Below are 270157 nucleotides of genomic sequence, written 5' to 3'. Positions count from 1 at the left end.
AGCTTTTCTTTCATTCTCCTTGCCAGGGACATGCTACACTAGAAAGTGAGAAAATATCTCTAGAATTTGAGGGAAATTTTCCATTTTGGACATCTGTCACCAGAACAGGGGTCCCCATTGAAAGATTTTTCCTTCAATTCGTTTTCTGGTGACGATCCTTCCCTATTGTATTCAAAACTAAAAAAAAGTTTCAGCTATATACACATGTTAAAAAATAAGTTCGGGATTGTAAAAAAACAAACATTCATACTTACCTATGTTGATGCAGTATCTGTTCCCATCAAAGACCACTGATCGCTCAGCTCTCGGTCTTCCGTGAGCAGAGAGCCGGTGACTGTCAGTCACCAGCTCTCTATTCAGCCCCTCCAGCTCTAGCTCGTGCACCAGGCTGTGTAGGGGACGGGTGCAGCTGGCTCAGGCTCTTAGCGACTCTCTAAGAAGTAGAGCCAGCAGCCACTCCAAGTATCTTAGTGGATCCCAACTTTAAAGTCAGGATCTCTCCAGAGCCTGGACTGGCTTAGTGACATCAGCCCCCTGTCAGCTGAAAATGGATCACAAAAGTGCATTTAAATGATCCCCAGGAGAATTAGGGCCAAAAGAGCTTTGGCCTTACTTCTTCAATGTAAATTTACTGATGGAATGAAAATGACTGGACAACTCACAAAGCTATATTTATTGTAAACACTAGGTGGCACCACACCTACACTCTCAAACTACATCTAGGCTTGTTACTAGTGAAGTGGGCTCATTCCAGGCACAGGTTGGATCAAAATAGAAGTAGTAAAAAATATTGTTTAAGTATGTTTAAAATATATGGAATAAAGTGAGTTTGTGTTTTGCAAAGAGCAAGGAATAGATTTTAAGTACAAAGGGCGGTATTGCTCTCTGCTTTGTGGAGTCCTAAGCTTGGAGTGGTTCTAAAGTCAAATTGTTTTTTACCTTAATGCATTCTATGCATTAAAGTAAAAAAAGCTCCACTACCTGTCCTAGCCCCCTTGCCCCTAAACACTTACCTGGCTCTTCTTACCAATTCAGCCCTGTCCTGGATGCAGCACTGCTCCTCCACTTCCTCGACTCACAGGAGACACAGGCAACAATGGGTGTCCCCTTAGCACACAGATTGCTAAGACAACAGTGGGTGTCCCCTTAGCACATAGCTTGCTAAGACAACAGTGGGTGTCCCCTTAGCACACAGCTTGCTAAGACAACAGTCGGTGTCCCCTTAGCACACAGCTTGCTAAGACAACAGTCGGTGTCCCCTTAGCACACAGCTTGCTAGGACAACAGTCGGTGTCCCCTTAGCACACAGCTTGCTAAGACAACAGTCGGTGTCCCCTTAGCACACAGCTTGCTAAGACAACAGTCGGTGTCCCCTTAGCACACAGCTTGCTAAGACAACAGTCGGTGTCCCCTTAGCACACAGCTTGCTAAGAGGGGGACACCTAGGAAGAAAGAGCAAACCGCGCTGGTGAAGGACTGCAGAAGAGGCAGTAAGGGAGTGCATTGTGCAATATTTCACAGAGCAGGTAAGGATATCCTCTTTTTTTATTTTAAAGCAAAAAAATATATATGTCAGTTAGTATACTTTAAAAATGAAGTTCAGAATTAGACAAAATTACCCTTGACCCCCAAAATGGTTAAATGGTGTTTTAATCTAGGGGATAAGGTGTATTACTTATGCTGTTCCCGATCCTGCAAGCTTCAGTGCTGTTCTTCTTTACCTGAAGCTCCATACTGTCTGCATCATCACATACTGTGCAGGGATATTAAAAGTATTTAATGGGCATTAACCCTTGCATTGGCATCCCTCAAGCTGGATTTTGTCTTAACTCCCAGAGATCAGCTTTAACTGCTCCTCTCTATGTTGGTTATTTTCTCATCTATATTTACCACACTGCATTCTATACAGTTATTAGTTATTCCCCTACTTGTGTGCTTGCAAACACAGTCTGAAAGCAGCATATAAGCCTTCCAATTTGTTTTTAAGTTGTAGGAGAAAACTTAAAGGAGAAGTACAGCCAAAGCTCTTTTAGCTGTACATTGGCTCTTGTGAATCACAGGAGTGCAGTTCATTCTGTACTCCTGTGATCCGTTTGCAGTTGACAGCGGGCTAAAGCCCATTGTCAGCTGATGTCACTCAGCTGGTCCAAGCTGGGGAAAGTCAGGATCCACTCCATAGTCTGAAGCGGCACCTGGCTAAGCCTGTAGGCTATCTGCTGAGAACCTGAGCCAGCCACTCCCTCCCCCTCCACAGCCCAGCACTCCAGTGAGTGCAGGGGGGGTTCAGAGCCCTGTTCACAGCGGCGGTGAGAACTCAGCGATCAGTGGTCATGTAATTATTATTATTATTATTATTATACAGTATTTATAAAGCGCCAATAGTTCGCTCAGCGCTGTACATTACAAAGGGGGACAGAACATGTGACAGAACATTACCAATACAATGCAAAACATGAGGGGATCGAGGGCCCTGCTCTTTCGAGCTTACAATCTAGGAGATTGGTTAGTTCTCACACATAGAGCTGGCAGGGAACCGATGCTGCATCCACCTAGGTAAGTATGACTTGAGGGAAAAAAAACATACTTCTCATACTACTCTTTTTAAAGCTGAATTCCAGGTATGGATATTTTTACATAGTTACATTGTTCCAGCATGGACTGATGAACTGTGCATATGCCATACCTGTGGGATCCCACTAGCAGTGGAGATCACTGGAGTAGTGGTATCTACTTCTGTAATTTCCAGCTAACTTCTGGGTCCTGTGCTGAGTGCTGCATTGTGAACTCACGCAGCATTGGCGCCATTTAAAGATCGCTTTGCATTTTCTCAATGTATGCAATGCATTTTCTGATTGGAGAAAGTGACATCACACTCTGTACCTTGTCCAATCAAAGAATGCTGTGCTTTCACTGAGAAAATGCAAAGCATTCCTCTCGTCCCTCCAAGAAGCCTTCCTGTATCGATGGTGCACTCATTCTCTAAAATATTTGGGTACTAACCTCACTTCCTCCTACAGTTCTACATATGACGCTAACTTCCCTCCCCTATTTATAGCTATTTCTCACTCCTTGAAATTCTGGGATACCCTACCCATATCCTTCCTGGGACGCATCAACATCATAAAAATGACTGTATTTCCCAAACTCCTGTATTTATTTGCAACTCTCCCCGTTCCTGTTCCTATGTCCAAACTACATTCCCTCCAGAAATCTCTTCTATACTTCATTTGGCATAATAAGCGACATAGAATCGCACATAGCGTACTACTTTCTCTGCGTTCTAGGGGAGGCCTAGGGGCACCGGATATTGTGACCTATTACTATGCTACCCATCTCCGCTTCCTTACATCGTGGTCCACCCACTACCCCCCCAACCTGTGGACTGAGATCGAGTCCTTACAATTGACTCCGATTCATCCTTGTTCTCTCCTCTGGTCGACCTCAGCGGTGGACCTTACCTCTATCTGTCCTTTCTTCCTTGACCCCATGCAATTCTCTATGAGTATATGGCAGAAATGTAAGACTAGGTTTGCATTGACCTCAGATTGCTCCCCACTGACTAATATCCTCTTTAACCCCAACCTTCCAGACAGTTTAGACATGTCCCGGGTGCTCCCTTGGGTCACAGCCAATCTCTTCCAACTACGCCACTTAGTACATCCTGTGACTAAAACTACAACCATTCTCATACCTCCAGAAAAAAGATCTACCTTCCCAACATTTATATATCTACCTCCAGATACTCCACTTTTTCTCTACCATGTCCCCCACATTGACTCTTGGGAAACCCACTCCCTTTGAGCGTCTGTGCATACAAGGTCCACATCAAAAGGGTATAATCTCTAATACATACAGACTTCTTATGGATGCTTCCCCCCTCTCTAAGGACACTCATCATTACATGCGCAAGTGGTCCCAATTTTTACAATGTGATATTGATCTGATGCAGTGGAAGAAGATTTGGGAAAACGCATCTAAATCTTCTGTCTGTGTGGTTTATAAAGAAAATATATACAAAATTATGATGCTGTGGTACAAAACTCCCGATGTAATTCATGCCTTTAACCAGAATGCTTCTTCTGCGTGCTGGCGTTGCGGGAAAGACTTTGGTTCCCTCTTCCACATTTTTTGAACCTGTGGATCCATTGTTCCTTTTTGGGGAAGAGGTTTTGTCCTTTTTACAATTGCTATTGCATACCTCTCTCCCCTTCGAGCCCCTATACTTTTTATTGAGCCTGCCATTCCCAGGTCTTCCCAAAATGGGCAGGAAACTCACCACACATATTCTGACTGCCGCTAGAAGAAGCATTCCTATGTGTTGGTTATCCTCTATACCTCCTTCGATGCCAACTCTGTTTAAAATTATTGCTGATGTGAGACAGATGGAATACCTGACTGCTATGCATACCTGTTTGATTCTTGTGTTCGAGGCAGTGTGGCACCCACACTAATAATTTCACCTCTTCCCACCTTTCTCCAAATGTACGGTTCTGATGGCCTCCCCACTGTTGCTATGTGACATTATTATGTTTGTAACCATGCAGATTTCACCATCGATGTGCTCCCTCTTTTTCCTGTGTTCCTCTTTCAATTTACTGTTTGTATATATATGTGAAAAACAATAAAAATTGTTAATATAAAAAAGAAAATGTAAAGCATTCTCTGAATGATGTCCATGCCTAGCATCCAACCTCCTGTGTTCACAATGCAGCAGGGTAGCAGCTTGGCATAGGACCCAGAAGCAAGTGGAGATCACTGGAAAAGCTGTGCCTACTTCAGTGATTTCCAGCTAGACCAATGTACTTATATACTTTAAATCTGTGAATACACAAGAACATACAAAATCCTTTTAAAAAAGAAAAAATCTCACTGGTGGGAATTAAATTGAACCAACTAGCGCAGAAAAAATATGAATATTAAATAGGTCCAAGGGGTGTCATTTGTTTAAAACTAGGAGTGAACAGTGAGTGAAAAGAAGAGCTTTTTAAAAAGAAAAAAAAATTTTATTCATAGTTTACTGAAAAAAAAAACAACTAAATCATCTATAGTCATTGACACTGGCTATAGTGCCAGTGAAAAAAGTTAGGAAACTTTTCTGATTACTGTGTAGTAACCATAGACAGAACAAGCCTCCTTTATCAAAGTGCCTTATGTAAGAATAGTTTAAGGCTGGCCATACATGGAACAAAATTCAGCTGGTTCATCAGGGACTGGCTGAATTTTGACCCATGTATGGATAGGCTCTAATGATCGACTTCTGTACAACCGCCCTGTCGGTATTTTCCTGCGCGATTGCCACCGCAGAGTATTGCCAGCAGCACTGATCAGTGTATTCTGATGGCGGGGAAGTATCCCTGCTGTCAATACACAATGACCCAGCAGGGAGGATTCCCCCATCTACCTCGATTGTGTGGATGGAGGAATAGGGTAATGTTTTGTTCAACCCGCTTGTTGAATGGAAAACAAAAAGAGACCAATCTATGGGCTGCTTAACCCATATTTATCAAACAGATTAAAACAGTTGGAGAGTGGACTATAGAGACTATGATAAATAGGGTCTCGGTGACACAGACAGTGACATACATGCATTTTTATGACATACACTATATTACCAAAAGTATTGGGCCAACCCTCCAAAACATTGGATTCGGGTATTCCAATCACCCCCATGGCCACAGGTGTATAAAATCAAGCACCTAGGCATGCAGACTGCTTCTACAAACGTATGTGAAAGAATGGGTCTCTCTCAGGAGCTCAGTGAATTCAAGCGTGGTACCGTGATAGGTTGTCACCTGTGCAAAAAGTCCATTCGTGAAATTTCCTTGCTACTAAATATTCCACGGTCAACTGTTTGTGTGGCCTTCAGATTAGCATAACAGTGCACAGATAGCTTAATGGAATGGGTTTCCGTGGCCGAGCAGCTGTATCCAAGCCTTATATTACCAAGTGCAATGCAAAGCGTCGGATGCAGTGGCGTAAAGCACACCGCCACTGGACTCTAGAGCAGTGAAGACGTGTTCTATGGAGTAACAAATCATGCTTCCGATGGATGTGTCTGGGTTTGGTGGTTGCCAGGAGAACAGTACTTGCCTGACTGCATTGTGCCAAGTGTAAAGTTTTTGGTGGAGGGGGGATTATGGTGTGGAGTTGCTTTTCAGGGGTTGGTCCCTTCGTTCCAGTGAAGGGAACTCTTAAGGCATCAGCAACGAAGACATTTTGGACAATTTCATGCTCCCAATTTTGTGGGAACAGTTTGGGGATGGCCCCTTCCTGTTCCAACATGACTGCACACCAGTGCACAAAGCAAGATCCATAAAGACATGGATGAGCTGGTTTGGGGTGAAGGAACTTGACTGGTCTGCACAGAGTCCTGACCTCAACCCGATAGAACACCTTTCGGATAAATTAGAGCAGAGACTGTGAGCCAGGCCTTCTCGTCCAACATCAGTGCCTGACCTCACAAATGCGCTTCTGGAAGAATTTTCAAACATTCCCATAGGCACACTCCTAAAGGGTGGGCCAACTCAATAAGGAGTCCTATGGACTAAGAATAGGATGCCATTAAAGTTCATGTGCATGTAAAGGCAGGCGGCCCAATACTTTTGGCAATATAGTGTATGTACTATTCAATATGTTGGCAAACCACCACAAGGTTGAGAGACCGCCTCCATTACCATCTATATAACATTGAGAAGAAACATGGGACTAATGTGGCTAGACATTTTAATTATGTGCACGGGGGTGATAGCTCTGCCTAACACATACAGGGAATTGAAAGAGCTAGTGTTCCTAGGAGGGGAGGAGATTTATTCAAAATTCTTTGCAAATGTGAAGTGTTCTGTATTCATATTCAAACCAGGATCCAAAAGGGTTGAATTTCAAATGGGACCTCACTCACTACTACAAATGAACTTTCATGTGTTTTTGCACACATAATTTAATGGAATCATTTCTGAGTGGATTATGTTATGGGCTTTTTTTATGATAGTTTACATTTTTATTCACATTGAATTCATCTGTGCATTCACATGGTCCTTCCTAATGCTGACATCCTCTTAATTATATAACAGTATGAGATGAGTTAATTGAGCGTTGTCTATGAGCGAATTGTACCAGAGATATGTTTTTATTGATACTCTCTCTCTTGTTTTACAACATAGTATTTGATTTTGTTTTTTGGACATGTTTCATGTGTATTCATTATAGTATTTGGAATAGCAATGAAAACATGGGGAGGAACTGGTTAGCCAGCCAATCACATACACCTGGGTGATATCATCGGGTATATGGGTCCGGCGGCTGGTTTAACAGTTTGGTTTTGACAAAGCACAGCTTATGTGTGAAACGCGTCATCCCTCTTTCCCTTGCTTGTATATCTGTGTGCTTTATTGATTTTTAACAATAAAGTCTTTTTTGGATTTTGATTGGGAGTGCAGCTATCCAGATTTTTTTCTCTTCTGGTCATTGCAGCTGCGACTGGGCGAGCACCTCTTACCTGGAAACCATGCCGCTGATGCCGACTCACCTGTGAGCAGCATGAGCATATGTTGGGGGTCCAGAGTTGCCTGAAAAAGTGTGTTTCTTTATCATTCATTGAGGGAGACAGAACTGTAGTAAATCTTGAACATACAGATTATACAGTACTGTGGCCTACAGGAGGTTTGGATACTGACAAAACCAAAAATGTTAAAACAGTAGTAAAGTCTGATTTGTTTATTTATACCTAAAGGTAAGCCTTTAATCACTTGTGGAATGCCTGCCCGCAATGCACTGTGGGCGGGGGGCCTGCACAGGCAAAGGGACTTACCAGTATGTCCCCACCCGCCGGCACCTATTGTGATTGTACACAGCAGGAGCCTGTCAGCAAGTCCCAGCCAATGATTCATGGCCAGGACATGCTGATAGGCTGTGTACAATCACAGCCCAGAGCTCTGTGTTGACAATCAACACAGAGATCTGTACAGAAGGAACGGTCTCTCTGTTTCTCATCCCTGCAAAGCACTCCTCATTGTGACTAGGCATCATATGACATCCTGTCACGTGGCCGCACGATCTGTCACCGGCTTTGTCCACAGGATACAACGGATGACATATCACTACACCGGCCCGTTGCCAGTGTCATGTGACCACTGTGACCAATCACAGCAGATCACATGTCAATTGTATACAACGAATGGCTTCCTGTCATGCCATCCATTGTATACAATTGTGTTGTTAGCTGTGATTGGTCAAAGCAGTCACATGGCACAGACAGGGCCAGTCACAGCCCATCTGTATCATGTGCTGAGCTTTGTCCAATCACAGCTAATCACAATAAAAGACTGAATGAATCAGTTTCATTCAGTAACAATGATTGCAAATATCATTGAAATACATTGGTATTAGCAATCATAATGTGTAAAACAAAAAATCCTGATCACATGTCCAGCATAGTTCAATGTTACTATGATAATATTGTATTGCTTTTATCACAGTGTGCTGAAAAAAAAAAAGAAAAAAATAATAGAATAAAAAAATAGAAAAATGTGAAAAAAATTAAAAATTAAGTTATTATTTTTTTACATACTTTCACCAGTCAGTGTCCCTGATCACTGCCACACCAGTTATATAATAATGCTGTACTGGACTGGTGACAATATGCAAAAAAAAAAAATTAGATTTTTTTTTTTTTTAATTTCTACATTTTCCAGAAAATTGTAACAAAAAATTACAACCTCTAAAAAACACACCATGCCTCTTACTAAATGCCTTGGACTGTCTATTTTCCAAAAATGGGCAATTTGGGGGGTATTTTTATTATACTGGCATTTTCGGGCCATGAGAAATGAGATTGGCCGTATGTACATCAGGATCGATCGATTATCAGATATATATAGCATGGTTTGTGAACTCTATAACTTTCCTACAGACTAAATAATATACACTAATTTGGAGTATTTTCACCAGAGAAATGTGTCAGAATACATTTTGACCTAAACTTATGAAGAAATGTTATTTATTTGCAAACTTTTTATAACCGAAACAAAGAAAAATGCAGGGTTTTTTTTCAAACGTTTCAGGGTTTTTTTTTTGTTTATTTACCAAAAAATTGAAAACTCACAGGTGATTAAATACCACCAAAAGAAAGCTCTATTTGTGTGAAAAAAAAATTATAAACATTTTTTATGGGTACAGTGTTGCATGAGCGCACAATTGTAATTCAAAGTGCGACAACACTGAAAGCTGAAAATTGGCCTGGGCAGGAAGGGGGTAAAAGTGTCCGGTATTGAAGTGGTTAAAGAGTGACTCCACTTTTGTTGAGAAAAAAACACTCCCAATCTGGGTGATCTATGAAAAATGTATTGCAAGGATTTTAACAAACATTTGTAGCAGATTTGTACCTGTTTGTGCTCTGAAGAAATAGCTGTTTGATATCATGTCAATGTGCAAAGTGAATTATTATTATTATCAGCTGATGCACTTGCAGTGTTCTAATGAGAAAAGTTGCAGTGTCGGCATCCATTTAGAAGTGATTAACCCTTTTATTTATTTCAGGTACTTATATAGCGCCGTCAATTTATGCAGCGCTTTACATATATATTGTACATTTGCATCAGTCCCTAACCCTCAAGGGGCGTAAAATCTAAGGTCCCTAACTCACATTCATACATACACATACTAGGGCCAATTTAGACAGGAGCCAATTAACCTACCAGCATGTCTTTGGAGTGTGGGAGGAAACCCACGCAGGCACAGGGAGAACATGAAAACTCCAGGCAGGTGGTGCTGTGGTTGGGACCCTAGTACTGCCAGGCGGAAGTGCGAACCATTTAGCCACTGTGCTGGAGTGTCTCACCTAAAATTCAAAGTTTGCTGCAGAGGATGCCTAAAATCTGACTTGCATTTTAGTGCAAATTTCTAGGGAAATCAGTGAGCCAATCACACAAGCAGGAAATTACATTTCTGGGGGCTACCATCTGTGTATAGAACGCCTTTGGATTTTACAGAAAATCACAGGACTGCAGATGAAAAAAGGAAAGGTAACTAACGTTCAATTACAATGTGGTTTGTACAGCAACTGTATATGTTATATATATATATATATATATATATATATATATACACATATATAATTTTTTTTTTTGCATTTTTCACACAAATGTGGAGTTACCCTTTAAGTCCAGAAAACAGGCAGCGCTAATAACTATATAATTCGCTATCTATAAAAATGTACTTTTGTATATACAGTAGGTTAGATTGGTGCTCACCATCTATATACATTTTCTCTTTAACAATACATTTTGGATGAATTATTACCTTATTTTTACCTCTCCTTTAACAACATGCTCTTTCAGGAAATTCAGCTGCCACATGACTCCTGGGAGAGAACTGTATGTCAAGTTTGGCAGGGTGTTGTATACTTATCCTGGCAGGGCCACTATCGGGTTACTGTGGAGAGATTGTAAGTGTGCTGTAGGGAAGACAGCGCAGGGCTCAGCCAGACCATGAAGCACTTCTCAGTTGCAGGAAGGAGTCCGGGTACCAGCTGTTGAGCAAAACCAAGTGGAAAACTATGACCTATAGGAAACTATGTACGGTATGTCTACTCTAGGAAGACTACAGACAAGCTGATAATATTAATGCCAAGGGAACAGATGCTAAATTAGTTGAAATAATTTAAGATGAAATTCACACCCTCCCTTGTTTTTTCAGAGAGACCACAGATCATTAAATATAACCGACCTCTTTGCTTTATATCTGATGTTCTGTGGGCACAGCCAATCAATACGGTATATATTGTTTTTACTAACCTCGCAGATTCCAGAGAGATCACGTCTACATTGTTTTCTCCTGTAGTCCTGAACTTTGACCTTGGAGCAGACATGGATAAAGGTGGCAGAGTTAATTTCCTTCCCCCTTCACATACCTAAAGGTAAAACAAATCTAAATGCTTAAGCACAATTCTGCAACATTGACATGTGTTAGTAAAACTGTACATATCATCACAACTACTTTGTACATCCAGGTGGATTATACCTTGATTTTTTTCAGGAGAAATCGGGCTTTCATTTGGTGGTAAATGGTAATGGATAGCTCCTGATTTTTTTTTATTATCAAAGGAAAACTGGCCCAAAATAGTAAAAAAAAAAAAAAAAATTTTTTATTTAGCTGTGTGTTTCTTGTTACTACCATAACCTACCACAAAAGAACAACCCAAAATAAATTTTCCAGCTCTTGACGATCGCAGCGATACGATATATGTGTATGTTATTTGTTGTTTGTACCCGCAGTACAGCCCAGAAACAATAGTGTGCATTTTGTTTTTGTCTTTTTTTTTTTTTACCTAAAACACACTAACACTGACATTGACACTAACTGATACCAATTTTTTTTTAAATCCTGACCTTTGACCCTGACCTTTGACTTTGACCCTTGACCCTGACCTTGACCCAAATCTTGATCTAGGTATTTTTCTTTATTTTTTCCTTTATTTTTTAATATTTATCTTTTTTTTTTTTCTCTCTCTCTATGCCAGAAGTTAGAGAAGTACAATGTATCTATCTGCTCCATTCAGAGAGAGAGAGAAAAAAGCAAGGGGCCAGGCTGTACAGTGACTGATCACTGTGATAGCCAATCAGAGGCTATCACAGTGATCATGTGACCCAGAATCAGGACACTGCGGTCTTTGTGCTGGGAGCGTGCTGAGCGGCACAATCCCAGCACAAAGACAAGTACGCAAATATGTGGCCCCACGGAAAAATGCCCAGTTCTGTGAGGCCGCATATTTGTGTGACGTTGGTGTCAGGGGTTAATACATGTAGCTCTACCACTGTAGCAGCCACTGGATAGGATGGGTCCCTTGTTCTTTGCCTCAACCTTCTCAAGGACCTCAGCCCCTCTGACAAACATACAATATCACATTCAGAGTTTTTTTTTCAGCCTGTAAACGCATAGGTGTTTACAGGTGTTTTAGAAGAGGAGCATTTATAGGCTGGAAAAAAGAAAAACTACTGCGTTCAGGAGAGGAGCATTTGGGCAGAAGAAATGCTGAACGTGCATAAACGCTAGGCGTGTTTATGTGTATTGGCGTCAATCCATTCTAATGACCAGAATAAATTCGGAACCGTGCAGACGCTCAAACTTTGACATGCAATTGTGTCCATGCCAGCGTGTGTACATGCACGTTAATTGGCTTCCTGAACGCAGCTCCGAGGTGGATGCACGCACATCTGTCAGTGGCTCTGCATGGAGGACAGCACAAATCTGCTGCTTAATGAGCCGTTATGGATCTGAGACATTCAAACAGATCCATAAACATGCACTGCATTTAAAGCCCTAACACAAAATCCCAAACATTTGCACTTGAGAACCTGCATATACACATAGTCCAGTGATAAAGAGAACAGGAAAATGTTTATACATTAAAAAATGGATCTATTTATTGATCATTTATGCAGGAATTTTTACGGGTCAGTTAGGGTCCTTTCATGCGGGGCGAGCCCGCTTAACGGATCCGCTTACTCAGCGGGGGATCTCTCTGCTGATCCCCGCTGAGCAAGTGGATGACAGGTCTGTGTCTGTTCCATTGCTGCAGATCAGACACAGAGCTGCTGGCTCTCCTCAAAGGGAGGTCGGATGAAAACAGACCGCCTGTCCGTTTTCATCCCACCCAATCAGACAGATGGAAGGGGAATTGGATCCCCATTCATCCCTTTTTGGCAGATCGGATTGGATGTTGGCAGGTGTAAACAGACACGTCTGTTTACACCCACATCTCCATAGAGGAGAATGGAGGTTCTGATCGAGTCCACCTGAAAAATGGGCAGGCATACCCATTCAAATGAGCGAGCAAATGCGGGCTGCACAGCCCGCAATAGTGTGAACAGAGTCTAACTGGACTTGTGTCAGTTTCCATCTACCTATCTCTGAGAATTCCATGTCTAGAAAAAAAGAATGGAAAAGGACGGTGCCTTTTTCTGTTTCTCCAGACCTGAATGTAACAGATCAGAGGTAGCCTGATGTAAACAGACACTTTACAGTCCATTTACATCCTGCCACTCGCGGCGCAATCACAGGTCCGCCTGTGTCCACCAGACACAAGCTGAATGTGCATGGATGTAAAAAACTGACATTGTCCCGTTCAGCTCTGCAGTGGATCTTCTCACAAATCCCCTGTTGAACAGAGCAGCTCTGTACAAAAGAGCTCTTAAAATGTTAATTCACCTTTACCAGAAACCTGGCTATGCAGATAGGGGTTGTCTGTGGATAATAACAAACTGTATGTCTCTGACTAAAGTTGAATAATTCTCTTGCTATAGGTGTAGGCCATTTCTGTACAGTTGTGTTAAAAATAATAGCAGTCAGACATCACTAACCTGATCAATCACTGTTTTTGGTAGAAATGATATTTCTACATGGCAAATAATTTACTAGCAGGTGTAGTAGAGTAATAGAAATCCAACAGACCCAACAGTCATGACATGCATGCTGCTGATTCTGTGTAATTGAATCAATAATTGAAAGGGGCATGTTCAAAATAATAGCAGTGTGGAGTTCTATTAGTGAGGTCATTCATTCTTTGAAAAACGGGTGGCAATTATTGCCCTTTTTAAGGGAGGAAGGCAGCAAATGTTGTACATGCTGGTTACAGTGCATTTCTCTCTGAAATTCTGAGGAAAATGGGTCGTTCCAGACATTGTTCAGAAGAACAGCGTACCTTGATTAAAAAGTTGATTGGAGAGGGGAAAACATAAAGAAGTGCAGAAAATGATATGCTGCTCAGCTAAAATGATCACAAATGCTTTAAAATGGTAACCAAAACCTGAAAGACGTGGAAGAAAGCGAAAAACTACCATTCGAATGGATAGAAGAATAGCCAAAATGGCAAGGACTCAGCCAACAATCAGCTCCAGGAAGATCAAAGAAGGTGTAAAGTTACCTGTGAGTACTGTTACAATTAGAAGATGCCTATGTGAAGCCAAGCTATCTGCAAGAAGCCCCCGCAAAGTCCCACTGTTGAAAAAAAGACATGCTGAAGAGGTTACAATTTGGCAAAGAGCACATTGACTGGCCTAAAGAGAAATGGCGCAACATTTTGTGGACTGATGAAAGTAAGATTGTTCTTTTTGGATCTAGTGGCCGGAGACAGTTTGTCAGACGACCCCCAAACACTGAATTCAAGCCACAGTACACTGTGAAGACAGTGAAGCATGGTTGCGCAAGCATCATGATATGGGGATGTTTCTCATACTACGGTGTTGGGCCTATTTATCGCATACCAGGGATCATGGATCAGTTTGAATACATCAGAATACTTGAAGAGGTCATGCTGCCTTATGCTGAAGAGGAAATGCCCTTGAAATGGGTGTTCCAACAAGACAACGACCCCAAACACACCAGTAAATGTGCAACATCTTGGTTCCAGACCAACAAGATTGACGTTATGGAGTGGCCAGCCCAATCCCCGGATCTTAATCCAATAGAAAACTTGTGGGGTGACATCAAAAATGCAGTTTCTGAGGCAAAACCAAGAAATAGAGAAGAACTGTGGAATGTAGTCCAATCATCCTGGGCTGGAATACCTGTTCACAGGTGCCAGAAGTTGGTTGACTCCATGCAACACAGATGTACAGCAGTTCTCAGAAACAGTGCTTATACAACTAAATATTAATTAAGTGATTCAAAGGAAAGCGAAATCTTCAAACATTGTTCAGTTTATATAGTGAATGTTTGAGTTTGTAAAGAAGAATACAAACACTGCTATTTTTTTGAACAGTCTAATATTCACTTTTCTTCAATTTTTTTAGAGGAACAACACAAATTTGATATATTTTTCTTCATGTTTTGATTTGGAATAGAATGTGTAGTGTTCCCAATGCATTTGTGTGTATGGAAATAAAAGCTATTAGAAGGATTTTGAGCTTTATTCACTTTTTTCAAAACACTGCTATTATTTTGAACACAACTGTACCTCATGAAGCCTGACTGGAATACTCCCAGGACATTGCTAGGATGTTGCTAAGTGGGGCCTAGTCATTGCTGCTCACCTCCACCATCAAAGGAGTGAGCTCTTTCTTCGAATCAAAGCCCCTCACATGCTCTTTCTCCACCCTGATGCTGAGCTCAACATCTGAGAGCTCCTGTGATGGTGGAGCTGAACAGTAATGACTAGACCTCACCCAGCAACGTATTGGTAGATTTCCAGTCAGGATTCAGGAGGTATGTAAATGGCCTACACCTATAGCAAGGACATTATTCAATCTTAGTCAGAGCTGCACAGTTTATTTTTATCTACAGACACCCCTAATTTGCATAGGCAGCTTTTTGGTAAAGGTGAACTATCCCTTTAAAACAGACATAAACAAAGTGGACATCAACAGACAACACACATTCAAATCCATGTAAACCGAAAAGGACACAGCCATGTTCTGTTTAAAAAAGGGACAGGAATGGACACGGATGATCCATCGTGAACATCCCCCCAAGATAGGACATTCAGTACATTGTGGATCAGTCTGGATCCATCCGAAAAAACTGACAGATGGATCCATACCAAATGCCTATGTTAATGGACCCTTATGAGTCTTTTTACACAGGTGCCATTAGTTCAGTCATGTTTTTGTCTAAGAAAAAAAATGATGAATACAGATTCCGTCTTCAGTTTAGTTTACATTCATTTTCTCATCCATTTTTTAGTTGCTGAAGAAACTACTCATTGATAACAAAAGTGTATGCAAAATATATGATTTATATCTAAAAATAGATATAAACATAACAGATAGAAGCTGACGGCATCCATTTACATCTGTTTAGATTTGTTCAGATTGGTCAAACTCTAAACGGAAAAGAATGCAGCCTTGTTCCATTTAAACAAACAAAAAAAAAAGCAGGCCTAAGAGCCCATTCACACTTGTTCGACTTGTCATGGGTACCATTCATTTCTGTGTGCCTTCAAGTCGCAGCGACTTCAAATTAGTTCATGCACTACTTTGGAACGACTTTCATGCAACTTGAGTGCCATAGACTGCAATGAAAACCCTCAAAAGTCATATGAAAGTTGCACCTGAATGTCCATTACCATTAATGAGAGCCAAAGTCATATCCAAGTTGCACTCATCCAAAGTAGTTTCAAAGTCACGTTAAAGTTTCATTAAAGTTGCACCAAAGTTGCACTCCAAAGTCGTGCAACTTTGGAGTCGTACAAGTGTGAATGGAGCCTAAACAGACACAAATGTAGACAGATTTAAAACGGAACTAAACCCATCGAATTTAACAGTTTAAAAAAACAGTTATATTCCTGGAATGTTAACTGTCACATTTGCTTGTGCTCTCAACCAAACTGTGAGACCATCAAATGGCTGGCCTAACTTATCCCATCTGCAGCACCATGGCAATTGCAGATCACACAGATTCCAAGATGGCAGCTTCCTTGTCTGAAAAGGGTAGGAGGGTTTAGTTCCACTTTAAACAGAAGATCATCCATTTACATCTTCAAGCCCTTAGGAACAAATTGTTGTCTTTTTCATCTACAGACAGGTGAAAATTGGACAAAGGTAATGCCCGTATGAAAGGGTCCTAACCATTGAAAGGCCCTTTTGGGATTGGTTTACACAGTCTGTGTTTCAAAATGCATGCATTTATGTTTAGTTCTCAAGCATGTTTTTCATGTTCGTTTTATGTTCTATGGCCTACGATCCCATTCCCCTCTCACAGCCTAACCCCAACATGATTCTCGGAAGACCACAACTTTTAATCTTCTCTCTTCATACATATCCTCTAAGTGAATATATCTAACCAAATAATATACTGCTACCACTATAATTGTGCTATAATATATAGCTGAAACATACATAGTTACATTATAAAAAAAAAAAAGTTACAATCACCCACAGTTGGTCAAGAGGAAGGCAAAAGAAAACCAGCAAAGCATGATCCAATTTGCTACTGCAGGGAAACAAATTCCTTCTGATCTCCCGAGAGGTAATCGGATATTCCCTGGATCAACATTACCTATAAATGTTAGTATCCAGTTATATTCTGTGTATCTAGGAAACAATCCAGGCCTTCTTTAATTCAATCCACAGAGCTGGCCAGAACCAACTCTTGAGGGAGTCTATTCCACATTTTCACAACTCTCACTGTGAAGAAACCTTTTCGTATTTGGAGATTACATTTCTTTTCCTCCAGACGTAAAGAGTGCCCCCTTGTCCTCTGTGATGACCTCAGGGTGAATAACTCTACACCGAGTTCACTATATGAACCACTGATGTATTTATAAATGGTGATCATATCCCCCCCTTAATCTCCTCTTCTCAAGAGAGAATAAATTCAGTTCCTCTAATCTTTCCTCATAGTTTAGCTTCTCCATGCCTCGTATCAGTTTTGTAAGGACATAAATATTGGTTCCCTTAGACCCCTTTCACATGGGCGTTCCATATGTCCGTTTTTCATTTGTCCATTTACGGATGAAAAATGGACACCCATGTATTTCTATGGACTAGTAAATGGTTGATCATCTGTTTGCATCTGTTAATGTCCGCGTCGGTTAACATCCGTGTTTTTGAATGGAAGAAAACCTTATTTTTCTTCCGTCAAAAAAAACAGAAAGGATGTAAATGGATGAAAAATGGATGTAAATGGACAAAAACGGATGTAAATGGACAAAAACAGATGTAAACGGAGGGAAAACAGATGAAAAATGGATGATCATCTGTTTACAACCGTTAATGTCCACATCGGTTAACATCTGTGTTTTTGAATGGAAGAAAACCCTTTTTTTCTTCCGTTAAAAAAAACAGGATGAAAATGGATGAAAAACAGATGTAAATGGACAAAAACAGATGTAACCTGATGAAAAACGGATGCATAACTGATGTAAACTGATGAAAAACGATATAAACTGTTGAAAAACTGATGTGAACTGATGAAAAACTGACTTAAACTGATGTGAACTGATGAAAAACTGATGTGAACTGATCTGTTTTTTTCTTGAAAAAAGCGTGACTGAACTGATGAAAAAAACGGAACGCCCATGTGAAAGGGGTCTTATTTTTTGTAAGGACTATTTTATGTTTTATTGCAATTGTGTTACAGGTTTAAAAAGCATTAAACAATAGCTTTAACAAATCTAAGAATATAAATGCACTTTGGAGCTCACACCTTATCCACTACCTGGTGCCAGGATGAAACCTCCTGGAGGAACTTTAAACTTCAGAAACGCAGTACACCCGGTAAGTCCTGTGTAAAATATACAAGGCCATCATTGCTGACTAGTTGCCATACTGATCCAATAGCTTACTTTGAGCTGCTGGCAAATATGCAGAACAGACTCCACTGACCTCATGCTTTTCTAAATACTGACTGAAAGAGTCGAAAACAGTAGTCTAGCATTTTCAGAAGGTCGGCAATAGCAGCCTCAGTACAGGTTTATAGTGGAGAATTGGTGAGGAGTCTCAAATGCTACAGATAAGCTTTAGCAACTGCAAGGGCACTCTTGTCAGCATTTTTCTCGAAGGGCCCGCTCACACTAAAGCAATCCGATGCATTAACATTCAAGCGTTAACAGGCATTGTGTTAGGGAAGCCCATTTGTTATAAATAAACACACTACAACAGATGGAAAAATGTGCTTGACCCTGTTTTTCCAAAACACACTGCACCACAATGAACAATATATGCATTGTGGTGTGCTGTGCTGTGTCTTGCACTTTACTGTTTGGTTTGTTGTGGTGCAATTCACAATGAAGGTGTGTTGGCATGCACTGTGACAGCACGCAAGTGGGAAGCTAAAGTTTACTTTTTTGTTTTTCTTTTTTGGAGTGCAGCACCATACTGATAATTATGTGTAGTGATGTGTATTCCATTACCTACAGGTGGCTGCTTCTGCTAAAAATCATCCCTCCTTCAGAGCAACTATATTCCTGTGCTGTCAGAGTTAACTCCAGCCACTGCTACTGAGAAACGTTGCGCAGCCCCCTCCTTCTGTCCTCATGCCATTCACAGAACTTATATTAATACACTCCCACAATGCATCACATTCTGTGAAAGGCATCCTGTCATTCAGCTGCTCATTTACAGAAAATGGTGCAATGTGGGAGTGTAGTAATACTGTGAATGGTAGAAAGGACAGGGGGATGAGAGGTGCAACTTTTCTCAGTAGTAGCAACTGCAGTTAACTTCACAGCACTTAGGGTAGTATCAAACGGCTGTAAGTACTTTAGGGAGGATTTTTTTATTAGCAGAAGCATCTGCCTGCAGGTCATGGGATACACACCATCATATTACTAATGTGTATAGTGCTGTATCCCAGCCTCAGGATTTCCTTTTAAAGTGTTACTAAACCCACAACAGTAAAATCAGTCTGTATATGCAGTAACGCATGCTTGTTATAGTCACTGTGGAACCTATATGGTAATCTTCTGCATTGTGTAAAAAGGATGTTTGATCCTGTCTTCTATCAGGTTAATTTACATTGCTAGACAGTTTTTATTTTCTTTGGTAAAGTGCATGTGATGAGCACAGACTCAATTAGCGCTGCCCATTCATTGGGTCAGAGGTTATGCAGCCTCATAGGACAGTCAAAGGAGAACGAAAACTCCTCCTACCAACTTTAACCAGTGCTCAGCTGGCCACTAATAGAAGTCACAGAATTGCTATTTACTGCTAATGAGAAAAGGTATTTAGCAGTTTTACAAAACTTACTACAATAATTGCATTTCCTTGTAGTGTATACTGTAGGAGACCAGATATAGTGAATGCAGGGTCCTGGTTTAGTAACACTTTAAAGTGGAGTTCCAGCCGTTTTTGTGTTTATTAAAAGTCAGCAGTTACAGAAAATGTAGCTCCTGACTTTTAATAAACACAAACTTACCTGTCGCAGGATCCAGCAATGTGCTCACCCACACCGTCCCTTCTCTCCATGGCACTGGCATCTCATCTGTGGGCAGGCTGTGGCAGCTTGCAGCTTCACAGCTGGGTGCCCACTGCACACTGTGAACTGTGAAGGTTCCCAGGAGACTGCGGTGAAGTGAGGCGGAAGCTGGAGTGAGTACCTGTCGAAACCAGGTACCTGCCCCCCCCCCCCAAAGCTACCAAATATGGCAGTGGAGGGGGGCGGAGGAGGCAAACAAGCAGTCTTTCCACTTTTGGGTGGAACTCCGCTTTAACATTTGAGAATAAGTATACTTTACAATTTTAATGGTATTCTTAAACGTTTGAAAGTAGCCATATTGACAGATCGAATACCATTCTTTTGTTAAGGAGGCATATATTGTTCTGCAGAGTCCTATAATTTCAGTCCCAGTCATAATAATTGCTCAGCGTCACCTACCAGTCAATATCCCAAATCGTGGCAAGATCACAGGAGGCCTAGCCCTTAAAAACATATTTTCTTTTATATCACTAATTATTTTTATACAGGCATTCTAATAAGGCAACTGACCAGGTAAAACATCTAACAATGAAATAGTCCACGGCTGCAGGCATGGTCCTATACCTTATGTGTGCAGTAGAGGGTGCTCATCCTCCAAGTGATCTATACTGGTAAAGAGGAGTAGTATTAAAAACATTTGTGAGGGGCGGCTGTAATCCTCTGCTGTGGAAAAGGGTTTTAAGCAGGCAACAAAAATAGAGCAAAGGAAATATAATAAAACAAAACCACCTGTTCTGTGCTTCAGGACAAAACAAGATATATATATATTTCAGGGTTGCTTCACCATAAGATGTTTTGTCCATTTGTACCACAGTAACTTACATAGCAAATATAAATTGATAATGCAGTCCCTGTTCCACCGACAATCAGAGTCCTTCAATTTTTCACTCAAAGTTTGTTGAGTCGGGTGGTGCCAAAAAGACCACCCCTAGTTCAAAATTTGACCAATTCAGCAGGAATCGGATAAAATTAGAGTCGTGTGTGCACAGCTTTAGGTTACTTTCACATTGAGGAGTTTTTTAAGTGTTTTTGCATTAAGAAAAGCTTTGGAAAAGCTCAAGAAAAATGCTTCCCTATGTATGTGAATGTATATCTAGGCAGCATCTTAGGGGCATGTTTAGTGAGTTAAAAAAAAAAAACCCGAAAACACTTCTTCCCAATGAAATAAATGGAAAATGCCTGAAAAACGCCTCAAAAAGTCTCAAAAACTCCTTTGTGAAGCGTTTTTGGTGCCATTTTTAAGTCACATGTCCTTTAACCACTTTTTTGCATTACGGTGCTGTGTTACTTTAACTGACAATTGCGCAGTCATGCAACACTGCACTCAAATTAAATTTACGTCCTTTTTTTGCCACGAATTGAGCTTTCTTTCGGTAGTATTTGACTGCCTGTGCATTTTTATTTTTTGCGCTATAAGCAAAAAAAGACTGACAATTTTTAGAAAAAAACAATATTTTGGACTTTTTGCTAAACATGTCTAGTAAAAAAATGTTAAAAATCTAATTTTGTCATAAATTTAGGCCAAAACGTATTCTGCTACATGTCTTTGCTAAAAAAAAATCCCAATACATGTAAATTAATTGGTTTACGTGAAAGTTATAGTGTTTACAATTGCCGGCATAGATACTGGGATTTTTTTTTCTCTACTAGTAATGGCGGTGATCAGAGACTTTTAGCGGGACTGCGGCGGACATTCTGACACTGGGGGGAACTAACTTTAGCACTGACACCAATACAGTGATCAGTGGTAAAAAAAAAGCACCGACACTGTACTAATGGCACTGGGCAGGAAGGGGTTAATGTGAGGGGCGATCAAAGGGTTAACTATGTGCTGGGAGTGTTTTACTAGGGGGTGGGGGGTGTGTGTTTTACTGTAAGCACACTGATCAGGACGGCTCGCGCACGCCGATTACCCAGAAATGCAAAATCACGTATATATACTTAATTTTGCGCACAGATGCTGCCCTGTAGCAGTATATCTGCTATAGGGTGGTCCTTACGTGATTAAAAATACTCAGAAAGCATGGCAAAAGTGCAGTAAAAACGCCTATGCGTTTCTGCAGTGTTTTTGCGGCAGATCAGTGTGAAAGTAGCCTTAGTCACAAATGTGGACCAATATCCATTTTTTTTTAAATTTCTTGAGGCAATTGCGTAGGTTAATTTATAAAGGCAAAGAATTTAATAATGGTTGTCTACCAAATGGATAGGGTAGGGGGGTAGGACGCATCCGAGTTGAGGGGGTAATAGCTTTGTTTTTGGCACCTACCACCACTTCCTCAATCCTTGCCTAGGTGAGGATGATGTTGGCTCGCCCCGCACATAGCCTACTAGGACATGTCACATGTCCCTGACAAATTATATCTCATCAAGAGGCCAGCAGAGGATATGAGCAATGGAAGACTTCCTTTGCAGCTCTGTTTACAAGTGACAGCAGTAATTCGGTGAGCTGTCACAAAATGTGCGAGTCCCGGTAATGGAGGTGTGCATGGGATTGGAATCATGCATTTGCATTTGGCCCACAGTATTTTGCACTGCCTCATTCCATATGACTAGCTATACATTCTGTATTCCACACCGCCATATTCTGTATGCAATGCTATACATTCCCTATGCTTACTACATTTAATTATTATAGGTATTAATATAGCGCCATCAATTTATGATTTACATATTGTACATTCACATTAGTCCCTGTCCTCAAAGCGCAATCAAAGTTCCTTACCTCACATGCATACGTACACTTACTAAGGATAAATTAGACAGGAGCCAATTAATCTACCAATATTATATATTGTCACAGTCAGTCAGTTCAGTTCCACAGTCTAATGCATTTCTTAGGCAAATTTGTTGCCACCGAATTTTGCATTATTTATTGCGTTAAGTCCAAAAATACTGTATCCTATCAAATAGTTTTGATCTATGAATATCAAATCCACCCGAAATATCAATCTTACAAAAAACTGCAAAATGTTTCGTATCCACGTGGGCCAACAAGTATTCAAAATGAATGCCGAATATAACAACATGAATCCCTAAAACGAATTGGTTCAACGTAAAAAATATGACAAAACAAAATTCTTCAATGAACGAATGCATGCAAAGCTAAACAAAGCGAAAATTTCCAGTGCACACATGTCTAACTAGCATGTCTTTGGACTGTAGGAGAAAATCGAAATACCCCCATGCAGACTCAAGGAGTACAGGTAAACTTCATGCAGGTTGTGACGGGAGTGACTTTTGGGGGTGGGGGGACCTCTGTATCATCTTCCCAAATTCCCATTATGTTTAAGGCACCCTGTGCCTGTTAAGGGTTACAGGGTGTGTATGTGAATGTCTGAGTGTTGTGTATAGTGTGTGTTCCTTTGTCTAGACCACCTGGCTGTCCATTGTCTGTTTGCCATGTGCTACCCCCCATTGTGCTGTGTCTTCCTGTCCAGCCAACTATTATGGGATGTACTGTTTGTGTATTGGTGTGGGGGTTGGTCAATATCCTTTGCCATGTGTTTCATCCCATTGTTCTGTGCCTTGGGTTGGTTGGGGTGGTTCCCTGTAACCCTTCCCACTGATAGGGCGGGCTGATGATGTATTTCCTGTTCCTGGTTGTGTTTCCCCGCCCTCTATATATATTCTGTGTTTTGTGTTAAAATAAAGAGTTGGCTTTCTGTCTTAAGAGCTGGGTGCTGTCTTTTTCCTGAGGGATTTCAGGGTGGGGTCCGTGGATGGTGCTCGGACAGCGGAAGCTGCGGGATAACGGAATATACCCAAGTGCGATCGGGTACCGGTTCCGTTACATTGGTGGCAGCAGTGGGATTGTGCTTCCAGCTGTAAACACATCCAAACCACCACCGGGATTCAAGATCAGGAAAGGAGACGTCAGTCACCCCAGTGGAGATATGGACCTGGCATCAGAGTTCCCAGGGCTGCTGCAGATCATCCTTGCAACATACCCCAGGACTGTGTCTACGGATCAGTACCTGGAGCTCAGGCAGCGGATTTGGGAGGTGCTTTGGAGAGGAGCGGTCCAGGCTGCTGGTATGGACAAAGGCAAGTGCTGTCCAACCCCAGGGGAACGGGTCAGGGACCATCGAAAGTTACGGATGCTATTCCTGGGAGAGCAACCTAAGGAGCATTTGTTGGCTGAGTTGGACAGATTGGTCCAGCAGGAGATAGAACTGGACAATCGATATCGGGCTCTGCGGTGGTACGCAGAGCAGGAATATTTAGGGGTGTCAACAGAGTGCTCTCCTGAGGGACTTGACTTTGCTGGGCCTGGATTGCTGTGGGAGAGCCTTACAGACCTTTTTGTGTTTGGCGATAGAGGAGAACCTACTCTGAAGGAGTTATGAGAAGGCAGAGAGGCTATGTCCGGTCTCACAGGGGTCTCAGAACTTAAACCAGATCTGGAATACCTGCTGAAGAAAGAACTGGATCTAGAAAGGGCATACAGGCAGCTGCTAGGACATGTTCGGCAGCATGCCCAAGAATCAGCAGTGGAAATTCCAGAGACTGGGGATCTGATAGACCTCTCAGCTGAGGAGGAACCAGCAGTAGATCTGGCAACAGGGCCAAACAGTACTGAACTCTGCCCAGCACTGGTAATGTCTCCTGAGTTCCACGGACAGGAGATGGTGAGCCCCAAACCCCAGTTCCAGAGGCTGGGGATTTGATTGACTTTTTTACTGATGAGGAACCAGCCGGGGAGCCGCCAGCTGAAGCGCTGACAACCGGACAGAGGGTCCAGGACCTCTGCCCCACACCTGTGGTAGTTTCAGAGGCCCAGGGTGAGAAGGGAGAGGAGGTTGTTGTCCTCCCTCCCCCACAGTCAGCCAGAGTGGAGGAAACTGTTTTCCCTCCCAAGCCAGGATCTGTGCACCAGGGGGACAGTGACAGTGGAATTCCATCCCAGCAGCAGATCCACAGTCTGGGAGGGGAGGAAGCCGGCCTCCCTCCCCTACGGTTAGCTGGAGCAGATGTGGGGTCCCCAGCAGAAGTGCTGGCACCAGGGCAGAGCGCCGCTGGCCTCTGCCTAGCAACTACAGCCACCACCTGGATACCCCAGGGATGCTCGGCAGTCGGCCCAGATCCCCCACAGAAGAATGAAGGCGGCCCAGCCACCCTGTCTTCTCTCCAGCGGCTGAGAGGATTTCCGGGAGAAGGACCAGTCTGTACTTCTCCCCAGCGGCGGGTATGTTCTACGGGAGAGGCAGAGGTTTGCTGGATGAGTAACGCTTGGTGTGGGACAATTTGCATGGGGTACTGTGTGGGTGCTGGCATTGGGGGACTGGAAGTACAGACTAACTTCAGAGTACATCCGTCTGGGATCTACTCCTGCGTTAGTCTCCTGCCGAAAGGGGAGATATGTGACGGGAGTGACTTTTGGGGGTGGGGGGACCTCTGTATCATCTTCCCAAATTCCCATTATGTTTAAGGCACCCTGTGCCTGTTAAGGGTTACAGGGTGTGTATGTGAATGTCTGAGTGTTGTGTATAGTGTGTGTTCCTTTGTCTAGGCCACATGGCTGTCCATTGTCTGTTTGCCATGTGCTACCCCCCATTGTGCTGTGTCTTCCTGTCCAGCCAACTATTATGGGATGTACTGTTTGTGTATTGGTGTGGGGGTTGGTCAATATCCTTTGCCATGTGTTTCATCCCATTGTTCTGTGCCTTGGGTTGGTTGGGGTGGTTCCCTGTAGCCCTTCCCACTGATAGGGCGGGCTGATGATGTATTTCCTGTTCCTGGTTGTGTTTCCCCGCCCTCTATATATATTCTGTGTTTTGTGTTAAAATAAAGAGTTGGCTTTCTGTCTTAAGAGCTGGATGCTGTCTTTTTCCTGAGGGATTTCAGGGTGGGGTCCGTGGATGGTGTTCGGACAGCGGAAGCTGCGGGATAACGGAATATACCCAAGTGCGGTCGGGTACCGGTTCCGTTACACAGGTGCTAACCAGTAAGCCATTGTACAGCTTAACCACTTCCCAACTGCCCTATAGCAGAAATACATGTATTTATACATGATTTTGCATTTCCTAATAGGGGCACGCAAGCTGCTATTCGTGGCCGCAGCTGTCAATCACTGATTGCTCACCGACGCCCAGTGATTACCAAGAATCTCTGACGGGGAGGCGAACTGTTTTGCTTACTAACAGCACAGCCATCCAAAGCAGTGTGCTTACAGTGAAGCACCAACACACTGCCCCCTAGTAAAACACACCCAGCACACAGTTTAGCCTTTGATCGCCCCTCATGTTAACCCCTTCCTGCCCAGTGCCATTAGTACAGTGTCAGTGCTTTTTAGCACTGTTCACTGTATTGGTATCACTGGGGATGTCAGTGACACCAAGTCAGTTCTCCCAGTGTCAGAATGTCCGCCGTAGTCCCACAGTCCCGCTATAAGTCACTGTTCGCCGCCATTACTTGTAAAAATTAAAAAATCCCAGTATATATACCGCCATTTGTAAACACTATAACTTTCATGTAATTTACACATATTGGGATTTTTTTTAGCAAAGACATGGAGCAGAATACATTTTGGCCTAAATATATAAGGAAATTTGATTTTTACAATTTTTGTACTGGGCATGTTTTATAGCAAAAAGTCAATATATTGTTTTTCTCAAAATTGTCTGTTTTTTTTTTTTTTTATAGCACAAAAAATACAAAATGCACAGGAGATCAAATATCACTGAAAGAAAGTTCAATTCGTGGGAAAAAAGAGGATGTGAATTTCATTTGGGTGCAGCGTTGCATGACCACGCAATTGTCAGTTAAAGTAATGCAGTATCATTACGCAAAAATGGCCTGGTCATGTGAAGGGGGTAAATCCTCTGGAGGGCAGAAGGTGGTTAAGCTAGACATAAAGTATTTCTGACCCGTGCACCCTATATGTCAGTTGGTATTCCCAACCAGTGCACTCTGCCATGTTGTATTCCTAACCTGAGCACTCTATACTCCATGTTGTATTCTTGACCTGTGCACTCTATACTCCATGTTGTATTCTTGACCTGTGCACTCTATACTCCATGTTGTATTCCTGACCTGTGCACTCTATACTCTATGTTGTATTCCTGACCTGAGCACTCTATACTCCATGTTGTATTCCTGACCTGAGCACTCTATACTCCATGTTGTATTCCTGACCTGTGCACTCTATACTCCATGTTGTATTCCAGACCTGTGCACTCTATACTCCATGTTGTATTCCAGACCTGTGCACTCTATACTCCATGTTGTATTCCAGACCTGTGCACTCTATACTCCATGTTGTATTCCAGACCTGTGCACTCTATACTCCATGTTGTATTCCAGACCTGTGCACTCTATACTCCATGTTGTATTCCAGACCTGTGCACTCTATACTCCATGTTGTATTCCTGACCTGTGCACTCTATACTCCATGTTGTATTCCTGACCTGAGCACTCTATACTCCATGTTGTATTCCAGACCTGTGCACTCTATACTCCATGTTGTATTCCAGACCTGTGCACTCTATACTCCATGTTGTATTCCAGACCTGTGCACTCTATACTCCATGTTGTATTCCAGACCTGTGCACTCTATACTCCATGTTGTATTCCTGACCTGTGCACTCTATACTCCATGTTGTATTCCTGACCTGAGCACTCTATACTCCATGTTGTATTCCAGACCTGTGCACTCTATACTCCATGTTGTATTCCAGACCTGTGCACTCTATACTCCATGTTGTATTCCTGACCTGTGCACTCTATACTCCATGTTGTATTCCTGACCTGAGCACTCTATACTCCATGTTGTATTTCAGACCTGTGCACTCTATACTCCATGTTGTATTCCTGACCTGTGCACTCTATACTCCATGTTGTATTCCTGACCTGAGCACTCTATACTCCATGTTGTATTCCAGACCTGTGCACTCTATACTCCATGTTGTATTCCTGACCTGTGCACTCTATACTCCATGTTGTATTCTTGACCTGTGCACTCTATACTCCATGTTGTATTCCTGACCTGAGCACTCTATACTCCATGTTGTATTCCAGACCTGTGCACTCTATACTCCATGTTGTATTCCAGACCTGTGCACTCTATACTCCATGTTGTATTCCAGACCTGTGCACTCTATACTCCATGTTGTATTCCATACCTGTGCACTCTATACTCCATGTTGTATTCCTGACCTGTGCACTCTATACTCCATGTTGTATTCCTGACCTGAGCACTCTATACTCCATGTTGTATTCCAGACCTGTGCACTCTATACTCCATGTTGTATTCCTGACCTGTGCACTCTATACTCCATGTTGTATTCTTGACCTGTGCACTCTATACTCCATGTTGTATTCCTGACCTGAGCACTCTATACTCCATGTTGTATTCCAGACCTGTGCACTCTATACTCCATGTTGTATTCCTGACCTGTGCACTCTATGCTCCATGTTGTATCCCTGACCTGTGCACTCTATACTCCACGTTGTATTCCTGACCTGTGCACTCTATACTCTATGTTGTATCCCTGACCTGTGCACTCTATAATCCAAGTTGTATCCCTGACCTGTTTACTCTATACTCCATGTTGTATCCCTGACCTGTGCACTCTATACTCCATGTTGTATCCCTGACCTGTGCACTCTATTATCCATGTTGTATCCCTGACCTGTGCACTCTATACTCCATGTTGTATTCCAGACCTGTGCACTCTATACTCCATGTTGTATTCCTGACCTGTGCACTCTATACTCCATGTTGTATTCCTGACCTGAGCACTCTATACTCCATGTTGTATTCCAGACCTGTGCACTCTATACTCCATGTTGTATTCCTGACCTGTGCACTCTATACTCCATGTTGTATTCTTGACCTGTGCACTCTATACTCCATGTTGTATTCCTGACCTGAGCACTCTATACTCCATGTTGTATTCCAGACCTGTGCACTCTATACTCCATGTTGTATTCCAGACCTGTGCTCTCTATACTCCATGTTGTATTCCATACCTGTGCACTCTATACTCCATGTTGTATTCCTGACCTGAGCACTCTATACTCCATGTTGTATTCCAGACCTGTGCACTCTATACTCCATGTTGTATTCCTGACCTGTGCACTCTATACTCCATGTTGTATTCTTGACCTGTGCACTCTATACTCCATGTTGTATTCCTGACCTGAGCACTCTATACTCCATGTTGTATTCCAGACCTGTGCACTCTATACTCCATGTTGTATTCCAGACCTGTGCACTCTATACTCCATGTTGTATTCCTGACCTGTGCACTCTATACTCCATGTTGTATCCCTGACCTGTGCACTCTATACTCCACGTTGTATTCCTGACCTGTGCACTCTATACTCTATGTTGTATCCCTGACCTGTGCACTCTATAATCCAAGTTGTATCCCTGACCTGTGCACTCTATACTCCATGTTGTATCCCTGACCTGTGCACTCTATACTCCATGTTGTATCCCTGACCTGTGCACTCTATACTCCATGTTGTATCCCTGACCTGTGCACTCTATTATCCATGTTGTATCCCTGACCAGTGCACTCTATACTCCTTGTTGTATTCCTGACCTGTGCACTCTATACTCTACATTGTATTCCAGACCTGTGCACTCTATACTCCATGTTGTATCCCTGACCTATGCATTCTCTACTCCATGTTGTATCCCTGACCTGTGCACTCTATACTCCTTGTTGTATCCCTGACCTGTGCACTCTATACTCCATGTTGTATCCCTGACCTGTGCACTCTATACTCCATGTTGTATTCCAGACCTGTGCACTCTATACTCCATGTTGTATTCCTGACCTGTGCACTCTATACTCCATGTTGTATTCCCGACCTGTGCACTCTATACTCCATGTTGTATTCCTGACCTGTGCGCGCTATACTCCAAGTTGCATTTTTGACCCAATTACTCTGTGTGCAATGTTGTATGACTGACCCATGCACCCCATGCCATGTGCTATTCCCTGCCCATGCACTCTATACACCATATTGTATTTATGACTAGCACACCCTATGCTATCTATGCCATGTAGTATTCCTGACCTCTGGGAAAGGTAACGGGTGAGTACCTGCACCTACTCTCTGACAAAAAAGCCTGTATATTCATATTCCCAGTATTTCACTGAACCTTTACCATTGCATGCCGAATTCTCTAACGCAGCAATGGTGCAGCGCCCATAGATACCATTAGCAATGCCTAATTAGCTTAATGTAAGAGAGCACTTTGCTATCATCATTTAGACAGGTTGTTTTTCTCCGCATATTGGCTGCTGATCACTCTCTGCATCCCAGGAATTGCAGATGTAATGACAATGCAGCAAACTTATTCTCTCACTCAGGCCTACTAGACTCTGGCTCTAGGCCAGCCATCAATACATAAATGAAAAGAGGAGAATTATTCCTTGGAGGATATATCGGTGAACAACTGCAGCATTCATATGTCATCCACGTAATGGAACAGAGAAGCTCTTTTTAGTTACTATCATGTTCTAATCTGTTTGGATAGAGAATGCAGACGCTGACTTCTGCACGCTAGACTGCTGCTATTTTGCTTGTCGAAGGTTTTTTAACATTTGCCAGGCTCCTGCTCCATTTAATTATATTGCATCACCAGCAGTGCCATAAAACTGCCACAGAGCAAAAAAAGTCAATATGCCATAACTCAGTATTATTAGCATAATTGAATGGATCTCTGGGAACTGGACAATCACTTTATATAATGACTCCTGGGAACTGCTGTCACTGCTTTAATTTCTCATGAGTATATTGAGCAGTGCTGCAGCACAGTGCGTGGCTAGTGAGGGTTAATTCATTGGACATTAGCTGTAGCTATTCGTTCAGAAGGGAATAATCATAATGCAGTTCTCCTTTTGTATTCTAATAAGCTACAATGAATCATTTGTAGGAAACATTCTATATTCCAAGAAATTCAAAATTAATTTTACTTCCCAACATTTAGGTGTTCTGCCTCACCCTTCCCCAATCCCAAGGTTTTAAAACTTTTTTTAAATCTTTTTTTTTTTCTTGTAGCTTTTTCACTCCGTACTTTTACAAAACTATTTTTTTTTCAAGCTTATATTTTAGAACCCAGAGAAAGAATCCGAAAGAGAGGAGACAGACACCAGTTCACGACATGCAACAAAAGGTGTGCAGCCAGTGTATGAGTATTATATTTTATTTTTTAAAACTTATTACAGGTACTTTTATCGCACTGTCAATTTATGCTTTATATTTATATATTGTACTTTCACATCAGTCCCTAACCCCCTCAAGGAGCGAACAATCTAAGGTTCCTAACTCACATTTATTCATATACATCCTAGAGCAGGGGTGTCAAACTGGCGGCCCTCCAGATGTTGCGAAACTACAAGTCCCATCATGCCTCTGCCTTTGGGAGTCATTCTTGTAACTGTCAATCTTCCAATGCCTTATGGGACTTGTAGTTTGGCAACAGCTGGAGGGCCGCCAGTTTCACACCTGTGTCCTAGAGCTAATTTGCCTATCAGCATATCTTTAGAGTGTGGCAGGAAACCAGAGTACCCAGAGGAAACCCACGCAGGCAGAGGGAGAACAAGCAAACTTCAGGCAGGTGGCGCTGTAGTTGGGATTAAAACCAATGACCCTAGTACTGCCAGGTGGAAGTGCTAACCATTTAGCCACTGCGCTGTCTGTATTATATAGATGTATTTAAACAAATGTATTTAAAGTACACATTATTATATAACATTATGTTAACTATAATTGTTGGTGAAGACAGTGTGAGTAGGGTGCGGGGGTAAGTGTGCATGGCTGGTGGGGGGGGGGGGGGGAGATATACCTGCAAGCAAGCTTGAGGGTAAGGACGAAGGGGCTGTCAATCTGCAAAGCAGTTTATTGGTGTGAAGAGGACCCAGTCATCAGAGTACTGTCATATCCTTAAGTATTTTATGGGTTGCCAGTTGAAAGGGGCTCCTTTACATTTGTGGTCAATGTGGTGCCCCCTAATATTGGTGTTTAGTTGTGTAGTGCCCCCATACATTGGTGGTCATTGGTGTATTGCCTCTTAACATTACTCATCCCTGGTAAAGTATTCACTTATGATGGTGGACAGTGACAAAATGCCTCCCAACAATGATGGTTAGCGGTGGAGTTCCCCTTATATTTGTGGTCAGTAGTGTAGTGCCCCTTATGCTGGTGGTCAGTGGTAAAGTGCTTCCTTGCGATGTTGGTCAGTGTAGTGCCCCCTTACTATGGAGGATAGTGATATAGTGCCCTATTAGATTAGTGGTTAGTTTAAGTGTCCCCTTACATTGGTGCTCAGTGGTGTAGTGCCCCTTTATGTTGGGGGTAAATGGTAAAATGTGCCCTTACAATTATGGTCATTGGTAGCTTATTGGTTCATTGGTATCAGTAGGTGCTTACTTTACAAAGAAGCTTCAGTTTTGACCTGACATTGACGTGACCTAATGAAGGGGCCCACCACGAAACATGCAGTCATCTGACTCCACTGGCTCATGTTCTGCTTTGTCTCATTGCTCCACATCCCTACTATCTACCACTGATAATCGACTCCAAGATTGGCCCCAGCTGATTCCAGTCCTGCTCACAGCAGTAGCACACCATCTACTAGTGCCCTTACTACAGAATCCTCCTAAATCTACTTCCACTCTCATCCTTCATCACTTCTGTTCCTCTGTTGACATCACTTCCAGCAGGGACAGCCCAAGGTTTGGTGTTCCCGGCGGCTGATTTCACCGCAGTTCATCTTCCTGGGCAATTCTTCCACCCTGTCCCATTGGGCTTAGCATCTTCCACCCAGAGGGCTTGTGAGTCTTATGAATGCATCTTGTAAATTCGTTTTTATGGTTTTGGCTGATTATGTGACTTTTTCTTATAACAAAGTTGTGACATTTTATGCATATTGCCTGGCATTCCTTGGACTTTCAGAGTGGAATATTCACCCCCAAGTTGTTGCAGGAGTAGGTGCTCCTTGTCTTGTGGATTTTGAACTCTCATCACTGGTCAGTTGAGTAAGTGAGCAACCTAACTTCTTGCCTTTCCACACACCATCCTATTTTGGCATCAGTCAAGGGCACATCTCCATGTGTATTTCTGTGCCATAAGTAAGAGTCTCACAGACATCTATAAACCTTAGGACAATCAGTTTTTGAAAAATTAAACTCTTCCATACTGAAAATAGACAGAAGACTAACACTTTGTCAGAGATGATCTTAAAGAAGAACTTCACGAGTCCCTTCAACAGGTGGTGGGTAGAGGGGCAGGAGCTGGATGGGGAAGATTGGGAAGACATTTGGGAATACCCCTTTACTCACCTGGTCAAACTGTTGGAGGTGTGGAGATGCCCCTGCAGACCTTTTCCACATTTATTTGGCCCTGCCCCCATATTCAAACCTTTTGGATGGATGTCCTCCACTTCATTTGCTTGGGCTTCCAGAATATTACTAAGTCTACTCCTTTTTTATGCTAGGAAGGCCATTGTGTTAACCTGGAAATCTGATAGCCTCCCTACCTTAGGCCATTGGAAGAAGTTGGTGAACTCAGTGATTCCCCTATATAAAATGACATACCTCTCCCGGGGTTGCCCAAATAAATTTCATAAAGTTTGGGATATCTGGTTGGAATACTCCCGTACTGCCAATGCTGAAGAGCGGTTCATTTCTGCTTAATCTCATGCTCAACCCTCCATAAATATCCCTATATGGTGAGATTGGTGAAAGGTTGTTGTTTGGGGTCTCCATTATATGCCCCCCTCCTGCCCCAACCAACCCCCTTGGAGGGGGGAGTAGCAGGAAACTTATCCTCGGTACTCTTTGTGATATGGTCCAATATACTCATTAGGTACCTGATCTCTCTATTGTTATTTCTTGAATGTTTCCAAATGTTTGTTTATGATTGTTTCCAATCCCACCAAGTATACTCCTGCCCTCAATACTGAGGATTGTTTGGGTTGAGCTGGACTATGGGTGTTAATGTAGTTGTCTGGGGGGGGGTTTGAGCCGGGGAATGCCCAAAGGCTATGTTTTGTAACTTTTATTTCATAGGACAATAAAAAAACTATTTTGAAAAAAAAAAAGAAGAACTTCACCAGAATATCGGGGACTGATTAGCAACCAGCAAGCATTAAGACAATGAATATTTAGGCCAGAAGTATGCAATGTAGAATATAGTGTACATAATGCAAGAATCTTTATTGTAAAGTATAGTGCAGGGTTTCTCAATGTTTTTGCATTGGGGGAACCCTTAGTAAAAAGTTTGAGATCTTGGGATCTAATAATGAAAATAATTTGCACACCAATGCACATTACATGGAAGGAACAGCAATGCATATTACATGGAAGACACAGCAGGCACCGTTACACTGAAGGCACAGCAATGCACGTTACATGGAAGGCACAGCAGGACACATTACATGGAAGGCACAGCAATGTATGTTACATGGAAGGCACAGCAATACATGGTACATGGAAGGCAAAGTAATTCAGGTTACATGGAAGGCACAACATGGCACATTACATTGAATGCACAACCTGGCATGTTACATGGAAGGCACAGTATGGCACTTTACATGGAAGGCACAACATGACACTTTACATGGAAGGCACAACATGACACTTTACATGGAAGGCACACTATGGCATATTACCTGGAAGTCACAACATAGCACATTACATGGAAGGCACAACATGGCACATTACATGGAAGGCACAACATGGCACGTTACAATGCACAGCCTGGCATGTTACATGGAAGGCACAGTATGGCATGTTACATGGAAGGCAGTAGTCTGTCCCCCAGTACAATCCATATACCTTCCCCCCTTTGTCTATCACAGTGTGTAGAACTCCTCTCTTCCTTCCCTCACTAAATTCACAGACCTCAGCCAGACTTCAGCAACATAGATTTCTATTCTCTCAAGCTCCTGGTGGTTGGGATAACATCATCGCCCCACAGCATGCAGCTCCTGTAACAGGATCCAGGCAGAAGGCAAAGACATCTCATCCATGTGTGCAGTGTCGGACAGAGCCCTTCCCTTGGGGCCTGTGTGCACCGCACACACTGCACGCTGGCACACATGGATAATATGCCACTAGGAAGTCCTTTGTTCTTGTCCCTGGCTCAGATTCTGGGACACTAGCTGAGACTGAGCCTTTTTGCCTGGGGCTATATTATGGTAGGGGCCTGGAGCTGCAGCTCCAACAGCCCCTACGTTGATCTGGCCCTGGGGTTATGTAAAAATTATGTATCATGGTCACTTAAAGCACAAAGGGAGTTAAAGCACATATACTAGAGCCAGGTCACTGAGGGGTTAATATGCACACAAAGCTGGTGTAAATGCTTAAAGTGATTTTCTTTTTACTAGAAACTGCATCTCACTGGTTATATTGATATTGGGGAGTGAGCTCGATTGCAGTCTTTGCTCGATTGCAGATCTTCTCCAGCAGTAAAAGGGAAATGCATATTTGGCATTGATGATGAGTAGTGACAAACCCTATTTATTCGTGGTTAGAGGCATAATGCTCCTTTTTAATAAATGTTAGTCTGCCACACTACTTAGGGGTCACTACACACCACCCCAAGAGAAGGAATGTTGTTTTAGGGCTCCTAAATCTATTTTGCAGTGGCTGTGTTTCCCTGTTTCCCTTTTATAGCATTAAACGGGGCTGTGGATTTTTGAAAAGATGCCGTGTAGCAAGTAAATAGGATAATAAGATACAATATACAACATTTTGGCTAAGGATATACAAGTTATCACTGATAGATGGAGCTTGAAATAAACACAGTTTTTAGCATTATTTGTATTATGTAGAAGTTAATATTATTTTTCGCGGCCCGCCTTTTGGGTTCTTGACCCACGCGTTGCCCCATTGAATGATTATGCACGTGTTGAATATTAAGCTATATGGGTATCTTTCTGGCTCGTACAAAATGTTGTGATTTATTTTATCTACAGCTACCCATTCTATTACCCTCTCTACGCCTTACCCATTCTCCCCCACCCCTCCCCCTACCTTTTTTTTTCTCTCTTCTTCTCTTTCCCATATTCGCCCCCTACTCCCTCACTCTACATTTCCTCCTTTACCTATTCACCTCTCCGATTTCTCTTTATCTCACACCTTTTATACGTTTTCATCAATCATATATCACCCACAAACAATAGCACTTAATCTTTCATACCGGCAGGGGCAGACTGACCATTTGGAAACTTGGGCACTGCCCGAGGGCCCTGGGTCAGTAGGGGGCCCCATGAGATACCCCTGGTACCTCTTTCATAGGCTTTTTTGAGTTTGGGCAAGGACACGGGGCCCCATGATCCCCTATTGCCCGGGGGCCCCATGAGTTGTCAGTCCGCCCCTGCATACAGGTGTGCCTACTTTCTCATGGATCACACGCTCCTGAACTGGGCACACAACTCATAACGAACACATCATCCTGTACTATTCTTTCCCAACATTTCCCATTTTCTCAACATAAGGGCGTACAAGTAGATAGGTTAGTAATTAATATACCTATAACGGGTTATCTAATACAATCTATGGATTGGCTGGTCTGCTATATACCTTTGATACAAAGATATACCTAACCTCGATTTGTATTATAATTTGAACCCATAGCCCATCTGCGAAACGGGATACTACATATTGTGTCTATGTTCTGACTGTCATCTGTATTTGCATGTATATTGATCTGCCTTAACTTTCCTAATAAAAATATTTTTGGAAAAAAAAAATATTTTAATTAATTCCTTTGTTGTTCTGTAAATCATTATGCCCTATATCACATACAAAGTATGTCCAGAAAGTAATGAGAATGATATTTTAAAAATTCTTTTATTGAAAAATTTTACAATTGAACATTGTCTCCTTTAAAGTATGCACCTTGTGAACGCACAGAACGCTCTCAGCGATTTTCCCATTATTCATAGCATCCCTGGAAGTCTTCAAGTGGAATGGCATTCAGAGCCTACCTAGTGGCTCTTTGGACGTTATCCACACTACCAAAATGGCCATTGATTTGACTTTTGATTTGCTCATTCAAGCTTTCTTGAGGCGAGGTGACATGACAGCTATTCTGAACTTTGTTTATTCATCTCGGGACTGTACTCAAAAACCCAGGATTCATCTCCCGTGATCAACCAGGTTCTCCTCCCAAATGGGCCAACAGGTCTTGGCAAAAAAGTTAACGGCATTCCTTCTGATCAGGTGACAAGTTTTTTGCAACAAGTTTTGCGCACACTTTTCCCATGTTCAAATTCTGAGTCACGATTTCATGAAAAATTGACTTAGTAATTCCAGTTTTCTCTGCAATCATTCTGATAGTGAGCCATCATTCTGATAGTGAGCCATCAGTCACAGTTGAGAACAGACCTTACTACATGTGCCATCAGTACACTTGTGCAGATGATAGCGCAGCTTCTCCATAAGCTTTCCTCACTATTTACAAAGTTTCTGATGCACTTTTACCCAATTTCACACACAATTTTTTCACATACCGCTGTTCCAAACTCACTTGTGTAGTGCTACCCTTGTGAGGATTACTGTAAGATGACGGTCCCCAAACGTTGCCCTGACCTTGCAAGCCTCCCAATACCTCTAACACCCTGGGTTCAGACATAATGTACAAGAAATCATGATTTTAAAGACACCAGAATGCAGTAAAGCATGACAACACACTTTGTACAGTTGTGTCCAAAATTATTCAACCCCCAATGCTGTAAAGGGGTTTAGGGACTATAGTGTACATTTGGAATTGTATTCAGAATCAAATCCTACAAGGACGTTGTAACTACCCAAATGCAACTAAAATGACATCAATTGTTTATGTAATACAGTAGTAAATGGTTCTTATGTGGTTTCTTCATTGCCACAATTATTCAACCCCTTAAAGACTACCACTCTGAAGAACAGAGGTTCATACAGGTGCTTTCCATCAGGTATTGAAAACACCTGTGGATGTCACCGAGCAGCAATCAAGCATAATAAGCACCAATTAGGCAGCTTTAAAATGACTGTGATACTCAGCTCCTTCTAGACATTTACTGGTGTGGTTACAAACATGGTGAAGGCAAGAGAATGGTCCAGGAAGACAAGAGAAGAGGTGATTTCTCTTCACAGGAAGGGCAATGGCTATAAGAAGATTGCAAAGATGTTAAACATACCAAGAGACACCTTAGGAAGCATCATTCGCAAATTCAAGGCAAAGGGCACTGTTGAAACGCTACCTGGTCGTGGCAGAAAGAAGATGCTGACTTCGACTGCTGTGCGCTACCTGAAGCGTAGAGTGGAGAGAAGTCCCCGTGTGACTGCTGAGGAACTGAGAAAAGATTTGTCAGATGTGGGTACAGAAGTTTCAGCCCAGACAATAAGACGCACACTGCGTAATGAAGGCCTCCGTGCCAGAACTCCCAGGCGTACCCCCTTGCTGTCTCCAAAGAATAAGAAGAGTCGACTGCAGTATGCCAAAAGCCATGTGGACAAACCACAAAAGTTGTGGGATAGTGTTCTGTGGACTGATGAAACAAAATTAGAACTGTTTGGGCCCATGGATCAACGCTATGTTTGGAGGAGGAAGAACAAGGCCTATGATGAAAAGAACACCTTGCCTACTGTGAAGCATGGTGGAGGGTCAATCATGCTTTGGGGCTGTTTTGCTTCTGCAGGTACAGGGAAGCTTCAGCGTGTGCAAGGTACCATGAATTCTCTTCAGTACCAGGAGATATTGGATGGAAACGTGATGCAGTCCGTCACACACCTGAGGCTTGGGAGACGTTGGACCTTTCAACAGGACAATGATCCCAAGCATACCTCCAAGTCCACTAGAGCATGGTTGCAGAGGAAAGGCTGGAACATTTTGGAGTGGCCATCGCAGTCACCAGACTTAAATCCGATTGAGAACCTCTGGTGGGACTTAAAGAAAGCAGTTGCAGTGCGCAAGCCTAAGAATGTGACTGAACTGGAGGCCTTTGCCCATGAAGAATGGGCGAAGATACCCGTAGATCGCTGCAAGACACTTGTGTCAAGCTATGCTTCACGTTTAAAAGCTGTTATAACTGTAAAAGGATGCTGTACTAAGTACTAAGATTGAATGTCACTTTCGGGTTGAATAAAACTGATAATGCTGTGAGCACAGAAAAGACATTTGTGGTTATTTCATTATAACTGTTATGTTATATTTGTCTGACCTACAAGTGCCTCTTTAATGTAAATGTAAGCAAGATGACTGAATGATCAAAAGCAATGTCAAACTGGCCAAAACACTCAATTTCAGTGGGGGTTGAATAATTTTGGACACAACTGTATGAACTATTCTATGAGCAAATTCTAGATAGAGTCCCCCTTTAATATTCAAACAAATGTAAGGCACTGAGTTCTTGGCTTGAGAGGAAGCAAAGGGAGTCTTGATGGTCAGGGGTCTTGAATCTTCAGTTAGCTCAATAAGGGCCCAAAGAGATTGCTGTGCAATGGCGACCAGCAATAATGTATAATATAAGTTAATGATTCCTTATGAGACTTTTTGATTTATGAGTAGACGTATAGTAAAAGATGTCTGCATGCAGTGTCTCTCAGTAAGTAGTGTACACAGTGTGGGCTTCTAACCGCTCACCAATCCTGATACCACATGGCTCAAGGGATTCAGGTTTTCCTGGAAGGCTTCTGCAGAATTTGCAACCAGAGTGGGGTGCCTGACCCAACACCTTGTGAGACTGGGATTCCACTGTGGCGGAGATGATGTACATGACTCTGATTAGTCACTCTGCCAACAGGAAGCTGGAGATGGATGATCTGCTTACTGATCTGTAACTCACTTGCCTAAGATCCTCCACACTGTCCAGACCACATGGCCTGCTTAACTCTCCACAGCAGCTGGGTCCCTCCTTGAAGTTTAAGCCCGTAGTCCTAAGAGGAAGCCCTTTTTCCGGTATCTGATTTATACAGTTGTGTTCAAAATAATAGCAGTGTGTTCAAAAAAGTGAATAAAGCTCAAAATCCTTCTAATAGCTTTTATTTCCATACGCATAAATGCATTGGGAATAGAGATGAGCGAATCGAACTTGGCGAAGTGGAATTCGTTTCGAATATCAGGAAAAATTCGATTCGCATCGAATCCGAATTTTAGCAAACTTCGGGTGCACGAATCGAATTTTCCCCGATCAGCCGGCAAAAGTGTCACTGCAGAGAGCTCCGCTATTTCTGACAGTTCTGACAGTTCATTTACAGCGGTTGAAACATTGTATCTATTTGTTTCCATTTAGGATACAGATGTTTTTATTCGGAAATAAATAGATACAATGTTTCAACCGCTGTAAATGTGAAGGAACTGTCAGAGAACTGTCAGAAATAGCGGAGCTCTCTGCAGATACACTTTTTGCTGTACTGGAATTCTTCTTCTTTTCATTCTTCTTCTTTTCATTCTTCTTCTTCTTTTCATTCTTCTTCTTCTTCTTCTTTTCATTCTTCTTTTCATTCTTCTTCTTCTTCTTTTCATTCTTCTTCTTCTTTTCATTCTTCTTTTCATTCTTCTTCTTTTCATTCTTCTTCTTCTTTTCATTCTTCTTTTCATTCTTCTTCTTCTTTTCATTCTTCTTCTTCTTCTTTTCATTCTTCTCATTCTTCTTTTAATTCTTCTTTTCATTCTTCTTCTCATTCTTCTTTTCATTCTTCTTCTTCTTCTTTTCATTCTTCTTCTTCTTCTTTTCATTCTTCTTTGCATTCTTCTTCTTCTTCTTTTCATTCTTCTTCTTCTTCTTTTCATTCTTCTTTTCATTCTTCTTCTTCTTTTCATTCTTCTTCTTTTTTTCATTCTTCTTTTCATTCTTCTTCTTCTTCTTTTCACTCTTCTTCTTCTTCTTTTCATTCTTCTTTTCATTCTTCTTCTTCTTCTTTTCATTCTTCTTCTTCTTCTTCTTTTCATTCTTCTTTTCATTCTTCTTCTTCTTCTTTTCATTCTTCTTCTTCTTTTCATTCTTCTTTTCATTCTTCTTCTTCTTCTTTTCATTCTTCTTCTTCTTTTCATTCTTCTTCTTCTTCTTTTCATTCTTCTTTTCATTCTTCTTCTTTTCATTCTTCTTTTCATTCTTCTCATTCTTCTTTTCATTCTTCTTCTCATTCTTCTTCTCATTCTTCTTTTCATTCTTCTTCTTCTTCTTTTCATTCTTCTTCTTCTTCTTTTCATTCTTCTTTTCATTCTTCTTCTTCTTCTTTTCATTCTTCTTCTTCTTCTTTTCATTCTTCTTTTCATTCTTCTTCTTCTTCTTCTTCTTCTTCTTCGTCGTGCCCCGTGACTGCCCAAATGAGTGAAGTGTGCGGTGATTCTAAGATCGACGGCACTCATCTGCATGTCATACTGACTGACAGTATTATTTCTCTTCCCCAGCAGACTCCAAGGGCATTTAAATTAAAGGTACAGTGTTCTGCACTAATATAAAGGCTCTCTGAAGCCTAGAAACCCTTTTAATAAGTTAAATTCGCGGCGAATAAATTCGCATCGAATCGAATTTCTCCCGCAAATTCGGCGAATCAGCCGAATCGAATTTTTGAATAATTCGCTCATCTCTAATTGGGAACACTACACATTCTATTCCAAATCAAAACATGAAGACAAATACAGTGGGGCAAAAAAGTATTTAGTCAGCCACCAATTGTGCAAGTTCTCCCACTTAAAAATATGAGAGAGACCCGTAATTGGCATCATAGGTAGACCTCAACTATGAGAGACAAAATGAGAAAAAAAATCCAGACAATCACATTGGCTGATCTGGAAAGAATTGGAATTTATTGACTAAATAAGTATTTAGTCAATATCAAAAGTTCATCTGAATACTTTGTTATATATCCTTTGTTGGCAATGACAGAGGTCAAACGTTTCCTGTAAGTCTTCACAAGGTTGGCACACACTGTTGCTGGTATGTTGGTCCATTCCTCCATGCAGATCTCCTCTAGAGCAGTGATGTTTTGGGGCTGTTGCTAGGCAACACGGACTTTCAACTCCCTCCAAAGGTTTTCTATGGGGTTGAGATCTGGAGACTGGCTAGGCCACTCCAGGACCTTGAAATGCTTCTTACAAAGCCACTCCTTCGTTGCCCGAGCGGTATGTTTGGGATCATTGTCATGTTGGAAGAACCAGCCACGTTTCATCTTCGATGCCCTTGCTGATGGAAGGAGGTTTGCACTCAAAATCTCACGATACATGGCCCCATTCATTCTGTCCTGTACTTGGATCAGTCGTCCTGGTCCCTTTGCGGAGAAACAGCCCCAAAGCATGATGTTGCCACCCCCATGCTTCACAGTAGGCATGGTGTTCTTTTGATGCAACTCAGCATTCTCTCTCCTCCAAACACGACGAGTTGTGTTTCTACCAAACAGTTCTATTTTGGTTTCATCTGACCATATGACATTCTCCTAATCCTCTTCTGGATCATCCAAATGCTCTCTAGCAAACTTCAGATGGGCCCGGACACGTACTGGCTTAAGCAGGGGGACACGTCTGGCACTGCAGGATCTGAGTCCCTGGCGGCATAGTGTGTTACTGATGGTAGCCTTTGTTACGTTGGTCTAAGCTCTCTGCAGGTCATTCACTAGGTCCCCCCCGTGTGGTCCTGGGATTTTTGCTCACCGTTATTGTGATCATTTTGACCCCACGGGGTGAGATCTTGCATCGAGCCCCAGATTGAGGGAGATTATCAGTGGTCTTGTATGTCTTCCATTTTCTAATTATTGCTCACACAGTTGATTTGTTCACACCAAGCTGCTTGCCTATTGCAGATTCAGTCTTCCCAGCCTGGTGCAGGTCTACAATTTTGTTTCTGGTGTCCTTCGACAGCTCTTTGGTCTTCGCCATAGTGGAGTTTGGAGTGTGACTGTTTGAGGTTGTGGACAGGTGACTTTTATACTGATAACAAGTTCAAACAGGTGCCATTGATACAGGTAATGAGTGCAGGACAGAGGAGCCTCTTAAAGAAGAAGGTCTGTGAGAGCCAGAAATCTTGCTTGCTTGTAGGTGACCAAATACTTATTTTCCACCATAATTTGCAAATAAATTCTTTCCAAATCAGCCAATGTGATTGTCTGGATTTTTTTTCGCATTTTGTCTCTCATAGTTGAGGTCTACCTATGATGCCAATTACAGGCCTCTCTCATCTTTTTAAGTGGGAGAACTTACACAATTGGTGGCTGACTAAATACTTTTTTGCCCCACTATATATCAAATGTGTGTTGTTCCTCTAAAAAAATTGAAGAAAAGTGAATATTAGACTATTCAAAAAAATAGCAGTGTTTGTATTCTTCTTTACAAACGCAAACATTCACTATATAAACTGAAAAATGTTTGAAGATTTTGCTTTCCTTTGAATCACTTAATTAATATTTAGTTGTATAAGCACTGTTTCTGAGAACTGCTGTACATCTGTGTTGCATGGAGTCAACCAACTTCTGTCACCTGTGAACAGGTATTCCAGCCCAGGATGATTGGACTACATTCCACAGTTCTCTATTTCTTGGTTTTACCTCAGAAACTGCATTTTTGATGTCACCCCACAAGTTTTCTATTGGATTAAGATCCGGGGATTGGGCTGGCCACTCCATAACGTCAATCTTGTTGGTCTGAAACCAAGATGTTGCATGTTTACTGGGGTGTTTGAGGTCGTTGTCTTGTTGGAACACCCATTTCAAGGGCATTTCCTCTTCAGCATAAGGCAGCAAGACCTCTTTAAGTATTCTGATGTATTCAAACTGATCCATGATCCCTGGTATGCGATAAATAGGCCCAACACCGTAGTATGAGAAACATCCCCATATCATGATGCTTGCGCAACCATGCTTCACTGTCTTCACAGTGTACTGTGGCTTGAATTCAGTGTTTGGGGGTCGACTGACAAACTGTCTCCGGCCACTAGACCCAAAAAGAACAATCTTACTTTCATCAGTCCACAAAATGTTGCACCATTTCTCTTTAGGCCAGTCAATGTGCTCTTTGGCAAATTGTAACCTCTTCAGCACGTCTTTTTTTCAACAGTGGGCATTTGCGGGGGCTTCTTGCAGATAGCTTGGCTTCACATAGGCGTCTTCTAATTGTAACAGTCCTCACAGGTAACTTTAGACCTTCTTTGATCTTCCTGGAGCTGATTGTTGGCTGAGTCCTTGCCATTTTGGCTATTCTTCTATCCATTCGAATGGTAGTTTTTCGCTTTCTTCCACGTCTTTCATCTTTTGGTTGCCATTTGTGATCATTTTAGCTGAGCAGCCTATCATTTTCTGCACTTCTTTATATGTTTTCTCCTCTCCAATCAACTTTTTAATCAAGGTACGCTGTTCTTCTGAACAATGTCTGGAACGACCCATTTTCCTCAGAATTTCAGAGAGAAATGCACTGTAACCAGCATGTACAACATTTGCTGCCTTCCTTCCTTAAATAAGGCAATAATTGCCACCTGTTTTTCAAAGAATGAATGACCTCACTAATAGAACTCCACACTGCTATTATTTTGAACATGCCCCTTTCAATTAGTGATTCAATTACACACAATCAGCAGCATGCATGTCATGACTGTTGGGTCTGTTGGATTTCTATTACTCTACTACACCTGCTAGTAAATTATTTGCCATGTAGAAATATAATTTCTACCAAAAACAGTGATTGATCAGGTTAGTGATGTCTGACTGCTATTATTTTGAACACAACTGTATATCCTCTTCCAGCATTCCACTTCCTCTTCCAGATGGCTGGAACTCGTAGTTCACAACAGCATTGGTCCCTCTGCCAATCTAGCTTTCTGAACTACATATCCCACAATCATCCGATAATCCCACAATCCTCGGCTCTTCTGTCAGGTCCTTCTCTCTCTCCATGCCTCTGAACAATATTCGCTATAACAGCTGAACACTAGAGGGAACGCTAGCTCAACATAGTTTTTATTATGAATGTGTTGTGATGACGTTAGCCAGCACTGGACTACACTTGTATTTTTCGTAATGCAAGGCACTTGAACAGGGTGTCTCAAAAAACAACATCTCGACTCTGACAGGGCTGGAATGCAACTGATTGGTGTTCTAGCGTATACCTTGCACCCCACCCTAAGTAACCTTGGCCAGCTTCTCCCTTCACAGAGCCCTTCTCAAGCATAGTAACTTCATTCACATTATTTTCTGGACAAACCTCACATGACAAATACAAAGCCCCTGGGTAGAATCTGGCCTGTTAGGCCTTGTCATGTGGCCCTCGCACCCTATTTTTCAGCTGGAACATGGCGGAACTCCACTTCCCGCTCTCACCCTCCGCTCCCGCTCCATGCTGTCACTTGTAAACACAGAAGTCTTTTATGTTTAGAAGGGACAGCTTTGCTCTCGAATCAACTTATAGATCCCTGCACACACTCACGGCGGGAGAAAGATCTCCAGAATCTGAGAGAGAAAATGGTCTCCCTGCAAGGTGAGTGCTGCCTAGAACCAGATCAGGTAGGAAAGGGAGGAAGCTTTGGGAGTTGGGGTCGCACACTGTGCATAGTTCACCTGTGCACTCTGTACTCAGCACACTCCTGAACTCTGCAGTTTGTACGTAAAACACTCCAGAACCCTGAACTCTGTACTCTGTACCCTGTACTTGGCGTACCGCTAAACCCTGAGCTCTGTACATAGCACACCCCTGGAAATGCACTCTGTATATAGCACATCCCTGAACCTTGCACATAACACACTTCTGAACTCTTCACTCTGTATGTAGCGCAATCCTGATCTGTGCACTCTGTACGTAGTGCACCCCAGATACAACCGGTCCTTTGAGAACCACCATACTGCTGATGAAATTGAGTTTGACACCCCTGTCCTATATCTTAAAGCCCAACTCCGGTAAACTGCACCCACACTGCAAGGGTTAACTGCTCATTTAGTCTAGGGGAGAGGAAGAGCACTTCAGCTTACCTGATCCTCCATTCCTTTGGCACATGGTGCTCCCCACACTCAGGCGGTGGACTGTTCCTTGGCATCATATCGTTCAATCACATTCAGAGCAGACCTCTGAACCCTGCATTGGTCTTCAAGGCGTTAGGACCTTAAACCACCGGAGCAATGGGGGAGAAGACACTGCGGGGACTGGTTTAGCAGTGTGGAGGATTGGGTAAGTAGATCCACTTTAAGTTCCCTAGACTTAAATGAGCAATGAGTGCAGAGGATCATTTTTAGGTTTCCCTGAGTTGGTCTTTATCGTTCTACACCAGCTTTGTAATTATTTGGAGGAATTGAAATATATAATGGTAATATTTGAGGGCTAGGGCATATTTAAGAGATTGTAAGGAGACACTCTAAATAGAATGGTATTTTCTGCAGAACTGGACTTTTGTGGAAGGCTTGAACTACAGCCACAAGAGCTTTCACATCTACAAGAGGCTATTGCATATAGAAGTGGTGATAACGTGTATCCTTGGCAGATCTCTCTGCAGGGAGAAACCCCTGAAATTAAATAATCCATGGTCACTTTTTCAAAGCGTATAAAACTTGCACCAGAGACTACATCTAAATCTTCTCAGGGTGGCCCAGAGTGGCAGAATTTAGCAAGATAAGAATTTGATTGCCATCACATGTATATTTATATAATGTATTTAATAGATAAAAAATAAAATGATCATTAAGCACATGACAGATATAACTTTATATTTCTGCCTATCCAAATTATAATGTCATTTTATACTATTAAAACAAACTTGTGTATGTTCACAAAGGTGGGGTCCTTATGTGCTTTAAGATGCCTCCTGATATCATATATGTAGGTGTATTACAGAAAAAAATATAATACAGTCAGGGGAAAAGTTTTATACAAAGATTACAACAACCACATCATTTTTAAAAAAAAGTTTAGTTTTTGTTCAATGACAAGTGAACCGCATTTATTGGTAATAACCTCAAACAAACACTTTCTGTGGCTGCTGGTAAGGACTCGTACAGCAGTTTTAAGGTAGTTATGTCCATTCTGGTGTACAAACTTGTTTTGGTTCATGAATATACTGTATTTTCTTTGTCCTTTTTAAATCGTCTATTTCAGGCCATGCTACAACAATGTGGTGACTAGCTATTCTGCAAAATTTATTTTGTTCTGAACTACGTGTGTTTTATTCAATGGTTTGGAGTCTTTTATTTTTTCATGACCCAACAACTTTTGAGCTTTATATAACAGACACATTTCCTGACATTCTGCTATAGTAGTTCTCAATAATACCTGCAATGTATGGGTTCTTTAAGGATAAACATTTCTATGCTGTTTTACCTTATCCACCATGCTTCACAATTAGGATAGTATTTTCGTGCTAATAATGACTGCTTTGATTTCAGTTATGCAGTGGAACATTCATGCAGTATTTGGAGATATATATATATATATATATCATTTTTGGTAATTTTTTAATTTTATCCTTTTTTTAAGAGCAAAGATTTTCTGCGAGGTAACCATTCATACTACTGTTTAAGCTTTTTCTAGTGCCATGTAAGTCATGTACTGTATATAGATAGGATAGCCCAAGGGTCTCATCTCCGCTGTGTTGTCCTGGTAACTTTACCAACATAAAGGCATCAGTAATTTTTCTGGGACTTTACTCCTGAATTTTGATCAGTGTTTTTCCTTTCGCACACCATACTGGAATTAACCTTGTAGGAGTGGAGTTCTGCTGTGACTGAGGACTGGTATCCGTATAGAACACAGGAAAAGTATCCTGCCAGCTCACCACAGATCTTCTTGCAAAGTTGAGTCTTTTGGTAAGACGTTGCATGCCGGTGCATTGCCATGCAACGTTCTGGAAAAGAACATGACCCTTCAACATGATATGCCTGAGGAAGAGATCCTGTGCATCTTTGTGACATTACATTTTCGTGTGATCTCCAAATAAAAGTTTGGATTTTGCAATAAGGAACTGAGATGTGCTGATGACATATTTATTCTTTGGTCCTGATCACTAAATGTTGCACTTGTTCAGATCTAGACAGAAGAACCTACAAGTTCATAATACATTTAGAATGTGTACGTGTAGAAAACTGGTTGTGGGGGGTTGTAATTTCCAGGGGGTATATTGGTTAATAGTTAGAAAATGCTACATAGGTGTAATACTATTACAGCAAGTTGGAGCATCTATTAAAGAGGAACTAAACTCTGGAAGCTGTGTCCAAGGTACAAGACCAAGGACTAATGACTAGAATTGCCTGTGGTCCCTTTGCACGTGAAACCCCATCGCCTGCTCTACAAATTTAGCTAGTTGCTGACCGCAGATAGCCAAATGATGGCTGCATTGCGGCCAGCCAGTTCTGGGAGGGCGTCATATGACGTCCTCCCAGAACCTGCTCTCCTGCGCCCCCCGGGGGTGTGCCCCCCAGCGATTTCCCTGATCGCTGTGTCCTATGGACACAGCTGATCATGTGATGTTGTAAAAGGCCAATCTCAGCAGCTTTTTACCACATGATCAGCCATGTCCAATGACACGCTGATCACCAGGAAAAGCAATTGCCGGTTCTTGGCTGCACTTTCCTCACACTGTCAGAGTCAGACAGGCTGTCAGAGTCGGCAGTTGTCAGAGCAGGGATTGGCACTGATCATCAGGGCACTCATCATCAGTGCCGCCTATCAGTTCCACCTATCCGTGCCACCTCATTAGTCCTGCCTATCAGTGCCCATCAGTGCTGCCTATCAGTACAGCCTTATCAATGCACATCAGTGAAGGAGAAAAATTACCTGTTTGCAACATTTTATAATAGAAACAAAGAAACTTTTTTTCTAATTTTTTGCTCTTTTTTTGTTTATAGTGCAAAAAGTAAAACACCCAGTGGCAAGTAAATACCACCAAAAGAAAGCTCTATTTGTGAGAAAAAATGATAAAAATTTCATATGGGTACAATGTTGCATGACCACGCAATTGTCATTCAAAGTGCGAAAACTGAAAATTGACCTGGTATGGAAGGGGGTATAAGTGCCCGGTAGGCAAGCAGTTAAATAAGCTTCCAGCTTTTATAGCAGCTGGCAATGTTTTTAAAATCCTAGTCCACCAGCTGCCAATTATTAACAGCACTGGTAGACAAGTGGTTAATGAAGGTCAGATTCTATTTTAGAATTCATTCAGAAGATACCTAGACAATACTTAGGTTTTCATATTGTAGCCAGGTGCTGGGGTACAGCAATAAGGAGATGGAGACATTATAATAATAAAATGAACCTTTATTCTATATAGCGCTTTTAAAGGTAGCTTCTCAAACCGCTTTACAAAGAAAACACAAGAAACACACAGGATGAAACAAAGGAAATAAAAGGGACAATTAGATGAAAGCTTGTCTAAAGAACATTTTTTTAGATTTGATTTGAATGACTTTAGAGAAAATGATTCTCTGATGTTTTTTGGAATAAATTCCAAAGTTTTGGGGCATAGCGAGAGAAGGCTCTGTCTCCCATTGAGTGTAGGTGAGTAGGGGGACACAGTAGACCAGAATTTGAGGATTGGAGGTTATAAGGGTGAGAGTAAGTTGATAAAAGTTCAGACAGATAATGGGGTGCCAAACCATGAAGAACCTTAAAGGTGAGCAAGAGGATCTTAAAGTCTATGCGAAACCTGATGAGTAGCCAGTGCAAGGACTCTGGATAGGGGTAATATAGTCACTTGTACCAGATCTAGTCAGGATTTTGGCTGCAGAGTTTTGTACATATTGTATTCAATTAATAGTGGATTTATGTACACTAACAAGTAGAACAGAGGTAGGCCACTTTAAAGAGGTGGAGATCTAACTGAATAAGGCAGAAGTCACAGATCACCTGGCCCAGTGTCGCCTCTAATTATTGCACTACCATGTCACTATCGCATGCATTGCACGGAAATCATGTATTTAAATCAGGTGGTGAGGAGGCAACATATCACTTCCTCACCACCTGTCAAACACAATAGGATTTCTTTCCAGAGGGGCAGCAGTGCCTGCTGCGCTTGTGAATGAGCACTTAGTTGCATTCAGCAGCGGCACCCTTAGGGCTGGTTCACACAAAAATTTGGAGGTGGTAAAACCCTGTGGTTGAGTCACAGTTTTGCCTCCCCCAACCCCTACCCCTTTTAGCTGCTGAGGCAGCAGCCAAAGATGTACACAACCTGCAGCAGGAATTAAACCCCCTGTTGCTTTTGGTAGGTACTACCACCTGGCATCATGACCCATTCAAGTAAATAAGGCCACTCTGCAAGCTCCCCGCAACTGCATGCTTCTGCGGGGTTCAAGGGGTGCACTTGCAGAGCACTCATTCACTTGAACGTGTCATGCTTGGCAAGTGCTACATCCATAATGTAGAAGTCTATGGCTAAGCGCAGCAACTACGCAGGAAAGCTGCAGGTACACTGCACCCATGTTGTGGGTAAACCGCAGCTCATCAGTGTGAAAGCTGCCGTATACTATTATGCCCAGTGTATTGCTTCACACTGACCTGAAGATCTCTTCTTTCCTGCTGCTGGCATCACTCTGGAGACCACTAGCTGGGATAAGAGGCGGAGTGCAGTTGGTATCATTCCGCATGGGACAGGAGCTGGCACTACAGAGGAGGCATCAGCTTATACGACTCTTTCTTCCTACTACAGCTCCAATTCAGTAGTCCCTCTGCATTGAACTCTGTTTGATACTCTGGGATGGCGGGTCAGCAAACCCAGACTGCAATCTATCAGTCACCTAGCCGTGATCTACTGGTAGATTGTGATTTACTGGTTGCTCAACCCAGAGTAGAGCATTGCAGTAGTTGAGTCAGGAGAACACAACTGTATTGATCAGCTTTTCAGCAAAAAAAAGATGTTGTGACAACACTTTGTACATGTGGATCAAAGTTTGAACTAGCATCAGATATCGCCTCTAGATTTTTTAATTTAGACTGAAGCTCAAGTACAGAGCAGGGGCGGACTGACAACTCATGGGGCCTCTGGGCAATAGGGGATCATGGGGCTCCTGTGTATTTGCCCAAACTCAAAAAAGCCTATGAAAAAGGTATCAGGGGCATCTCATGGGGCCCCCTACTGACCCCGGGCCCTCGGGCAGTGCCTGAGTTTCCAAATGGTCAGTCCACCCCTGGTACAGAGCCATCTATAGATAGGCTGCCAGGACTAACCTTACATAATTGATGGGGGCTCCAAAAAGCATGACTTCAGAGTTGTCAAAGTTTAATTGAAAGCAATTGCCCTTAATTCTTCTCTCCCACTACTGCCCATAAAATTCTATGCAGAGCTGAGAATCCTGGGAGTTATAGTGTAACCAATATATGGCTGCTGTCTCAAACTACATTTCCCAATATACACTGTGCAGTAGGAGAGAGGATTTTTATAAAACTGCTAGGAAAAAGTTCTTCCTCTTGACACTGAAGAAGTTAGACAGAGAGTACCTTTGTCTGAATATTCACCTACCAGCTGGATACCATACCAGCATAGATGCAAGCCTGAGGCTGTGAGTGAGGACACCCAAGGGTAGAGCAGCACTGCCCACATCACAGTACCTTCACTGCAAGGAGACTGGAGTGTTCACTCACCCTCTGTTCCTCACTGCTGATAATCGGAGGCTTGTGGGGAGAGACTGAGGGGGCTCCTCCCTTCTACAGTAGGGGTCACTGCAGCATCCCAGGGAATAATAACAGAGGTATTTGCTCATTGCTGATACTAGCAGGGACTGAGCAGGACACCCGTGTATCCAATCTATACCACACTCATACTGCACCCTATACTGTCCAAACCTAGACTGCACCTATACAACCCTATTCTGCATTATACCGAACCTTTACCACATCTGAACTACATCTGCTGCGCACCTGTGCTCAGACTATACCATACCTATACTGCACGCAAGTTAACTGGGACTGTTTTTAGGTGCACTGATGCTCTTAAAGGGCCCCAGTGATAGCCAGCAGAAGAAGATCTCAAAGGACTGCCCCCCCCCCCATAATAATTATTATGTAAACCCCCTTTTGTTCCCCTGCCCCTCTCTGCTATCATCTTCCTTTTATTTTGGACGGTGCAGTCTAGGACTAGAATCACCGCCATAAATTCATTCCGGCAGTATAGTTCAAGGATTTTGTAGAATAAACTTTACTACTGCTCACTGCTGCACTTGAGGTGGCCTAGCTACTGTTTATGCTGATCTAGACACCAAGGGGTTTATTTACTAAAGCTGGAGAGTCCAAAATCAGACTCCCTTCTGCATAGAAACCAATCAGCTTCTAACCTCAGCTTGTTCAATGAAGCTTTGGCAATGAAACCTGGAAGCTGATTGGTTTCTATGCAGAAGGGAGTCTGATTTTGGACTCTCCAGCTTTAGTAAATAAACCCCCAAATGTCATTGTATACCTAGTCCTTAACTGTTAAACAATTTGGGGATGATTTACTAAAACTGGAGAGTGCAAAATCTGGTGCAGCTGAGCATGGTAGCCAATCAACATCTAACTTCAGCTTGTTTGATTAAGCTTTGACAAAAAAACTGGAAGCTGATTGGTTTTTGTGAAGAGTTGTACCAGATTTTGCACTCTCTAGTTTTAGTAAATCAACCCTTTTGCAAGCTGTTGTTATTACTATGTTAATCCAGTCTATGCTTGCCTAGTTACCAAATATATTGGGTCACAATATATTAAGTTTGCCTTTACTAACTGGTTTGTTAGCGCTGCTACTGGGTACTAAGTGTTACCTTCAGTGATTTCCTGTGATATTATATGTCTCTACAATGGTATTTTATGACTGTGATTGCACTCCATTGTGATTTTCCTTCTAAACGTACATGAATGCACAAATCTTGTAAGAGGTTCATGCCTTGAGCCGACATTTCCAGTACTAAAGCTGTAGAGTTGTAAATGTCAGATAAATGTACAGTCCTCTTATGAAATCTGTAGAAACAGGTACTGCATCATCTTCACAGTATACATACACTATATTGCCAAAAGTATAGGTACACCCCTCCAAATCATTGGATTCAGGTGTTCCAATCACCTCCATGGCCACAGGTGTATAAAATCAAGCACCTAGACATGTAGACTGCTTCTACAAACATTTGTGAAAGAATCAGTTGCTCTCAGGAGCTCAGTGAATTCAAGCGTGGTACTGTGGTAGGTTGTAACTTGTGCAATAAGTCCATCTGTGATATTTCCTTGCTACTAAATATTCCACTTTCAACTGTTAGTGGTATTATAACAAAGTAGAAGAAACTGGGAACAACAGCAACTCAGCCACAAGGTGGTAGGCCATGTAAAATGACAGAGCGGGGTCAGCACATGCTAAAGTGTACAGAAGTCGCTGTCTGCAGTCAATAGCTAAAGACCTCCAAACTTCATGTGGCCTTCAGATTAGCACAACAGTGCATAGAGAGCTTCATGGAATGGGTTTCCATGGCCGATCAGCTGCATCCAAACCTTACATCACCAAGTGCAATGCAAAGTGTTTGATGCAGTGGTGTAAAGCACACCACACTGGACTCTAGAGCAGTGGAGACGTGTTCTCTAGAGTGATGAATCACGCTTTTCTGTCTGGCAAATCCTATGGACGTGTCTGGGTTTGGTGGTTGCCAGGAGAATGGCACTCTCCTGACTGCATTGTGCCAAGTGTAAAGTTTGGTGGAGGGGGGATTATTGTGTGGGGTTGTTTTTCAGGGGTTGGGCTTGACCCCTTAGTACCAGTGAAGGGAACTCTTAAGGTGTCGGCATACCAAGACATTTTGGGCAATTTCATGCTCCCAATCTTGTAGGAACAGTTTGGGGATGGCCCCTTCCTATTCCAACACGACTGCACACCAGTGCACAAAGCAAGGTCCATAAAGACATGGATGAGCAAGTTTGGGGTGGAGGAACTTAACTGGCCTGCACAGAGTCCTGACCTCAAGCCAACTGAACACCTTTGAGATGAATTAGAGCGGAGATTGTGAGCCAGGCCTTCTCTAACATTAGTGCCTGACCTCACAAATGCGCTTCTGGAAGAAAGGTCAAACATTCCCATAGACACACTCCTGAACCTTGTGGACAGCCTTCCCAGAAGAACTGAAGCTGTTATAGCTGCAAAGGGTGGGCCAACTCAATATTGAACCCTATGGACTAAGACCCAGGATGCCATTAAAGTTCATGTGCGTGTAAAGGCAGGCGTCCCAATATGTTTGGCAATATAGTGTATATTGGACTAAACTAGAGACATACTGTATATCTGGTCCAGATAACATACAAAGGGACTTTGCAACTCTGCTGTGTTGTTTGAGTTGTGAAGTAAAACTTTTCTTATATTCACTGTCCATTTAAGTTTCTACTTTTTTTACCCATGGTTGTACACATTTCAATGCTAGTCCTTCTAAAATGGCCCTTTCCATGTATTGCCCATCCATAAATGTGGCAGAAAATCTATCCCTTACCACACTCTACCCAAAACTTTAAAATGTATGATTAGATTCATACTTTGACAGTCCAATGTCTATCAGAAACTAAAATATCACTTTTTGGATGGATTTACCCTTACTATTAGATTAACACTGAACATAGCTCTGAAATTGCAAATCTGTTCATACCAAATATTGTCCACAATCAATGCAATGGTTTCTGGATGTGTAAGGATTAGTCACAGATTTGAGACAGGAGATTGTTTTATTTTCACTGGTGAGTTCCATGATCAAGGGCATGCAGAGATAAAGAGACCCATGTGATTATACTGACAAAACTGATACAAACACTACATACATTAGCGCATTTTCATGGCATTACATTTTTTTGATGCTCATACTGCAACGCACTGACAACACTGCAATGCTGTCACCATATCCTGGAACACATGCATGCCAAGTCTTCATTTGCTTTGCTTGTGCCAAAGTTCAAACAGTAATTGTGTTATTTTACTTGATCATTGTAAACTGGCCCATAGGGCTTTCAATGGAAATTATTTAACATAGACAAATATGCATATTAGCTTGTTTTAATAACAGTCCAGAGTTTTTTCAGTCCACTTAAACTTTGTAGTATTCATACAGAAGTCTATGTACACTTAACAGGCTGCATGAAATCCCATAGAATGCAGACAGCATGTGCATAATACGTAGACATTTGGAACCTGCCAAACAGACATGGGACCAAGAGTACACAATACTATACAAAATATGACAAAACAGGACAGTGACGCACGTAGATGGCTAATGTGATATCTGAGTAAAAAATAAGAAAACAATTCTGCATAATATTATGCATGACATTATTAGAGCAGCAAAAACAGCAAAGGTATACAGAAATGTACATTAATAAAAATAAATTACAAGGTCTACAAAAAGGTGGAAATTAAATAAGAAGATGGACAAATTTATGTAACAAAGTATGACATTTTACACTTAAGAGTGCTTAAAACAGCAGTACATTACATCTGGTCTTACTAGAACTATATACAGCTATTCTATTATTTTTTCCTTTTTTATCTGAATTTAATATTTTTATATTTGATTGTAAAATAGGTATTATTGTTTATGGCTTAGGTACTATGACACAGCACAGCATCTATTGACCATATTTTAGACCAAAGGACGTGCAAGCTATATGTCGGGGTGTTGGGACTGCTACACCAACTTTATTAAACCCTGAATACTGCTTCATGCATTGACATTGATTTGATAACACAAGGAATCATCCACAATGTTTTTTTTCTTGCTGGAGCAACCTTGAGTGCTTGGTCTACACAGCATTATTGTCCACTTTGACCACAAATTACTCTTCTTGTCAACTTTTTTTTCCAGAAATCCCTTTCCTTGTCCTCTTCGTCTTATTTAATTTCCTGCTTTATCTCAGGGCACCAGACCAATAAGATTCACAAGAGGAACTCGAGACTAAACACTAACTTTATAAGTAACATAGGAGGTACAGTACAATCCAGATTCACATTATCATTCAGAGGTTAAATGTTCTTCTGAAAATGCCACAAGTCAGGGTATGCTTGGTGCTCAATTCATAACAGTCGACAGAGGAAAAAAAACATACAAGTTCATTATCCAGAGTTAACAGTGCTAAATCGAGGTAATCTTGTCATGTTGTCTTCTTAATATAATATTCCTGTAGAGAGAGATTTACTGTTCCAGCCATACGCATTCGCCCTGTTAAGAGTTCTTATTATGAAGGTAAGTTAGAAACAATTCTTGCTGGCAAGTATTGATTGGCTTGTTTTCTTAAGACAGGATGCTGTGGTCCTATTTCTTCCAGTCAGACATTTTTATGACAATTCTCAATAAGCCATCGGCAGCAAGTTTTTCTCGTTCACTCATACTGTAGGGTTAGTCTATTGCCCAGTCATGATTAATTTCTTTTATGCTAGCACCCAGTGTTTGTGTGACATCAAAGTTGATTCTGTTCCTCTCCACTGGCTCTTCATGTGAAGTATCGGCACTGTGTGGAGTCAATGTAGCAATAAGATGTGCATCGCAACTGTCCATAAGATCTGTTGAAAAAAGAATCTCCATTTTATCAACTGGATTTTTTGTTTGATATTAAACACATATAATTTATTAAAATATTTTGTGTTTACTGAGGGAGCCATATACTGCCACTTACACTAACCTGCTTTTTTGGATACTATGGTGAGTGTTGCATCAAAGAGATGGTTAACTTTAAAAGTATTTCAGGTATGTTTGGCATCATGCCACATTGTATACAGTTTTCTTAAGCAAATCTATTGCAGTTTCCTACCTGAAGATCCTGTCAGTAACAACATTCTGTTAAATTAGATCTGGGGTTTATTTAAAGGCAAAATTCTAAAACAATAAAACCTAGAAGTTAATAGGTTACTATGCACAGCTGCACCAGATTCTGTGTGCACCAGTTTTAGTAAATCCCCCCCAAAATGTCATTGATGGGGAGCCATTATAAGATGAATGCTTTTCTTTTCCAAAATTTCTGTTAATAAAAAGATTACAGAGTGGGCCCACAAGCCACATGGCCATTAAACACCATAAATGCACATGGGAAAAATAGCACTGTGAAAGGGATTTCCTCATCAACCTGTGGTTGCAGGAAATAAAATCGCATTATCTATGGCTGGCCTAAGGCACAAAAAGAGCATTATTTTAATTTGATAACAAATGTGATGGTACTTAATTGAGAATAACTAGTATATAACTTTAAGCCTATGTAGTCGCCTACACATGAAGCTCTATAAGAACGGGACTGTAAGTATCCACTATAATAGACATGTAACAAAAACCTATTCCTACCATGAGAATGGAAAAAGAGAATAAGTGGAGAGGACTAAGAAGGAAGATGTGGGCAAAAACAACGAGGAAGGGATAAATTGGGGGGAAAAGTAGTAAAGGATAAGGGAAGGAGGGAAAGAACCCAAGGGGGTGCCAGGGTCAGGGAAGAAGGAAAGCGGGAGTACAAGAAATAGTGAACCCTCAAAGAATTGAGCAGTGGGAAAGAAGCAGTACAAGGCTGAGCAGGGTGGTATTTGGGCAGGTTTTATATAATAAGATGTCATCTCTAAATAAAGTGGTCTTGATTGACACCTGTTATCATCAGACCCTTGATATCTCTGTTCAGGCAAATGTGGGCCACCAGCTGTTCCAACACAAGGATATACAGTAAGGATGACACAGAGCACCCTTGGGGGCATCCACTGATTTTCAGTACCTGACTGCAGTGAGGAAGAAATGCTTTTTTACCTGAGGATTTTGAGCCTGTAAGTGCCGAAAGGAGAGCAATGGAGGGGGACAAGGAGGTGCGGGGGGCTGAAATCATAGATACGAAAAATGTGCGGCCAGAAACTGTGTATGAGCTTGCATTCCCACCAAATGTGAAGCATGGTTTCCCATGGGTGGTCGAATCTCTAGCAGTTCGGCAGAATGGTTTTGTACATTTTGCAAAGCAGTGTCGGGCAACGGTACCACCACATAAGTATTTTGTAGCTTTTTTTCTTGTACTGCTGAGGAGATACAGGATTTGTGCATGAGTGTGAAAATCTTAACAAGTTGGGCACCTGAGAATTCAACGCTCAACTCCTTTTCCCATTCCCTGATGTAATATGGGGGCCTCCAATGTAACAACTTTAAGAGAATAGCATAGATCTGTTTGATAAGCTGAGTAGGTTGTTCCCTCTGCAAACAGAGATGCTCAAAAGGGGTCAGATCTCTGTGAAGAATGGCTATGGAGGAGAGGGAAGTGAGTCACAGTCACATAATTGAAAGTATTGCCACCAGTGTCCGGGGCACAGGGTAGATTTGTTGTTAAAACGGTTAGAGGTTGGATTCTATTTTGGTGTAGGGCTGAACAAATCGGTGACAGCTTATCTTGAGTCCACCCAAGAAAGGCTGGAACCGCTATTCCTGGGGTAAATATGGGGTTGTCTAAGTCTTGGGTCAGGGGACCTGTGTGTATGGAGAGCTGCACGCCTCTAAACTCCAAGAGCACGGAAGAAAGGGGAGGCAGAATGGTAGGGTCAATGCGTAAGGGCACCCATTGGATGGGGCACCCACGGAAGTGCTATCCATTAGGGAAGTCTTTAGTACTACTATTTAAGTATCAGTTAGTGATGTTTCATCAGCTGCAAAATAAAGATTTCCAAGTTAATGCTGGAATGCGAATGTGAAATCTAGTCATAAGAGGGTGGGTTTTAGGCTATAAAAGAACACAGTTTATTGACCAATATTGTCCCAATTTTATTTACTTTAGTGTGATATTTCTGCTGCATCTGTCTCAGATGTGGTTCTGTATTTTCAGTTAAGAAGAGGTTCAGATTCTCATGAAGATGTTCTACTATTTGCCTGTCATGGATCATAGGACTGCGTTTAAACGCCTCAATGCTTTTCATTACTAAGATGCAACTGCTGGTTCATGGTAGTTTCTGGCATAGGAGAGTTTGCATTGCTCTAGTAACATCGCAGCTGTTATATTGTTGAGTGACCAAATTAACAAAAAGCTTCAAACTGTTGCAGTGTCTGTGTAAAGCCATCACCTTATATTCACCTTTCCAGCCATTCCCTACCACTCCTTCTTATGTGACTGCCACTGCTAATGCCCAATGCTTTTAAATGTGGGGAGAGCATGCGACCTCCTCCTATGTTGTGGTCAGGCCTAGTGGGTAATCACTAGGCCCAACTATTGTCACATGGTTAAGGTGGTGACATCACTACTATTTCTGGATCTGACACCAGATGGTTATTTTGCTGGTGCCTGTGATGGAGGAAGGAGTGGTGGGGGAATGCTGGAGAGGTTAGTATAATGCAGTTGGTGGAGTGGGCTCTACACAGATAATGTCACTTTGCTCTAAATGGTGGGTCCATTTAAGAACACAATTTATGCTTTCTGTTGTGACCGTGACATGTGTGTTACAGGGAAAATATGCTTTCATACATACCCTGGTAGATATGTTCTGCAGGACTGGTAGCCAAAATCTTTACCATCACATTCCTCTACTGCCTCTTGTCGGTAGCCATCTCCACAATAGGCACGCTTGCAATCTAGAAGGTTGCATTGTCAGGTTATGAGTTTGACATTAAAGTAAGAAAACGACATTCAATAAACTTTAGTATATCACATTCTAACCCCCAGCATACACTAATAACATCTCGTAATTCCAATTCCCATCATAGACTAATGACCTAATATGATGCTTACTCCAAACTAACCCTAACAGCTCAATATAATTCTAACTCCAAACATACACTAATGGCCTAATATGATTCCAACTCCCAACATACACAAATAACATAATGTGATCCCAACATACACTAATAGCCTAATATGATCTATACTCCCAGTGTACACTAATAGCATAGTATGATCCCAACTCTCAACATCAGTTAATGGTCTAATATGATCTCCACTTCCAACATACACAAATTGCCTAATATGATTCCAGCTCCCAATATACACTAATGGCGTAGTATGATCCCAACTCCAAAAATACATTAATGGCCTACTATGATCCCCATTCCCAACATACACTAAGACCCCTTTCAGACAGGGCAGAACCATCAGCGGATCTGCTTGTGGGGGATCTGCCCGCTGATCCCCGCTGAGCAAGTGGATGACACAGCCCACTGTCCTCTATGGGCTGTCACATGGAAATTAACTGTCTGTCCATTTCCATCCGACTGTCATCCGATCCGATCAACCAGACAGATGGGGAACGGATTCCAATCCATCTGTTTTTAGTGGACAGGACCGAATCAGATGCAGGCGGGTGTAAACGGACTCATGTCCGTTTACACCCGCCGCTTCATAGGGAGCAATGGAGCGCCCGATTGGGCCCGCTTGAAAAACGGACAGGCGGACCCAATCAATCTGCTTGTGTGAAAGGGGCCTAATGGCTTATTATGATCCCAACTCTCAGGATACACTAATGGCCTAATATGATCTTAATTCTCAACATACTCTAATGACCTACTATTAACCCAACGTACCCTAATGGCCTATTTTGGTCCCCACTCCCAACATACACTAAACAATCTAAGATGACCTTTGAAACCTGAGAGTGCTAATTTTTTCTCAAGAGTTTCAATTAAAGCTTAACCAAGAGGAATGTTTCAGTATCTTGTAATATCCTAAAGAAATGAAGCAATAGCAGTGTATTTAATGTTGCGATCTGTGTTAAGTTTATAGTGACACAACACAAAGTGAATATTTTCCTAGGCATCCTCATGTATTAAGGCCACTGTTACTATGGCTCTACACATCCTGGTATTAAAAAACACGTCGAGTGTTTCAGTTATGTTTTCCTTCTGATATTTACAGTATAATAAAAGTATGTAACATTTAGTTGGATAAAAAATTTAAGCAATCATGATACAAAATTGCTACTCTCAATTTACCCCCGAAGGAAGGTTAGACATACTTATACAGCTGTCAGTTACAATTTTGTTGCCATCATCACATTCTTCTCCATGCTGGACTATTCCATCTCCACAGGTGCCACTGCCATCAGCCAAAAAAGCGGTGGTCTGAAAGAATTCCAATGACCTCATGATTACCGTTTTACAGTGTGAGCACTGAAAAATCTCTCAATAGCACTTATGGTCACAGTAATATGAACAGTGCCAGCTGTAAAAGTCTCTCCATCCTATGTTTATGAAAGATATTTTCAAGAGTTGTATGATAAATTGTAGGTGACCACAAAGGATTGCCTCCTCACCCTTCATACCTTTGTAATGCTAACTCTTCCACTCTAAAAAAGTGGACTATGTAACATGTTCCCAAAGGTGAACTTATCTTTTAACCAGGCTATACATGAATCAAACTTCAACCACTTCAGCCAGGACCGGCCAAATATCAATCCATATATTGGCAGACTGATTGTAAAGAAGTGGATCTATCAACCAACATGTGGGAAACTTTTCTCTCGACTACAGCTGGCAGTGCTGACAAGTGTATTGTGATCATTTTGAGGGAAGTCTCCCTGTTGTCAGAATAAAATAGTTCAGTAGAAGGGATTGCCCCATCCAAATAATCAAGCCATTTTCTTTTGTTCAACCTACTGGTCAGCATTAGCTCTCAGTGAAGCCGACTTTACCCCCCCCCCTCCCCATCTCCCTCGTCTCCCTTTTCCCCCTGCTCTCTGCCCCTCCCCCCTCATCCTAACTGCTGCATTCTATATGCTGTGTTGTATGTTACTTACTCCTGACCCCAACACCCTATTCACTATGTTATACTTTACATACTTGTGACCAAAGTGTTTTTTATTAATCAAAGTGACATATTTTTGTGTGCACAAAAAGCATATGCAATTGAAAATGTAATTAAAAAAAAATCATGTGTTCTGAGGTTCATGTGTGTCTGTGAGACTGCAATTTGTAGCTTGGTAAATCTGAATATTTTGTGGGACAAGGACTGTGGGACAAGGACTGTGGCTCAGGTACTGTTTAATCATCCCTCTTTATGCCACTCTTACTGCTAAGTGCAACCTGATCATTTGTCACAGTGCGATACACGTGCCGCAGGACTTCTTTTTTGGCTCCATCCCAGGGTTCCCCAAATGTTTCATAATCGCAGTCATGCTCACATTTTGTCACGCTGTTTTGACTTTTTCATTGAAAAGCCAGGCTGATTACTTGTTATGTTTATAATGTTTAAATGCCAGTTCTCTTAGTTTCTAAGAGAGTTTCTGTCATATTCAGGTTGTCAGTAAGAAATGTGCTCTCTCAATAAGTTTTCCATATTTTGGAAAGTTGTGGGGGGTTGGCAGTCCTTATCATGGTGGATTGATGGGACTTGAAGTTTAAACAAGAAAGACGACATTTGTGCTTTTTTCAGCTCAAATTGGCAAGTTCACTTTAAGTAGTTTTAATGGCTGAAGGCTTTTAGCTTTGTGCATTCCATGCATGAAAGCAATAAACCTTCTTTGTGCTGCTCCCTCACAGCCCTCCAGATTTACCTCAGCTGTCCTGGGACTCCCTGTCCTCAGTGGTTCAGACAGCAGCGGAAGCCATTGGCTCCCACTGCTGTCAATCACAGTCAGTGAGCCAATGAGGATAGATCGGGGGGCTGGGCTGAGCCATGGCTCTATGTGTCTTATGGGCGCATAGAGCAGGGCTCAGGAGCATGCACGCACTAGTGCCCCCCAAAGCAAGCGGCTTGCTATTGAGGACATTAGTCAAGGGGGAGGAACGCCAGCGAGGGGACTTGAGAAGAAGAGGACCGGGGCTGCTCTGTGGAAAACCATTGTACAGAGCAGGTAAGTATGACATACAGCTAAATATGTACTTATCCTGAACCAATGTAGCCACCATCTAAGGACTAGTAAGTTGCAATGTATTACATTTTTGTTTATGCTAGAGCACATTGGGTAATAGGTTCAATTTAATCATATACAAAATGATTGGGATAATACTACAAATTGTAAAAGCTATCAAGCAATACACATCTTTAGTGTATGCTATCTTTACCGTAAAGATTACAGTTTCATACCTGAATAGGTAGCCACCCATTTGAGTCTCTAAAATAAAGGGATCTGAGGTCCTTACGAAACGCCAAAGCATTTTCAATATCCAAGCTGTCCAGCTCCTCTTGTGTGTTAACAAGGAATATCTTGGGTAGAAAGAGAATAAACTTTATTATTGCCAGAAAGTTATACATTATCATTAACAAACATTCTTTTACTACAATCAGAAAGAGGCAAAAGCAGCTTGGTTAAAGTGCATGTAAAACCAAAACCAAAACTTGCTAGAGCAAAGATTCAGACCCCTCTCAGGTTTTTTTTTTGTGTCTGTGTCACATTGTGGAGATTGCCCTTCACTTTCCATCCCAGAGACACAACAGAAAGTGAGAACAAATCTCTTCAAAGCAAGGGGAATGTTATCTTAGACAGTTGTCAAAGGAATACGTGTTTCTCATTTTTGTGACATTTCTAACATTTTGTGTTACCCAGCACCTTCTGTAACGGAGGCAATGGTCACCAGGACAAATTGAAAGGGAGAAACTTCCCAGAGACAGCAATAAAAACCGGACAGGAGTTTTTACGCCTACTCACTGCAGACTGTTTGCACTACATTTGCTAGCATATTAGTGATAGAACAGCTATCTAGAGAACGCTGTGTATCAATTCTAAAAAGAGGTTAATAAAAAACAGGGTATGTGGCAGGCAGAACCTTTTATTTGCTGTCCATTAAGCCCAGCTGCTACTTGATTTTCAACAGTGGCTCTTACGTGTTTCGGTTGCAGTGCCACCAAGTACTAAGTCATGTTTTGTGACGGGGATCAAATACTTATTTCCCTCATGAACATGCAAATCAGTGCATCATTTGTTAGACATGCATTTCTTTTGAATTTTGTGTTGCTATTCTGTCTCTCAGTGTTACAATACACCTACCATTCGATTTGTAGACTGATCATTTCTTTGTGAGTGGGCAAACATTCAAAATCAGCAGGGGATCAAATACTTATTTCCTTCACTGTATACTCATTTGGGATCTTTTATGTCTAAGGATACTGCCAAGTACCAAATGTCCCTGTTTCAGATGGCATATGACACTTTTTTTTGTTTAGGTTTTCACAGTTTCTCAGCCAAATATACTCTGATCAATTATATGGACTCAGCTATATTATTTTGCACTTATTCCTGTGTACAGTCTGCGATTAGGTCTCTGATTTCGATCAGCAGGCAATTGATAACTTACCATTTGTCTATGTAATATACTTCTTTTGTGTATGCTATACTGTAAAGACCTTGTCTTATTTCTTCTTTTTGCTGAATATATACAATATATGGAAAGTGAAGGTGCATAGTTGCAAGCAGGGGTGGACTGACAACTCATGGGGCCCCCGGGCAATAGGGGATCATTGGGCCCCTGTATCCTTGCCCAAACTCAAAAAAGCCTATGAAAAAGGTACCAGGGACATCTCATGGGGCCCCCTACTGACCCCGGGCCCTCGGGCAGTGCCCGAGTTTCCAAATGGTCAGTCCGCCCCTGGTTGCAAGCTTTGTCCACATTAATGCTCTTATTTTATGCCCATTTCAATACTAATAATAACTATTCCTTAATAAAAAAAAGAAAATCTTTTGCCACTATTCTCAATTGTTCTGTTTTCATTAGAAATAGTAAAAGTTTGTTTCAGTCTGCAAGTAAAATGAAAAGAATGGTATAGCCAAATCTTTTTTGGCCATACTTCTCCAGTAGGCCACAGGTATGCACTTCTATGACCCAGAATAAACTGAAGCCTGATGTCGGCTGATGTCATAGAGCCTCTCCAAGCTCTGGAATGAACCCGACAATGTCTGGATCCACCCAGATGCTGGCTCACCCCCTCAGTACCCATTAGATGCTGGGAGGCAAAGTTGGGCATTTAGGCCATGTGACCGCTGTGATTGGTGATGAGCTTGCCGATTACCACTAGCTACCGTGTTTGGAGCGTGCAGGGAGTGTGCTCTCAGCACAGTAAGTTGTTTATACAGGGCTGCACATATGTGGCCACTCAGAGTTAAGCCCCACCCACCAAGAGGCCCCATATGCTGTATGCTTACGGCGGGAAGAGGTTAATGTTGCTGTATTCAGTGGACTGTGATCATTTTGAGGTACTGTAGATGTTGAAGTGGCCAGGTTACCTTGGCAAAACTGTTTCCATTAAACGACTCCTCATTGTGAGGGTGAACCACAGACTGGGGGTGTTTGCAGTGACACCTTCCTGGAGGACCAGGAACGCCTCTCTCTCCTTTTGGTCCAACAATTAGCTGAGCTGAAATAGTAATAATGACATTCATGGGAATTCAACAAAACACTTATGACACTTTTATGTTGCTCTTTAAAATGGGCTGCACCAGATAAAATAAATCTCTGCCACCAATTTAGGTAGCTTTACCAAAATGTGCGGCAGATTCAGGTAGTTCTTAAAGGGTTACTAATCCCAGGACCCTGCATTCACTATATCTGGTCTCCCACAGTACACAGAACATGGAAATGCAATTATTTTAGTAAATATAAACTGCTAAATACTTATTTTCATCAGCAGTTGAGCAGTCTTGTGACTTCAGCAGAGCACTGGTTAAAGCTTGTAGGAGGAATTTTCTTTTCTGCTTTAGGAGGATGCAGAACCCTTGACCTCTGTCTGGACAGTGCTGATTGACCCTGTGCTGATCACATGCACTCTCCCAAGAAAGAAAAAACCTCTCTAGCAAAACACACTAAACTGAGCATGTGGCTACGGGTTCAGTCGGTCATATCAGGTGGACATTTGAACAAGAGGAGGGGGAGAGAAGACAGGATCAAACAGCCTTTTTACACAATGCAGAGGATTAACCCCTTAGGTTCCACAATGAGTATAACAAGCATGCTTTACTGCATTAACAGACTAATTTTACTGCTGAGGGTTTAGTAACACTTTAAATAATTACTTTTACAAAGTGGGGCTATGGCTGCACTAAATCTAAAAAAGAATTACCTACAAATCATAGACAGCAAAACTGGAAGTAGTCAAAGGATAAGTTCACCCTTGGGAACATGTTACATGTTCCACCTGTTTTTAGGATTTTTTTGTTACATGTTCCACCTGTTTTTAGGATTTTTTTGTTACATGTTCCACCTGTTTTTAGGATTTTTTTTGTTACATGTTTCACCTGTTTTTAACATGTTCCCATTCCTGCAGCCGCTGCCTCCAGTGATAGCAAGCAGGGGATCTTCTCCCTCTGCTCTCTGTCACTATTTAAAAAAATTAAATTGCGGCCGTGCGGGGCTCCACCCGCCTGGCAGTATCATTCAGTCACCTCTCTCTGCTCACAGTGGTGGTGAGAGCTTAGATCCCTTAGAGCCGGCAGGGGACAGGTGCAGCATTGGACCAAAGCTGCATCCACATAGGTAAGTATAATTTTAAAAAAAATGTTTCCCATACTTCTCTTTTAATACATGCACATTTTTACCTGCAAGCTGAGGAACTAGCTCCCCATCAAGTTCACTCTCTCCTTGTGACTGACAGCAGGCAGTGGGCAGATCCCTGTTGGCTAAGAAATCCTCCCATCCCACATGGAAGAAAGATATATTTGAAATATATTTTAAAAATATTCTTCCCAAATATATTTCCATATATTTGAAATGCTCCAATTTTGGCCATATTCAACATATTTCAAAATATATTTCAATAGATTGTAAGCTCCAAGGAGCAGGGCCCTCCTTTCCCTCTTGTATTGAACTGTATTGTTGCTTTATTGTCTCCTGTTATATTGTAAAGCGCTGAGCAAACTGTTGGCGCTATATAAATCCTGTATAATAATAATAAATACAGATATATATATATATATATATATATATATATATATATATATATATATATATATACTGCATGTTGAAATGCATTTTTATTACAAAATATATGAAAAATATTTTTAAAAATACATTTCAAATATACTGTATGTCTTTAAAACTACAAATCTACATTTTTGCAATACATTTACAAATATATTTAAAAATATATGTTGAAATGACTTTACGTTACAAAAAAAATTACGGAAGAATATTTTTAAAAATATATATTTTTTTAATAAATTCTTCAGAATTTTTTTTAACATATGAAAAAAGTCATTTTAACATATAGTTTTACATATATTTGTTTTTGTTTTATTAATATATTTTGAATATGGCCAAAATTGTAGCATTTCAAATATATGGCAATATGATAGGGAAAAATATTTTTAAAATATATTTCAAATATATTTTTCTTCCATATGGGACTGTCTGCTGTCAATCACAAGGAGAGCAGACCTGATGAGGAACTGGTGTCTCTGAATTCCCATCAGGCTCCACCCACCCATCTACAAAGCTTTTCAACCATTGTGCTGTTTGTGTGACAGCTACAGCGGCAGGAAGGAGCTTAGCTGTACTGAGGACAGAGTATTGTATCATTGTGTAAATTACCATAAATTACCCTCAGTTGATGAGAATAGAATGATGGAATTAGTGACAATTAACTATAAATGGGAGAACCTCCTATTTGCCTTTGACTCCTAAAGGCACAGGCCTACTGTACCTTATGATACAATCAGCCCTACCTATAGGTTTGTTTTGCTGTTTGTGTGTGCGTCATAACAATGGCCACAGAAGCAGTCAAACTGATAAGCTGTCAGGAGGATGGAAGAAGAGATGCTGCTATGCTTAGGGCCCATTCACACCAGAGGGTGTGCTATATCCTCTGTATACCATGCATCAATTAGCGTGCGTTGTGTAAGGGTGGTGTGGTGCTTGGTTACAATGCATTACACTGTTTACCGTTTTTGTTTTTTTTATTTTATTGAAATTTCACAAGATGATATTCAACTTCATGCAGAAAAGTGTGTTCAGATGCAGTGTAGTGCATAGCCATTTATCTGCATAAAAATGCATCCCACCCTACTTTTCTTCACCAAAAATCCCAATACAGCACATTGGTGTGGACTGAAACATTAGGGCATAAGGAAAACTGCCTTTGTATTCTTGTTGGGACTTTGCTGAGCCCTTACGCTACCATCTATCACCATACAGGGCAAATGTAATTACTAGAGGATTTCACCTATAGAAAGAGCATGATCTGGAAAAAAAACTTAATAAGATTCAGTTTTTTAAAATGTAAATATGGCCAATTTTCATTTTGGACAGTATAAGATAAGGTCAAAACCCTTATCGGGTTATTTATTTATTTTTTGCTCTATGTCTGCTGGGGAGATTTCCTTTCACTTCCTGTCTGGTAGATGCAACAGAAAATAAGAGGAGTCTCCCCAAGGTAAGGGGAAGTCCCGTCTTAGACAGCTGTCACCAGATCATTTGCTCCCACTGGAAGATTTACTTTCAGCTCCTGCTACCAATGCTAAATCTGAACTCCAGGTACCATCTGCTTGGACCAATGTAAGTATGCATATCTCATACCTGATGGACTGCAGTATTCTGTATCCTGTTGGATCGGATCCCCCTCATTACACTGACCAAAGGGGGTAATTGGCTTGGCACAACCACTGTTCATATAACACCTTCCCCAACTTCCCCAGAAACCCATGTGGTATGAGATATGGTACTTAAATTGTGCCAAACTGAATGAAAGCAAGTATGCAATAAAGATCATACCTAGAGTTCAACTTTAAAATTCAGGATTTCCCTTTTATTTCTGTCCAGTCGACAATGATTCCCAGGACAAATAGAGCGGTGAATATCCCCAAAGTGGAAACAGACAACAGTAAACACTTGGCAGAGGGTTTACTTCTCCCTTTCTCTATAATGCTAGAAAAAAGGTATTCGCTTTAAATACACTTTAATTATTTAGTTATTCATTAGTAAAGTGAACCTGTACTGATGTTAAAGTAAGCAAACTAATGCAACAGAAGTGTAACCACCAAGAGGTGCTTGCACATACCTCTTGTTAGTTACTGCAGCAGCAGGGGCGGACTGACAACTCATGGGGCCCCCGGGCAATAGGGGATCGTGGGGCCCCTGTGTCCTAGCCCACAATCAAACCACACCCAAAAAAGCCTATGAAAAGGTACCAGGGGCATCTCATGGGGCCCCCTACTCACCCAGGGCCCTCGGGCAGTGCCCGGGTTCCCAAATGGTCAGTCTGCCCCTGTGCAGCAGTGATTCCCAGTGTGTGCGACATTTACCAATGATGGTAGTCAACACCTTAGTAGAGGTGGGACAATACAGTGTTAGGAATTGTTATGAAAGCAGAAAAGATAGAGAAGGATAGAAAGGGAGAGGGGGGCAAATGGCTTACTTCTTACTTGATGTCTGTATTATCATTATAAAATTCACTGAGTTTCAGAGCTCCACAACACAATAGCATGTGCAGGCATCTCTGGGCTGTTCAGTTTTTGAAACCTTTTTACAGATTCACCTTGAAGTATTACATTATATAAAGACTTGCTTACTACAAAATACAAGAACTGGACTCTGTGTGCAGATTCTGATTTCCATGTGTTATAGATATGCTGAAACATACAAAAAGACCTGACTGGTGGCTGTGGTCAACGTTATTATGTTCCTTCATCTGCAGACTTTAGTCTGACTGCATTGTCATCTTTTTTTAAATTAACTAAACAGTACTATATTCTTAGTACTGGCTCTATAAAAGTTTGTTATATGTATTCTTATTACCTGGTCCTGGGGGTCCAGCTGGGCCAATAGCACCAGGTCTACCAGGAGGGCCCATGAGTCCCATAGCACCAGTGACACCCTTGTCTCCCTGTAAACAAACACATATATAAATTATTAAACTAGCATTAGTGCTGTCATTTAAGACACTATAAAAGAAACAACCATAATATAGTACCATGTGAAATATAGATAGACAAGATAAAAACAAACACTTTTTAAAGTTGTTTTAATATATCTGTATAATGTCAATATTGAAACTATACCCCTGTACCTCTCTTGCACCTCTTATTTTTAAACTTCCCCATATATGTACCTTGAATCAAGGAGTCTTTTGGTCGTCAATGCTGGGAAGTCTTCCATACTGCAGAGAGCACCAGTATGATGAAATGACTTAAGTGCTGCTGTCTAAAGTATTCTACAGTAAGCTCAGGCCAGTGTTGTGACAGAACCCTAGGGGGGTGTTAATGACAGCCCGGGCTTACAAAAATTTGGTTGAATGATAGCAGCCGACATTCAGCCTGGGAGAGGTCCGCGGCTGGACATTTGACATCATTAGTCTTTGGGAGACAACACTGAAGAGAAGTATTACAGCGAGAACATTTTTCATATGTAAGCCTGCTTAATTCTGATTTATTTTTCAGATGAATAAGTAACCATAGTCATATTACAGAACACAAATGTAAGAGCTGTGAGTACCTTTTATGTCAGCTACACGAATCATAAAAAAAACATACCAAACTACCAATTGCAATGAACACTGCTTTTGATCACTTACTATGGTACCTGGTAAATAAATAAATTATTCACACATAAGAAAAAAACCTACATAATGACAGTTTAGACGTTAGACATCAAATGAATTTCATAGTTTCATAGTTGGTAAAGTTGAATAAAGACACATCCAGTTCAACCTGTGTGGGTGTTCATGTCAAATGCCATTTCCCATATCTCTGTATACTGTGTTTGCTAATATTCCTATCTAAGAGTATTTTGAAACTATCTGTACTTCCTGCTGACACACTAATTGTGGAAGGGAGTTCCACATCCTTACCACCCTGACAGTGAAAAACTCCCTACATAGTTTAAGGCTAAACCACTTCTCCAATTTCATTGAGTGGCTGCGTGTCTTCACACTCCCTAAGACTGAATAACTTACTTCCTATGCTAGAATCACCCTTAAGATATTTGTTTATCTCTATCTCCTCTCAAGCGTTTCTTCTCTATGGAGAATAAGTTTATTGCTTGTAGCCATTCCTCGTAACTGAGGTCTTCCAATCCACTTATTAACTTGGTCACCTTTCCCTGGACTCTCTATTTCCAGCGTATCCTTCCTGTGGGTTGGTGACCAGAATTGGACGACATACTCAAGATGCGGCTTAACCGGAGTTTTATAAAGTGGCAGAATTATAGTTTTATCTCTTAACCGTTTCAATACCGTGCAATTTTACACCTTCCTGCCCAGGCCATTTTTCAGGTTTCAGCGCTCTCACACTTTGAATGACAATTGCGCGGTCATACAACACTGTACCCAAACTAAAATTTTATCATTTTCTTCACACAACTAGAGCTTTCTTTTGGTGGTATTTAATCACCGCTGGGGTTTTTATTTTTTGCTAAATTAACAAAAAAAGACCACAAATTTTGAAAAAAAAAACACATTTTTCTTTGTTTCTGTTATAAAAGTTTACAAATAAATAATTGTTCTTCATAAATTTAGGCCGAGATGTATTCTGCTACATGTCTTTGGTGAAAATAACCCAAATTAGGATGTATTATTTAGTTTGTAGGAAAGTTATAGAGTTCACAAACTATGGGATATATCTGAATATTGATCAATCCTGAAGTACTGACGGCCAATCTAATTTCTTGAGGTCCAAGAATGTCAGAATAGTACAGATATGCCCAAATGACCCTTTTTGCAGAGTAGACAGTCCGACGTACTTCATAAGAGGCATGGCGAGTTTTTTGAAGTTGTATTTTTTTGTCATAATTTTTCCGAAAATGAAAAAATGAAAAAAATTATTTTCACTATTTTTTTTTTACATACTGTCACCAGTGCAGTACAGCGTCATCATATAACTGGCATGGCGGTGATCAGGGACACTGACTGGTGACAGTATGAAAAAAAAATATATATATATATATTTTTTTAATTTTTTTAAATTTTTTTATTATATTTAATTTTTTATTACATTTTTTTTTATTTTTTTTAAGATTTTTTTTCATATTTTACTATGACCAAAATAGTACAATGTTACCATAGTAACATTGTACTACTTTGGGGAAGTGATCAGTATTTTTTTTTTTTTTTACACAATTTGCTTATAGCAAAGAATTACTTTGCTATAAGCAAGCATTTAGCTGAATGAAATCGATTCATTCAGCTTTTTTTTTTTTTTTTTTTGTGCTTAGCTGTGATTTGGTCACAGCTAATCACATGACATGTGCATGTGATTAGCTGTGACCATTCACAGCTAGGCACTAGTATACAATGGATGGCATCATGAATGAAGCCATCCATTGTATGCAACTGTCATGTGACCTGCTGTGATTGGTCACAGCAGGTCACATGGTACCTGCAACGGGAGCCGGTACTCGGATCTGTCATCGGCCGTGTCCGAGGTGCACGGCCGGTGACAGATTGCACTGCTGCGCCGCTCTGCAATAGCGCAAACGGCGCATGTGCAGGAGCACGCCAAATGGCGTGCTCCCGGAATGAAGAGACACTTTTGAAGCCGCCAAACGGCCATTGGCCGGGCGGCTAATGGTTAAGTAAATTCCCTTTTTATGCACTGCATGCTATTGCCGAGTCTGTCATCTACTAGGCCCCCCCAGATCTTTTTCCATCCTGGATTCCCCCAAATGTGCTCCCCGTAGTGAGTGACTTGCATTCATATTTTTAGCCCCCAAGTGCATTAATTTACATTTCTCAACATTAAACCTAGTTTGCCAAGTAGTTGCCCACCCCTCTATTTTATTGAGGCCTTCTTGTAAAGTTTCAATAACCTGCAGTGAAGTTATTGCCCTGCTTACCTTCATATCAGCAAACACTGAGACTGAACTATTTATAACAACCTCTATATCATTTACAGTTGCCAGAAAAAGTATGTGAACCCCTTGGGATTATGTGGAGTTTTGCATGAATTGGGCATAAAATGTGCTCTGAACGTCATCTAAGTAACAACAATAGAAGAACACAGTCTGCTGAACATAATACTACACAAATATTAGATGTTGCCATGGTTTAATTGCACATAACATGTAAACATTCACAGTGCAGGGAGGAAAAAGTATGTGAACCTTTGGACTTAATAACTGGTTGACCCTCCTTTGGCAGCAATAACCTCAACCAAATGTTTCCTGTAGTTGCAGATCAGACCTGCACAACGATCTGGAGTGATTTTGGACCACTCCTCTTCACAAAACTGTTTCAGCGTAGCAATATTCTTGGGATGTCTGGTGTGAATCGCTCTCTTAAGGTCATGCCACAGCATTTCAATCGGGTTGAGGTCAGGACTCTGACTGGGCCACTCCAGAAGGCGTATTCTGTGCTGTTGCAGCCATTGTTTTGTTGAATTACTTGCATGCTTTGGGTCATTGTCCTGTTGCATCACCCATCCTCTGCGGAGCTTCAGTTGGCGGACAGATGGTCGTACGTTTTCCTGCAAAATGTCTTGTTAAACTCTGGAATTCATCTTCCCATCAATGACAACAATCCGTCCAGGCCCTGAGGCAGCAAAGCAGCCCCAAACCATGATGCTCCCTCCGCCATGTTTTACAGTGGGGATGAGGTTTTGATGTTGGTGTGCTGTGTATTTTTTTCTACACACATAGTGTTGTGTGTTCTTCCCAAACAACTCAATCTTGGTTTCATCTGTCCACAGTATATTTTGCCAGTGCTTCTTGAAACCGGTAAACCCAAAACTGGTGTGTGTTTTTTAAGGGCAGGACAGCTGTCAGCAACACATCCAATATCATCACACTGATTGGAGTCAAGGTTGGCTCACTCCTAGCTCCAATTAGATCTGGGAGAAGTCATTAAGCTAGGGCCTCACATACTTTTTCCTCCCTGCACTGTGAATGTTTACATGTTATGTGCAATTAAACCATGGCAACATCTAATGTTTGTGTAGTATTATGTTCAGCAGACTGTGTTCTTCTATTGTTGTGACTTAGATGACGTTCAGAGCACATTTTATGCCCAATTCATGCAAAACTCCACGTAATCCCAAGGGGTTCACATACTTTTTCTTGCAACTGTAGTAGGCCTTTGAAAATATGATTTGGCATGACAACACTTTTCACAACACTACACATTGAAGATTATAGCTTAGTGTATATATTAATGCAATTAGAATGGGTTGTGATCAAATACTTTTTCTTGCAACTATATAATTAAATTAAACAGAATCAGTCCCAGGGCAGACCAGTCTGAGTACTTGCTATATATCACCACCCTTTGGACACGCCCCTGTAACCAGTTTTCTATCCAGGTACACACCTTGTGGTCCATGCCAACAGACCTCAATTCATAAATTAAGCATTTATCTAGAACTCTATGGAATGCTCTTGCAAAATCCAGATATACCACCTCCACAGGCTTTCTCTTATCTAGATGACAGCTCACTTCTTTTGTAGAATGTTACCAGATTACTTTTAATAATACTGTTTTCATCAGTGAATTTTTGGATAAAGTCCCTTATCTTCCCCTCCAACATTTTCCATGCTATCGATGTTAGACTAACTGGTCTGTAGTTTCCAGGTATATATCTCTGCCCTTTTTAAAATATTGGTACCATGTTGGCCTTTTGCCAATCAGCTGGTACTATTCCCGTCATTACACTGTCCATAAAAATTAGAAATTGTGGTCAGGCTATAACCTGGCTGAAACTTGACTTCTTTGAGGACTCTTGGGTGTAAGCCATCTGGTCCTGGAGATTTATTTGTGTTAAGCTTTTAAAGTCTTTTTTAAATACCAGCTTCTGTTAGCCACAAGGGTACATTCTGTGAAGCATTACTAATGATACATTCTTGGTTACTATACCCCCCTCTTTACTATGTAAAATTGGAGAAGAATGCATTTAGTACAGTTCTCTATTCCTTATCATTTGTAGCCAACTTCCCCTGATCATCCTTTATGGGGACAATGTGCTTTGACCTTGCTTTTTTACTGTTAATACATTTTTTAAAATGTAGGAGGTTTTTTTGTACTCTTTTACGCTATGTGTCTTATGCTCTATTTTAGCTGCCCTCATTGCATTCTTACATTTCTTATTGCATTCTTTGTAGTGTTGGAATGCCGACAATGACCCCTCTGCTTTACCTTTTTAAAAGGCCATTTTTTTCTCTTTAAAATATCTTTTTATGTTAAACACCCATTTTAACCTTCGCTCTTTTTATATTTGTTTCCCATTGGAATACACTGGAGAATACCTTTATTTGAAATGTTACTAAAGTACTCCCATTTTTCCTCAATGTTTAATGTTTCTAGAAATTGGTCCCATTTAATATCTTGGAGTATTGAGCGCAGTTTAGAAAAGTTGGCTCTTTTGAAATTTAGTGTTCTTACACTACCCTTGTGTCTCCTGTTCCTATGATTTATGTTGCATGTAATTATCCTGTGATTGCTGGTTCCCAAGTTATCCAGTATTTTCACATCTGCTATCAGATCTGTGTTTTTTGTAATTAATATGTCTAGCAATGCATTATTTCTAATCGGGGCACCTACCAATTGGCACATGAAGCTTTCCTGCAAGACATTTAGGGAATTAAGAGCCTTTTCAGTGAGCTGTTCTTTCTGCCCAGTCAATATCTGGATAGTTGAAGTCCCCCATTATGATGACATTGCCTTGGCTCACTGCCATTTCTAACTGCGATAGGATATCCAATTCCTCCTCATTCTTCAGGTTAGGGGGGCTGTAACATATCCCCACTATTAGGTTCCTATTTGTTCCTTTCCTTTGAAGTTCCACCCACAGGGATTCCACCTCCCCCCTTGCCCCATTAGCAATGTCATCCCTGATGTTTACCAGTAAATCATTCTTGATATACAGGCACACCCCTCCTCTTCTTCTACCCTCCCTGTCCCTCCCAGCGGTGTCACTAGGGGGGGGGGGGTGTGGACCACACCCAGATGACAACCAGAATCCTCCATCGGATTGCTTTTGCCGCTCGCCATCACTAACACAGCAGAGTGGAGAGCAGGAGGCAGAAAACTTTGCTGAAAAGAGGATGGGAGCTGCCAGAGTTAACTTTCCAAATTAATCAGCTGTTGATTGGTTCCTAAGTGGTCCTAGCAACCAATTGCCAGCTTGATAATATGAAAAATTAACTCCAGCAGCTTCCGCAGTATTTCTGAGAACACCACTTTGAAGATCCTTCTCTTCAATATAGCTCCTAAGTCCCTGAAATAATTTTTTAGGATGCTGCACCTTCCTCTAACTTTGTTATTGGTACCAATGTGTACCATGACAGCTTTTGAGGGAGGAAATTTCTAAAATAGGTTGTAGGATGTAGCACCTTCTTGATTTACAGCAGATTTAGGAGTGATATTTATACACCTTTGGTATATACTAGCATGTATACTGGGACTTAGTTTCCTTACGAGATGGCCTTTCGTTAGTCATAGACAGCAGCTATCCACAATATTACAGCCTCAGCTGATTTTTTTATGTATATGTACTCGAAACAGCCAGATCTGAAATTCTTTTCATTTTACCTTGGTTGCTCTATTTATGCTAAACTAATACCTATAATAGTGACTTTTAACATAAATTACAGGTCAGCTCATAGGGGGAACATAAAAACTGGCTTACTACTGTATAACTGTTTTAATTTGTTCTGTTTGGATTATTGTACTCGACTAACTTGTATTAGTCAAGTCTAATGTACTTAACTCAACTAACATGGGCAGGTAGAAGTTTTTGTGGACTGCTAAGTTATAGGATGAAAATACCAAAGGAAGCATGAACTTAAAATACTACCCTGAACCTATAACATCACACAGTATTTTGTGCTGAATTAACACAGACAACACATACAGTCAGGTCCATAAATATTGGGACATCGACACAATTCTAACATTTTTGGCTCTATACACCACCACAATGGATTTGAAATGAAACAAACAAGATGTGCTTTAACTGCAGACTGTCAGCTTTAATTTGAGGGTATTTACATCCAAATCAGATGAACGGTGTAGGAATTACAACAGTTTGCATATGTGCCTCCCACTTATTAAGGGACCAAAAGTAATGGGACAATTGGCCTCTCAGCTGTTCCACGGCAAGGTGTGTGTTATTCCCTCATTATCCCAATTACAATGAGCAGATAAAAGGTCCAGAGTTCATTTCAAGTGTGCTATTTGCATTTGGAATCTGTTGCTGTCAACTCTCAAGATAATATCCAAAGAGCTGTCACTATCAGTGAAGCAAGCCATCATTAGGCTGAAAAAACAAAACAAACCCATCAGAGAGATAGCAAAAACATCTACTGTGGCCAAAAGAACTGTTTGGAACATTCTTAAAAAGAAGGAAAGCACCGGTGAGCTCAGCAACACCAAAAGACCCGGAAGACCACGGAAAACAACTGTGGTGGATGACCGAAGAATTCTTTCCCTGGTGAAGAAAACACCCTTCACAACAGTTGGCCAGATCAAAAACACTCTCCAGGAGGTAGGTGTATGTGTGTCAAAGTCAACAATCAAGAGAAGACTTCACCAGAGTGAATACAGAGGGTTCACCACAAGATGTAAACCATTGGTGAGCCTCAAAAACACAAAAACAGGAAGGACAGATTACAGTTTGCCAAACGACATCTAAAAAAGCCTTCACAGTTCTGGACCAACATCCTATGGACAGATGAGACCAAGATCAACTTGTACCAGAGTGATGGGAAGAGAAGACTATGGAGAAGGAAAGGAATTGCTCATGATCCTAAGCATACCACCTCATCAGTGAAGCACGATGGTGGTAGTGTCATGGCGTGGGCATGTATGGCTGCCAATGGAGCTGGTTCTCTTGTATTTATTGATGATGTGACTGCTGACAAAAGCAGCAGGATGAATTCTGAAGCGTTTCGGGCAATATTATCTGCTCATATTCAGCCAAATGCTTCAGAACTCATTGGACGCCGCTTCACAGTGCAGATGGACAATGACCCAAAGCATACTGCAAAAGCAACCAAAGAGTTTTTTAAGGGAAAGAAGTGGAATGTTATGCAATGGCCAAGTCAATCACCTGACCTGAATCCGCTTGAGCATGCATTTCACTTGCTGAAGACAAAACTGAAGGGAAAATGCCCCAAGAACAAGCAGGAACTGAAGACAGTTGCAGTAGAAGCCTGGCAGAGCATCACCAGGGATGAAACCCAGCGTCTGGTGATGTCTATGCATTCCAGACTTCAGGCTGTAATTGACTGCAAAGGATTTGCAACCAAGTATTAAAAAGTGAAAGTTTGATTTATGATTATTATTCTGTCCCATTACTTTTGGTCCCTTAACAAGTGGGAGGCACATATGCAAACTGTTGTAATTCCTACACCGTTCAATTGATTTGGATGTAAATACCCTCAAATTAAAGCTGACAGTCTGCAGTTAAAGCACATCTTGTTCGTTTCATTTAAAATCTATTGTGGTGGTGTATAAAGCCAAAAATGTTAGAATTGTGTAGATGTCCCAATATTTATGGACCTGACTGTATTTAGATAAACTTGACATCTTCATCTTTAGTTGGTATCATTAGCAGAGAATGTTGCAGAGTTCATGATATATACATATATTTTTGTGGATCAAATGAATCATATTACACTCCAGAGAGACTCAACCACTGGCAAACATTGACTTAGTAGCCTTATATGTTAGTACCAAAAGAAGGTTTTTTAAAAGCAATGAAAGAAAAATGTGTACCCTTTGATTAAACTCTCTAAATGAGTTACTTGTGACCGAGTGCAGAAATATACATTATGATGGAGACACAACAAAAATTGCATGACAACTACCTAAGGAAACAGGTGGGGGTGACGGTTATACAGTACAAAATCCTATACTGTCTTATTGAGAGTAGGTGTACATGAGCTACTGTAGATTGGCTGAGCTCCACCAGAACAGTCTGAATGGAAGTCATTTACTGTTTTGTAAAGAACGTTGGAAAGCACCTGTACAAGAACATTGCCCAACTGTACTTTCCATTGTATCCTGCAGAACAATAAATGAAACCCTGTGAATGCTTCTAGAATGCAGCTTGTATGGTTTTATTATCCTACCGTAGTCTAGTCAGGAGTGGCTTTGGCAGTCTTCACATTCCCATGTACCTATAGCTAACCTGGAATAACTCCATAGACCCAGTGTTGGAGAAATTGTTTCCAAAGAATGAATAGTAGATAAGCTAAAGAGAGGATTGCTCAGAGCCCCTCTTGAATGATCAGCTTAAAACATATCTAAGCAAAAACAAGAAAGTTATATTTTGCAGTTTACCAGTCCTTAAATGTAGTGGCTGCATTTTTTTTTTTACTCTTTTTCAGGCTAAGAACTTTTGTACCAGTTGAAAAATATAATGCTCCCTCCACAGATACAGTGGAAAGTAAGCATGGCCACAAAGAGACAGACAAGTGTTGTTCACAAGACTATCAGGTATATAAAGGAAAAAAAGCCTAAAATTAATAAGCTAATGCAGCCACCACAGATAAGGACTGGTGAACTGCAGTATGGTTTTACAGGCTTACATTAAAAAAACTGAAGTGGGCTCCTACCTGCATGCATGAAACTGAGTAAATCACAGTTTCTTTGGTCCAGGTTTGTCTTAACAGACAGTATTCATCAATATTAATTCAGGGTTCTTTTATAATATTTAGAATACTGTCTCCATATCCCTTTAATATGCAGCCAAAACCTTCCAGTTTTCAATAGTCAAACAATTTGAAAGAATTTCAAATTGGGCTAAACTATCAACTTCCCCCAAAACTCTTCCAGAAACCTCCTCTTTTGTTAGCATTTTTCTCAGCTGCATATATAATGTTAGGTTTGAAAATATAACCTTTAAATAAATGAAAAAAAACACTGCTACTGTGTAACTAATATATAAATGTGTATTCTAGTTTGTGCAGCACACCTTAAAGAATAACACATATACTATTACAAGCATACAAACCTAGGCAACACATACTATGGGGTTGACTTATAAAGAATTTACATAACCCAGTTGCTTGAACATTTGTGTGCAAATGAGGCAAAAACACAAATGTAAACAGACTATATAAATAGGCTATATCCTGTTCTGTTTGAATGTACTTCATTGATTTAAAATGGAAAATACAGCATTTGGCAACTAGATAGAGTCAAGTATCATAGAAATGTCCTATAATACTTAGCTTCATCTAGTGGTCAAATATAGTACATTCCATTTAAAATCTGATGCAGGCTACTTTAAGGAAGTCACACACTTGTTGTCGAAGAAGGAATACCATATTGGTCAAATTATACTGTTATTCTTTGAATAGAAGACACAATTATGTCATGAGTTCTATTCACCAGCTTGGTGTAAGCTTTGGCTTAATATTATACTCTGACATATGTAACAGCTTGGAATACATTTTGGAGAAATATAACAAGACAATGGAAAATATCATAGCAAAATGAACTATGCTAATTTGAATTGATGTTTGTAGTATAGCAAGCAAGCAGTTAATTTTGACCATTGAGTTCAATCCTTTATCCCTCAAATACCTAGTTGATCCGTAGAAAGTAAGAACATTATAATGCATAGGTAATTTGCCTAAAATGGCACTAAGAACTATCCATAATAGTACAAACTGGATGGAAACAGTCATGGGTGTTCTAAAAGTGGAATAGTTTTCATTTTAGCAGCAAAATTGCTGTACATTTGATATAAATAATACAGTCCTCAGTGAATAACATAAAAACGAAGGAACTGAGCAGCCTTGCATTGTGAACAGCATTAAAATTCACAGTGCTCATACTACAGAGAATATCGGTTTGCTGTTCCTGCAATCACTATACCACCAGGACCAACCATTATCTTCTTCTCAACTGAGTCATCTATTGGATGTGCCAGCTACACATGTTTGTATCCCATAGAATGTAAGGCAGTTCATGATAGTATCTGTGGCTGCACAGAGGAGTTAAGAAATAGATAAGTCTGGCTTTTAAGGTGGTATTAAGCTAAAGATTTTGTCAATTTATTGTACAACGTATGTCCACTTAGACACTGCTGTCAAGATTTATTAATTAAAACATTGGATTAAAACTGCCAATTGTTTTGCCAAAGTACATTCGCACAAATATATTTGGTTTTATAGATAGAAAGAAAGATTAACCAACAGAAAACAACTAATTGGAGCTGACAGTACCTGTTTTCCTCGTTTGCCAGGTCTCCCAGTAGGCCCTCTATTTCCAGGAATCCCCGGCTCTCCTTTTGGGCCCATTTCTCCCTTGCAATGGAGTAAATAATAATTAATAAGCTAATTTTGTATTAGTGTGTGCAATATAATCAACCTATTATGAAAACGAATAATCTATATTATCACATAATTTTTTTCTCAGATTTCAGTGTGTATAGGATTTCCTAAAAGAAAAAAAAAGGTTTGTGTATCATAAGCTAGTAGAGCTGCCCGTTCACAAAGGTGTCACGATCAGATGTGCACACATACTGTGTGTATGTATATATATATATATATATATATATATATTTATATTTATATTATCTTGAAAATAGAATTGGGAACATTTCACAAAATCTGTACCAACAAGTAGCCTAGTATACTTCTACAGTATAATCCACCAGCTTCACATCCATTGGACCCTAGGTATTTATTATCTCCAAGCTTGATTTTACATTTTAACTAAATTTTTAATAAACATGAGCTCTCTTTCTGAACATTAAAGTGGAACTTCACTCTTTCAATCAACACTGACTATTTTGATTCTTTTATGCTGCTAACATTATTAGTAAATAGGTGGTAAAGTATATACTATTTACTTGTTTTAAACAGTTTTTTTTTAATTTCTTTAGTTACTTCCTGGTTCCCTTGCCTAGGCAAATGATGTCATACATTCCAGGAGTCTTCAGGAGGAGAGGAGGGTTTTTTTCAGCTAAGCACACCCTGCTGCCTGCATGCCTGAACGAAGGGCAGATGGATTCCAGGAAGTCATTCTCACATGAATTATCTGCTCGTACTGAAGATGGCAACGACCAGAAATGAAGGGGACTGGATGGGTAAGTTTGCTTTAAATATTAAAAATGAATTAAATAGCATTTTTGATATGTGGTGCTTAGATGCAGTGTAGTTCTGCTTTAGGAGTTGGCACTCAAGACATGCCATTATACCTTTCAGATGCGGAGAGGGGCTACAATGACAGGGTCCATAAAAAAGGGTCTTCCCTCTCCAAGCACTAGCTTAGTACTGACAGATACCAATCAATTAGGCATAATAGTGGACCTGGAAGTGTTGAATGTTGTAAATTCTTGTGGCAGCCCTAGCTCTACAAGAGAGGGAAGATTTTCTGCAATGGACTGCGTAAAGTCAGTGCTATACATGTATTTTACAAAGGATTGTGTTTTTACTTTTTTTTTTTTTAGGAGACCGTATCTATTTAGAGAATGAACCAATGGCATCCTGGAAACTAGACCACGGCAATCTTCCAGAATCCAGTGCTTCAGTTAGTTACTAATACAAAATCAGTTGTCTTTTGTATTTGTTAATATTATTCAAAAATTGTAAATTAAATTAGGTGTTAAATCAACAGATCAATGGTAGTTTGAATTGTATCTGTAATATATAACTTAATTACTAAACTAATTAATAATTCACATATGTATGCATGTAAAAGTTATGTCGGGAAAAACAAATACAGAGAGTATGCAACTAGTGTTCTGTATATGGTAGAACATACTGTTATAAACTGGTTTCATCACAATTTTCTAATACATTCAAATATTTTTGAAAGCCAAACCTTTTTTTTTTAGTTTTAGATTTATGCAGCATGAAATTAAAGGACATCTCTATAAAGTGAGGGGAAATCCATTCTTAGACAGTTATCACTGAAGCAGGTGACCCTTTAAGAAGATTTCTTCTCTGTTCCTGTTCTGGTAACAGCTAAGGTCCCAGTGAAATTGGTGATCAGGACCAATAGTGATGGTAAAGGTCCTCAGCAAGGATCTACCCAAAACTAAAATAGAAAATGTGCCCTTTATGTAAATGGCTTGTTTAGAATTCTGGAAATGAAAAGTAGAGGCTGCAGTAAGAAAAAAAAATCAAATCTGTTAGTTTTCTTTTGTACCACCCTAGATAGATAGGTTTAGATAGATAAGGTTTACTATGTGTTTTGATAAGAAAATTTAGTTGTCACGCTGTAGCCAGTGTCGTTGCGATTGTTGTTATATAAAAGCATAGCTTTCACACTGTAATCAGTGTTGCTGTGTTCTACTAGTTAGGTCTGCTCAATGTGTTCAGCTGCTGCCTGCCTGATAGCTCCCTCTGTATCCAGAAATCTTAGGAAGGTTTTGGATCATTGGTGTGGAGCTATGCAGGTAGCAGCATGAATAGATACAGCCCTGGCCTACCCCAGAGAGAGGCTCTGATGGCATGCTGGATAACTGTAAATATTCAGTGAGCACACTGAGCTCTGGGTCTTTTCCTGGATAGGATTAGTCCAGTCTAAAGGGGGCATGCTGCCCTTCCAGGCAATGATGCTATGTCGACTGTTGTGGGGCCTCAGGTGGGCGACTTGTGGATCTGGATGCTAAGACCCTGGAACTAAAAAGAGCTGACTGAGAAGGGGTGGTCTGGTATCATCAGAGAAAGATGTTGCTTGGAAGTTGGAAGGAGGCAACCAGCTGTCCATGGGTGAGTACAGATGCTTCTAAGAGATTTTGGAGACCTTTGTGCTTTTGCCACCCCTCTGGTGCTACAGAGTAAGCTGTAGGTCTGGTTAAAGGGGACACCGGCTGGTGTCCTGAAGAGCTTTGTCCATCTAATCTTCTACTTAAAGGGACTCTGCTTTTGTGGCTCTAAGAAAGAGATTTACAATTAACTACTACTAAAGCTGAAGTCTACTGTTTGTTACAAACACAGACTTTAATATAGCTTGTCCTGAAGAATACCTAAGTCCTCAAGGGTACATAGTTCTTGTTTTTGGATAATCCCACCTAATTCCCTCAACCCCATAGAACTTCTCCAAAAATAAAAACAGCAAAAAAAAAAACTCCCCTAGACTGGTCATTGAAGAAAAGTGTGCTTGGCTGTGGGGCAAAGCTTTTGAGGAAGACTTGGACAGTATTTCAGCAGCTCTTATGGGAGCAGCACTACACCTTTAAAAGGGAAAACTATCATCTAATTGCTTGTTTTTGACTATGCTTTCATTTTTCTCTGTAGATAATTCAGGCGATATTTTACTCTTCCCACCACAAACTTAAAATAAAGAAATAAATAGATACAATTTGTGGCATATATCACATATATTCTTTTTTAAATTGCACTTTGCTTATGGTTTACCCAGCCTCATCTTTTCGTGTTTTCCTAATAGCCAACAGAAATACAATTTAATTTCTACTTCCAGACTACATTACGTTCATTAAGTCATTTTTCCCCTTAGTGGGTTCATCCACAAGTTAAGAGAACAAAATAGATTTCCTTAATATGGTCCTCATTTAGAAATTATATGATTATCACAGATAACACAGTTGCTGCCAGTAAGGAGTGCTATATTTAGCTGGTTTATTAAGAATGATAATACAGATAACACAAATACCTTGCAACCCGCTCACTGCCAGCACTGAATATAACACAGGCATTGAGAAAGCAAAAGATGAATGTAACATGAGAAAGTAAATGAAGCATGGAATTCCCTAAGAGCTACAAATATAATATAGTATTCCTTGCATTCCCTCTTGTGGTTGGCTGTGTTCATCACTTATTTATGTTAAACCACAAGAACAAATTTAGATCCATATTATCACATCTTCCAATTTATTTAGGTGAATCCCAGTACTCTTAAATACTCTTTGTTTTCATGTGGTCACAGTCCAGTGAAAATTGGGATTCCAGAATACATTTCTGTACATATGGCAATAGGGACAATGCACTGACTAAATAGTTTTTAAGCTATAGTTTAACTGTCTTCTTGTCTTGGCTGGCTAGACCACTCACTCCTAATATTAGTATTTATTAGTATTGATGCAATTTATGTACATTTCAGTTTACTACTTCCTAAAGCATACACCATTTTCTATATACCTAATATAAAAACAAAAACAATGTAAATGTGATGTTTGCATACAAATTAATAACTGTCTACATGTGCTTACTTTTTGTCCAAGCATTCCTGGTAGACCCATAAAGCCCTATGAAAACAAAAAGAAATGTAAAGACATTATTATTTCCTGTATCTTGACTTGGCATTAATACTTTGTCTTTTTTTATGTTCCAAAAAATACAAAGATGGAAGATGTTGGTGGCTGGGGGAGCCACTAGATACTGCCAGACCCAGTCCTGCATAATAGAGTATTTTCTGAAGACACAAACGTTCTGACAATATTTTTCTTTTACACCTCAAGTTACCGGATTAAACAATGATGGCTTACAAATTCAGAATTCATCCTTTCAAGATATTGGTAAGTAGATATGTCAGCTGTCTTTCTCTTTACAGCACAGTAAGGCTCCCTACATATACTGTATTGTAGTGATTGGCCTAGTGGAAAAATTAGTGTGACATCATAGGGTGATGTCATTGAGAGTGCAATCAGGTTCATAAGGCTGTCAATAAGGAAGTAACCTGACAATAAATGGCACAAAGGATGTAGTAAAGTCATTTACACAATAGACACTCTCCCTCCCTAGGCACAGATCATTATGTGGCTAGCTTCACATGTATAAGTGAATCTTCCTACCTGTTCACCTTTGGGACCCAATTCTCCTGGATCTCCTTTTGCACCCTGAAAGTAAAAATATTAACATAGGTAAGAAAAAGGATGTTATTAAGCTATCAGTTGAGCTACATGAAATGAACATTTCCTTGTCAAAAACCAAAGGTGATCTAGACCAGTTATGGTATTCAGGCCAGTTACTTTATATATGTAAGCCACATTAGCAGAATATTCCACGACTGTGTATGAAGTATCAGTGAATGGCGGCATGAAAAATGTATGAGCATGGTTTAGAGAATAATGTATATAGGTGGGACTATGGTAGAAATGTAAATATATAATTTAAAATACCTGTTGCAAGTTAAACACCTATACCTGTATAGAACTGAAGGTCAGTTTGCTGATTAGAAAGAAAAATATATCAGAATAATTTAATCTGAAAAATAGAGGGGATTTAATATGGGGGGGGGGAGGAAGGAGAGAGGGAGAGAGAAAGTGGGGGAGGAAGAGAAAAGTAGAGGAGAAAATGAAAGAGGAGGAGGAGGAAGAAGGTTGTTCATTGCTGGGGATAAAAATAGGGATCAAAACAGGTTTTATAACCCATCTGATAAGGGTTTACCCTAACAGCACCCATCCGACAGGATTCTGCCTATTCACATAAAAGCATGTAATGCTTTCAATCTATCCATCTGATATTATTCAGATGTGACAACATTACAAACTTAGGTTTTATATAATTTTTTATTATCTATTTAAAATTGTAATTGTACTAATAACATTTTATTATGTGGTGATTCCATGACACCTTGTGTGTGCAAACTATGCTGGGCTTTATAATAAGAAAGCCCTGCACTCCTGATGCACTATTGACTGCTTCTGCAAATTGAAAACCCAAATGGTTCCAACACTGAAACTGGTGTCCCTACTCTGAATGATTTAACTGTGAGAATAACCTAATATTTTGCAAATCAGATATATTTACAGAAGCAGAAGCTATCCACAATGTCGCAGTAAATAAGCGTAGTGATTAGGTGGCTCTGTTCTCTCATGCGCACCACCTGCTAACTGCAAGTGAGAGATCTGAAATATTAATATATATTTATCTAGCAAGAATTCAATGTAAAATGTTTATATATATCTATACTGTTATATATAATTTTTTTGATAATATGACAACATTTCAAAAACCCTGGAACCTCTGGATCAAGTGCTACCTTTTCCTTACTATCCACATGGATTCTTTAAATATGTTATTTTTATTATATCCACTTTCCGCCACAGCATAGAAGCCTCTGTGACCAAGCCCCCTGTGGGCATGGCGAAACACATCCTGTTCCTCTCTTAGTCCTGGAGATCGGTTTGAGCGGTGTTCATCCTCAACAATACTGTTAAGTTATTGGAGTTACTTGGGACGCTGCTCCCATCTTCCTTTCTTTGCCGGCGGGGTGATTTTTGTCTGTTGTCAGCCTCAAGCGGCGCCAGAAGCATACCTATGGTTCTTACCTTCCACCACAGCATAATGCTAAGTATAAGATATGCTATACTGATACAGGGAGAGATTATGGACCATTGAGTCTCGTGTGGAAAAACCCAATATTTTTCTAAAACCGGCAATCGATACTTTTAGGGAAACTATTGGTATATAGTTCATGAGGACACGCAGATCCGCATACAGAGTCAACTTTTTCAAGACCCTCTCTTCATACTATTATTACTTGTGTTAACAAAATGTATACCTGGTAACAGGGCATGGATGCAACCAAACGTTTTGTTTGTATTATAAGCTTTTTGCATCTCTCACTGTGATAAGTCTATGTACATTATAATAGATGCAACTTTCTTAAATAGTTATACCAATAAAAATTAAATCTAATTTTTTGAACATGAAACAAAGAAAATATATACATGTCATCTTTTCAAATATGCATAGAGGTTGATTTACTAAAGACAAATAGACTGTGCACTTTTCAAGTGCAGTTGCTCTAGAGTTCAGTGAATGAGAAGACGCTTTGCTGACTTCCAATCATGTGCAAGCAAAAATGCATTTTTTTTATTTTCTTTGCATGTGATTGGGTATTCTTTGTAAAGTGAAGCTTTAACATATTTACTAAACTCTGGAGCAACTACACTTGCAAAGGGCACAGTCTATTTGGCTTTAGTAAATCAACCCCATACTGTGTTTAGCACAAGTAAAGAACAATTAAGCCAGACATACCCGAGTTAACAAGGTAGACAGCTATAATCTATAAACTAGGCTGGGTCATACAGAGCAATGCCCATCACAATATTTATCCTCAATACCTGTATGTCCTGCTTTGTGCACATGTAATGTATCCACCAGTTACAGTATGGCAGAATAGATTATCAGAAGCAGTTCAAATAGCAAAAAAGCTGAATAACAGTATATTATTACAGAATCCTGCAATCTGCGGAATTCCCCTTTTAACATTCAGCACAGACTCTGGTTAGTACTTAGGCAGAAGCACTGACCTTTTCTCCTTTAACGCCAGGATAACCCTTAAAGAAATGGCAGACAAATTATCTAAATGTGCAACAGAAACAGAATATCAAACATGCTGCTGGTAAATACAGAAAGAAAGAGGATACACCTTGTTTAGCCCTACTAGTCTTAAGTATTATGATATTCTCGAAAATGGTTCTGCACAGTCCAGTGTAGTTTCTCAGCATGCCTAGGTGCCTGGATAATTTAACTCATGTGTGCATGCATGGGAGTTGCCTTATCTTGGGCTGGCCAATTAATGTGTTACTAAACCCATGCTCCTGCATTCACTATATCTGGTCTCCCACAGTACAAATATAAACTGCTACATACATTTTCTCATCAGCAGTATATAGCAGTCTTGTGACTTCTATCAGTGTCCAGCCAAGCAATGGTTAAAACTTGTAGGAGGAGTTTTCATTGTGCTCTGACTGTCCTATGAGGCTGCATAACCCCTGACCCTCTGTCTGCACAGTGCTGATTGGCCCTGTGCTGATCACATGCACCCTCCCAAAGAAGGGGGTTGTGCTCATGTGTGCTCAGGTGGGGGGGGCGTGCTCATGTGTGTTTGGGAAGGGGGGGTGGGCTCGTGTGTGCTCGGGCGGGAAGGGGCAGGCTCGGCTGTGTTTGGGCGGTGGGGGTGGATTCGGCTGTGTATGGGTGGGGGGATGAGGACGGGTGAGGAGACAGGGAACCTGTCAGCCATGGCCAATAAAGAGCATGATGTCTATGAAGATCTACAGCCTCTACTCGTTTTACCAGGAGGTGTAGTATGTGAGTCTTCTCCAAGAAGCTGGATGGTTAACTATATTGGTGAAAACTGTAGACTAGAAAATTTTGTGTGAAAGTGTGAAATTACTTCATTGTACTTTATTTTGTGAATTGGTGTACATAATACCAGCACAGGGATGACTCTTGTTAACTCTTCAAGTGGCTTCAAGGTCTAACAGGTTGTGCAGCACCCATCTAATGTGTGTAGGCATCCATAGTGCTTGGTATAGACCGGGCCTCTCCAACTGGTCTCTGACCATCTCCTGTGTCCCGTCCGCAGTCTCTGACCGTCTCCTGTATCCTGTCCACAGTCTCTGACCTTCTCCTGTATCCTGTTCTCAGTCTCTGACTGTCTCCTGTATCCTGTCCACAGTCTCTGACTGTCTCCTGTATCCTGTCCACAGTCTCTGACCGTCTCCTGTATCCTGTCCACAGTCTCTGACCATCTTCTGTAGTATGTCAGCAGTCTCTGACCGTCTCCCATATCCTGTCCACAGTCTCTGACCATCTCCCATATCCTGTCCGCAGTTCCTGATCGTCTCCTGTACTCTGTCCACAGTCTCTGACCGTCTCCTGTGTCCTGTCCACAGTCTCTGACCATTTCCTGTAGTATGTCAGCAGTCTCTGATCTTCTCCTGTATCCTGTCCACAGTCTCTGACTGTCTCCCGTATCCTGTCCGCAGTCCCTGACCGTCTCCTGTATCCTGTCCGCAATCTCTGTCCAACTCCTTAGGTGGAGCTCTAATAGGAAGAGGTGTAGACTAAAGTAGAAGGGGTGGAGTGTATAGATGAGGGGGTGAATCCTAAACAGGAAGGGGTGGGACAAATTTAGTTGGGGAGGGCGCAATTTTAGTCTTGCCTAGGGCAGCACAAAACCAAAATACACCACTGCAATCCCCCACTACCCCAACTACCATAATCTTCTGGGGTTAACAGAGCCAAAGGACCATTTGCACTCATCAAAAGTTCTGACTATACCTGCCTGGCTTCTATGACTGAAATGCGGTCTATGAATGGAGAAGGCAGACATTTCATTCATCCGCTCATTATCCATTTTAAGATCGTTTTTCATTCATAGCAGCTATAGTACAGCTGAACTCCAGGCAGACATCTAGACTACAGTTGAACTACATACTGTACATAGGAGCTGTCTTACTTGCCAAAGGATTTGTATTTCTGTTCATACATTGATTCATTCTGAGATTTGCACAGCTGTGCCAGATAGTAGAGCCAAGTTGGTGACCTGATTTTTCTCTATTGTAAGTAAGCAATACAAGCATGTCCTTCACCCATCCACAGTTCTTCTATTCAGGGGATAATAAGAGGCTGATACAACATCAACTTTGGCTACTGTACACTAGTTACATTGAGGAAAACCCAGGCTGAAAGTCTGAGAATGTGACCTTACAGATAGCTTGGTTCTTTGATGTTTCTACTGCTATACTGAAAAATCAGAGACAGAGAGAAAGACCCATTGATTGCCTATGATTTAAAGAACCCCATCAGAGGTAGTCAGTATTTGTACACAAGATTTGGGGCAGAATATCACATAGTATTATTCTTGAATTTTCTTTCAACCAATACATATAAGATTTGTACTCTTGTTGGTTACATCTTGTCCCAACTCTGGTAATAAACTGCTACTGTAAAAAACAACACATTCATTGTGCTACCCTGGGAAAGTCATACAAGAGCTAAAGATTATTGCTGTTCCCTTTTACTCAGTCCCAAAATGACTTATTCGTGATATTTAACTTTCAGTTGTTTCTATGGGAGAACAGCAGAGCATAAAGGCTGGTTGAAACAAATGGTATGCACTTGAAATGGTAATATTAATGGCTGTTTTGGCTTGAAATGTATAATTGGGATGGCACATGTTTTGCATCTGTGTTATGGTTGACTGAATATTCTGCATTCAAATTAGCATAATATAGATACAACAAATTCTACATATATTATGTCAAACATAGCGAAGCCAGATCACTGCATCAGTTCACTTCATAAATTTCCAAAAAGAAAAATCTAAAATAAAGATGCAGTGTCATACTGCAAAGCACAGAAGTGTTTTCTTGTAGAACATCTACAGAGATAAACTTTCAGGATATAGCTGTCTTATAAAGTGAATCTGTCATGGCTTGAAAACAGTCTAACAATATTGCCGAAGTACAGGTGTATGTCATTCTACAATGTTGTTAGCTTGGATGCTTTTTAGGCCATGAAAGAGACATTTAAAGAAGGGTTATCTGTACCATACATGCATTCTACATCCATTCACTCTCCTCTTCAATTTTGCCTTCTATCATGCAGTTTTTGTGGCAATTATTGAGTTTAATTTATCAAATCAAGGACAATTTAAGCACATGCTTACTTGCAATGTATACTGTACTTGGTAGAGTGTAAAGTATTTCAAAGCTGATAAAATTCTGCCAGAAATTATATTGGCTTTCTATACTTAATTGTCGGTACTCCATTACCAGTGATAACTAGAATGATTATTTTATCAGTAACTTGATTAGAGCTGTATTTCAGGCTTATGTATAATTGTGCTGCCCATTATATTAACAAAGACATATACGGTATAACAAACCTTGGGGCCCATTGGTCCTCTTGAGCCAGACGTGCCAAAAGATGCAGAGTCTCCCTTTTCACCCTTTGGATCAAAGCAACAAAACATGTTAACTGTATCAAATAACACTTATATAAGTATAGGTTAGTCCGCTGCTCAGTCACAATTCTGAGTTTAGAAATCTCTGACCCATACTTTGGGATGTATGCTTTCCAAAAGTAGAACTGTGGCTAGGTTATGGACATTCAAATATTCATAGATTTATAACAAGCATTAAATACGCTTTAATCTCTCAATGGCCTCTGATACTGTAGGTTCTGTGGAACAAGTCATCCTCAAAGTTCACAGTGAAGATGCAGTGAAATTAGTCAAGTTGAGCCCCTGCACTCTGCTCCCCCCTTCCTGTGCAATTGCTCTGTGCTTACGTTAGAGATTGTAAAGCTGGCAGTCACTACTGGGGGGGAGGAGGAACTCAATGATCTGAGCTGATGAAATCAAAAGTTAAAGTGGTTTTGTTGTGAACTTGTGAGGATGAATTGTTCCACTGTGCCTGTACAAGTCAATGAGGGCTAGTATTAAAGCCCAACTCAAGGCTGTTGTTAAATGTACTCATACATTGTGGTCCCCCCTGCACTGTATGGGTTAAATGGCTAGGGTGGGAAAGGAATAAGTATAAATATTTTCCTCAATCCTTGCTCCCTCAGCAGCCGGTGCTCTCCTCTGCTGACTGATGTTCTGGAACAGGCCCTTACCAGCCTAATGGAGAATGCCGGACTGCTGGTCCTGCATTGTACCTGATGATGTCAGAGAGCTGTGACCAAATGGGCAGTGAAGTTACTTGCTTTGGGGAACTGATCACACAGAAAGAAGGAAGCCTGAAGGAGTGAGGAATAAACTAAGTATTTATATTTATTCCTTTCTCCCCTAACCAAACAAGAGTTTAACCTCTGCAGGGGGAGGGGTACTGCATGGGTACATTTAAAGTGTTACTAAACCCAGGACCCTGCATTCACTATATCTGGTTTTCCACAGTACACGGAAGTGCAAATATTTTAGTAAATATAAACTGCTCAATACCTTTTCTCATCAGCAGTATATAGCAGTCTTGTGACCTTTATCAGTGTCTAGCAGAGCACATGTTAAAGCTTGTAGAAGGAGTTTTCATTCTGCTCTAGGAGGATGCATAACCCCTGACCTCTGTCTGGACAGTGCTGATTGGCCCTGTGCTCATCACATGCACTCTCCCAAGAAAAAAAAGAAAACTTCTCTAGCAATTCACACCAAACTGAGCATGTGCAATGTGACTCCACACGATATAACTTATCAGAGAAGTCAGGATATAGTTTTTACACAATACAGAGGATTAACAGCTTAGGTTCCACAGTGAGTTTAACAAGCATGTTTTGCTACCTATACAGACTGATTTTACTGTTGTGGGTTTAGTAACACTTTAACAGAAATCCAGAGTGGGGCTATAATGCTCAATTACTGCTTGATAAGAATGTGTAAACCTAGAAGTATACATTTTATTGCACATTTGGCGGGAATGGCACAAAATACAACCATTCTGGAAAAAGAGTACACAACATTATTGCCAAAATTACCACATACACCCTGGATTATACTCCAGCACAATACCTCCTGCATCATTCATCTCTTCCCCAATCTGTTCATTCTAGATCTCTGGCTATGTACTTAGTCAATGTAGCCAGACACTGCATCCCCCTAAAATGGAATTCTGAAAACCCCACGACCATTAGGGAGTGGTTATAACGCATCCGGCAAGCAGCCGACATGGAGGAGCTTATTAACATAGCACATGGCACACCAACTAGATTTACCCGCACATGGGCTTGTTGGTTACATTTCCTGAATACAACAGATTTGTGCTATTCCAGTATACACCTACCTAGACGATGTGGCAAACAAATACACAAAGAGCCACTCTGCCAGAACCCATGGGTGATGAAAAGTACCCCCCTTCCCTCCCTCCCGCTTACCTTCTCACACCCCCTTTTTTTTAATAGATCCCTTTTCTTACCTCTTCACACGCTCATTATTGTTTCTTGTCTCTTCTTATGTTCTACCTTCTTGAATGGCCTCCCCTGGTCACCCGAGAGGACGGAATAAGACACTCTTTGATTAGCTGCTCATATGGTCATTTTTATAACGTTGCCTCTCTGTTTACTCCAGCTACTCGACGGGAGGCCTTTTGCCTACTTCCTTAAAGTGGAGATCCACCCAAAAGTGGACCTTTTGTCACCTTTGGGGGGTGGGGGGGGCGAGTACCCGAATTTGACAGGTACCCTCTCCCACTTCCAGTGCGATCGCCTAGGCGATTGGAAGCAGAATGTGACCTCCCTCCCTCCCTGTAGTCTTTTGGGACACGTGACAGGTCCCAGAAGACTACAGGACCAATCATGAAGCGCAGCGCTACTCGCGCATGCGCAGTTGGTACCCGGCTGTGAGGCCGCAAGATATCACAGCTGGGTGCCCATGCTGAAGATGCCGGCCTCCTGGAATACATGACGGCCGGTGAAGCGGAGTGCAGGGGACACACCACAGGACTGGTAAGTGGCTGTTTTTTAAAAGTCAGCAGCTACAGTTTTTGTAGCTGCTGACTTTTATTTTTTGACAGCGTGAGTGGAACTGCGCTTTAATGTTAACGTATGTTTGTACTATTCTATTTCTGTAACTTTGTGCACCATTGTTCATTTAAAATGAATAAAATCCTTGAAAAAGAAAGAAATATACATAGTGTAAGTCTGGCTACAGTACAACTTTAAAAGGGAACCCATGTTAATAATACAAAACAAAAAAATTAGAACTGCAACAATAAAACATACGTTCTTAAATCCAGGAATTAGAAATTCTACACTTGCAGTACACTCCCCTACCCTTCCTGCACTGGAAGGGTTGAATGCTTGTTATGTCTAGGGGTGCAGGAAAAGGCAGGATTATTTACCCTATCCATATCCTGGCTGGACCCACTGCTGTCCCCTTCTCCCCAATGCTCCAGTATGTGGATTCCTTGGTATTACATACAATATGACCCTGCTGAGGCATGGAATAAGGTAAGTATTTCCTCTCATTCCAGCACCCCTAGACATGAGCATTTAACCCTTGCAATGCAGGGAGGTCTTGCTGCAAGGGTAGATTTTTTTAGAATTCCTGGAGTTGGGCTTTAGGCTAAACAAATTTATAACAATGTTTATTGTAAATTATACTAGAGGAATCCATTATATCTGGAGCTTTGGAACTTAGAATTGGCATCTTTAGTTTTCTACCACTGAAGCTTTCAAGTTGGGACTTGACAAATTAGTAGAGAAACCCAACAATTCTTTCTATTGTTTAGTGTGAATGTGACAGGAAGAAGAGATTGAAGCGATGCAGCAGTGATAGTGATGTAATAATAATAATTTATTGTGTATAAATCAGTTCCTATTGTATATTTGTTTATGAAGAATGCACTGAAGGTAAAAGTTCTTACTGCTTGTAACCAGTTTCCTCTGGACAGTAAATATGACAAGATAGGATAGGAAAGTGGATTTTTTTACTGATAAGAAGACTTGAATATTTAGAAATTTACCAATATTATGGACACAATGATATTTAAACAGTGCATACCTTAAGTCCCATTGGTCCTATAGGACCTGGCATTCCCGGAACACCAGGTGGACCAATCCTGCCCTAAAGGGAAATGCACAAATTAGCTTTTTCACAAGAATAAAAAATTAATATGCATTGTAAATAACCAGATAATACACAGTTACAGAAGAATACCTTCATATGACAAGAAATACCTCATATTTTAGGTTAACATCTGTTAACCAAATGCATTTGTAAACTATAAATATATATTTTTAAATGCTATTTATTTTGAAAATATGTATTTCATCTGACTTCAATATTGGGTAAATAGATAAAAAGGCATCTACAGTATAGTCAATCACTGTTCTGGAAAAATTTAAATCAAAATGGATTCACTGATGTAACAATATCTTCTTAGACTCCTAAACCTGAAGAAACACTTGGCTGCCTTGTACCATGCAGTAATTCTCTGTTCTGTTGGAGCTATCACAGAGTGGTTTATTAATAACTCCTTCTTTCCCAGCTTCTAAATCTGATCACTTCCGACGGCAATAGGATGTGTGTGACGCTGCATAGCATGACAGAGGGTCCCATGCTATTTGTAGCTGACCAGCATGGGATTTACCATGTGAATGTCTAGAATTCAGACTTGCAGAGTCCGTACAAAGTATTTTTATGGTGCAGAAAAACAAATGACATGGTCTTTAGTGGTGCCACACTGTCTTGGACATGATGTCATTGTTATCACCAGGGGGACCTGGGTAAAACTAGCTGCCATTCAAAGAAATAGCTATTCTGAGCTCCATTTATAACAGAGAGGGGAATTCGCTGTCTGCTCTCTGCTATATACCTCATTGTTTGTCCACACCATGGCCTGCTTTTTTCTCCTATTCTTGAAATGCAGGCTGTGGTGAAGAAACTGCAGTGTCCTACAGAGTTCTCTCTTAATGCAGCATAGACCACTCCATGACTGGAGAACAGTCACTCATAGGGTTTTGACAGTTCATGTCCCATACACCTCCTGGGGCACTGACTTTAGGAGGGGAGGTCAATTTTTAGGGTGTATATGTTGGTATCAGTTGCACAGAATTGCATGACAATGGAAATCACATTGTTTTCAATGGTACCCCTTTAACTCAGCATGGCGTGAGTTTGAAAAAGGGTCCTGTAGTACTTTGCTGCGATGTCCCACAGATTTCAATGGAGATGCACCAGAAACACATGTACTGTACATTCCTTTTTTGGCTGTGATCTGTGTTAGTTGCCTTTCAGTAACATTAAAAAATAATGGCGTGGGGTCTCCCCTCCCCAATCCTTACCAAGCCCTTTGGGCCTCTTATGGACTCAATTCATACCAGACCCTTATCCAAGCATACAGCCAGGTAGTCCAGAAATGAACACAAATACATCAATTTTCAATAGAAATACACACAATTCAACAAAGAACTATACCAAAAGAGAATGGTTACACTATGTACTGGGTTAGTAGACCATGGAGTTGAATTAGGCTAGGTTCACACTAGTGCAGCTGTGATTTGATCCAATTTTCATTGTAATTATGTAGTGTGACTTGTGTTTTAATGCGTTTTTGATACTACAGACAGCCAAAGATAAGTCAATGATTTTTAAGGAGCGAACTCCCATTGACATGCAACCGCCATCTTCTGGTATAATAGTTTTTTGTTATTTGGGGGTATTTCTACCTGAAAATTGATTTATTTCTTTCTTCAGCTGTGTGAAGAAGAGATGATGAAAATTGTCACACTGTAACACTGAATTGTATTTTCATACTAAAATTCCTTGGGTTTGGGGCCGCACACCCGCATCCGCATACCTGTCAAACTGGAACCAGTGGCTATGAGACAGCCTGCACACAGAAGCAAGGAACACCTGGTGAAACCAGCCCTTTGCATGGGTGTATGGATTTGTATGCCTGTGTATTCCAAGCACTTCCAGGCATACAGAAATTTTGTTCCTTTAGTAAATTAGTGAACTTTAAGGTGTCTAACTGCTCCTTTCTTGGTGACCAATTGTTTTTATTTAACTTGCGAAAAATATATGAAAGAAATAGTAGATTATACCTTTCTGCCTGGCCTGCCAATTTCACCCTGCAAAAAAAAGAAAACAACAGTGGTAAATTCAAATATAAACAGAAATACATTCTCAATGGGAACACGCAAAACACACTTAAGTTTTTTTAGAACATTTTTACAATTAAGGCCTCTGCACACTGGGCATTAAAGTAGAACTATAGGCAGAACTTTTTTTTTTCATTTTGGATAGAGACAGATTTTGTTTTACCATTGAGGAGATTTCTCTTCACTTCCTGTCCCACAGCCAAACAGGAAATGAGAGGAAATCCCTGGAAATTAAGGGAATCCCTTGAGAACCCCCATGTCACCAGAACTAGTGCCCCCATTGGAATATTTCCACTATATTATTTTTCTGGGGACAGCCCACAATTTGGGATTTTCTTTACTTGCACTTTCAATGATAATAGTAAACAGTACAAATAGAGAGGGTGAATCTCTTTAAAGGGGATACAGACAGCAATACAAACTGACAGTGGTTCTAATCCCTCTCCACTATATCCAAAACAAAAAAAAAAAATGTTGTAGTTATACTTTAAGCTCTGGTGCATGGGGCTCTGATACTTTGGTTTGGTTGGATGGCACAGATGTCCAGCCCCACTGCCAGTCAAGCTCTATGAGAGGACAACAGTTGGATGGTACTAGACGGGGCACATAGCAGTACAAATGTTCAGAGCAGTATCAGCCCAGGAATGAATGCCCAGAACACAAGAACTCTGCGTTCCAGGCATTCATCCATGGACACATATTGCCCCAAAAGTTTATACCGCTAGATGCCTTGTCCATCCGCAGCAGCTGTCAGTAGATTGTGACATGCTTCCGGCAGAAAGGATGGATGTGCCCTCCATCTGCTGCTAAATGCCAGAGCCCTAAGTATGGGGCTAAATGCCTAGTGTGTCTGGGGCCTAGATTGTCAATGTATCAATCACGATAAGCACCAGACAACATTCTTTATGATTTGTATCATTCTCCTTCACAAGGTATGCAATCCAGCTGAATAATTTTCCTTTTAAATGATTATAATGTGAGCAATAATCAAGGAAAAAAACAGCTTTACACAAGAAGACACTAACATATTTATTAATTTGTAGATCTCCTTACACTTTGAGAAAGCATGCTGTCCAAAAAGGTTAAAAAGAAGCTCCAGTCTCCCCACAAAAAAATGATAAGTCAGGAGCTACAAATACTGCAGCGGCTGACTGTTAATACAAGGACATGTACCTGTCCAGGGATCTAGCGCTGTCCTCACCTGAGCCAATTCTTCAATCTGTGCCGGTATCTTAACTAAGGGAAACCTGCAGTAAGCCCTTGCAGCTTCACAGTCGGTTTCCCACTGTGCATTAGCGAGCCGCGCTGCACTTTGTGAATGGTCCTGCAATCTTCTGGGACCAGTGATGTGTCCCAGAAGGCTATGGGAAAAGGGGGGGAGGGGCGAACTTCTGCTCAGATTGCCAAGGCAATCTGACCAGAAGTGGGAGTGGGTACCTGTCAAAACTCCCGCTCCCCACCTCCCAAAAAGTGCCAATTGCTACAGAGGAGCTTTAAAGTCTTCAATCATCAAACATGAATGAAAGATGTTATCAGGCATTCCTAAGTAGAATCAATAAATCATTTAGCATCCCTGTTCATAGACATCAGAAATGCTCAAACTTAAACATACTTTTTCTCCTTTTGGTCCAGCTGTTCCTGGCAAACCTTGTGAGCCCTGAAGATGAAAATAAAATAATAAATACGTAGAAGCATAAGAATGAATCAAAGCTTATAAGAGACATTAGAAGGAACTTTTTCTATTAAGGTATACCTGAAGCCAAATTTTTTATTTCATTTTGGATAAAATAGGGGAAGGTTTCAACCTTTTCAGTTTTTTTGGGTCAGCCACCTGTGTCTAATTGGGGGATTTGTTTTCAATTCCTGTCCTGCAGACTCAATAGGAAGCGAGAGGATATATTACCAACGCGAGGGAAATCCCTTCCTAGGCAATATTTCTGTTTTGTGCAACTCAGCATTTTTGGATTTATCCTTACTTTTATTTCTGGTGACATTGATGATCAGGATAATTGGAGAGAGTGAATCTCCCTTATGAGAACACACACAGCAATACAAAAACAAAACTAAAGAAATAGTCAGCATTTCCTAAACACTATTAACATCAGAGGTATTAGTAATATATACTGTCAAATCTATGTGAAAGCCACACTGCCTCGTCAAGGCCCTTCTGTGCAGTGTGGTCCCTAGCTCTAATCTAACAGAGCTCCCATGTAGAGGAATATACAGCAATAGAGTAAAGGCAAGTATGCCTGGAGGTAACTAATTTCTCCTTAAAGATGCTGGGTATATCCCAGGATGGCAGTGCTGACTATATCATTGCTGTGGATTTATATAGTGACACTGTTGTCCATGCGTCCTTCAATGCTGACTGTGGGCAGAAATGCAGGATGTTGAATGTTAGCAATAAAAGCAGGACCCTATAGGGATTCTAACCACTCTATTCAAAAAAATTTTTTGGTCCCAGAACCAATTGTTAACTATGTACCAAATCACTCCCCAAGATCTTTCCATGGATATTAAGAGCTGGGTACTCAATTACTCATTTGATGGCAATGGCCAGTGGTCTCCAAATTGTGGCCTACAGTGTTCTAATTCATAGCAATAATTCTTCACACACCACTAACTTAGGATCCAACAATAGCGGTCCTGAATAAAAAAAAAAAACCAGAAGACATCACCTTAGCCCATTTTCAGCTGTGACTTTTTTTTACAACTATGAAGCAAGCAACTGTGAATGCATGAAAGTCAACTTTCATTTCCATAAGGTAAAATTACATGTTTAGAGTTCAAATATTTTATTAGGTGGTAAACATGCCATCACATACAAGATAGTTATCAGAGTCTCAAATGTCTCCACGAAGGGAGATATGCAGACAGATGTACAAAACTAAGAGATCAAAACTGAGAGAAAATCCAAAACTCTGAGTTGTCCCTAGAACAGCAATATTGAAAACTTCCAGTGTGAACACTTGTTTTTGTGATACCTGTCAGATTTTTTCTCACTTCCTGATGTATCTATAGGACAGGGAATAAAAAGAAATCTCTTCAACAGGACATAGATGGCAAAAAAATGTCAGGAGTTTAAACCATTTCCTACTCTATAAAAAATATCTGGGTTTTAGATACACTTGAAGTCAGCTTACAAATGCCTGCAAATCTCATATTTTCCATTAAATGTGAGTTTGGCCCCACTTCTTCTGTCTCCCAAGCCTCCCTAATGATTCTTTGATGTCACACTTAGCCTCGACCAAAGGAAAGTTTAGAAGGCAAAAGATTTAGCTAAGGCTTCTTATATTTTTTAAGAACTCTAAAAGTAACTACCTGGCCTACCTCCAAACTTTGCTTCTGTCCACTTTGGAGCAAGAAGGGTCTTCCCTCTTCCTGCTGCATTCTTAATAACATAAAATACATTAAAAGTTTAGCAAGAAGATGGAAACCCCCAGTCACGACTGCTATTTATTAAGTCCAAAGTGATGTGAAGACAGAAGGTATAATTATCAAAAAATTGTACCTAACATATACTTTGGCCTGGGTGTATAAATAAATGTATTTATTAATGGAAGATGTATACCCTGATTTTCCCGTACTTCTGCACAAGACTATGCCAGGTTCTTTTTATGCTGCCAAACATGATCGTAAAAAACAAATTAACCATTAACCTGAGAAATTTATGAAATTTTGTTTTTACCCCCACATTTTACTAACCTGTGGGCCTGGAGGGCCTTCTGGTCCTGGAGGACCTGGTACACATAAAGGTATTGTTGGGTTTTGTTCTAGAGGTGAGTTTGTGTAGTCCAGGTCATAAATCTTATAAGAAAAAAAACAATATTTTTACATCTTACATTAGTTACAGCAGATGATGAAAATAAAAACTGTAGCTTTTAAATAAAGGAAACTGTGAGATAATTCTAGAGCCTCTTTTTCATGTACAATTACAAATAAGCCTTTGTTGGCTTATTTGCCATGGCTGACATAAGCTCAAGTCAGTTAAGTTCATTGATGAGAAAAAGTGCAAAAATCCACTGTATCAGGCAGTTATTGCATTCTGCCAGCCATAAATAGCAAAATTACAAAGGATCCTTTGTATGCCATACTAGTTCACTCAGGAAGCTCATACTTTAGAACAAGGACTTCCAGTCAGAAAGTACGGGTTCAAATGGTGTCCTTTATATTTAATGGGGAGTAGGGGATTGTAGGATTAGGCCACTCACCCTTTTGAAATTTAACAGACATAAGGTCAAGTACTTACTTACCAAGTACTTAAAAGAGTTATTTCCATTGGACCCTACTCACTTGCTGACAGGAGTTCAGAGAGTGTTTGAAAACCATGCCCCCAGCTGGGCACAGGTTCCCCCAAAACCCTAGGTTACTAAGTTTATTAAGTCACCCCATATATTAGGATCTGCAACAAATATATGCTCATAGCAAATCTGGATGATCAGGACTCAATGGACTTCTTCATCACTACATTAGATGGCTGTCTTTGGGCTCCAAATTCAGCAAGATGACAACAAGCACTAGTGGCATCTGTAATACTGGGGCTAGTGACAACTAGCGATGTAAAATTCTCTGCCGTATAAAATAGGCTGGAGCTGGTTGCTAGTGGAGCTAGGGTTACCCACAATGCAAAATGGGATCAAGAGTCACTGCCATTTTTTACCAATGCAGGCATTCTATTTTTCCAAATACCCAGAAACAACATTTTCAATAGAAAATGGAACAAAACAAGACATTATGCTCTAATGTTCATATTAATTGTATGCCTTAGAGTGCATTGATTGCTCTAGAGCATAAGTAGCACTAGATTGTCTTATTTATTTTTCTGTGATATTACGGCTTTGGTTTATTAAGGTAGTTGGTTACCCTGCTGGTATAGGTTGCCTTGCTGACCAGTTAAGACCCTTCTAGAGTTATATAGCTCACAATGTTTGTAAAAGTAATAGTAAACCTTCAATTTTTTTAAACACTTTCAGCAGCTGATTTAATCACTTCTTGTGCAAACTGCTTCTTCATCTTTTTATCATTACCTGTGCTCCTGTTTAAGGTGGTGTCATGATCGCTTCCTCTCCCTTGCAGCATCCTATGTAGTTACCCTTGCATTAATGAACTAGAGTTGTGCACTTCCCACACTGTGATCAGCAATAGAAACACACAACCCAGTAGTATAGAAATGCAAGACACTCCCCTGCTCCTCTCTTCTCCTCCCCCTACCTTTTCCATGCTAATAGACTGACTACAGACTGTGGTATCCTTTTATCATGCAGGGGTAAATGACCAAGAGAGTTCTCCTCTGAATGCCTTTTTATGAAGCGGTGTAGACCGCTTCTCCGAATGAAGAGAGAAGTGATCTACAAATGCTTTCAACGCTAGAAAACGGCTGCTGTTACCGTAATCTCACAAGATTACAGTAAGAGTCAAACACAGCTTACTAAGCAGCGGTAAATTATCACTGCTTCATTTGCGGTTCCCCCGATTCTCCACCTCTGGACTTGAGAATCTGGAGGGAGAACACAGATCACCAGTGAAGGGCTGACATAGCTCCTTCATATACTGGCCATTTGTGTGCTGAGATGTTTAGCGGAGAACATGTTCTCCACTGATCATCTCTGTTTCCTAAACCACTAATAAGGTGTCCTTTTATGACACAGAGAATAGCTGAGATTCAGAGGATCGCAGCTATTCTCTGGTCATTCACAGTTTATGACACTCAGGAGAACATGTTCAGCCCTTCACTGGAGATCTGTGTTCTCCCTCCAGATTCTCCAGCCCAGAGCTAGAGAATCAGAGGGACCGCAAACTAAACAGAGATAATTTACCTCTGCTTAGTAAACTGATCTTTTACTGTAATCTCACGAGATTATAGTAAAATCAGCCATTTTCCAGCATTTGTAGACCGTTCTCCCTTCGTTTGGAGAACTGATCTACATATGCTTCATAAACGGCATTCACAGGAGAACTGTGTTCTCCGAGAATGCTGGAGAACTGAGCAGCGATCTATTACTGCTGGTTCATAAACGGACACCTAAGGATCTAAGATCAGCAATGATCCTTAGGATCACCGCTGATCTCTGCTTCATAAAAGGACACCTGTGTTGTCCACTGTCTTTTCTGTGAAGACTGAAATTTCAGAGAAGTTTAGGGCAGCAGCACTGAGAGAGCAGGAGCTAGCAGCATTGAAAGTTGTAAACTGTATGAATTTTAACAAATAGTTTACTGGGGAATATTCATGTTATTGTGATCAGTGTGTTAGACTAAAAAAAATGCTGAGGGTTTAATATTACTTTAACCTATGAGTAAACAGTGATGGATTCTGATCAGTAGTCTCTTAGTTATATACTTAGAGTATACATGAGGATTTATATAACAGTATGGTTATCTGTCAAACATGTAATAATATACACTACACATATTATTCCCCTGGTTTTGTTAATTTTAAACATTGAAAGAGGGTGTTTTTACACTGGTTGATGGGTTTTTGCAATGTTGTCATATGAATGATGTATTGACTATCAGTCAAATGACAACACAAGGCTAATACATTCTGCTGGTAAATACTAAAGCTACAAATTCAATCAACCCTGGAGGGTAGTTTAATTTTTCTGTAACCTCTGTATGGAATAGCAGCTTGTGGAGCTATCAGTAAATCCCGCACGTACAGTTAATGAAATCCACCAGGTTCTATAAACTAGATTGGTTTCAACCTTCAGTGGCAGGTTTCCGCTGAGCAATTGTTTTCAAGGACAGAAAGGAAATCCTTTTAGAGGAGAAGTATTAGAAATCATAGGGGAAAGAATATCTGTATAACGATTGCTGAAATTGTGTTACTGCACTTTATTCAGTTGTCCATTTAATTACTTATACTTCCACTAATGCTTGCATTGCTGATATGATGATTATCTGAATAAATTGGTCTTTTCTTTTGTGACGCCATATGGTAAACTGTTACAACGTAACATTCCAATACAAACTTCCTGTAAATATCAAATCTCCCTACAAATCTGTTCTTCTGCGGCAATTGCGGGTTTTTATTCATCATGAACCCTTGCAAAGCAATGCCAAAACCTGCAAACCTGAGAATAATGTATTAAAAAGAAAAGGTATGAACATTACTGGTTAACAGCATTAGCTTCTTTTTGTACAGTTGCAAGAAAAAGTATGTGAACCCCTTGGTATTACATAGAGTTTTGCATGAATTGGGCATAAAATGTGCTCTGAACGTCATCTAAGTCACAACAATAGAAGAACACAGTCTGCTGAACATAATACTACACAAACATTAGATGTTGCCATGGTTTAATTGCACATAACATGTAAACATTCACAGTGCAGGAAGGAAAAAGTATGTGAGGCCCTAACTTAATGACTTCTCCCAGACCTAATTGGAGCCAGGAGTGAGCCAACCTTGACTCCAATCAGTGTGATGATATTGGATGTGTTGCTGACAGCTGTCCTGCCCTTAAAAAACACACACCTGTTTTGGGTTTACTGGTTTCAAGAAGCACTGTCTGATGTGAACCATGCCTTGCAGAAAAGAGCTCTCAGAAGACCTACGATCAAGAATTGTTGACTTGCATGAAGCTGGAAAGGGTTACAAAAGTATTTCCAAAAGCCTTGATGTTCATGTGTCCACAGTAAGACAGACTGTCTACAAATGGAAAAAGTTTAGCACTGTTGCTACTCTCCCTAGGCGTGGTTGTCCTGTAAAAAGTACTGCAAGAGCACAGGGCAGAATGCTGCATGAGGTAAAGAAGAATCCCAGAGTGTCAGCTAAAGACCTATAGAAATCTCTGGCACATGCTAACATTTTTGTTGACACATCTACAATAAGGAAAACATTAACCACTTGCCTACCAGGCACTTATACCCCCTTCCTTACCAGGCCAATTTTCAGCTTTCAGCGCTGCCGCACTTTGATTGACAATTGCGCGGTCATGCAACATTGTACCCATATGAAATTTTGATCATTTTTTTCTCACAAATAGAGCTTTCTTTTGGTGGTATTTAATCGCCACTGGGCGCTTTACTTTTTGCGCTATAAATTAAAAAAAGTGCAAAAAATTTGAAAAAAAAAAAAAAGTTTATTTGTTTCTTTTATAAAATTTTTCAAACAGGTATTTTTTCTCCTTCACTGATTTGCGTTGATGAGGCGGCACTGATGGGCACTGATAGGCGGCACTGATGGGCACTGATAGGCAGCACTAAAGGGCACTGATAGGCAGTACTAATGAGGTGGCACGGATAGGCGGCACTGATAGACAGCACTAATTAGGGGTCACGGATAGGCGGCACTGATATGCAGCACTGATAGGCGGCACTGATAGGTGACACTGATGATGGGTACTGATAGACGGCACTGACTGGCATCACTTCTGGGCACTGACTGGCGGCACTGACTGGCACAACCCCTGGGCACTGACTGGTGGCACTGACTGGCAGCACTGGTGGGTGGCACTGGTGGGTGGCACTGGTGGACAGCACTGGTGGGTGGGCACAGGTGGGTGGCACTGGTGGGCACAGGTGGGTGGCGCTGGTGGGCACAGGTGGGTGGGCACAGGTGGGTGGCACTGCTGGGCACATGTAGGTGGCACTGCTGGGCACAGGTAGGTGGCACTGCAGAGTGGCACAGGTGGGGGCACTGCTGGGCACAGGTGGGGGCACTGCTGGGCACAGGTGGGGGCACCGCTGGGAATGGGTGGGCGGGGCTAGTGGGCGCACAGCTGATCAGAACTTGCGGGGGTCACTGCTGGGCACCGATCATCAGGGCACTGATCATCAGTGCCCTGATGATCGGTGCCGATCCCCGCTCTGACAACTGCCGGTTCTCGGCAGTACTTTCCTCACTATCTGACAGCGTGAGGAAAGTGCAGCCGAGAACCGGCACTTGCATTTTCCTGTGATCAGCGTGTCATTGGACACCGCTGATCACGTGGTAAAAGGCCGGTGGGATCGGCCTTTCACCACATCTTGTGATCAGCTGTGTCCGTAGGACACAGCGATCACGGAGATCGCCGGGTGCGCGCCCCCTGGGGCGCGCAGGAGAGCGCGTTCTGGGAGGACGTCATATGACGTCCACTCAGAACTGGCCGGCCACGGTGAAGCCGTCATTCGGCTATGCGCGGTCGGCAAGTGGTTAAACAAGAATGGAGTACATGGGAGGACACCACAGAGGAAGCCATTGCTGTCCAAAAAGAATATTGTAGCACGTTTGAAGTTTGCAAAAGAGCACCTGGATGTTCCACAGCACTACTGGCAAAATATACTGTGGACAGATGAAACCAACATTGAGTTGTTTGGAAGAACACACAACACTATGTGTGGAGAAAAAAAGGCACAGCACACCAACATCAAAACCTCATCCCCACTGTAAAACATGGCGGAGGGAGCATCATGGTTTGGGGCTGCTTTGCTGCCTCGGGGCCTGGACGGATTGTTGTCATTGATGGGAAAATGAATTCCAGAGTTTATCAAGACATTTTTCAGGAAAACGTACGACCATCTGTCCGCCAACTGAAGCTCCGCAGAGGATGGTTGATGCAACAGGACAATGACCCAAAGCATACAAGTAATTCAACAAAACAATGGCTGCAACAGCACAGAATACGCCTTCTGGAGTGGCCCAGTCAGAGTCCTGACCTCAACCAGTTATTAAGTCCAAAGGTTCACATACTTTTTCCTCCCTGCACTGTGAATGTTTACATGTTATGTGCAATTAAACCATGGCAACATCTAATGTTTGTGTAGTATTATGTTCAGCAGACTGTGTTCTTCTATTGTTGTGACTTAGATGACATTCAGAGCACATTTTATGCCCAATTCATGCAAAACTCCACGTAATCCCAAGGGGTTCACATACTTTTTCTTGCAACTGTATCTTGGCTTCAGTAGTCCTAAAACAATACTGATAATCCCTTTTCATTTTCAAAGCTTACTTTATTTTAAGGCCATGTGTAAATGCGATGCTCGAATTAAATATAAATGGAACCGTTAACATCCTGATCATTCCGATGATAGAATACACACTGGTGCTTTAGGCGTTTTCAGAAAGTCTGCACCAAATTTATGAAAGCCATGCAAAAGTTATCTTTCTAATTCCAATGGGTGCAACAAATTCAAGTACAGTAGTTCTCATAAGCAACACCATGATGCTAATTCTGCAGCAAATCCAACAACAAATACCGCCATATTGATGATAAGAATACTGAAGGTATAAAAGAACTCTTCCATGCTGACTGTAGGCAATTCTGCAACAGATTCGTATATACCTTACTGATAGTTGCATGAATACACAGATAGGAGACAGTCTATAATTTTATAAATATCACAATGTTATAAAAAAAATTCATATGAATATTATATTTAGGTTGCCACTATTAGGCCACATACACCCCTATGCATGGAATCCCAGCACTCTGGTGCAGGCAGAAAGCATACAGTAGGTACACCGTCCAGCCTGTAAACTCTATGAGGAGATGAAAGCTGCTGGAGGATGCACTGAGTGGAATTAATGTTTGGGGCAATATGCTTCCAAGGACAAATGCCCAGAGCACAGACTCCTTGCATTTGGGCATTTGTCCCTTGGTGCATATTGCCCTAAACATTAGTACCACTCTGTGCACCCAGCCCTGTTTAGCCTCTTGTAGAATTTACAGGCTGCCAGCAGTGGAGTTGGACAGTGCACCTGTGCCTTCCACATGCACCAAAATCCTTGGATCTCATGCATGGGGGCTAAATGCTCAGTAAACATGAAACCTTATCATATTTGTTTTTTTTTCCAAAATCATATTCTTAACTGATTCTATTCACCAGCTTAGGAGGAAAATATTTCAATGCCAGGGGTATAGATGGAGTATGTTGTCACCACATTCCAACAGTACTGAACATCACCATATGTCCCTTAAGACATTAAAATAAGAAATTTGTTGCATTTTTAAGGTGTGTCATCTTTCCAAAGAATCATCCATACATAGATATAATAAAATCCAATGTTTATTGCTGCAACTCAACCAATTATCAGGATGGTCATATTAAAAAAAAGAAAACAACCCACACGGAGGAAAAATATATTTGAAATATATTTTTTTAATATTCTTTCCAAATATATTGACATATATTTGAAATACTACAATTTTGGACATATTCAATATATTTCAAGATAATTGATATATATATATATATATATATATATATACACATATATATATACACACACATACACACACTGTATGTTGAAATGCGTTTTTTATATATTACAAAATATATGAAAAATATTTTTAAAAATATATATTTTTTAAACATATTCTTCAGACTTTACTTAACATATAAAAAAGTAATTTTAACATATATTTTTACATATATTTGTAAATGCATTCCAAAAATGTAGATTAAATGTATTTTTAAAGACATACAGTGTATTTGAAAATGTACTTTTGAAAATATTTTTCATATATTTTTTAATATGTAAAGAACGCATTTCAACATACAGTATATATATATATATATACAGTCATGGCCGAAATTGTTGGCACCCTTGATATTTTTCCTGAAAATCAAGTATTTCACACAAAAAAGGTATTGCATTAACACATGTTTTGCTATACACATGTTTATTCCCTTTGTATGTATTGGAACAAATATAAAACAGAGGCAGAAAAGCAAATATGACATAATGTCACACAAAACCCCAAAAATGGGCTGGACAAAAGTATTGGCACCCTTAACTTAATATTTGGTTGCACACCCTTTGGAAAACATAACTGAAATCAGTCGCTTCCTATAACCATCAATAAGCTTCTGACACCTCTCACCCGGAATTTTGGACCACTCTTCCTTTGCAAACAGCTCCAGGTCTCTCTTATTGGAAGGACACCTTTTCCCAACAGCAATTTTAAGATCTCTCCACAGGTGTTCAATGGGATTTAGATCTGGGCTCATTGCTGGCTACTTCAGAACTCTCCAGCGCTTCTTTGCCATCCATTTCTGAGTGCTTTTTGACGTATGTTTGGGGTCATTGTCCTGCTGGAAGACCCAGGATCTTGGACGCAAACCCAGCTTTCTGACACTGGGCCCTACAGTGCGACCCAAAATCCTTTGGTAATCCTCAGATTTCATGATGCCTTGCACACAGTCAAGGCACCCAGTGCCAGAGGCAGCAAAACAACCCCAAAACATCATTGAACCTCCACCATATTTTACCGTAGGTACTGTGTTTTGTTCTTTGTAGGCCTCATTCCGTTTTCGGTAAACAGTAGAATGATGTGCTTTACCGAAAAGCTCTATCTTGGTCTCATCTGTCCACAAGACGTTTTCCCAGAAGGCTTTTGGCTTACTCAAGTACATTTTGGCAAACTGTAGTCTTGCTTTTTTATGTCTCTGTGTCAGCAGTGGGGTCCTCCTGGGTCTCCTGCCATAGCGTTTCATTTCATTTAAATGTCGACGGATAGTTCGCGCTGACACTGATGCTCCCTGAGCCTGCAGGACAGCTTGAATGTCTTTGGAACATGTTTGGGGCTGCTTATCCACCATCCGGACTATTCTGCGTTGCAATCTTTCATCAATTTTCCTCATCCGTCCACGACCAGGGAGATTAGCTACAGTGCCATGGGTTGCAAACTTCTTGATAATGTTGCGCACTGTGGACAAAGGCAAATCTAGTTCTCTGGAGATGGACTTGTAACCTTGAGATTGTTGATATTTTGCCACAATTTTGGTTCTCAGGTCCTCAGACAGTTCTCGTCTCCTCTTTCTGTTGTCCATGCTTAGTGTGGCACAGACAGACACACAATGCAAAGGTTAAGTGAACGTCTCTCCTTTTTATCTGCTTTCAGGTGTGATTTCTATATTGCCCACACCTGTTACTTGCCCCAGGTGAGTTTACAGGAGCATCACATGCTTGTAACATTCTTATTTATCCGCAGTTGTGAAAGGGTGCCAATACTTTTGTCCAGCCCATTTTTGGAGGTTTGTGTGACATTATGTCGAATTTGCTTTCTTTCCTCCCTTTTTTTGTTTTGTCCCAATACACACAAAGGGAATAAACATGTGTATAGCAAAACATGTGTTAATGCAATACGTTTCGTGAGAAATACATGATTTCCTGGAGAAATATCAAGGGTGCCAACAATTTCGGCCATGACTGTACAGCACAATTTCTGCACTTTAGTTTTGCACTTTGCTATGGACTGAAAAAGCACTTTAAGAATATTTTGCACTGGTTAGGGATTTTTTCTAATCAATTTAATTTGTGTACCAGCATTATATGTATTTTTTATTTTAGCGTAAGAGCAGCTTTTTTTATGCTAATGTGCGGATTTACTATCTGCTTTTAGAGAAAGTGATTGAGCCCCCTTAGGAACTGACCATACAGTCATCTAGTAGGCTTATTGTTGCCTGTAGGCTCAACTGGTACTATTTCCATGTGCACCAATAGTACAACTGGGCCCCAACGCTAGACGGCTGACGAGAATAGGGCAAAAAGGCTGCCGCTTTACAGCTGCTATACAAAGACCTTTACTGTGATGGGAGTCACTTTGGGTGGGGGGCCATGGAACCCAGCTTACTTTGCAGAGGTTGGGAGACCCCTGTCTCAGCTTCCCATATCCCTCTTATGTACAAGTCACCCTGTGTCCCTTAGGGGCACAGGGTGACTAATGGACGCTGAGAATGTGGTTGGAATTACTTCAGATGGGACAGTAATATTTATCAGCACTATTCCTGGTTATTGATTCTGAACTAGACATGTGAATTGAAAGAGCTGATCACACTGGACTCTCCTCTACTCTTCCTCTACTCCAGTGTAGGTGCCTGACCGTCTGCTCTGTAGTGAGATCCTAATTCATCAAACCATTGTCTAGGTGTGAATTCCCATTCACCTTTTGTTTTGATCACCCAGCTAGCTAACCTAATTCATTTAATGTTTAGAGTGTTAAGTCTATTTCTGTATGTAGCTGCGTTTGCATATGATCATGTGATCAGTCTCAGCATGTATTGTATAAAAGCCCGTATGAGTTTAAAATAAAGAGTTCCATGTTCAGACAGACTGGTGTCGTCTAGTCTTGTATGGTTGGCTGTGGTGTCTGTTGACGGTGTTCGGACGGGGAAGTGGTATTCAAACGGAAGTACTCAAGCGCAGTCTGGGTCGGTTCCGTTACATTTACCTTTTGCTTATGCTAAGAAGTACCTCTCAGGGAACACTGCGTAATTTTTTGTCATTTTGTTAGTGTGCACTCCAAACCAGTTACAGTATTTTTAAACACAGTTAATGTTTATTTGCAGTGCCTATTGAGTTGATTTCAATCTAGTGGTACAGAACTCTGTTCAAAGTTACTTTGGCATAGTGAGTATACTGTCTAGCAGACTGTGTCTGAATCTACCTACTGTATACTCAATTATTCTCATACCATCAGTTACTCCAACCTGTACCAATACATTGAGTTACAGTACAACTAAGCAGTCTTTTCCAGGTACTAATCTGTAGCCAAGTTAAAGTTATCTATACTCATGATCTTATAAGTGCTCGCAGTAACTTCCATTCAACCAGGTGTGTCAGAGGGGCTCAGATTGTTCTTGGAGTCAAGGCACAGAGCAGAGAATCCAAATTACCAAGCAGCTCTTGTGGGGGTAGCACTAAATATGGATGATTTTTTGAGAGATTACACACCTTAAAAATCCCACAAGTTAATTTTTTGTCCTAAGGGACATATGCTGATGTTTACAAGAAAAACAATGGCCAAAGACATAAATTTAGTGTTTTTTTCCTCTGGTTAAAAAAAGTAGAATAGTACACTAATCACTTGTATATCATCAAATCAACCCATGCATATAGTGGGATATGTGTATGAAATGTGACAGGGACTTCAAGCGTTGCATGTTGCCAACATTTTTGCATTCTGGACATCAGAAAATTGTGTGAAGGAAAGTGACATTCGGGAGATTATAGTGTAGTCTGGCTTTCTACATACAGATAGACATCAGTGCTCTTCCAACATAGATACTCACTGTGTGTCTGCGATCTCTGAAGAATGGTGGGGGTGGAAAGATTGGTGGAGGTGGAGGTGATAAGAGACAGCATCCTCTATTACTGCTTTGTTTCTTCTGCTCTAGGGAAGGAAAAGCTGCCAGAAAAAGGATTTGAAGAAGTAAGTCGTAAATGCTCATTCGACACAAACACACTTGAATCAGCATACAAGGTCCTATTTAGGTGGTACTGGGTCCCTGCCCGAGTTGCCCATGCTTACCCAGGAGTACTGACATATGTTTCCACAACTGTGGACAGCGGGGATATTTCCTGCATCTCTGGTGGCCCTGCCCAAGACAGGTGGGGTTCTAGGCTATCTAGGGTTTTTGGTTTGCTCCAGACCCTTTTCCATCTAACGGTCCATAGGGATGCAAAATTGGCCCTATTACACTGCCCAATACCCAACTTACATGCATCACAGCAGAATCACAGTAGAAGCTGGCTACATATGTTTTTATTTCAGCTAAAAGGACCATAGATCAAGCCTGGAAGACCCAGCACATAGCCTTCCAGGGGGTGAAGATACGTATGACCACAATGATGCTTCACGAGCAAATATCAAGTATTTTGAATGATTCACATGCCAAAATTCTCAAGGTCTGGGAACCAAGGATCTTATATGAGTTCCTCCCACTCCAACCAACCTGCTTGGGCCATGTCTGACTGCTCTCCTCCAAGTTACCTCCTTTCCTTCCCTCCTCCTTTCTCTTGCTGATGCTCTTTTCTTTTTCCCTACTTTTTCTTTCTAGCTCTTCTCTGTTCTTGCTCACGCAGTTACCACCCTATGGGATTGGTTGCAGGAGAAGAGCCTCCCCTTAGGTGACTGCGAGTAGATTTTTGAGACATGGCTTTTTTTGCATTTTCAACTTATTGGCATCATCCCAATGATTCAGAATTCATTTATTTTGGTTTTCATGACTATAACCCTTATTGATCAGTATGTAATGATTATTCATTATTCAGCCCCTGGGCAGCAACTCATGCTTGCTTTTGATTTCTTTTGTTCATTCTCAAAACCAATAAACATATTGAAACAGAAGTAAGTGGTGATTTACTTGTATTTTAAATCAATTTTTTTTTTTCAATGCAGGGGGCAAAGTCTATATGGTTGTCAGAGTTGGCGAAATGTTCCCTTACTTCCTGTCTTGGTGACTGCTCCCTTTGGAAAAGCAAGTTAGGGGAAGTCTCTGAATATGAATGAATCTCTCAGTCTTTCTCATGCTTCCCAATAAAGTATTTCCATTCTGTCTTTGTCTCCATGAGGATGATAGTATATGAAGCTAATTAAGGACACGGACAAAGACAAAAACATAAAAGGGGTTACTTCTCTTCCTCATTGTGTTAAACAAATAGGGGGATCCACCTTCATATATTCTATCAAAGCATATTTACAAACATAAGTTAACTTTTGTTTTCTTTTTTCAGTTCTGTAAAAGGTATTAATAAAGTTCTAGGAGGAGCCTCTGCACGCCTTGACGTTACGCCACCGGATCAGGAGGTCCGGTGGCCATCATTTGTATTCACTGGTCAGTGCATTTATAGAGCTCGTTTACACTATACCTATACTGGTACTCTAACCCTGTACGTTTTACTGTTTTATCATAATGATATATACTCATTAAATACTTTTTATAATACTACACCATGAGCGTTTTCATCTCTATCACCTGGCACTGAGCCTCCACATCTCAGCCCAGCATTCTAGGAGTCCACCCAGGCAGGACAATTTGGGATATTGGTCCAGATCAACTTCTCTGGCAGCCGTCACCCCATCTACCACCAGAGGGCACCTTTATCATCAAGCTATTCCTTCATGGGACCTCCGGCTTCATGGAATTTCTATGTGCACATTAAATTGCACTTCCGGTGAGTGGGCAATTTTTCTACACCTTCATGTTAGGATGCTGGAATATACCCATTTGGATTGAAGTTATTTATACTCCATCACTGGAGTATACCTTTTGGACTGATATTTTACCACCTTGGACTGTTTAACATTCAGTTTATAGGACTTTTCCATTTCTGTCATATTTTGCCATACTTTAGATAGTGTGTTTTATTTGTATAGCGCTGCACACCCTATTTTCATGTCATTTTCCTAGAAAGGCTTTGTGGTTCCTTTTTGTGCATCAGCAGCTTCTTATTGGTGCGCTCGCTATCTCACACATTTATACTCTAATAAAGTAATAGTTAACACCTTGATGACTTGTACCTACAGGTAAGCTTATAAGTCTGGATGGAATATGCACCGTTTAAGAGATATTCACTATATTTCTGCAGCTGGTGATGTCACTGGCGCATGCGCACTGTGCTCTGAATGGATGGCATACTGAATACTGAATGTGCTGTCTCTTGAGCGCTGTGCCATGACTGTGCATGGGAGTGACGTCATCATCGTGGCTCAGCCATTCAAATAGAAGGAAGACCGAGTGAAGATGGAAGTCCTGTCAGCGGTGACAACTCGATGCTTGAGGGCTTCGTTTTAAGGTAATTCTTTGTATACTAGCACATTATGCCTTTAAAGCAGAGTTTCACCCAAAAGGGGAAGTTCTGCTTTAAGGACTGCTCCCCCGCTCCCCATTAAGGATTGGCACCTTTGGGGGGCGGGTGGGTACCCGAATTTGACAGGTACCCACTCCCACTTCCTGTCTGATCGCCTAGGTGATCGGAAACGGAAGGTGTCCTCCCTCCCTCCCTGTAGTCTTTTGGGACACGTGACAGGTACCAGAAGACTACAGGACCATTCATGAAGTGCAGCGCTACTCACACATGCGCAGTGGGTACCTGGCTGTGAAGCCGCAAGCTAGCACAGCCTCTGCCCACACTGAAGATGCCGGCCTCCTGGAATGCAGGACAGCCGGTGAAACAGGCTGCAAGGAACACACAGCGGGACCGAGGGACAGGTAAGTGGCTGTTTTTTAAAAGTCAGCAGCTACAGTTTTTGTAGCTGCTGACTTTTATTTTTTGACAGGGTGAGTGGAACTCCGCTTTAACTTGCAATGGCAAGTTTTTTTTCTACAGACTTTACTACCACTTTAAGGGCCCTATCAGTTTAGATTTTCCTTCGGTCTATCCAGCCCAACTCCAGTTACAATTTTTTTGTTTTGAATAGAATTTGGAAAGGTTACAACTTCTGTCAACTTTTTATTGCTGCGTGTCCACATATAGGAGATTTCTTTTCACTTCCTGTTAAGCTGATGGATGTCAACCAGGAAAGAAAATCTCCCCACTTTCTGGAGAATAAATGTTTATACATTTTCCCCAAACATGAAACATATTGCCATAACAGCAACTTTTCTATTGGAGTTAGGAAGGTAGAAAAAACCCTTGGCAGGATTTTTTGGATGTATTTCCCTGGATTGATGGAAATTTCATCAGGTGTCAGGCAGAACAGGCAGTGAAGACAAAACATTAATGGGGATTTAAAATCTAGCATGGGTTTTAACCCTTCTTTAATATATACAACATTTTAAAAAGGAAGAAATCTAGGAAAATTGTCAAATAAATAAGACAGATTATATTTTTTTCCCAAGTAAAATACAGAAAATGAATATATTTAAGTGTCTGCATGTCAGAAACAACTTTCTTTGATGCAACATTTGTCATAAATGTTCTTAGCAGAGTGTTATCCTATACATGGCAGGAATCTACAAACAAGACTTGTCTTAAAACGGAGCTCTGGGCTCCCCCCCAAAAAAATTAAAAGTTACTATCAACAAATACTGTAGCTGCTGACTTTTAATATAAGGGCACTTACCTGTCCTGGGGGTCCAGCGGTGTCCTCCTCCGGGCCGATTCTTCAATCGATTTTGGGTGCTGGTGCCGGCATCTTCAATAATTAAAACCTTGTGGCTTCACAGCTGGTTTCTTACTTTGCATATGTGAAGTGTGCAACACTTTGTGATTGGGCCGCAGTCTTCTGGGACCTGTGAAGTGTCCCAGAAGGCTGCAGGGGTTAGAAGGGGGGGCAAACGTCCGACTCAGATCGCCGGGACCCACTCCCCCCAAAAAAGTGCCAAATGTGACAGTGGAGAGGGAGAGGAGGCAGACAAGCAGTTCCGCTTTAATGTATAACTAAAGGCAATTTTTGTTTTAGTTTTGGATATCCATAGAGAGGGATTAGAACACCTTTCGGGATTTTATTGCTGCCTGTGCCCCCTTTAGGGAGATTAACCCTCTCTATTCGTTTACCATTATCTCCAAGAGTAAATGTACAAGAAATACTAAAATTTTGGGTGGCCCAAGAAAAGGGCTAGCGGGGAAATCTTCCAATGGGGACACTAGTTCAGGTGACCCTGGTGACTATGTATTCTTTCACTTTGGAGGGATTTCCTTTTATTTCTTATTTTGGCAATGGGATAGGAAGTGAAGGGAAAGCTACCTATTCTGACTCAGATTCTTGTGATAGCAATTTATCCCTTGTGAGACCTCTATGCCTAGCCTGTATAAGCAGATATAATCCAGAAGTTGCTTTATTCTGTACATGTGACAACAGGATACAGCAGAACGAATGTTTCCAGTATTATGCGGTCAAAAGATGATACTTTCTGTAGCGTACTATGCAGAATACATGTGTCCCTGTTACATGTGGACTGTTAGCTGCCTCCATGACACAGGAAGTGCTGTACTCAAAAAGAAGGGAGGAGCTTCATATGCAAAGGAATTGTGTCATAGATCTCAGGGATGTAATATGAAAAACAAGTGCATTACCAAATAAGGTCACTGGATGGCAGCATATAACTAACTATAGAAATATCCATAGGAAATGGTACAAAGAATAAACTATATGAATTCTCATGTACATTAACATAAATATTAACTGTGTAACAGCATACTACCCAATAGGACACATGCATTTAGAAAATGATAGGGAATATATGATAGGGAATATTGCTCTGAAATGAAAAAAAAAAGAGAAAAAAGGTTTTGCCTTTAGTTCCACTAAAAGTGTCATCTTGTCTGGCAGTGCACATTACCTTTTCCCTTGTCCAGCCCTGCAGGCTGAATGAGAAGATCACTTAATTGCTGCATCCAAGTCAAACAGTGTGGATGGACAAATTTGCAATGCCAGCTACAGGAGTACCTCGGTTTTACAAACGCCTTGGTTAACGTAATTTTCAGTTTATGAATGAAAATCCATTGAAAATAATGCCTTGGTTTAACAATTTTTTTCGCAATACGAAGCATGTTTCCCCAGGATGCATTGCGCCTGGGAGATTTATAGTGCTGGCCCCGTGCCTTTAAAGTGATTTTTATAAAGAGTTTGGAACAGACTTTTTCTGACCTCTGGAATGGATTAATTGGTTTTCAATGCATTTACAAATTTTTTTTTGCAATAAGAAGCAAGTTTCCACAGGATGAATTGACCCTGGGAGAATTATAGCGCTGGCCCCGTGCATTCTGGAGTCTGTGGGTGGCATCGAGTGTGGGGGTTTTGGAGTGGTTTTTGCATCAAGTTTTGGAGCCATTCTAAAATTTTTAATCATGTCCCTGTATAGTATTTTTTTTACTTTTTTCTGACCTTCAGAACGGATTATTTGGTTTTCAATGCATTCCTATGGGAAACCGCATTTCGGTTTACGAATTTTTCTCAATACAAAACGTTTCGGAGAGCGCATTCAATTCGTAAACCGAGGTACATCTGTATTGTATTCTGACAGCCAGCTGTCAGAATACCCAAACCATGCCTGCATCTGACTGGATACAGGCACTTTTAGGAGGAAATTTTTCCATCTGGTTTCTTTGACTTGATTAAACGATTTATATCAAGTCAGGTGGTGCCAACAGGGCCACTCACAGAACAAATTTCAGCGGATTCAGCAGGAAGCTTTATGGTTAGCATCCTGGGTATAAAGATTATCAGGAATTCTCTTTATGGCGTTTTCTGCTAATCTTTCTGTTGGGAGTAAACAATGTAACTACAGAAAAGAGGAAGGCTGCAGAAATATTTGTGAGTGTACTTCTGGAAGCTGCCGTGATAACAAATTGAATACAGCATGTTCATTTCCCATATTTTTCCCTGGACTTCAGAAAGAAAAGGCTGTACAGAAAAGCCAGTAAAAGAGTGTTCAGTTTCTGCTAGTACTTGTATGAGCTCTTTATTCCCTCTGGTATTGGCCTTGGTTCACACTACTGCATGCTACGTGTTCTGCAGCACATTCATTTCAATGGGCTGAACTACCCGCGAGAAGTCCATGACCAGGGGCGGACTGACCATTTGGAAACTCGGCACTGCCCGAGGGCCTGGGGTCAGTAGGGAGCCCCATGAGATTCCCCTGGTACCTTTTTCATAGGCTTTTTTGAGTTTGGGCAAGGACACAGGGGCCCCATGATCCCCTATTGCTCGGGGGCCCCATGAGTTGTCAGTCCGCCACTGTCCATGACCACTTTGGAAAAACGTGCCACACTGAATCGCATGGAGCTGCGTCACCATGAGGCTTGGAGCCTGCAAGAGTGTGTGCGCTTTGATATGTGTGGGTGCTATTAAGAATTAATGTCACCCGTACATGTCTGCTAAAGAGCAGCACGTTTTTCTGCATGTCAGGAGCACGCACAATTTAGCTTTCATTCCCACCATGCAAACATGTGAATCAATTAACACACGCGTACAAATAAAATCAGTGAAAGTGAAAATTGTGTTTTCAGCTTTTCAATGGCCTTTTTTAGCTAATGAATTTGATGACAACCCATTCTAATTGCATTAATATATACACTACGCTATAATCCTCAATGTGTAGTGTTGTGAAAAGTGTTGTCATGCCAAATCATATTTTCAAAGGCCTACTACAGTTGCAAGAAAAAGTATGTGAACCCCTTGGGATTACGTGGAGTTTTGCATGAATTGGGCATAAAATGTGCTCTGAACGTCATCTAAGTCACAACAATAGAAGAACACAGTCTGCTGAACATAATACCACACAATCATTAGATGTTGCTATGGTTTAATTGCACATAACATGTAAACATTCACAGTGCAGGGAGGAAAAAGTATGTGAGGCCCTAGCTTAATGACTTCTCCCAGAGCTAATTGGAGCCACGAGTGAGCCAAACTTGACTCCAATCAGTGTGATAATATTGGATGTGTTGCTGACAGCTGTCCTGCCTTTAAAAAACACACACCTGTTTTGGGTTTACTGGTTTCAAGAAGCACTGTCTGATGTGAACCATGCCTCGCAGAAAAGAGCTCTCAGAAGACCTACAATCAAGAATTGTTGACTTGCATGAAGCTGGAAAGGGTTACAAAAGTATCTCCAAAAGCCTTGATGTTCATGTGTCCACGGTAAGACAGACTGTCTACAAATGGAGAAAGTTTAGCACTGTTGCTACTCTCCCTAGGCGTGGTCATCCTGTAAAAATGACTGCAAGAGCACAGCACAGAATGCTGCATGAGGTAAAGAAGAATCCCAGAGTGTCAGCTAAAGACCTACAGAAATCTCTGGCACATGCTAACATTTTTGTTGACACATCTACAATAAGGAAAACATTAAACAAGAATGGAGTACATGGGAGGACACCACGGAGGAAGCCATTGCCGTCCAAAAAGAATATTTCAGCATGTTTGAAGTTTGCAAAAGAGCATCTGGATGTTCCACAGCACTACTGGCAAAATATACTGTGGACAGATGAAACCAAGATTGAGTTGTTTGGGAAGAACACACAACACTATGTGTGGAGAATAAAAGGCACAGCACACCAACATTAAAACCTCATCCACACTGTAAAACATGGCGGAGGGAGCATCATGGTTTGGGGCTGCTTTGCTGCCTCAGGGCCTGGACGGATTGTTGTCATTGATGGGAAAATGAATTCCAGAGTTTATCAAGACATTTTGCAGGAAAACGTACAACCATCTGTCCGCCAACTGAAGCTCTGCAGAGGATGGGTGATGCAACAGGACAATGACCCAAAGCACACAAGTAATTCAACAAAACAATGGCTGCAACAGCACAGAATACGCCTTCTGGAGTGGCCCAGTCAGAGTCCTGACCTCAACCCGATTGAAATGCTGTGGCATGACCTTAAGAGAGCGATTCACACCAGACATCCCAAGAATATTGCTACACTGAAACAGTTTTGTGAAGAGGAGTGGTCCAAAATTACTCCAGATCATTGTGCAGGACTGATCTGCAACTACAGGAAACGTTTGGTTGAGGTTATTGTTGCCAAAGGAGTGTCAACCAGTTATTAAGTCCAAAAGTTCACATACTTTTTCCTCCCGGCACTGTGAATGTTTACATGTTATGTGCAATTAAACCATGGCAACATCTAATGTTTGTGTAGTATTATGTTCAGCAGACTGTGTTCTTCTATTGTTGTGACTAGAGATGAGCGAATCGAACCAGGCGAACCGGAATTCGAGTCGAATTTCAGGAAATATTCGATTCGCGTCGAATCCGAAATTTTGCCTACTTCGGGTGCGCGAATCGAATATTTCCCGATCAGCCGGCAAAAGTGTCCCTGCAGTGAGCTCCGCTATTTCTGACAGTTCTCTGACAGAAGGAACACATGTTTAGCGGTTGAAACATTGTATCTATTAGTTTCCATTTAGGATACAGATGTTTCAACCGCTGTACATGTGAAGAAGCTGTCAGAGAACTGTCAGAAATAGAGGAACTCTGCACATACACTTTTTGCCGGCTTGGAATTATTCTTATTTTCATCCTACTTCTTCTTCTTTTTCATCCTCATCCTCGTCCTCTTCTTCTGAGGATGAGGATGATGAAGAAGAAGAAGAAGTAGGATGAAAATAAGAATAATTCCAAGCCGGCAAAAAGTGTATGTGCAGAGTTCCTCTATTCTGCAGATACACTTAGAGGAGCTCTGCAGATACACTTAGAGGAGCTCTGCACATACACTTTTTGCCGGCTTGGAATTAATCTTATTTTCATCCTACTTCTTCTTCTTCTTCATCCTCATCCTCAGAAGAAGAAGAAGAGGATGAGGATGAAGAAGAAGAAGAAGTAGGATGAAAATAAGAATAATTCCAAGCCGGCAAAAAGTGTATGTGCAGAGTTCCTCTATTCTGCAGATACACTTAGAGGAGCTCTGCACATACACTTAGAGGAGTTCTGCACATACACTTTTTGCCGGCTTGGAATTAATCTTATTTTCATCCTACTTCTTCTTCTTCATCCTCATCCTCATCCTCAGAAGAGAAAGAAGAGGATGAGGATGAAGAAGAAGAAGAAGAAGTAGGATGAAAATAAGAATAATTCCAAGCCGGCAAAAAGTGTATGTGCAGAGTTCCTCTATTCTGCAGATACACTTAGAGGAGCTCTGCACATACACTTAGAGGAGCTCTGCACATACACTTTTTGCCGGCTTGGAATTAATCTTATTTTCATCCTACTTCTTCTTCTTCTTCTTCTTCTTCATCCTCATCCTCATCCTCAGAAGAAGAAGAAGAGGATGAGGATGAAGAAGAAGAAGAAGAAGAAGTAGGATGAAAATAAGAATAATTCCAAGCCGGCAAAAAGTGTATGTGCAGAGCTCCTCTAAGTGTATCTGCAGAGCTCCTCTAAGTGTATCTGCAGAATAGAGGAACTCTGCACATACACTTTTTGCCGGAAATCGCTGTATGGAGTGAATGTCCCAGAACTGTCAGAAATAGACTATTTCTGACAGTTCTGGGACATTCCTTCCATACAGCGGTTGAAACATTGTATCTATTTGTTTCCATAAATGGATCCATTTATGGAAACAAATAGATACAATGTTTCAACCGCTGTATGGAAGGAATGTCCCAGAACTGTTAGAAATAGTCTATTTCTGACAGTTCTATGACATTCCCTCCATACAGCGGTTGAAACCGCTGTATGGAGTGAATGTCCCATAACTGTCAGAAATAGACTATTTCTGACAGTTCTGGGACATTCACTCCATACAGCGGTTGAAACATTGTATCTATTTTTTTCCATAAATGACATTCTGCAAATACACTTAGAGGAGCGCTGCAGATACACTTTTTGCTGGCTTGGAATTATTCTTATTTTCATCCTACTTCTTCTTCATCCTCATCCTCTTCTTCTTCTTATGAGGATGAGGATGAAGAAGAAGAAGATGAAGAAGAAGTAGGATGAAAATAAGATTAATTCCAAGCTGGCAAAAAGTGTATCTGCAGCGCTCCTCTAAGTGTATTTGCAGAATGTCATTTATGGAAACAAATAGATACAATGTTTCAACCGCTGTATGGAAGGAATGTCCCAGAACTGTCATAAATAGTCTATTTCTGACAGTTCTATGACATTCCCTCCATACAGCGGTTGAAACCGCTGTATGGAGTGAATGTCCCATAACTGTCAGAAATAGACTATTTCTGACAGATCTGGGACATTCACTCCATACAGCGGTTGAAACATTGTATCTATTTTTTTCCATAAATGACATTCTGCAAATACACTTAGAGGAGCGCTGCAGATACACTTTTTGCCAGCTTGGAATTAATCTTATTTTCATCCTACTTCTTCTTCATCTTCTTCTTCTTCATCCTCATCCTCATAAGAAGAAGAAGAGGATGAGGATGAAGAAGAAGTAGGATGAAAATAAGAATAATTCCAAGCCGGCAAAAAGTGTATCTGCAGCGCTCCTCTAAGTGTATCTGCAGAATGTCATTTATGGAAAAAAATAGATACAATGTTTCAACCGCTGTATGGAGTGAATGTTCCATAACTGTCAGAAATAGACTATTTATGACAGTTCTGGGACATTCACTCCATACAGCGGTTGAAACCGCTGTATGGAGGGAATGTCATAGAACTGTCAGAAATAGACTATTTATGACAGTTCTGGGACACTCACTCCATACAGCGGTTGAAACATTGTATCTATTTGTTTCCATAAATGACATTCTGCAGATACACTTAGAGGAGCGCTGCAGATACACTTTTTGCCAGCTTGGAATTAATCTTATTTTCATCCTACTTCTTCTTCTTCTTCTTCATCCTCATCCTCATAAGAAGAAGAAGAGGATGAGGATGAAGAAGAAGAAGAAGAAGTAGGATGAAAATAAGAATAATTCCAAGCCGGCAAAAAGTGTATCTGCAGCGCTCCTCTAAGTGTATCTGCAGAATGTCATTTATGGAAAAAAATAGATACAATGTTTCAACCGCTGTATGGAGTGAATGTTCCATAACTGTCAGAAATAGACTATTTATGACAGTTCTGGGACATTCACTCCATACAGCGGTTGAAACCGCTGTATGGAGGGAATGTCATAGAACTGTCAGAAATAGACTATTTATGACAGTTCTGGGACACTCACTCCATACAGCGGTTGAAACATTGTATCTATTTGTTTCCATAAATGACATTCTGCAGATACACTTAGAGGAGCGCTGCAGATACACTTTTTGCCAGCTTGGAATTAATCTTATTTTCATCCTACTTCTTCTTCTTCTTCTTCATCCTCATCCTCATAAGAAGAAGAAGAGGATGAGGATGAAGAAGAAGAAGAAGAAGAAGAAGTAGGATGAAAATAAGAATAATTCCAAGCCGGCAAAAAGTGTATCTGCAGCGCTCCTCTAAGTGTATCTGCAGAATGTCATTTATGGAAAAAAATAGATACAATGTTTCAACCGCTGTATGGAGTGAATGTTCCATAACTGTCAGAAATAGACTATTTATGACAGTTCTGGGACATTCACTCCATACAGCGGTTGAAACCGCTGTATGGAGGGAATGTCATAGAACTGTCAGAAATAGACTATTTCTGACAGTTCTGGGACACTCACTCCATACAGCGGTTGAAACATTGTATCTATTTGTTTCCATTTGTTTTAATCTCCAAGGGCATTTAAATTAAAGGTACAGTGTTCTGCACTAATTTAAAGGCTCTCTGAAGCCTAGAAACCCTTTTAATAAGTTAAATTCGTAGCGAATTAATTCGCATCGAATCGAATTTCATACTGGAATTCGCCGAATCAGCCGAATCGAATTTTTGAGAAATTCGCTCATCTCTAGTTGTGACTTAGATGACGTTCAGAGCACATTTTATGCCCAATTCATGCAAAACTCCATGTAATCCCAAGGGGTTCACATGCTTTTTCTTGCAACTGTATAACAAAAATATTGTATTTGACAAACCCCATAACACTGCCAGAGGTCTGACCTGTTATATTACTTTTGGCACCGCTCAAAGTACAGTAGAAGTGAAAGCATATCCCTGTGTCCCAGAGCATGGGGAGCAGGCTTATCCTGATACCAATCAAGGAGGCTAGTAAATGTCAAGGATCACCGATACTGCCAACCAGCGCAGGTGAATAAATGATGTGGCATCAGCCTACTTGTCTCCACCAAATTACACACCCTGATGCATTTCACCATGCCCACCAGGACTTAAGCTGGCCATACATGGGTTGAATTCCGAAATAATTTTCTTTTGAAAATCCTTTCAAAGAATTTTCGTTTGAATTTTGCACCATTAGTGGGTCACAGAAACGGCCAATTGACCATTGACCAAATTCAAGTGACCATTGAATTTGACTGATTGGGCATATTGGAAATTTTTTGCAAAACAAATGAATTTCGAATCAATGATGGTAGAATCGTGCGAGAAATATAAATGAAAAAGAAATGAGCATGAGCTGTGACCTGGAAAGAAAAGAAAATTCTTGGCCATGAAAAATCTTCTCTGTAACAACAGGAGGTGAAATTGAAGGCTTGGTTGTTTGAATTTCAAAATCAATGGTGGCACCATCGGATTGAGCATAATGGATCGGAGTCCGATCCATTATGCTCCACAATCCGCAGATCCGATCCATCCTGCAGGAATTGTTGGCATGCAACCTAAAAGGGGTGACACTGGCCCCGCTCCACGAAAAGGTAAGCTGTAAAGAAAGCCGACGATCCCTGCAGGATGGATCCGATCCATCCTGCAGGGATCGTCAGCTTGCTTTACAACTTACCTTTTTGTGGAGCGGGTCCAGTGTCACCCCTTGCAGTAGGTGTCACCCGGTGCAGGCTGCCACTGCCCCACACCATTTGAAAAAGTTGATTGTTCGATCAAATTTTGTCCAAGTAGCCTATTGTAAATTTTTCGGCAAACAGTGACTGCGTGCATTCTGATGGAGGCACTGTTCACGTCAGCGGGGCCAGCTATCAAAATACAATCAATGCAGATTCATTCGTGTTGAATAGCGTGGATAGAGAATCTGTTCATTTTTCTGATCAGCTTGCAGCCTAAGGCTCCGTTCACACTAATGCGTTTTTTAGTGATTTGCAGAAATGCACTACAGTCTATTGAACATGCAACATGTTCACATCTATGCTTTTCTGAGGGTCAGGGACTTTTTCAAAAGCAAAAAGCAACATTTTGTTCAATAGAGAATCTGCTGAAGTGCATGGTAGTGCGTTTCTGCCACGTTTTTGCCGCATTTTGCATTTTTATTCTGCCCAGAAAAAAAAAAATTCCACTTTAAACAAAAAAAAAAGAAAAGCTGAACAAAATGCATTAAAACACATCAAAAACACAGCAAACACACATGTAGAGAAACGCCAAATGAACTGCAAAAAGCACTTCAAAAGGGACAAAAAGCAAACTACATAAGTGAAAACCTAAGGCCTCCTGCACATTGCCCTTATTTCAGCTGCTCCTAAACATCCATGCTTGTTAGCCTAAGTCCCCATGAACACATAGGCTTTTAGAGGAGTTTAGAGGCGAGGAGTATAAAGGCAGGAAAAAAAACCCACTGCCAGTGCATCCAGAAGCAGCAGAGTTTTGGCAGAAAAACACGACGTCACGCTTCTAAATGTGTGTAAACGTGTCTAAACGCACATTAAAGTTAGCCGTGTTCATGCGTTTGTGCATTAATTTCAATTTTAAATTATTATTCTGGCCAATGAAAGTAATTAATGCCCAAGCACTTGACGCCTGTAAACGTGCCTAAACATGTCACACGCTTTTACAAGCGCCAGGATTTTTCTCTGCCAAAACGCTACTGCCAGAAGGAAAGGCTTCTAGGTGAGTTGGCAAAATGTCCTGTGTGCATGAGGCCTAAGACTACCCTGTCTCGTGTTGTGCAATTTCAGTTTAGAATGAAAAGTGCTGTAAGCCTGTTGAAAGAAATTAAAGTTGAAAAATTGCAGATCTACAGGCAGGATCAACAGGTAATAAAACTATAATACAAGAGAGAATCCAGCAAAAACTGGATGTTGATGTTAGTGACAGCCTGTATAATATGTAGCGCCCTTCTACTTAGCTAGGCAATGCTAGAGTCCTGATTGATGGAGAGGATGGCTGAGTAGCAGCCTGGGTGTAATAGCAAGAAGGTCAAATTGTGGTCAGGAGCTGAGACACTCTGCAGGCCAGCCCTTCTGGAATTCCCCCCTACTCTAGGGCATTGGAGGAAGGCCTAGAGGCAGTGGGTGGATCTTAGGAGTGGCTGGCTTGCTCTCCAGAGGGATCCAAGCCAATCTTCAACAAAAGGCTTGGCAAGGGGCTGGGACACCCTTAAATGTGTTGGAGTCTGCTCAGTTGCAGGAGAGTTCAGGTGGAAGCCAGTGAGCAAGATGTGAGACTGAAGTCAGGAGGCCCAGTGGAATGGGGCCTACCTGCAAGCCTGAAACTGGAAAGAGAAAAGCTCAGAGTTTCACTGGCACCCAGAAGCGAGGACCACCTGTATGGCAAGGATGGAGTGCGACAGATAAAAGGCATGGTAGCAGCCACAAAACCATCAGCGGCCCAGGAGAGGATCTGAGTGAGTACCCCTGTATCCCCTGGGCATATATGGGAAGGAGCACTCTTGTGAGAAACCAGATTTGCTGCCTATTTGGTACTGCACACTTTTAAGGTAACAGACACTATTATTATTATACAGGATTTATATAGCGCCAACAGTTTGCTCAGCGTTTTACAATATAAAGGGAGACAATACAGCAACAATATAGTTCAATACAAGAGGGATAGGAGGGCCCTGCTCCTTGGAGCTTACAATCTAGGAGGGAGGGGTTAGTGGTACAAAAGGTAGTAACTATGGGGGATGGACTGGTAGGCAGAGTAGAAGATTGCATTATTAACTGAGGGCAGGATAGGCTTCCCTGAAGAGATAGGTTTTTTACAGATCGCCTAAAAGTGAGCAGAGTAGGCGATAGTCTGATAAATTGGGGTAGAGAGTTCCAGAGGATGGGGGAAGCTCTGGAGAAGTCCTGGGGATGAGCATGGGAGGAGGACACAAGGGAGCTAGAGAGCCGGAGGTCTTGTGAGGAGCAGAGAGTACGGTTTGGGTGATATTTGGAGACAAGATTGCTGATGTAATTTGGGGCAGAGTTATAAATGGCTTTATATGTTATTGTTAATGTTTTGAATTGTATCTGTTGGGCAATGGGGAGCCAGTGGAGGGATTGGCAGAGAGGGATGGAGGACACTGAGTGGAGGCCAGTGGAGGGATTGGCAGAGAGGGGTGGCAGATACAGAACGTTAGTGAGGTGGATGAGTCTGGCAGCAGCATTCATGATAGACTGAAGAGGGGATAGCCTGCGATTAGGTAGGCCAATGAGGAGGGAGTTACAATAGTCAAGGCGAGATATAACAAGGGAGTGAATAAGTTGCTTAGTAGTTTTCTAGGTTAAGAACGGCCGTATCTTGGAGATGTTGCGGAGGTGAAGTCTACAAGATTTGGACAGATTTGGTACTTAAAGCCATGGGAGTTTATCAAGTGACCAAGGGAGGAGGTGTAGATGGAGAAGAGTAGGGGCCCAGGGACGGAACCTTGAGGGACCCCTACAGAAAGAGATCACCTGTTCAGGGATACATCCAGATTGCTGGGTGAAGAAGAGGAGTTAATCTACGGTCTGGGGTTGTAGATTAAGGAGATGCTGGCTAGCTCTCTATCAAAGACTGTGCTGCAGTAAAGGCTTGTAAATAATTCCAGGAAGTAGTCCTCAGTTGATCAGATTTCTAGGGCATCCTGTACATCCCTAACCCTATCGCAGTTCAAATACCCTAATTAAAACAAAACCAAAGCTCAAGGACTGATCTCAGACTCTGGATGCAAGCCTGGGTGACGGTGCGTGTTGCCCAGCTGTGCAGGACTATAGGGGGACTCAAATCTTCTAACGATAACTTAGGGGGTAGTGCTAGAAATATATGTTTATTGTATGCTGTTCGTAATGCCACTCTAATTGTTTTCTGGTGACACTACCAGATTAAATAAACCCCAAAAATTAATGACCACATGCTTATGATACAAATTTAAGGACACATGCCATGTACTTGCATGACTTGACATCCAATCCCTGTGTTATTTTACCACACAATGGCTGGTGCAGCAACTGTATAACACTTGTGATCAAAATAGACACACTGACACTGTTATTGCAACACTTGTGTGGTGTCATTCAGGTCCATAGCAGGTCAGCTCTATAAAAAGTAACTCTCAGTAACTGCATAAAACACTAGACTAAGTACATTCCTACATGTTAATTATAAGTCAGGTTATTAGGATGTGTGGAAACTGTAAAGTCAATGTTAATAAACACATTGGTGGACACAGAACAGTTCAAGAAAGTGTTGCTCACTTAAAGAATATGTAAAACCAACATTTCATGTTCCTGATATGTGCCTGCTGTACCATGTACTTGTATGAAAAAGCATCCTGTTCTCTTTGTATTTCTTCCTTTGTGTGACATTCCTGGCATTCCTGCCAGTCCCTCTGCTTTCCTATTAAAAGAGAAGTATTGCTTTCATTGAAAAAAAAAAAAAAAAAATATATATATATATATATATATATATATATATATACACGCACACTCTATATTGCCAAAAGTATTGGGCCGCCTGCCTTTACACGCACATGAACTTTAATGGCATCCCAGTCTTAGTCTGTAGGGTTCAATATTGAGTTGGCCCACCCTTTGCAGCTATAACAGCTTCAACTCGTCTAGGAAGGCGGTCCACAAGGTTTAGAGGTGTGTCTATGGGAATGTTTGACCATTCTTCCAGAAGTGTATTTGTTAGGTCAGGCACAAATGTCGGACGAGAAGGCCTGGCTCGCAGTCTCCACTCTAATTCATCCCAAAGTTGTTCTATCGGGTTGAGGTCAGGACTCTGTGCAGGCCAGTCAAGTTCCTCCACCCCAAACTCAGTCATCCATGTCTTTATGGACCTTGCTTTGTGCACTGATGCACAGTCATGCTGGAACAGGAAGAATCCATCCTAAAACTATTCCCACAAAGTTGAGAGCATAATTTTTCCAAACTGTCTTGGTATGCTGATGCTTTAAGAGTTCCCTTCACTGGAATTAAGGGGCCAAGCCCAACCCCTGAAAAGCAACCCCACACCATAATCCCCCCCCCACCAAACTTTGCACTTGGCACAATGCAATCAGGCAAGTACGGTTCTTCTGGCAACCGCCAAACCCAGACACATCCATCGGATTGCCAGACAGAGAAGCACGATTCGTCACTCGAGAGAACACATCTCCATTGCTCTAGTGTTCAGTGGTGGCGTGCTTTACACCACTGCATCTGACACTTTGCATTGCATTTGGTGAAGTAAGGATTGGATGCAGCTGCTCGGTCATGGAAACCCATTCCATGAAGCTCTCTATGCACTGTTGTTGCGCTAATCTGAAGTCCACACAAAGTTTGGAGGTCTTTAACTATTGACTCTGCAGACAGCTGGCGACTTCTGCGCACTGTGGGCTTCAGCATGTGCTGACCCCAATTGGACAGCAATTGGATTTGGGGGTGAAAGGACAGATGGGAGTCTAGGGTTACACCTAGTACCCTGGCATGAGGGGAAGGACTGATGATTGTGTTATTGATCTTGATGGAGATGTCAGGTGAGGGGGCACGGGCTGGAGGGAATACTAAGAGCTCAGTTTTGGAAAGATTGAGTTTGAGGAAGTGGAGTGACATCCATGCCGATATGTCACTTAGTAGGTTAGTAATGCGAGAAGAGACTGAAGGGGTGAGGTGAGGGGTAGAAAGCTAGATTTGTGTGTCATCAGCATAAAGATGGTACTTAAAGCCATAGGAGTTTATCAAGTGACCAAGGGAGGAGGTGTAGATGGAGAAGAGTAGGGGCCCAAGGACGTAACCTTGAGGGACCCCTGCAGAAAGAGGGAGTGAAGAGGAGGAGACAGAGTTATAAGTAACGCTGAAGGAGCTCTGCGATAGGTAAGAGGAGAACCAGGAGAGAGCAGAGTCTCGGAGGCCAAGAAAGTGGAGTTTTTTGAGGAGGAGGGGATGGTCAACCGTATCAAAAGCCGTAGAGAGGTCGAGTAGTAAGAGTACGGAGTAGTGGCCATTGGTTTTAACAGTTAGTAGATCATTAGTGAGTTTTAATAGGGCAGTTATAGTGGAGTGTAGTGAGCGAAAGTCAGACTGTAAAGGGTCAAGAAGGTTGTTGTCAGTGAGGTAGGAGCTCAGGCGATTGTAGACTAGGCGTTCTTATAATACCACTAATAGTTGACCATGGAATATTTAGTAGAAATTTAATGGATGGACTTTTTGGACAGGTGACAGCCTATCACAGTACCACACTTGAATTCACTGAGCTCCTGAGAGCGACCCATTTTTTCACAAATGTTTGTAGAAGCAGTCTGTATGCCTAGGTGCTTGATTTTATACACTTGTGGCCATGGAGGTGATTGGAACACCTGAATTCAATGATTTGGAGGGGTGTCCCAATATTTTAGCAATATAGTGTATACTGTATATACATACATTATATACTGTATATACTCACCTAGGTGGATGCAGCATTGGTGAAGGGGGTGGGAGTGGCTATCTCAGGCTCTGTGATGTCAGCCAACAGTGAGCATTATGTATACACAAATGTTTGCCTTTCATTAAACTGAATGGGTTGTTTTACAAGGTCAGGGTTCACATATGTTTTAAACCTAAATCCTTTATATTTGCCTTGAAAACCTTTCTTAGGAAATATACAGTATGCCATTGTTGACCTCAAATGCAAACTGCCTTCCTATCATACTGCCTTTAAACCTTTAATAGTTTGGGTCACTAACCTGGAACATGTATGAGTATAATGACATTTCTTTGACATTATTTTTATTTATACTTGTTTCAGGTCAAATTCTCAACTATGAAAGCCTGACAGACAAGCCAGGGGCATTTTCTGAAGAAGCTAAATTTAAAACTACTAAAATTTCAACAATCAAATCAAAATTGGCCATCTTCTTCAAACAAAGAACTACAAATCATCCTAGGTGCTCTAAGATACATTTCATGTATTGCCCTGTCATGGGTGATTTTTTTCCATTGAGTGTCGTCCATATACATTGAACTAACATCTCTCCATATGGATCGATACCATATAGTCAATGCATTTTAATTAACAGAGGAGAAGGAAAAGTCAATAAAATACAGTTGCACACTCACTTAGCAGAACTTTTGAGCTATTTACAGATGGAGGCTAGATGTGGGAAGAGGATCTATGGGCTATGCTAAAGTTGAAGTCATTACATGCTTTTTGCAGTGTGTATGTACAGTCATAGCCAAAAATATTGGCACCCCTGCATTTCTGTCAGATATGGGCTGTAAACTTCTTGACAAGAAGGAGGACACAGGAACATTAGAATCTCTGGAGATGGACTTGTAACCTTGAGACTGTCCATGCTTTTCCACAATTTTTGTTCTCAAATCCTCAGACAATTCTTTGCTGCTCTCTCTTCACCATGCTCCATGTAGCACGCAAAGACACACAACAGAAAGGTTGAGTACATTTTTCACCATTTTAACCAGTTGTCGGTGTGATTTCTATTTTGTCAGCACCTATTAATTGATACAGGTGAGTTCAATTACAAATTACAGGAGCATCACAAACATAGAGTGCATTTATTTCTTATAATTTTGAGAAGGTGCCAATAATTTTGTCCAGTTAATTTTTGGGGTTTGCGTGAAATATGTCAGATTTGGCTTTTTGTTTCTCCACTTTTTTGCATCATACCACTACAAACAAAATAAATAAACATGGGAATGCCTAAACATTTGTAATTGTAACAATTTTCAGGGCGAAGTGGTGTATTATCTGACAGGAAATGCAGGGGTGCCAATATTCTTGGCCATGACTGTATGTAGAATGCAGGGGTGCCAATATTCTTGGCCATGACTGTATGTACAAACAAAATAAATAAACATGGGAATGCCTAAACATTTGTAATTGTAACAATTTTCAGGGCGAAGTGGTGTATTATCTGACAGGAAATGCAGGGGTGCCAATATTCTTGGCCATGACTGTATGTAGAATGCAGGGGTGCCAATATTCTTGGCCATGACTGTATGTAGTTTGGATGTATGAATATTTTCCCTAAACCAAAAACAATGTTTAGTATGAACTGCTGAATAGGACTTAGTAGCAGGACGAAACAATGCTAATACTTGGGCGGCTAAAGACTACAGGACCAGAAGTAAAAGATACAGTCTGAGACATTATTATTACGCATAGTCGTAGTCTGAGACATTAGACAAGGGAAACACACAAATGGACAAATATGACTAAGGCAAGACAGACAAGCAAAGAAGGGACAAGAGACTAGAACACAAGGGAAACAAGCAGGCAAGCCTTGAGGTCAAAGCAAAGACACAAGGCAGGAGATAGAGGAAGCGCTGGAAAAAGACAATGTCAAGGATGCAAGATTTTTTTAAAGCAGAGCTCTTGCTCCCCCCAAAAAAATTAAAAGTCAGCAGCTACAAATACTGTAACTGCTGACTTTTAATATAAAGGACACCTACCTGTCCAGGGATTCAGTGATATCCTCACCTAAGCCAATTCTTCAGTCAGGTTCAGGAGCAACCTGCAGTGAAGCATTATGGCTTTACAGCTGGTTTCCTACTGCACAAGAGTCTTCTGGGACCTGTGAAGTGTCCTGGAAAGCTGCAGGGGTAGGAGGGGGCAGATCACCGCAGCGCATTTGATTGATAGTGGGTGCAGGTACCTGTCAAAACCTGGTAACCGCTCCCCCTTAAAAAGTGCCAAATGTGGCAGTGGAGGGGGGAGGATGCAAACAAGTGGAACACCCCCTTTTGGGCAAAGTTCTGCTTTAAGATCTACAGGAAGAAAAATAAAGTAGAAAGCATGAGATGACACTGGAAGCAGTTCAGGAAAGAGGTATGACTGGACAGCTAAATGGTGAAAGCACAAGGACAAGGCCCATATAGGCCAAATTCTAGAGAGGCTCCACAGAATGCCCCAAGCATCTGTGTAGAGAAAAGAACTCTATAAATGCCTTCAGAGATTGCTGGAACATGGTGAAGAGGAGAAGATGGCAGGACGAAAAAAAATAACAGGCAGAGAACAGTAATGTTGAAATGCCAAAATAAGACCAGACTAACCTCACATATATTAAAGAATTAACATAGTACACAAAATCGAATCCAGTATACAACAACAGAATACTCCATAATAATCTTGCTTGTCTTTGCCTGCATTAACATAACCATACATGTTGTTTGATCACATTGACATCTACTACTAACTTTCCTGTGAAAAATTAATACTACACAGAAGACCGGATGACACCAACTGGGCACAGTGCAATTTCTGAGAACACTGATCTCGAATAAAAATACAGTGTAAATGTATCTACTGTAACACACACACCATAATGTCTAATAAACATGCAAACGTTGTATTTAATCTCATTCTTGCTGTTTTGTCTTGGTAGTAATAGGCAAATCTGTCAAGGATGAGATGAAGCAGATATCCCGTCTCCACTGTCCTCCAACATATCCACTTATTTCAAGTAAACCAACTCCTAACATAAAATAAAGCATTTTAGTTTACTGAACAGCACCCTGATGACAAATGCCTCAAAATTACAACAATACAAGTTATTTTATACTGAAAATGTTCACAAATGCATAAATACTACATAAGTATGGCATTGATATTTTTATACTAAAAAAGATATTCCATTATTAAAGACCTTAATTTTTCATTAATGGGTATGATATCTCATGAACTAGCATTTTACCTTCACCACAAATGGTTCCAGTTTTCATACTGCTCAACAGAATTTTGCAATTGTCACCAGCCAGTGGGCGGCTGTATTTTGAGGAGTGATAACTTTTCGGCTCCATGCACACTGGCCATTTCAATAACGCTGGTTTTGTATTAGTGTTTTGCTGCATTTTTTCGAGTTTTTTTTTTACCCCCCCAATTTTTTTTTGGTCAAAAAAGTCCAAAAATGGTTTGCCGCAATTTACCGTGTTTTTCAGTATTAGAATGTTTTTACAGCTAAAAAACTTCTCTAGAAACCCACTAGTTCTGGGTTTTTTTTCCAGCCAAAATACGCCCCTGCCAAAATACGCCCCTGCCAAAATACGTTGATTACAGTCTACAGTTGCAAGAAAAAGTATGTGAACCCTTTGGGATTACGTGGAGTTTTGCATGAATTGGGCATAAAATGTGCTCTGAACGTCATCTACGTCACAACAATAGAAGAACACAGTCTGCTGAACACAAACTACACAAACAGCTCTTTTCTGCGAGGCATGGTTCACATCAGACAGTGCTTTTTGAAACCAGTAAACCCAAAACAGGTGTGTGTTTTTTAAGGGCAGGACGGCTGTCAGCAACACATCCAATATCATCACACTGATTGGAGTCAAGGTTGGCTCACTCCTGGCTCCAATTAGCTCTGGGAGAAGTCATTAAGCTAGGGCCTCACATACTTTTTCCTCCCTGCACTGTGAATGTTTACATGTTATGTGCAATTAAACCATGGCAACATCTAATGTTTGTGTAGTATTATGTTCAGCAGACTGTGTTCTTCTATTGTTGTGACTTAGATGACGTTCAGAGCACTTTTTTATGCCCAATTCATGCAAAACTCCACGTAATCCCAAGGGGTTCAAATACTTTTTCTTGTAACTGTATGTATGCATGGACACATAGGATAACATACTGGAAGTTTACTGGCTGTAGAAAAAAATGTCAAAAGCCAAAAACAGCAGCTGTAAAAACGTCCAATCTGCATGAGGACTTACAATAAACTTTACACACCGAGCCCTAGACATGATGGTCAGCAACAACTAGAAGCAAAATGAGGCGCAGTAATGTCATCTTATGGGCTCCAATCAATTGTTCAATTTTTCCAGCTTCATTAGCCTGTGGGAAATAGCCATAGGAATACTATTTTTAAAAAACTATGGTACGCGGCCTTCCATTACAAGATTAACTTTGTATATACCTGTGAAAACAAATGCACCACATGAATTGAGGTTTGATTTAGTGACACTGATTATTTTAACATCTTTGGGTTTGGGCTCTATATAGTATAATTGGAGACACCACTCTTTTCAGTATATTCGTAAGCAGATAAAACAATCTGGAATGTCACTACTTAAAAGTCACTTCAGCAGATATGGAAGATAAGTGTAATTAGTTTTTTTTAGTTTTGGGTTTTTGTTCGGGCCTAGTTGGAGTGGCCCCTTTTAATTCCCTGTCCAGTGTTAACAGGAAATGAAAACGGAAACTCCAAAAAGAAAAAAAGTTGGAAGGTGTGCAGAGAACAAGACTGCCACATCCAAGGCTTAGGCATCCAAGGGTATTTATTTCATCACAGGGGTTCACCAATCCAATACATTTTGAGGACTATAAGGGGGAGTTCAAATTAGGAATAAACTGTGCCTCTTACCCAAAAAGCATGCTTCAGCAACTAGTGGTGTGACTAAACAAAAAGCATACTTTTGAAGTAAAACTTTATTCCAGAAATAAAATAACCATCATCCACACAAGTCCAGCAATCAATTCAAAATACGGATGCATTATCACAAACATTTTTTGCATAACCTTTATCATGTTTACATCAAACAAATGCAAAAGGGAATATTTGATAATTATTTAAAAACAAAACTGCATCATTCTATAATCTAAGATATATAATGAAATAAAATAATGAAATATAAAATACAATAAGCATCCACCTAAATACAAAAAATGACATCAACCTTCAACTTCAGAGTGCTTAAAGTGGTTGAAAACCTCAAACATGAAATATGAACAAAGCATATCCTTCTATAGTGTGTTTTTGTCTCAATCCAATCTATGCGTCATTTCTGTCTGCTGCTTTGTTCCTCTGCTATCAGAGTTACTTTGGATGAATTTTTCTGACACCAAGAGAAAAATGGTGATGGGGAGGGCACAGCCTGTGATTGACATCCTCAGTTCTGTTCTTGTGTGCTGTGTGAAGGGTATTGTGTCCCTTTTCTCAGTGCTTTCCTCACTGATGCAACGTCAGCTCCCCACTCCCAGCTTTTCATAGCTGAGAGATCCTGTGTAAATTCTGCACTTTGAATGGATGCAGGGTGCAGATAGACAGGTACAACTTGTGTAGGAGGATCTCTGTGTATCACCTGAAACTAGTCACTTCACATGGTATATGTAAGGATTTACAATCACTTTAACTTCCCTTTTTGATTTAGTAAAAGTATGCAGCCTACAACTTTGCATTGTACACTGGGGGGCTATGGGGATGTGGCTTGGATAGTTCCTAATACTGTGGAATTATTTTTTTGATTAGCTCAATCAACACACTTATGCAACAGTTGTATGTATGCATGTAGTCATACAGTATACGTTTTCATACACCCATTAGCAGTTAATCATATTAAACTGGATTTGTTGTATGATATTAAAGGCATTTTGTTACTCATCCAAGTAGCTTCCTCAGCTACCTGAGAGCAGAAATGAAGAAGTTACAAGGAGTGAAATGTCTTCGAAATTCTAGAACAATTTCAGTTGATCGTGACTAGCATTCACTGGGTTGTATTTTATTACTTCTCTGGTATAAGAACATGTCAAAAAAACTCTAGTGTGAGGTGAGGGTATTGCCTGGACATCTTATCCTTGAGCTGGTTAACTCATTAATACTTCCAAACTCTTCTAAAACAGCACTGAGTTGTGAAAAATGCACACAGAAAAGAATTGTTTTCTATGTGCCCTTGAAGTGACTTGTGTTTATCCAATGCAGAAAAATGCCAGCCACTGCACATAGTGTGAATGAGTCCCTAAGGGTTACACTTCTAATAAGCTACCCAGTAAGGGTATCACCTCAACTCCAAACTTTCTGCAACACTTAAAACAGCTAACAAGGGACACTACTCTACTAATAACACACATTAAAATATCATTATATAAAATAAATAGCATTTGCTATTATAGAATAATAAAGGATACCATTGCTTTCTTCACAAACAGCACAGCATATACAAGCAGGAACATTACCTTACCTACCTATTCTCTGGGTCTCAGTTTTCTGCCCTTGTATCAGGCAAAGTAAGCCTTTCACACCACACCTGTCCCACAAGTCCCACCACACCTGTCCGCCACTCCGTTTACCTCCCTAAAATGCCTCCCCCACTCCTCCTCCTCATACTCCTCTCCTCCATTCACAAAATCTCTTCTCTATATCCCTCTGCTCCTCCCAAACATCTGTTCATTGCGCCCTCACTGCTTCCTTCTCCCCTCTACGGCATCCACCACCTCCTCCTAATGCTCCACTCTCCCACTGACCCGAACACCTCCACTGGTAGACTTACACGCTCCTGCACATCCCGCTCCCATGCCACTTTTCTCACCCTTCTTCTTCTCCTAACCGCCGTAGACATCTCCCCGAACCCTGGCCCTCCACCACCTTGCCCACCCACAAGGCACCCTCCCACTTCCACGTCCTGCCGCAACCCCCTCAACCTAGTACCTGTCCCTCTGCTCCCCAAAACCACCCCCGTTTTCATGTGCACTTCTGAACGCCCGATCGGTTTGCAACAAGCTCACCGCCATCCACAACCTCTTTGTTTCCCGCTCCCTCAACCTCCTAGCAATCACGGAAACCTTGATCCAAGCCACTGACTCCACCTCCCCTGCAGCCCTCTCCTATGGAGGTCTCATCTGGACCCACTCACCCAGACCCAACGGTCGAAAAGGTGGTGGGGTTGGTCTGCTCCTGTCACCAATGAGCACCTTCCGAGTCCTCCCTAACCCCCCCTCTCTATCCTTCTCCTCCTTTGAGGCCCACTGCATCCGACTTTTCTCTCCAACCCCCTTGAGGATTGCTGTGATCTACCGGCCTCCTGGACCCGTATCTTGCTTCCTTGAAGACTTTTACACCTGGCTACCCTTCTTTCTCTCTTCCGAGCTACCCACCATCATCCTTGGAGACTTCAACATCCCTGTCAACATCAATAACCCGGCTACATCTCAATTCCTCCACTTAACCTCCTCTTTTGCACCCTCTCAGTGAATACAATCCACCACCCACTCCGACGGGAACATCCTGGACCTCCTATTCTCCCATCTGCCATCTGCCAATCACCTTAAAAACAAGATTGACACTATTCACATGGACATCGCTGCTGCTCAGACCTCCACCCCACCTACCTCCTCTCACACAGCAACCCCCTCAACACCCCTCCCCCTTGGCCTCACCACTGTTCAGACCTCCACCCCATCTAACATCAATCTGACCCTATCGAACATCCCTCATACAGTAGCCCCCTCAACACTCCACTCCTTCGACCTCACCACCACTGAGGAAGTCACTAAGGTCTTCTCTAAAGCCCACCTCACCACCTGCCCCCTCGACCCTGTCCCCTCAAAACTCCTACAATCTCCCTCCTCCTCCATCCTACGCTCCCTCACCCACATCTTTAATCTCTCCCTCTCTTCTGGCGCATTCCCCTATCCCTCTGAAGCACGCACACATCACTCCCATACTTAAAAAACCCTCCCTGGACCCCACCGACCCGAACAACCTTAGACCCATCGCCCTGCTGCCATTTACATCCAAACTCCTTTAGCTATTAGTCTATGCTCGCCTAAGCTCCCACCTCAACGACAACAACCTCCTCGACCCCCTACAGTCCGGCTTCCGTCCCCTACACTTCACCGAAACCGCCCTACTCAAACTCACAAATGACCTGCTAACCGCCAAAGCTAATGGCCACTATTCAGTGCTCCTACTCCTCAACCTCTCCGCGACGTTCAACACAGTTGACCACCCCCTCCTCCTCAAGAAACTACACTCTCTTGGCCTCAGAGACTCCGCTCTCTACTGGCTCTCATCCTATCTATCACAATGCTCCTTCAGCGTTAACTATAACACTACCACCTACCCCCACTCCCCCTCTCTGTTGGGGTCCCTCAAGGCTCTGTCCTCGGGCCCCTTCTCTTCTCCATCTACACCTCCTCCCTTGGCCAACTGATACACTCTCACGGCTTCAACTACCACCTCTATGCGGACGACATGGAAATCTATCTCTCGACCCCTCGTCTCACCCCTTCAGTTTCCATCCAAATCACCAGCCTACTGAACGACATATCAGATTGGATGTCGCTCCACTTCCTTAAACTGAACCTCTCCAAAACCGAGCTCCTAGTCTTCCCCCCAGCCCACGCACCCCCCCTCCCCACTGACTTCTCCATCACGTCCAACCATGCCACCATCAAGCCCACCCCACAAGCCAGAGTATTTGATGTCATACTAGACTCCAATCTATCCTTCCAGCCCCAAGTCCAATCACTAACAAACTCATGCAGACTCCACCTTCGCAACATCGCCAAAATACGCCCATTCCTAACCCCAGAAACTACTAAGCAGCTCATCCACTCCCTCATCATATCACGACTCCATTACTGCAACTCCCTCCTCACTGGCCTGCCTCACCACATGCTATCCCCACTTCAGTCGATCCTGAATATGGTGGCCAAACTCATCCACCTTACCAACCGCTCCGTTTCCTCCACCCCCCTCTTCCAATCCCTCCACTGGCTTCCGATTGGCCAACGGATCAAATTCAAACTGCTAACACTGACGTACAAAGCTGTCCATAATTCTGCCCCAAACTACATCACTGTCCTAATATCCAAATACCACCCAAACGCACTCTTCACTCTTCACAAGACCTCCTTCTCTCTAGTTCCCTGATCTCCTCCTCCCATGCCCGCCTCCAGGACTTCTCCAGGGCATCACCCATCCTCTGGAACTCCCTACCCCAATCCATCAGACTATCACCCACTCTCCTCTCCCTTAGGCGCACCCCAAAAACCCACCTCTTCAGGGAAGCCTACTCTGCTAACTGCCGATCTCCTCCACTCTTCCTACCACTCCATCCCCCACAGCTTTTCCTCCCGTACCACTATCCCCTCCCTCCTAGATTGTAAGCTCCAAGTAGCAGGGCCCTCGAACCACTCGTGTATTGCACTGTATTGTTATTGTACTGTCTCATGTATTGTCTCCCATTGTAATGTACAGCGCTGAGTGAACTGTTGGCACTATATAAATACTGTATAATAATAATAATACCATGTGATGGTAAATATTGCAGGAGTAAGATTTTTTTTACCTGAGTATTGTGGGAATAACAGAGTCAAAAATACTCCTATCCATTATGATCTGGGTTTCAGCAGGCATGCCATTGAAGCCAGTGACTGAGAAGCAGCATTGAATAGTGGGCCATGGACCAGTAAGTCTTATCTGTTTGGAAGAGGCTAAGGCTCATCCGCCAGAAGTCTGAGTATATCTGTGTACCATGGTCTTCTAGGCCAATTTGGTAGCATGAGAATCACTGAAAACTTCTTCTTCCCTGTCATGCACAGCAGTTGAGGAAGAATCTTTATTGGAGGCAAGGCATAAAACAGCTTGAATTGAGTCCAAGGAATCACCAAGGAAGCTCAAAACCATCATGCAGGAGCAAACTGAGAAGTGCTGTTTTGACCTGAGGTTCTATGTGTGGGGCCTTAGGGTAACAACTTTCTCCAGAGATGGGGAGATTCTGGCTTGGGCTGTGTCCAAGATTAGATCCAAGTATTCCAGATGGTGTTAGATCTAGCTGAAGAGCAGATTTTGGAAAGTTGATAATACAGTCAAAGGTTTTGAGGAAATTAATTGTTTTTCTGGATGTTGTGGCTAAGGAATCCTTCAGCAAAGCCATGTAACCTCTGAAATTAATGCCTGTGATCCTCAGAAGTGGGGTCCTCTTCTGAGAACCTTTTTTGAACACTCCGGGTGAAGAGGAGATCCTGAATGTTAACACTACAAATTGGAAGTGTTGTTCTCCAATAGCAAAACAAAAAAGTGTTGATGTGAGGGGACGATGGGGATGTGTGGATAAGTGTCTTGTGTTTCCACTGATGCCGGAAATTCCTCTTGTCTGGTAGATGCAATGACAGATCTTGTTGATTCAGTCTGGAAATTTGACACACAAGGAAATCTGTTTACAGATTTTAAGTCCATTATTGGGTGGATGCTGCCATTTTGCTGTCAGATTGTGAATAGGTTTAAAGAAAAACTATGAAAATGTTCTGCTGAAGGAACTAGTCCAATCACTCCTTGTGCTTGAAGTTGGTTCAATGCAGTAATTAAATCCACTTCCTTTTGCTCTGAAGCTGGCTAATTGGAAGGCAAAAAGCGAGGAGAAACAGGAATAGAAACTGTATTTTGTACCCCTTTGAAATGATAGATTAAATCCAGACTGGTGCAAACACCAAGAATGGTTCCCCCCCACACTCCAAGGAGCAGGGGCAGCCCTTCATTGTGAGGAGGGCTTCTGGACAGGATTGCCGGACTCCAGGGCTGCTGAAGAAAGAAAGTGCTAAGCACCCCAGGCTGAAGCCTTGGGAGAGCAAAAAGGTCCCTTTCGCTGAACAGGACTAGTAGCCACAGAAGTGGGGTAGAAGTACCTTTTCTCCATGGAGGGTACCATGATAAAGTCAATAACTTCCAAATCTTTTGTCTGTTACACTGCATTGTGTACTATGCACTGCGGATTGTGATATTAAATGACAGAAACTGGTGTTAACATTCAGGGAAACCACGTTTTACCTTGTCCATGACACAGGGCTTATTAGAGGTCCAGGCTTCACCCATCTCGGTGGGCATACTCCTAAAGTGATCTTCAGGGTCTGGGAACCATAGAAATGATCCATAGCCCTGGAACTGTATAGCACCCTGTGGTTAACTACACATGTAGCACTATGTGCCAGGGTGAGCGGCTAATGCAGGATCCAGTGCTTGAAGCAAACATTACAGGTTGGTCCCACATAATGGGATGGTATGGTCCAGGTATGGTTCCCAAGGGACACGCGGATCTGGAAACCGCTTGATAGCCCAGGGCAATTACAAGTCAGATCTTGAAAAAAGCTTTTGAGGAAAAAACATTTTTTAAAATAAATACTGCAAACGAGAACGTGCCCATCATCTGAGGACACTATCAAAAAACTGGAGTCTCAGTGAGTGGGCAAAGATAAATGGGTATTCTCTAGGGGAGGCCCTAGCACATTTTTTTCTGGTGCCCTGTCACCTGAAAGTACCCTGCATATAACCCATGGTATATGGATACAAATCTTGGGTCCTTTACTGTATGATTAAAATAATAAAAATGGTTTCCTAGCTAACAACATGTATTAGACTAGAAAATGTGAACAAGTAATTTTCTTTATTTTAGTTGTGCTTATTGTGTGCCCCTACTTCCCTTAATAGCTCTATTTGTTGTCATGTAAATAGGAAACAGACTCTGTTGATGTTGTACAGCATAGAGGTTCAGGGGATAATCTTGAAAAACACTTTGGGAATATCATTAACATAGAATGGTATCCTATGCCTGATTCTGAGAATGACATTACATTGAAGACATGCTAGGCTCTCATTTCCACCTAGCATTTGAACGCTTAGCTGGAATATCTGCCAATTCTAATTTGTACAAATTAAGTAGACTAAATGATTTCACAAAATGTTAAAAAGAACAAAATGATCCACACAGTCTCATAAAAACAATGAATAAGGGCTTGTGTTAAAGGGCAAATGCAACTGGCTTTCAAGCTGCACGTTGCTTGCATTTGAGATCAGTTTGTCAGAGTTCACTGACAGATACATTTGACCTGCAGAAGTTAAAGTGGAACTTCACTCAATCAACATTGAATATTTTTAATCACTATGCTGCTAGCATTAGTGAATGGATAGGAAAGTATATCATATTTATGTGTTTTAAACTTTTTTTTTTCATATTTCTTCAGTTACATCCTAGTTTCCATGCCTAGGCAAATGATGTCATGCTTCCCAGGAGTCTTCAGGAGGGGAGCAAGGGTTTTAGCTCAGCCAATACCTGACCTAAGGGCAGATGGATTTCAGGAAGTAAATGCTACATGAATCATCTGCCCTAACTCAAGATGTATAAACATTTGGGTGTAGCGCTGTTCCTGAAGTGATAAAATAATGCAGCCCCCTCACTGGGAGTGTGTGTTAGCCTATAATATTCAATATGATAGGTTTGGATCCCTAAAACACACAAAGAAGATACTCCTTGGGAATCCTATTGTCCTGCAAAGCACCCTCCCTCTTATAGAGTGGACCAGGTAAATAGGCAGAACACAACAAATTCAACAAAACCTCCTCAATTGATTCCACAGTGTGAGTGAATGAGAAAGAAAACCTCCTGGCTCCTGTTTCAAAAAAATGTGAAGTGATAAATTACTTTTAGAATGAGGTGCTACAATATACCTCCCCCAAAAATGAAATCTCTTGTCCACTCTACACCGTGTTCCAAATTATTATGCAAATGATATTTTTCTTATTTACCTAAATACTTGATGTAAATAACAGTCGGCATAATTCTCATGTTATCAACTATTAAGAGTACAATTCAAATTTTATTGAACAAACCTCCTAATGATAACAGTATTTTTGTTAAACATAAAACACTTACAATGCACTGTTCCAAATTATTACGCACAGTAAGTTTCAAAACACTTTAGAGGTTGTAAAGAACTGAAAACTGTCATTTGTTGTGTTTGCAGCATATTTACTGAAATCAAAAGCTATTTCAATCAAACTTTTAACAACATTTTAACTTTTTAAACATTTTAACAGGTCACGTTACATTTTAACATAGGACCCCTTATTTGATAGCAGCTTCACAAGTCTTGCATCCATTGAACTTGTGAGTTTTTGGACAGTTTCTGCTTGGAATTTGTTTGCAAGATGTCAGAATAGCCTCCCAGAGCTGCTGTTTGGCTGTAAACCGCCTCCCACCCTCATAGATCTTTTGCTTGAGGATGCTCCAAAGGTTCTCAATAGGATTGAGGTCAGGGGAGGATGGAGGCCACACCATCACTTTCTCTCTTTTTAGCCCCATAGCAGCCATTGATGCAGAGGTATTCTTTGCAGCATGAGATGGTGCATTGTCATGCATGAAAATGATTTTATTACGGAAAGCATAGTTCTTCCTTCTGTACAAGGGAAAAAAGTGGTCAGTCATAAACTCCACATACTTTGCAGAGGTCATCTTTACACCTTCGGGGACCCTAAAGGGGCCGACCAGCTCTTTCCCCTGATTCCGGCCCAAAACATGACTCCACCACCGCCTTGCTGACATCGCAGCCTTGTTGGAACAGGGTGGCCGTCCACCAACCATCCACTACTCCATCCATCTGGACCATCCAGGGTTGGACGGCACTCATCAGTGAACAGGACTGTTTGAAAATTAGTCTTCATGTATTTTTCTGCCCAATGCATTGGTTAGTGGTGGCCGAATAGAAGGTTTATGCACAGTTGCAACTCTGGAGGACTCTACACCTTGATGTCCGTGGGACTCCAGAGGCACTAGCAGCTTCAAATATCTGTTTGCTGCTATGTAATGGTATTTTGCTCTCTTGATCCGATGCATGGATCTGGCAGAAATCTTCCTCAATGTGCCTTTATCTGCACGAACCCGTCTGTGCTCTGAATCAGCCACAAATCTCTTAATAGTGTGATGATCACGCTTACGTTTTCGTGAAATATCTAATGTTTTCATACCTCGTCCAAGGCATTGAACTATTTCACTCTTTTCGGCAGCAGAGAGATCCTTTTTCTTCCCCATATTGCTTGAAAACGGTGCTTTGCTTAATAATGTGGAACACCGTCCTTTAGTAGTTTTTCCTTAAATTGGGCTCACCGGCCAATCTAGTTATCACAGGTGTCCGAGATTGTTTTCAGTGATCAAAAGAGCCCTGAGACACCTTGCCATACATGAGTTAAACTGAAAAACAAAATAATTAATCTTTGTGACACTTAAATAGAATTTGCATAATAATTTGGTACATGGTGCATATGAGGGAAGGCGCTTTGTAGGACGATAGGATTCCCAAGGAGTATCTTCTCTAACATCTTACTCATTCCCAATTCTTGTTCCTCGGTTTGATTAGTTGCGCAAGGGGGAAGGTGTCCTGTAGTAGGGGAGGGTTTTTTTTGGGGGGGGGTGTTTTAGGGATCCAAACCGATCATATTGAATATTATAGATTCACACACACTCCCAGTGAGGAGGCTGCATTATTTTATCACTTCAGGTACAGCGCTACAACCCAATGTTTATATGTATTCACACATTCCAGCTAAAGTGTGATCATTGTCAGCAGCAGTCCTGCACACACTGCATGTTGAAATGCGTTTTTTGTATATTACAAAATATATGAAAAAATATTTTTTTAAATATATATTTTTATATATATTCTTCAAATTTTTTTTAACATATAAGCAAGTCATTTTAACATGTATTTTTACATATATTTGTAAATTCATTCCAAAAATGTAGATTTGTATTTTTAAAGACATACAGTATATTTGAAAATTTATTTTTAAAAATATTTTGCATATATTTTGTAATAAAAACACATTGTAACATACATATTTTGAAATATATTGAATATGGCCAAAATTGTAGTATTTCAAATATATGTCAATATATTTGGGAAGAATATTTTTTAAATAAGTTAGCTTTATTTCTGCTTTAACTCTGCAACTTGTCAAATTACCTTTTTTTTTCATTTAATTATAATATGAATAGTTCTGTTCTTTCTTATAGTAAAAGTCTGTTACTTTTTACAGTTCTCTTCATTGAACAGTTGCAGACTTGTGTTCCTGTACCAGCTGTCCTGAAGGCTTGTCTTCAGTTCAAGTGACTCATTGGCTTATCTAAACATTGATTGACTGGCCAAGCCATGCCGAGAAGCGGTTGCTGACATAACATCACAGGTGTCTTTTCTACTTGGGAACAGATCAAAACTAATAATAAACAAACTGGCTGATACGTATTACGTATACTTCAGGGCCTCCATTCATTCATTACAACTCTCTTACTTTTATTTCTACTGCTTGTCTGAATTAAGCACAAAAGATGAATTCTCTGGAATTACTGACTGCAATAAAAAGAAGGCAACGTAAATTCTAGTGTATTTCCCCCCACCCATGAAGCCTAAGTACTGCGAACAACTGCCCATACACATGAATGGCTATGCCCAGCTGAACTCGGGTATACACTGATCATGCAAACACGTGTATAGCATACATTGGTATTAAAAAAAAAAGTGTATAATTTTTATTCTTCTAATATGCCCCCACTTTGTACTCGTGTTTACATGAGAACAGGCCATTCATGTCTATGAGCAGATGTATGCAGCACTTGGGATTTCCCAGGCGGGTGAAATATGAATCAGGTGACCAGGTGCAGGCCTTCTGCATATTTTCTTTTTTTTTTTTTTTAAGTCAGCTAATTAGCAAGATAGCAAAGCCCTCATCTCCACGTCCATGCACTCTCCTTGGCTGCTATCACATACTTATTGCCTGCACATGACAGTCACAGATAGGGTAGAGGTATTTTTGACATGCCGTCATTGACAGCCAGCTGTGCACTCTTACTGTGGTGAGAACGGTGGTTCCAGGGCTCTCCCATTCCTCTGCGGCAAATGGCCTGGACAGCAAGCTAGAGAAAATATTGAGGAACATCCTTTCTCCAATCTCTTTTGTAACTAATGAACAGGTAAGCGACAATTATTTAATCAATTACAGTTTCAGAGCTGTCATTGACTGACTGCTACAGCCAGGAAAGTAGCTAATCAAGCACAATCTGTGTTTGATTAGTTGCAGTGGAGGGCCAGGCACACTCTGGAATTCTAACAGATGTCTCCACAAAGAGTACTGCAGGCCATAGACGGGTCGAAAACCAGCCATTTAAAAAAAAAAAAAAAAAACGAAAAATCGGTCGTTCAATAGGCCAACGTTACCACCAAGGGTAAAAAAAATCGTCCGATTTTCGTTCCGGCTACGGCCGGCATTTAATTACTACTGTCCCTGCAGAGAGTTCCGCTATTATATTTGACATGAAAAAGTATTGCGGTTGCAACAATGTATCTATTTGTATCCATTTCAAATACAGATGTTTTTATTCGGATACAAATAGATACATTGTTGCAACCGCAATACTTTTTCATGTCAAATATAATAGCGGGCTGGAATTCTTCTTTTTCTTCTTCTTGCAGGCCACGGCTCATGCGCAGATTTTTTTATCGGTAAAAAGATCGGCTCATTTGCCCATCATTACTGAGAAAATCGGCGATCGGCAAAATCGGCCAATTTTTTTCCAACTTCATCGATAACAAAAATGTGCCAAAACCCCGAAAAACGGCCGACCAATTAACCCATTAACAGAGCGAAAATCGGCTGATTTTTGTTTTCGGACGAAAAATCGGTTGATTTTCGACCCATCTATGGCCTGCACACCTGTAACATTTCCAAAGCTATCTCATACTGTAGGGTGCTTGTTAGCCTTCATGTGATAGCAAAAACATTAAAAAAAAAAAAGACGGTAAAAAAAGATACTTTTTAATTAAAGAAATAAAAAATGTAAAAGCATCCTCCTCTCCCTTGCACAAACACACACATATGTATCTAAACAGTGATTGATCACATATATCAGAGCAATAGTTCTAAAGCTATCCATCATTCATGATTAACTCTGCACTGATAACCTGAAAAAGCTTTTCTCTGAGACATTTTAGGTACCAGAGGTTATTGCCTTTTCATGGGCATATGCAGTTTTGAGTCTTGGCGTGTTTGCTATCTATTTACTCAATGAAAAATCATCTTTTATATTTTACTATAATAAAAATAGCTGTGCTAATATTTTGGTGTGACATAAAAAAAATCCATCACCCACTATTTTATTCTCCTGGGCCTCTACTTTCAGAAAACATATAATGTTTGAGGGTTCTAAGTAATTTCCTAGCAAAAAATACAGATTTTATAATTTGTGTAAAATATTAAAAAACTTCTCTAGGTAGGAAGTGGCTAAAACTGTATTAAACCCCCAAAAATGTAATATATTACAGTTTACTACCAATTTGGTGGCTGAATTAGTTTTCCCTTTTCTTTAAGTTTTTTTTTCACCTGATGATCCATCCAGTAACACACTTCCTGTCTTAGGGTGTCTCCACTCTGGATGGAGGGGCAACAGAGACACCATAAGACAGCAGCATTGTCAATCTGGGGAAAAGGAAATGTTAGACACACTTGAAAATTTACAGTAGATGGACCTGACTAACAAATTTAGGATGGACTCCAGCTAACAGTTTCTAAGCAGTTTCAGCAAAAAAAAAAAAAAATTCCTTTTGGAAGAAATGTTTATTTTATAAAAATATTTTTTTATAAATGAATAAAAACTGATCATTGTAAACATCTGTCAGTTTTAAACAGTTTGTCACAGCCCTCTAACTGACACTTTTGCTGGACAGCTTATTCTGCTTAACCTCCCTAGCGGTATGATTATTTCAGATTTTTGGTGCTGAAAGCGGTACCATTATTTTGCATGGAAATATGTAGTTTTTTTATTGTAGGCCTGTAATTTTTAGGAATAACTCACTGAAATCTGTCCGAACAAGAGTCTAGTAATTATCCCGGGTATGATAAAATTTGAAACACGAAATCATAAATTATAATTTAATAAATAATCATAAAAAATAATAATATAATAATAATAATAAATTTAATTCAATAATATAATCAAACCGAACACACTGAAATTTGAAATATAGCGCCACAATAAGTTCGCACATTGCTGAGCAAAGTTGCAAAATCGTTTTCAGTGTCTGATGACGAATTTCCCCACAAATCATTATCACTCAATTCTGCAAGTGGTTCTAATTTACTATCGCTGTTCTCTAGCTGGTCTAAACCCGCTTTTGACCTAAAGGGACGCTTTTGGACGCCATGGACGTTTCTCAGTTTCCAAGCAGAAAGAACAGACAAAATGCAGGCAGGGCACAGGACAAAGCACTAGGGACAAAATGTATGTGAAATGGGTTGAAACAGCAATGTTTTACTATGTAAAATTTGTTTTGAAAAAAATGAAATTTTTTTAAATTTTCAAATTTCCCGCCGCCAGCGCCCGTACGTCCCGACGTCACAGGGACCGGAACACAGAAGCCGGATGCCGGCATCGGCTGGAGGAGATGGCCGGGGACGCTGCAGGGCACATATCGCGAGAGCGAAGGACAAGGTAAGCTCTTCAGGGAATCCCTATGCAGCGCCGCATGGTAAGCCCGAGTGTAGCTCGGGGATACCGCTTTTGGTACTGACATTTTACCCCGAGCTACACTCGGGAATACCGCTAGGGAGGTTAAGGGCTCCTTCACACCATGGATCAGAGTCATCAGTTTTTCTGCATGCATTCTGCAAGGGCACAACAAAATCAGTTGTTATCTATGTGCCCTTTTCACACCACGCCACCAATATCACGTGCAGATTTTTTCTGCATGGGAATCTACAACATGTATAAAACTCATTGGAGCGCACATGAAAACTGATGTAAACTGATGTCTCTGCAAATGAAATCTGCACGTCAGTTTCCATCAGTTTTTCTGCGTGTATGGTGTGAACGATGCCTAAAGGAAGTTGACAAATAATAGACTTACAGCCTGATAACCAGGTGAAAATAAAGGCTAAAAAAAGCATGAGACAAAAGAAAACTAATGCAACCACATCTATGAATTGGTAAGCTGCAATATATTACATTTTTGTTTTTGGTTCAATAATAATTTAAACATGAACCTATTGATATGAAAAAAGCAGATTGATAAAAAGGAAGAAAGATGGAGATGTTAACTGCCAAATAATGACAAACGTAATATTTCAGTTCCTCTAAAATGTACATAGAGCGTCCCTAGTATACTACGTATCTTCTATCACTTGTCTAGCTGTCTGAAAATCCCAGGCCAGAAACATCTGCCATTTCATGTTCTGTCAGGGGTTAAGCTCCCATAAGCCACATGCTATACTTGTAACCAGTCCAGGGTAAGGTTAGCAGACTATTTACTGAAAGAGGGATTCAGATGATTGGTTGTAAAAATTAAACAGTGACCGGAGAATTAGTTCTCTAGATATAGATTCGGTCACCTGTGTAACAGTCTTGGACATGCAGGAGTATTTTTTTTGTTCTGAAAATAATATATAGCCTTAATATAATAGTGATTAACAGACATGCTCTAATGAAAAGCATTAGCCACAAACCCCCAAGGGCATTGGACGTCATGTATGAAAAAGTATCAATTACTTCTAGTAATTAACCAGATTATTGTTTTAATTTCAGATCTGCACGGGAGTTGTGTGTGTTTGTAGAAGATTAACTTGGCACAAAATCATTATAGCTTCCAATTAGTCAATACTGTGTTCCCAGTTTCACTGACACATTTTTTTCTTTCTTTTTGCATGCAATTTGCCCCCCTCTAAATTTGTATAAAAAAAAAAAAAAGATTCACATTTCTTTCACATGAATATAACTATTTATACAACAGCATTGGTCTTCATGGGAGGCAGAACACTACTCATTCATACTAGAAGGATTATAAAGATATCTCCAAGAATGACCAGTCTACAACCTAGTAAGCCACCAAGAACCAGTCACTAGCCCAATGCAAGAGGCCATTGATGATGAGCATGGTTTTCATCAGAGAATTGTTATTCAGTTGTACCCAACTTGCAGCCTGTGGACCTCATCTGGCCCTCCGGTCTCATGTCCTTGGCTGGGCTGCCATCTGTTGGGCACCTGTGAACTTTGCAAAGCAGTATGGTGGCGGGTGCTGAGACCCTCTCTGAATTTCAGCACCCGACACTGAAAATAAGACATTGTTAGGTGATCTCCACGTGACAGTAAAGGTATTCTTTGCAGAGTGGCAGTGGGATATCTGGCACTAAAAGGCTTTCTGCATTTCAGCACCCACCACTGAAGTAGACAGTACTGGCAAGCGGTTATCTCTGCCCAGTAGAGAAAGTATAGTACCAGCTTTTTCAAGGAGACAGAGAATGGCTTGAAATAAGGGGTTAAATTTCCCTGCCACTGAACTGGCCACCAGTTGGGGGGTTTAAATTTCAATACGACTGCACTGACTGGCAATGTGGGTGGGGGTAAAAAAAAACACTGCCAATTACCACCAACTGACAGGTTAAATAGCACTGCTGCTGAGCAACAATTCAAGAGAGGGGGTTAACAACACTGCCACTGACACCAGTGCTCGGGTTTATTATTGTAGTCACTGACACAAATGCAGGGCACTGTTGTTTTGGTTACTGACACTAATGCTGTGGATTTGTATTGCAGTGACTGGCAGCAATGTTGGGGGATTTTATATTGCAGTCACTGACACCAATGTTGGGGGTTTTATTGTGGTCACTGACACCAATGCTGGGGGCTTTTACTGTGGTCACTGACACCAATGCTGGGGGCTTTTACTGTGGTCACTGACACTAATGGTGGGGGCTTTTACTGTGGTCACTGACACCAATGCTGGGGGCTTTTACTGTGGTCACTGACACCAATGCTGGGGGCTTTTATTGTGGTCATTGACGCTGATGCTGGGTAATTTTATATTGCAGTTACTGACACCAATGCAGGGGGTTTTATTGTGGTCATTAACACGAATGTCAGGGGTTATTAATTTGGTCACTGACACTGATGCTGAGGGCTATTGTTGCAGTCACTGACACCAATGCTGGGGGCTTTTACTGTGGTCATTGACACCGATGCTGGGTAATTGTATATCGCAGTTACTGACACCAATGCAGGGGTTTTTATTGTGGTTATTAACACGTATGCCAGGGGTTATTATTTTGGTCCCTGACACTGATGCTGGGGGCTATTGTTGCAGACACTGACACAAATGCTGGGGGCTATTGTTGCAGTCACTGACACCAATGCTGGGGGGGGTTAATGTGGTAATTGACAGCAAGGCAGGGGGGTTTTATATTGCAGTCACTGACACCAATGCTGGGGGAGATTATTGTGGTAATTGACAGCAAGGCAGGGTGGTTTTATATTGCAGTCACTGACACCAATGCTGGTTTTTTTTATCGTGATCATTAACACTAATGCCAGGGGTTATTATTAGATTAGATTAGATTCAACTTTATTGTCATTGTGCAAAGTACATGTACAGAGCCAATGAAATGCAGTTAGCATCCAGCCAGAGGTGCATAAATGGCCCATTTACAATAAATAACAATATAACAAAAATCGTGCTATGGAATATACAGTAATACCATAATTGGTGCAATGAATAGTGCATTAATGGATGAAATATTCAGTAATGCAATGGTGAATAAAATATACGGTAATGCAATATTGTCTAATGATTAGCTGTTCAATGCTTTAACAGCCACAGGGAAACAAATATTTTTCAGTCTATTGTGATCATTAACAATAATGCTGGTGGGGGGGGGGGGTTATTACTGTGGTTACTGACACCAATTCTGGGGTTTTTTATTGTGATCATTCACACGAATGCTGGGTTTTAAGAAAGTGGTCATTAACATCAATGCTGGGGGGTTTTATTGCGCTCATTAACACTAATGCTGGGGGATATTATTATGGTCACTGACACCAATGCTGGGGTTTTTTTTGCAATCATTAAAACTATTGCTGGGGGTTATTATCATGGCCACTGACACCTATGGTGGGAGTTTTTATTTCAGTCTCTGATGCCAATGCTGGGTATTATTGCAGCCACTGACAGCAATACTGGGGACTTTTATTGCGGCTTGACACCAGTGATGATTCCAACATTCTCTTCAGTGTGAACTGCTGTAGATTGAAAAAAAATTCAATAGGACTAAGTTTTTCGGCACCAATGTGCCTTCAGTTTGAATGGGCTGCCTAACTCAATGTATGCACCTTGTCGCAAAAAAAAAAACACGTTGCTATTGTGCATCCCTCTGGAAGTGTCAGTGGCTCTCTATTATTTCAGCTTTTCACTTGATCCATTGTTGCAGCCTTGATCCCACTGCTCAGTTGGTAAACATGCCATGTATACAGTGAGCTTGATTTAGGAATAGAGAAAGTTAATTTAGTGTACAATCTAAAGCTGTGTTCACTTTGAACACACAATCTTCTGCAGGGAATTTTGAAAAAAAAAATGGATTTTGCCATGTACATGATTAGATAATTGAAGGAAACGCGTTTACTTTACACACTAATCTATGGTAAGATTCTCTTGCCTTTTAGCCCCTTGTACACTAGGACCTGTAGCCCCTGTGCGTCCAATCCTGGAGTTTTAGTATGCTCGGGAGGCACAGATGCAGCATCCAGCTCAACAGTCTGCAGCCCATAAAAATCTATGACAGGCTGGATTATGCTTCGGCTGGATGGGGCTGAATGTTGCACCGAGTGATACTTGCATTCAGGGCCCTACGTGTTCAGAGATGAATACCCCGAACACAGGTATTCTTCATTCCAGGCATTCATCCCCTTCGTCAATAGAATTTCACAGGCTACAGGCAGCAAGCCTGGATGCTGCACCTGTGCACCTGGGTGCACTAAACACCCAACAACCTAAAAACCCAACAACCCAAAAAACTAAAAAACTAAAAAAAACAACCCAACCCAAAAACCTAAAAATGCAACGCACAGTGACTAGATGTTCTAGAGTGCAAGAAGCCTTAAGCCCCATACACACCATGAGAATATCGGACAAACGATCACCCATTTTGTTTTTGCCTGCTAGTCTCACATCGAAAGTGAAAAGGTTACAAAAGATATGAAACTTCTCATACGAAAAGAATTTTGAAAGTGATGTCACGTATTTGTATTGTATTTTCGGATGACTACTGTGCTGATTAAACGAAAATTGTACAATCTGGTATCATACAAAAAAAAAATTTTGCACTTGTCCCTTCGGATATTGTTGCATAAATTGTCATGATCGGCTCTTGAAAGCTGTGTACTAACGATCCGGTTATCGGATGATCGGTCCTCGTACGAAATTTTTCGGACAATTTTCTTATAGTGTGTACAGGGCATTAGTTAACCACCCCTTTATATAGACATTCCAAAATGTAAATCCAAAGCTTCTGAACAGTTCTGCGTTTGGCAATATTACTTAATGTTCTATTACAAATGGAATTTCATTAATATTGTTTGAATACTAAATAGCATTTGCCAGCAGCTGCTCTATCCAAAAGTGCAAAACAGCACATTCTCTGAATGATACAGTAGAAGGAATTACATGGCATTCATATGCTTTTATTAATTGGTATGAGGCCTCATTTATACACCAAAAATGTTAACTTACCCTTACATTTTTATTATTTATTACAGGTACTTATTTAGCACCATCAATTGACACAACGCTTTACATATATATTGTACATTCACATCAGTTCCTAACCCTCAAGGGGTGTACAATCTAAAGTCCCCAACTCACATTCATACATACACATACTAGGAACAATTTAGACAGGGGCCAATTAAACTACCAGCATGTCTTTGGAGTTTGGGAAGAAACTGAAGTACTCGGAGAAAACCCACGTAGGCACGTGGAGAACATGCAAACTCCAGGCAGGTGGTGCCGTGGCTGGGATTTGAACCAACGACCCTAGTACTGCCAGGCGGAAGTGCTAACCAATTAGCCACTGTGCTTTATATTTTTTCACAAATATTTATCATTATATGGTTAAATATACGGATTTAGGATTAGACTTACATGCAAATTAAGTACATTTATGCATAATGTGTAGCAATTTTGACCCGAGATAGAAACATTTATTGTTGGTGGTGTTGTTTAAATCCTTTACTTCAAAGTAATCTTTAGATTGTGATTTTCACATAACAGGCTAATTACATTATCTATAGAACTGCTATTGCCTCTGAAAATGATCCACTCCCTGGTTTCAGCAATGGCGTTGCACAACAAAACTGTCTGCTGTACACACCTAATTAAAACTGTGCTAATTATCAAAAGCCTACAGATTTTTTCTAAACCATAAAAAAAATCGAAATTAGTGTACACATACTATACATATTAATTTAGAAAGTGGGATTGATTTACTAATGGACTATTTGTTTACTTGGCAAAATGGATGTTCATTTGGCATATTAAACAAGGAAAAGCTGTATTCGTTTAGAAAACTTACATGTAAGGGAAAAGAGAAAACCAGGACTGTTGACTTTACATGATTAGATGATTGAAGTAAACATACTTTTACCTTATTTCTTAGGAACAATGAACAATCTCTATTTCTTTTGTAAATCAGTCTTATTGTTAACTAGGATAATGCCTTTCCCTTCTTACAATTATCCTAACAAGTTTGACATATGAGAAAAATAGGTTAGCCCACAAGTTACAAATAAAGACTTGTGCTTGACTGCCTTCTTATTACCAGCACTGGAGTATATCACCATACAAATCAGAGTCATGCATAAAGTAATAATACAGATGACAACTACATACCAACATACAATTGGACAATATTGTTCATTCAACTATATTAAAGTAGCTATCACCATCATCAAGGAACAGTCCTGAAAGTTTTTTCCCTGTCTAAGAGGTCATGAATGCTATAATTATTTAATCCATTGTTGTAATAGCAAATCAAATCTATTTTTCTTTGAATGCCATAATACAGTATTGTTTCCTTGCATACCTACATACATAGCTACCTAAACTTTTATTATTTTTTGCATGTACTTTCTATTTAAAATTAGTCCAGAAAGAATTAGTATCTGCATATATATGAAGCTTCCTAGAGAACAGTGCTGTACTCGAACTTTGTTTTAAGTATTACTTTTAAACAGTTTAAAAAATGTATTTAACATATTGTGATTAAAAAGCTTTTTTAAGCAAAAAAAATAAATTTACATGTAATTTGTGGGTATCTGAGTTGTAATATTTTTAATTTGTTTGGAATAGCCTAAAATGTACTGTCCATTCCTGCAAGCACTTTGAAAGCTTAGGAGAAGTAAAGGTCCCATTTCATAATACTTGGATTAAAAGGTGAGCTTTTTTTATTTAGAGATTTATTGGCAAGCAATGTCTAAATTGCATGAAAACAATTCAATGGCCAAATAAATATTTATTTAAATTTTTTAAAATAATAAATACAATAAAACAAACACCTGTTTCTAAAAACAAGTTTTTCGTGTCAGCATTTTCATAATCTTTTCTCAAAGCCATAAAGGATAACATAATTTCACATAATCATTTTATGTTATAACTGTATTAACTACATTTTATATATACTCAAAATAAATCTGAAAATCTTGCATTCAATTTTAGAAGCTGTTACACAACATACAGACCAAAAAAAATAATCTAACTAGGGCAATGTCCTGTACATGTTTTCTGAGTACAAGCTCATTTCTAATTTATAACATTTATAATTAAAATTCCTGGCATTCTTAAACTTAGCTCATACCATGAACATAAAGAAATGCCAGAGCAATCTGTTAAGAGCCACTGGACGCACAGCAATTAAAAATATGGATAAACATTTTTTCTTAAAATCCAGTCTAAAATATTGCTAATATACTATTGTTGATTACTCAGTAACTACACCATACATTTAAAAGAGGGATTCTTCATTGCCTTTCAGGCTTCATAATCTTGCAGCAAATGGCACATATAAACATTCTCTACAACATGCAACAATTTACTAAATAGATAACATACAGTATCATGTATTAGTCAAGCCTGAAAATGTCCATGTAAAGTTTACAATGTGGTACAGATATAATACATAATTATTTGCAGGGAAAAAGGAGAGTCAATCACTTGGCAGATTTTAGTAATACTGATTTAAGGACTCCAACCATTCCCCAAATTTACAGCCATTTCCTTAAAAGTGTACAAAAACAGCTGAAAATTAATTCAAACGGTGAATGTGATCAGAAAAGTGGAAATGTAAAGCTGAATTAATATTAAATAAGTAGATACGTGAATAGAATAAAATAATACATTGCTACAAAGAAAGAACTAGAACAACATTATTACATAGTTTGGTAATATCGTTATACTTTCCAATATACCATTTTTGAAAAAAAAAAAAGCACTTTTAAATTGTGATTAAAATTATATAAATACTTTTTTCATTTCTAAACTTTTGCAGTTCTATTCCCTGTAGTGATCATAAATGTCACATAGAGGCCAGTGTATTACAAAATGTTTTTTGCAAATCCTTTCTGAATATAATGTTAAAATATTACTAAACCCACAACAGTAAAATCAGTTTGTATCAGGGGTGGACTGACAACTCATGGGGCCCCCGGGCAATAGGGGATCATGGGGCCCCTGTGTCCTTGCCCAAACTCAAAAAAGCCTATGAAAAAGGTACCAGGGACATCTCATGGGGCCCCCTACTGACCCTGGGCCCTAGAGCAATGCCCGAGTTTCCAAATGGTCAGCCCACCCCTGGTTTGTATATGCAGTGAAGCCAGGGGCGGACTGACCATTTGGAAACTCGGGCACTGCCCGAGGGCCCGGGGTCAGTAGGGGGCCCCATGAGATGCCCCTGGTACCTTTTCCATAGGCTTTTTTGAGTTTGGGCAAGGACACAGGGGCCCCATGATCCCTATTGCCCGGGGGCCCCATGAGTTGTCAGTCCACCCCTGAGTGAAGCATGCTTGTTATACTCACTGTGGAACCTAAGGGGTTGATCCTCTGCATTGTGTAAAAAAGATGTTTGATCCTGACTTCTCTGATCCTCCCTTTCTTCCAGTGTCTCCCTGTTATCGCCTGATAACACATATTGTGTGGAGACACTGCACCTGCTCAGTTTGGTGTGTATTGCTAGAGAGGGTTTTTTTTTTCTTGGGGGACTGCATTTAGCACAGGGCCAATCAGCACTGCCCAGAAAGAGGTCAGGGGTTCTGCATCCTCCTAGAGAAAACTCCTCCTACAAGCTTTAACTTCTGAACACTGATAGACGTCACAAGACTGCTGATGAGAAAAGGTATTTAGCAATTTATATTTACTAAAATAATTGCATCTCCATGTTCTGTGTACTGTGGGAGATCAGATATAGTGAATGCAGGGTCCTGGGTTTAGTAACACTTTAATTCTACATAATAAGAAAATACCTGGAAATGAATAGCCACCCAGTCTTTTTATGAACCAGCAAAATGGAAGATAATCAGGACTTATGGGGCTTTGTAAATCCTGATTACCTTCCTTTTGATGGTCTTTCTCATCTGGTTTTGCAGCATAGTACGGTTATAGGGTTATCCCAATACAGGGGAGGGAGCTATTAATCATTATCGCTAGATCAATTATTTAAATATCTCCCAGTTTTTATTATGTTTTGATGGATAATTTTGATCCCTGAACCCCTGCCAACAGCACTGCCACATTCACGACCTCCGCTGCAGCCACAGCATAATTTGGTTAAAAACACACCTGCCTGTTAAAAGAATAATAGAAAAGCAGAAAGCACACTTATGTGTCACTCTGCTGTCATCTTCCTTCACACTATGGGCTCATGTACACTGCAGCTGATAAACTCACATTTAGGAGCTGTTCAGCGTTTTTTTCAGCAGCCCCTGAACTCACCCTACTGTTTTCCTATGTGTCCATGTACACATCTTCGTTTACAGTCGTTTAAAGGCATTTGAGTTTACAGTCGTTTTTTTGAACGCAGAAAACTTGCGTTCAGCAGTAGACTTTATCAGTGTTTCAAACGCAAAACGCTTTTAAAAGTGTGTAAACGTGGCTAAACGTGGCTAACCGCATTTATAGGCATTTGCGTTTGAAATTTTTTTTTTTTAACTCTCCCATTTCCAGATGATGTCCAGAGCCTTCTTTCATCATGAAAAATGCATGCAAAGTGTTTTCCCAGTACTCAAATGGACCCGGTACACCATACTTTGAGGTTTTGCATGAAAAAAAATATGCTAGATACTGCTGCAATAATTTCTGCACAGAAATGAGCTGGAAAACATCCAAACACCGAAAAGAAAAAGACAGCTAATCTCAACAAATACTGCTCTATCTGCTTCTTCTCTCTCTATTTCTCTCAAAATGTCTGAAATAGTTAATTTTTTTACTGTTTTTCAGTGCTTTCTTGGCATTTTGGAAGGTCTCCTGAGGTTATCTTAAAAAAAAACGCTTCTAAACGCAAACGTTCATAAATGCGTATAAACGCAGTATGTAAACACAGCTAAATAGACATTTTTTTAATCTACGTTTTTCAGCTGTCAGTTTCCATCGTTCAGAAGTGTCCCATGTACATGAGGCCTATCAGTGCATGTGCATTGTAGTGGTGACTGATTGACTCCATGTACTGGCCCTTCTTCTCCCTGTCTGAATGCTATCGCATACCTCCCAACTGTCCCGGATTTCAAGGGACTGTCCCTGATTTGGAACAAAGTCCCTCTGTCCCTCTTTCCTCCCTATTTGTCCCTCATTTTTCTCTGATATATACAGTTGCATATAAAATGTACTATTTATCTTTCAAATAAGTGTTTCACAGTGCTAAATTTTTCATCCATTTTCTAAATTGTTGCATTTGTAGATTTCAAAAGCCAGTATAAAGGAATAGTAGTGGTAAAAAAAGCACTTGTGAGTTAAACTGATCTTTTTTTTTTTTTGTATAATTCTCCGTTAGGATTATGGCAGGGGGTCCTATGCCCAGGGGCGGACTGACCATTTGGAAACTCAGGCACTGCCCGAGGGCCTGGGGTCAGTAGGGGGCCCCATGAGATGCCCCTGGTACCTTTTTCATAGGCTTTTTTGATTTTGGGCAAGGACACAGGGGCCCCATGATCCCCTATTGCCCGGGGGCCCCATGCGTGGTCAGTACGCCCCTGCCTATGCCTACATACATTTGCTAATAGGTGTCCCTCATTTCCATCTCAAAACGTTGGGAGGTATGCTATCCTATACAGAAGACAAATATAGGTACATATATGAGTTGCATAAAAAAATAAATGTAATGTAATAAATGTATACATACAATAATTAGTGTTTTGCATAAATATGTGAAATTCAGTAAGAACACAGTTCATACAGAAAACTATACTTATTTATTTCCTTTTTAGACATATGTAACATAGAAATTATTTATTCTGGCCAATGAAATTAACAGCCAAATGCTTGACACGGCTAAACGCGTTACACATGTTTACATGCGTCAAGAGTTTTTCTGCCAAAATGCTGCTGTGAGAAGGAAAGGCTTTGGGGGAGCTAGGAAAACGTCCTGTGTGCATGAGGCCTAAAAGAAACTATAGATAATGTCTATAAATAATTTGTTGTTAAACATCTACACAAATATATCTCTGAGCACATTTAGAAAACATTTCAATATGAATAAATATTATTATAAAATATATAAAAAAAAAAAAAAAAGTTATTGCTTATTTTTATAAGAGGTTTGGGGATAATGTGATTCTACAAATGTGAACAAAGGCTACAAATATACCCTCAAGAGAAAAGCTGCTCCTACACCATTACAGCAAACACAAAATTAGGAATAACTATTCATAATGAATTTAAAACAGATCTATGGTTGAAATGTAACATCATATATTCATTTCCACATTTCCAAATTTCCACACGTATTCACTATACCCTGTGAGCAGGCACTGCTGTGTCACCGAATTCACAGAGCCTGCATTTTGAGCTACAGAGGTGCTGAGAGGAGGAGTATCAGGAGGCGGAGGAGGTACAGGAATGATCACTTGCAGGCAGCAAGGTACCATGGGATATATAGACCTTAGAAAATGAACGTAAACAGCCAAGCAGAAGCTGCAAAGCATGTAAGGAATCCAGGAAGTTGTGGAAAGAGATGACCAACAGACAGGCAGAACTCGCAAAATGAAATAAGATTTTTCAAGTAAGGTTATGATGGAATGCCAAAAAAACTATTGTTTGTATTACTAACTATTTGTATTACAAACTATTATTTGTAAACTTCTCCTGAATCTCTTTCATCCTTTGGAGCTCCCTACCCCAATCTGCCCGACTATCTCCTACAAATTAAATTCAAAACACCAACAATAACTTACAAAGCCATCTACAACTCTGCCCCCAGCTACATCACTAGTATCAAAACACCAACCAAACTGTTCTCTTCATTCCTCCCAAGACCTTCTGATCTATAGCTCCCTTGTGACCTCTTGCAATGCTCACCTCCAGGACTTCTCCTGAATCTCTCTCATCCTATGGAACTCCCTACCCCAATCTGCCCAACTATGTCCTACTTTGAAAATCTCTCTCTTCAGAGAAGCCTACACTGCCTCTACCTAACAAGTGTACAGTGGAACCTCAACTTACGAGTTTAATTCGTTCCGTGGCCGAGCTCGTAAGTTAATATGCTCGCTCGTTAAATCAATTTTCCCCATAAGAAATAATGAAAACGGCCGTAATCCGTTCCAACCCTCAAAATGGCACCTCATATTTTTCATTTTTCTTGTTATTTCATAAGGAAAAAAGGTTTTTATATAATATTAGTTATGTAAAAAGAAAATAGAAAGAAAATATGAAGATATAATAAGGTTGTATACAATTTACTTACCTTGGAGATGATTTTTGTTTTCGCTTAATTCTCATCACTCTCTTCACTTTCACTAGTTCTTGGCCTTTTTGCCACACTTTGCTCACTTCGAGCTGAAGGCCTTTTCTTAAGAAACATGTCTAAGGAAGTCTGTTTCATTCTCCCTTTGAGAATGTTTCTGAAACGACATAGGCACGTGTCGTTGAAAAGCTCTGTCGCACGACTCGTTGCAATTTTTTCAGGATGGTTCTTTTCAACAAAACCTGCCACCCTCTCCCACATTGCCAAAATATCCTTGAGGTCTTTTGTACTGATTATATCTGGCTCTGTCTCCTCTCCCTCCGAAGTAGCTTCAGTTAATGCTTCTGTGTGCCGTTGCTCTTGTAACTCCTTTAACTCGTCAGTCGTAAGTTCCTCGGAGTGCTCCTCAACGAGTTCCTCGATGTCTCTTTCATCCACCTCCAGACCTATAGTCTTGCCAATGGACACGATCTCTTCCTCCACTGGCTCCTCTTCTTCCTCAATCTCAAACCCTTCAAAATCTCTTTCAGCCACATTTTCAGGCCACAGCTTCTTCCAAGCAGAGGTAACCCCCTGCCAGGCAATATCGATAATTTTGAGGCCTATTGCTATGTTAAAATGCTCCTTCCAAAACTCTCGAAGGGTGAGGTTTGTGTTCTCCGTCACCTCAAAGCAACGGCGAAACAGGTGCTTGGTGTAGAGTTTCTTGAAATTTGATATTACCTGTTGGTCCATTGGCTGGAGGATAGGGGTGGTGTTTGGAGGAAGGTAGAGAACCTTCACAAAATTATACTCGTCGAGTATTTCTTCCTCGATCTGTGGTGGATGTGCAGGAGCATTGTCGAGGACAAGAAGGGCTCGCAGGGGCAGGTTGTTGTTCTTCAAATATTTCTTCACCGAAGGACCAAACACAAGGTTTACCCAGTCGATAAAGAACTGCCTGGTGACCCACGCCTTAGGGTTTGCCCTCCACATAACATGGAGTTTCTCCTTTATTATCTTGTGTGCTTTAAAGGCTCTGGGGTTCTTCGAATGGTATACGAGTAGCGGCTTTATTTTGCAGTCGCCACTTGCATTGGCACACAGGGCGAGGGTCAACCTATCCTTCATAGGTTTGTGTCCTGGCATCCTCTTCTCCTCTTCGGTGATGTATGTTCTCCTCGGCATCTTCTTCCAGAACAGCCCTGTCTCGTCACAGTTGAAGATTTGCTGGGGGATGTATCCTTCTTCCTCGACGAATTCTGCGAAAGTTTTCACGAACTCCTCTGCTGCCTTTACATCAGCACTTGCTGCCTCACCATGCCTAACAACGGAGTGAATCCCCGTCCTTTTCTTAAAATTATCAAACCAGCCCCGACTGGCTTTAAAGGATTCCTCCTCCGTTGAAGTGCCTGGGGTTTGCTGTTGTAAATCTGAAAAAATACTGCGCGCCTTCTCGCAGATTATTCCCTCGGTGACGGTATCTCCGGCAAGTTGTTTTTCCGTCAGCCACACCAACAGCAGATTCTCCATCTTCTCATGCACATCTGTACGGCGGTTTGAAATAATCTTGACACCTTTGGCTGGCTTAATTTTCTTTAGGGACTCCTTCTGCTTTAAGATGGTGCAGATCGTTGACATTGTACGGTCGTAGTGCTTGGCCAGTTCCTTTACTCGCATGCCTTGCTCATACTTCTCGACGATTTCAAGCTTTATTTCGAGGGACATCATCCTCCTCTTCTCGGTACCACTTGCTTTCTTTGGTGCCATGGTTACAACAAAGTTAGAAGTTGGGATTTCAATCACGTGTAGACAGCGAGAGAGAAAGGCCCGGAGATGGGATGCTGTGACTCATACCCTCTGAGCTGCGCACGCCTCGAAAATATACACTTAGAGCTGCGCGCGCCTCGAACTCGTATCTTAAAATTCTGCTCGCGTGCTGAAGCAAAAAATCGTCCGAGCGACTGCTCGTATCTCGGAAAACTCGCACGTTAGTTCGCTCGTAGGTTGAGGTTCCACTGTACTTTCACTTTCTCCATCTGCTCTTCCCCCACAGTTGAATTGTATAGTAACCAGGGGCGGACTGACAACTCATGGGGCCCCCGGGCAACAGAGAATCATGGGGCCCCTGTTACCTTGCCTAAACTCAAAAAAGCCTATGAAAAAAGTACCAGGGGCATCTCATGGGACCCCCTACTGACCCTGGGCCCTCGGGCAGTGCCCGAGTTTCCAAATGGTCACTCCGCCCCTGATTGTAACTGTACTGTCTACCCTCATGTTGTAAAGAACTGCGCAAACTGTTGTTGCTATATAAATCCTGTATTATAATTAAAAAACATTTTTTATGCACTAATATTAGTTAATGCCATAGAATGAAAGAGTATGCTGTGACCACAGAACCCCTTTATATCCAAGTATGGTTTTTATTATATAGTTACTTTGCGTCAGCTGGGACTAATGTAAGTGTACATATTCCATACCTGTGGGACTGCTGGGGAAGCCATGAATCGCTGTAGTAGTGGCCACAGTGATGGCCATGGTCTTCCAGGCCCCATGCCAACAGTTGCCCTGCTGCATAGTAATGCATAGCCACCATTTACGGAACACTTTGTTTTTCAGAATGAATACAAAGCATTCCCTGAATGGGTGAGGTGGAGAGACAGCACTGTGACATCATTGGACCTGGAAGACCGCATAAACAGCAATGAATCAGTGGAATGGCTAATTACTACATCCTCACCTTTATTTGGAAACCAGAACAAAATATTAACTATTCTTTTGGTCCCACATCCAATCACTCTCCAAAGCGTGCCGCCTCAACCTCCGCAGCATCCCCAAATACGCGCCTTCCTAACCAATGACAACACAAAGCTTCTAGTTCACTCCATAGTTATCTCTAGACTCGACTACTGCAACTTCCTCCTAAATGGCTGACCTTTACACAGGCTACCCCTATACAAATGCTATTCAGCCCATCATGAATGCTGCTGCCAGACTCATCCACCTCACCAACCGTTCAGTGTCTGCTACCCCTCTCTGCCAATCCATCCATTGGCTTCCGCTCACCCAACAAATTCAATTCAAAACACCAACAATAACTTACAAAGCCATCTACAACTCTGCCCCCAGTTACATCACTAACCTAGTATCAAAACCCCAACCAAACCATTGACTTTGTTCCTCTCAAGACCTTCTGCTCTCTAGCTCCCTTGTGACCTCCTCCCATGCTCACCTCCAGGGTTTCTCTCAAATCTCTCTCATCTTATGGAACTCCCTACCCTAATCTGCCTGACTATCTCCTACTTTGAAAACCTTTCTCTTCAGAGATGTCTATGCTGCCTCCACCTAACAACTGTACTTTCGCTTTCTCCATCTGCTCTTCCCCCACAATTAAATTGTATTGTAACTGTACTGTCTGCCCTCATGTTGTAAAGAACTGTGCAACCTGTTGTCGCTATATAAATCCTGTATAATAATAACAATTTAAAACAAAAACATTTTCTATGCGCTAATATTAGATTGGCTGCTCTAAAGTCTATGTGCGTGATGTCTAATTCTTTTCTAGTGGAGCTTCGTGAGTCAATTTGCTATTATTTTCTTTTGCACCAAAACATGAGGATCCCAACGGCTCTTTGACAAAGAAAATATCTATACATGAACAGCTCCATTTGTGTTTCTGAGTCAAATTTCAAGGTCTATATGTATTTGCATATTATAATTATGAATGTAACATTTCTATTTTGTGGATATTCCATATGGGAGAAAAATATATTTGAATATATTTTAAAAATATTCTTCCCAAATACATTGCCATATATATGAAAAATATTTTAAAAAATACATTTCAAATATACTGTATGTCTTTAAAAATCAAATCTACATTTTTGTAATGCATTTACAAATATATGTAAAAATACATGTTAAAATGACTTTTTTATATGTTAAAAAAATCTGAGAAATATACTTTAAAAAATGTATTTTTAAATATATTTTTTTTAAATATATTCTTCAGATTTTTTTTAACATATAAAAAAGTCATTTCAACATATATTTTTACATATATTTGTAAATGCATTCCAAAATGTAGATTTTTATTTTTAAGACATACAGTATATTTGAAATTATTATTATTATTATACAGGATTTATATAGCGCCAACGGTTTGCTCAGCGCTTTACATTATAGTGGGAGACAATACAGTAACAATACAGTTCAATACAAGCAGGATTTGAGGGCCCTGCTCCTTGGAGCTTACAATCTAGGAGGGAGGGGTGAATGGTACAGTAGGTAGTCACTGTGGGGGATGGAGTGGTTGGAAAAGTAGAGGATTCCAGAATTAGCAGAGGGCGGGATAGGCTTCCCTGAAGAGAAAGGTTTTCAGTGATCGCCGAAAGGCAAGTAGAGTAGGTGATAGTCTGATAGATTGGGGTAGGGAGTTCCAGAGGATGGGAGAAACTCTGGAGAAGTCGTGGAGACGAGCATGGGAGGAGGAGATAAGGGAGCTAGAGAGTAAGAGGTCTTGCGAGGAGCGGAGTGTGCAGTTTGGGTGATTTTTTAAATGTATTTTTAAAAATATTTTTCATATATTTTGTAATAAAACACATTTCAACTAGCAGTATATATTTAATTATATATATATATATATATATATATATATATATAATTATATATATATAATTTTTTTTTTTTAAATATGTATTGAATATGGCCAAAATTGTAGTATTTAAAATATATGTTAATATATTTGGGAAGAATATTTTTAAAATATATTTCAAATATATTTTTCTTCCATGTGGGTTAATTCAAACTCTTTATATTAGAAAAGGTAATATTGCAGTTTTCTGCTAGTATTTTTTTGGACCAAAAGCACATTTGTTCAGTAAAATGAAATGAAACATGTCCCTCATAAGAAATCCTAGAGGGACCATTGCCTCCTGCCAGTCACCCAGCTCAGTCACATGCAGTGAAATATTTGAAATACATGAGACTATTTCCCCGAGATGTTTATCTGTGGTTCCTGGTTACTGTCTTGTGACCCTGTAACACCTATACAATATTTGTGTACATATGTTGCCATGGAAAGACATGTGATGACATAAATAAAAGGTGTTCTGAGGCCACCGATTTTCAGGCATCATTGGAGATAATCCAAATGTATTTTTGCAACATGGAAAAAGAAGTCATCACTCAAGAATGGCCTCATTATTAGATTTGAATGGATAAATGCTTTACAAGATGTGTTTTCTTTTCACAGATGTGTTACTTGTTTTACAGAGGGACAGCTGACCGAAATGAAGGGCATGAAATGCAGACGCATACACGCTTCAAAACAAAGACGAAGACTCCATACACACTATAAGCTAAAAAAAATGCCAGAAAAATGCTTCATGCAAATCACTCATTCTAGAGTTTTTAGCAGCAGTTATGAGCATTCAGTTTTTATTTCTGCTGGCAAATTGCTCCTAAAAAAACAAAAAAAAAGTTGTTGTTTTTTTGCTCCCAGAAGCTGAGGCTTCAAAAGCACTTCTAGATTAAAATAATGTGCAAGACACATAGGATACCACAATTTGCTTCTAGAAGCAGAAAACAAATACTCAAGAGCTGCCGTTAGGAGCGGTTTTTTTAGGCTCCATGCACACTAGCGTTTTTTTTTTTAAGCTCAAAAAAGTTGGGTAAAAAAACACTGTTAGTATTGTTTTTTAGTAGTATTTTAGTAACAGTTTAGAAGCGTTTAGAAGCATTTAAGAGCGTTAGTGTTTTTTTAGCATTTTTACAATACATATAGGAAAAAAGCAAGAACAGGAACATTTTATCAGCATTTAGCTTTTTTTTTTTTGCTGGAAGAGTGCTCCCAAAAACTCCTCAAAAAATTTTTTTATCTGCTCCTAAATGCTGAAGCTTGAAAAATGCTACTAGCCTACAATAGTGTGCATGGACACATAGGATAACACTATTCAGCTTCTAGGAGAAGAAACAAAATGCTGATAACAGCTTCTATGAGCTTAAAAATGCTATTGTGCATGGAGCTTAAGGCTAACTTCACACTAACTTTGTTAGCAGGTGTTAGACGTTTGGTGTTTTTAATGCTCCTCAAACGCCTATGAAAATTCTACACATGGCAGCACACAGTGCTGTTCACACTGAAGCGTTAGCGTCGCGGCAAAATTGACGCTGCAAGTGGAGTCAGGAGGAGTTGAAGCCTCCCATTCAAGTCTGTGGTGATGCTCCTCAAACGCCTGGGGCGAGGCGTTTGCGGAGCTTTAATACCATTAAACGTCATTATAGGTATTTGTGGTGCGGTTTTACCGCTTGGCAAACCCCTATCAAACGCGCTAAAAATGCCTGTCAAACCCTATAGGGGCATTTGGCAAGAGTCAGTAATTAGTCAAGTGTGAACGAGCCCTGAAGCTAGTGTGCCTGGAGCCTCAGAAGGATAATAGTTATAAAAAGAAAAGCAACATAATGAAAATCAGAAATGAAAAAATATTAATGGCTTCGTTGTGGATAGATTAGGGGAGGGTTAAAAGCCATTTTTTTCCCATCTTTGTCCCATTGGAGAAATTCCACCTCCTGTCTTGTAGGCACAACAGGAAATGAAAGGATTTCTCTCCAAAGTGAATTAAACACTCTCTTAGGCAGCCCATAGATGAGTCTGTTTTTTTTCCTACGACCATAGGCAGGGCTGCTGTTAGAAACCACTGGGCCCCGTACAGTCAACCTAACCAGGCCCCCCACCCCCCATAAAAAACACATTTTACTACGCTTTAGTTATGAATGAGCACAGTGAGTGATTGGTACTGATCACTTATCGTGTTCATTCAGGAAAAAATGGGCTGGTAAATGGTAATTTACCAGACCCTTCCCCCACTCTCTATCCTGTAGGATCGTATTGTGTGCTTGCAGCTGCCAATGGAAAGGAGAGAAGGGAAGCCGGCAGCACTGTGGGGGTACACAGGGGGAACCTGGGCAGCAGGTGGAAATGTATGGTGCATAGGGAGGGTTATGGGTGTAGCAGAGGGGCAATTACTGGAACCAATCCCCTGTATGGCTCTCTCTGCAGCAGCTGAAAGTCAGATTTCAGCTGCTGTAGAGAAAGCCATACAGGAGATCTGTTCCAGTGGCTCCCCCAGTCGTGGCGATCACCCTCCCTGTCCACAACTGATTCACCCAGCTGCCTGGGCCACCCTGCTGGCCTGGGCCCCGTACAGGAGGACTGGTGGTACTCCCTTATCCATGGCCCTGACCAGAGGGTTGAACAAAAAAAAAAAAAAAAAAAAGGACTCAATTCCCCATCTACTTTGATCTTCCCTGCTGAGCTATTGTATTCTGGAAGCAGGGAGACTTCCCTGACATCAAATTACATGATTGCGCTGATTGAGTGAGGAAAACCTGAGAGGGCGGTTGTACAGACCTCGATTGGTAGATCGACTTCTGCACAACCTCCCGGCCCATACGTGGATCAAAATTCAACAGCTCCCTGCCGAACCAGCCGAATTTTGATCCATGCATGGCTGGCTTTAGACAGTTGTCACTGCAACAAATGTATCCGTAGGAAGACTTCCCTTTTGTTCATGTTTCTGTGACAACTCAACATTTTTGGAATATTTTTTGCTTTCAGTTTTAGTGACAATGGTTACTAGGTCAAATAGAGAGGGTGAATCTCCCTCGTGGGGACATAGAGAGCAACTGTAATTAGACAGGGTTGCAAATCTTCACCTACCCTTAGATACAATATCCCCCTTTCACTGCCAAGGACGTATGGCTTACGTCAGAACACGACGGTTTCCTGCGGGCCAGCTTGGCAAGCCTTATATCCTCAGCATACCCTATAAGTTCATGGACTTGTACAATGTAACAGAAGTGTGCCCCAGACTTTCCTGATAAATTAAATAGCTGTAATAAGATATTCATTTAAATGTGACCATTCCCCACCCCTTCCACCACCCCTGCCCACAGTGGGCTTTGCCTGTCACTTTACTCTCCGCTGTGTGCTCAATGATCTGCTTCTCTCCTTTGTGTGTCCATGTGCCCACTGCTCTCCCCTGCCTCTCTGTGCCCTCTCTTTCCACTTGAGAGCCTAGGCCAGGGGTGGCAACCTCCATTTCTTTGCGTGCCGTATCAGCATTATGGTTGCCCTCAAAGGGCCGGTTGTATCTGTAAGACTAGATATCCAGAGTACCCCACCCCCCATTACATCAGATGTCAAGAATCCCACATCCTCCCTAACATCACCATGCACCCCCTTTGAGGGCAGAGCTGGAAAGCAGAAAGTGCAGGGTCTGGAGGAGGACCAGAGGAGGAGAGGAGTCAGTTACCAGAGTCTGCTGAATGCTGAGACCAGGGGAGGCAGAGATGAGGGGGTGCTGCAGCTGCACTGAGAGGTGCATGATTTGGCAGAGGAGTTCTATTCTCCTCTCTGCCGCCGACTGCGGAGACAAGGTGGGGGCGGAAACAAGGGGGTACCTGCAGGAGAGGTGCAAGGGCCACATGAAATGGCCTGGAGGGCCGGATTCAGCCCGCGGGCCTTGTGTTTGACACCTGTGGCCTAGGCTGTCTTGCTCCTCATTGGTTCAGATACAGTAGTGGGAGCCATTGGCTCAGGAACGAGCATGCACAAGTGCCCCCAGAGCAAGCGGCTTTCTCTAAGGGCACTTGGCAGGCTGATGGGGGGGGGGAGCAGGGTGGTGCCAGGAACACTGGCGGGGGACCAGAGTTTGTTTGTCATTTTGAAGCGGAGCTCCACCCAAAAGGGGAAGTTCCGCTTTAAGCCTTTGTCCCCTGCTCCCCATTAAAGATTGGCACCTTTGGGGAGCTGGTACTCGAATTTGACAGGTACCCACTCCCACTTCCGCTGCGACCGCCTAGGTGATTGGAAGTGGAAGTTGTCCTCCACTCCCTCCCTCCCTGTAGTCTTCTGGGACCCGTGACCGGTCCCAGAAGACTACGGGGCCATTCACAAAGCACAGTGCTTCTCGTGCATGCGCAGTGGGCACCCGGTTGTGAAGCTGCAAGCTGTCACAGCTGGGTGTCCACACCGGCGCCAGGAAGAGCGGACGGACGGTGAAACCAGCGGTGGTGACGACACTGTGGGATCGAGGGACAGGTAAGTGGCTGTATCTTAAAACTTTTTTTTTTTCAGGTGGAACTCCGCTTTAATACAATAAAACAAAGCTTTACAGTCATGGAAATGGAGCTGATAATGTACAGATAAACATGTTCCACAGAGATGTAGACCAGAGTTTTGTTTTCGGACCAGGTATTTTGTGGTGTCTGCTCCTAGGTAGGCCATTTTCTCATAAAATTTTTCTGACAGGTTCACTTTAAAGCAAAGCTTAGAGACAATACTTGCCATTATCAATCTGCTATAATCTGAGCATGAAGCATAGTCTAATAGAATAAAGTATCTTCCTAAAATGTTACTTTAAAAGCATTTTTTTTTATATCCCGAAGGCTGAGGTCCCATTCATTTTAAATGGGCTGTCAACAGACCCCAACTTGGCCAAAACCACACCTGATCTTTTTTCAGGAATGCAATGCACAGCAATGCACAGTAGTGTATTGCCATGCACTACAGCGTCAGGCAATACAGGTTCATATTCTTAGTGAATAGTGATCGACACCACAGCACACCAGTACACGTAACATGCATTACTGATCGTTTGAGCTACCCTTAAAGTGTTACTAAACCCACAACAGTAAAATCAGTCTGTATATGCAGGAAAGCATGCTTGTTATACTCACTGCGGAACCTAAGGGGTTTATCCTCCACAATGTGTAAAAAGAATGTTTGATCCTGACTTCTCTGATTCTCCCCTACTTCCAGTGTCTCAGTTTGCATTTGCTCAGTTTGGTGTGTATTGCTAAAGAGTTTTCTTTTCTTGGGAGAGTGCACATGATCAGCACAGGGCCAATCAGCACTGTCCAGACAGAGGTCAGGGGTCCTGCATCCTCCTACCTGAGGATGAAACCTCCTCCTACAAGCTGTAACCAGTGCTTTGCTGAACACTGAGAGAAGTCACAAGACTGCTCTAACTGCTGATGAGGAAAGGTATTTAGCAGTTTATATTAGCTAATATAATTGCATTTTCATGTTCTGTGTACTGTGGGAGACCAGATATAGTGAATGCAGGGTCCTGGGAGACCAGATATAGTGAATGCAGGGTCCTGGGAGACCAGATATAGTGAATGCAGGGTCAAGAGAGATCAGATATAGTGAATGCAGGGTCCGGGGAGATCAGATATAGTGAATGCAAGGTCCTGGGAGACCAGATATAGTGAATGCAAGGTCCTGGGAGACCAGATATAGTGAATGCAGGGTCAAGGGAGACCAGATATAGTGAATGCAAGGTCCTGGGAGACCAGATATAGTGAATGCAGGGTCCTGGGAGACCAGATATAGTGAATGCAGGGTCCGGGGAGACCAGATATAGTGAATGCAAGGTCCAGGGAGATCAGATATAGTGAATGCAGGGTCCTGGGAGACAGATATAGTGAATGCAGGGTCAAGGGAGACCAGATATAGTGAGTGCAAGGTCCTGGGAGACCAGATATAGTGAATGCAGGGTCCAGGGAGATCAGATATAGTGAATGCAGGGTCCTGGGAGACCAGATATAGAGAATGCAGGGTCCAGGGAGATCAGATATAGTGAATGCAGGGTCCGGGGAGAGCAGATATAGTGAATGCAGGGTACGGGGAGAGCAGATATAGTGAATGCAGGGTCCAGGGAGACCGGATATAGTGAATGCAGGGTCCAGGGAGACCAGATATAGTGAATGCAGGGTCTTGGGAGACAGATATGGTGAATGCAGGGTCCTGGGAGATCAGATATAGTGAATGCAGGGTCCGGGGAGACCAGATATAGTGAATGCAGGGTCTTGGGAGACAGATATGGTGAATGCAGGGTCCTGGGAGATCAGATATAGTGAATGCAGGGTCCTGGGAGATCAGATATAGTAAATGCAGGGTCCAGGGAGATCAGATATAGTGAATGCAGGGTCCTGGGAGACCAGATATAGTGAATGCAGGATCCGGGGAGAGCAAATATAGTGAATGCAGGGTCCTGGGAGACCAGATATAGTGAATGCAGGGTCCTGGGAGACCAGATACAGTGAATGCAAGGTCCTGTGAGACCAGATATAGTGAATGCAGAGTCCTGGGAGACCAGATACAGTGAATGCAGGGTCCTGGGAGACCAGATATAGTGAATGCAGGGTCCTGGGAGACCAGATATAATGAATGCAGGGTCCTGGGAGACCAGATACAGTGAATGCAAGGTCCTGGGAGACCAGATATAGTGAATGCAGGGTCCTGGGTTTAGTAACACTTTAAGACTGAAGACTTCCTGGTTTTAAACACCACTTTGTAACTCACAGAAAAGGAGTGGACCAGCACTGAATTATGCAGCTCCACCAAGAAGCACTGTGATAGATTGTACTAATAGATCGTTACCCCCAGACCTTTTTTTCTCACAGAATAGGTGCAAGTACTCCTCCCTTCTGAGTCACCCCTTATCTCCACCCCCTACCCACCTCTGAGCACTGTCCCTTTGTTCCACATCCTACCAACCACCCAGTACCACCCATTTTAGAAAATACAGAACCAAGTATCATTTTATGATGTTAAATAATTTGTATATAATGTGTTAATGATAGCAGAAAAAGCAGTAAAATAGATCCCCTGCAGCCAGAAACAATAGAACCCCCCTCCAACAATATATCCCCCAGCAACAATACACCCCCCAGCAACAATAGACTCAGCCCAGCAAAAATAGACCCCCCCAGCAACAAATGATCCACACCAGCAAGAAAAGACCGCCCCAACAACAATAGATCCCTGAGTAACAACAGATCCAAATGAGCAACAATAGCTCTCCCTGCAAAAATAGAATTAACTCAGCAAAAACAGATCCCACCAGCAGCAATAGTTCTCCCAACAGCATAGCATCAGTAGACCCCTCCCTCAACAGAAGATCACTCCCAGCAACAACTGAGCCCCCAAGCAACATAAGACCCTCCCAGCAACAATAGGCCTCCCCAACGACAATAGATCCCCCAGCAGCGAGCATCGATAGAATTTCCAGCACACCGCAGTATTTATAGGCACCCCTGCCTTTACATACATTCAGTGTTGGAGGTGTCGGAACTGCATTCCCCCGTGTCCCTGCTGAAAAAAAGCCCTGGTCACCACCATCCAGTACACCTTCTCTCTTCCCTTCCCAAACAAGGAGAATATTTAACCAGCCTGGTAACAGATCCTGGAACCCTTCTCACATATGTTAGACGTGCCATCCCCGTATTCTCTTTTTTTTCTTTTTTTAACCCTAACAGTTCTAAGTCTTCAGTCTATTGCGGAATATGTGATCCTCTACAAAAAATGGCTTATATGATGTGATCTATATCCTAATGTGAAACAAAATTTACCCATATGGAAGAAAAATATATTTGAAATATATTTTAAAAATATTCTTCCCAAAGATATTGACATATATTTGAAATGCTACGATTTTGGCCATATTCAATATATTTCAAAATATATATAAATAAATGTTATATATATATATATATATATATATATATATATATATACACACACACACACATATATACTGCATGTTGAAATGCATTTTTATTATAAAACATCTGAAAAATATTTTTAAAAATAAATATCAAATATACTGTATGTCTTTAAAAATACAGATCTGCATTTTTGGAATGCATTTACAAATATATGTAGAAATATATGTTATACTTTTTAAATATATATTTTTTATATATATTCTTCAGATTTTTTTTAAAATATAAAAAGTCATTTTAACATATATTTTTACATATATTTGTAAATGCTCTCCAAAAATGTAGATTTGTATTTTTAAAAACATACAGTATATTTGAATTGTATTTTTAAAAATATTTTTCATATATTTTGTAATAAAAATTAATTTCAACATGCCGTATATATATATATTTTTTTTATTGAAATATATTTTGAAATATATGGGATATAGCCAAAATTATAGCATTTCAAATATATGGCAATATATTTGGGAAGAATATTTTTAAAATATATTTCAAATATATTTTTCTTCCATGTGAGTTAATTCAATCAGTTATTTTTTGTATTTTTTTATCTCCACCGTAACTATACTAACTAAAGCCTATGGATAAGTTAGTATGTACCTCTTCTGTATTGTATGCCTGTTTTTAAATAATGAATTTAAACAAAAAGAAGCACTGTGATAAAAATGGAAAAATTTAGCTGCCAGCTCATGAAGAAAACCTGTACTGAGGTGGTACCAAAGCTGCTGGTCTCTCCTTCTAAAGCAGTTTCTCAACCTTTTTTCAGTCAAGGCACCCTTTAAAATTATGGACAATTTCAAGGCACCCTCTAAAATTATGAACAGTCCCCAGGCACCCTTTCAAATAATGGACAGTCTTGAGGCACCCCATTCTAAAATGTAAAAAACTGTACTTATAGTTTTATATAACGCAGCAACATCCACACATGTAGGACACCCAATACTAGAGGTGATTTATTCTTCCAAATCAAATACACTTTTGTACACTGGTCCTGACTATGCAGTGTTTCTCTCAGTTTTTCTCCATCACTGAGCTAATGTGACCCCAGCACTGATGGAGAGGGGCAAACAAGGATGTTGTGCAGGCAGCTGACATCCTCCTTATTAACTGATGATGTCATTGGTTGTCAGGATGCTGGCGGCTAGAAGGTCGTAATGGTTCACAATGAAAACCTGTGGCTTTGTGTAACTATTAGTCAGGCTTCTTCCACCCACTGCCTTGTATACAAGTTTTGGGCAACTTTTAGACATTTTGCCAAGCCACCCCTGAAGAAACCTCAAGGCACCCAAGGGTGCCTGGGCACACTTATTGAGAAAGGCTGTTCTAAAGTGCTAGTTGCTGGTCTTGCTAAATAAATGATGGTAGTACTGAGGCTCTGACCAAGAACAATTATGAGGTTGTGACTTTGCTTTGACTTTCTTAATCTGCATGAATATTTTGGACATTGGCTCAAAAACTATTAAGCCATTGGATCAGCCTCACGGTCAAGCACCTAGCAATTAAAAAAAAAAAAAAACTGCAGTGGCAGCTTCTGTAGATCTTTTAGTATATGTTACCTTAAAGCAGTATTAAGCCCAAAAGTAAACATTTATTATGTTGCAGCTTACCAATTCTTAGATGTGATGGCAGCATTTATTTTCTTCTTTAGGCTTGCCTTCTTCTAGATTTATCTGGTGATCCAGCCAGAAAGTCTGTTATTTTTCAAAAGCTCTGCAGCAGAATTTATCATCAGCTTACATGGATGACAAAAACTTTTTTTACAGCAGCAGGGGTGGTTAAAGGAGAAGTACAGACAAAGCTCTTTTGGCTGTACTTCTCATGTGGATCACAGGAGTCCAGTTCATTCCACACTGTCCGCGATCCGCTGAGAGCCTGAGCCTGCTGCTCCTTCCCCCTTCACAGCCCAGCACTCCAGTGAGAAAATACGGGGGGGGGGGGGCAGAGCAGACAATGGTTTGAATACCCATGCAATCCGATTCTAGTGCGGACCAAAAAAAGGGTCCTGCACCTTTCTGGTGCAGATGCGGTGTGATTTGAGCCATATAAAATGTATGAATCAAATCGCACCCCACAGAATGTGATTTGCACAGGAATGCCGTGCAGTTCCTGTGCGAATCACATGCGATATGTTGCAAAGCACAAGTGTGAACCCAGGCTTACAACCTTATCCCAAACAGAAAAAAAAACGGTTTGCTGGAGTTTGGCTTCAATTAGTTACTTTTTTTAAATCTAATAGATTTAACACTTCCCTCCCCCTTAGACTGAAAATGCTGATATCTGCTGTGCCTTCTGTGCTCATTCGTTCAGAGTTGTGTCTTACTAATAGAGCAGTTGTGTTATTACCAGGTGACAACAGATGGAAAAGCCTAAAAAAAGAAAACTGATTCAGCCCCCACATCTAATGATTGGTAAGATGCAATATGTTACATTTTTGACTTTGGATTTAATAACGCTTTAAAACAATTCTATTGCTGTTTTAAAGCTGAACTCTAGGGTACTATTACATTTTCCCTAAATGTTCCAATCCCCTTCCTCAATAAAAACAGATTTTTTTAAATTCAGTACTTACATATAAATTGAATATCTAAATTCCATGACATCATCAGTGGCAATTGGAAAATGTAGATATGCCTGGCCAACGGAAGGAGAGATGAGGCATGTGTCACATCATTTGCATTTGGATAACCTGCCCATCGCGTGGATGGGCAGGATAGTCTGGGAGTCTCTAGCAGACCTTACAGGGCAGAACAGACCAACCTGGGCCCTACCATTGCAAGAAGTGAGGTATTAATTATGTCACCACTTTTAGAAGAGAATTACTAAGTGACATTAACATGACCGGGGGCTGAGGGTGGAAAGGGAATAGTGGCCAACGTTCTTTTGAAAAACAAGACGAATGACCCCTAAAATAGAGAATATGTAGGGGAATTTATTTTTTATGGGTGCTGCAACAACTGAATAAAGGAACTACAGAATACTATAAGGGAATATATCCATTTTACAAACAAATATTTATTATTTCTGTTTGAGTTGGACTTTAGAAAAAAGCACTTTCTGCAAATAAAAGAATCCGAACTTACCTGTCCCCATCAGGGCTGCTGTTAGAAACTACGGGGCCCCATACAGCCAACCTGACAACCCCTGCCAGAAAAACCCCACAGTTTACTATATTTCAGTTATGCATCAACACAGTGATTGATCAACACCAATCACTCATTGTGTTCATTCAGGAAAGGAAGGGGCTGGTAAATGTGACATATTTACCAGGCCCTTCCCTCACTCTCAATCCTGAAGAACTCTATTGTCAGGGAAAGAAACCAGGAAGCCCTGGCAAATGTGCCAATGCCCAATATGGTCATGCTGATTCGCGCAAAAATGTGTGCACTCAGTGGCCTTTATAAGGACTGCATCTCCCTTCAATAATTGCTGGATTATCATCAGTATCCTGTTCCTGTGTCAATTCACCTGCTGATTACACTGTTCAACAGGTAAAAAGTTTTGGGCATAAAATTAGCTAATCTTACATAATTTTGGGGTGCTGAAAACGAAAATGACCCTAAAAAATGTTGATTGGCTCTAGTTTCCATGATATATTCACCCATCTAATGACGTAAGCCATTCAAAATTATGATGCAACTTCAGCTGCATATTGTGCAATTGATACTGGTGACCAATAGAAAATTGCATGTATACTGAGATGATGCAATATTAGCCTTTAATTGCATCACTTCATTGCATAAAAGCTGCAGTATCTGTAGCTGATTGTAGTTTGACAGCGTCTTTACATTTCGTTTTATGCTTATATAGGCTACTCAGTAATGCCTCGAACTTGTGTAAATAAAGCAGATAATTTCTGCTATATCTGCGGTGAAATAACTTTTATCTCACAAAAAAGGAGGATAACAGGAATGATTAAGAAAGCCTACAACTTGTATTTTGGCTGCAAGATAGGAGACCAGGACAAGAGCTGGGCACCACATATATGCTGCAATTCTCGTGGGACGGCACTGGAGCAATGGTTGAATGGAAAAAAGGCATCTATGCCTTTCGTTGTGCCAATGATTTGGAGAGAGCCAACAGATCATGTTAGTAATTGTTACTTTTGTATGGTGCCTCCAACAAAAGGGCTAAATAAGAAGAAAAAGTTATCTGTGCACTATCCAAATATTCCATCGGCAATACGTCCAGTTCCTCATGGAGAGGGGCTACCAATTCCTAAAGCACCAGAATCCTTCGTGGTTGAGTCAAGTGAGGAAGAACCTGAAGCGTGTAGTCACGTGCAGTTGTAAGAGATAGCCCTTTCCTCGAATACAAGAGAAAAGCCAAGAGAAGCAAAACCGACACAAACTGAAGACAAAACTAGTGAGAATCCTAAGTATTAAAATGATTCAACTTAGCTTATGGCTATAATTTTTCTTGGTAATCCTATGCAATATATTATGCCATTTAGGCTTTGTTATGTAGTCAATATCACTTGCTTTATATTTGTGGAAAGACATCTATCTATATAATTATTGTGCATTATGTAGTCATTACGCCTATAGTAGAAAACTTTCCGTTTACAGAAAAACTAGAGCCAATTGACAAATTTCATTGTTATATTTGAACTCAGAATTTGAAATTCATTAAGAAATGGATCCTTTTGTTTCCAAAACTGGCAAAAAATAAAAATTTGTTGAACAGTGTTATCCGTTACCGACCCGGCTTGACCCTGACTTGCTTTGGCTCCTCTCCTCGCTCTATACCTCGGTTTGTCCCTCGGATCTGCTCCTGCCTACTCCTGATCGATTACCAAGTGTATAACCCCAGGTTGATCCTGACCTCGCTCCTGCCTTTTCTCCTGATTGATGTTCTGTGTTTGACCCTGGCTCTGACTTTGCTTTCTGCTTCGCCCATCCACCTGGATCCGCCAGTCCTCTGGAGGACCCCCTCCTGTATCTGGTCCACCAACGGTGGCCATTGGGCATCACCAGGCATCCATACCATTGGCAACCCATGCTTCTTTGGGCACTGCACCTTCTGTTACCACCTTCAGGGGTGAATTGCACTCAGCCGTAAGGGGAGCCCTCTCCTCACCTCAGCCTCCGGGCAGGTACACGACACCTATTGAGTGCTTGCAGCTGCCGGTGGGTAGAAGAGGAAGGAATCCGGCAGCACTGTGGGGGTAGGGGCACAAAGGGGGGCCTGGGCAGCAGGGGAAAAAATGGTGCACAGGAAGGGGGATTGGAGCACTGGGAAGGGGGGGGGAATTACTTGGACCGATTCCCTGTATGGCTCTCTCTGCAGCAGCTGAGAGCCAGTGGGAGGGAGAGGAGTAGATGCCAGGTTTCAGCTGCTGCAGAGAGAAAGCCATACAGGGGATCAGTTCCAGTAATTGCCCCCCGACGTGTCGATCACCCTTCCTGCCCACATTCGATTCACCCCCTCTGCTGGCCTGGGCCCTGTACATGAGGACTGGTGGGACCCCCTTATCCACGGCCCTGGTCCCCAAGCCCGTGCTACCAAACTTTGCTGTATTTAAGAGATAAACTTGCTGAAGAATCAACATCCAGCACACTTTCAAGAGTATCAGATAGTGCCTCCTGCTGTAGTTTCAAGGTCCCTTCTGTCACTAAAGAACACAGTAATAACATAGGCTGGCAGAAGGATTCTCAGCGCACAGTAGGGAACCAGGCATCCAAAACACCCAGATGTGTGCTAGATGCTGAAGACTCCATACTACTTTGGTGCAGCAAAGTTTGGAGGCGCTGGAGCAAATAAGTATTGGCTATTTTCTTTTCAGTGACACAGTCATGTTAAGGTAAATTGAGTAGACTTCCTGATTTTTGCATGTCTGTCAGTTCACTTATTAATTTTCTTTGTTGCCAGGAGTTGCACTTTAATAAAGTCAGGTATCATTAACAGAGGAAAAATATACCAGGCTTCTTCAAACTACAAACTACGTGATGGTGACGTTGCAGTTGCGGTCGGATTGATGAATTGTATGAGAGTGGATGGTCCGGGGAAGTGTCGCCTGGCTCTGTGGACTTGGCTGCCTGTCCCGTCCTATCACCCGGTGTGTGTCCTGTACCTTCTCCATGAGCGCTGTTCAGCGGGTAAGAGTTGATAGTGGTTTCCAAGAAGAAGAAAAAATTGCCCTGCAAGCCGAGGGACAATCTACTGTGGGACTTTGCGGGGGCTTCTTGCAGATAGCTTGGCTTCACATTGGCGTCTTCTAATTGTAACAGTACACACAGCACTCTAATTTGCAGACCTACTCCTGGATATACCGGAGGGACCCGGACCATATCTCTCACCAATAAACACCAGGGGGACCCCCAATTGGAGAGGATCATCAGCCTCATATACAGCTAAGGGAGGACCACCCATTACCGGATGACATCTGGATTATTTATATACAAAGGCGCATTTTTTATGCGGGTCTGGTGAGTGCGCATTGCTTTATCACATACGTACATGGATACCAGGATCAAGACACCTGAGCACCTGAGCACCTATTCTCTTTCATTAATTTGCAGGAGGACTTTCTATCTTGCTCTAATACTTGTCATTTTCTATGATTGTTTAGCGCTGCACTTTATTTACATATACATTACGGACTTTTAGGGGTTATTGGTACCTCACTTGTGCATAGCAGCTTTACAGTATAAAGTACTAAGGCGCTTCTTCCCAATATCTTTATTATTCTTCAAACTACTAACTTTTTTGCCTGCTAGTCTCACATCGAAAGTGAAAAGGTTACTAAAGATACGAAAATTCTTGTATAAAAGAAAAGAATTTTGAAAGTGATGTCATGTATTTGTATTGTATTTTCGGACAACTACTGTACTGATTACATGAAAACCGTACAATCTGGCATCATACGAGAAACATTTTTGCGCTTGTCCCTTTGGATATTGTTGCATGAATTGTCATGATCGGCTCTAAAAAGCTGTGTACTAACGATACGATTATCGGACAATCAGTCCTTGTACGAAAATGTTCGGACGATTTTCTTATAGTGTGTACGGGGCATAACGCTTCTTTTTTGTATTGTGATACTGCACTGCTGTAAAGACTGCAGGCAATGCAGATGAAACATAACCGTATTAAAATGACAGCTTACAAAGAAACCTGTCCAAGATTTTGTTAACATTTATTATCTCTTGCTTCTTCATCCTGTCACTTCTGCTATCTTCATTTGTAATATTATTAGCCTTAATAATACTGCTTCCACTGTGTAAATGATGTTAATGACTCCACAAAATTGCTTGTTTAACAAACAGGGAGGTGCTGTACTGCAGCTGTCTATTATCTAGCTCAGTGGTTACTGCCACAAATGTAGGATGAATTTATGAAGTATGTTTCTATGAATTCTAGCAGTGTTACAGCTCAGAGTTGGATGCAGTTGCAGATGTATTTCTGCAATAAATGTAATATACTTACTGTAGCTTAGAAACTCAGTAGCTGACACTGCTAGGCAATTATAACATTTAAGCAAATTGGAAAGCTGAGCATTGTAGGCATTATGAATGGGTGTGTATTTTCCAGAGTATTGTACATATTTAAAAAGCATAATATTTTTATCATCCTATAAGGCAATCATGAATAAAGCAGGCCATAGATGGATCTATTCTTGGCCGGTTCAGCAGGCAATAGCTGAGATTTGATTCATCTATGAGCAGGCTGATTGTACTGAAGTTGATCCATTGATCAACTTCAGTACAACCAGCCTGTTGGATTTTTTTTATGTGATCACTGCCAGCAGCCATAGCCGCCAGCAGTGATCACTATGTTCTGCCAGCAGAGAAGGCTTGCCTCCGGCAGAATACAATAGTGCTGTGGGAAGGATTCTCTCATTAAAACTGACTGTGTTGATGGAGGAATCAACCAATTTTCTTTCCTTTCACCTATGGTGGGAGATGAGAAAATTGCATGATCTATGAGCTGCTTAAGTGTATTTGCAGTTAAACACAAAATACTCTTTTCGTGCTGCTAAAATATTAATATGTATGTACAACCTAACAATTAATTTCTCTTATTTGCTGCTTTTCTAACTATTAAAAACCAATGAAAGCATTTTGTCAAATTGTTCAATAAGTGCAAGAATACCCATTAATTCTGCCAGAAATACAGTAAACCTGTACCTTCCTGCAGTGAGCTGACAGCACAGTGAAATCCATACTAGTGTTATCAGTTTTGCCCAGTATCTGAATTTACAGAACTCCCCTCCCCCTAGCTTCCCCCAATATTTTGGAGATTAGGAGAGAGGCAGGTGTTCTATAGCCCAGATTAGTAGTGATCAGCCTAGAGTAACAACACTGTTCATCCATAGATACAGTACAGCGGGTGAGCATTATCCCCCTAGACCTGGAAGTGTGTTTCTGGCATGGTAAGGTGAAGATAAAGGAAAAAAAAAACCTGAAAGAAAATAATGAATGCAGTCACCACATCCAAGAATTGGTACTTTGCAATGTATCAATTATTCTTGGGTTGAAATAAACTTTAAAACCTCCTGTTGCGTACATGTAAGACACAGATCAGTAATAATTTTGGATATAGGGAGGTAGGCAACACTTATAACAATCATGAAAATATGTTACTTTTAAGAAGTTTTGTAATTTTTTTTTTGCAAAAAAAAATCATTATTGCTTCATTGCTCTCTTAACCCACCAGTGCCCTTTAAAAGGTTTCGGACACCGGGTGGTTGAGGCAGGCATTTTGGTCATGTGACCACTGTGATTGGTTGTCACAGCGGTCACATGCTTGGAAAGCTCCCAATTGCAAGTATAGATCGGGAGCTTTCCGTTACGAGCCAGTAACTGTTTTGGGTGCGCGCTCTTGGCACAGCATTGTTTATATTTTGGTACACATATATGCGGCCTCCTGTCATTAAGGCTCACCTGCCAAGAGGACACATATATGCGTACGGCCAGCAGGAAAAGGTCAACTTCAGCCAGGTATGTATGCATGTACAGATCAGTTTAGTCGTATACCAATCCCGGGGATTCTATGGGCCAGCTCTGTGGGAACCATGTTTGATGAGCTTGAAATCCTTTTCCATAATATTTTCTTGGCACATTTTTCACAAAGTGGACCTATCCTGAGCTCACCCCAATAATGTGGCTTGAGGCTGGCACGCAAAATGTTGTAGCATGTCCATAGCCACACATACCTGGGACAAGTTATGCAGGAGACATCAGCCCTATCAGCCAGGTGTAAAAGACAACACTCAATGTATTCATTAACAATCAAGTGTAGTTTTAATGCAATTTGTGTAAGTACTTTGCTGGCCTTACCATACAGGAGAGGGAAGGGCAACATTGTGGGCCAATCAGGCACAGAGGCAATTCATGTGTACATGTTCAGTCTGCAGAAGGATGACTTATCTCTGTGATACTGCTCCTAATTTATCCTGTCAGCAACTCAGGGGCTTGTCTTTGACCAGCTGTGCTGCTGTTCCAATGGATATTGAAGGCTTGGTTGGGCTTCTTGGATCACAAAACTAGCTGCACAGAATAACAAATCATTTAACACATTTTCTACATAAAGGGCCAGTTTACTAGAGGGGGTGCAGACTGTGGCCAGAGAGAGTAGAAAGTGTCCTGGAGTAAGTAGGACAGTAGGAGTAAACAATGCCTCAGGCTTGGCGGTCTGTGGGAATTAAAAAAAAAAAAATTACATAGCGACCGTGGTCAGTAGATGGAGAGATTTTGCTCTATTTTATGTGTCATGGGAGAAATAGTGTTCCATCGATCATATAAGTGGGAGGAATTATGCCCAATTGTTGGTGTCAGTAGAAGGAATACTTCCCCTTTGTTGGTGTCAGTGAAAGAAAATATGGCTTCATCATTGCTATCAGTGGGAGGAATTATAGCCCACTGTTGTTCTCAGTGGAAGGAGCAAAGGAAAAGTGCCTTGTATCACTGGGAGGAATAGTGCTCCACTATTTTTTAATATTCTTGGAGTTGGGCTTTAATATTAATATATGTGGACGTCCTACAACAAGAACTTCCACTGTTAACTTCTGACTATCCCAATTCTTCAGTATAGGAAGAGTAACTCATTTTGAAAGTGATCAATGCAGGACTTCCAAACTTTAAAGCAACAGAATTACTAATTTTTTCACATAAACATGTAACACCACCCTAAATCTTACTTGTTTAATACATTTTTATCAGCCCCACTCTACATGTGATGTTTCTACTATTAAATGTAGAGACATTTGTAGCTTCTTCCTCTAGTTAGGCTGTTAGGTTAAATGTAGTTTTTGGCTCCACTGTAGTGAGTGGAGCAGTGATTGATTGTTTTGGTCTGGTCGGGGTTTCCTGAGCTGAAAATTTTATTCCTCTCATCTGCCTCTGAGTATTCGGAGGGAGATTCAAAGAATCAGTTGAATATTAATCATGCTTCAGCCTATCTCTTGAAGAAAGCATTCAAAAGCTGGCTGGGGAGGTGATGTTTAGGAAGCCCTGCCAGAGTGTTCATTGCCCTCCACGGAGGGTTTGGGTCTCTTGGGACTGCTGCTGACACTATGAGTAAAGACCTTGATGGAGACTATAAGTTGTCCGAGAAAGGAATTAGGTGCCAGAGATTGCCATATGGACTGCTGCTGTAGGGTCCTAGATATACTGGCCATTCCCTACTACCTCCAGAAAAGTTGCTTTTGGAAGACTGGAAAGAAGTTTGCTCTGCTAATATTGCTACTGATCAGTTTTGGAGTATCCTGTGACCCTAAACCCCTCTCCTGTTGGAAGATATCCCTTAGACGGAGTCTGAATTGTCGGTGTGCTTGGGACTGTGCATGTGCGACTGGAAGCCTCTCTACTATTATGGGGGACCTGGGTACATTCTTAGCGGCAAATTCAAGGTTAAACGCTACTTAGGAAAAGGAACTGTGAGGAACTGTCTCCAAAGTCAGAGAAATCCCCTCTTGGACAGCTGTTGTCAGAACAAGTGTTAAAAGAGAGGTATGGTTAATGCTTTTTTGGCCACACCTCTCTTCTGGGTCACAAGAGTGATCATATTTCTGCACTTCTGTGACCTTGACATCACAGAGCTAGTCCAGGCTTTGGAAGGATCCTGACTTTAATGTTGGGATAAACCCATATGCCTAACAAGAAGCTGGCTCAGACTCTCAGAGCACTGCTGAGAGCCTGTGCCAGCCGCTGCTACCCCCTACTCAGCTCAGCCCTCCAGTGTGCGCTGGAGGGGCAGAGCAGAGAACTGAGAGATCAGTGGTTATGTGATTATTCAGTTCTTGGACTTAGAGCCAGTAGGGGACAGCTGCAACATCAGACTGATCCTGCAGCCATATAGGTATGTATGTTTATTTTCCACATGTTGCCATTTATTCCTGCTTTGGTGACAATTAAAACTTTTGGGTTTTCTCTCTTTTCAGTTTCATCGACAATGTTCACCAGTGTAGCACTACCCCCTTAGGGATTGGTGATGAATCTGGGTCCCCCTAAAGCCCTGCACAGCCAGTCATTTAGCATTTTTCCACACAAGCTTTCATCTGTAGACAGAAATCAGTCCTTGAGTGCTTGCTTTTTATTTTATTGAGGAGATTAGTACTTGGATGGGGTAAAGGGTGTATAGGATGCCCAAAGGAACTGAAACTGAGGTCAACTTCCTGTACTATTTACAGCTTCTCTTCTCTGGCACAGTCTCTGTTGTAGTGCTATCCGGCAGCTCCAGTTGTACTACCCCAGACCCTAGATGAACTCTTTTTCACCCAGCAATCCGGAGTCGTTCCTCCTGAGCAGGCAATCTGGCTCCTGTTCCTTTAAATGTGTAACAGTTACTAGTAGAGGGCTAATCTGGTTTCTCACCAGAGTGCTCCTTCCCCTATCTGCCCAGGGGGTGCAATTGTACTCACTCACACTTTCCTGAACCGCTTGCAGAATGGCTGCTGCAACCAGGCCTATTAGCTGGGCTGCTCCTTCCCTGCCATACAGGTGGTCTCTCAGGGGGCCAGTGAGTCCTGAATTTTCCTCCTTTCCAGCTCCAGGCTCGCAGGCAGGCCCCATTCCATTAGGCTTCCTGGTAACCTTCCTCCTCCAGCTTCACATCTTCCTGCTTCTCACTCCTCTCCCACCACCACTCTCCTGCTACTGAGCAGGCTCTTCCACTTTTAAGGGAGTCCCAGGCCCTTGCCAAGGCTCCTGTTGGGGATTGCCTGAAGCCCCTCAAGAGTATAACCAGCCACTTCTCAGATCCACCCGCTGCCTCCAAAGCCCTCCTCTGAAAGCCTCAGAACAGGGGAAAATTCCAGAGGGGCTAGCCTGCAGAGTCTCTCAGTCCTAAACTAGAAGAGTGCTACACCAGGACAAAATGTAAATCTAAATAAGTGTAAAATAAGTGTAAGTGTAAATCTCCCCATTGGGGAAACACAGTCAGCAAAAGACAGATGTTCTAATCCTCCACTCTAGCAAAAGGTTTAAGAAAATGTTTTGCCTTAACATACAATTTAAAGTGAAAAAAAATCCTCCTACCTATCCTACTTAACCAGTAACCCTCCGGTCCAGTCACATGAGCTCTGGCTCAGGGTGCTCTCAATAATTGCTGGAAATTCTGGGAGCTGTGACATCACCCACAGGCTCCCATGGCCCAGTCATTGTTGGTGCTCCCTCCTCTCCCCTGTATCAGCCACTCACTGACACAGGGGAGCCAGAGATGTGGGATCGCATGACCGAAGCAGCTTAAAAATAGGTAGATATACAGATCTTTTTACAGGTTAGGCAGGATAGGTAGAAGGAGGGGGGAGGGAACATGTCTAAGAATAGATAGTGTTAGGCTTTTCTTCCACTTTAATTGTAGCTGAAGTCCAACTTCACTCACCATAACTTTACCAGGGTTGAAGCAGTTTTCTCAAAAAGCACTCCCCCACCACTACCACCACCTTCATCATGCAGGCCTTTTTCTACATTCTGCAAATCAGCTTGTTTACATGCCAGGATTAGTGCAGTTCCTGCTGTATTTCCAGGCTGCTCAGATGTAGGAGCTGTGGGTCTCAAAGACCCCAGTGCTGCAGTCGTGTCTCCACCTGGCTCCTTTTGGCCATTCAAAGAATACCCAGGCCTCATTTTGTGAATGGTCAGGAGGAGTGGACAGTTGAGACATGACCGCAGTACTGGGGTCTATGAGACCAGCAGCTATAATATCCAAGCAGTCCAGAAGTACAACAGGAGCCAATCCTGGCATGTAAACAAGTTGATTAGCCAGATGTGGAAGAAACCATGGATTATGAGGAAAAGGAGTATTTTACTGCTTTAACTCTGGTAAGGTGATTGCACCCGGAATTCAGCTTTATATAGAGCTATTGATTTAATGAACATATTTATGCACACCAGAGAGATGTCCTTTAAAGGCTCCTTGCACACTGGGCGTTTTAATAATGCTGGTAACATTAGCTGTCACGTCAGTGGTTTTTAGCGTTTAGACATGTTTTTCGTGTTTGTGTTTTTCAGCTGGTTTTTTTAACCAAAAAAAAAATTTTTGGTAAAAAAAAAAAAACACCCAAAAATGCCGGTTTGCCGCAAATTACTGCATTTTTCAGCATTAGATCATTTTTACAGCTGAAAAACTCCTCTAGAAACCCACCAGTCCTGGTTTTTTTTCCAGCCAGAAAAAGCCCTGCCAGAAATTGTTGATTACAGTCTATGTGTGCATGGACACATAGGATAACACGCTGGGAGGTTTACTGGCTGAAGATAAAAACGTCAAAAGCCAAAAACAGCCGCTGTAAAAATGTCCAGCGTGCATGAGGACTTAATAGCTGTCAGCTTCAAACTAAATAAAACATTGAGTTCATGAGAGGCTAAATCAGTAAAAAGTAACCAAGTCTAAATTTCTTCCTAGGGAATTAATGTCTCTATGTAAATGCTATAAAACTAAAATAAAATCTTGTCATGCATCATTAGGTTTTTACTGCAGAAGAAATGAGATGTAACTTGGCAATAACTGAAGACCAGTGTTATCTAGCAAACCGACAGCCACTTGCCGCTTGTACAGTAATATATAAAAATGGAGAAAGCACATCTCTATCAGTTAAAGGTTACATTTCTGCCTCTACAGCTCTAGTAAAGCACTTTGTTCATATAAAAATGTAACATTCAGCCCAGGTTCACACTGATGCAGTGCAGAATTTGCAGCGGTTTATGTGCGAATTCCACACAGCATCACAATCGCACGCCGTTCATGCGAACCGCTGCGGGTGTGTATGTTAAGTTAACAACCCCCCCGAAATCGTTCTGCAAAACGCGGTATGATGTGCAGAATCAGATCGCATAGGTGTGAATACCCATGCAATCCAATTCTAGTGCAGACCAAAAAAAGTGTCCTGCACCTTTTTGGTGCGGATGCGGTGTGATTTGAGCCGCAATGGACAAGTGTGAACCCAAGCTCAAGAGAAACTATAGTCTTTTAAAAGAAAAAATTGAAAGTTAGCAGCTACAAATACTGTAGTTGCTGACTTTTAATAAATAGATAGTCACCAGCTCAGGAGTCCAGCATTGTCTTCACCTGGGCCAGTTCTTTGGTGGTCTTTGAATCCCTATCTTGACACCACTATCTTGACTATGGGAGCCGGATGTGACTTTCTGCTGTTTAACAGCTGGCTCCCAACTGCGTATGCATGAGATTGCACTGCACCATAAGGCTCAGTTCACAGCAGGCATTTGAGGGGTGTTTTTAACGCTCCTCAAACACCTATGAAAATGATACACATGGCAGCACACAGTGCTGTTCACACTGCAGCATTGTATCAAAATTGACGCCTCATGTTGAGCCAGGAGGAGTTGAAGCCTTTCAACGTCTCCCATTCAAGTCTATGGTGACTCTCCTCAAATGCCTGGCAGGCGTTTGCGGGGTGTAAATACCATTAAGTTCATTATAGGCATTTGTGATGCGCTTTAAAGCTTGTAAAATGCCTCAAAACCGTGCATAGGGCGTTTGGGGAGTGTTTTTAATGCTTGTAAAACGCCTGTCCAATGCTATAGGGGCATTTGGGAAGACGTTAAGTGTGAACAAGCCCTTAGACTGGTCCCGCTGCCTCCTGGGACATCCCAGGAGGTTGAAGGCAATAAGGGGGGTAGGTCAAACTTCCGTAATTTTTGCCTAGATAAGAATTGCAGAAAGCCTTCAAAATATGGTAGAGGAGGGGCACATAAGCGATACTTTCACTTTTAAATGAAGGCCCGCTACAGCGGAAAGGGTAAAGGAAGATCCCATATTTGATTGTTACAATGATGAGAGTTTTAGTGTCTTCTAGAAGTGTCAGTTTAAAGCCCACATTAGTCCTCTGTGGCATAAAACTCTCAGCAATATTTCTGACTTAAAGCAAAAATACTACCCTGTGCTATGTGTATATCAAAATTTCATAAAACAGTTAATCAAAATAAAAAGTTGCACTCACTGCGTCTCATCACCGATATACACAAACAAAATAAATTTAATAAATGTGTTGTGCTGTTAGAAAGAATTCAATAAAGTGCATAAATATACTTCCATCGCGTTTACAAATAATTCATAACAGCAATAAAGTCCACAATAACTCAATAGTGACAAAAATATATAAAGATATGTATAAATATTAAAGTCCAACAATCAAAATGGTCTAGAAGAATCGTGCTCAATCCATGCAGCAAATGACAGCCAAAAGTGACATGTGCTTGCAATCTTCACCGCCGTGCATGCCACTCAGAAAAATACAAGCCTCTCCCCAGAGACCTCTGTATTATGGTCCGACCGCGCTTTGTGGGAAAAAAAACAAACAATCTCAGGTGGACGGATCAGCACTTGGTGCTCCGATGGCAATCAGCCTTTGGTAAGATCATTATGGACCCCACTTGTACACCGCCACCAGGTGCTGGCCCGAAATTATAGATGTCGATCAATCAGTAGAAGCACATAAGAAAAGGTAGGGAATCGTTATGCACCATGAGCGATCCTCTTCCTTCTTATGTGGGTTTTGCTTACATCTGACTGCCCTATACATTTACAGCAAAAAGAGGATACAAGCAGGGGCATTTTTATAGGTATTTTGGAGAATTTTGAAACACATTGCAGAGTTTTGATGCACAGAATATACCTGTATCACCTTCAAGACGAAGGACACCTAGTGGCAGAAAAATACTGTAAGGGAAGTCTCTGGATTGAAGGTGAATAATGCAGCAAAAATGATGTGAGACTTCAGTAAGGCCTTAAACTCTAGTGTCCTGCCTAGATTTCTCTACCCCATGCATTTACAGCAAGAAGAACAGAAAATGCCTGGTATACTAGCAGGGTGGTAAGAGCAGTGTTTTACAAGAGCTTCACATTTTTTATAAGTATGTTGACGTTTGTTGAGTTTCGAGACACAGAGAAGACCTATGATGACCTATGATGATGGTGATGATGATGTTAGCACTTTTTGACTGTTTTGCAAATTAGTATTTATTTATTTTTTTATAAAAAGTCATTGGACATGCAAAGAAATGCTTTTAGTGTGAACAGGCTGTACTAAAACATCAGAATTTTTGGCCCCTTTCACACTTGAACTGAGCATCTTTGGTCATTTTATGCGGCATTATTTGAGCATTTTATGAGCATTTCAGGCTTGATTTTTTTTTTTAGCCAACAGAAATACATGCATGTTACATGCTTTTCCAATTGCTCTGATTGAAAACGCTGGCTCAGAAGAAGCTTCAGTACTATTTCAAGCAACAAGCTCAAGCAACTGACATCAATTCATTTGTTTTGGGTGCCACTTTATTTTTATTTTTTTCACCTCTATTTCTTTGCATTAAAATTTTTTTGTTTCCATTTAGGTGATCAGCACTGTCAGAATAAGGGATAGCTTTATATATGTCATCTGCTGAGGGGTTGCTATTATGGCAGCTTTCACGCTATATATTTGACTCTGGGTTTTTCTCACTATTACAAGTGGCCAAAAAGTTCATCTCCAATCACCTCTACTTATCAGCTCATACCCATACAAATGCAAACGTCATGTCCCATTTTCTATTCTATAACCTGCAGCTTGAGCCCTTGAACGCAAAGTGTGCCAAAGAAAGAAAGAAACCTATGTCCAAATTGTGCCACGTGCTTCTGATACATGAGATCTGATGGAGCTCCTGCTGAGATCAGTCATAATTTACATAGAAAGAAATTTCACACAATAAAAATTACATAAAATGTGAGTAGGGTTTGATGGGGAAAATGTGTACAAGCAAATACAGGTAAGCAACACTTTGGTTAATTAAAATTATATGAAAAAAATGCGTGTGATGATCATGCAACCAATCAAATTATTATTAGGAAAAAAAATGCATGTGTTGACTATGCAACCAATCCAAGTTTCAGCTGTTTTTTTTTTCTTTTGTCTGCTGCAGGGTATTAGATAAAGGAAGAAATGGGCAAACATAGATCTACTGTATACTCAAAAAAGACAAAAAGTATAAAATAAATAAAAATTATATATATATATACACATACACGCCTATACATATACACACACATATATATACATATATACTGTATATATATATATATTATAATATATATAAAACACATTTACATACACACACACACACACACACACACACACACACACACACACACACACACACACACTTTTTGTTTTGTAAATGGAAAAAATCCAGCAGAATGTGGGTATGAATATATATTGCTAGTTAGAAAAAAGAAACACCTAAACAATTGCATTAAACCCTCACCTTCCATTCGTAGTCAGTCCCATTGAGATGTGTGTTAGAATCAGGACAAGAAAATCTTAAAGATTAGGACCAAAGTATCTGGCACAGACTGCCAATGCAGTACAATTCTAAATTTCTATCCCTTACTGCTGCCCTTGTCAAAATTTTACTCATTCACATACAGGTCACTGCAGATTTTAGAGATTTTGAAGAGGAACATGTTACTTTCATTCTTTACAATTTAATGTTATCTACAGAATACCAATAACAGTTACATTATCCACCAAGGATCATTAAAGTATCTCTCCACTGTAAAAAGAAAAACCTAAAAGTATTTTAATGCCTTAAATGCAAAGAAATCTATTACAATAATGGAGATGGAGGTGATTAAGTATATGTCTCTGCAAGTGCAAAGGTGAAATCTTTTCATATAGATGTTGATTTATGGTTGCATTCAAATAAAAATAAACTTATGTCAATTTATATCACAGCACTGTTTTTAAAGCAACATGTTGGACAGAAAATTATACATATCATCAATGATACATTTATCCAGTTCATTAAACGGAATACCTTACATTCAATCACTGTGGTATTTAATGTCATTTTATTGCATTATTGATTTTTTTGGTTGTGTAATTTAGCACAAGAATGGAGTGGGTCTGGAATTCTTCTATGAAAAATAAATGATACAACCTTTATACAATAATATACAGAAAATGTGACACTAATGTACCAAAACTGCTATAATTTTTGCAAGATAAGCGAGCTTCCTCTTGTTAACTTCAACGTCCCTGCAAGGTTAAATTTAAATAATCCCTTTAAATTGATGGGAAGCCAAAGGAATTCATATTTCAATGTATTATTTTGTGTCAAACGGTACTTTTACTTCCCAAGGAGTGGTGTAGAGCAACACACAGATAACTAAAAGCAACAATGATTTTTACACAAATAATGAATTAAAAATATTTAGTAATATACAATCTCATCTACATTTAAGGTATTGATTACATTTTCCCCACTTTGCCTTTTTCTTTATAATAAGGCAGTGCCACAGACTAGGCATTTCCCTGCATCCAATGTGTGTACAGAGCAAACATTACTTCTCTGAATTAGCCCCTTTATTTAACATTGTAAAATGCAATATGGAAAGAAGGTTAGTGCTGCATGAATTGCATCAAAATGGACATTGATTTTTAACCGTTATATCAGTTACATGAAAACGCTATCTGTACAATAATATATAAAGCATATTTATAGAGTAACATATAAAATAACACGATCTTAGAGGCTATATTGGAATAACAATACATTAATATTGAAAAAAATACAATATAGTAAGTATTACAGCCAGAAATCATATCAAATACATACATGCGTTGCAGGTCCTAATGCAGCTTTTCTCAACCAGGGTTGAGAGAAACCTCTTGGGGGTTCCTCCAGAGTTTGCTAGGGGTTCCGTGTGAAGCGAGCAGTGGCTGAGTAATCTCCTGTCTACACCAACCACCAATGGAAGAGGTCACTTCCCCAGACCACCAATGTAGGGGGTCAATTCTATACTGACTAGCAATGCAAGGGGTCTAATTTACATGTATCACCAATCTAAGGGGTCACTTTTCCACAGACCACCAATATAAAGGGTGACATTTCCACAAACCACCAATATAAGGGATGACATTTACACAGACCACCAATATAAGGGGTGACATTTACACAGACCACCAATATAAGGGGTGACATTTAAACAGACCACCAATGTAAGGGGTCACTTCTACACTGACCACCAATGTAGTGGGTCATATCTACATAGACTACCAATGCAAGGGGTTACTTCTACAATGACCACCAATGTAAAGGGTCACTTCTACAATGACCACCAATGTAAAGGGTCACTTCTACAATGACCACCAATCTAAGAGGTCACATCTACATCAACCACCAATGTAAGCAGTCATTTCTACACAGACTGCCAGTTTAAGGGGTCACAGCTACATCAACCACCAAAGTAGGATCCACTTCTACAATGGCGACCAATGTAAGGTGAACCTTTTACTCCAACTACCAATTCAAAGGGTCACTTCTACACCCACCACCAATGTAAAGTGTCACTTCTACTCCAACCATAAATGTAAGGTGTGACTTTTACCCTCACCAGCAATGTAAGGGGTTACTTCTACACCGACCACCAATGGATACACAGAATATAACTGGTTACTAACATTTATAGGTAAAGTTGATCCATGGAATATCCGATTGCTTCTCGGGGGATCAGGAAGGAATTTTTTTCCTCTGCAGGAGCAAATTGGGTCATGCTTTGCTGAGTTTTTTTGCCTTGCTCTGGATCAACTGTGGGTGTATGATTATACCTTTTTTTTTTCTAATAGTTGAACTGGATAGACTTTTGTTTTTTTTCAGCCAATGTAGGGCAGTCATGCCTACAAAGACCACCAATGTAAGGTATTGTTAAAATGTCCTTTTCAGACCATTATTATTTAATTTCATGACTATTCAGTAAATTAATCTCTACAACCTACTGTTCACACTAATAGGTCTATAAATTTTACTATGGGTTCCCTGGGACCTGAAAAATATTTTCAGGGTTCCTCCATGGTAAAAAAAAAGGTTAAGAAAGGCTGTTCTAATGTCAGAGTCATGGAGTTTGATGCTATATTCTTTAATGCTTTATAAGAAAGCACATATGTCTTCCAGCTGATCTAGCGTGACCAGCATTCCCGTGCAGGTTCAGAAGTTACAAAATCAATTACCTTATGAATATTTCACTGTACAAGCTATAAGGAGATTGGTAATGTCTCTATTCCTACATACGGTGGTCAGCGCCTTTCTTACCCTTGCTCCAGTTCTACACTGGTTATCCCAGACCAAAATAGAAGTCAACATGCAGACAAACAAGCTGCAGGTCAAGATCATTCTACAGAACTGAGCAAACAGGACATTATGTATGAAGTGTCAATGAAAAGATGACTGCAGATCCATCACATGCACGCAGCCTGCAGGTGCAATGGCAAATCAAGTACCTATGGATGGGATGCTTAGGAAAATAAATCCAAAGTGCTGATTACCTGCAGGTATTGGGAAGACACTGTCCATGAAGGAAGTCTGGGAGAGGACATAACAGAAAAAAAGCTGGAGGTATAATCCAATTGCGATTAGTCTGACTGCAACCATGCTGGCAGCCCCTGCAGGATAAAGCCCCTTGTGTAGAAAGTGAGCTGAGGCTGAGCGGAATCTGTATGTGTGTGTGTGCCAGTGTCTGTATGCACCCTGCTGCCTCCACCCAGCCGGTGGGTGTGTATCAGACTACAGGCTTCTGTGTCTGCCACCTTGAGCCTATCAGTGTGTCTTCCCTGGATTGTGTTTACTTCTCTTCCACTGTGTAGAGCAGGATTGTGCAGTTTGTGTCCTCCTTCCTTCCTTTCACAGCCTGTCAGTGTGACCCTCCTGTGTGTGTCCGCAGGGAGGAATGTCTGCACACAGCTCTCCCTCATCCTGCTCCTCACTGATATATATAACTCAGGCTGTGTGGAAAACCTGCCAATGTATTGAGTTATGGCTCAGAAAGGGGACCCCTTCCACCGGCTATTACATTCATATATTTTTACCTCAGCCTGCCACCTCTAGGTGATACAAAGCGGCCATTTCCCTCTGCGATAAATATTTATCTCTCATATAAAACTCTTTATTAGCAATTCGGCTGAAGACACACAGGCAACTCTGCCGCTAGCAATCCTGAGGCTGACAATTTGGTCAAAACAACAGCAGGATCACTAAGGGCCCATTCACGCTAACACTATGGTCACAGCAAGCCCGACTTTGAAATTGTGCGACCAGGGGCGGACTGACAACTCATGGGGCCCCCGGGCAATAGGGGATCATGGGGCCCCTGTGTCCTTGCCTAAACTCAAAAAAGCCTATGAAAAAGGTACCAGGGGCATCTCATGAGGCCCCATACTGACCCCGGGCCCTCAGGTAGTGCCTGAGTTTCCAAATGGTCAGTCCGCCCCTGTGTACAACTTACAGTGAAATCGCACGAGATGCCAATTTCAGGTGCTAAAATGTGTAACAAGTGAGCGCTCGATTATAAATAAGCTGCTGGCATTAAGGATGAACCTCTGTATCCTCAAACTAATCAATAAAAAATGCAGCGCTAAATGATGAAAGTGACAAATGCATAAATGAGGTGCAAAATGCTTTCCGCTAAAACGTGCTCACAGTAAATATAAAGTGTGTCGTCAAATATTGACAAAATAATAGGTGAATGGATAATACAATAGTGGTAATAGTGAGAAGTTCAACATAAAAGTAGTAAATCAAATAATGATTGATGAATACATCCTGAAATACATATATATAAAAATGTCCAAAAGTGATCCGTAAATTTCAGTGCACGTGACTTCCGTGATAGCGATTTGTAGTATGCTTGCACTCACCAGAAGCGCAATGATATTGCACATGTATTTATATCCAGTGATTCCTTGGTGAACATCAGGGCTCTGGCGGGGACAAGGGGCTCCACAGGTACACACTCAGTACACAGGAAAAGCACTCCAGACCAGGGGCGGACTGACCATTTGGAAACTTGGGCACTGCCCGAGGGCCCGGGATCAGTAGGGGGCCCCATGAGATGCCCCTGGTACCTTTTTCATAGGTCTTTTTGAGTTTGGGCAAGGACACAGGGGCCCCATGATCCCCTATTGCCCGGGGGCCCAATGAGTTGTCAGTCCGCCCCTGCTCCAGACCTCACAAACCGGACCCTCACAGCACACAGGGACAGCTCCTCTCATGTATCTCCACCACAGAAATATGTTGCCAAAAGGATATAATTCCACATCGTTCATTGGTCAGGAATTTCTCTCCCACAAATCACAGAGATTTTCTCTCCCACAAATTTCAGGTGCGATTTGCAAGGCACAGATGTCTATGTACTACTTTAGAAATCAGTGCAGCTCAGACCAAGTTGGAACCGCACTGATTTGACCGCTCTAAATGCGGACAAAAGGGTGTGACTTGGCATACAATTTGCAAGTCGCATGGCATGCAAATCACATCCGAGGTGACCGGGTGTCAGTGGAGTTACTTGCTTCTTCCTCATGGAAAACCACAGGTAATTGCAATGACACATAGAAAACAATAGTTTTCTGTGTGTCATGTTCGCACTAGAATGCAGTCGGGGAGATTTAGTAAAACTGGAACACTCACTTCAGCCTTGCAGATCAAGTGATTTTCCCTCTGGGGTTATTGTTTAAATGCTTTCGTGCCACCCTATAGCAGAAATACTGCTATTCGCGACCTCGGCTGTCAATCACCGGATCCTGGCCGGTGATTCCCCGCCGCACCCAGCGATCTCCGACGGGGGAGAGACCTGTATGTAAACAATACAGATCTCTCCCGTCCGCTCCTGCGCACTGCTTTGTATGGTTCTGCATAGCAGAGCCATACAAAGTAGTGTGCTTACAGTGAAGTACACACACACAGCCTCCATAGTAAAAAAGCATACAGCACACAGTTAACCCTTTGATCACCCCAGATGTTAACCCTTTCCTGCCCAGTACCATTAGTACAGTGGCAGTGGTTTTTATTAGCACTGATCACTGTATTGGTGTCAGTGGGGATGTCAGTGACACCAAGTCAGTTCCCCCCAGTGACAGAATGTCAGCCACAGTCCCGCTATAAGTCACTGATCGCCACCATTACTAGTAAAAAATAAAAGAAATTCCAGTATATATACTGCCATTTGTAAACGCTATAACTTTCACGTAAAGCATTTAATTTACACATATTGGGATTTTTCTTTTTAGCAAAGACATGTTGCAGAATACATTTTGACCTAAATTTATGCTGAAATTTGATTTTTTTAAATTTTTTTTACTGGATATGTTTTATAGCAAAATGTTAAAAATATTGTTTTTTTTCTCAAAATTGTCTGTCTTTTTTTGTTTATAGCGCAAAAAATAAAACCGCACAGGCGATTAAATACCACCAAAAGAAAGCTCTATTGGTGGGAAAAAAAGGATGCAAATTTCATTTGGGTGCAGTGTCGCGCAATTGTCAGCTAAAGTAACGGAGCGCCATAACGCAAAAAATGGCCTGGGCAGGAAGGGGGGTAATCCTCTGGAGGACAAGTGGTTAAAGGAGAAGTTCACCTTTTCAACAAAAATAATAAATGCAAATTTTTTTGCAGGTAAAAATCCGATCCATTCTGCTCCTCAATCCGCAGATCCGATCCATTTTGTGGGGATCGTCAGCTTGCAACCTATATGGGTTAACTGATCTAGGTAAGGTTGTGCAAGATCCGGTACTTGTCTGTAACCAGGAAATGTAGCCGCGATAGCAGGAACCTCCTCCATCTGACATCACTTCTCGAGCATGTGCAGACCGGACCAGTGTTGAAAGATCCATTAACCCCGTATAGGTTGCAAGCCGACAATCCCCGCAAGATGGATTGGATCGGATCTACGGATTGGGGAGCATAATGGATCGGACTTCGATTTATTATGCTCAATCCACAAATCCAATCCATCCTGCGGGGATCGTCGGAGGGGTGACACCAACCCTAGGGACACCCCTGCCTGTCAGAATATCTGCTTGCCTTATGGGATGTACAAGCAAGCAGATATACTGACAGGAAGAATCAATGAACTACCATGGCACTCCAAGCCGACAGCCGCTAAGGCTGTAGGGACTTGTAGTCACTCATTCACAGAATGCTGTGAATGAGTGACGCAGCCAGGCAGGTGGAGCCCCGCACGGATACATTTTTAGCTGTCAAAGCAGGGAGCGGGGGCCGGCCAGATCATAACATGTTACACCCTGAATATGGGTGTAACATGTTATGAAAGGTGAACTTATCCTTTAAGTTGTATTTATTTCTTTTGATGTTGGGTCAATTATCCCTACCCCTGCGTGGGCGTTCATTGCACCTTTCTTTTTGCGTATTTACATGTTAAAATCAATAAAAAAAATTTTTAACCACTAGCCTACTGGGAACTTATACCCCCTTCCTGCCCAGGCCAATTTCCAGCTTTCAGCGTTGTCGCAATTTGAATGACAATTGTGCGGTCATGCAACACTGTACCCATATGAAATTTTTATAATTTTTTTGTGACAGATAGAGCTTTCTTTTGGTGGTATTTAATCACCTCGGGGTTTTTTATTTTTTCTTAAACAAACCAAAAACCACTGAAAATTTTGAAAAAAAATTTTTTTTTCTTAGTTTTTGTTATAAAATTTTGTAAAGAAGTGATTTTTCTCCTTCACTGATGTGCGCTAATGAGACTGCAGTGATGGACACTGATAGGTGGGACTGATGGGCACTGATGAGGAGGCACTGGTAGGTGGCACTGACAGGCATCACTGATGGGCACTGAAAGGCAGCACTGATACATGGCACTGTTAGGCGGCACTGACTGGCACTGTTAGACGGCACTGATGCACACCGATAGGCGACACTGACTGGCACTGATAGGCGGCACTGTTAGGTGGTACTGATTGGCAGCACTGATGGATGACACTGAAAGGCAGCTCAGATGGGCACTGATATGTGGCATTGATGTGCACTGGTATGCACTGATATGTGGCATTGATGTGGCACTGGCACGATGCACTGACACAAGGCACTGATGGACACTGACAGGTGGCACTGCTGGGGCTATACTGATCATCAGAGCACACTGATCATCAGTGCCCTGATGATCAATGTACATGTCCCCTCTGCGGAAAGCGACAGCTCGAGAGGAGAGAAATGCCGATAACCGGCATTTCCGTGTTTACACGTGATCCGCTGTGTCCGAGGGACATAGCGCACTGCCGATTGCCACTCTGCGCGCTCCCTGAGCCGCGCATGCGCGGTGAGAATGGGAGGACGTCATATGACGTCCTCTCAGAACGAGAGCACCACCTTGCGCCAGTGATTGAACTATATGGCGGGTGGGAGGTGGTTAGACAAAAGCAAAAAACTGGAGCACTCAGAATCTGGTGCAGCTGTGCATGGTAGCCAATCACCTAACTTCAGCTTGTTCAATTAAGCTTTGATAACACAAATTGAGAGGCTGCCCGTTGTGCTCCCATGGAATGTCTCTCTCTCTAGCTGATGTAGTAAGGTGTCACTGCCATCAAAAGCGATCGAGATTCAGTAGCGTTTGCCACAGTGACAGATAAACACACACAGGCAGCCTTTTAGCAAACCTGCTGCTGGCGATTTGTTGCCCCCATGTTATGAAGGGTAAGAGCCGGCTCACACATATGTTAAATGGATGCATTTTGAGCCACATCAAATTCACATGACATGTGAAAGAACATTGCTTTTTATTGTGCCTGTTCACATATGTCCATTGCTGCGGATTCATTGCGAACTGAAAAAGAGTCTTGTCAGTTTTCTGAGCAGTGCGGTCAGGTTCAGGTGCCAATTTAGGCTCATTGACTTCTATGGGAACTCTTCTGAATGGCACATCTTTCAGTTGTGAACAGGACAAAATCCTGACGTGATCCGAATGTAAACCTGACCTGAAACACTACTTTGTCAATTAGCTGTTAAAACAGAGAAGCTCCCATGTGTGTATCCACCCTAACACCACTTTTGTAGGGGAAAATTATAGCAAAATAAAACATGCAGCATATGCAACAGTACAATTTCTACAATACAAGCCATGTTGCAATTTAACCCCTTCATGCCTAAGGGTAAAACAAATCTAAATGCCTAAGCACAATTCTGCAACTTTGACATGTGTTAGTAAAACCGTACATATCATCACAACTACTTTGTGCATCCAGCTGGATTATACCGTGTTTTCTTCAGGACAATGTGGGCTTTCATTTGGTGGTAAATGGTAATGGATAGCTCCTGATTTTTTTATATTATCAAAGGAAAACTGGCCCAAAATAGTAAAAAAAAAAATTCTTTTTTTTTTATTTAGCTGTGTGTTTCTTGTTACAACCATAACCTACCACCAAAGAATAACAAAAATAAATTCTCCAGCTCTTTTTTTTTTACCTAAAACACACTGACACCAATTTTTTTAAATCCTGACCTTTGACCTTTGACCCTGACCCAAACACTAACCTTGGCACTGAACTAGATCAAACTTTGATCTAGGTATTTTTCTTTATTTTTTAATATCTTTTTTTTTTTTTTTTACAAACATTTTTTTCTCTCTCTAAGCCAGTTAGAGAGATACAATGTATCTCTCTTCTCCATTCATAAAGAGAGAAAAAAAGCAAGGGGGCTGGGCTGCACAGTGACTGATCACTGTGATAGCCAATCAGAGGCTATCACAGCGATCATGTGACCCGGAATTGATGATCGTTAGAACAGGACCTGGAGCTCTCAGTGACACTGCGGTCTCTGTGCTGGGAGCGCTCCGTGCGGTGCACTCCCAGCACAAAGACAGGTACGCAAATATGCGGCCCCACAGAAAAAAGCCCAGTTCCATATTTGTGTGACATCGGCGTCAAGGGGTTAATGGTACCAAAAACTACCTTTCCCCTCCAATCTGTAATCCCACAATTTTCTGTAAATTCAATGCAATATGGTAACCTGGAGACGTTCTGTACACCATTGGTCATTTCCTACTTGCCTGATTGGCTCACTGATTTTCCAAGAAGTCTGTGTTAAGATACAAGTAAGATTTTAGGCATCCCCTGCAACAAAAAATGTGTTAGTGAGATTCTTCCTAACGGTTAATTGCTGCTAAAAAGGGATACAGACCCTGCAGCTTTTCTCATCAGAACACCCAGGCTTGCAATTGGGGGGTTCTGTAAAAGCATGTTAGAGCTGTGTTTTTACTGCCCCACCAATTCCCCCCCTTAAGCCACAAAGGCAACAGACAGCGATGTTCACATGACAACACAAAAATTTTACTTCTGTCATGTATGCTACCCATTTAAAGTGTTACTAAACCCACAACACTAAGGTCAGTCTGTATATGCAGTAAAGCATGCTTGTTACACTCACTATGGAACCCAAGGAGTAAATCCTCTACATTGTGTAAAAAGGATGTTTGATCCTGTCTTCTCTGATCCTCCCCTTCTGATACTGTCCCCAATCGATCTGCTGATAAAACAGAACCTTGGGGCCAGCTGCACATGCTCAGTTTGGTTTGTATTGCTAGAGTTTTTTTTTCTTGTAAGAGTGCATGTGATCAGCACAGGGCCAATCAGCACTATCCAGACAGAGGGTCAGGGGTCCTGCAGCCTCTTAGGACAATCTGGGGAGAATGAAAACTCCTCCTACAAGCTTTAACCAATGCTCTGCTGCACACTGATAGAAGTCACTTTGCAAGTCACTTTTACTGTCGTAAAGTCACTTTACGACATCTGCTAAAATTAGCAGATGTCGTAAATTTTTGTTAAATTTTTTTAATGCTGTTTTTGTTCTCCCTCAAGTATTATTCTCAAAGAATACAATAAACTTTGGCAGCAAATTATTCAAAGGGTCACTTTTACCACAGTCCGTGTACTTCAAATACAAGCAAGTATATTTCTACAGAAAGTATACTTACACTGTTTGCCTACCCCAGTAGTGTATCTGCGGGAAATAGCACCTATGGCACTGCAATTACACCATGGCAAAACATCTGACACTGTATTTATTGGGCTGAAGGACGTTGAAATCTGCACTGGAAAATGGTGTCAACTTCTCCTTGCTGCTGCAGGGGAAGTGTCCCCCCTCCCGAAGCCCATGAGGCCCCCTTCTCATCAGAAGCCCTTCTTTTACATTAGAGTCCCCCCATTTCACATCAGGAGTCCCATTTGCATCATACTCCCCTCATTACATCAGGAGTAATCAACTTTACATTACAGACCCTCCCTTACCATCAAAGTCCCCCCCCTTCATGTCAAAATCCCCCCTTCACGTCAGAGTCCACACCTTTCACAATAGAATCCCCCTTCAAATCAGGAATGTCCCCTTTAAGCCACAGGCACACCTTAACATCAGAGTCCCTTCCTTTCACATCAGAAGCCCCCATCACATCAGGTGTTTCCACTTTCCATCAGGAATCTCCAAATTACATCACAGTCCCCCCTCCACATCACAGTCTCCCCTTCAGACAGCAAACTCCCCTTTACATCACAACTTCCCATCACAGTGTCACTTTCACGCCACAGACCCTCTTCACATCAGTGTCCTCAATCCCCCTTCATATCACAGTCACCCCTTCACATTACAGCCCCCATTTACATCACAACTCTATTTCACATCACAGTCCCTCATTTACTGTATATCAGAGATCCCCCTTTACATCAGTGTCCTCAGCCCCCTTCACATCACAGCCCCACCTTTACAGCCCTACCTTTCACAGCATCATGGCAGAGGGTGGATTGCCGAACAGGTCTACACAGAGGGTGGAAGCTGCCTGACTGTGCATTTTGACCGATGTGTAAACCGGTTGCTGGGAAGCAGAGTGGTCCTAGCAACCAGAGGATGATGGTATCAGCTGGGGGAAACCCAGGAGAGGAATACAGCTGTAGTTTACAGGGTGAATAGTTTAGGGGGAAGGGGAGATAGGGGGGGGGGGAGAGAGGAGAGAGATTGATAGAGAGAGGGCGAGGGAGAAAGAGAGGTGGGGAGGGGGAGAGAGAGAGAGACACACACACACGGTGTCTTCCTCCAATTGGGGCCCAGGGCATGGGACATAGCTGCTTGGCCTGGCTGGCCTACCACCCCTTCCCCATCCCTTTCCCCTGCTGTCTGCACCTGCACAATTGATCCCTATAGATTGTATGGGGTTTTATCCCAAGTGTGTGCTGCCCTTGGAGACAGCCCTACAGAATAGGAGTTGGCAACTGCCAGCATGTATGCCATGATGGGCACACAAAGCTCTCTAGACTGTCAAATACACGGCCTGGCCTACCCACCTTCCTGACATCAGTGGAAGCACCCTGCAGGTGAAAACATTGTCATACAGCATCGAGGAATCAAGCCATCCCACGCTCCAGCCACTCAGCATGCCTGCACATAACAGTAGACTAAAAAAACAAAAACAAAAAGGGGAATATTTCCTCCTTTAAGCTGGTTATGTATGACAGCTTTCTTACATGGGTCTTTTGGCCACTCTCCTGTTGTAAGGCTCTCCTTCACTCTCTGATCTCCTTTCAAGCTTCACTTCAGCCCTACAAATATAGGAAGGAAGGGGTAGGCTTTTCAGTGCAAGGAATAGTGTGATAACCTGTGTGGAATCCCCCAAGAAACCTACCATACTGTATTTGGTCCTGTTCTGATCTGTGGCTTGGTTGCCGAGCCAGCGTGGTTGACAACTTGCTTCACCTTCCCCCTTCTCAACTCAATCCGACCATGCTGACAAACCTTTTATTGCTTGGGGATACTTCTTTAAAATGGAAAAAATTGGTTAGGATCATAAAAAAAATAATTTTTTACAATGAAAGCTTTGTGTTCCAAAACAACCATCTGCAAGGTTATGTTAATATCCCTGCCTATTGTTGCTGATCTGAGGTCTGAAATGCATGTGTGTATAAGGGTTGATTTGAGGTCTGAAGTGCATGTCTACATTGGGAATGTGCTGAGTCTGAAGGTGCAGAAATTGAGGCTGATCGGAGGTCTGAAGTGCATGCATTGGGACTGAGGTTTAAAGCTGGGTATACACTAGTAGGATTTCGAAGAAAATTTCATCTGAAAATTCTTACAGAAATTCTCAGTACATTCCAATGGTCGAAGGTAGTATATTTCTTTTGCTTTTAACATTTGATTTTGGAATTAATGGACTTTAGAGGAAAACCCAAAACACTGAAATGTGTAAATTCGAGACACATTTTCCATCCTGCTCCTTTGAACTTTCTTGTCACTGAAGTGAAAAATGAATGTCAATTTGACTCCATTAATGATTAGAAAAAAGAATGAACATTTTTTTCAATTTTCTTACAAAGAAAAATATTGCACAAAATTCAACTAGTGTATATTCAGCTTAACCTCTTTCTTACCACGTTATAGCCAAAAGACTGAAACAGCGTGGCTCTCTTATTCCGGGAGGGCGTCCATGGACGTCCTCCCAGAAATACGCTCCCCTGTGGCGTGCTCCCATGCTCCTTTGGACACAGCTGAGGTAAAGGGCCAATCACAGCAGCCCTTTAACATGTGATCAGCTGTGTTCAATAACAGCTGATCACAATGTAAACACACTTGTTGGTTATTGGTAGTACTTTCCTCACGTGCTGTCATAGCGTGAGGAGAGCAGAGCTGGTAACCAGCAAGTGTGACAGGGGCATGTACACAGATAATCAGGGCACTGATTATCAGTACGGCCCCATCAGTGCTGCCCATCAATAGTTATCCCATCCCCTATTAGTGGCCATCACTGCCGCCTATCAGTAGTGCCCATCAGTGCCACCTATTAGTACCAATCAGTGCCACCTATCAGTGCAGAAATTGGGGCTGATCTGAGGTCTGAAAGTGCATGTATTGGGACTGATGAGGTCAAAAGGTACAGAAATTATGGCTGATCAGAGATCTTCATATGATGCAGCAAGTTTGTGTATATTTAATGAGTCTAACATGCCGTTAGCAATACAACCATGAATGTAATTCTTGAAAGCCAAGTCTGCGGCATGCTATTTTCACTGGTATGATGGCTGTCTGATGATTGTAAAAATGGCATTAGATGTGGAAAAGGTTACTGACCCCTGCTATAGAAGTTTATGGGGAATAGCTAAGCAGTGACAGACAGCAGAAAGAAGGTCCAGGCTGAGAGGATATAAACATTGTAGAGGACTGCAGCTGCAAGAGGTCAGTAAACATTCAGCTGGACTGAGAATTAAGTTGTTGTTTTTTAGAAAATTATTGTATGCAGAATTTTTTTTTGGTTATCTAAGTGTTAAAAGGAGATGATCTGACAATCAGGTTTCAACAGAGCGAGTAAAAAAAAAAAAAAAAAAAAAAATCGAAGCATGGAAAATGTTTGTTGAATCTAATGGAAACAAATGAATTTCTAATCACTGAATTGATTGCTGGCCGAAAAAAATGGTAATGGTTTTATTCGCATGCCTTTGTCAGATCTTCCTATGAAAATCGAGTTATTGGCGTGGTACCCAAACAAAAAGTTGCTTGAAATAAGTTGAGTTTATGAAGGCACCATCCAATGGTTGGATGAGTTATTTTTCTACTTTCTCATTTGAATGAAATTCTACAGTTGTAAGGCTAGCTTGAGTTAAGGTTAGAGGGTGGAATGTTAGGCAAACAGGGTAAGTATACTTCTGTAGACTAACAAAATGAGCGCTACAAAGACAGGAATGTTAGGCAAACAGGGTAAGTATACTTCTGTAGACTAACAAAATGAGCGCTACAAAGACAGGCAGGAAGCATAGATAATAGCGCATTGTCTCATCAAAAAAAGGTTATTGATATGGGTGTATACCGAAATTAATATATCAAAAAAATAAACAGCTGTGAAGAACAGACTGTGTAATCAAAAATACCCATGCACAGTAGCGATGTAGAAAATTATATACAAAAAAACTTTATTATATATCTTAATACAATTATCTTGCAAGGGGGAACAAACATCAGTCATAAAAAATGAATTAAAAAAGACAATCTGTACTAAAACGCCTGCATGTGGTCAGTGATATGAATCAGAGCGGCCCATGGAGCTGTGTACACTCAGATGCACATCACTAAGTGTGGAACCTAGAATATAATGACATACTCTATGGCAATACATATAAAATTACAATGACCAGCTTAAACCACGTAAGTCACATGAATTTGGTAACATAAGCTAACTACGGACGGTTAGTGAAAAATCTAGACAAAATAAACTTGCATCAATTAATGTGAAGATCAAATAGTCCTCTCGGAAGAACTAACAGCATTGAAACCAGTCAATGACAAAAGTTTATAAGTGTCAGGGTCCTGTCCACAGCAGGAGTTCTGGAAGATCTGGTGTTTCTGCCAGTACTCTACATGGCCGCAGAAGTACACATCAGCCTCAGTCTGGTGCCAGACAGCCTTTATAAGGAGGCTCATCATTTCCTCTAGTTGCTTGATGATCTCTAGCTCCCCGTGCCCTGTTCCTGTGATTCTGACTTGTGATTCCCTGTTACCAACTCGGCTTAATCCTGGGACCTGTCTACTCTGATTTACCCCTGATCTGACCTCGGCTTGGCTTACGGATACTCTCTCTCTCTTGCTCCTCTGTGAATGACCTCGGCTATCCCATCTGACTACTACCGCTCTGATACCCATCTGGTACCTGACCTTGGCTTGAACCGACTACCCAGTAAACATCCAAATCCTGGAAGGGATTGCATACCATGCAGAGGTGCCTCCTGTCTGCAGACCTATCTCTGCGCACCAGCTGTGCTTCTGAGTGGACCACCAACCAGCACTCCTACAGGCGACCTGTGCAACTTTGGGCCTGACTCCTGCTGTCCCACTCTCAGGGGAGCCTGGAACTTAGCCACAAGGGAAGCCCTCTCTCCATTGGCCTCCATCACCAGGTACGTGATAATGAGGCTTCAGATCATATCATAAATTAATTCCATGTAAGTCGTCACTCAGCATAGAAATTGTAGATGATGTGTAACTTAAATAGATGTATCGAACATAAATTGTAATACAAGCTAGCAAACTTCAACTATAATGCAGTAAATGTGTATGTAAAGTCATTGTTGGATCAAGAGGAATTTCCAATTGAATATATCCACCTCTGATCACAAATGGAAGAAGCCACAGAGAGCAGGCATATCAAGCGGTAGTATTCAGCAACGTTGTATACAAAGTGATAGCGGATATAAAGGATATTGTAAATTGGAGCTTAAAAGCGAATTTGACTGCAGTATAAAGTCTTATGTAGCCACATAGCTTTAGGAGGAATGGCAGCCCAATAGAGAAAAGATGTCTATATAGGAAGTCCATTATAAGTAGTTAATAGATAACTGATTACTTCAGCATAAGTAATTCAAAACTTACTGCCACCTTTGGTTGATATACATCAATGTTTGATCTCTCTAGTATTCTTCCTTATTGTTCATGAGTAGAGCTGCTATTATATCCTCATATCACCGCCATGAATATGCCTCCAATATACATAGGTATATTCGGATTCCCTGGTATTGAATGTGCCACACATATGGCTGTCTGGCCATACTTAATCCATCATGGGGACACCTGCATGCATCGTTTCTGGACGTAATGAGGTCCCAACGTTAACGTGTTTCGTCCGCCAATCACCACAGACTTTGATTACCGACTTTACGGTTTGTTCTTCACAGATGTTTATTTTTTTTGATAAGTATACTTTTGTCTCCCCACTGCCCATTTATGCCCCCCTCCAGCCACTACATCACTAGTGTGCCTTTGAAGATCCCAGCACAGCATGATAGCTGCGCAGACATGCTAGTGATGTAGTATTTGGGGAAACAGAAACAATGGGCAGCAGTGAGTCACAGAGGCATCCGACACACCTGGAAGTGTCAGTTTGAGGAAATGTTTAGCAGAGTCTGTAATTTGGGAACATAGTGAAAGTTACATTTATCAGAGGTGAAGAATGATATTTGCTTTTTCCAAAGAAATAAAACATACCTGTTAGAACGGTGACAGGGCTAATTACCCATTCAGGCTATGTAAATGATATTACTATATGGACTTTGTATTTCTTATGCATCTGCCTAAAATATAACAGTTCTAAAAATTCTAACATGTGCAATAGTAGCCCAGCATGTTATAATGCATTGTTCAATGGTGCGTTATTTTAGACATCTCTGCAACCTGGTCATAGAGAATAAAATCCATGCCCATCTTCACATGCCAAGCTGCAAACAATTTGGTTGTAATTTTGAATGGCTTAATTTGCGATTGTGAAAATTTACACAGGTTGCTGTCTCCTAATAAGATGTCAATATTTCTTGACATTGGGGAGACTGAGGACCTGGTAATTAGTAGAGTTCACATGGTCATTTTTATTCTGCAAGCAACTTGATTAGAAGCTAAAATAGTTCTTTTTTGAAGGCAGACAGTTGTTTTCTATAATGGACTAGATATAAGTCAGTGTGGTCTATTTCTGTTTAATCATAAATACTGCTGGCTAAGAATTACAGAATGGGAAGTTAAATATAGGCTGGATAAAACAGCATCACATTATTAAAAAATACAAAAGGACAGTGCTTTCCTGCAAAATTTCCAAAACCAAAGCCCAGCAACTGGGAATGCTATTTATGAGTCAACATTAAGTAACACATTTTAAACAAAGGTCCTTTAAATGCATGCACAGAGAGTCATGAGAAGGTCCATTATAAATAATCTTTATAAAATACTCTTTTTATACTATCCATGAAGGAAAGCATGATTAACTGTGTGAATGCGAAATGTAAAGGGTTTAAATGATTATTGTATTGTATACAGGACTATGTTAGAGTGTATTAAATTGTAATGTTTATTGGTGTTTTTTCCAGAATAATGTAATTTTTAGAGTTGGTGTTCAAATCTTGCAAAGGTTTTAAAGTCTTTTTTTCAAGAAATAATAGAAACTAATCGGTAATCAGCTAATGTGATCTAGCAGACTTCATCTGTCCATTCAGTTTATCCTAATTTGTGTCCCAACATGAGAGGTTTCCTATCACTTTCTGTCCCCAAAGGTAAAAGAGGATTCATTCTCTATAGCAACCAATTTATCATTATCTTTTATTTTCTAACATAAAACAGAATGTAGTTGATGTATTATTGGTTGTTAGGGACAGACCTCCTATTTTAGCTTTTATACATTAGCCAAGTGATTAAAAGTCCATTCATCCAATACTTAGTGGGTTGAGCAGCTAAAAGCCGATTTTCCACATGGACTTGTTAGAAGATTATAAATGTAATAAATACCATTATAAATAACAACATAATGTGCAACCCTGTGTGTAGATCGCTGGAAAATACCAAAACGAAGCTGGATTAGCTTCAGCTGTTATCCTCTACTTAGAAGAGGAACTTGACATTCCAACATGATTAGTCAACTGGAGACTGTTCAATTTGGAATACCTCTCTAAGGGGAGGAACTCTGATACTTTTATGAATTATCAGTTTATGAATTAAGTCATCCCTTGGATTGCTCTGAGCCTCCCATGAAGTACATACGATTATATAAATTAGAAATACTATGATGCACAGTAGAAACATGAGCATTCACAGAACTCATGCAAGATGAAACGCTTTAATGGTCTTCATTGGTAGGTAGCCCACCTCTCCCAAGGTCAAATAGTACGATGCACATATACTGAATCAGTCATGATCTGCTATGTGATTTCTGCGTGGGTCTGCAACTGATATCCACAGTATAATCGCCAGAATTAATCTTTCCCACTTAAAAGAGAAATAATGTGCAAATACCATTAGCATACTCTGCTTTCCTAGAAATGTAATCATCTGTATGATCATGTCTCAATTATACGTTGGGTAAAGATGCCACCAAAAATTGCTTTTTAGGTAACAGATAACTCATTTTGGTAGTTTTTTCTGTTACAAGGTCTGGCGTCTTTTTGGAGCGGGGGGTGCAACTGGACGCCCATGCAATTCATGGACAGCTGAACCATGATATTTTTGAATCAAGCTCTGGTGTTGGTAGCACTCTATCCTGCCCAGTATGAGGATATTGGTCCTATTTGCTGATCTATCATATTTGTGTCCTTCCTTTTGGGTTGAGCCACACTTTTGGGGTATTCCATTATTCGTGCCTGCACTCCTTATGTCCTTCCTCCCTGTTGGTTGCAATCCCCTGTATTGCTATACCATCACAATGGATCTCCTGAATAAGCAGAAGTAGCAAAACGTGTTGAGATTTCACAGCTATTAATGTCCCACTGTACACAGCTGATATTTCTATATTGTATAATTTTGTATCAGTCAGTACAGTGGGCAAATAGCTGGGAGTGTCTGGTATATTTTAATCGTGATTATTTCATACAAAAATTGCTTTTAACTTTAGGTACACATTAAAACGTAACAAACCTTTTTATCTGGATTTCATGTCCATTTATTCCTAAGATGTTCAGCACCATTAAAGTCCCACATTTTTGCCTTCAATATTTTTCCAGTCTAGAATCCAGGGATGTGGTGCTTGGTATATCCATTCACCCTGTCAGTATACAAAAGCACAGTGGGGGAGATTGTCACGCCAACATTGCTTGTGTTGGTATTGCAATTGATTTTTTTTTCTTTATTCAGCTCATTGGATTTAAAAAAACAAAACAAAAAAAAAAACTAAAACAACCTAGCTGTGTCTACCAGGCTTTAGTTCTACATATCTAAGGGTCTGTATATGCCAGCTTGGAATTATGTATAACTGAGACAGTTTAGATTCCTGGATGTGGTCTAGATTATTGGAATATATAAATTCACCAGAAAAATGTATGCTGTCCCTGAAGGAACAATGTGTCGTTCCAAAATGCGTTGAACAAGAGTGCACATGCAGCTGGAGCGGATGCAGTGTTAACTGCTCCGCACATTCCCAGTGCCATAAGGGGTATAATTAGTGGCTTCCGAACCCATTCCTCCCTGCCACTTACCTAGCCTACCTGCGGAGGAGGTGGGGGACCTCCCAATGCCCACCCGACCACCAGAAAGTCTACGGGCAGCTCCCGCGCTGCCATGGTAAAGAAGGGAGGGGGTGGCAAGATGGTGACTGGCACTGGCTCCCGGAGCTCTTCAGCTGCAGAGAGATAGCAGCCACCGCCACAGCGGGCCCAACCCTCCTCCTCCAGCCCTGGGACACAAAGTGATGGCTCCCATGGCACACGTGAGTGTTCACCCTGCTCCTCTCGGGTCTCTGTCTAGCCCTGCCAGGTCTCCTTCTCAGGTCGTGGCCCTGACACCAGGCCATGATTCCCAGGCTTCTTCCCTGCTGGATAGGAAAATGGCTGATATATTCATCAGCCAAATCAGCAGCTATGATTCAGCTCCTGATGCTCCAGTGGTTTCTCCGGCTTATCCATCTGTGCCCCCGTACTATTCAGGGGATTCCGTTCTTATTGCTCATTTTGCTGATTTAGTTCAGAGGGATTTGGAAAAGGCTACCACTAAATTGTCCTCTGCCCTGAAACAGGATTTTAGGGAGATTGGAAACCGCCTGGGGAACATTGAATCTAAAGTTGATGACAGTGTTCACAGAGTGTCTCAGAATTCTAGCAGGATTGCCGACCTACAAGATCGCCTAGATGAAGCTTATACTAAAATAGATGATATTGAGAAGCACGCCCGCCAGTACAATTTCCAGATTAGAGGTCTTCCGGAAACAGTTAAAGATATCGCTTCAGTTGCCCACTTCCTTATGCAATCAACAGTGCCAGATACTGACGAAATCCACATGGAAATAGACCGTATCCATAGAACTCTGGTTCCCTTAAAACCAGATGGGTGTCCTTGGGATGTTATCGGTAAACCTAATTTTTTCAGAATTAAGGAGGTGGTGATGCGATATGCCAGGGATCATCCAGATTTGGAAGTCGATGGGTACAAGATTCAAGTCTTTGCAGATATTTCTCAAGCTACTACTCCAAAACAGAGGGGGTTCAACCTGATGCTTTCACCTCTAATCCAAGGATACATCCACTGTAGATGGAACTATCCATTTAGCCTACAATGGCAAATCCTACTCCTTTTCTACATTCCCTGAAGTGGAGAAAATTTTGCTGAGCTTGGGCTTTTATTTCCCTTAGCCCCTCCTCGAGGAATCAGCCTAAAGCTGGCAGCCCTCCTCCCCCACTTTCACCTCTCTCAGGAAGAAGAAACCTGCTATCCCACGTCAGGTTCCCTAAGGACTCTTCTGGTTACTAGTTGATACTCTGTTTGGCTGGGACCTCTCTGTGGTCCCTTTATAGGGCATTGGCCTCCCCCTTCATTTGAGTTGTTTTAGTATATGTCCTGCATATTGACCTTTAACTGTCTATTGGCTTGACTTTTTATAAGCCAGATACATTCGTTTTCTGGAGTTGGGGATCTTTAATGTACAGTTGCAAGAAAAAGTATGTGAACCCCTTGGGATTACGTGGAGTTTTGCATGAATTGGGCATAAAATGTGCTCTGAATGTCATCTAAGTCACAACAATAGAAGAACACACTCTGCTGAACATAATACTACACAAACATTAGATGTTGCCATGGTTTAATTGCACATAACATGTAAACATTCACAGTGCAGGGAGGAAAATGTATGTGAACCTTTCGACTTAATAACCGGTTGACCCTCCTTTGGCAGCAATAACCTCAACCAAACGTTTCCTGTAGTTGCAGATCAGACCTGCACAACGATCTGGAGTAATTTTGGACCACTCCTCTTCACAAAACTGTTTCAGTGTAGCAATATTCTTGGGATGTCTGGTGTGAATCGCTCTCTTAAGGTCATGCCACAGCATTTCAATCGGGTTGAGGTCAGGACTCTGACTGGGCCACTCCAGAAGGCGTATTCTGTGCTGTTGCAGCCATTGTTTTGTTGAATTACTTGTATGCTTTGGGTCATTGTCCTGTTGCATCACCCATCCTCTGCGGAGCTTCAGTTGGCGGACAGATGGTCGTACGTTTTCCTGCAAAATGTCTTGATAAACTCTGGAATTCATTTTCCCATCAATGACAACAATCCGTCCAGGCCCTGAGGCAGCAAAGCAGCCCCAAACCATGATGCTCCCTCCGCCATGTTTTACAGTGGGGATGAGGTTTTGATGTTGGTGTGGTGTGCCTTTTTTTCTCCACACATAGTGTTGTGTGTTCTTCCCAAACAACTCAATCTTGGTTTCATCTGTCCACAGTATATTTTGCCAGTAGTGCTGTGGAACATCCAGTTGCTCTTTTGCAAACTTCAAACGTGCTGCAATATTCTTTTTGGACAGCAATGGCTTCCTCCGTGGTGTCCTCCCATGTACTCCATTCTTGTTTAATGTTTTCCTTATTGTAGATGTGTCAACAAAAATGTTAGCATGTGCCAGAGATTTCTGTAGGTCGTTAGCTGACACTCTGGGATTCTTCTTTACCTCATGCAGCATTCTGCGCTGTGCTCTTGCAGTCATTTTTACAGGACGACCACGCCTAGGGAGAGTAGCAACAGTGCTAAACTTTCTCCATTTGTAGACAGTCTGTCTTACCATGGACACATGAACATCAAGGCTTTTGGAGATACTTTTGTAACCCTTTCCAGCTTCATGCAAGTCAACAATTCTTGATGGTAGGTCTTCTGAGAGCTCTTTTCTGCGAGGCATGGTTCACATCAGACAGTGCTTCTTGAAACCAGTAAACCCAAAACAGGTGTGTGTTTTTAAGGGCAGGACAGCTGTCAGCAACACATCCAATATCATCACACTGATTGGAGTCAAGGTTGGCTCACTCCTGGCTCCAATTGGGTCTGGGAGAAGTCATTAGGCTAGGGCCTCACATACTTTTTCCTCCCTGCACTGTGAATGTTTAAATGTTATGTGCAATTAAACTATGGCAACATCTAATGTTTTTGTAGTATTATGTTCAGCAGAGTGTGTTCTTCTATTGTTGTGACTTAGATGACGTTCAGAGCACACTTTATGCCCAATTCATGCAAAACTCCACGTAATCCCAAGGGGTTCACATACTTTTTCTTGCAACTGTATATGTCTTATATAGACCGCATGGTGCCGGGAAGAGTCTATGTGCTCTCCCTAATCGTAAGAATCTCCCCACTGTTTCGCTTTGGTGGAGACTCTTCCGTCCCTTGACCTCACACCTGGGATATTTGTTACTTTACTGTTTTATGTTGCATATTGTTATTTTGCTACCGGCTTTGATGCTGGCCTTTTCTTGGGCTCAGCATCTTTTATCTCTTTTCTATCTTTTTCTTTCTTACTTTTTTTCACCGGTTTTATTTGAGGGTCATCTTGGGATTTCCTATTAGGTCTTGGATACTCGGTATCCCCCATTGGTGGGTGCGTGGGTCTCACTATAGCTACTTTGATTTTTTTCAATGTCTCTTAAGATCTAATAGTGGTGTTGTCCACTTACTTTCCCATAATGTGCAAGGATTGGGCTCCCCCCCTAAGCGCCTCCAGTTTTTTTCTCATATAAGTCCCTTGGAGCTGATATAGTTGCTCTACAAGAAACATACTTTGCCTCCTCTTTTACAACTAGGTATATTCATAGGGACTTCCCTGTATGCTTTTTCGCTAATGCCTCTGACAAAAAACAATTGGTAGCACTCTGTCTAGCTCAACGACTGTCATTTCCGGAAACTACAGCTATACAAGGACAAGGAAGCGCAATTTTTATTAGTCAAAGGCCATTTATGGGGAAATCTAGTGACTTTTCTGATTTATTACACCCCTAATGTGAATCAGGTAGCCTTTTTTCGATCCTTGTTTCAATCTTTATGTCCTGAATTGGAAGGCAATGTCATTTTAGAGGGGGATTCAAATTTAGCCTTAGACCAAACGCTTGATAAATCGCATGCAGCCAAACATAAATCCCCTCCCAAACAAAGTCGCGAATTTGCACAACTTTTGTATCACTATAACTTGATAAATGCGTGGAGAGAGGCCAATCCTACCTTTAGAGACTATACTCATTTTTCTAAAGCTCACAATTGTTATTCGCGTATAGATCACATATTTCTTCCTACAGAGATGCGGTGCAAATTACGTTCAGCTATAATTGTATCGACACCCTGATCAGTCTATGACCCTGTAATGCTAACACTTTCTAAATTAACTACCAACCTGGCCAAGCCACATTAGTGATTGAATGAGTCCATTTTTAGCAATGAGTCTATCCACCTCGAAGTTGTGGAATACTTGAACTCTTACTTTACCATTAATAAAGCGGAAGATATGAGCCCCTGCTATTAACTGGGCAGCTAATAAAGCCTCTTTCAGAGATTTTTTCATCCAGCTATCCTCTAAACTTAAACGGTCCCGCAAAGAGTTGACTTCTGCCAAAACCAAGGAGTATGAGGCTTTAATAGCCCAACACAAAATTGCCCCAACTCCTTGTTACTTAACCTCCCTGGCGGTCTAACTAATCAATAATTTTGAATGTCAAAGCGGTACATTGTTTTGCATGGAAATGTGTTGTTTTATATTGTAGGCCTGTAATTCTTAGGAATAACTCACTTAAATCTATCCAAACAAGAGTCTAGTAAACATCCCGGGTATGATAAAGTTTGAAACATGAAATCATAAATTATAATATAATAAATAATTATAAAAAATAATAATAAAAGTAATAAAATTCCATAATGTAATCAAACCAAAAACACTGAAATCTGAAACAGAGGACCAAGTTCGCACATCACTGAGCTCAGTCGCAGAATAATTTTCAGTGTCTGATGACGAATTTCCTCACAAATCACTTATAATTCACCATTCTAATGCACTATCACTGTTTTCTAGCTGGTCTAAAACCGCTTTTGACCTAAAAGGGACGCCATGGACGTTCTCAAGTTTCTAGGCAGAAAGAACGGTAAAGGTGCAGGTAGGGCACTGGACAAAGCACTAGGGACAAAATATAGGTGCAATGGTTTGATACAGTATTGTAATCCTAACAGATCACAATGTATTGTGTGTATGTCAAGTTTTAACTTTTTTGAATCTCCCGCCGGTTCCGCAACCCTGCGTACCGACGCTCGCAGGGAAGGTAAATCAGAAGACGGATGCCGGCATCGGCTGGAGGACATGGCAGAGGACATCGGGGGATCGCAGGACAAGGTAAGTATCGGGGGATCACAGGACAAGCACTACAGTGTAATCCTGAGTGTGGCTCAGGGTTACCGCTTTTTGTACTGTCAATTAACCCAGAGCCACACTTGGGATTATCGCTAGGAAGGTTAAGTTTGTTTAGAACTTAATCTTTGTCTCACCACGAAAATGGAAAAACAGCTACGCTGGATAAACCATAAATTCTTCCCATGGCGAGACAAACCAGGTTCTCTCTTAGTGCGTAAACCTTCCCCCAAGCATACCTATTCGGGGTTTCCTACACTTAGACTTTCGGGGGGTCATATCTCACAGGATCCTCAGGAGATCCTTCGGGAATTTCATAATTTCTATGCTACTTTATACAATCAACCCCAGCCTGTTGAGCCTTCTCTGCTTCAAGATTTTTTGGGGTCCTTGCAGCTTCCATTCCTTGCCGAGGCCCACAGGAAACTTATGGAGCAACCTATCACTAGCGAGGAGCTTATCAAAGTTATTAAATTACTAATGTTTTACTGAATATTTACTATAAAAACTTTTCTGAACAACTTCTCCCCCATAAAGCCCTTTGTTTTCATCTGAAGGGATCACACCTTCCTCCCTCAAAGAATTGAAATAAAGCATATATTAGCATCATTCCTAAACCTAATAAGGACTCTACCATTATCCTCAATTATCGGCCTATTTCGCTAATTAATTGTGACCTGAAAATTCTGATGAAACTTTTGGCCCTGTGTCTTAATTCCTTTTTCGGCACAATATGTTCACAAAGACCAATCTGGTTTCATATCTGGTCGCCAAATGTTGGATCAGATTCGTCGGTCCATCACTCTGATTTCCGCTGTCTGCTCTAAATGGGATGCCTCCCTCGTGGGAGTTGATGCTTCTTTCTTCGGACCTTCATAAAGCTTTTGATAGTTTAACCTGGGAATATTTGTTTACTGCTTCGCAAGCTTTTGCATTTGGTCCTGCATTTCTCACACTATTGCAGTCATTATACAATACTCCCTCGGCTCAAGTTTCCATTAGAGGTTACAGCTCTTCCATATTCCCAAATGCGGCACTAGACAAGGTTATCCACCCTCCCCACTGCTCTCTGCATTGGCGATAGAACCCTTGGCTATAGCGATCTCATACCGGAATCTATGGTGTCCACTGTGTACATCAGAAACATAAATGCGCTTTATTTGCTGACGATGTTCTTATGTATATTACCGCCCCTTTGACCACTGTACCTAATCTAGTCTCTTTTACACCACTTCTCTGACCTTTCTGGGCTCTTCATGGATAACGTTCCAGGAAGCTGCTCAGGCTGAGTCATGGGAACATATTACTGATTGATACTATCCCTAATGTAAGCAATACTATTAAAATCTTTGTTACACACTATACCTTGCTACATGGGCTTTTCTGTCTTTACATGAGGATGATGGAGTCATATGGGCTTACCCTATACATAGCATACTGGAATCTTGAAAGGGACTACAACACCTGAGTATTCTTTAAGGCTTGATATTCTAGAAGGGTAATTTTATGCATTTTTGCCCTACAGAGGTGTTCACGGAGTGTTCACCTTTTCATTTATTATTTTATTTATTGAATTAATTATATTTATTTTGATTTTAGTGTTTTTTATTTATTTTGGTTTTGGAGTGTACACAGTCTGTCACATTAATTTTTTTATTTAATAGTGTACACAGAGTGATTGCACGATTCGTGTTACTCACGGTTTGAATCTGATTTAGTTTTTTTGTTGTTGCACATATTTATTATAAGTATATACTTATTGGTTGTAAAAGTATATACCCATTTTATTGAGGTAATACACTATTTTAGCTTTATTTTTTCAAGGTAGTCACCTGGTCTGAATTTATGGAAATATTGAAGTTGGACACAGAGGATTGAAAGATTTTTTTTCGGACTTTAAATAATTTTTTTGGGACTTTATTTTGATATATTTGACTGAATATATAAGGAAAAAGGTTTATAATATTTACTTTCAAGGGTGAAAGTGTGACTTTTTCTTTTGGGATTATAAGTTTGGGTCATACATTTTGTGCAATATTTATAATTTGGATTGCCGAATACTAATTTACGTTTTCATAAATTCCCAAATACAGTTCCAAAAAAATCCCTTAAACTGCTCACTTATATGTTGTTGGCAGCGAGAATCACTATTGCTAGACATTGGAAAAGATTATTCCGCTTGGATATATTAAGAATAAATTGAATTGGATCATGATTAAATGACAGACTCACCTGTATTCTACACAACAATACTAACAAATGTGAAAAAACGTGGGACCCGTGGATTCAATACATTTCCGTGCCTTGATATTTCCCGATTTGATACTCTCCTTTCCTTGTTCCTGTCTACCTCTTTTTCTTACTTTGTATTATCCCCCCTTTTATTTTTTGGTTTTCCGGGGCTAGCTGAGACCACTCCCTGTTCGCTTTACAACGTTTGTCATGTTTTTAGCAACACTTGTTCTGCGTGATTATTGGGTTTGTAAACACTGTTTTTTTCCCTTCCCCCTTTATCACATTCCCTGACCCTCCCTTTCCATCGCTCTCTAGCCTCCCTTACCCCCTTTTCCTACCACTACCTTCATTACCTGTATATAGTCAGATTAATGCTAGAAACGTTTTACTTTAATTAGCCAGTTGTTTTCACACAGCTTCTCTGGTTTCCTAATGTATGTCTTCTGTGTTAAACCATGTATTTTTTGCACTGTTTGACATTTACTTTTATGACAGGACATTTGTCTATCACACTATTTGTAATTTGAAAAACTTTCAAATAAAAACTATTGGAAAAGAAAAAACAAAATGCGTTGAAAAGCAGAAGAGTTCAGATTTTACTCCGTCTCTACAGTATATGCTGATCAGGATGTATATATAACTAGGCCTGTCTAGATTGTTGGATGCGGTCTAGATTGCTTAAAAATTTAAATGCAATAGAAAAAAAAAAATCTATGCTATCCTATTTCCCTAAAGAAGGCCTCGGGCCTTGTACAAATATGCATTAACAAACAAAATAAAGTATTCAGATTTTTACTCCCGGTCTAGATTTCTGGATGCAGTCACAGAGGCAAGAAGAAATGACATACAGATCTTCATGGATTACACATTGGTGTTTTTCTTCTATATAAACTGAGCTTTGATTGGAGACTATATACAGATGCCGTCAGCAAATGTGTAATTATATATGTATTGGGTGCAATATGAAAAATCTTAGAGGATCACCTGACAGCTGCGTAGCTTTGCAATTCTAAATTCCTTTACTGTAGTTGTTCTAATTCACTGCTACCTCTTTAACAAGCTCATGACATTGAAAAACAAATGATGGTATTAGCTGAGTGATCATCTGGCAGGTTTCCAAAACACATTGGTAGGCAGTGGGCAGGGTGACATGAGTGTCTTTATGAGGTTACCCTAAGTTACCTCCAATCTCCAAACAGTCTTGACAGTGCTGTTAAAAGCATCTCGGTGGAATGTGAATCAATTCTTCATCTTTAAATGCATAATACACAGAATGGATACATTTTTAATAGTGATTGAACACCCAACAGTCACAATGCTTACGGCTCACAGAGTCAAGCACTGACAGTGATCAGCTCAATACTCGTGAAAGGATCCATGGCTATACCTTAAAGCCATTACTTTGATACAGTTTTAATTGTTCAAAAAAGTATGCCTGAAATATCTGTATGAAAGTTTAATATATAGCTCTACAAAACTGATAGTATTGGTGTTAGCGGTGTTAGAATAGTGGGATATATAAAAGTTTGTACAAATTTTGCTGCATCTTTTTTTATCTCAAACAAGAAGCTATTAATAAACGTAGGTCCATTAATAAACACTGACCAGTATGAGGTTTTGTGCCTCACTAATTTTTTAGTTATCTTTGATGCCCCTGGGCAGCACGGTTATACAATAGAAACTATACAACAAAAACTTGTTTTTCAAGAACAGAAAAAAAGGAGAATTTTGACTTACCTGTAAATTCCATATCTTACAGTACACAGGCACTTTATGCATATACCATTGGTTATAGTTTTGTACCTTCAGGTGATTGGACACTGGAAACCTCCCCTAAATCCTACCCCACGCCGTAAGCCCTCAGTATTGTAGCAAGCAATTCAGAGTAACAAGAAGAGTTTAGGGAGGGTGGTCTGTGTCATGTACTGTACGCCATTATATGGAATTTACAGGCAAGGCAAAATTCCTCTTATCTTAATCAGACTGTATAGGACACTAGAAACATTCATATATAACTGGACATCCTAAAGCAATGAATACAAGGGTGGGCAACAACTAGGCAATAGCAATGTGCCAACAGGTCCAAAAATAACACAGATAAAAACCCCAGGCTCAGAGTGCTGCTGCGAGAACCTTGCAGCTGAAAATGGCATCAACAAAAGATTGATTATGGATCTGGTTTAACTTTGAAAAAGTTTGAAGAGAAAACCAGGTGGTGGCCCTACAGAGTTGGGCAACAGACGCTTGTTGCCTAAAGGCCCAGGATGCTCCAACATATCTGGTGGAGTGTGTGTGCGCATAAGAGCGTAGGAGGAGGTGTTTTAGAACAGAAGTTCAAATTTCTTATCCACCTAGCAATTGTGGATTTTGAGGGATGCCCCTTGCAAGGATCTGAGAAGAGGACAAACAGTGTATGGGTTTGTCCAATGGAAACAGCTGCTTTTAGGTACACTGTAGTGGCTTGGACAACATCCAGGCTATGTAGAGAGACTTCCTTTGGATGCTTGGGAGCAGGCACAAAGATGGTAGAACAATGTCCTCATTGAGTAGGAATGCTGGAAACATCCTTGGAAGGATGGTCTACGGCGTGATATGACATTGTTGTTGTGAAGTAGGAGGAAGGGATCTTTGCAGTAAAGAGCTGCTAGCTCAGAGATACATCTAGCAGAAGTGATAACCACAAGAAAAGCTACTTTGCTGGTAAAAGACTCCACAGGAATATCCCTGATGGGTTCAAACAGCGTTTTTTTGTAAGGTAGAAAGAACCAAGTTAAGAACCCAGGGGGCACAGGGTGCTGCAAGAGGGGATTAAAATGAGACACACTTTGAATAAAGGTGTTTATGAGGAAATATGAAGCTAGAGGCCTTTGGAAAAAGGACGCATAAGACCAAAACTTGCCCTTTCTGAAAGCAAGATCCTGGTCAAGAACTGTGTGTAGGAAGCCCACAATGCAAAGTGGAGTAATATCTGGGATGGAATTGACTGTGCTCACAGCAGGCAAAGTACAGTACAATAATAATTCCTTCTGGATGTGGCTTTTCTTGCCTTCAGCAAGGTAGAGACCCCTCTTTCCTTTAGGACCTGGGTTTCAACAGACATGCAGTTAAAGTGGTTGTAAAAGCTGAAGGTTTTTTTTTAACTTCATGCATTCTAAGCATGAAGGTAAAAACCTTCTGTGTGCAGCAATTCCCCCAGCCCCCTCAATACTTACCTGAGTCTCATCGCGATCCAGCGATGTTAATGACAGCTTCGGATGTCCTGGGTCTCTGCCTCCTCATTGGAGGAGACAGCAAGCCAGAACCATTGCCTCCCACTGCTGTTAATCACAGCCAGTCAGCCAATGAGGATAGAGGGGGTGGGGAAGATTTTTTTTTTTTTTTTAAGATGATCACCCAGCCTGAAGCACATCAATTGTAATTTGGACATTCACTGAGAGTTGCAAGGGGGGCTGCCTCCCTCAGGAGAAGGTCATCCAGAAAGTCTGTCATCTGAAGGCTCCGAGTTCTGAGAAGGGCAAGCAGGAGTGCTAAGATCTTTGTGAACACTATGGGAGCAGAGGATAGGCCAAAAGGCAGTACAACAAATTGAAAATGGTTGTCTGCCACTAGGAAGTGTAAAAAAATACTGATCTGGCAAGTACAGAGCAACATCTAGATAGGAATCCTGGATGTCCACTGATGCCATGTGTTCCCCTTGTCTCAGAAAAGCAATTGCAGACTTTACTGCTTCCATATGAAATGTTGAAATGTGAAAGAATGTGTTGGGGGCACCCTATTATTTTGAAGGGTGCTTTAGGGAGAGCTTCTTGGCCTTTGTGGACCAAGCTCTGTGCCAAAAGGAAATTAGACGGACGGTGAAGCTTTGGAAGAGTGTGGGGTTCTTAACATTTAGAGGAGCTCGGGCCACCTGAACAGGTGGGGGGGGGGGTTATTACCATTCCTTGAGGAAGAACTTTTCCACCTGTGTCTTCTTTAATGAATTTTTCAAATGCCCCACCAAACAGGCATCTTACTTGTGTGTGAGGCATCTCTTAAAGGCAGGTTCTGCTGTCCAAGCTTTAAGCCAGAGAATCCTGTGCATAGTAATAGATACCTGGATTGAATTTAGAAAATATTTTTAGCAGAGTAAAAATCATATCAGGAGTAACCCAGTCGTCAGACTGCACATTCTATGAATTAATGAACAGGGAATTCAATATAGCAACAGTGTTGGGGAGAGATATCTTCTGCAACTTCCTCCACATTTCCATCTGATTCACCATCTTAGAGGACTGGCCTATCAGGGTTTGACTCTGGTTGAGAAATGGAAGTAGGAGAAGAGGTGGGGTATTTCTGAGCACTGGACAAAGATGGCTGAATTAAGGCCTTAATCTAAGAAATTGTGACAAAGATACAGAAAATGGTACTTTTGTCAAACAGGTCACTTGTTGCATGTCTGAAATAGAGCTAGAATCAGATACTGAAAGCAGTGTGAACACCTGCTCCTGCTCCAGTGGAAAGGGACACATTGTCACTCTGAGGCGGAGTGTTAAGAGGGCCTTTAGTAGAGTGAATGTTTGCCTGCTGTTCAGAGATGGCTCCCTTTTTCCTGGTCTCTGCTATAACTACAAGTGAGGGTACTCCCCTATGGGGTACTCACTGAGTAGAATGTGGGAGATGGGATAAGTGTGTCCATTAGGAGCATGCAGTAACCCAGGCATAGACCATCCTGCAATGTATTTTCAAGGAATAAAAAGTGTAGGAGGAAGTGCCTGAGTACTTGAATAGATGGTTTCTTCGGGAAGGAAAAAGGAGGTCCATCCCCTATAAAACACTGGCAACAAAACTGAGGACTCAGAGTGAGGTAGGGTTATTGGCTATAACCCATGCTGTATGCACAAGTTGCCTGTGTTCTGTACTGTAAGATTTAGATGATATAACTGTACAACCAAAGGTTTCACAAAGAATATACCATAATAAAACTTCATAACCTAAACACAATCTTTTGGATTCCGACCTGCAGATTTCTTTTAAAATGAACTAGGAGTTCATACACTAAAGAAGATCTATAACATTAAGACTTCTTTTTAGATATATAATTAAAAGTGCATCTAACATTGGGAAAAAAAAAAAACACCTTATCAATTTGTGATAAAATAATAAAACCCTAGTTTCTGTGTATGCTCTTATACAATCAGGGTTTGCTAGTTGCTACCGTATCTCACCGAGAAGGTCTATCCAACATAAATTTAAAAAAAATATATATATATATTAATAATAATAATATACTAATAATAGATTAAAGTAGTAAACAGTCTCTAACAATGACAAACATTCACAATGTACCTGGTTGGCAAGATTTGCCAAGGCTGTAAATTATATAATAGATCTCAGAACATTTTTTTTTTTATACATGGCAAGGAAGAGGTATTCTTTTTATGCAAAATGTATTATTACATGCAAATTTTTTTCGTATGTTGTTGTTTGGCAGCGCTGACATGCGCCCAATGGAGGATTCCTGTGAATTCCAAGATTGTAAGCTCTAACAAGCAGGGCCCTCTGTTTCCTCTTGTACCAAATTGTATTGTAACTGTAATGTCTACCTTCATTTTGTAAAGTGCTGCGCAAACTGTTGGCGCTATATAAATCCTGTATAATATAATATTGGCTTGTAATTCTAGTTACACAGTATGATGCCATTTTGGGGGGAAATCTTTGTTAATCCTGACATCTGCTGGACACATTTATATAGTGCAATGATAAATCTCAGGCATTTCTTGTCAATGAGACCAGCAATTTTGACAAATATCTCATCATATATATTTCAGTAAAACATGAATCACCGGCAAAATCAAAGTTTTTAATGCCAATAAAAAATGTATTATACACACACAAACTTTGCAAAGCCATACTTGTTTTCATAACCCATACAATCTCAGCGGTTTACGAAAAAAATAGCATATTCAAATTTAATTTGTTTTATTAGTACTTCAATCATTACACATATAGCATGTTACTACAGTTCAATGTACTACATAGCCCTTGATAATTCCAAAATATATTGAATTGAATCTGTACATTATAAAAATGTTTAAATCAATGAATTCATTGTGAATCATTATTCAGTCTTCTAGAAACTTCTGCTTTCAAAGAGGAACTACAACCTCAAAAGTGAAACATCATAACTTTGTGCATTTTCTGTTAAAACAGCCCTCCTGGCTCCCCTTGGAGAGCCCAGGTACAGACAGCCACACCCATAGGGGCCAATTTCCACCTACTTCTAATACACTGCATTAATGCGTTCGGGCCATGCACCTGCATGGATGTCACATTGGGAGCAGCGGCTGTGTCCATGCAGCTGCTGCATCCCAATTGACAGCTATGGAACTGCCAAGACGGCGCTGTATACAATACCTAAACACCTGTGAACATGGCCCTGCAGGGGGCACGGATCAGATCACCCCATGTTAAGGAGGCCTTTTGAACTCTAAAAAAGAGAAGGCTCATTCCAACAATGGAATGAAGGGTTCATACAGCATCCAACCACCTTACTGATCTTTAAGATCTCTCACTAAGTTAACACACCTGTTATAGTGGAGTACCAAGAAAAGCGAAAGGACTGCAAAGGGCAAGCCATGCAAGGTCTTCCGTTTCCTAAGTGCTCTGCTGATAAGGTGGTGATCTGCAACTAAAACTTGATATTTAACATTCAATGGTGTGCTACAGTAAATAGGAATTGAATGCCTTAAAGTGAACCTGTCAGTGCTCAGAACTGGCCTTCAATAAAGAGTTCTTATCACTAATCGTAAATTCTTACGTGTAGTATCCAATAGCAAAGAAACAGAACTCATTTTGTATGCACTTTTAGCACCTGGGAATCAGAACTCTATACTGAATTAAAAAGAATGATTATAAGGCTACACTGTTGCCTAAATTCAGCACCTAGCACTAATGACATGTTCCAAAATCCTTTGTGCACACAGTAACTCACCCAGCACACAATACACAAAGGTCTCAAACAATCCCAGCACTCTCACTGGTGTACAGTATATGGAAAGAACTTGATGGAAAGTCAAGGCTTTGATTCAATGATAACCAGAGAAAGTTTGGCATTGGCCAAAGTTACTTACAAGCACCTTCATTGTCTGCACATAGGTTGCATTTTCCTTTGGATAATGTTTCACATTTTGACAGGTTTGTTTAATAAGAGCTGTCTAGCCCAATAAGTGCAAAATACTAGTCAAATGAACCAACTGAAACAAAATATTCAGTATATAAGTTCTGGACGGACAGGCAGTGTTGTAACCCAGTGTAGTGCCTGGTAAGAGAAGAGCCACTGGTGAAGGTCTTCTGTCATCTGGTCAACAACCATTGTTCAACCCACTTTCTCTTTTCAGTTCAGTATGGAAGTCAGAAGCTCCTAACTTTAGTAAAAAAAATTATTTCAGTGTTGGTTAAAATTATACTGTGCTGACCAATCATTCTAAAAGTGCCAGTTGCCTGCCTGTCAAGTTCACCATCTTACTTTGGATCACCAACACAGTGGGGGTTATTTACTAAAACAGGTAAGTGCAAAATCTGCTGCAGCTCTGTATAGAAACCAGCTTCCAGGTTTTATTGTCAAAGCTTCATTGAACAAGCTGCATTTAGAAGCCGATTGGCTGCCGTGCACAGGTGCACAAGATTCTGTGTGCACCGGTTTTAGTAAATCTACCCCAGTATGTTGATAAGGAATTTTACTATGAAATTCCTATTTTTTTCTCTTATTCTGAGTCCGTGACATACATTGCTAAAACAAGAGGATGCGCAAAGAAGCCAGGCAGCTGGCATTTTAAGAATAAAGCAATGGAAACTATTATATTTCTATTAGGAAAGTTTTAATTAAAACTGTATTAGTTCTAGCTACACACATTTTTTGTGAAAACTAGGAAAACTGGTTACTACTGATTTGACTGCATCATATGTTAACAGCTTTATGTAGCTTTTGGTTTAGTCAATTTCCATCATGGGGACAGTGACAGCCAATCACAGGTTAGAACGAGTCAGCCAGTGGAACTCCTGTAAAAAGCAAGAGGCCAATATTTAGTCTACAACCTCATCATAATTTAAAAAAAAACAAAAAAAAACAAACATAGTTTTATAAAAGTTATATTTTTTAGCTGGCCTGGTATTTCTCAAAAAAATGCCAAGCAGTTTAGCCAGCTGCAGGGAAGCATACAAACTCCATGCAGATATTTCATGTTGCAAGAACTGAACATAATCCCCAGCCCTGTCAGACCAGTCAGACAACTTATGTCAAACACAGACTTTTGCATTTGAATGAGATACTACTTAAAGTGTTACTAAACCCAGGACCCTGCATTCAAGATATCTGGTCTTCGACAGCAAACAGAACATGGAAATGCAATTATTTTAGTAAATATAAACTGCTAAATATCTTTCCTAATCAGCAGTGTATAGCAATCTTGTGACTTCTATCAGTGTCCATCAAAGCACAGGTTAAGCTTGTAGGAGGAGGTTTCATTCTGCTCTGACTCTCCTATGAGGCTGCATGACCCCTGACCCTCTGCTTGGACAGTGCCGACTGGCCCTGTGCTGATCACATGCAACCTCCTAAAGAAAAAAAAAAACGAAACTCTCTAGCAATACTCACTAAACTGACCATGTGCGGAGTGACTCCTAGAGCTCTGTACTATCAGCAGATGGACTGGAGACAGTAGAAGGGGAGGGTCAAAGAAGACAGGATTAAACAGCCTTTTAAGTATGCTCTACTGCATATACAGACGGATTTTACTGTTGTGGGTTTAGTAACACTTTAAGCCAAAGGCTAAGTCTGACCTTCTTTGTCAAACATGCACCCCAGTAATGACCTTTTTGGTCAAATGCACTGCAAAGAAGGTCAAACGCAATAGTCAATGGGGATCTGCAAACCTGCATTTGATGTGCGTGCCCAGTGCATGTCAAAGGCAGGAAAACATTGCCAACGTACACAAGCCCAAACACTGCTGCTAACACTTACCATAACAATTCTTATGCCTAATATTTTAAAACAGATGTAAAGTTTACTTGGCGAACATGTGAGGACAGAAATATGTGCAAATGGAGCTAAAATGTGATTCACTATCCAGTCAGTCACTGAGCTTGAACAAGCATGCAGTAACTAAGTGTGGACTTCCAGCCTGCCTTGGCAACTTTTACATTTATATCCTTTCAAGCCTGCTTTAAGACACTATGGGGTTTATTTACTAAAGCTGGAGAGTGCGAAATCAGGCTCACTTCTGCATAGAAACCAATCAGCTTCTAACCTCGGGTTGTTTAATTAAGCTTTGGAAATAAAACCTGGAAGTTGACTGGTTTCTATGCAATATGCAATAATTAAAACAAATAAAATATGCTGCACAGAATTAAATACAATACACTAGCTTACAGTTAGTTTCATGGAGGAAAAGTACTTTGTTAAAGGCCCAACTCCATCTTCAAGGTTTTCAGTAAAATTACAGTACATAAAAAAAAAAGTGCTGAGCTAACGCCCGTTTTCTTCTTCTTGCATTAGACACGGTGATTACATCCTATTGGCATGGCAGTAGCTTCTGTTCCTGCCCTGCATGTAACACTTACCATAACAATTCTTATGCCTAATATTTTAAAACAGATGTAAAGTTTACTTGGCGAACATGTGAGGACAGAAATATGTGCAAATGGAGCTAAAATGTGATTCACTATCCAGTCAGTCACTGAGCTTGAACAAGCATGCAGTAACTAAGTGTGGACTTCCAGCCTGCCTTGGCAACTTTTACATTTATATCCTTTCAAGCCTGCTTTAAGACACTATGGGGTTTATTTACTAAAGCTGGAGAGTGCGAAATCAGGCTCACTTCTGCATAGAAACCAATCAGCTTCTAACCTCGGGTTGTTTAATTAAGCTTTGGAAATAAAACCTGGAAGTTGACTGGTTTCTATGCAATATGCAATAATTAAAACAAATAAAATATGCTGCACAGAATTAAATACAATACACTAGCTTACAGTTAGTTTCATGGAGGAAAAGTACTTTGTTAAAGGCCCAACTCCATCTTCAAGGTTTTCAGTAAAATTACAGTACATAAAAAAAAAAGTGCTGAGCTAACGCCCGTTTTCTTCTTCTTGCATTAGACACGGTGATTACATCCTATTGGCATGGCAGTAGCTTCTGTTCCTGCCCTGCATGTTCCATGCTGTTCAGCATCCTTGCTGTTCTAGACAGGGTGAAAACATGCTGCAAAAGTATGAATGCTTTCAAAACTTACAAAATTCAAAGTCAACGAACAGAAGAAAATCTAAATCAAATGCTATTTGGTGTGACTACCCTTTGACTTCAAACCAGTATCAATTCATCAAGCTCTTTTGAGGAAGCACAAAGAAATGGGCAACGTTGAGGACCACAGAAGCAGTGGTTGGTCAAGGAAACTTAATGCAGCAGATGAAAGACATATCATGCTCACTTCCCTTTCACATCTGTCCAGCAGTGCCATCAGCACGAAACTGACTGAAACCAGTGGGATCCAGGTACACCCGTCTACTGTCCAGAGAAGTTTGGCCAGAAGTGGTCTTCATGGAAAAATTGTGTCCAAAAAGCCATTCCTCCGCCAAGACTAAGAGACTCAACTATGCATAAAAACATAGGAACTGAGGTGCAGAAAAATGGCTGCAGGTGCTCTGGCCTGATGAGTCAAAATCTGTTCGCCAAAAGGGCTGGAGAGCAGCACAATACTGAATTATCTACAGGCAGCAGTGAAGCATGGTGGAGATTCCTTGCAAGTTTGGGGCTGCATTTATGCAAATGCAGTTGGACAGTTGGTTAGGAACAATGGTGTCCTCAATGCGGAGAGATACAGGCAGATATACTTATCCATCATGCCACCATCAGGGAGGCATGTGACTGGACCCAAATTTATTCTGCAGCAGGACAAAACGACCCTGAAACATACAGCCAATGTCATTAAGAAATATCTTCAGCATAAAGAAAAACAAAGAGTCCTGGAAATGATGGTTTGGACCCCACAGAGCCTTGATCTCAACTGCATTGTGTCTGTCTGGGATTATATGAAGAGACAGAAGAATCCGAGGAGCAGTACATTCACAGATCTGTGATTAGTTCTCCAAGATGTTTGGAACAATCTACCTGCTGAGTTCCTTCAAAAACTAGGGTAGGGTAAGGGTACCTAGAAGAACTGATGCCGTTTTAAAGGAAAAGGGTGGTCACACCAAATATTGATTTGGATTTCTTCTCTGCTCATTTACTTTTCTATTTTTTGTCAATTAACAAAATATAAACGTTTGACATTTCGATTTCTGAAAACATTCTTACCTTACAGCATTTTTTTTTCACAATTGCCTAATGGCCGGTTCCCAACGTAGAAACGCAGTCTGGATGTGGCCGTTGTTGCATGCATGTTTGACGCATTCTGGTGATTTTTGATGCATTCCGGTGCATTTTTTCCATTTTTTTTTCTTCACCTTAAATAAGGACATGTGCGTACTGGTGTGCTTTAACGCATTCCATGACAGTTCAGTGCATAAAAAAATGCAGCATATTCTACTTTTTTCTCTGGAACGGACCGCACTGGTGTGAACTATGCTATTCAAAACCATATAACCTACTATCCATGCCTTTTGCCATGCTTCTTGTATTGTAATGTTAATAAGCACAGACTTGAGACAGGCATACTCTAACATTGTTCAAAAATGCAAAAAAACCTTGCAGTCAGCCATGACACCTTCTCCTGAGAAACATCTCAAAAGGTAAGCAAAGGTAAGAAAAAAAAACAGTCCACACAAGCAGGATTTAGGACTGCAGACACATAACTATATAGTGGGGTTTTTTTTTTTCAAAAGTGGAAATATATTTTATTACAAACACTATATTCTGGCAAAGCTGCATTGGGAAGGGAGTGATATGCTATTAGTGGAAAACCTGGAGTTGGGATTTACAAAGTTAATAAGAAAACATGTAACTTCTATAGTTCAGCCTTGCAGGAGTGTGCTTGGATACTCAGCTCAATAGAAGAGCCTTGCTTGGAAAGTAACGCATCGCTGACAAATTAGAGAGTGTGCGTTTTGCTTATGTATTAGATTCCATAGTTAATGCATGAAAAGTGTACAGTAAATTCACTGCACCTACAGATAAAATATCAGGAGTCCTTACAATCAACAGATGGAGTTCCCAGACACAGAGGTATTTAAAGGAGTTACCTGCTTCTTCCTGTCCGACTGAGGATCTATCATGACATTGATCAGAGATGGAAGATGTTTCTCCGAGAAGCTGGCTTTCAGAGCCTGCTGCAGTTCCTCAGGTGTCTGCACAAAGTATCCCTTCCCACCAAAGGCTGTCATTACCTGCTCATAATGGGCGTTTGGCAATAAAGAAACAGGAGGTGTGCTGATAAAAAGAAAACAAATTAGAAAATGTGGTAGCACAAGATTGGTGTTCTCTAGTATCCAGATAGCACACTGGATAAGTGGTTAACACATCCACATAGCACCACTAAGGTCATAGGTTCAAATCCCAGCCTGGAGTGTGCATGCTCTCCCTGTGCCTGCATAGGTTTCCCCAGGTACTCCCAATTTCCTCCCACACTCCAAAGACATGCGTGTAGGTTAATTGGATCCTGTCTGGCCCTAGTATGTGTGAATGTGAGTTAGTGACTTCAGATTGTAAGCTCCCCAAGGGCAGGGAGTGATGTGCACTCAGCACAAAGCTTGCAGACATGGTAAAGAGGCTTAGTGGTTGTTCTGACAAACATCAGAAAAATACATGATCATGAGGGACTTTGGAATGACTTTTAGCACCAAGCATGGTGGCATTATCACAGCTACTGCTAACCTCCAGAGATTTTCACAGACTACCTCTTCTGGGTCTACCAAGAGAAGAAGAAACATACAATGAGAAAAAAATTACCTGCGTAAAACAAATTTGTGTTAAAGTAGAACTCAGTTCTAATTGATATTTAGTTTGATGAAGGTCTGAATATACAAATTACGTTTTTTGTTCTTTAACCATTTCCTGCCCAGGTCAATTTTCAGCTTTCAGCGCTATCACACTTTGAATGACAATTGTGCGGTCATGCAACACTGCACCCATATGAATTTTTAGCATTTTTTTGAGACAGATAAAACTTTATTTTGGTGGTATTTATTCACCACTTGGATTTTAATTTTTTTTTTTTTGCTATATTAAAGAAAAAGTTTGAAAAAAAGTGTTTTTCTTATAAAAGTTTGCAAATAAATAATCTTTCTTCATAAATCTTGGCCAAAATTTATTCAATTATCTTTTTAGTTGAAAAAAAAAAAAAAAAAAACCCAAATTAGTTTAAACCAAAAATTATAACATTTTTAAAAACTTATTTTTACATTTTTATTTTTTTTTATATTATTTATGTTTTTTTTTTTACATACTGTCACCCTAGCAGTACAGTGTTACCATAGTGACATTGTACTACTTGTATGGGGTGATGAAGATTTTTTTTTTTTTTTTTTACACTGATTGCTTTTACAGCCTTTATTGGTGTAAAAGCAATCATTTCTCCTCTCTGGCTGCATTCTTGCAGCCACTGAGAAATACTGTGCGTGCTGTGATTGGTCACAGCTTGTCACATGGTACAAGGCTGTTGTGAATAGCCTTGTACCATGTGACCTCTGTGATCATTCAGATTTCACACGTAGCAAGCAATGATGTCAGAAATGACATCTTGCTTACTATTTATTTATTTCAGGTACTTATATAGGGCTGTCAATTTGTGCAGCTCTTTACATATATATTGTACATTCACATCAGTCCCTAACCCTCAAGGGGTGTACAATCTAAGGTCCCTAACTCACATTCATACATACACATACTAGGGCCAATTTAGACAAGATCCAATTAACCTACCAGCATGTCTTTGGAGTGTAGGAGGAAACCGGAGTACCCGGAGGAAACCCACGCAGGCACAGGGAGAACATGCAAACTCCAGGCAGGTGGTGCCGTGGCTGTGATTCGAACCAACGACCCTAGTACTGCCAGGCGGAAGTGCTAACCATTTAGCCACTGTGCTGCCCCACTACTTACTACTCTTCAAGTGATCACTGATTGGCCAATCAGTGATCACATGATCGGGACCTCACACAAAGGGTCCCGTACAACGATCTGTGTTCCACTGTGCCCAGAGGACACAGCAGGCACCAGATCACGGTGCTGCGCGGAGCGCGCACAAGCAGGGAGCGGGGAGGCCATTTATAAACGCCCGCCCCTGCACTGCTCCCATCCAGCCGTTTATATACATGGGCCGGACGGCAAGTGGTTAAAGTGATTCTAAACCTTGGAATTTTTGTTTTACATAACAAACATGTTATGTTATACGTACCTGCTCTGTGTAATGGTTTAGAGCAGGCCTATCCTCGTCTTTGTGGGTCCACCACCAGTGGTCCTGGCTCCTTGCCCCAGCCAAGTGCCCCCAATAGCAAGAATCTTGCTATAGGGGCACTTGTGCAGGCTCAGCCACGTCACGGCCACAGTTAAGATCACAGCTGAGTATAGAATCACTGAGGATTGTACATCGCTTAGTGTGATTTACTGATTTTCCTGGGACACTTAAGACCTCCTTATTTTAACAGCCAATATTGTTTCTAATAACGTTCAGCAGTTTATTGGTACTAAAAATGTGTACTTACTAAGGTGGCCACTCAGAATGTGTACCCAATAATGTGGCAGCTGGGAGCATATACTAGAATTGTTTTAAAATGAGAAGATATACATCCAAGTGTGACTGAAAGCATTCCCGAGGGACAACTGCCTGTATGCAGGCAAACTGAGACCACAACCAATCACTCGCATGTGATCGCAGCATGAAAGGTTGCATGCAAGTGTTTGTGATTATCTGCAAGTGCTGGCAACCTCTCATTGCTTTCAATGGGGTTGCCTCTTGCAGCTATTCATGGGAACCCCCACTGGGGTTCTTGCATATTATCGCAGGCAGGGTGCATTCACAAGTGTGAATGCACCCTTACAAAGCAAATAAAATTTGACTGAGCCCCTTGTCTAGATTCTCAAACTTTATAAAAGGATTTCACCAAGAGGGTTTTAACTCTGTGACTAGTTCCCTTTTTATTACTTTTCATAACAAATATGTGGATCATTTAGCTCCAATTCATCAGCTGAGCATAATTTATTTAAATAAAGTAAAATTTTGACCCAGTACAAAAATAAGCACTTACCTATTCTCTGTAATTTTGTAATGAAGGAACACACACGCATACACTCTCCCCCCACTCCCCCCCCCCCTTCACAGAGCTATAGGGAACTCATTAACAAGTATGTTTCTGTCACATACAGTACTTTGCTGTATATAGAGAGAATATGTTATGTTTTCACTTTAGTTTAAAGTAGTAATAAACCCAAAACAAAACATTTTATTATATTGCAGCTTACCAATGCTTACATGTGATGGCTGCATTAGTTTTCTTTTTTAAACTTTTAATTTTTACCTGGTGATCTGGCTAGTAAGTTTGTTGTTTTTCAATAGAACAAATTTTCTTGCAGACTATCAGTTACAGGGATGAAAAACTATTTACCACAGACATGGGTGCTTACAATGATCAGCTTTTATTTATGTATGTAAAACCTTTATCTCAAAAGAAAAAAATAACAGTTTGCTTTAACTAATTATAGAGTGCTAGGAACAGCTTGGCTTTAATTTGTTTTGTGTATCTAAATGTGCTATTACATCTAAACACTCTCCTTCACCCAAACAGACAATGCTGCTGTCCAAAGCTGCCTCTGTGCTTTCAGTCAAAGTGGAGGCACTCACATACAGGAGGTGTGTTACTGGCCAGATCACCAAGGGAAAACAGAGGGGGGAAAAAAGGCCTAAAAAAAGAAAATTAATACAGCCACTATATGTAAAGATTGGTAAGCTGCATTATATTACATTTTTAGTTTTGGGTTTAAGATTGCTTTAAAATAAAGGCTTCAAGAGTTCTTTATTTGTTTTTGCTTGTTATACATTTTAGATGCAATTTTCAAGTACCTAAATACAGGGTGTCCCTAAAGTCTGGACACATAGCCAAAATGCATATTTTCAATACATTTCAAATATTGTACATTTTTCAACATTTTATTTCATTGGAATATTAATCAATAACATCAACATTTGTGACACAAAATTTCATGCGCTTTGCAAGATTCACATGAACCTGATGCAGTTACTTCACATTTATATCACTTTGAACATTTGTTCATGATGCATTCCCTCAGGTGATTCAAATCTAATTTTCATTGAGTATACCTCCTCCTTTAGCATACCCCCCAAAAAAGAAGTCAAGAGGGTTGGGGTCTGGTGAGCTTATATAGTGTACACACACATTGTCCAGACTTTAGGGACCCCCTGTATTTCTTTAAACAAATCCACATGATCATCCGAATACTTACACTGAAGCTGGATCGCCAGCCTTTAGCATGTCATTCCAAGTGCCTTCATCAAACCCACTGTAAATCCCATTATTATTCACCACTATAATAATAATGGGTAGATTATGCCTGAAAAAAAAAAAAAATAAAATGTCTATACATTGCATTATTCAAAGAAAGTTTGTTAATGCTCAGGCTCAAAATTCACTCACAGGCAACTATTCCACAAATTATCCTCTAACACTGCAATATTGGCAGGCAAATGAGATGGAAGAACACAGAACTGGAGACATCCCGGGACTTCATCTGTCCTTCCCCCCTGCAAAGTACTAACTGATAGGTCTACTTTTAAGGTAAACCTGTACCTGAAGCAAACATCAACCACTTGCCATCTGGGCGTTGCACATAAAATGTACAGCCAAGCAGATGGAAGGCCATTTTAAAACTTTCATTTTAGGTGTTCATATGAACAACACAATGTGCCCATTGCATAGTGCAGCTCACCGAATAAACATACAGAGCCAATGAGAGTGGCTCTGTACCATGTAATCATTGTGACCAATCACAGCAATCACACATGGTTTACACACTGGCTGTGCTCAGCAGCAGCTTTCACTTTCATCCTACACAGCGATCATTGTGTGAGATGAAAAGGAAGTTCCTTATCGCAGCTAGCACACGGTAAAAAATAATAACCCAGTAACCACTATCACAACACTGCCGTACAGCCGAACTTCCACATTTGTATTAGATGTGCATACATCGGTAAGCGTCAATGCAAAGCATTGGTGTTTACAAGCCTATGGCTGTGTATGGTAGTCTACTTGTATGGCAGGCTGTTTCTGGCACTTGTAACTCTCCATGTGTGAGAACGCGCAGTGAAATTTAAGCTAGGTGCATAAATGCCTAAAGATGCTGGTGTGCATGAACATTAAAAGATCACGATGCTTTCCCTCCTCTTCCAACCCTCCTCCCCTATTAAAGCTCCCTGCATTATTTCTCAGAATGGAAAGCATTTTGTGAATGAAGTAAGGGGTTTCTTGTCATCCATCCACTCCTCCATTCACAGAATGTTGGTGCTGTACCCCCGCAATTTTTTTTTTTTAACTAGACTTCAGCTTTAAAGCTCATTTACTGCTGGTTAAGAATATGTAAATATTTGAATGTCCATAATCTGGCCACAGTTCTACCATAGAAATTGTGGACTACAAAAATTACTCAATAGTGTCTTTCATTTAGATATGGAGAAGTAAACTTAACATAAAAAGTAGATTTTTATTCCTATGATAAGGCTGCGCTTATTTTTTTATGCAACAGCAATACATGATTAAGATATTCTTTCTAGAAGATTCCTACCGGCAGATTGTTTCAACTTCCATGCCAGAGAAACCAAAGGCACTGTCCCCTTCCACACAGACCACTCTCTTCTCCGGACTCTCATCCTTTACCACCATGGCAGCCGCTATGGCAAATCCCAAGCCAACTCCCATTGTGCCAAATGTGCCAGCATCTAATCTGTAGAAAACAACAAAATGTACTGTCATAATGAATTACAGCTCTGCTACTTGAAAGATAAAAATATTTTAAAAAATTGATATAACCTGGGAATACCTTGGAAAGCACAAATTCTAGAATGCTCATATTGCGCATTGCTTTGGGCTGAATGAATTGAAGGAGGAAAATATGAACTTTTGGGGGCCTATTCACTATGCGTTGCATGGAGTTGACGCAACACATTTTCGGGCATTATGGCAGCCTATTCATTTTGAATGGCGCACTCTCCTGTTGACCCTTTAAGTACTAATTTGTAAGTTATACGATATGTCACATGTCAACATACTTTGTGCAGCTTACCATAAAGGTGCACTGGGGTGCCATTTAGAATGAATAGCACTGTTGTGCACCAAGCATCCATAAAACACATTTCTGCACTACAACAATATAAATTCAGCCTCAAGCATCGTCAATGTCCTCAGAGGTTGTAAGGTACCTTTTGGCATATTGATTGTGACTATGCTACAGCAGGATTAGTTAGCATTTCTTTTTTCAACATCCAGATAACCTCACTAACCCCAAGCAGTACAATCCTTACTCAGTACAATCATAGTTAAAGTGGTTGTACACACTTACGTATGTGACTACCCTCAGGTGATACACAGAGATGAAACTAATTTTCCTAAATAAGTTGTACCTGTTTATCTGCAGCCCTCTCTTCTGTACAGCCTTCTTAAACACACAGATCAAATGCTATTTCTCAGCTCTAGCAGAGAGGGAGGATCTGATGTCACACACAGCACAGGGAGGAAAACCAAATGAAGTCTGGGACATGAGTGGAGAGAAAAGGACACCACTTCCCCCACACACAGTCTCATAGGGGATCATGTACAGATGAGACTGTCAACCACCTTCTGTGTGCTGCTGGGGAGGGGAGGAGGTGGAAGGCCATCTCCTCAGATTCTGTGGTGTCTTAAATAATGATTGCGCAAGGTGCTTTGGATTGAGGCTAGTACACACTATAGAGGATTATGCTCTATTCATTTTTCATTTCAGAGGTTTATGAGCACTTTAAAAACGATATTGCTTCCTTCCTCATACAGAAGGAAAAAAAATGTTGTTCATTATTTTTTATTTCGTTTTCTCCTTTACATAGTGCCAACATATTAGACAATGGAGTTAACTTACTAAAGGAGAAGAGGCTGTTCACTTAGCAAAGTGTACATTCACTTTGCATAATAAACACTGGTAAATAGTTATGTGCAAAGGAAATTAATAAATAATATTTTTGCCAGCACATGATTTGGTATTCAAAGTAAAACAGGTTTACCTTTTACTAACATTTACTTTTTAGTAAATAAACCACAATAATTCACAGAATACAGGGGGCAAATAACAACCGTCCCTGCATCAAAAGAAGCCCACAATCTCTCTTTGCTATACTCATACACAATAGGTTGATGAAAAATTAACCAATATATATTGGGTTTGGAGAGGTAACTGGGAGCACATAAATGCTGGGAGAATGCAAACATGCAGCCAGTATTACTTAAAAGGATATGTAACCAGGACCTAGAGCTGCAGGACAAAATTGATATCTATGTAGCCATCTGCTGCTTTTCCTATATTACATCCTGCTGTAAACATTCTCACAGCCTGATTACTGCCCATTCTACCCCTTTCAGAACTGTGGACACACAGGTAACCAAAAGCTTAAAAATATAATATTGTGTGCAGGTAGACTGCAATTCTTACCTGTGACGTGGATGAAAGTTTTGGAGCACAGTACGGCCAATGTCCATTGTATTCGCTCCTTCACTTACAATAATGCAATCGCTGGGCAAAACCTGCTTCACATGGTGAAAAACTGTGTAGTAATTCATTGGAAGGGTTGTCTGTGATGCCAAAACCTGCACAAACCAAGAATGCTTTTAATTCAACATACTGAAACTAAAGAAAACATGGTAAAAACAGCAAAGGGATAAAACACAGAAATTATTGGCCTCTCAATATAAAGCATTTACCTGCTTCTGTGCTGGAGACAGTATGAACAGTCTTTTGTTATTGACTGGTGATTTTGTGTTTGAATTTACACGTTCTAGAGGTAGTATGAGGCCAGTGCAGCAAAATAGGCAGCTTATCGTTGTTGAGAATAGAAAAAAACCTTCTGCGCTGCTAAAGGTATAGATAGGACTATTGAAAAAAGCTGCAAACACCTAGACACCACTAGCACAAGGAAACAAAACAAATAAAATGGTGTTGCGCTAATATCAATAGTACTAAGGACACAATAATACGAAGAGTGGGGAGACAGAAAAAATAACCCCAAAACAGAGGTGATAAGTATAAAGGCCTTAATCCAGACCTAATTAGGTGCAATATGAACTATGACAAAGACAACGTGAGTAATAATTATAATAATAATTATTATATTCAACAAGTGAACATAAATAATACATAAAAATGTAAAGGCCTGAACCCAGACCAAACTAAGTGCAAAATAGATTGTGATGAAATACAACGAGAACAATAGTCAACAAGTGAACATAAATAATGTATTCAACATAATAGAACTAACACGTCCTAAATAAAAGTGCACAAAAAACACCATGGCACCCTTCTGAAGTCACGGAACAGTGACGTAACGCGTGGGACTGTTAGCGGAGCGTGGTGATGGTCACCGCCATTTTGGTACACCCTGGAAGTATAAACCCATAATCAATACATGTGTTTGAGGCCTGATTTCAACTGATGTTATTTATGTTCACTTGTTGACATTGTATTTCATCATTTTTCTCTTACTAAACCTCAGTTTCAGCTGACCCATCTTCAGTGGCAAAGAGGAGGGCGTTTTATGTATGTATATAGCAAATGTAATTTTTTTTTTTTTTTTTATTCATGTCAGTTTAAAGCACTACATTTATTTTATGGTTATTTGATATAAAGAAACAAAATGCATGTATAAAAAAACATTATAACTTCCCTTTAAGCATTTGCTTTAACCAGAAAACAGAAGTTTTGTGATTTCTGGGAGGAGTTGGGAGAAACCGAAACAGTTAAAAGGGTAAGTTCAGTTTTGGGACATATTGCAGGTTCCACCTTTTTTTTTTCTCTTTTTTTTTTTTTTAAAGGGTGTAACATGTTCCCAAAGCTGCAGCCACTGCCCACCCTCCCTGTGACAGAAGTGTGGGGTGAAGTTCCCCATACTGTCACTTTTTAAAAATAGCATGGCGGCGTGAGGCCCATACGGTCACAATATACATTCACAGCGTTCTGTGACTGAATGAACTACAAGTCCCAACAGCCGCTAAGGCTGTCAGCTTGTAGTTCTCAATGAACTATCACGGCGCTGTGGAACGCCATGGTAGTTCATGGATTCTTCCTGTCAGTATATTAGCTTGCCCAGACATCCCACATGGGCAAGCAGATGTACTGACAGGTCTGCAGGAGACCTGCATGGCACTAGCGATCTGCTGATCTCTGGTGCAATGCTTTACAGGCTCCCACAACCAAAAATAATAAAAATGCACAATTTTTTTATCTACAAAAAAATGTGCATTTTTAATTTTTGGTCAAAAAGGTGAACTTATCCTTTAATAAATAATACCGGTTATTTAAATCAAATTGTGTGTACATGCCTAATTTAAAAAGGTAGATCAATATCAATAGTGTCCATTGCAGAGAATTACATTACCAAGATTGTTTTGTCAGACTGCTTGGATATGGGTTTGCTTTTGTACATCAATTTTTATATGTGATATGCCTATACACTATGCAGATTCAACCTGTTTTACACTACAATATAATGAATGTAACTTCCTTGTTTATCAGAAACAATTAAATTCCTTGTAAAAATTCTTATGGACAAGTTCACTTTATCATAAGACTTTCTGTCTATTCACCTTTGAGTTTTCTTCATTGGCTTTTATCTTCGTCTTAAGGTCTTTCCACCATCCTGTAGTGGATGAGTACTTCCAGGTGCTTTTAAGCAACTCATCTAGAAGCTTAACAGAAAAAAAAAATTCAGTCTATTTTACAGTATTTAATAGTTTATTACTATATGTTGTACATTTGATGTCAGCCCGCCAAAAAACAGAGATCTTTAGTCTATTGGAGTTTCTGGCTCAGTATTTCCACCACCATGTAGATTCGCTCCTACTGCTGCATTCTCTGTAATTTTTTATAAATAAAGATAGCAAACTCTTAGTAAAGTTTGCAGCAGCTGGGTGAGTCTGGGAAATCATATATCAAGAATAAACCACTGCACATTAAAGATATAAGGCTAGTGAAGACTTGTGAGACGTCTATCCTGCTGCCATCATTTACAGATTTAGTCAATGTGAACTGGAAGAGGGACAAAACACACAAACAGATGCCCAAATACCAGTGTAAAAATTGTTTCCGACTAGCTAGACGTAGCAATGTGATAGGTGCAGCACAAAAAGCTTTCAAAGCGTGTACAATGTCAAGTGACAGTAGACATAACGGACTCATCTTACCTGCTGAGTCACTGCATTAATATCACCCACGAGACTTGCTACAGGTTTAACATTATTGCCAAGCTCCTCTGGGCAAATGTCAACCTGTCAGGAGCAGAAGAGAATAACTTCAGTTTAAAAATCATTATTAAAATTATTTAGGTCGTAATGCTATAATAATACGATCTCAGACAAAACTAGGCTACAAAACCTTTTGCTTTATGGGTGACTAATGGGGAGATAGGAGGTCAGGATCTTAAATATGTCAGACTGAGGTATTGCCATCATAATGGCACCAACTACAGTGTATGAGACAAACCTTTATTAGCTCTTTCAGCAAATACTTTTTTGAAATGTGCACATTTAGACATACAGAAATGAAAATGTTGTGGTTTTAAAGCTTAATGCACATTATGGAGCATACCCAATGTAATGCATTCTCTGTTCTAGAACGGAATTGAATAATGAAATTAAATAGCCCACTGATTTATTATATCTTAAAGTGGTTCTAAAGCCTTAAGGTTTGTTACCTTAATGCATTCTCTGCATTAAGGTAAAATACCTTTCGCAATGAGGATCCCCTCCAGCCCCCCCTTACATACTGACCTGTCACTGGCCAATCTTGATCCAGCGCAGAGCACAGAGAGTGTATTCTCTCCCTTCTCACAGGGCAGACTGACAGCAGTGAACGCCATTGGTTTCTGCTGCTGTCAATCAAATCCTATGATGAGGGAGCCAGGGGTGACCCCGTTGTTTGTGTCTATGGATGCAGACAGCTGGGCTCAAAAGCAAGCCCGCATGAGTACCCCCCTTAGCAAGCACTTGCTGGGAAGGGGGGAGTTCTTGGCAGAAGGACCGTGTTTAAGGCGGCACCACCAGTCCTCCTGTACGGGGTCCAAGCCAGCAGGGGTGCCTAGGCAGCTGGGTGAATTGGATGTGAGCAGGGAGGTTGATCGGCACAATGGTGGGCAATTACTGGAACAGATCCCCCGCATGGCTCTCTCTGCAGCAAGTGAAAGCTGGCTTCTTCTCCTCTCGCTACCGCTGGCTTTCAGCTTCTGCAGACAGAGCCATACAAGGGATTGGTTCTAGTAATGGTCCCCCCGCCGCACCCATCACCCTCCCTGCGCACCATACATTTCCCCCTGCTGCCCAGGTCCCCTGTGTGCCCCCACAATGCTGCCAGCTTCCCTCCTCTCCTTCCTACTGGCAGTTGCATGCACACAACAGGATTCTTCTGGATGGAGAGTGGGGGAAGGGTCCAGTAAACAGGTCACATTTACCAACCCCATCCTTTGCTCAATGAACACAAATGGTACCGATCACTCACTGTGTTCATTCATAACTGAAGCATAGTAAACTGTTTTTTTGGGGGAGCCTTGTCAGGTGGGCTGTATGGGGCCCTGTGGTTTCTAACAGCAGCCCTGCTCAACAGTGGGGAGGAGTCAGGAGGGCTGGCAGAGGACCCCAGAAGAGGATTGAGGCTGCTCTGTGCAAAACCATTGTCCAGAGGAGGTAATATTAATATGCTTGCCATTAAAAAAAAAAAACGAATAAAAAAAAAAACGAATAAAAAAAAGGAGAGAGGTGTGGTGCAACCCCCTAGAAATGGCTGCAACAGTTGGGCAGAATTGGGAACTCAAGTATAGGTGTCTCAAAGACAAATGGTACATTAACAGTTTTGCATGTCCCGATCTCTAAAACCTCTTTATTTGGTAAGAAGAAAGCAGCAAGTGTAATTTGAGTGAAGTCAGAACTGCTGATTTGTATAATTTGTACATTTATTATAACATAATAAAAGAAGTAACCTTTATGGGCATGTCTGAATTTTGTGAAAAGTCTCACAACTTTACATTTATATAAAACATCACACCAAGATGACATTAGAACCTGTGCTTTATTTTTATACTCAAACAAACCTCATCTTACCTGGATGATCTTCACATCTGGCTGAAACCTTGGTGGAAGCCCAAAGTGCAACATCCAGTTCAGCCTGGCACCCAATAACAGTATAAGATCTGCATGCAGCAATGCACTGTAGGCAAGAAAAATCCATTATCAGTTAACAATCAGTCAAAATATATAGTGAGCAACATGAAAAAAGTTTATCATATAGCAGCATTAAAAAGGAAAGACAAACAGTCAAATAGTAAAGCAGGAAATAGATTGTAACCATTTTTTTGCACCCTCAATTACGCCTTTTAACCCACTTTATAGGGTACAGTTATAGGAGGTAAATAACTGATAAGTCAATTATTTGTTGCTTATTTGCTAACGAATGCTCATTTATAAAACATTTTACATCTAAATGTGTCCACTCATTCACCTGGTCGAGTCATATTTACTGGCACAAATGAAAAAATGTAACCCCCTTCCTGACCAGGCCATTTTTTTCATTACTTTAACTGGCAATTACATGGTCATGCAACTCTGCACTCAAATTAAATTTACATCCTTTTTTCCCCCCACGAATTGAGCTTTCTTTCAGTGGTATTTGATTGCCTGTGCAGTTTTTATTTTTTGCTCTATATAAAAAAAAAAAAAAAAAAAAAAACCTGACAATTTTGAGAAAAAAAAAATTATATATTACAGTAAAAAAAATTCAAAATTTAGTCATACATTTATGCCAAAATGTATTATGCTACATGTCTTTGCTAAAAAAAAAAGTCCCTATATGTGTAAATTGATTGGTTTACGTGAAAGTTATAGCGTTTACAAATGGCAGTATAGATACTGGAATTTTTTTTTTTTTACTAGTACAGTAATGGCGGTGATCAGCGACTTATAGCGGGACTGCGGCGGGCATTCTGACACTGGGGGGAAACTGACTTGGTGTCACTGATATCCCCAGTGACACCAATACAGTGATCAGTGCTTAAGAAAAAAAAAAAAAGAACTGATATCGTACTAATCGCACTGGGCAGGAAGGAGTTCTCATGAAGGGCGATCAAAGGGTTAACTGTGTGCTGTGTCCATGTGCTTCACTGTAAGTACACTGTTTTGAATGGCTGTGCTGTACACAACCATCCAAAGCAGTGTGCAGGAGCTGACAAACAGAACTGTTTTGTATACAAACAGTTCTCCTCCCCGTCCGAGATGCTCTGCAATCACTGTGTGGGTGAGGGTGAGTAATCACCAGCCGGGACCCGGTGATTGACAGCCGTGCCTGCAATGTCGGCGCGGGTAGGGCGCACGCCCTCCTACCCGGAGATGCAAAATCACGTATATATACACACACACACACACACACACGTGATTTTGCACACCCGTGCCGCCCTGTAGCAGTATATCTGCTATAGGGCGGTTGGGAAGCGGTTAATTATAGGCTGTTTTTTCCATATGCTTTGTGTTCCACTTATGTTGATTTGTTCTTGCAATATACATGGGAATCAACCCTTTACTTTCCTTGGTAAACATACCTGGACCTAGCAGCAGCAACACTAAATGGATGATCATCTGGTACAACACCTTTACCCATTGGCGTTGGCAAAAATGGCAGTCCACATTCATTTACTAGTCTCCGTATAACCTTCTCTGCACGTGAAAATGCAGCACCTTAAAAAAAAAAGCCACACACACCATGGGGTTAATTTACTAAAACTGGAGTGCAAAATCTGGTGCAGCTGGGCATGGTAGTCAATCAGCTTCTAACTTTAACTCCATATGTGATTATATGACATATACAGTATTTGTTGAAAATAGTGAAAGCTACAAAAATATGAAAACTACTGTAACCAAAGGTCACCCAGCATAAGTTAAAGTGTTGGGATCTCTTTCTAGTCTGCACTGCTTTAACACCTGACATTAGGTCAGAAAGTAAATCTTTCTACATACGTGTACACACAACAGGAAAGCCTTGACAAAGGTTATAGCCAAAAAAAGAGAGAGCAGTTACTATTACTCTTTGTCCCCTTTGGCAATATTTATTTTCACTTCCTATACTGGCAACATGAAAAGCAGCGAGGACAGAATCTTCCCAGTTAGGACACAATCTGTAATCTGTAACAACATGACAGGGTTCTAACCCTTCACAAAACAACCACTTGCTGAAAATCGTATATCAGGAGCTGCAGAAGAATGGAAAGTATACAGTATGTATGTATCATTGTGCTTGTCATATGAGCTTTCAACTGGACAATCCAACTGCTCCATGTACTAGTTACATACAAGGTTATTTTGCATTTAAAATCAATGGGTAATTGGCATTCTGCAGATGTAGAATTATGCTGGATTTATATAGTGCCCTCAGCTTGCACAGTGTTTTACAAAATAAAAAAGGGAGACAGTACAGTTACAATACATCTGAAAATCACCCAACTAGCTACCTGCTGTTACATGACTGTCTGTACAACTTTTAATGTGGCATTTGGTACTTAATATGAAGACATAGCTTACCTTTTCCTATTATAACCAGAGGGTTTTGAGCTTTTTTTAGCTCAGCGACTGCTTTCTGTATTTCTAATGGGTCAGCCAGGCTGATGGGTCGTGGTAAACATTTTGTGTACCTTGAGAAAAAGTAAAAAGATTTTTTTCAGCTACATGAAAGTGTGGAATGCTACACCAGAGGTGTATGTGTCGTTCGCCAGCATGGCACATAACAGGGCTTTTTTTACTTTTTTTTCCCCTAAGGGTTGGTCTAATATCTTTTATTTATTTACTCACTCGAGCGATGGATTCTAAGCAGTAAGGGAAGCACTGTGATTATTAGAGGATCTTCAGCCTGTTTGAAAAAAAATAAAATAAAAAATAAAAGTCAGCAACTACAAATACTGTAGCTGATGACTTTTAATAAAAGGACACGTACCAGTCCAAAGATCCTGTGCCATCCTCACCCAGGCCGGTTCTTTGCTTTGGGTCCCCTGTGTTGACATGTATAATCTGGGAAGCCAGCTGTGTCTCAGTTTCACAGACAGCTTTCCCACTGTGCATGTACGAACTTGCTGTGCAAATAGTCCCGCAGCCTCCTGGGATCTGTGATGTGTCCCATGAGGTTGCAAGCGTTGGGCTGGGTGCGGTTCGGGGTAACTTCCAGGTGAATCACCTAGGCAATCAGACCGGAAGTGGGGGCAGATATTAAATGTGTTAAAAGGAAGAATGGGGGGAGGACATGAAGTGGGGCAAAGTTCTGCTTTAAGTCATAGACCATGAGTGTTCTCTACTGTTGACTCAGCTGATGTACTTGGACACTGCAATGCCTGTATTTGGATACTGCACAGATAAGTGCGACAAGAGAGGATCTATATTAGAGGAACATGGGTTGTTATATATATTTTAGAAATAATACTAAACAAATAAAAGTTTATCTGATTAATACAAAAACAGAGAAAAGAGACTTTAGCTGGCCATACATGGATTGAAATTCAGCCAGTTCAGCAGGGACCGGTGAAATTTCGATCCAAGTATGGCCACTGTGGTCAAGCAGTCAATCTACTGTACAAAACAAAAAACCACGGATTCCTCTATGGCCAGCCTAAGGAGAAACTCAATTGTCAGCACTGGTAGGTACAGACAAATATATAGATGACACATAGATGACCCACAAGACTCTGCTCTAAACTGTAATCAGCATGATTGCAAATTAGCATTCAGACATCTCAATAAACAAAAACTATTAGGAAATCCTATTTTAACCATTTCCATACCGGGCACTTTTACCCCCTTCCTGCCCAGGCCATTTTTTCAGGTTTCAGCGCTCTCACACTTTGAATGACAATTGCGCGGTCATACAACACTGTACCCAAACTAAAATTTTATAATTTTCTTCACACAACTAGAGCTTTCTTTTGGTGGTATTTAATCACCACTGGGGTTTTTATTTTTTTACTAAATTAACAAAAAAAGACCAGAAAATGTGAAAAAAAAAACACACGTTTTTCTTTGTTTCTGTTATAAAAGTTTGCAAATAAATAATTGTTCTTCATAAATTTAGGCCAAGATGTATTCTGCTACATGTCTTTGGTGAAAATAACCCAAATTAGGATGTATTTTTTAGTTTGTAGGAAAGTTATAGAGCTCACAAACTATCTGAAAATTGATCAGTCCTGAAGTGCTGACAGCCAATCTAATTTCTTGAGGTCCAAGAATGTCAGAAAAGAACAGATATCCTCCAAATGACTCCTTTTTCCAAAGTAGACAGTCTGACGTACTTCATAAGAGGCATGGTGAGTTTTTTGAAGTTGTATTTTTTTTTCATAATTTTTCGGAAAATGAAAAAAAATTATTTTCACTATTTTTTTTTTTACATACTGTCACCAGTGCAGTACAGCATCTTCATACAACTGGCATGGCGGTCATCAGGGACACCGACTGGTAACAGCACGAAAAAAAAAATATATATATAATTTTTAAAACATTTTTTTATTATTGTTAATTTTTTATTACATTTCTTTTTTTTAAAGATTTTTTTTCATATTTCACTATGACCAAAGTAGTATAATGTTACCATAGTAACACTGTACTACTTTGGGGAAGTGATCATTATTATTTATTTATTTATTTTTTTTTTTTTTACACAATTTGCTTATAGCAAAGAATTACTTTGCTATAAGTAAGCATTTAATTGAATGACATCGATTCATTAATTTTCTTTTTTTGTGCTTAGCTGTGATTTGGCCACGGCTAATCACATGACATGTGCATGTGATCGCTGTGACCATTCACAGCTAGACACTAGTATACAATGGATGGCATGAATGAAGCCATCCATTGTATACAACTGTCATGTGACCTGCTGTGATTGGTCACATGGTACCAGCAACGGGGGTTGATACTCAGATCTGTCGTTGGCCGTGTCCGAGGTACACGGCCGGTGACAGATCGCGCCGCTGCACGGCTCTGCAAGCGTGCAAACTGCGCATGCCCGGGAGGACGCCATGTGGCGTCCACCCGGAAAGCTAAAGCATTTTGCCAGCCGCCAAACGGCTATTGGCCGGGCAGCTAATGGTTAAGTAATAACACCCCCAACCTTCCTGAGGTATGGACTTACCTGACTTCACTCCCATCAACCATCTTGTTTACAAAGTCTCCAGGAATGTCCACATAGCAAGAACCAGGGCGGCCATATATACTTGTTCTTACAGCCTGAAAATAAAATAAATAAATAAGCCCTTAGAGGATTGTGTAGAATAGAGAAGCCCAAATCAGCAAGACATACAAATTACACTGAATAGTGTACCAATTCAAAGTGTAAACAAACTGACCCATATATTAACGAAGTCTACATACACACGACCAAAAGAATTTTACTGATCACAGAGGGAAGGTTTTTCCAGATCAAAAAAGTTCTTGTATAAATGATCAGTAAAATGCTTGCCTTTAGATACATTTCTTAGAACGTGAAAAAGTTTAGTCTTAAATCGTTCTGCTTTTTTTTCCAATCAATAAAAATGCACTCTCTGCATCTGGTATACATGTACATATGTTTACACTCATAAGTGCGTAAAATGTATACCCTCAGATGCAGATTTTTTGATTTTGGATCGGAACAAAGAGCACGTTTACGTGCCTGTGTGCATGTCCCAGTTGAAAACAGTACATCTGCATTAAAGATCCCTAAACAAAAAAAATGCTTTAAAATGCATTTTTTATGCCCGTGTACATGAGGCCTAATACAATAAAATACTGATTATATATAGCTGTGCTCAAAAGTTTGAATACTCTGGCAGAATTTGTGAAATTTTGGCATTAATATTGAAAATTTGACCGCTCATGCCAAAAAATGTTAATTTAACCGCCTCTCGCCGACCATATAGTACAATGACAGGCGCAAGGCGGTTCTCTCGTTCTGGGAGGATGTCATATGACATCCTCTCATTCTAACAGCGCATGCGCGGCTCCGGTAGCGCCCAGCGCAGCGATCGGCGTAGCGCCCAGCGCAGCGATCGGCGGAGCGCCCAGCGCAGCGATCGGCGGAGCGCCCAGCGCAGCGATCGGCGGAGCGCTGTGTCCCTCGGACACAGCGGATCACCGATCAATGGAAAGAGCAGAAGATGTCGGCTCGGTCATGTGATCAGCTGTGTCCAATCACAGCTGACCACATGTAAATAGGGAAATGCTGGTTATCGGCATTTCTCTCCTCACGAGCTGTCACGCTGACAGCTCAAGAGGAGAGGAAAGCCGGTAATCGGCATTCCTCGGAGGGGACATGTATACTGATCATCATGGCACTGATCATCAGTGTGCCCTGATGATCTGTGTAGCCCCAGCAGTGCCACCTGTCATTGTCCATCAGTGTCAGCTGTCAGTGCTCGTCCATGCCACCTGCCAGTGCCTATCAGTGCCACATCAATGCCACAATTCAGTGCCTACCAGTGCACATCAATGCCACATATCAGTGCCCATCTGAGCTGCCTATCAGTGTCACCTATCAGTGCCAGTCAGTACCACCTATCAGTGCCAGTCAGTGCCGCCTATCAGTGTGAATCAGTGCCGCCTAACAATGCCCGTCAGTGCTGCATATCAGTGCCGCCTAACAGTGCCAGTCAGTGCCACCTAACAGTGCCAGTCAATGCCACCTAACAGTGCCACATGTGTGCTGCCTTTCAGTGCCTATCAGTGATGCCTGTTAATGCCCATCAGTGACACCTACCAGTGCCTCCTCATCAGTGCCCATCAGTGCCACCTATAGTGCACATCACTACAGCCTCATTAGCGCACATCAGTGAAGGAGAAAAATCACTTATTTACAAAATTTTATAACAAAAGCTAAGAAAAAACTTTTTTTTTTTTCAAAATTTTCTGTGGTTTTTGGTTTAAGAAACAAAATAAAAAACCCAGGTGATTAAATACCACCAAAATAAAGCTCTGTCACAAAACATTTTTAAAAATTTCATATGGGTACAGTGTTGCATGACCGCACAATTGTCATTCAAAGTACAACAGCGCTGAAAGCTGGAAATTGGCCTGGGCAGGAAGGGGGTATAAGTGCCCTGTAGGATAGTGGTTAAAGATATTGATCATATGAAGCTATTTTATTATCACATAGTTGTTTGGCTGCTTTTTTAAATCATAATGATAAACAGAAATCATCCAAATGGCTCTGATCAAATATTTGCATAACCTAGAAAGTTTGGCCTTGATACAGACATACGAGGTGACACACTGGTTAAAATGGCAAGTAAAGGTTAATTTCCCACATCTATGACTTTTTAAAATTGTAATTAGTGTGTGTATACAGTGCCATGAAAAAGCATTCATACCCCTTGACATTTTTCACATTTTAACTAAATCTAGTGGAACCAATTGCCTTCAGAAGTCACCTAATTAGTAATATAGTCCACCTGTGTGTAATTTAATCTCAGTATAAATACAGCTGTTCTGTGAATCACTCAGGTTTGTTAGATAATATTAAATGAATAAACAGCATCATGAAGGTCAAGGAACACACGAGACAGGTCAGAGATAAAGTTGTGGAAAATTTTAAAGCAGGGTTATAAGAAAATATCCCAAGCTTTGAACATCTCACGGAGCACCATTCAATCCATCATCCAAAAAAGGAAAGAGTATGGCACAACTGCAAAACTACCAAAGACACGGCCATTCACCTAACTGACAGGCAAGGCAAGAGAGAAGCAGCCAAGAGGCCCATGGTAACTCTGGAGGAGCTGCAGAGATCCACAGCTCAGGTGGGAGAAACTATTAGTCGTGCTCTCCACCAATCTGGCCATTATAGTAGAGTGGCAAGAAGAAAGCCGTTGTTGAAGGAAAGCCATAAGAAGTCCTCAGTCAATAAGCTCCTATATTATACCCTTCACACAAAATCACAACTTTCTCCCTAGAAAGTATACAATCTAATAAATCCTTTTGTGGTACACATAAATCCCCAAAATTGTGTTTACATAAATCCACACTCAATTCTGTCTTAAAAAAGTAAAATAAACCCAAAAATATCAAAATTATATATAAAAATTGTGTTCAATAAACCCAAAGTGTCCAAGATCCAAAAAAATTTTTTCTTTCAATCCAATAAAGCAGAAATTGGTTCTAAGACTCCATGATCACCTCAAAGAAAAAATAGAAAAAGGAAATTCATAGTGTATTACCCTTTTAAAATATGTATATATATACTTCACTCTGTGCACAACACAAAAAACACACTCAAAATTATTTTGTGCAAAATAAATCCAATATATATCACAATCCAAATAGGTGAATAAAATTAAATAAATTAAATAAAACCCAAATCGTGAAAAAACGTGATCACTCCAATCACAAGTGAATAGTGATACTAGGTACTAGTACCCTCTAAACTCCAGCCAAAAGTGATGCTAGGTACTTTTACCCTCTTGCAGTATTTTCAAGCATGAGCTGACATAGGAAATCCGTATCTCTCAATCCTACATTTTCATAGGTTTTCCTCCCAACTCCTCATAAAAGCATAAAAAGGCTCTTAGGCAGAATCCATAAAAATGGACAAAATTTAATAGTAGCTCACATATAAAACAGGGATATCCAGCTTCACATATTCCTCGCACGCACGCTAACCGGAAGTGTCGCCGCGGCCATTTTGTTGGTTGGAAACATGTGTTTTTCAACCTGAAACTTGAAAGAGGAATATGTGAAGCTGGATATCCCTGTTTTATATGTGAGTTACTATTAAATTTTGTCCATTTTTATGGATTCTGCCTAAGAGCCTTTTTATGCTTTTATGAGGAGTTGGGAGGAAAACCTATGAAAATGTAGGATTGAGAGATACAGATTTCCTATGTCAGCTCATGCTTGAAAATACTGCAAGAGGGTAAAAGTACCTAGCATCACTTTTGGCTGGAGTTTAGAGGGTACTAGTACCTAGTATCACTATTCACTTGTGATTGGAGTGATCACGTTTTTTCACGATTTGGGTTTTATTTAATTTATTTAATTTTATTCACCTATTTGGATTGTGATATATATTGGATTTATTTTGCACAAAATAATTTTGAGTGTGTTTTTTGTGTTGTGCACAGAGTGAAGTATATATATACATATTTTAAAAGGGTAATACACTATGAATTTCCTTTTTCTATTTTTTCTTTGAGGTGATCATGGAGTCTTAGAACCAATTTCTGCTTTATTGGATTGAAAGGAAAAAATATTTTTGGAACTTGGACACTTTGGGTTTATTGAACACAATTTTTATATATAATTTTTATATATAATTTTTATATTTTTGGGTTTATTTTATTTTTTTAAGACAGAATTGAGTGTGGATTTATGTAAACACAATTTTGGGGATTTATGTGTACCACAAAAGGATTTATTAGATCATAAGAAGTCCTGTTTGCAGTTTGCGAGAAGCCATGTGGGGGACACAGCAAACATGTGGAAGAAGGTGCTCTGGCCAGATAAGACCAACATTTACATTTTTGGCTTGAATGCAAAACAATACATGTGTTTTGCGGAAAACTAACACTGCATATCACCCTGAACACACCATCCCCACTGTGAAACATGGTGGTGGCAGCATCATGTTGTGGGGATGCTTTTCTTCAGCAGAGACAGGAAAGCTGGTCAGAGTTGATGTTTAGTTGGATGGAGCCAAATACAGGGCAATCTTAGAAGAAAACCTGTGAGAGTCTGCTAGAGAATTCAGACTGGGGTGGAGGTTCACCTTTCAGCAGGATAACAACCCTAAACATACAGCCAGAGCTATAAGGGAATGGTTTAGATCAAAGCATATGTGTTAGAATGGGCCAGTCAAAGTCCAGACCTAAATCCAATTGAGAATTTGTGGCAAGACTTTAAAACTGCTGTCCACAAACGCTCTCCATCCAATCTGTCAGAGCTTGAACTATTTTGCAAAGAAGAATGAGCAAAAATGTCACTCTAGATGTGCAAAGCTGGCAGAGACATCCCCAAAAAGACTTGCAGCTGTAATTGCAGCGAAAGGTGGTTCTACAAAGTATTGACTCAGGGGCGCTGAATACAAATGTATGCCACACTTTTCACATATTTACTTGTAAAAAAGGTTAAACTATTTATCAATTTTCTTTCCACCACAATTATGTCCCACTTTGTGTTGGTCTATCACATGAAAGACATTTACGTTTTTGGTTGTAACATGACAAAATGTGGAGAATTTCAAGGGGTATGAATACTTTTTCAAGGCACTGTAAATAGTTAATGCGTTTGTTAGCGATCACATGGTCGCACTGAGCCATGGGGAGCAGAAAAGAACTGTCAAGACCTGTGTAAAAAGGTGATGGAACTTTCTAAAGATGGAAAAGGATATAAAAAGATATCCAAAGCCTTGAATATGCCAGTCATACTATTCAATCACTTATTGATATGACCTACAGTCGAATATGAATCCCATATGTAATAAAAGAAATGTGTTTTACCTGCTAACTACTTCTTTAAAAATGGTATTGTAGATTGCCAATTCTCCAAGAGTATGCACACATATTTTAGCACAACCGTTACATGACCACAACATAACAGAGAATTTACCTTCTCAATAACAATGGGTATTGCTTCCAAGCTGCTGGGTCTGGCAGAGAATTTACTGTACAGTCGACAGGTTTCCACCTAAAATACAAAATAAAAAAGATTGGTACTTACCTTGACTACCTAAACCAGCCCTCAGTCAACTAAGGGGCACACAAACCCAATTCCAGGGAAAAAAATTATACTTGAGAATTTAACATACAGCAAATATTGCAATTTATTATATTTAATCCTAGAGAAAGAGGCAACAAAACATTCCTGAAGTATTTCGCTTAAAAGTTATGTAAGGAAGTGTAATGTATCTACTAGAGAACAGCTTGGGGGGGAGCATTAATTTTTTTATCCCATAAAACTCCAGAATGATATGCTTGACCTAAAAAGAGCAATATTCATTATCGGTCTCCCGTTTGAGGTATGTGAACTGATCTCAAGTACGCCAAATATAGGATTTTTTTAAAATATATATTTATTGAATTTTCACAGCAAGATACAAGAAACCTCACAAAATCCAAAAGGAAAAAAAAAAAATACTCAATGAACAATGCAGGGTCCCACAGGTCTCACAATAGTAACAGAACTGCCCCTCCTCCTCAGTTCCATTATAATCAGGAGGCGGAAGAGGAGTGTAGTTCATGGAAATGAGCTGGGCAGTATAGGCAAAAAGCACATGAAGTTAGGAGCTCACTGGATTCCTGGAAGGATCAACTGTTTTTGTCTAACACAGCCTTTTTCAACCAGGGTGCCCAGGCACCCAGGGTTGCCTTTAGATTTCTTCAGGGGTGCCTTGAAAATAAATGCCTAAAAATTGCTCAATAATTGTACACAAGCCAGCGGGTGGATCAAGCCTGCCTTATAGTTACACGTAAACCACAGGTTTTCATTAAGCACCATTACAACTTTCTAGTGGCCGGCAACATAATAACGAACGATGTCATCAGTTCATAAGGACATCAGGTACCTGTAGAGCATGCTTGCTTACCCCTACCCTGCTCTTCTTTGTGAGCATTGGGGACACACTAGCTGAGTGAGAGAAACTGAGGAATAAGAGAAACAATGGAATACTAGTCAGAACCAGCTTGCAAAAGTGTTTTTACTATGGAAGAATAAAATCACCTCTAACATTGGGTGTCCTACGTGTGCAAAAGGTTGTAAAACTCTCAGTTTTGTTTAAATGAAATACACGTCTGCACCTACTAAGTGCTACTGTATATTAAAAGTGACTGCTACTGTGCATGCTGCTGCTACCATCAATTGTGTTCCCATAATGTAACTTAAATAGAAATAAATAAAATGTGATGTAGTGCTGCTTGTGAAAAACTCACTGGACTGGGAGAGCAGTGATCGGCAACCAGGGCTCATTAAGTGGAAGATACACTGAGGGGCAACTGTTACTCATTGAAACGGTGGAACCCCAAGGACACCTTAACATCTACCATATGGGAGGAGGAGTGGATAGCCCCTAGTGGCCAAAGGAGATAGTGATCAGCTGTGGAGTTGTCTCAGTAAAACACGCAGTTCTACATGCGTTGGAGGCGAGTTCTGAGAGCACAGAAATGGCACCAATCAATGCATGGAATCAAGCTAAGCACGGATTCTCATTGTGGTGTTGAATTATGTTACATTTGGAATCATATAAAAACTTTACACTAATTTTTTTTTGGAGCACTTTGAGATCAGTTCACTTTGAGTGTAGTAATTGATGACACCTATATTAAATCATTATCATTTATTTAAGCATTATGAGCACTTTGTATTAAGTTCATTCACTTGGTTTGTTCAACCATGATGGATTGAGGTTTATTTCATATTCTGCAAGCAGCACTACATCACATTTTATTTATTTCTAGATTAGTTTAGTTTGTTTACATTTTGTAACGAGTGCCTTAAGATTGTACAGAATTTTAAAAGGTGACTCGAGATTGTGAAAAATTTTAAAGGGTTCCTTGACTGAAAAAAGTTTGAGAAACACTGGTCTAACAGATATAACAAAACATTTTCAATGGTAGATTTAACAAAGATAGCAAATAAGAGAATTGTAATGTTAGGTTTTACACACATTTTAATCTGGGCTCTCTGCAATTCACTGCAGTCAGAATCCCGATAGTATGTAAAATGGTCACTACAAACTTATCCTGAAGTATGTGCTGTATATTGTGCATCAATGATACTGAAAATTCCAAGGCAGGTCTGAATCTGATTGGTGGCTGTAAGATGCTTCTCAGTACTGACAGCCTTTCTGTATGAGACTAGTATTTTACTCTTTGACAGATCCCCTTCAAATAAGAGTGAAGTAAATTTGACTTCACAAAATCTATATCTGGTTTAATAAGCATGTAGCATGAACATAGATTTTGCACACACTATGTACCTGGGGAAACTCTTGAAATGCACCCATTGTTTCCTGGTTAGTATCAGAAGATCCACCTAAGACAATCAGAGGCCTAACAAAAAGAAATACAACAATGAAAACATTCAAAAGGAAAAAGTAACTTATATTCTGCATGCTCACTGAACCTATTACCCCTCTAACATCTACTGAAGAGCAGAGGACGGAATGAAATCTAGCCAAATAGGCCAGTACGTAAGAGAGCAAGATAACAGGAGGTGGTAGGAGGTCTTTTTTGCTCTTACTTCATTTACACGCAAGTTTTTAGTGACATTTGTAGGAAGTTGTCATAGAGAATACACCAATTTATATTACTTCAGTTGTACAGGATTGTGCATTTAAAATCGATTACAGACATTGGAGAAGGATGCCCAGCCTGGCTGTTTATGGTTGTTTGGAGAATGTGCCTGTTTATAGGCCCCTCCATGACACTTGGCAACTCTTCCAGGACGAGCATGCTGTACTTTATTTGATCAACGAATGGATTATCCTAGGCAATCATTATTGTTTTCCTGACACAGTCAGTGCCTCCATATTGCTGAGCCTCCCTCCTCTAAAGGCAAGAACATTCACATTGGTCGACCAACAAGTTGCATGCTTGCAAACACCTGGGATGTTGGTCACAGATATGGATAATCCTGACCTCATGCTCTATCAATATTCTTACACTGGAATCTGCCTTCAAAACAGTTACAAGGTGGTACTTGGTCCAGTCTAGTGCATCTTCACCCATCTGCCCCCAATACCCGTTTCTGAGGCTGTAATACTCCGGGAGACGTTCTACACATACGGTAGACATGCCGTATGCTCTCTCGGTTCTGGTCGAAGGTCCTTAAACTCCTCCATTCATTATTAACTTGCCCCTTCCCAAGGGACCTATGGTGTGTTCTTCTACACCTAAAACCCCCGGGCCTGTCAAAACACCAAATCATGTTGGCTACCCACGTACTATTGGCGGCTAACCAAACCATAGCAAAAGCCTGGAAACAACAGTTTACATCCTTCATGGAAGGTCATTTCTGCCTTGATGTCTTCCTGGTTAATGAAAAACTGTCTAGCATTCTTTCAGACACCCACGGGAGATTCCTTAAAACATGGCTCTCCCACAGGGATGTTTTATAATCTATGATGTGTTCCATGTATTTCTCGACTTGACTATATACTTGTATATTTCAAGCGCTATAACCCCCTTTGACATTGTCAGACACTAGGCTACAGGCATATAGTCCTTTCTTTGTCTCCTACACTGATTTATTCATACTATTTGGTTGAGGTTCTTGTTCTTTTGACATGTCATTTACATTGTCATCTACTACAGTTATGTTTCGTCTGGGCACGACCACTTTTGACTGTTACCTTCTATTGTTATGTTTCTGTTCGTACATAAGACAGTGGTTGAGTTTGTGTTTTGTAATATCAAAATTATTCAATAAAAGTTTATTGAAAAGGAAAAAAGTTGCATGTTTTTACAAGATCTATAGTTATAAAAAGGGACATTTAAAGACCAGGTCATGCATTCACAGCCAGCCACCAACTAATGTCTACGCTACAGGCATCTTTTTGGCTCAAACAAGTGGCAGACTCTACATTGCCTCTGAAAAGGACATGGAATGCATGGCTTTTACAGAGCTGGTTTAGAGACAGTTTACAGGCATTCAGGAAGTTATATTGCAGCCTTATAAAAGGCCTTTTTTTAAAATTCCCAATGGCATTTTACAATGAACTACCACATTCTAAGCTCCAAAGAGCAGGGCCTCCTAACCCTCTTGTACTGAACTGTATTGTTGCTTATATTGTAAAGCGCTGAGCAAACTGTTGGCGCTATATAAATCCTGTATAATAATAATCCTAACAGTGTTTGGAACACAACTGTGGTATGGTGACCTTTACATTTATTGGTTGAGTTTGACAAATGGTCACCCATTGAGTGCCTGTGAGAACTTAGCCTTAGTGTTAGCTACCATAGAATTAATTTTAAATCTTTGAATACATGCAGAAGCATCTTCATAAAATCATTCATCAAGGACAAGATTGATCATTGGAGGAGAGCAGGCAGAGTTTCTAACATAATTAGAGGACTGACCACTCTGTTACATAGCACATAGTTAGTCTGGTTGAAAAAAAATAAAAATACACAAGCACATCCAGTACAACCAATAACTGTTCTACTACTTAGTGTGGTCAGTTTTTGATAGGAAAGCAGAGGGACTGGCAGGTACACCAGGGATTTCACACAAAGGAAGTAATACAAGGAGAGCAGGATACTTTTTCATACAAGTACATGGTACAGCAGGCGAATATCAGGAATATGAAATGTAGGGTTTACATATTCTTTAAACAATGTTAGAAGATGCGTGAACTGTAAAACAGATTACCAGCAGTTCATATTAGAATTTGCCATCCCACTGAGGGTATTAATGAGACCGGGTCCAGACACCACAAGGCACACGGCAGGTCTGAAAAAGAAAAAACCTTTATTCAACAAATATTTATTATATGTGCAAGCCTGATGGAATATTTCATCTGCAAGCAGAAAGTGGTAAATATGAAATACTAATACGTCATTTACATTTTTACCTTATCAAAAGTTATGCTAACAATATATTAGTTGAAAAATCGTACTGCCATCATGCAATGACCGAATTTTGAATGATAAATTGTTCAATGGACACAAATGAATCAGTTTTTTGTTTGTTTTGTCACATATGCAGAGTACAAACAGTTTGATTTTTAATGGGTGAGAAACACATTAACCTGTTTATTTTTTTCAAATTTTTTCAACAGCAGATTCCATCCAGAACAAAGAGTGCAGCTAGATACATACAAAATATGTCCAGACATTAGACATACCATATGACCTCATAACAGTCACAATATAGATAAGGTAAGACATATTATAACTCCAGTACTGCAGAGTTCCCTCTTACATCAGATTTTCATAAACAATAAGAAGATAATGGACCTGGGAGACCCGACTTTGGGAAAGAAGTAATGTGGGTAATGCCGAGTAAAAACCATGTAACCACAGAAGAGAAAGAGAGAGAGAGGGAAAAAAAAAGGGGGGGGGGGAGGGGTGTAGGATTTGAGGGAAGAGGGTGCTATTTGAGAGACAAACAGGGGGACTGCTAGTGGAAATCACCTCAAAAGAGAAACTTCCCTTCCTCAGAATATTTGAATATGTTCCACAGCCTCCAAGTTTTGGAGTAGATCTCAAGTTGAGGAACAATACAAGATCTTTCATTTGGTTTAATTCCTCCACATTAACCTTTCAATTTATCGTCCATTTGGCAGAAGTTTATCAAGCTTTTACTTTGATTTTTCAGGTTCAAAGTCAATTTCCTATTTGTGGCCATTAACTGGACGAAAAACAAAGGAACTGTCCAAATGACTGATTTTCAAACAATTTTTCATCTAGTGTATAGTCACCATTGGTTTAAAAATATATATATTTTTATAAATCTCACCTGCCTGTAAGATATCCCACGGCTGATGCAGCATAGCATGCCTAAAGCAAGATACAAAACAGAAAAAATTATTTTTAGGTACTTAACTAGTCGATATTGAAATACTGCAGATCAGGTTATGAAAATCACAACTGTCTATTAGCAACTATTACGTTGGTATACAGCACCCTACTGATATCTCGAGCTTAGGTTTTAGAGGCTGCAGTGAAATAGGTACCCTTAACCCTTTGAGGACCGTAAGATTTTGGAATGCCAAGAGAATCAATTTTTTTTGTTTTTAAAGTTCATACACTTCAGTTGCTGTAACTAAGTCATTTCATGAAATAATTGGCAAAAGGCTAGATCCATTTGTTGTTTGTTGATAAGAACTAATATTTTGACTCAAACCAAAAAAAAAAAAAAAAAAAAAAAGAGTTTTAAGTTCTTATTCAGATGATACATGCAATTAGAAACATGGGACAAATACGTCCCTTGGTCCTCAAAGGGTTAAATATATACAGTGAGATTGTCTGAAAATTAGACGCTTTTGGATTAATATTTATCAACCAACATACACAGTACTAGGCAGGGGCATATGCCAAATCCATATGAGGCGCTCCTTAATTTACATTCTGAAGTCTGCACAAAATATGAAAATTGCTCACTTTTATCAAAGCAAACACTTGCTAAAGCATGGCCTGCACAACCAACAATAGCCCAAGCCAAGAACAAAGTGAATTGGTACCGAATTTAAAAAAAACGTATATCATAATGGTGGACTCCATGAAAAGTTTCTAAAAAGATTGGAACCCATAAATAACCTAATATCTTCCAACAGATTTTGATTGCTCACTATTGACCATTTAACCCCAACTCACCAAAATATTTCCTCGATGTTCCAAGGATTGAGGGGGAGTTTCTCCAGCTCCATGGTCCACTTCTTCACTTCCCCTCTGTACTCCTTCCCACCCTTGAACTTTGCCCCCCCAGTTCACCAGCAGCTTTCTGGGACATGTCACAGGTCCCAGAAGGCTGTGGGACCATTTACAAATTACAGCACGGCTCACGCATACAAAGTAGGAAGCCAGCAGTGAAGTCGCAAGCTGTCACAGTCAGCTTCCCACACTAACCGCTTAGGGACCGCCCACGGTACATCTACTACTGAAGGGCGGCCCATGTGCGCAGGATCACGTATATATATGTGATTCTGCATTTCCGATTAGGGGGCACACGCCCGCCCTATCCGCGTCGCTGATCACGGCCCTCGGTGTCAATCACCGGGTCCTGGCCAGTGATTATCGGCGATCACCTACAGGGAGAAATGCTGCATTGTTTACAGTGCAGCCCTCCTTCCTGTCAGTTTGGGCACACTGCTCAGGATTGGCTAGCACAGCCATCCCGATCAGTGTTCTATACAGTGAAGCACCCCCCCTGCCCCCTAGTAAAACACTCCCATCACACAGTTAACCCTATGATCGCCCCCAAATGTTAACCCCTTCCTGCCCAGTGCCAGCAGTACAGTGTCAGTGCTTTTTTTTTTTAGCACTGATCACTGTATTGGTGTCACTAGAGATGTCAGTGACACCAAGTCAGTTTCCCCCCCAGTGTCAGCATGTCTGCCACAGTCCCAATATAAGTCGCTGATCGCCACCATAAGTCGCTGATCGCTGCCATTAGTAGTATATATAAAAAAAAATTCCAGTATCTATACCGCCATTTGTAAACGCTATAAAAAAAACTTTCAAGTAAACCAATTAATTTACACGTATTTGGATTGTTTTTCTTTAGCAAAGACGTCGCAGAATACATTTTGGCCTAAATAGATTACAAAATGTGATTTTTAAATGTTTTTACTGGACACGTTTTATAGCAAAAAGTCCAAAATATTGGTTTTTTTCCTCAAAATTTTTGGTCTTTTTTTAATCGTGCAAAAAAATTCAAAAAATGCACAGGTGATCAAAGACCACCGAAAGAAAGCTCAATTCGTACGGAAAAAAAGAACTTAAATTTCATTTGAGTGCGGCGGTGCATGATCGCACAATTGTCAGTTAAAGTAACGTAGCGCCGTAACTCAAACTGCTTCTTTAACTGCTTCCTGACCGCCCTATAGCAGAAATACTGCAACACGGCGACACGTGTGCGCAAAATCAAGTATATATACGTGATTCGCGTTCCTGTGGTTTTCATGCCCCTCCCAGATAGCGTCAGATTGAATGGTGCCAATCATCTCTATAGTCTAAGAAATCGCAAGCTATGAGCATTTCATCACTTCAGTTTCGCAGGATATAAACAGCGCCATTTGTAAATTGGGAAAGCATCTGATCACACCGATCTTGGTGAGATTAGATAATGTAAGGGCAGAGGAGATATCTAGAGTCTGATAGAATCCAGATTTCTTAAAGAATATATGACAATGCCCATTGAAGTTATAGGGAATATTTACATTCCCTGTGATAGCATTAAAAGTAATCCAAATGGGGAGAAAAAAAAAAAAAAAAAAAGAAGGACAGTGAAAAATAATTAAAAAAAAATCAATTAGAAAAAAAAAAACAAAAACACAGAAGCACCCTTACCCCCATGAGCGTGCACGAGCGTTGATCCTGTGCCGGTATCTAAACAGTGGTTATGCCATGCATGTGAGGTATCCCTGTGAAAGTCAGATCAAGGGCAGTAATTCTAGCACTAGTGAATCTAAAATGGTAGCTATACATTTGCAATGCTTTTAAAGCATTGCCTATGTATATTAAAAATGTATACCGTTTGTCGCCATTGCACGCGGCATGCGCAGTTTTAAAGCATGTCAACTTTGGTATCCATTTACTCGGCATACCATCATCTTTTATATTTTACCAAATACCTGGCCAATATATTGTGTTTTTGTGCAATAAAAGTAAAAAATTTTATTTTTTTTTAAAAAATTAGCATTTTTTAATATCGCTGCGCAAGTACTATGTGACATAAAAAGTTGCAGCACCCATCATTTTATTCACTAGGGTGTCTGCTTTAAAAACATATATAATGTTTGGGGGTTTAAATTAATTTCCTAGCAAACAAATACTGATTTTTTTCATGTGAACAAAAAGTGTCAGAAAAGACTTGATCTTCAGGTGGTTAGAAGAGTGAGTGATGTATGGCATAAACTTCTAATGCTGGGCATAGAAAGCCCCCACCCCCCAAAACGACCCCTTTTTGGAAAGTAGACACCCCAAACTATTTGCTGAGAGGCATGTTGAATCAATAGCAGAATTTATTTTTTTACCACAAGTTTTTGTACAAAAAGTGACAAAAAGTTTATTATTATTAGTAATTATTTATTGCTCACACATACCATGGGTATACGTGGAATTACTCCCCAAAATATATTCTGCTACTTCTCCCGAGTATGGAGGTACCACATGTGAGAGACTTTTTGGCAGTCTAGCCAAGTACAGGACCCCAAAATCCAATAAGCACCTTCAGGCTTTTAAAAGGGCTTTATTTCCTCGTTACACTTCCTGACTATCTATCACAGTTTCGGAGGCCCTGAAATGCCAAGATAGCACAAAACCACCCCAAATTATCCCTTTTTGGAAAGTAGACACTCCAAGGAATTTGATAAAAAGCACGGTAAGTATTTTGCAGATCTCGTTTGTGGCCACAAGTTTTTTGAAAACGAAGAAAGAAAACAAAAACATATTTTTTCTTTTCTTTTTGTATATTTCAAAACCTTGTGAGAAAAAATGAGATCTGCAAAATACTCACCATGCCTCTTTTTAAATTCCTTGGGGTGTCTACTTTCCAAAAAGGGGTCATTTGGGGGGGTTTGGTGCTATCCTGACATTTCAGGGCCTCCGAAACTGTGATAGGTATTGAGGAAGTGAAATGAGGAAGTTACGCACCTTCAGGCTTTCAAAGTGGTCATTGGATTTCAGGCTCCTGTATGTGGCTAGGCTCCCAAAAAGTTCCACACATGTGGTATCACCATACTTGGCAGAAGTAGCAGAATGTATTTTTGGGTGTAATTCTACATATACCCATGGCTTGTGTAAGAAATATATCAATTTAAATGACAACTTTGTGTAAAAAAAAAAGTTTGTCATTTTCCAAAAACTTGTGTAAAAAAAAAAAAATGAATCTTCCATGGACTCAATATGCATCTCAGCAGATAGCTTAGAGTGTCTACTTTCTGAAAAGGGGTAATTTGGGGGCGTTTGTACTATCCTGGTATTTTAGCACCTCAAGAAATGTGATGAACAGTCAAAGTACAAGCTGTGTAAATTCCATTATCTATACCATAGTTTGTAGACGCTATAACTTTCACACAAAGCAATAAATATACACTTACTGGGATTTTTTTAACCAATAACATGTAGCAGAATACATTTAGGCCTATATTTATGATGAAATTTGAGTTTTTTGGATATATTTTATTACTGAATTGAGAAATTATCGTTTATTTTTCAAAATATTTTTTTTGAAATATTTTTTGTTTACAGCGCAAAAAAAAAAAAAAAAAAAAAAAAAAAAAGGAGTGCAGGTGATCAAATACCACTGAAAGAAAGCTCTATTTGTGTGAAAAAAGAACATAAATTTAATTTATGTACTGTATTGCATGACCATGCAATTGTCAGTTAAACTAGCGCAGCGCTGTGTTGCAAAAAATGGCGGAAATTGCAGTATCTATACCATAGTTTGTAGAAGCTATAACTATCACACAAAGCAATCAATATACACTTATTGGGAATTTTTTATCAAAAACTTGTAGCAGAATACATTTTGGCCTAACTTTGAGTTTACTATATATTTTTTATAGCCGAAAGTAAAAACTATAGTTTTTCTTCAAAACTTTCTGTCTTTTGTTGTTTATAGCACGAAAAATAAAAAGCGCACAGGTGATCAAATAGCACCAAAAGAAAGCTCTATTTGTGTGAAAAAAAAAAAAGGAGGTAAATTTAGTTTGGGTACATCATTGCATGACTGCGCAATTATCAGTTGAAATAGTGCAGCGCCGAATAGCAAAAATAGGCCTGGTCATTAAGGGGGGTAAATCCTCTGGAGGGCAAATGGCTAAAGATGTTGGCGCTTGGAACCCTGAGACTAATGAAGATCTAGACTGGGTGAGGATGGCCCTGGATCCCTGGACAGGCAAGTGTCTTTTTATTAAAAGTCAGCAGCTTCAGGATTTGTAGCTGCTGACTTTTAATTTTTTTTCCTCCAGAGTGAAGAACCTCATTAAGAATACATAGTGGAAGATAATTTTTTTTTTTAAACCAGAGTTTAGAGTCACTTGAATGTATCACATATATGACCAATCCAACTGACGTGGCCATAATGTGAATTTGGTTAGTAATGTTAGTGGCCTGTAACTGTACTCGTGGCCAATGGTAGGTCACCTATTGTCTTAGTATTCAGCTATTGTTTTGTAATTTGTGAAAAACTTCAAAATGAAATGAGAGTATAAATACTCCATAAATGTATTGAAATTAAAAAAACGCAACTGTCCATTACTCTCCTACTAAAATGGCATCTAAAGTAGACAAAATGGGATAAATGACATCAGAAAAACATGTATTGAGGCTAGCAAGGGTCTGCAGGGAGACTGTCATTCACTAGGCTGACTTGAGGAAAGGGTTGAAAAACACTTTTCATTAGCACTGTAGTCAAGGTGGGCGGTAAGTAACAAACATATTAATAAGGTTCTGTGTCATCCACTGTGGGCGTTTGCATATTAGAGCAATCATCTGTATTGTGAAATCCTGTTTCTGCAATGTGTTCTGCTATAGGACTCCCATGATCAGTGCCTGTGTGAGGTTCTTTGATCTCGAAGCCCACTGTGGACCCTCACCTGTCAAATACAAGGTGCCTGGCAAATCACGCCAATTCAAGTTATGCAGAGCTGGAATTACTATGACTCGGCTTTTGTATGCTTGTAGCATGTAAATTACAGAACAATAGTATTCCCATATTTTTCTTATTACAGGTTTTTCTTAAGAGCTCGTTTATGCTTGCTTGACTTTAACACACTAAAGAGCCTATCGCTTCAACATGTGTTCTTGATGCTTCAGTGATGATTTTTTTAAAGCTTAATAAAGTTTGTCAAATGCCCTGTGTGTGTGTTGATTTTATATTTGTTATAAAGGGGCCCAGTAGAACATTGGCTCAGTAGTACCCTCACTCGACAGGTCCTCAACTTATTAGTTTCCTCGTTCAGCAGATCCTGTGCTTATGCAGGCCATACATGGGTGGAATTCCAAACAATTTTTTGTCCGAAAATCGAAAACGTTGTTCGCTTGGTAATCTGCTGGTACCATCAATGATTTAGAAAATCCGCCGACCATGTCATAAAGTTCACCCCATATAACAGATGAAACTTCTGTTCCTTCCAGGCCACGGCTCATGCGCATATTCTTTTCAGAAAAACAATCGTACGATTTCACCATCATGGAGTCAAAAATTGGTCGTTTTTCACGAATTTTCCAACATGTCCGATCACCAAAAAGGGGAGGAACCATGGAAAACGGCCAGTGCCATTGACCCACTAACAGAGCGAACATCAGCCAATTATTCTTAGGTCGAATTTTGATCCATGTATGGCCGGCATCAGTAGTAATCCTGGCTCTGCTGAACCCCCGCTCAGTAGTTACCAACAGCTCTGCTGACCAACAACCCCCCCCCCCCCCCCTTCCCTGCTCAGTAGTTACCAACAGCTCAGCTGACCCCCCCCGCTCAGTAGTTACCAACAGCTCTGCTGCTGCTGACACCCCCCCCCCGCTTAGTACTTACCAACAACTCTGCTGCAGCCTCCCCCCGCTCAGTAGTTACCAACAGCTCTGCTGACCCCCCCCCCCCCCCCCCCGCTCAACAGCCAACAGCTCTGACGCAACCCCCCCCCCCCAGCTCAGTAGTAACCAACAGGTCAGCTGACCCCCCTGCTTAGTAGTTACCAACAGCTCTGCTGAACCCCCACACAGTAGTTACCAACAGCCCTGCTGACCCCCCCTCTTAGTAGTTACCAACAGCTCTGCTGACCCCCCCCCCCCCTCAGTAGTTACCAACAGCTCTGCTGACCCCCCCGTCTCAGTAGTTACCAACAGCTCTGCTGACTCCCCCCCCTCAGTAGTTACCAACAGCTCTGCTGACTCCCCCCCCTCAGTAGTTACCACAGCTCAGCTGACCCCCCTCTCAGTAGTTACCAACAGCTCAGCTGACCCCCCTCTCAGTAGTTACCAACAGCTCAGCTGACCCCCTCTCAGTAGTTACCAACAGCTCTGCTCATCCTCTAGTTTGCCGATCCTCCTTTCTCTCTGATCCCCATTCACCTCTTGCTATATTGCTGTTCACCATGTGTGACATTGCTAGTGTTTCCTGCTTCGGTCCCCCATCTCTGCTGATCCTCTGCTGCACAGTCCTCTCACTTTCTGCTTATAGTGTTCCCCTGTTGCACACCATGTGTGCCATCTGCTAGTTGATTTGCTCCAGTCCTGACCCTGCTCACCTTCCAACTGCTCCATGCTGCACACCAGATGTGATGACTGCACCAGACACTTCCAGAATATATACACATGACCTGGACATGACTGCTGATGATGTCTTTCAGGTTCACTTGCTGGTTTCTAACTGCATCCTGGGATATTCCATACCTGCAATACCTCCAAAGCAAAGCTAATTCTGAATAGGAGCCTCTCAAAAGCTGCAGGTACTTTACGTTAAGCTTTGTCATAGACTTCTATGGAGCTTTTGAGACACTTTGAAGCACCAAGAATGCAACATGGGGTACAATCTTTCAAACAAAGCAATTTTATTCTATTTAGTGACAAATTCCTCCAGCCATGTAGCACAGATGATGGAAGGGACTTGGCTGAAGGAGAAATATAAAGCCATGAAAGACTACCCGTAGCTTGTTAAAGTATACTGCTAAATTAATTCCGACTATTCATTAGATGGATTTTGAATAGGAATAACAAAAAGCAGACATTTGAAACTGGAGAAGAACCAGAGATCTCTGTGTTGAAATTTAACCATGGACTTGCTGTAATCACCATGCCACTGGTGACCGACGGGCTTTCTTGAACAGATAAAGGTAAAATAGGACACGTGTTGCTTTCTTCTGCATTTACCTGCCTTTGGCAAGTAGTCAAGTGCAGCATAGAGAACAATTTTTATGGAAGTCTCTGTCTTATTCTTTGCTCAGAACCATTAACTGGATGAAGCAGTGGTGAAAAGTGAACACCGGCCTGCTCACACAGTATGCACCAAGAATATATTTTATAAAATCTTACTTTGAACTCTGGGGAAAATCCTCAATTACCACTTGAAGTGGGGTTCTCCAAGCACTGCAAGGGATAAATGCTCATTTGTCTAGGAGGCTATTAAAGAGCAGTTACACTTACCTTATCTCTTGCTCCAACAGGCAACCTACAGAAGAGAGGGAACCTGGAGCAAAGGACAATGTTGGGACAGTGGGGAAATGATGTAAAAATTAGATTTAGACTAGAGGGGGATTTACTAAAACTGGAACAGACAGAATCTGGAGTAGCTGCGCACAGGAAACAATAAGCTTCTATCTTCAGCTTGTTCAGTTCAATTAAAAAATAAATAAAAGAAGATAAAAGCTGATTCGTTACCATGCACAGCTGCTCCAGATTTGTTTCCCCCTTGATAAAGTCACGTGACTAGTGACAAAACGCGTCGGGGAAGAGTGTGCGGATGACGTCACGACATTGCCATTCATCGGGATAGCGGCTTGTAGTACTCTAACAAATGGTTCTTGTAACAACATTACAGCAGGCAATAGCATTCCTTAAGTGGTCCCGTGCTTTGCCTTGCATTATATTACGGACCGTGTCCGTTTTGAGCTTGTACAGGACTCTGCTGCTGAGATGATACTGCCATCTAGTGTTTAATCAGTACATCACTGGATCTTCATCACACCTGGTGCGAAATACACCTCCGGAACGTGAGTGTATTTCATATGTTTTAATTGATGAATAAAAATTTAAAAGGATAAAGCATGTCGAGTTCTTTTTAATGAGGAATATGCCTGATACAAAGACGCTCATCAGGAAGGAGCTTACTTTGGAGTCTTCATTCAGCAAGCTGATCTTCTGAGTCCATATGGGGCCCAAAAGTGCAGTTAGACCGTAACATTGTAAAATGTGAGGTCACACTGCATGAGGTGAGCAGATATATGGTGGAGGATGTCTTTGCACGGGAATTGATGACAGATGCACATATTTTTCGTTATCCAAAGGAGGGTTCACTGAATGAACACTTTATTGATTGAACTTGACTTTTTGAATGACTTTTGAGTCATACTTAAAATATTCTTTATTTTTTGTGTGGTATATTTTTTTTTTTTTAATTTCAATAATATTTTTTCTACAATTTTTTTTTATATTTTTATTTCTTCACTTTGTTTTTTGGTTATATAATGGTTTGTACCATTGTTTCATGTAGCGCAGCATTTTTTCACTTCACATTATGATTGTATAATTTGCCCCACTGAGACATGGGTTGTGTGCCCTAGCGGCTACAGCATTTAATTGTAATTTTTTTTCAATTTATTTTTAAATTAGACCCATTACTGAAGGGGGGGGGGGTAATTAGAATTAGACCCATTACTGGGGGGGGGGGGTGGAATTAACCCATTACTGGGGGGGGGGCAAATTAGACCCATTATGGGGGGGGGGGGGAATTAGACCCATTACTGGGGGGGGGGGGGCAAATTAGACCTATTACTAGGGGGGCCCCAAATTGGACCCATTATTAGGGGGGGCCCAAATTAGACCCAATTCTAAGATTCTAAGGGGGAAGATTAGGCCCATTGCTAGTACATTAGTTTGCTGTACTTACTGCTTGCTCATTTCTCATGCCGACATATTTGATTCCAGCTATTTGTGCAGCAATAGCGATCTCAATCACAGGGACCCCAACAATACCGAACATGTACTTCACATTCTGAAAATAGAAACAAAAAATGAATAGCAAATGGTTATAATTTAGTGTTCCATTTCTTGAGACGTTTCTTTATCATAGTATATCTGTAGAATGACGAGACACGACAGCTTATCAATATAATGTATGTTCCCCATCACAGCATTCCTATTTTTATTATTTCCTATTTACACAATTATTTGTGCCGAGCTGCTTTTCTTCCCCATACAAATTAATGACAAGGCAAAAAGCAACTCCTTGAGCAACTAAAAAGACAAATCAAAATTGAGGCAAGGAAAAGCGTTTCAGAAAAATCTAAAACATACTGAATGTGACTTGCTTCTGAACTTCATTCTTGTGTACACACAATTGATTCCAGCACCCCATGCATGTCCTTGTGAATCAATGGTACACACAAAATCCCATGCACTTGGTAGCGGGTTCAAGGGTCACAACTAGGGCTCCATCCAGGCTTTCATAGATGGCACTCACCGTGCTGCCCTCAAAGGACTGGGGAAATCCAAGAACACTGTAACCAATAAAGAGGGCGCACTGGCCTAGTACATTATCCTTAAAATATGATTTGATTTTTATACAAATGGTATTATGCTCACAAAAGATGAGTAAGACAAAGGCTCATCATAAAACACCACCACCATCCAGTCCACCCACAGTACATTACGTCCCATCACAGGGTGAATGGACATCCAACAGACTAACGCATTTCGAGGACCTGCCTCTTCCTCAGAGCCAACCTCTGGGTCTGAGGAAGAGGCAAGTCCTCGAAATGCGTTAGCCTGTTGGAGGTCCATTTACCCTGTGATAGGACAGAATGTATTGTGGACTGGATGGTGGTGTTCTATGATGAGCCTTACTCGTCTTTTGTGAGTAGAATACCATTTTATAAAAATAAAATCATATTTTGTATTTCAATGGTTTTTATTAATTTTAAACAGTATAAAAACAGAGGCAACAAAACACACCCACATAAAATCATATTTTAAAAGGATAATGCACTAGGTCAGTGCACCCTCTTTTCTGGTTACAATGTCCTCGTAAATATAACAAGCAACTCCTTAACCCCAGGTTCACACC

General features: G+C 40.8%; 2 protein-coding genes across 3 annotated transcripts; both read right to left on the bottom strand.

The window, feature by feature from the left end:
- Positions 1–54452: 54452 nt before the first annotated feature.
- COLQ (collagen like tail subunit of asymmetric acetylcholinesterase) lies at positions 54453–195117 on the bottom strand. Of its 2 annotated transcripts, XM_089669871.1 has the most exons (17): positions 194695–195117; positions 111828–111943; positions 100539–100640; positions 98446–98490; positions 96777–96803; positions 94732–94794; positions 91126–91188; positions 87758–87784; positions 85292–85336; positions 84710–84745; positions 80754–80834; positions 69390–69477; positions 64889–65019; positions 62755–62874; positions 60686–60791; positions 59207–59309; positions 54453–56296 (listed from the first exon to the last, which is right to left on the bottom strand). In XM_089669871.1, the coding sequence occupies exons 1-17, from the start codon at positions 194798–194800 to the stop codon at positions 56227–56229; spliced, it is 1329 nt and encodes a 442-aa protein (XP_089525997.1). In that variant the 5' UTR covers positions 194801–195117; the 3' UTR covers positions 54453–56226. The 2 variants fall into 2 exon arrangements, with proteins under 2 accessions (XP_089525997.1, XP_089525998.1); XM_089669872.1 differs by lacking the exon at positions 87758–87784 and having other exon boundaries at positions 194695–195116.
- Positions 195118–224342: 29225 nt separating this feature from the next.
- Positions 224343–269084, bottom strand: HACL1 (2-hydroxyacyl-CoA lyase 1). The gene is made up of 16 exons (XM_089669870.1): positions 268982–269084; positions 259172–259212; positions 258083–258163; positions 255690–255762; positions 253325–253402; positions 247884–247978; positions 245294–245403; positions 244318–244453; positions 242828–242933; positions 240920–241003; positions 240323–240424; positions 238176–238330; positions 236283–236441; positions 234948–235055; positions 230735–230921; positions 224343–226561 (listed from the first exon to the last, which is right to left on the bottom strand). The coding sequence occupies exons 1-16, from the start codon at positions 269072–269074 to the stop codon at positions 226529–226531; spliced, it is 1641 nt and encodes a 546-aa protein (XP_089525996.1). The 5' UTR covers positions 269075–269084; the 3' UTR covers positions 224343–226528.
- Positions 269085–270157: the final 1073 nt, after the last annotated feature.

The sequence above is a fragment of the Staurois parvus genome, unplaced genomic scaffold (assembly GCF_062004578.1).
Source record: "Staurois parvus isolate SC_StPar_1 unplaced genomic scaffold, SC_StPar_1.0 ptg000082l, whole genome shotgun sequence".
NCBI classification, from domain to species: domain Eukaryota; kingdom Metazoa; phylum Chordata; class Amphibia; order Anura; family Ranidae; genus Staurois; species Staurois parvus.
The sequence above is the reverse complement of the archived record's forward strand: the minus strand, read 5'-3'. Positions and strand labels throughout refer to the sequence as shown.

Coding starts and splice junctions, on each gene's coding strand:
- COLQ (XM_089669871.1), bottom strand. CDS start 194,800: ATGGTTGCAGTCAGACTAATCGCAATTGGATTATACCTCCAGCTTTTT. Junction 65,020..69,389: donor AGCTGGACCCCCAGGACCAG/GTAATAAGAATA, acceptor TTACTATTTCAG/CTCAGCTAATTGTTGGACCA. Junction 60,792..62,754: donor ATGGGTGGCTACCTATTCAG/GTATGAAACTGT, acceptor GAATTCTTTCAG/ACCACCGCTTTTTTGGCTGA.
- HACL1 (XM_089669870.1), bottom strand. CDS start 269,074: ATGTTCGGTATTGTTGGGGTCCCTGTGATTGAGATCGCTATTGCTGCA. Junction 259,213..268,981: donor GCATGAGAAATGAGCAAGCA/GTAAGTACAGCA, acceptor ATCTTGCTTTAG/GCATGCTATGCTGCATCAGC. Junction 244,454..245,293: donor TCTGGTTATAATAGGAAAAG/GTAAGCTATGTC, acceptor TTTTTTTTTAAG/GTGCTGCATTTTCACGTGCA.